This window comes from Nyctereutes procyonoides, unplaced genomic scaffold, assembly GCF_905146905.1.
Source record: "Nyctereutes procyonoides isolate TBG_1078 unplaced genomic scaffold, NYPRO_anot_genome, whole genome shotgun sequence".
NCBI classification, from domain to species: Eukaryota; Metazoa; Chordata; class Mammalia; order Carnivora; family Canidae; genus Nyctereutes; species Nyctereutes procyonoides.
This window is the reverse complement of record NW_026575051.1, coordinates 40236544-40524901: the sequence shown is the minus strand read 5'-3', so window position 1 is coordinate 40524901 and position 288358 is coordinate 40236544. Positions and strand designations below refer to the sequence as shown.

The window sequence follows — 288358 nt, the reverse complement described above, 5'->3', positions numbered from 1 at the left end:
TTAATTTTCCTATATAATCCTACTCAGTTCCATTAAGTTTTTTTCTTGCTTTATTACAATGATCACCCTGCTGACCTCACAAGGTTAATGTGAGGTTTAGGGGAGGTGTTATATTTGAATATGCAGAGCAAGCTGGCATGCATGCTACAGTTGTAAGTGCTAAGTGCTAAACTAACCTGTGATCTTTATTGACTGATAGAATTGGACCTGACTCTGAACAAAGGGTATTAAAAACATACATGGTGTTCTATATGTCTAGCTTTGGTAACAGAATAAAATATTTTAAACTTCATTCTCAACTATTTTATTATGACAATAACTCTGCTACATTACCTTTTATCTGGGATTAACATTCATCCATACTTATTGACTTTTGGTGTCTCTAAAGAGATATTAATCTTTAAGATTCATTCCACTCTTAATACTAGTGATAATAATACAGTAATAATAATGCCCAGTGTTTAACATTATCAAGCAATTTGTGAATAATTCTCTGTATATCATGTAAAATGGATAAGAAATGTAAGAATAAACTACACAATTAGATTGATAAATAAAAATGGACAAGTGTTCCATATCATCTTTTTCTTTTAATTTTCATATGTTTCAGCCAAACTACTCTGCTTTCTGCTTCTAAATAGCTGATGTTGTCATTTTGCCATTATATAGGATTTCTTAGTTGGCCCTGGGCAAAGAGTTGACAAGGCCTACTCAACATTCAAGTCTACAGGTATTTCCCTCGATGTAGCACATTTTCCCAAGACATCAACCTGGATACCTTTCTCAATTTCCCATCTCTCAGAATCCAGGATGTCCAACCCTCAATTCGGAAATCATTTCCTTTCAAGAAACTTTCCACAAGGATGGTGACAATTGTTCATAGTAAGCAGAAGCAGCTAGGGCTCCAGGATGATCTGTTTGCTCTACCAGTTGGAAATTTGTATGGGAAAATATCTATGATTCTTGTGAGGAGGGCCAACCCACACTCTTTTTATAATCTCGAATCCATTTTGTGAATTACAATTAAGTAATATTTTGGCAGAATGCATGCTGAAATAAACCTTGATATTGAATGTACCTCCCATAGATTTCCTTTAGAGGGCACTATTGATTCTCTGAAACCATGGAAACCTTCATGTTTCCTTGGTAAAGTTGGCCAATTTTGAAATTGTATTGGGTTTCAAATCTACTCGTCTAGAATATTAGTACCATACCCATTATCAAATCTGTACTTTAAATATATTTGTCGATGTATAGAATAATTCAAAAGCTAAACCAGAAAGCTGGTTGTTAGGACAAGTCATCAGTACAACACATGTAATTCTATATTTGAAAACTTCAACTGGTTTATTTGCCTTTGAAAGTCCTTTAAGTGGAATTTCCATTTGTAAATTAAATAATTCAGTCTTTTGTTTAGAAAAACAAATTAGCACCTCTTTAGAAATTAATGTCCCATTCTAGAAATAGATAATTATCTACATATTTTTGGAAGAAACAATGTATTTTCATTCAGACATTCATTAAGGTCTGGAAATATTCTACTAAAATTCCTTTTTCATGTTTCTTATGTTTCATAGACTCTGCCAATTCAAAGAATTTTGACAGAGTCCCTAGGAGAGAATCTTTTTTCATTCTCTAAAGTGAACAGAAATAGCCATTTACAAGCTGGCTCACTGTAGTTTTTATCTAATTTCAAAATAATGAAAAACTTGAAATATTTCAAAACTCAGGAACATAAATTTTCAGATATAAATACAGCCATACCAGGGTATGCTTAGCTTTCCTATCATAAGATACTATTTCAACACATATCCCTTGTATAATAATTTCTTATTAAGTTACTAATATTCTAGGATAGTCCCGCAAGTATTTTATAAATAAACTAACAAACGAAGAGGCCATATCTATACAAAGATAAGAGAAAAAAGCTGATGGATTTTCATCATTTAGTGAATTAAGTATAAATGATCAGACCAGCCTTTAAGACTCTTCACAGAATGGTCCCAGTTTATCTTCCTAACCTCAGCTTCCTCTACCAGTAACCTTGGCTCCCAGCAAATGGCACCATCCACTATTATCTGGACATTTGTGCTTCCCCATCTTCTTCCCTTTACTCATCCAGAGTCTTCTACTTGCAATGCATTTTCCTCCCCAATTGCCCTCTCCAAAGCCAATAAACGTCCAACCCATCCATAAGTGGCATTTTGAGTATCGCTAACTCAACTGAGTCCTCTTCAGAAGGGGTCTACCACCCCGGGAATTTCCTGGCTATTTGGGTGTAATACCTTTGTGGAATTTATCAATTTTGTTTTGTACTTAAGTGGCTGAGGTGTTTATTCCATCACTCCGTCTGAGTTGCAATTTTTTTTAAGATTGTTTTGGGATCTATATCAAGTCTAATGCCCATCAGGTGGTAATGGCTTTCTCCATATTTTTTCAAATGAACTGGGTTAAACTGAGACATTATTACCATTTGTTTAATAAGGGGGCATGGAAGGCAGAACTTGGACAGTGTGGGATCAGAGGAGTAAGGATAAATGCCAGAGACATTAAAGGTGAAGTTAAAGACCTTACCAACTGATTGAATGTAGAATGCACTCTGTCACTCTTATGTTCTCTATCCTATTTTATTTTAAATTATTACACTTTTCCGATATAATACAATATACATTACCTCACTAGAACAAAGCTCTATATAGGCAAAAACTTTGTTTCAGTTGTCACTATATCCACAGCATGTGGAAGAATCCAAGATATATTTTAGGTGCTCGGGATCCCTGGGTGGCGCAGTGGTTTGGCGCCTGCCTTTGGCTCAGGGCGCGATCCTGGAGACCCGGGATCGAATCCCACGTCGGGCTACCGGTGCATGGAGCCTGCTTCTCCCTCTGCCTATGTCTCTGCCTCTGTGTGTGTGTGTGTATGTGTGTGTGTGTGTGTGTGTGACTATCGTAAATAAATAAAAATAAAAAAAATATTTTAGGTGCTCGATATTTGATGGGTGAATAGACTAATAAGGATACAAAGGTGACAGCAAATTATCCTACTAGAAGAGCAGCAGCATCAACAGATTAGGAGAAAGAGAAGTAGTAAGTTTGGAGAGGATATGATGATTTCAAATTAGCTAAAGGTGCATACATGGAAATCTAAGTAGAGATGCTGAGGAAGCAACTGAAAATTGTTATTGGAATTTAGGAAGAAAGTCAGACTCAGATATATAGATTTGGGGCTTATGACATAGCTGTGACTGTTGAAGCCCATGAGATTACATGGTGTTGTGAAGGGGAAAACGTAGGGAGGTCTGCCCTGGCTATATCACCGGGAAGCACCTCTGCTGAGGGGCAGAGCTAAGAGCCCAAACATGAGTGGCAAGTGGTCATACAATAAGAAGGAGACCAGGGATATACTAAGTGATCTTTTCTTGACTAATCTCTTTGCTATATTTGACATCATAGAATTTTTCTTCCCATGTAGTCTGACATTCTTTACTGTTCCATCCTTCCTACCCCATACTAAATGCTGTAGATTTTTATCTTTTGAATTTATTCTACCTTCTTTTCACCTACCCTTATATTTGTAGTTCAGAAACATCAATATCTTTATCCAAATTCTTTAATACTCTCCTTACCAGTCCACCAGCTTCTGGACACCTGTATGCCTATTCCATCCTTCACCATTTCACAGAAATGATTTTTCTAAAATATAAATCTGATCATGCTAAACGGCTCAATTTTTCTGCAGCTACCCATGATCCATGTCATATTGTCCAAATCTTTAATTGGCTTCAGCCTTCTTGAACAACTTTATTTCTTGCCTTTCCCTTACATTCTCTACCATCCCCCAGCCATACCAAGCCACCTACAGTTCCCTGATTGCACCACACTATTCCCTGTGCCTTAGACATTTTCCAGTTGACAAACTCCTTACATTTTTCTAAAAATAGTCCAAGAATTATCTCTTTTTGAAGTTCCACCGACTCCTAGATTTAGATGTTTAACCCTTTCATATGCTCCCACTATGGCTTTCAGCTGTTGTTTCACAGGCTGACTTCCCACTGGCCTTTATTAGCTTCCTTGAGGGGAAGGGCTGAACTCTTTTAATGTTTGTTTTCTTAGAATTTATGCTAGTGTGTGGCATGTAGCAGGTGCATGCTAAAGTTTGATTAGATAAACTGATGAAAAGGAGGAGAAAATTTCAAGGAGGAAGAGTGTGGTGATCAGAGAAGTTGGAGCCCATCAATGACATTTGGTTTCATTTACAGAGAAATGGCTCAGAGAGTAGATTTGGTAGAGTGATTAGGCAGAAGCAAGATGACCAAGTTGAGGCAATAAAGAGAGACTGTGTTTTCAATAACTGTGGTAGGGGGATCCCTGGGTGGCGCAGCGGTTTGGCGCCTGCCTTTGGCCCAGGGCGCGATCCTGGAGACCCGGGATCGAATCCCACATCGGGCTCCCGGTGCATGGAGCCTGCTTCTCCCTCTGCCTGTGTCTCTGCCTCTCTCTCTCTCTCTCTCTCTCTCTGAGGTATCATAAATAAATAAAAGTTAAAAAATTATTAAAAAAATAACTGTGGTAGGGAAGCTAAGCTAAGGTTTGGGGAAGCTCTGATTTTTTAATTTATATTTAATTTTTAGTTTATTATTTTGAGTAAAGAAAAATGAGCATAAGTAAGTGACCCAATAAAAAGGGAGTTGTTGGTAATTTAAGAACAATATCTTAACTTTGTTAAGATAAAGTAACGGAAAAGTTCCATAGGGAGGAAGAAGATGGACTTCACATGGTGAAGTAAGCACATTGTGATGATCTAACCAGTATCTAGTAGTACCCTTTCTTGCAGTAACTACCCTTAATTTCAAGTATCTCTTTCCAAGTCCAAGCCCACCAGATGACAAACTCCAGGAAGCTCTATTCCCATTGTACTTTATGTGAAAGGCGTAGAACCCAGTTCCAGAATAGAAATCCGTATGAATCGTGCAATTGGATAATGCTGCCTGGGTACCCCACATTCTATATGCAATGGAGAAAAATTAAACTCCACCCTATTTCTAGAAATAGAGAATTGGGTTCAAGCTTAAAATAACATGAACTTATCACCCGACCTTAGTTATGGGTTTAGGAAAGGCATTTCATCCAATTTAGACCAGTGAGATATGAAAGGGATTTTTTTTCAGACTTTTGAAAATGAAGCTCCTATGCTCTTCTGAGTGAAGTTTTAGAATCAATTCTTGTTCTATGCTGGAATGTACAAAATGAAGTACATGGCCCTAAAACTACTGCAGTCATCTTGCAATCCTGAAGAGCCCTAACCTTAAGGTGAGGTTGATATCAGTAAGGGCAGAGAAGAGAGCACAGAATTCAGTTCTTCCTGGCACTGCTGAGCTGCTGAAGTCTGTCCTCCCTCTGTACTTTGCTGCAAGAACAAGTAATTCCTCTTTATTGTTTTAAGCCCACATTGGTACAAACTATGGCCTTTGTTGGATAGACATTGAAGGAACAAACAAGTCCAATGAATGCTGGCTGGCCTGATCACACTGGGAACATGGATGTATTCTGGATGACCCATCTTGAGAAGGATGCTAACAACTCAAGATAGGGAGGAGTCAGGGAATCACAAAGAAAGGTTGGAAAAAACTAGGGATGTTATGCTGAAAGAAAAGAGAATTGAGTAAGAATTGAGAATTAAGTCTTTAAATAGCCAAAGAATGAATTATCTAGTGAATTAATGTATGACTGAATTAAATGATCTCAAAGGCACTTGAGCTCTAAGATTTAATGATTTATGATCTTACAAATCATGTCTAGTTCATGCAGAGAGATCCACTGCTAATCTGGTCTAAATAGCCTTTCTGTGTTTTCTGTGCATATTTATATGGATTAGTTATTCATATTCTACATATTTTTTCTTAATCAAATAAGGACTACTCTGTTTATCCTGATCATGATTGATTTTTTTTCACATAATATACAGGAAATATTTTTCTATGTCATTTTATGACCTTTTAGAGATTATATAATATTTTATGTTCCATAATCATACAGCCAGCCCATTTTCAGACATTTCCATTATCTTCAATTACTTAATAATTATAAGTGACCATGTAGCAAACCTTATACCTTTCTTCAGCAAAAACACTCATCTTTAAGGAGAAAAGATTTCTTTTTTTTTTAATTTTTATTTATTTATGATAGTCACAGAGAGAGAGAGAGAGAGAGAGAGAGGCAGAGACACAGGCAGAGGGAGAAGCAGGCTCCATGCACCGGGAGCCCGACGTGGGACTCGATCCCGGATCTCTAGGATCGCGCCCTGGGCCAAAGGCAGGTGCTAAACCGCTGCGCCACCCAGGGATCCCCAGGAGAAAAGATTTCATGACTACATCAAACAAATCAAAAATCAAGCCAAATAAGAGAAAATAACTTACTCCTGATGTGTTAAGAGCATCTAATTTTCCTTATAATTTTACTTTGGCTGGAAACATTTTGAAGCAGGAATTCTGGCTTTTAAATGTTCTATGCAGCAGGGAACACACTATTCATTTGATATGCCCCCCCCCCATTTATAAAATTGTCCCCTTCATGTTAAAATTGCCTCAGGATACAAGTACAAAATATAAAACATTTAATTAAAATATATAAAGCAGAATACTAGTATGGTAGCATAATCAATGTTAATGACAATATGAAAATATAACAGTCACTTTTGAAGACGTAGGAGAAAACTCTATGTTAGTTTTTAAAATATAGGATATGAAGTATTTCAAATTGCAGGTCAACATAATAAATTAGAGTACCACACATGACCACAGTAGATACAAATTGCATTATTTTAAAATAATGCTGTTTACTTTCCCTATTTATTTCATTTCACAATTCTGAGATAAGCACTGAAAGAAAAATACTTAATTCAAGAGAGTTTTTGGCCTCAAGATCAAAAAAGCAGATGTGGGTAGGTACAGGCACATTGTAAAGGTTTCCCTTTGCAAATAATGATTGTTTTGTGAATTCAAGTCCTTTTACTTTTGTGCTATATGATTTAGTTAGACAAGTGCTTGTGGAAAATATTTTATTTGCAAATAAAGTCCTTTACCACAGAACTCACTTTGTAGGCAAAAGCCCCAAATTGGTCCCAACCTGCTTTTTCCAAAGAATTTTTTAAAATTTTAAGATAGGCAACCCTTATAAAAATCTCTAAAGATGATTAATGTGAGCTATGACTCAAATGGCAAAAATCTCCAGGAATAAAACCTCTACTCATTATCTGAGAAGGCTTCTTTGGCTAAGTTTTCACTGAAGGAAAAAGGTTGGCAAGGAAAAGAATGTCAAGTAAAACAAAAAACATGAGAGAGCTTTAAAGGCAACTGTTCTAAGGCTTTGAGGCATCCTTACCTAAATCACATAGACACCTTCTTTAGGGTAACCTAATTATTTGTTAGAAACTGCTTTGTTTGAAACTATGGGGCAGTCCCTGTGTCACCATGGAAATCAGACTTTTAGTCCTTGGCTTCTGAGATTACTTGTATTTGTTGTAATTTTCCAAGTGAGAAGCTATCCCTGCAAATAACATTCCCCAGGGACCTAACGCCTTGAGATTGGTCCAGAGACTTCTTCAGAGTTTGTTAAGCTGAGGATGAAGGCATGCCACTGACCCTGTTCTCAATTTTTAGAGCCCAGTGACTATGTTAGCCTGACTTGACAGTGGCTAAGATGAGGGTGCTGGGGACATAGATTGTTTTGTAGTTTATAAGATTTGGGAAAGAAAGAAGAGACAGAAATGAGAGGGAAACTTTTAAAAAAGGCAACACTATGTCACATCTGTGTGTAGTAAAGAATTAAAACCTTACATAAAGACAAGCCAAGGCTTTTACCCTTGGGGCTGGAAGGTGATCTCTAAACCTTTGAAATGTCATCCCTGATAAGTGTGTCTGAGAACTTCGGACCACACCAATAGCCTATCACTGTGATTTAGGGAGGGGACTTTGGGTCATATGTCATCAAGGAGACCTCCAGAGGGGCTGGATACTGAGGTCAGCAAATGTGGATGACCACGCAGGTCTATATAACTGAGCCCCAGTAAAATCTCTACACATCAAGGCTTAGGTGAGTTATCCTAATTGGGAATACCTTGTGCATACTGTCTCACATTTTTTCTGAAAGAGTAAACGCTGTCCACATTCTACCGAGAGAGAACAATAAGAAGCTCTGACTTTAGAACTCTCCTAGACTCTGCCCCATGCATTTCTTCCCCTGGTTTATTTTAATCTGTGTGCTATAATAAACCTTAACCATGAGTATAATGATTATGCTTTCAGTGAGTTCTGTGAGTTGTTTTAGCAAATTATTGAAATGGAAGGTTGTCAAAGATCCCAAACTTGCACTCTGTATCAGAAGTGAGGGTGGTTTTGTGGACTGTTTCCTAATCATCCACTCAGCAGTAATCCAGCTTCCTCCATTCTCCCTCATAATGACCCACCTATGAGCTATGTCACTTCCTTCTTCATATCTACTCTTGGGCCCCAACCCACCACTGTAGAACCCAGCATGTAACCCAATACTATAGAAGATTGCCCCACTAAAAAAAAAAAAAAAAAAAAAAAAAAAAAAAAAAAAGATTGCCCCACTAAAATATTCCTCCTTAACATTCGCCTATCCTGTCCCTAGGAGAAGTCATCTATTCCAGCCTGGCTGCTCCCATTCTGGCTTCCCTCATACATGAATATACTATCTTAGGCTGTTTCCTTTGCCTTGATTATCTCTTGCCCCTTATCTCATCCAAATCCTACCTGCATAAACATTTAAAAAGAGAGAGATCATTTCAATAGATGCTGAAAAAACATTTGACAAAGTACAACATCCATTCATGATAGGAAATCTTCCACAAAGTGAGTTTAGAGGAACATGCCTCAACATAATAAAGGCCTCACAGAAAAATCCACAGTTAACAATATACTCAATGGGGGAAAAACTGAGAGCTTTTCTCCTAAGGTCAGGAACAAGACAAAGATATTCACTCTTACCACTTTTATTCAATATAATACTGGAAGTCCTAGCCACAGCAATCAGCCAACAAAAAGAAATAAAAGGCACCAAAATTGGTAAGGATGAAATAATTTGCAGATAACATGATACTATTTATAGAAAACCCTAAAGACGCCATCAAAAAACTACTAGAACTGACAAATGAATTCAGTAAAGTTGCAGAATACAAAATCAACATACAGAAATTTGTTGCATTCTATGGACTAATAATGAAGCAGCTGAAAGAGAAATTTTTAAGAAATTCCATTTATAATTATGCCAGAAATAATAAAACACCTAGGAATAAACTTAGCCAAAAAAGGTGAGGGACTTGTACTCTGAAAACTATAAAATACTGATGAAAGAAATTTAAGATGACACAAAGAAATAGAAAGACATTCCCTGTTCATGGATTGGAAGAAAAATATTGTTAAAGTGTCTATACCACTCAAAGCAATTTACAGATTGAAGGCAATCCCTATAAAAATACCAACAGCGTTTTTTACAGAACTAGAACAAATAATCCTAAAATTTGTATGGAATCACAAAAGACCTCAAATAGCCAAAGCAATCTTGAAAAAGAAAAACAAAATTAGAAGTATCAAATTTCAGGCTTCAAGTTATACAAAGTGGCAGAAATCAAAACAGTATGGTACTGGCACAAAAACAGACACATAGATCAACGGGACAGAATAGAAAACCCAGAAGTAAACCCACAATTATACGGCCAATTACTCTTTGAAAAGGAGGCAAGACTATGCAATGGGAAAAAGACAGTTTTTTCAACAAATGGTACTGGGAACACCGGACAGCTACATGCAAAAGAGTGGAACTGGGCCACATTTCTTACACTACACAAAAACAAACTCAAGATGGATTAAGGACCTAAATGTAAGACCTGAAACCATAAAAATCCTAGAAGAGAACACAGGCAATATTTCTCTGACATTAGCTGTAATAGCATTTTTCTAGATATGCCCCCTGAGGCAAGGAAAACAAAAGCAAAAATAAATTATTGGAACTACATCAAAATAAAAGGATGTAGTGAAGGAAACAATCAACAAACCAAAAGACAACCTATGGAGTGGGAGGAGATATTTGCAAATGACATATCTAACATAGGGTTCATATCCAAAATATATAACAGAACTTATACAACTCAACACCAAAAAAACAAATAATTCAATTAAAGAATGGGCAGAAGACATAAACATTCCTCCAAAGGTGACATCCAGATGGCCAACTGATGCATGAAAACATGGTCAATATCATTCATCATCAGGAAAATGCAAATCAAAAGCACCACAAGATATTACCTCACACCTGTCAGAATGGCTAAAATCAAAAGCACAGGAAAACAAATGTTGGTGAGGATGTGGAGAAAAAGGAACCTTCAGGTACTGTTGGTGAGAATGTAACCTGGTGCAGCCACTGAGGGAAACAATATGGAGGTGCCTTAAAAAGTTAAAAATAGAACTATCCTATGATCTAGTAATTGCATTACTGGGTATTTACCAAAGAATACAAAAGCACTGATTCAAAGGGATATATACACCCCAAAAAACATATTGCTTTTATTGCTGCACTGTTTACAATTACCAAATTATGGAGGTAGCCCAAGTGGTCATCAATAGATGAATGGATAAAGAAGATGTGGTGTGTGTAAAGTGTCTATAAAATGGAGTATTATCCAGCCATAAAAATATTTTTCATAAAAGTATTAGTCATAAAAAGAATGACATCTTGCCATTTTCAAGGTCATGGATAGAGCTAGAGAGTATAATGCTAAGCCAAATAAGTTAGAGAAAAACAAATACCATGTGATGTCACTCATAAGTAGAATTTAAGAAACAAAACAAATGAACAAACGTTAAAAGAAAAAGAGAACGAGAGACAGAGAGAGAGAGAGGGAGAGAGAGAAACCAAGAAACAGACTCAACTATGGAGAACAAATGGATGGTCACCAGAGGGGAGGTAGGTGGGGGGGATGGGTGAAATACGAGATGAAGATTAGAGTATTCTTGTCATGGGGAGTATGAGCATAGAATTGTTTTTTTTTTGGGGGGGGTTAATAATAAATTTATTTTTTATTGGTGTTCAATTTACCAACATACAGAATAACACTCAGTGCTCATCCCATCAAGTGCCCCCTCAGTGCCTGTCACCCATTCACCCCCACACCCCGCCCTCCTCCCCTTCCATCACCCCTAGTTCATTTCCCAGAGTTAGAAGTCTTTATGTTCTGTCTCCCTTTCTGATATTTCCCACACATTTCTTCTCCCTTCCCTATATATTCCCTTTCACTATTATTTATATTCCCCAAATGAGTGAGAACATACACTGTTTGTCCTTCTCCGATTGACTTACTTCACTCAGCATAATACCCTCCAGTTCCATCCACGTTGAAGCAAATGGTGGGTATTTGTCGTTTCTAATGGCTGAGTAATATTCCATTGTATACATAAACCACATCTTCTTTATCCATTCATCTTTCGATGGACACCGAGGCTCCTTCCACAGTTTGGCTATTGTGGACATGGCTGCTAGAAACATCGGGGTGCAGGTGTCCCGGCGTTTCATTGCATCTGAATTTTGGGGTAAATCCCTAACAGTGCAATTGCTGGGTCATAGGGCAGGTCTATTTTTAACTCTTTGAGGAACCTCCACACAGTTTTCCAGAGTGGCTGCACGAGTTCACATTCCCACCAACAGTGTAAGAGGGTTCCCTTTTCTCCGCATCCTCTCCAACATTTGTGGTTTCCTGCCTTGTTAATTTTCCCCATTCTCACTGGTGTGAGGTGGTATCTCATTGTGGTTTTGATTTGTATTTCCCTGATGGCAAGTGATGCAGAGCATTTTCTCATGTGCATGTTGGCCATGTCTCTGTCTTCCTCTGTGAGATTTCTCTTCATGTCTTTTGCCCATTTCATGATTGGATTGTTTGTTTCTTTGGTGTTGAGTCTAATAAGTTCTTTATAGATCTTGGAAACTAGCCCTTTATCTGATATGTCATTTGCAAATATCTTCTCCCATTCTGTAGGTTGTCTTTGAGTTCTGTTGACTGTATCCTTTGCTGTGCAAAAGCTTCTTATCTTGATGAAGTCCCAATAGTTCATTTTTGCTTTTGTTTCCTTTGCTTTCGTGGATGTATCTTGCAAGAAGTTACTGTGGCCAAGTTCAAAAAGGGTGTTGCCTGTGTTCTCCTCTAGGATTTTGATGGAATCTTGTCTGACATTTAGATCTTTCATCCATTTTGAGTTTATCTTTGTGTATGGTGCAAGAGAGTGGTCTAGTTTCATTCTTCTGCATGTGGATGTGCAATTTTCCCAGCACCATTTATTGAAGAGACTGTCTTTCTTCCAGTGGATCGTCTTTCCTCCTTTATCGAATATTAGTTGACCATAAAGTTCAGGGTCCCTACTTCTGGGTTCTCTATTCTGTTCCATTGATCTATGTGTCTGTTTTTGTGCCAGTACCACACTGTCTTGATGACCACAGCTTTGTAGTACAACCTGAAATCTGGCATTGTGATGCCCCAGCTATGGTTTTCTTTTTTAATATTCCCCTGGCTTTTCAGGGTCTTTCCTGATTCCACACAAATCTTAAAATAATTTGTTCTAACTCTCTGAAAGAAAGTCCATGGTATTTTGATAGGGATTGCATTAAACGTGTAAATTGCCCTGGGTAACATTGACATTTTCACAATATTAATTCTGCCAATCCATGAGCATGGAATATTTTTCCATCTCTTTGTGTCTTCCTCAATTTCTTTCAGAAGTGTTCTGTAGTTTTTAGGGTATAGATCCTTTACCTCTTTGGTTAGGTTTATTCCTAGGTATCTTATGCTTTTGGGTGCAATTGTAAATGGGATTGACTCCTTAATTTCTCTTTCTTCAGTCTCATTGTTAGTGTATAGGAATGCCATTGATTTCTGGGCATTGATTTTGTATCCTGCCACGCTACCAAATTGCTGTATGAGTTCTAGCAATCTTGGGGTGGAGGCTTTTGGGTTTTCTATGTAGAGTATCATGTCATCGGCGAAGAGGGAGAGTTTGACTTCCTCTTTGCCAATTTGAATGCCTTTAATGTCTTTTTGTTGTCTGATTGCTGAGGCTAGGACTTCCAGTACTATGTTGAATAGCAGTGGTGAGAGTGGACATCCCTGTCTTGTTCCTGATCTTAGGGGAAAGGCTCTCAGTGCTTCCCCATTGAGAATGATATTTGCTGTGGGCTTTTCGTAGATGGCTTTTAAGATGTCGAGGAAAGTTCCCTCTATCCCTACACTCTGAAGAGTTTTGATCAGGAATGGATGCTGTATTTTGTCAAATGCTTTCTCTGCATCTAATGAGAGGATCATATGGCTCTTGGTTTTTCTCTTGCTGATATGATGAATCACATTGATTGTTTTACGAGTGTTGAACCAGCCTTGTGTCCCGGGGATAAATCCTACTTGGTCATGGTGAATAATTTTCTTAATGTGTTGTTGGATCCTATTGGCTAGTATCTTGTTGAGAATTTTTGCATCCATGTTCATCAGGGATATTGGTCTGTAATTCTCCTTTTTGGTGGGGTCTTTGTCTGGTTTTGGAATTAAGGTGATGCTGGCCTCATAGAACGAATTTGGAAGTACTCCATCTCTTTCTATCTTTCCAAACAGCTTTAGTAGAATAGGTATGATTTCTTCTTTAAACGTTTGATAGAATTCCCCTGGGAAGCCATCTGGCCCTGGACTCTTGTGTCTTGGGAGGTTTTTGATGACTTCTTCAATTTCCTCCCTGGTTATTGGCCTGTTCAGGTTTTCTATTTCTTCCTGTTCCAGTTTTGGTAGTTTGTGGCTATCCAGGAATGCGTCCATTTCTTCTAGATTGCCTAATTTATTGGCGTATAGCTGTTCATAATATGTTTTTAAAATCATTTGTATTTCCTTGGTGTTGGTAGTGATCTCTCCTTTCTCATTCATGATTTTATTAATTTGAGTCTTCTCTCTCTTCTTTTTAATAAGGCTGGCTAATGGTTTATGTATCTTATTAATTCTTTCAAAGAACCAACTCCTGGTTTTGTTGATCTGTTCCACAGTTCTTCTGGTCTCAATTTCGTTGAGTTCTGCTCGAATCTTAATTAACTCTCTTCTTCTGCTGGGTGTAGGATCTATCTGCTGTTTTTTCTCTAGCTCCTTTAGGTGTAAGGTTAGCTTTTGTATTTGAGTTCTTTCCAGTTTTTGAATGGATGCTTGTATTGCGATGTATTTCCCCCTTAGGACTGCTTTTGCTGCGTCCCAAAGATTTTGAATGGTTGTAGCTTCATTCTCATTAGTTTCCATGAATCTTTTTAATTCTTCCTTAATTTCCTGGTTGACCCTTTCATCTTTTATTCAGCAGGATGGTCCTCAACCTCCACGTGTTTGATGTCCTTCCAAACTTCTTGTTGTGATTTAGTTCTAAGTTCAAGGCATTATGGTCTGAGAATATGCAGGGGACGATCCCAATCTTTTGGTATTGGTTCAGACCCAATTTGTGACCCAGTATGTGGTCTATTCTGGAGAAAGTTCCATGTGCACTTGAGAAGAATGTGTATTCAGTTGAGTTTGGATGTAAAGTTCTGTAGATATCTGTGAAATCCATCTGGTCCAGTGTATCATTTAAAGGTCTCGTTTCTTTGGAGATGTTGTGCTTAGAAGACCTATCGAGGGTAGAAAGAGCTAGATTGAAGTCACCAAGTATAAGTGTATTATTATCTAAGTATTTCTTCACTTTGGTTATTGATTGATTTAAATATTTGGGAGCTCCCACATTCGGGGCATATATATTGAGGATTGTTAAGTCCTCTTGTTGGATAGATCCTTTAAGTATGATATAGTGTCCCTCTTCATCTCTCACCACAGTCTTCGGGGTAAATTTTAGTTTATCTGATATGAGGATGGCTACCCCTGCTTTCTTTTGAGGACCATTTGAATGGTAAATGGTTCTCCAACCTTTTATTTTCAGGCTGTAGGTGTCCTTCTGTCTAAAATGAGTCTCTTGTAGACAGCAAATAGATGGGTCCTGCTTTTTTATCCAGCCTGAAACCCTGTGCCTTTTGATGGGGTCATTAAGCCTGTTCACGTTCAGAGTTACTATTGAAAGATATGAGTTTAGTGTCATCATGATATCTATTCAGTCCTTGTTTTTGTGGATTGTTCCACTGAACTTCTTAAAGGGGAATTTTAAGAGTCCCCCTTAAAATTTCTTGCAGAGCTGGTTTGGAGGTCACATATTCTTTCAGTTCCTGCCTGTCTTGGAAGCTCTTTATCTCTCCTTCCATTTTGAATGAGAGCCTTGCTGGATAAAGTATTCTTGGTTGCATGTTCTTCTCATTTAGGACCCTGAATATATCCTGCCAGCCCTTTCTGGTGTGCCAGGTCTCTGTGGAGAGGTCTGCTGTTACCCTAATACTCCCCCCCATAAAAGTCAGGGATTTCTTGTCTCTTGCTGCTTTAAGGATCTTTTCTTTATCTTTGGAATTTGCAAGCTTCACTATGAAATGTTGAGGTGTTGAATGGTTTTTATTGATTTTAGGGGGGATCTCTCTACTTCCTGGATCTGAATGCCTGTTTCCCTTCCCAGATTAGGAAAGTTTTCAGCTATGATTTGTTCAAATACATATTCTGGCCCTCTGTCCCTTTCGGCGCCCTTGGGAACTCCGATTAAACGTAGGTTTTTCTTCCTCAGGCTGTCGTTTATTTCCCTTAATTTATCCTCATGGTCTTTTGTTTGTCTCTTTTTTCCTCAGTTTCCCTCTTTGCCATCAACTTGTCTTCTATGTCACTCACTCGTTCTTCCACCTCGTTAACCCTCGTCGTTAGGACTTCTAGTTTGGATTGCATCTCATTCAATTGATTTTTAATTTCTGCCTGATTGGATCTAAATTCTGCAGTCATGAAGTCTCGTGAGTCCTTAATGCTTTTTTCTAGAGCCACCAGTAGCTGTAGAATAGTGCTTCTGAATTGGCTTTCTGACATTGAATTGTAATCCAGATTTTGTAACTCTGTGGGAGAGAGGAGTGTTTCTGATTCTTTCTTTTGAGGTGAGGTTTTCCTTCTAGTCATTTTGCCCAGTGCAGAGTGGCCAAAAACAAGTTGTATTGGGAAAAGGAGAAAAAAGAGAGAGAGAGAAGGAAATAAAAGAGAAAAAGAAAAAAGAAAAAAGGAAGAAAAAAAGAAAAAAGAGAAGAAAAAGAGAAAGAAAAAGGAAAAAAAAAAGGGCGGGGGAAGCAAACAGAAATCAAAAAGCAAAAACAAACAAACAAACAAAAAACACGGGGGAGTATCTTCTGATTCTGTAGACTTTAAGTCCCTTGACTTCCCCTGGAACTGGTCCGTCCAGCTGGTCTTCTGGGGGAGGGGCCTGTTGTGCTGATGTTCAGGTGTTAGCACTTGGGGGAGCTGCTCTGCCCCTGCCTGCTGCAGGGCTCAGTGGGGGTGTTTACCCCGTGAGGCCCCAGGAGGAACAGCCCCAGTGGCGGGGCCAGCTCTGGAGCCCTGGATTCAGCCCCGCAGGAACTACGGGGCTCTCCGTCTGCAGGGCCTGGAGGCTCCGGGGCGGGGCCGCTGATCTGCTCAGCTCGGGGCAGGAGCGTCCTCGCTGTCCTGGGCCCTCCCGGCCTCTGCCTGTCCCGGGGGAGGCCGGATCCTGGGCTGTGTCCCGGCGCCCTGTGCTCCGGGGCCTGCGCTGTGGGATTCGCGCTCCCGCCCCGCAGCCCCCTCCCTGGAGCCACTCCCGAGCCCCTCCGAGCTGCTCCGGTCGGTCCCGCCGTGCGCGCTGCAGCCCTTAGGGAGCTCGGCGCACTCTCCCGGGGCGCAGGTGTCTGTTAGTGTCCCCGGGAGCCCGAGGGCATCCCCGCCCTCCCGGGTCCTGCTCCAACTCCCTGCGAGCCCCTTTCCGCCCGCCCGGGAAGGTTGGTGCAGCTCCTGCTCCTCCGGGACGGGGCTCTCCTGTCCTGGGGACACTCGCCCCGGCCTCAGCCCGGCTCCTCGCGGGGCCCCTCCCCCTCGGAGGCCTTTTGTGTCTTTATTTCTCTTTCCCCGTCTTCCTACCTGGATAGAAGCGCGAACTCTTCTCCCTGTAGCATTCCAGCTGGTCTCTCTTTAAATCTCAGGCTGAATTCGTTGATTTTCAGGATAATTTGAAGGTTATCTAGGTAATTTGGTGGGGACAGGTGACTTGGGGACCCTACTCTTCAGCGATCTTGCCCCTCCAGTTCAGCATAGAATTGTTGAATCCCTATATTGTACAACTGAGCCTAATGTAACACTGTACATTAAATATAGTGGAATTAAAATTTAAAAACTTAATAAAAATAATTTTAAAAAGAGAGAGAGAGGGAAAATCTTCAATGTCTTAGAAATTTTATTTGAAATAAATTCAAAGTCAATTATAAACTGGTAGGATCTAGGGAGAGATAATAGTGGAGGATAATGGAATAGAAACAAAATACCAGGTATCACCAGAATCCAAGCCACAAAAGTGTTTTGTCTATTTTTCAGAATGACCAAAATTTGCTGATATTATATACTACTAGGGATTCTAGTTATCCAAATGACAAATGCTATGATTAGTCTTATTTTGACAGACAGCATTTTCCTCATACTTAGATAGCTGGATGGCAGTAGTGGAATGTTTGTGAAGTTACAAACATCATTTTACAAACACCAAAATCATTTGGTTAATGATATTTCTGGATTTGGGGTCTGTATGATTACAAAAGTACAATTTTTAAAAAAGATTTATTTATTTATTTGAAATATATAGAGAGTACAAGTGGGCAGAATGGCAGGCTGAGGGAGAGGGAGAAGCAGGCTCGCTGCTGAGCAGGGAGCCTGATGTGGGGCTCAATCCCAGGACCCCAGGATCATGACCTGAGCCAAAGGCAGATGTTTAACCAATGGAGCCACCCAGGCACCCCACAAAAGTACAAACTGATTGAAACATAATTTGTCTCACTCTCAATTTCTGGAATGTATTCTTCATTTTTTTTTTCCTTTTTCGGTAAAGATTTAAAGAATAAATTAGGACTCAATAATGGCCAAACATAAAAATACACAAACTACCTAGAACCATCACAGCTTTTGAGTTGCTGATGAGACCACCATCTCTCTTTGGTTACCTGCCATGTGATATGCACAGCCCTATCCCTAGGGCTCAGGTGGGGCTGGTGATACTAGATTGGTCATTTGCAGTCCAGAAGATACACCATCACTCCGAGCTATGCACTACTGCAAACCATCCTATGATGGTCTTATAGTTTATAAATAAGTACATAATATAATTTATATAATAATTATAATGATAGAGTTAAAAAGGCCCCTTTGAAGAAATATCATGTCAGATTTCCTTCCAGTGTTCCAATTCCTTAATTCATCAACTTGTACCATATTTGTACTTGTTTATTCATAAACAAAGGATCTTTATAATATTTTTTAAAGATCCTAGCTTCACCTCTGTGATGAAAGTTCTTAAAATGTCATTTTCTGACCTTAGTCAGATGTTTAGAGATATTCCTTGCTGCATCTTGCTATAGACAAGAGATACCTTTAAAAACATGTATTTTACCCCTGACTGGTGGCCCGCCCCTGTATTTGGGAAAACCCCAGTTCTTTATCACTGGGGAAGATGCTTTAACACAGCATTCAGCTTTTCTATCTCTTTTCACTTCAGAGCTGCTCCTAAGTTCACATGTCCTTAGGCAACTGTCAGGTTTATCAGATAATGTATGAACAGCTGTCAGGTTTTTGCTAAGCTTACCACTGCCTCAAATACAGTTCAACTCCTACTCTCTCTCAAGGGGCTCTTTCTATCATATTTCTTTTTTCCCCCATCAGCATCAGCATCAGCATCCCTCTTCATTTCTCTGCACCTGCTCAGCCTCTTCCATACCTTTGACATGTTTCTCCTACCCAGAATGATACCTTTTTCTTGCCCCATTTCCAAAGTGTGGCAGTTCTTCAAAGCAAGCCGCAGTAACTTCCTTCGTCCGGAAGGCCCCTCTGCTAAAACTAATTTTAATCTCTCACCTCTCTGGCATCCAAATGAACTTATATTTATATACTCATAAAATGTTTAGTCAGAAGGGACTTTGGAGGCCTTTCGTTCAACCTCTCTCCAAATGCAATAATTCATCCCAACCCATGTCTGAATTGAGAAGGGAGGTAGGCTGCTTCCCCAGACTGCCAGTATGACTTTGGACAGACATCCAGTTAGGAGTTCTCTCTTACAGTGAGCCACAGTGTGCTCAACTTGTGCTCTATAGCAAAATTAAATACAATGAAGTCACAATTTATTCAAGGGCTTGTTTTTAAAGTAAGCAGATGAGATGAGTTCAGTATTACCCTTGGAAATCCCAGTCATCATCCAGAAATTATAGCAAATATGGCTTTATGTATATAGTTCCTTCTTTTAGAACCTCCATCATGGCCATTTTTTCCCCCTCAATTTTTGAAACAGATTTTCTTTTGCCGATCTGCAGATGTAGACTGCAGTAACTGCTGACTTGCAGTTAAAGGCTATTTACACATAAAACACTTTTTAGGGGGCAGCCCAGGTGGCTCAGCGGTTTAGCACTGCCTCAGTCCAGGGCCTGATCCTAGAGACCCAGAATTGAGTCCCGCGTCAGGCTCGCTGCAGGCTCCATGTGTCTCTCATGAATAAATAAATAAAATCTTTAAAACAAAACAAAACAAAAACCCCACTTTTCTTTTTAAACTCTACAATCATATTAACATAGATGCTCACAAGATAGAGAGACATCAGGGAATACAGACCAGTTGAGATAATGTAGGTAGGTATATATCCTCTCCATGATATATCTACTCCCTCTCATAAATGATAGGGTTCACATATTTATTTTATTTTATTTATTTTATTTTATTTTATTTTATTTTTTGGGGGTTCACATATTTAATAGTAATTCACAGCTCTCCCCAATTTTTGTGTTACTTTTGTCATTTGACAGATGATGTCCACTGCCTCCCACTGTTCCTCAGTGGTTTTGTTCTTTTACCAGTCAACTCTGATGTAGATGTTGTAAACTTCCTGGCTTTTCTAAGAGCATAGACTGAGTTATGTTGAGTTGAGGTGAGAGTGAGACAACCAAGAAGAGACTGTCCAGAAGTCAGACAACTAAAGTATTAGTGTTGAGGTATGGGGAAGAAATCAGACTGAAATTTTGGAGTCACTCTCATGAAGGTGACAGTCTTGGCTTCACAATTAGATTATATCCATCCTAGGGGCAGGGGCTGTGTATTTCTCTGCAGCTTCATATCCTAAAAGCAGCTCAGCAAGCACTAAACAAGTATTCATTGAATTACAATTGAATCCAGGTTCTAGTGAGCACAGAATAAAAAAGCAATTAATTTAGGAAAAGAAGGGAGAGAGGGGTTAGAGCATGTTACATTTTTATGAACAACAGAATCACCTTCCACTCCACCCTACCTCTAAATAAGCATGCATGACTACACGTGCACATACCACTAACACAACTTGAAAACTAGGCTATGTAGAATTCCTCAGGTGCAGGGGGGAGAATTGGTGAGGGACAAATGAAGAGGGCTTTAGGCTCCCCACTTTACCTTCAACAGAGCAACTCTGTTTTTTTTTCTTATTTTAAAGATTTTACTTATTTATTCATGAGAGACACAGAAAGAGAGAGGTAGACACAGGCAGAGGAAGAAGCAGGCTCCATGCAGGGAGCCCGAAGTGGGACTCAATTCTGGGTCTCCAGGATCACATCCTGAGCCTAAGGCAGAATGCTTAACTGCTGAGCCACCCAGGCATCCCAACAACTCTGTTTTAAATATATTATTTATAGGATCCCTGGGTGGCACAGCGGTTTGGCGCCTGCCTTTGGCCCAGGGCGCGATCCTGGAGACCCGGGATCGAATCCCATGTCGGGCTCCTGGTGCATGGAGCCTGCTTCTCCCTCTGCCTGTGTCTCTGCCTCTCTCTCTCTCTCTGTGACTATCATAAATAAATAAAAATTTAAAAAAAAATAAATATATTATTTATATTGAGCCTCCTAACGACTTTCTCCAACAAAAGGAATTGGAAGAAGATGGAGAATAAGAAGAACAGAGAGGAGGAGAGGGGAGAGGTCATAACCACTGCAGTAGCCAACAGATAAAGACCAGTATGAAAAAGATATCTGAACAAAAGAGGTCACAAGACTGGGACTACCCAACCATCATTCTCAGGGTTAATAGCAAACACTCAATCTGTCTCCTCCTCCTACTAAGCTCAGTAACAATCCTTTTTAAAAAATTACTGTATTATTGACCTGATAACACACACCATGGTCACTACTGCAAAAAAGAAAGCAACAGGATATTTCTGTCAAGCCTCATTTTTTTACTTAGGAATAATGAAATATGATTCTTCTCTTTCCAGGGTTTGTTAATGGCAGAGAAGACTTGATGATCTTCAGAATGCACCTTATCTATGGCTCCTGTTCAGTGAAAATTTCAAAAGCTCCTTTGCAGGGGAGAATATATACATGGAGGGTAGGGTGAGTGGTAAGAAGCAAAAACAGAAGTTCAAGTTCAGATGATTGGAGGCAGGACCTGGATCATGGCTGAAGGATGGCCAGGGGACCCATCCAGAGGGAGTGGAAAGTAGCAGATAAAGTTGAAAGGTGAGTGGGCAACAGATGGGGAGCTCCTGAATGCCCAATGAAACATTTTGGACTTGATTCTCTGGGCAATGAGGAGCACTGTGGGTGTTTTTCGTGTTGTTTTTTTTTTAAGGAATAATCAGAACAGAGCATTTAGAAGATTAATTTTGATGGAGGTAGGTGAATAAATAGACAACTCATGAGGTGTTTCTGATTTTCCTACCTCTACGATAGGAATAATACCAACATAGGGATGTAGCAAGAGTTAATGTAAAGCTATTGTTGCATTTACTGTTCTAGAGGCTGTATGGTTGAAAGGGAAATGTATGTATATGTATGGCCTTAGATTGCCTGGGTTCAAGTCCAGCTCAACTTGTAAACTCTATAACCTCTGGCAAGTTAATTTAAAATAGGCATGATAAGAAGAGTACCTATCTCACAGGGCTGTTGTGAGGATTCAGGTTAATAAAATGAAGTGCTTCATAAGTACAATGCTATTGTCTAGGTGAGAGGTATAATTAAGATATTGCCAGAGGGAATGGAAAGGAACAATTAACATGGGCAAGATGACTTAGATAGAATACGATGACAACTGTTGTATGTGACAGATAAGAGAGAGTAAAGATAGAAGTGACAAATCCTTCCTAATGTGGTGCCATTAACAGGAAGAGACAGCAGGAGTATCAGCAGACCTAGAGGACAATTTAGAGGTTTGTTCTGGGATATAGTGAATGTGCCGACAAGATAACCATTTGAAGCTACCTCGCTAGAACTGAAGATCAAGGCTGGATACACAGGATGGAAGTTTTTATGTGAAATTATGACACTGACTGAGATTATGAAGAAGAGCGTGAAGAAAAAAAAAGGTGATAGAAGATAGAAATTTGGGAATCCTAGAAATTCTCTTTTATGGCTAGTTTTTAATGTATAAAATGCTGTCTTCCTGGTATAAGAATGGAGAGGAAGCTATATCTTATGGTGTTTAGGAAATTTTCAAGTTACAAAATACTGGCTCATTTTAAATAATTGATAAATACAGATAAGTGCAAGAATTGGAATAGTAATTATCCCAAATCCCACTAACATTTAGGTATATTTCATTCTAAATTACTGTATATTCTATCTCAGTGGGAATTATGCTGTTTAAAAAGTTCTGTATTCTATTTTTTCTTGTAGAAATTACATGATCCTCCCATGAGAATTTTCTAAAGCCATTAATATTCTTTTTAAGTATTATAATGAATGGCTGCATAGTACTTATATACACATTCCTTAAAAATGAATAGTCAAACCTGTGGTCAAAGGGCCATAATCATTTCTATTTGAATTTCAGAGGGAAGGGTAATAGCTAGAACTTCCTATAACTCCTCCCATCTGTCAAGGCTAGGCTACAGCTCCCTTATTCTAAGAAAATGTAAACACAGTAGGAAACATTAAAACTGGAATTAACAAGAACAGCTGTCAACAAAACCAAGTGTATTTATCATTCACACTGAGTAATTGCCAGTTAGAATTTTCTTTCTAGAAACAAGTATAATCCCAGTAGTGTTTGAAAGCAACATTAAATATTCTGAGAAATGTGTAGTCTTGCTCTTTGGCCAGAAGGACTCTACCATATTCCACATTTGTAGTAAAACTTAATCTCGATAGATGTTTTTAACCCGGTCAGATACATGGTAACTTCACACACAATTTTTAGCACTACTGGATGGAAAAAAAAATTAGTGTTGATCTTATGTGAATTTCACAAGCTAAACAGGCTACTTGAGAAGAAGAAACTGGTAAACTGTTCCCCTAAGCTCATAAATTTGAGTTTCTGCAAAGGTGTAATATATCAAGTTTTTCCCATTAAGTCTCTTTATCAAAACAATCTTCCTTTGTTTATTCACCAGAAAGCAAAAGGTGAAATTAAAACTTTGTTGGCTTCTGATAATAAAACATAAAGGCCCAACTATAGAAGCATATGTAAATGCCCTTTGAAACTTGTCTCACCTGCTTAGTGACAAGTTTAATCTCTTAGCTAGCCCATGGAATATGTATTCCAATTATTTGTCTTCACTAGGTACTATGAAAGTACTCAGTACACAAGGCAAGCTTGTCTAAAGAAGGGAAGAGAAAATTATATTCAAAACACATTTGGAATGCAAGGAAAATATCTTTTTTTTGCCCCTTATCCATGTTGTCCAGGATTCACGTAGCTTGTTTGGTGCAGAAGAAAGGCAGACTGTTTCAAAGAACGAGTATACCAAGATTGTGGCAGAAGCATGCATTTGGTTCACAATCAAGGATTTTTTTTTTTTAGAGAGTAATGTATTCTCTGTTGAAACTCCTATAAAAAATACAAGATTTTAGAAAGACATATGAGCAAAGAAAAAAAAAACCTAAGAAAAAAAACTTTATTTCAAAAGATGAGACTAACATCTCATGTTCTTCCTTTTTGCCATGGGAAAAACATGCTTAGGCTAGCTCTTCAAGGTGGATGAGAAATTTTGGAGCACACCTGGGCCAAACCCTAATCAATCCACGTGGTATAAAGTAAGAAATTAATGCTTATTGTTTTATGCAATTGAGATTTTATGGTTGTAATGCAATGTTATAATATGTGGTAATAGTTGACTAATAAACTCATATTTATATACTATTATTTTAAGCTCTTTACATTCATTCAGTTATTTAATCCTGCAAATAACCTTATGGATTAAACTAGTATTATCGCCATTTTACAGTTCAGGAAGCTGAGAAAGATGCTTAGTTTCAGAGCCTGAGCTCTTATACACTACCTCTTGTTGCAAACTGCTTATGCTTCCATTCTCCCTCTTTGAAAATTCTCACTCACCTAAAGTTAACTTTCCCCCTAACTTAGCAGGTGCTAAACTTACCTATTTTTCAGATCCTTTACATCAGTGGTTTTCGAACTTACTAAACATGCACCTTCTAAAATAATTTTTAAATTATTAAATTGAATCATATGAAACTGTTGTTTTTAGGTGAAAAATGGTAAAACATTGGCAATTTCATCTGCACTAGGACCCTGAGATCATGACCTGAGCTGAAATCAACAGTTGGTTGCTCAACCAACTGAGCCACACAAACATCTCTGGAAATGTTGAATTTTAAAATAATAATATATCACAGTGTAAATGCATCCAATGGAATTTCAATAGCATAGTAATTTTTTTATTGAGGTAAAATTAACATAACATTTAAACCACTTTATTTTATCTTTTTAAAAGATTTCATTTATTGAGAGACAGAGAGTTTGTGAGTGGGAGGAAGAACAGAAGGAAAGGGACAGACTTTGTGCTGAATGCACAGCCTAATGGGGGCTTGATCTTATTACCCTGAGATCATGACCTGAGCTGAAATCAAGAGCCACACATTCAACTGACTGAGCCACCTTGGCATCCCCATTTAAACCATTTTAAACTGTATAGTTCTATGAACAGCTATAAACCAACAAACTGGACAACCTAGAAGAAATGGAGAAATTCTAACATACAATCTGCTGAGATTGAATTAGGAAGAAATAGAAAATCTGAATAGATTGGTTATTAGTAAGAAGATTGAACCAGTAATAAAAATCTACCAACAGAGGAAAGCCCAGGAACACATATTTTTACTGGTGATTTTTACCAACATTTAAAGAAGAATTAACACCAATCTTCTCAAACTCTTCCAAAAAATTGAAGAGAAGAGAATACTCCTAAACTCATTTCATGAGGCCAGCATTATCCTTATGCCAAAGCCAGATAAAAGAAAACTACAGGCCAATATTCTTGATTAATATGGATGCAAAAATGCTCAACAAAACACTAGCAAACTGAATTCAGCAGCATATGAAAAGAATCATTCACCATGATCAAATGGGATTTATCCTTGGGCTGCAGGGATGGTTCAGCATATACAAATCAATCAATGTGATTGTAATAGAATGAAATAAAAAGAATCATATGATCATTTCAATAATGCAGAAAAAGCATTTGACCAATCAACAATTATTTATGATAAAAACACTTAAATTATACATGGGGGAAACATATCGCAACATATATGATCATATGTGACAAGATCACAGCTAATATCAAACTCAATGGTAGAAGTTTTCTTCTAAGATTAGGAACAAGAAAAAGGTGTCCACTCTCACCACTCTTATTCAATATAGTACTGGAAGTCCTAGCTAGAATAGTCATATTAAAAAAAAAAAGAAATAAAAACCATCAAAATTTGAAAGGAAAAAGTAAAATTGGCTTTATTTACAGATGACATGATTTTATATGTAGAAAATCCTAATGACTCCACCAAAGAACTGTTAAAATGAATAAGCAAATTCACTAATGTTGCAAGATTCAAAATGAACAGCACACACTGAATTTTCTGAGAAAGATAGATGCCATTTACAATAGTATCAAAAATAATAAAATAATTAGGACTAAATTTAACTAAGGTGGTGAAAGATCTCTACTTTGAAAACTATAAGACATTGATGAAAGAATGAAAGAAGGCCCTAGGAAATGGAACGATATCCCACGTTTATGGATTGGAAGAATTAATATTGCTAAAATGCCTATACTACCCAAAACCATCTACTGATTTAATACAATTCTTATTGAGATTCCAATGGCATTTTTTACAGAAGTAGGAAAAACAATCTTAAAATTGATATGAAACTGCAAAAGACTTTAAATAAGAAAAGCACTCCTTAGAAAAAAAAGAACAAAGCAGGAGGCGTATTTCCTGATTTCCAGCTTCACTATAAAACTACATTAAACCAAAACAGTATGGAACAGATAAATAGATCAATGGAGCAGAACTGATAGCCCAGAAATAAACCCACACATAAACAGTAATATTTGACAAGGGAGCCAAGAACATTCAATGAGAAAAAGCAGTCCCTTCAATAAACAGTGCTGGGAAAATTGGATACTGATATATGAAAGAATGAAACTTGATCCCTTTTATATACCACTCACAAAAATGAACTTAAAATAGTTTCAAGACTTAAATGCAGGATCTGAAATCATGAAGCTCCAAGAAGACAACATAGGAAAAAAGCTCCTTGATATAGGTCTTGGTATGATTTTTTGGAAATCATACCTAATGCATGAGTAACAAAATAAAAAAGAAACAAATAGAACTACATCAAACTAAATGAAACCATTAATGAATTAAAAAGAATGGGAGGGTGGCTCAGTGGTTGAGCATCTGCCTTCCACCCAGGGCATGATCCTGGTGTCCTGGGATCAAGTCCCACATCGGGCTTCCTGCGTGGAGCCTGCTGCTCTCTCTACCTATGTCTCTGACTCTCTCTCTCATGAATAAATAAATAAAATATTTTTAAAAAGAGACATAATGGGAAAAATGTTTGCAAACTATATATCTCATAAAGCATTAATATCTAAAATATATAAAGAACTCACAACATGATAGCAAAAAAGCAAATAATCCAATTAAAAATGGGCAAAGGACAAGAATAGAAATTTTTCCAAGGAAGATATATGAATAGCCAACAGATAGATGAAAAGATGCTCAACATCACTAGTCATAGGGAAATGCAAAAAAAATCTACAATGAGATATTACCTTAGGCCTGTTAGAATGACTATTATCAAAAAGACCAGGGATATGGGGCAGCCCACGTGGCTCAGTGGTTTAGCGCCGCCTTCAGCCCGGGGTGTGATCCTGGAGACCCTGGATCGAGTCCCACGTTGGGCTCCCTGCATGGAGCCTGCTTCTCCTTCTGCCTGTCTCTCTCTATATATATATCATGAATAAATAAATAAAATCTAAAAAAAAAAGATCAGGGATAATAAATGTTGGTGTAGAAGTAAAGAGAAGACTTGTGCCCTATTGGTGGTAGGATTGTAAATTAGTTCGGCTAGTAATGAAAACAGAATGTAGATTCCTCAAAAAATTAAGGTTAAATAAGTCAGAGAAATACCATATGATCTCACTTATATGTTGAATCTTAAAATAACAACAACAACAACTTCATAGAGAAAGAGATCAGATTTGTGGTTACTAGAGGCAGAGGTATGGGTAGGGAGAATTGGAGAAAGGTGGTCAAAAGGTACAAACTTTCAGTTATACCATAAGTAAGTACTAGGGATGGCATGTACAACATGACAACTACAGCTAACTCTATGTATGATATATAGGAAAGGTGTTGAGAGAGTAAATCCCAACAGTTCTTATCACGAGGAGAATTCTTTCCTTTTTATTGTGTCTCTATGAGATAACGGATGTTAACTAAATCTATTGTAGCAATAATTTCACAATATATGTAAACCAAACCATCATGCTATGCACTTTAAAATTATATAGTGATGTAAGAAACTACTTCTAAATAAAACTGGAAAAAAAAGTGTACAGTTCATCAGCTTTTAGTTCCTTCATGATGTTATCCGTCACCTCCATCTAATTCCAGAACATTTTCATAGCACCCAAAAGAAACCTGCTAGCAGTCTTTTTTGTTGTGAGTTGCTATTCTGTCACTGCTTTCAAAATTCTCTTTGCTGTCGAGTTTTGTCAATTTGATTGCAATGTTTCTTGGTGAAGTCTTCTTTATGTTCAGTCTAGTTGTAGTTTTTGAGGATTCATGGATCTTGGTATTCATTTCCCCTTTCCAGGTTTCAGATTTCTGTATTTATGCTTAAAAGTATTTTACTTATTAATCTGAATAATCCAAATAAGCTCTCTCTGAATATATATACGATTGACTTTTGAACAACACAAGTTTGAACTATGTGGGTTCACTTATATGCAGATGTTTTAAAATAAATATAGTACAGTTCTACAGAGTTATTTTCTCTTCCTTAGGATTTTATCATTTTTTTCTGTAGCCTACTCTATTGCAGGAATGCAATATATAATACATGTAACATATAAAATATTTGATAATCAGTTACTTGTGTTATTAGTAAGGCTTCCAGTCAATAGTAGGCTATTTTGTTTTGGGTGGTGATGGTGGTAAAAGGCTACATATAGATTTTTGATTGCACAAGTTGTATGTGCCCCTAAGTCCCATATTGTTCAAGGGTCAACTGTACATTAAGTTAAATAATTGACTATATGCTCTTGTTATTGAAAATTTCTTTTTTTAAAAGATTTTTATTTATTTATTCATGAGAGAAAGAGAGAGAGAGAGAAGCAGAAACATAGGCAGAGGGAGAAGCAGGCTCTCTGCAGGGAGTGCCATGTGTAACCCGATCCCTGGGTGGGGGTGGGAGGGCTTGGGATGAGGGGGGTGGGGGGAATTCACACCCTGAGCTGAAGGTAGACGCTCAGCCCCTGTGCTATCTAGGCATCCCTTTTGAAAAATTTCTTCTGGATAAAATTATAATTATAATTATTATAACATCAAAACAGGCAGGAAAGGCACACACACACACACACACAAAAAAAAAAAAAAAACCCAAAACAAAGCAAAACCCAAACCTGCTCCTGGTGCAGCAGATCCATAATTGGGAAGTATCTAAAAATACAGCAATTTCCATACATTTCCAGGAACTTGTTGACACTCTTTATGGGGACAAAGACTGGTAGTTACCATTTTTGTACGCTCATTCTAACTTGCTAATTCTACTGCTGGTGGGCACCATTTCAGAACTCTCTAACTTGTTAGCACCACTACTTTCAAGACCAGGAGATGTAGCTGACATACCTAATGCATAGAAACAAACATATGCCCCAAATGACAGGATAAGACAAAATCACAGAAAAAGAGCTAAATGAAATGCAGATAGACAATATGATTGATAAATAATTCAAATTAATGATCATAAAGATACTCACTGGATTTGAGAAAAGAGTGGATAAACTTAGTGAGACCTTCAACAAAGAGACAGAAAATATTAAAAAGAACCAGTCAGAGCTGAAAACCACAATAACTGAAATGAAAACTCACTGGAAGGATCAACAGCAGACTAGAGATTACAGAATGAATCAGTGTTCTATAAGACAGAGTGATAAAAAGCAACAGGCAGGAGAGCAAAAAGGAAAAAGAGGAATAAATGAGAATACATTAAGGAAACTCTGTGACAATATCATGTGCAATAACATTTGAATTATAGGGATCACAGAAGGAAAAGAGAGAGAAAAGGGAACAGAAAACTTATTTGAAGAATTAATAGCTAAAAACTTCCCTAATCTGGGGAAAGAAACAGATACTCAGATCTAGGACACACAGAGATTTCCAAGTAAGATAAACCCATAGAGATCCACACCAAAACACATAATAATTAAAATGGCGAAATTAACGATAGAATCTTTAAAATATCAAGAGAAAAAGAAAATCATTACATACAAGCAAAACCCAATAAGGCTGTCTGCTGATTTTTTTAGCAGAAACTTTGAAGGCCGTAGAGAGAGAGACATAATATAGTCAAAATACTGAAAGGAAAAAATCTACAACCAAGAATACTCTACCCAGCAAGTTTATCATTAAAGATTGAAGGAAAGATAAAGAATTTCTCAGACAAATAAAAGTTAAAGGAGTTCATCATCACTAAACCAGCCTTAAAAGAAATGTTGAAGGGGATGCCTGGGTGGCTCAGCAGTTAAGCATCTGCCTTCAGCCCAGGGTGTGATCCTGGAGTCCTGGGATCGAGTCCCACATTGGGCTCCCTGCATGGAGCCTGCTTCTCTCTCTGCCTATGTCTCAGTCTCTGTCTCTGTCTCTCTCTCTCTCTCTCTGTGTGTGTGTGTGTCATGAACAAATAAATAAAATCTCTTTTTTAAAAAAGAAATGTTGAAGAAAATTCTCTAAGTGCAAAGACCATAGTAGAAGAAAATTATAAAAGGAAAAAATTTCATGGGTAAAAGCAAACATATAGTAAAGGTAGTAGATTAGTCATTTATAAAGCCAGTATGGAAATTAAACACAAAAGTAGTAAAGTAAATTATAACCATAACAATTAGTCAAGAAATACACAAAATAAAAAGATGTAAAATATATACATAAAATGTAAAATGTAACAATTTAGTGGTTTTAGAATGTGTATGAAATTAAGCAACATCAACTTAATATAACCTGATTTAAACATAGGATATTATATATGAATAAAATGGTAACCACAAATCAAAAATGGAAAATCACAAAAAAATAAAGATAAGGGAATACAAACATAACACTGAAGAAAGCCATCAAAGTACAAGGGAAGAGAGCAAAAGAAGAAATAAGAAACAGAGAACTAAAAAAGCAACCCCAAAACAATTTTTAAATAGCAATAAGTACATACTATCAATAACTACTTTAAATGTAAATGATCAAAATAGCCCAATCAAAATATATAGGGTGACTGAATGGATAAAAAAAAAAAAGACCCTTCTATATGCTGTCTCTAAGAGACTCATGTTAGACCTAAAGACACCTATACACTGAAAGTGAAAAGATGGGAAATTTTCACACAAAGAGAAGCAAGCAAGCAACAACAAAAAAGCTGGGGTAGCAATACTTTGACAAAATAGACATTACAACAAAGACTGTAATAAGAGACAAAGAAGGACACTGAATAATGATAAAGAGATCAATCCACAAGAGGATATAATAACTGTAAATATTTATGCACCCAACATAGGGACACCTAAATAATAAAAATATTAACAGACATAAAGGGAGACATTGACAGTAATAAAATAATAGTAGTGGACTTTAAAACCCCACTTACACCAATGGATAGATCATGAAGATGGAAATTCAGCAGGAAAACAGTTCTTTGAATAACACATTAGACCAGATGGACCTAAAAGTTATACACAAAATATTTCATCCAAAAATAGCAGAATATATATTCAAGTACATTTGAACATTCTTCAGGATAGATCACACAGTAGGTCACAAAACAAGTCTCAATAAATTTAAGAGGACTGAAATCATATCAATCTTCTTTTCCAATCACAATGATAAGAAACTAGAAATCAATTACAAGGAAAAAATGGAAAAACTACTAATACATGGATATAAACAACATATTACTAAACAGCTATTGAGTCATAAGAGAAATCACTGGAGAAATCAAAATATTCCTAGAGACAAAGGAAAACAGAAATGCAAAGTACCAAAACCTGTGAGATGCAGCAAAAGTGGTTCTAAGAGGGAAATTCCTAGCAATATAGGCCTACCTCAAGCAACAAGAGAAATTTCAAATAAACAATTTGTTACATCTAAAGGAAATAGAAAGAAAAAGAAACGAAGCCCATAATTAGTAGAAGGAAAGAAATAATAAATATCTGAGTGGAAATAAATAAAATGGAAACAAAAAAAACAGTAGCAAAGATCAGTGAAACTAAGAGCTGGTTTTTCAAAAAGATAAAATTGATAGACTTTTAGCTAGTCTCACTGAGAGAAAGATGGCTCAAATAAATAAAATGAGAAATGGAAGAGGAAACATTACAACCGATACCACAGAAATACAAAGGATCATAAAAGAATACTATGAAAAATTATACACCAACAAACTGGAAACCAAGAAGAAATGGATAAATTCCCAGAGACTTAAAATTATCCAATGCTGAACTGGAAGAATTGTTCCTAGGTTAGTAGGAAATTGAATCAGTAATCAAAAGTCTTCCAACAAATAAAGTCCATGACCAGACAGCTTCACAGTGAATTTTACCAAATATTCAAAGAAGATTCAATACCCATCAAACTCTTTCAAATAATTGAAGAGGAAGGAGCATTTCCAAACATATTTTATGAGGACAGCAGTACCATGATACCAAACCAGACAAGGAAGGAAGGAAGGAAGGAAGGAAGGGAAGGAAGGAAGGAAGGAAGGAAAGGAGGAAGGAAGTGGCGTGGCCCCCAGGCAGGCGTGTGCGGCTGTGGCGGGCGGAACTACCACTCCCCAACCCTTTGATCCCACACCCATACACCAACCACCCCCCCAACAACGCCATCCCCAGCCAAGTCCCCCCGACCAAACCTCCGGCTCACTTCCCCACCACCCCAGGCCATACATCACGTGCAGCAAGGTGACGTACCCACATCTTCTCCAAACCTTCCTAGAGCAACATGCCGTACACACCAAGCAGCCTCCCCCCATCAGTAGGAGAACACTCCGACGAACCAGCCCCCTGTCCAATGGCCCCCTACACCAACCCAAACATCTCCCCACTCCCCACCCCAGGGACAAACTCGTACCCCTCCCCCCCCCATACACGCCCGCACCCCACACTCCCACAGCCCAATCCCCACCACATCCTCTGAGAGCCCCCCATCCCCCACGCAATATCAACTCCGCACGGCCATCGTCGACGCAGCCCCCACACCTACACAAAAACCCATGCCACACTACAATGTGCCCCCCTCGAAGCCAACGCGATCAGGACCGAAACACCCACAAGGCAACCCACCCGCACGGGCCACCTCCCCCAGACCCGCAAAGCCCCAGTGCCCAGTACGACCACACACACTCCCCCCACCCTACACCACCCCACCCCAGATCGACACAAGCACCCACACAGCCCCCGCCACCCCCCCCCAATAGGCCCGTGCACACCGCAGTACTCACCACCCACCCCCCCACACACACCACCCCCCAGCAATCGCACACCAACCCAAAAGCACAAGGCCACCCCCACCACCCGCCGTCCCCCAGTCCACTCCAAGCGCGGCCCCGCCACACCCCGCCCCCACTCAGTCGCACCTAATCACCCCCCTTAGCCACCCCAGACCCCTGCCTGCATACCCAAATACATACCAACGAGGACCACTGCCCCCCATTCCATGCACCCAACCACCTCCACCCGTACTCCCCCTCACAAACACCCCACCCCCCCCAACCATACCCCCTAGCCTCCCCAGAACGCCATTCACCCCTCAAATTCCTACTCCGCAACACCGGTGGTAGCACCAAGTGCATTGACCTAAGCAATGATGTTTAGAGGGTCAACCCAAAAGCCAGACCAAAACCCACCCACCCCATAAACCACCAGTGGTCCCACCACCAAAACCCCTACACCAAAGCACAAGGACGGCACACATCGAAAACCAAAACACAGTTCTGAGCTGAACAGATAAGCAAAATGCCCAACTTCACACAGCAAAGTATATAATCTCCCAAAAAAAGTAAAGAACACAATACCACACAATAAACACAAACCAACCATATATTAAAAGAAAGGCGTAGGTCTCATCCAACGAATATATATCCAAAGAAGAAAAAGGGGTGATCAACAGACAGATAAAAAGATGTGGCAACATCACTATTAGGGAAATGCAAATCAAAACCATGACAATATATCACCTCACAACTGTTAGCAATGCTATCTATTTAAAAAAAAACAAGAAAGAAAGAAAGAAAAGAAAAGACCCGCACATGCCCCTGTTGCCCCTCCCCCTCTCCCTCCCCGCCCCTCCCCCTCCGCGCCTGTCCCTGGACCCCAGGTCATGAACCTAATGGACCGCCATGAGCCACCAATCCACCGTATAAAAATCCCCCAACCGCCCCCATGAAGTGTAGGACGTCTCATCCAACCCCCCACCCCACTACCCCCACACCCCCCCCCTCCCACCGCCAGATAACGCTCGCCATATGCTGCCCCTTGCCCCCACCACACCCAAACTATGTCCCAGCCCCAAAGTGTGTTGCCGTCCCCTCGAGGCCCCCCACGTGCACAAACCAAACCCCCAACAACGCACACCCAATAACCTGAAGCCCTACCCGACCAATGTGAACATAACCTCAGCCGCCCCCCAACCCCGCAACCGATATACCCACACCTTCACCCTTGTGTTCATTGCAGCATTACTTACAATAGCCAAGACATAGTGTTCGTTGACGGATGAATCAACAATGAGGATGTGGCGCACACACACATACACTGGAATACTGACTCAGCCAGAGAAGAATGAAATATTGCCATTTGTGACAAGGATGAATCTTAAGGGTATAGTATGAGGTTAAATAAGTCATATGGAGAAAGAAAAATTCTATATGATTTCATGCATATGTGGAATCTTAAAAAAAGGGAAATGAACAAACAAAACAGTACAAAAAGAAACTTACAGATACAGAAAACAGATTATTGGTACCAGACAGGAAGGGGTTAGGTGTTCAGTGAAATAGGTGAAAGGGTCAATTGTACAGTAATGAAATGATAACTAGACTTTTGATAATGATCACATTGTAGGATATACAGATACTGAATTATAATGGACTATACCTGAAACTTTAAAATGTTATATATCTATTTTATCCTCATAAAAAATAAATACCTGAATATATTAAACATTTGCTAATTATAATCATATCTCTACAAACATATCTGAGTAGATATATATTTCTACTTTGTACCTTTGGATGACTCATCTATTGCCCAGATGAGACAGTATTCAAATTGATAAAATTTTGGTCACATAAATAAGTAAATAGAATATAAAGAATCTAATTATAGCAATATTACTCAATTTTTAAAATTCCATTTGAGTTGGATGCTAAAAGTGCATAGTAATACAATGTTATTTTATTTAAAATTTTAATATATTGGGTATCTTCTGCTTATTGGTACATCACCTCTTCCACTCTACTTTCTTTCAGGAGGATAACCTGTATAGATTACATCAACATGCTTTCTCGCTTCTAACTGAACTTGACCAATAAGATCTCTTCACAGAAGATGATAGGAAAAGAAGGATATTTATTCTCCTAGTGCCTTCCCTGCAAAATTATATCTCCTTTCAAGGTGACTTTTTTCCTACATTAACTGTCCCTTCTGGGTTATGGCAAATTCTCCCTCCTTTTATCCCTTCAAGCCCAAAGATGGCAACAACCTTCCTGTTACTATCCCTAGGATATTGAACTATCTTTGGGGTTTCCCTAAATCCTGATCACATGTATAAAGAGTCCATTTATTAAACCTTCCTTGAACTATTTTCCTAATGCACTATGTTTCTTGCCATTTGATTATGGGTGGTTGCCATGATTTATTCAGTCCATAAGTGAGCAATACAATTATGTTCTTCTTAGGTCTATTGAAAGATAAGAACTATATACCATCTAAATGTTTTAAAAGACTTATTTACTTGAGGGAGACAGAGAGAGAGTGCGCACGTGAGAGAGTGCATGCCTATATGTGGGTAGGCAAAGGGGCAGAGGAAGAGAATCTCAAGCAGACTGCACTGAGCATAGAGCCAGATGAGGGCTCAAGCCCACAATCCTAAAATCATGAAATGAGCTGAAACCAAGAGTTGGGTGGTCAATCACGGTGACATTTATAGATTTTAAAAATATTTTCCTTTATGAACTAAAAATTATTTTTCTTATAGTCAATTCAAAATCTATTTTCTTTCTTTATTTTTAGAAAGAGAGAGAGAGAGAACAGAGTGGGATGGGCAGAGGGAGAGAAAGAGAGAGAATCTTAAACAGGATCCATGCCCAGCACAGATCCCATTGCAAGGCTTAATCTCACAACCCTGAGATCATAACCTGAGCCAAAATCAAGATTTGGATGTTCAACTGACTGAGCCAACCAGGAACCCCAAGACACTATTTTTAAAAGTAAAACTTAAAAAAAATAATATACATCAATGTAGATCAAGAAATACTGGGCATAGAACCTGATGTCAGAATTGTATGAGACTTTGGGAGTCTTTTAGAGGAGTTTGCATGAGGAAGTGATATGAAGTTCTGTGGCCTGAAAAGACTGGCAGATTTGTCTGCAACTAGGGCAAATAACAGTTGCTCTCATCCCTGTATGCATGTGCCACTTCTCCAACTAAGAAAGCAGGGACTATCTTTTCATACCTTGAATCTACAATGAACTTGTGATTTGTTTTTGACAAATTGAATGCAACAGAAGTGACAGTCTGGGATTTCTATGCCCAGGCCTTCAAAGGTTGTATAGCTTCTGTTTTCAATCACAGGGAAAACCAGAGGCCATCTAAAAAGAGGCCATGTGGAGAAAAAAAGGCCCCAGAGTGTAACAGTCTGTGAAGGGAGAGAGGGAGAGTGAAAGAGAGAGAGGCCCAGCTAGCCCCCAACCATTTCAGTCAAGCAGCTAAGAAAACAGACATGTGAGTGAAGCTATCATGAATTCTCCAGCCAGCAAGACAGTTGCAGAACTGAGCTTTCCCTTATGAGTACTATTTAACTTCTGAAAAACAGAATTAAGTGACTGCTATAAGTCAGTAAGTACTGGAGAGGTTTATGCAGGACTGTTTAGTCTGTATTTTTTTTGCATCTATTTGACATGTATCTAATTGTAATTTCCCATGTGTTATGGCCTGAATGTTTGCATCCCCCAAAATTCATATGTTGAAGTCCTAACCCCTCCATATGGCTGTATTTGGAGACAGGGCCTCTAAGGAAGTAACTAAGGTTAAATGGGGCGATATGAGTAGGTCCTAATCCAACAGGATTAGTGTCCCCATAAGAAGAGACACCCAAAAACTCCCTTTTCATATGTGCACAAAAGAAAGGCCATGTGAGGATGAAGCAAGAAGGTAGTCATGTACAAACTTGGAAGAGATTCCTCACCAACAACCAAATCAGTCAGAGCCTTGATCTTGAACTTCCTAGGCTACAGACTGTGAGAAATAAATTTTAAGCTACCCAGCCTATGGTACTTTGTTATGGCAGCCCAAGCAGACTAAGACACCATATTTGCCACTGACTTCGCTGACAGGTACACTAGGCTTCATGCAGTCTCCGGGCCATGGCACAAATATGGAAAAACTTGCTGGAAAATAGAATGATTAGCTAGGGGTTGTAGCATCAACTACTTCTCCTATCATCTAAGATAACAGGAGTTAGCTGTCCCTAAACCTCTTGTGCCCTAGAACACTTTGCTTTATCAGGAGACATACTCTGTATTCTGTCTTTGATAGGCAAGTGTTAGCCATGTTGAGTCTGAAAAGAGTAAAGGAAAGAATGGATTATTGACAGCCATCTTTCAGACTTAACCCCATGTTAAAATGACAGCTCTTTTCACTACACATGCCTTTCAGAAGTTGGAAGTATAGGGCAGCCCCGGTGGCGCAGCGGTTTGGTGCCGCTTGCAGCCTGGGGTGTGATCCTGGAGACCCGGGATCGAGTCCCACATCGGGCTCCCTGCATGGAGCCTGCTTCTCCCTCTGCCTGTGTCTCTGCCTCTCTCTCTGTGTCTATGAATAAATAAATAAAATATTAAAAAAAAAAGAAGTTGGAAGTATAAAGTGGAGGTCTACCAAAACCATTCAAAGTGACTTTAATGCAACTACTGATAATAATATTTGGGTAAAGTATGAAAATACCCAGGAGAAATGCTAAACTGTGTAGTATGCTGAGACTATAACCTAGTATTTTGCCAGGCACACTGAGAGACTTTCAGTTTCTCAGTTTCTGGTAAATATACCTTGAAGCTGTATCAAGACTTAAACAATTGACAGTTACACATGTTATACTTTTTTATAGAGGCATTTTGTTTATGGAGTGGGATTTGGAAAAAACCTGGCAAAACAGTCTCATAAAACTAGAGATCCCCCCAATTTTTTCCTTCCCTCATGAACAAAGACCTATTTTATAGCAATTTCAATATTCTAGATTGACTTGAAGGGCCTTTAAAAGGTGTGACAGATGGCTCTAAAGACAGACACTTGGAAATTATTACATATGGATTGCTTAGTAATTTCATTTCATGGTTGAAAATTATGAAGTTTATGATTACACATTTGATAGTGTTAAAATATCAACATCTGAGTGGAAGAAATTAATTCTTACTAAATAAAGATCAAGGATGATTTTTTTTTAATTTCAGGATGTTACATCCTAGATTGCATTTTGAGAATATTGTGTCATACACCCATAACAAAGTAAAATGATCTACTTTGGAAAGTGCAGTTTACTCTATTGGGAATTAACAACAAAGAAAAGAGAAGGTTTTTGAGTCCCTAGTAGCTGTAGAGTTTATGGAAATTGAATCAATTATTGCTGTTAAGTGCATTATTTGGTTTATATAAATAAACAGAATGACAGATGAGTGACAGTGAGCAGATTTGTGTCCATATTAAAAAACCCAACATAGATTTCTGCTATAAAATCATCTTTTGAAGAGGGTTGATGATGCAAGTAAACATGCATATTTTATTTTTTTTCATTGAAACTATGCAAAATATGCAACTGGAGACACATGCCAACATGCAGGTTAATAGCACAAATCACCAAGCTCATTCTCACTATTGAGAATCATAAGTATGCAGAGAGAACATATTCCTTAGCTGATTGGAATTTCCCAGCATGCTTTTCATGGTTAAATATTCTAATTCCATGATAAATAGATTAAAACTTAATGAAAAAAATCATTTTCATATTTCTCATTGGTGATCTTTTTCTTTCGCTCTGGCAATATTTTATATGTTAAATGGTCTTTTGGTTTGATGAGAGGTTTTTCTACACTGAGAAAATGCAACATGATTGGATTCAAGAAGAGAAGAAGTTAATTCTTTGACAAATTAGGGGAAAGTTAGTGTGAGAGGTAGGACAGGAGCACCTGCAAGCGGGCTGCTCATGGGCAGATAGGGTTTAGAAGACAGTTGGTATGGAGGGTGAGGATGTGGATCCTTGAAAGCCACCCACTCCTGGTCTCATTAGACCAGTTTCTGTGAACTCTGAAAAATACCTATCACGGTATGAAGAGCGATGCTTTTGTCTTATAATTGGTATCAAGCCTTTTAATTATATATCCATAATGGGTTAATATGTACTACACAGCCATAGCCTGTAGTATTGATGTACTACTCATTTGCCCAGGAAGCCAAGCATATTGCGTGGTTCCTATTTTGGGGACTTTAATAAGAATTTAAATCTACACATTTTACTCCATGTCTCTTGTTTTACTACATGCTCAAATGCTTTAAGATTTATTAAATCCAGGTGTTTTATTTCTCAGTAATTATCAGAACTCACCTGATTCAATTATGCTGATTTATTATTTTTCAAGAATTACTTTTTAAAAATTCCCCTTCCCAATTAATATAGTGAATCTGTGGCTTTCTTGGTCTAAAAATATTTTAAGAAATTTTATGATCTTATGAAAGATCATTTGAAAGGGTTTCCTGAGGTTTTCTTCTTTCTTTTACAAAAATAAAGCTTAATAATGGAGAATGGTATTTATAGTTTAATATTTGGGGCAAATCTAAAACACTTTTCTAGCAATGAGTTCCACACTTTCTCATGAATACAAAGCAATCTGCTTTTGTTTTTCTGGGACTCAAAATGGATAACACAGTGATATAAGTCCTTATTAAAAACATTATTGCACTCCATATTAAAAACATTTTTGCTTAAATAATTAGCATTTTTGTTTATCCATAAAAAAAAAAACCACATGAGACAGAAAAAAAATATTTTTCCCAGATGGTCCTTTTTGCATTAATATTACTAACCCAGACATCAAAAACAAACAATAAGGTGTTGAAATATGTAATTTGGGTCAAATATCAGAGCCCTGAACTTTCACAGGCTTTCAATTTTAAGAGGATAGTTGAGCATGCACATGAAGTCAGCTTGACTATGACTCTTAACTCTCTTGCATTTCTCTGTTGTAAATAGCTATTATGCAAATAATTTCCTTCTTCTGGAAATGGAAGAATGATTATAACCATTCCTGAACGTGGGAAACAGATTTATTTACCTGCTGTAAAAGGATGGGAAAAAAAATCAACCTGTTTTAATATTTATAGTGAAATTGGTTGTTTTTGTTTGTCTGATATCAATTTATCTTTTGTATAGTAAAATACCCATATTTTTCTTGGGAAACTACTCCCTTTTTATTCTATCCACATGAGACTGAAAACTCTAGGCATAGGCCTGTGATCCAAGTTGGCCAATCAGTGAATCAAATTCTTCTAGCTACTGTGATTGGCTCAGGGAGGGCATGTGCTCCTAAATGGTCCAGCGAAACTAAATCTGGGCATTTTTATAGAACTATGGGTAAAAGAAAAAAAATTATATTGAGTAGGAACAGCTGGAGTTAACTATATGGAAATAACATCTAAAGGGAAAGTAGAGCTTAAATACGGCAAGGGGCAGGGGAAAGAGAGTACTGCAGGGAGAGAGAGCAGACCTGGTCTTGGGTCTTTTAATTACACGGAGCCAAAATTTTATTCTTTGCTTAAGTCAGTATAAGTTGAGTTTTTCTGTCTCTTGCCCCTGAATGAGTTAAAAGACAAAAATCTATCCAGTTGTGATCATGTTTAAAATGAATAGTTCATATGTGAGACTCTCCTATGTGCCAGGTACTCTGCTGGTCACTGGGGACATTCAATGATCAATAAGACAGGGTTTCTCTATAAAAGAATGTTGCTCCAAACTCTTGAACTTATTTCAGCCCTTCCAGTAACAGTTATGGAATCTATTTTGTCTAAGTGAAATATCCTTTTATAAAGATTTTTGCACATAAGGGGTAAAGATAGGAGGAGAGAATCCTGATTGTGTATTGTTACTATAAAGCAAATATATTTTTTAACTCCTTGAAAAATAGCACTTCAATAAAATTTTCCTTTTGGACAGAAAGAAAAAGAGGGGTCATTATTTAAATCACAGCCTTTGCTAGCAATCCTTGAATAGAGAGGAATATCCAGGGCCAAAGACTGTTAACAGAACTACCCAGCTGAAGTTACAGTTACATATTTCATTCTGATAGAATATCAGATAATCAAAAAAAAACTAGATTAAACTGCTAGGCCTCAACTAAACACAGAGTTTAGTGTACATACATACACACACAAAAATATGAAGAGTTAAATATTTTAGATTATTATTGGCTTATACATGAAGAGGTTCATCTGTTTAAGATTTCTCTTGACTTTTTCAATAAGATCCCTTTATCTACCAAGCATACACATACATGCACACATCCTATACTAATGAAAAAGAATAGTTATCCTCATGCTCTGTTTAAAATAAATTTTATATTTTAAAGCCCCTCAAAATTACTATAAGGCATGACTCAGGGATCCCTGGGTGGCAAAGCGGTTTGGCGCCTGCATTTGGCCTAGGGCGCGATCCTGGAGACCCGGAATCGAATCCCACATCGGGCTCCCGGTGCATGGAGCCTGCTTCTCCCTCTGCCTGTGTCTCTGCCTCTCTCTCTCTCTCTCTCTCTCTCTCTCTCTGTGACTATCATAAGTAAATACAAATTAAAAAAAATTTAAAAAAAGGCAAGACTCAAACATTTTTAATAAAACAGATCATTTTCTCTTTTTCTGGAAAAGAGGGAGTAGCAGGGATTGAAGTAATGAATAGTACTCAATAGTACTCAATGGGGTCACATCTTCAGTATGTGTCGTGCAGTGGGGTGAGAAAATGATATCATTTAGATATTATAATGAGTAGAGTTTCTCATTGCTCCAAGTCAGATGTCATCAAGATCTGTGTCCATCTATGAGAGGGTGTCTCGTGACTGACTTTCTTCATCCCTATCACCCCTCAACCCTTCTTTCAGTGGGCATCCCCCACTCACTTACTCTCTGACCAAAAGTCAAGTGGGCAGGGAAGTCAATTGTATTCACTATCATTGCCTCTGTTTTATGCAGAGCTCCTTGGCGGAGCAATGAGAGATACCCTTTCCTCCACAGACTCAACCATGGGTGTCTCACCCCAGATATGGCCTGAACTTCAAGTCCTTTAGAAATCAGCAGTTTCTAATCACACTCTCAGCCACTGACACCCAGGACACACCAACAGTGCCAGGGCAGAGGGAGGGGAGAGTACGGATACAGATGTTTTTGTATAGGTCATGCATTGAGTAGAGAATTAGTGTTCTACTCAGCTGATTAAGCCACGGCACTGAATTATGGTCACCATTGCAAACTCTCCCCCTTATAGCCAACTGTATCTTGAGATATACTTATCCTTGCTGGCCATCTGGCCTCCCTCAGGGCTTCTGAGGCCCATCTGCCCATTTGACAACTTCAAACCTGAAAGCAAAGGAGTCTGACAGACTTAGGGAGTGCTAAGACCCCATTTACCCACAGAACCAGAGCTTGACCCTACAGAAACCAAGCTATCTCCTCCTCTTAGCATCTAGAGTCTCCTTCCTTTACATTTATATCACACAGGGGCTATTCTGAGTTTTTTTGTACCCCAAAAGAAAGTCAGCTTCAAAGGTGAGTTGACATTTTTCATGACTAGAGACAGAAAACTTCCAACAATTTATAAGTAACCTGTTTCCAGTTTAAAAGAACATAGTACAATGTATGTGCTGAACATTTTTAAAAGAATCAGAATGAAATACACTTAATATTGAGACTATAATGAATGTAGGTTTTAGACAATTAAGAAACAATCTCAACAGTTCCTGAGATCCATCATAATATGAGAGGCCCAATTAACAGAGCATTACAATTAATAGAAGCCTGAATACAAGATCATTTGTTCTATTTATGATCTATTCATACACTTTACAGGATCTTAAGAATTTTAGAGTAGCCATAACCTTTGCCTCTGGGAACCTCTAATATTAAATTGAAAGAATGCCATTGGCATGACCACCACAGTGTAGACCTGACATTCCTCACCATTAACATTTTCCCAGAAAATGTTGGAAATCCCTCCCTCTTTCATTGTGAGCATTAGAGTAGAAAAGAACAAGTTGAAGAATGCATAAGCGTGGGATTAAAATCTATGAATCAGACTCAGGAAACAATGACTTTGGCTGGAGCAATGGTTCCCATAGGGCTGTGATTAGGTGTCTCAGACTCTAAACTTCCCACTGGTACAGAAGAAATGGGCATCAAGTGGATGGGCTGTGATCTTAGATGCTATTATTTGTGTTTAAAGTTTCTTGCTGGCCATCCTCATGATTTGGCACCTTCTTTTTTTAGTTATATATTAGCATTATGTACTAGGGAGCTATCCACTAGCTAGTTTTTATCCACTAGTAAAAAACAGGGTCTGTTTTTTAAGGTGACCCTGAATATGTTTCCTTTTAACTACAAAGATTTTTTTTAAATAATATATTTATTTTTTATTGGTGTTCAATTTGCCAACATAGAGAATAACACCCAGTGCTCATCCCGTCAAGTGCTCCCCCAGTGCCCGCCACCCATTCACCCCCATCCCCCCCCTCCCCTTCCACCACCCCTAGTTCGTTTCCCAGAGTTAGGAGTCTTTATGTTCTGTCTCCCTTTCTGATATTTCCTACCCATTTCTTCTCCCTTCCCTTCTATTCCCTTTCACTATTACGTTTTAACTACAAAGATTTCTATAATGAGTTAAGATGTATGGGCTTTGAACCAGACTGTTGGATTCAAATCCGGGTTCCACTGCTTACTTGCTCTATGACCTTGGTAAGGTAAATAACCTCTCTATGCCTTAGTTTTCTCATCAGTAATGAAATTAATTGAAAACTAAATGCACCAATATAGGTATTGGCAAGCCTCTTATATAAAGATCCAGATAATCAAGAGTTTATGGTTTATAAGACATATAATCTCTGTTGCAACTACTCAAATATGCCATTGTAGAGTGAAAACAGCCCTAGACAGTACATAAATGATTTGGTGTGGTTATTGTCTAATAAAACTTAATTTATGAAAACAGGCATTTGGATTATTGGCTTCAAGACCTACTTTGCCAACCTGTGGAATACTTTGTGCACCAAATACTTTGCTTGGTCATTATAAAAACTCAGTAGATACTAGTTTTTTAAAATTGTTATCCTCTTTCTTCTCATCATTATATGTATATCATCATACCACAAAGGCTTAAGAATCTTATTATGGCTTATTAGCACTTAGTGTTACATGGGCTCTGCTGTCACATATATGCATTTCCTAAGTCAGAGTCTCTACCCTTCCACTAAAGTCCTTCTAATGGTAGAGGGCAGTCAACTCCTATTCCATTGCTCTTAAACTGGCAATAACTCTCTAAAAGTAGAGTATGTCTTTCAAGTGTCATTTCCTCTTAAAAATTCATGTGAATTTTGCATTTTACTTCATAGTATATTTGTGTTTCCTTTAAAACAAAAAATGATGATTTAAATCATTTATCATTGGATAAAACTGACCATGTTTACCAATTGTCTTCAGGTTTTTTATGACATGTACACTTATACCAGTTTGAGAAACATGGTCTATAATGACAGGAATTTAAAATGTGAGGTAGTTAATCTCCTGTGGGATTAATAGCCTTGGTATTCTATATGGCTGTTAGGTTTTATCAAACACAAAGAGAAAGATTAAAGTTAGGAGATACATGGACACAATTGATTCACAGAAAATTGTAGAGAACTCCATTTATTACCTCCCACCTGGTAGGTGACAAAGTGCATGGCTTGGCTCCTGGAGCTCTGGCTTCACTTATGATGCACAGAAATCCACATATGCCCACCAGGCCATTACTGATAGAAACTGCCTGAGGTTGATCTGAGAAATAAAGTCGTGAAAAGTAAAATAAACAGAGTAATTTGTGTGTAAGAAATCATTGTTAAGTTGAAGCATATAAAATTTTTAAATATTTGGCCATTTTTGAAGTATAAAAATGGCAATTTTTGGTTCAGCCTAATGTTCCCCCCAAAGCTTATTAACCAACAATGTGCATAGCACTGTTTAAGTGAAATATCACCACCATAAATCATAAGAATAACATCAGACTCTTTAAAAAGTACACTCACAATGAAGAATGTGGAAACAGAAAGTAAAAGTGGATAATGCTGAAAACAATCAGAACATTTTATTTTTAGTAGCCTAAGGGGTTGCATTGTGATCATGGTTCATAGTCAGAATCCTTTCAGACAATTCTGAGAAGCAATCCTGTGGGTGCTTGTTCATCCAGCAGGTGTTAAGAAATAAAAAATCAGGACCAGAAGAATATGCCTTGAGGGTTGCATGAAAACACTTGGAAAGATGAAGTCCCCTGTGCTTTTTATGGCCATAAGCAAAGTGCATTTATTTAACCATTTTATCAGTTTGAGATGGAAAGAAAGCAGATGTTGTTTTACTCTTCCTCCGTTTTCATCAACTGCCAGACAATACTCTGCAGCCTTCTGATGAATTTCTCTTAGTATCACCATTTCCTTTGGTAGGCAGCTTAGGGGCCCATGGCAGATTTTTCAGACTCCTATATTTAAACCAAGATGTATTCTTTACTAACACTCATTGAAACCCCAGTCTTTATTTCAAATTAAGTCTTATGCAGGGAGGGACCACCCAGAGACAGAAGTAGTAACCAAAATCAACTTCAATGACCTATGAAGAGCACAAGAATGATATATGCTTCAAACTTTACAAGTTATGTTACAAGTCAAGACTTTTGTTATGAGTCAGCTCTATATGCTTCTTTAGATTTTAAATTCCCGGATCTGGGTCTGGATTGTGAAGAAAATAAATGGAAGGTCAGATGTGTATATTTGGGTAATAGAAGAAACCAGAATGTTTCTAAGCACATATGAGTGTGGCACATGTGTGCCACTCAGCTACTCAGTTTGGCACAACCTTGAATTTCAGAATTGCTGCCTTCATTCTCTTAAATTTTATGACTTGAAGCTTCAACTGACTAGGCAGAGAAAAAAAAAACAAAGCAGCTAAGCCAAGTTCAGAAGAATATATGAACAATAAACAAGTTTTTCTAATGGAAACCTAACTGTCAAGGTAACAAATGGCTTGTCTTCCCCTGACATCAGAAATTTTATCCAAATGGAAAACATTTTATAACCTAAAATTTTAAACATACACAGAATTTGATAGAATAGTAAACTACCTAGATTCAACAATTGTCAAAAATTTTCCATCCTTGCTTTATCTTTCTTATTGAAATATTTTAAAGCAAATCACAGTCATATCATTCTACTCCCATATATACTTCAGTATGCATCTCTTAAAAATTAAAAAGAGTATGTTTCATAACTAAAATGCCACTTGGGCAAAATTTTAAATGACCATTTAGCTCTTAAAAAATAAGACTTGTATTTACTGTTCATTTATATATTGCAAAAATGAATTGATACAAGAAAAAGTGATAAAACTAAAAAGAAAATAAAGGTAAGCTGACAAAATGAAGCCAGGAATAAAAATATTAAACATCAAGATACAGAGAAGGTCCTATCCTAACCCTAAATTCAACTCCTGCTTCATAGGGGCCAGCAGGAGGGAAATCGTGGCAGTCACCAGATTCAGGGTACATAAAGGAGGACTATCATCATTCCTCTAGAGAATGTAGCTTTTCCTGTCTCTAAGGTTTGTGAAGAATTTCTCCTGGATATCTTCACGAAGAAGGCAGTATGAGATTTATTAGACAATATACTTTATAAAATCCCCACAATAAATACAAAAGTGGTTCTGTGCTGCTCCTTATTATAGTGCCCTCATTGCAAGCCAGGGCATCATGCTGAAGTTCAGGTGAGTCAAAGTCATCCAACAAGGGGCCAGAGCAGTGCATCATGTCCATCTGGTGGCCACCAACCCGAGGTACAGCATAAAATCCATTCATTTCAAATAAGCTTTTAATCTCCTTTAGACTCCTATCGTCCCAGCTCTCCCATTAATAATATAGCCCTAATTTAAAAAACTCAAATCCAGCTGTTACTACTTTTAAGTGCTGTTATCCAAAGCAAGCCAATGTGACACCAAATGTGTCTTCCACATTCACTCGTTATGTGCAGATTTGGCCCAGCCACTGGATATTTTTTCCTCCTGTTATTCAGGGGGTTTGCAAATGCCAAAAGCAATCAATCTATGAAGCAAATCAATGTGAACAGCTTTCAGGGGGAAGAGCTAACCCTGCAGCGATCTGCAATTTTTTTTTGAAATAGCAGCTGAGCTCGTCTATGGATCTAATGACTAATACACTCATGCACTAAAGGATCTGCCTGCCTTCAGTTTAAAAAAAAATTCTCTTACTTGAGGCTAGCTTCAGGGCTTCCAAGCTGTAGGAACAGCTTGAGGCTGGGGGCGGTGGTCCTGCTTGGTCAGCCATAGGGACCAGGCAGTTCCCAGAGTCCTCAGCTCTCTCTCACCTGCCTGCTGCTGCATTGATCCCCAGTAAGCACTCTGGCTTCTCAACATTCTACTATCTACCATCAATAGCTCCTTGGAGGGTGCAAAATGCAATTTCTTTGTGTCCTTAGTGTATGTGACATAGTTCATCATGCTTTTCAAGATTTCCTCCTGGCTTCTGCTAACAGCCATTGCTTGCTTCCTATGGTTCTGTTCAACTGCAGCTAAATAAACCTGTTTGATGTTGCTATCTCTCAGGAATCCGACCAGAAAACAGACGGAAATCATATATGTAGGTGAGCTAAAATCAGGGAACAATGAGAAAAACCATGTCAATAAATAGAAAGGAAATTTGAATGCACAAAATATTTTCTTGTCAAACTAAAAAACAAACAAAAATATTTTGGGATATTTAAACATAACCACAATGGTAAAATATGTCCTGCTCCCACATTGCTTATTTTCCTGGGTATAACATTCCTATTTTAAAAATGTAGGAACAGATCCAAGAAACAAATGTCTTTGAAAATTCCATTTTTATGGAAACATCACTGTATACATTTAAGCTTTTTTTTCCTACTGAAAATTATTTCAAACAGCATAAAAAATGTCAACGCAGGAAACAGAATAAAAGTAATGGATGGTCTTTAAAAAACAGAGGAATAAAAATGTTCCTGAAATACTATGCTCAAGTGACTAATGTTAATAGTTAAGTAAAATTATTCCCTATAGGCAAGAAAATAAGTATGCCTATGGAGTAATATATAAAATAACAGTAGCAGGAAAAATAAAGTTAGAAAAGTCAGTAATATTTCTAGATGATTTTAGGAAGTTGGCAGAGAGAATATCTAACAGTAGGATAAATTTTGTTAATATTGCCCAGAAACTGAAAATTTCCAAAAATAATCATTAGGTGTTTTGTTGTTGTTGGCCTGAAATATCCAGGTTATTATCTCTTTCCTATGTCACTTTGCAGAAATCTTAATTCCTATTCTCTTACTTTCTCTCCCACATATACTTATCCAGACTTATTTTTAGATTTCTATTTGTGATTAACAGTGTATTAAGTTTCCTAAATACAGTCCTTTATTTGGAGCCTTTATCATGAAAAAGTCTCAATGTTGAGTCCTACTTTCCTATTTTCCCTTAGACATTTGCTTTCCTAAATTCCCAAACAGGAAATATCTCACACATGCCTCACCTCACCATCACTCCATTTTAATTGAAGGATCCTTGTTAGTATTGTGTTCAGTACCCGGGGAGTTACAGTACCATACAATCAAGGAATTCACAATTAAATTACAGTAAAGTTTAAGGCTGGTGTGCAGATACTTGCCCAGACATGGTGACATTCAAGCTCCCTGTTGATGAACAAGAAGGATTAAGGTATAGAGAACAGAGGAGCTATTTCAAATAGAAAGGATGATATGTAAACCACTTAGCTGCTGAGGGGAACTTCCACACTAGGGAGATACCTGGCAGAGAGAGGGGTTGAAGCAAATTTTCTTTGCTTATAATCAATGGTTATAAACACCATACTGCTGACAAAGTTCAGTGCAAGCTCTGGGAGATGTATTCAACACATGCTCTTTAGTTTCTACTTGGGGAAAGAGGGTCACTTACCCATCCAATGCACCCAAAACTTCACTGAAGAAACAGGCCTCAGAGATCATGGCACATGAGAAGACACTCTAGGGAAGCTCTAGGCATGATTAAAATGTTTGGTAATGAAATGTTCCATACTACTTTAGATGCTACATTGCATGGACTACCTAACTCTTCCAATGCAGAGAGCCCTTCTGGAACTCATCAGCATTTCCATCTACCATAGCGGAGTCTTTTTCATCCTAATTAAGGGCTTCCAATTCTTAATTGCCTAAATCTCTCTGGGGAAGTCTCAATATACAAATCACAGATTGATTTGTTTATGGTGGGACAAAATGACTGCTTTCCCTTTAGTTTTAAATTTTCTTCTAAATACCTATAAGAATCTATGATTGGGGTCAGACTTTATATCAAATAGCAGCATATTACAGAAGGAGAAATTCTTAATGACCCAATCCATGCTTGTAGGTACATGGTACCAAAGTTTTACAATCAGGCTCCAAGACTGGAATGAAGATAGAAATAAGGATTAGAAAAAAAGCCTTTAATTTACTGCTTAATGCTCTAATTTGGAATAATAAATGAGTGTGAATATTCACTCTATCTTAAAAATTAGGCCCCAAATCCTACATATATTTTTGAGCTTTCTCAAGACATAATTGACAAATAACATCATGTAATTTTAAGTGTATAATGATTTGATACATGCATATGTTGTACAATGTTCACCACAGTAAGATTAGTCACATAAATTACCCCACATAATTACCATTTTCTTGTTATTGTTATGATGAGAATATTAAAGCTGTACTCTCATAGCAACTTTCAAATATGCAATACAGTATATATTGTTAGCTACAGTCAGCATGCTGTACATTAGATCTCTGGACTTACTCATCTTACAACTGAAAGTTCGTACCCTTTGACCAACATTTCTCTATTTCTTTCTGCCATTCAACCTCTGGCAACCACCATCTACTTACTCTCTGTTTCTGTGAGTTTGATGTTTCTAGATTCCACCTATAAGTGAGATCATATAGTATTTCTTCTCTGACCTATTTCACTTAGCATAATTCCCTTAAGATCCATCTGTGTTGCCATCAATGGCAGCATTTTCATCTTCTTTATAAATATTCCATTTTATTCACATGTAAATGAATTTTAAATATATTACCCACATTCTGTAAGTATATATCTCACATTATCTTACCCATTCATCTATTGAAGGATACTTAGGGTGTTTCCATGTCTCAGCTATTGTGATTAATGCTGCTATGAAATGAAGGTATAGGTATCTATTCTACACAGGCATTTCATTTCCTTCAGGTACATGCCCAGTAGTGATTACTGGATCATATTATACATCTATTTTTAATTTTTTGAGGAACCTCCATATTGTTTTCTATAGTGGCTGCACCAGCTTGCATTCCTACCAATAGTGCACAAGGGTTCCCTTTTCTCCACATCCTCCCCAGCATGTTATCTCTTACCTTATTTTTTAAAGACTTATTGGATTGAGAGAGAGAGAGAGAGAGAGCGCATAAGCAAGGCCGGGTAGGGGTAGAGAGAAAGAGAGAATTCTGATAGATTCCCCACTGAGCATGGAGCCCTATGCCAAGATTGATCCCAGAACCCTGAGATCATGACCTGAGTCAAAACCAAGAGTTGGTCGCTCAACCGACTGAGGCACCCAGATGCCTCTCCTATCTTCTTGATAATAGCTTTTCCAACAGGTGTTAGTGATACCTCATGGTTTTGATTTGTTTGCCCCTAATGATTAGTGATATCAAGTACCTTTTACTATACTTGTTGGCCACTTGTATGTCTTCTTTGGAAAAGTGATTTTTCAAGTCCTCTGCCAATTTTTGAATTGGATTGTTTAAGGTTTATTTGCTATTGGGTGTCAGAAGTTCCTCATATATGTTGATATTAACCCTTATTAGGTATATGATTTTGTCAATATTTTTTCCCATTCCAAAGATTGTCTTTTCATTTTGTTGATTGTTTCTTTTGTTGTGCAGAAACCTGTAGTTTGATGCAGACTTACTTTTTCATTGTTGCCTTTGTTGTCTGTACTTTTGGTGTCATATCCAAAAAATCATTGCCAAGACTGATGTCAAGGAGCATTATCCCTAGGCTTTCTTCTAGGAGTTTTATGGTCTCAAGTCTTGCATTTAAGTTCTTAACCCACTTTGAGTTAATTTTTAATAGTTGTGTAAAATAGAGGTCCAATTTTATTGTTTGCATGTGGATATTCAGTTTTCCCAATACCATTTATTGAAGAGACTGTCTTTTCCCTATTGGATATTCTTGGCTTCCTTATCAAATATTATCTGACCACATACATATGGATTTATTTCTTGGCTCTCTATTCTGTTCCATTGGTTTATGTGTCTCTATTCCATTAGAGACAGTATCCATACTGTTTTGATTAGTATAGCTTACTAATACAGTTTGAAATCAGGAAGTGTGATGCCTCCAACCTTGTTTTTAAGATTTCTTTGGCTATTTAGGATCGTTTATGATTCCATACAAATTTTAGTATTTTTTCTCTATTTCTATGAAAAATTCCACTGGAATTTTGATAGGAATTTCATTGAATCTGTAGATCACTTTGGACATTTTAATATTAACTCTTCTAATCAATGAACATGGTTAGCTTCTTTTTTTTTTTGCATTTTCATCAATCCACTTAATGTCTTATAGTTTTGGTGTATAGATCATTCATTTCCTTGGTTAAATATATTGCTAAGTGTTTTCTTTTGCATGCTATTATAAATGGGTTCTCTTGCTCATTTTCTTCCAGATAGTTGTTAGTATAGAAATGCAACTGATTTTTATATGTTGTTTTTGTATCCTAAAACTTTACTGAATTCATCTATTAGGTCTAATGATTTTTTGATGGAGTCTTCAAGATTTTCTATGTACAAAATGATGTCATCAGCAGAGATAATTTTAATTTTTCCTTTCTGATTTGGTTATCTTTTATTTCTTTTTCTTGCCTAATTTTGCTGGCTAGGACTTATTATATTATGTTGAATAAGCATGAAGAGAATGGGCACCTTTGTCTTGTTCCTAACCTTAGAGGGAAAACTTCTAATCTTTCATCTTTGAGCATGTTAGTTGTGAGCTCACCGTATATGGCCTTTATTATGTTGAGATTTCATCCTTCTCTACCCAGTTTTGTGACCATTTTCATCATGAAAGAATGTCAAATTTTGTAAAATGCTTTTTCTGCATCTGTTGAGATAATTATATGATTTTTGTCCTTAATTTTGTTAACCTGCCATATTACACTTACTGATTTGCATATGTTGAATCATCCTTGCACCTCAGGGATAAATATCACTTGATCATGATGTATAATCCTTTTAATGTGCTGCTCAATTTGGTTTCCTAATATTTTGTTGAAAATTTTTGCATCAATATTCATCATGGATATTGGCCTATGGTTGTCTTTTTTCTTAGTATCCTTATCTGGCTTCGGTATCAGGGTAACACTGTCCTCAAAAATAAATTTAGGAGTGTTTCCTTCTCTTCAATTTTTGGAAGAGTTTGAGAATAACTGGCATTAATTCTTCTTTAAGTGTTGGGTAGGATTCAACTGTCAAGGCATCAGTCCTTAACTTTCCTTTGTTGGGAGGTTTTTGATTATTCTCCTTACCTATTATTAGTCTGTTCAAACTTCCTATTTCTTCATGATTCAGACTTGGTAGGTTTATGTTTCTAGAAATTTATTATTTCTTCAAGATTGTTCAATTTGGAGGCATATAATTTTTCATAGTAGTCTCTTTTTATCCTCCATATTTCTGTAGTATCAGTTGCAATGTCTCCTTCATTTATAATTTTATTTGAATCCTCTTTTTATCTTGGTAAATCTAGTTAAAGATTTATCAGGTTTGTTTATCTTTTTAAAAATCAACTCTTGGGGCAGCCCGGGTGGCTCAGTGGTTTAGTGCCACCTTCAGCCCTGGGGGTGATCCTGGAGACCCAGGATCGAGTCCCATGTCAGGCTCCTTGCATGGAGCCTGCTTCTCCCTCTGCCTGTGTCTCTGCCTTTTTCTCTCCCTGTGTCTCTCATGAATAAATAAATAAAATTTTAAAAAAATCAACTCTTAGTTTGTTGATCTTTTCTATTGTCTTTCTATCCTCTATTTCTTCTCTGATCTTTGTTATCTTCTTCCTTCTGTTAACTTAGCTTTTTCTTTTTCCTTTTTTTTAGTTCCTTGAGGTGTAGAGTTAGGTTGTATATATGAGATATTTGTTTTTTTCTTAATGTAGGTATTTATCACTATAAACTTCCTTCCGCATTGCTCTTGCTACACCCTATAAGTTTGGGTATGTTGTGTTTCCATTTTTGTTTAATATGTATTGATTTCCTTTTTATTTAATCTTTGACCCACCAGTTGTTCAGGAGTGAGCTTAATTACCACATATTTGTCAATTTTTTGTTTTCCCCTTTTTTGATTTCCAGCTTCACACCATTGTGGTTGAAATTATACCAAGTATCTTTTCCAATTTTTAAAAATTTGTGGAGACCTGTTTTGTGGCCAAATATATGATCCTGGAAAGTGTTCTATGTGTGCTTAAGAAGAATATATATGCCACTGCTATTTGATGAAATGTTCTGTATATATGTTCTATATTATGCTCTATATTTTAGGTCCATTCATTTTATAATGTTGTTCAGGGTTGTTGCTTCCTTATTGATTTTCTACCTGGATGATCGATCCACTGTTGAAGGTGCAGTATTAAAGTCCCTATTATGACTATTGTTGTCTATTACTCCTTTCAGATCTACTAGTATTTGCTTAATATATTTATATGCTCTGATGTTTGGTGCATATATATTTATAATTGATACATCCTTTTTTTTTAAATGACAAACAGATTTGTTTTGCTTTATTAACTTGGCTTCACAAGTAACAAAACAATAACCACCACCTCTGCAGTTAAGTGGACAAAAAAATAGCCACTGTAATTAATTTCTAAAAATAGCTCTTACAGATCCATAAACACACCTAACAGGCAAAGGGAAGCCAAACAATGTCAATTCAGAAAACTCTCTGAACTCACCCAAATGTTCCATTTCATATAAAGTAGGAATCATGCATTGAAAAGACAAATCAGGATATAGCCTTCACAGCATTTCCTTTTAAATGAATGTGCATGAAGAATATTATTAGATTGGGGGTCAGGAGGCCGGAGTTTTGTGAATTTGAACCTTGGTTTCCTCACCTATAAAATGAAGGGGGTAGACATCCAGAACTGACATTCGATGAATTAAGTCTTTTTTAAAAAAATAAATTTTTTTTTATTGGTGTTCAATTTACCAACATAGAGAATAACTCCCAGTGCTCATCCCGTCAAGTGCCCCCCTCAGTGCCCGTCACCCATTCACCCCCCACCCCCCACCCTCCTCGCCTTCCAGCACCCCTAGTTCGTTTCCCAGAGTTAGGAGTCTTTATGTTCTGTCTCCCTTTCTGATATTTCCCACACATTTCTTCTCCCTTCCTTTATATTCCCTTTCACTATTATTTATATTCCCCAAATGAATGAGAACATACAATGTTTGTCCTTCTCCGATTGACTTACTTCACTCAGCATAATACCCTCCAGTTCCATCCTTTTGATGAATTGATCCCTTTATCATTATATAATGACTTTCTTTGTTTCTTGTTATAGGTTTTAAATGAAAGTCTTTTTTATTTTACATAAGTATGGCTACCCTGCTCCTTTGTGGTTTCCATTTGCATGGAATAGATTTTTTTCATCCATTTACCTTGAGCCTGTGTGAATCCTTGAAGCTGAAATGACTGTTATAGGCAGCATACACTTGGGTCATTTTATTTTTTTAGTCCATTCATCTATACTTTGATTCCCTTCTTTATATTTTGTGTGTATTTACTATAGGTTTTTGTTTTGTGATTACCCACAGCTCATTTGAAATGTCTTAAACTGATAACAATTTAACTTTGATGCATACAAAAACTTTTATTTCCCCTCCTCACATCTTATGTTCCTGATGTCACACTTTGCATCTTTTTATATTATGTATCCATTAACAAATAATTGTACCTATATTTGCCCTTAATATTTTGGTGCTTTATTTTTTTATTATTATTTTTATTTTGGTGCTTTAACCTTTATACTAAAGTGGTTAATACACTACTATATAACAGAGTAATCTGAATATATCTATATAATTGCCTTTGCCAGTGTTTAAAAAAATTATGTTTTTTCAAATTACTAGTGTCCTTTTGCTTCAACTTGAAGAACAGAACTTCCTTCAGAATTTCTTAGGCAGGGGTGCCTGGGTGGCTCAGTGGTTGAGAATCTGCTTTTGGCTCAGGTTGTGATCCTTGTGTCCTGGGGATGAGTCCCGCATCAGACTTCCTGTGGAAGCCTGCTTCTCTCTCTGCCTATGTCTCTGCCTCTCTTTCTGTGTCTCTCATAAATAAATAAATAAAATCTTCAAAGAATAAAAGAATTCCTTAGGCAGGTCTAGTGGTGGTGAACTCCCTTAGCCCTTGTTTGTTTGGAAAGTCTGTCTCACCTTTATTTCTGAAGGACAATTTTGCTGGGTAAAGTACTCTTGGTTGGCAATTTCTTTCTTTCAACACTTTGAATATATCACCCTATTCTCTCCTGGCCTAAGAGGGCTCAGCCGAGGAACCTGCTGATAGCATTATGAGGGTCCCCTTATATGAGATAATTTTGTTTTCTCTTGCTGTTTTAAAAATTCTCTCTTTTCTTTGATTTTAAAAGATTTTAAAAATATTATATTTTGGAAAAGATCATTTTATTTTGAAACTTTGGGGTGTCTTAATAACTTCATGAATTTGGATGTCTAAATTTTTCTTCAGGTTTAAGAAGTTCTTAGCCAATTCTTCCAATAAGCTCTCTTTATCCTACTCTTCTTCTGGACTCCAGTGATATGTAGGTTGGTTTTTTTGTTTTGTTTTGTTTTTAACGGTGCCTATAAAACCTGTAAGCTTTCTTCATTCCTTTTCATTCTTTTTTCTTCTTTGACTAGATAATTTCAAATGACTTGTTTTTGAGCTCCATGGTTCTTTCTTATGCTTAATTTAGTAGTCTACTTCTGAGGCTTTCTACTGAATACTTCAGTTCAGTTACTGTATTCTTCAGCTCCAAAATTTGTTTGATTATGTTTTCTCTCTGTTGAATTTCCATTTTGTTCTTGTCTTGTTTTCCTAATACCAGTAACTGTTTGTATTTTCTCTTGTAGCTCTCTGAGGACCTTTAGAACAATTATTTTGAATTCTTTGTTGGGAAATTCCCATATCTCCACTTCTTTGGGGCCAGTTATTAGAGGTTTACTGTATTCCTTTGGTGGAGTCATTTTTACCTGGCTCTTCACGATCCAAGTGGAGTGGACTCATGTGGCTGGTGTCATCAAACACAAATACTCATGGCGTAAAAGCTAGTGAAATCTTCAGGAGGCCTATGGCAGATTTGCTGTTTTTTGTTTTTGTTTTTATTTTTTAGATTTTTTTATTTATTTGAGAGAGAGTGAGCAAGAGAGAGAGCAAAAGGGACGTGGGAAGGGGAGAGCAGATATAGATTCCCTGCTCACAGGATCACCACCTGAGCCAAAAGGAGATACTTAACCTACTGAGCCACCCACTCACCCCAGCTAGCTTCTTAAGTGGGCTCCAGAGCTCTAGAGCTTTCCCAAAGCTAGTTTCACTCAGGGATAGGTTTTTAATTATTGATCTTTTTTGAAGGGGAGGTAGGCTGGAGTCTCCCACTCTGCTAGCTTGGTAACATCACTTTGAACTTGGTCATTTCTTCTTCCCAGGAAGAAGAGAGTCGTCCCTGTAGAATCTGACATCTGGAAGGCTATATATCCTTGTCAGTGGCTGCAGAGTATGGTGAGTATCCCGAAAAATCTGTTTTTCTAAGGGGCACTTTCTAGGTTCTCATGGGTATAAAAATATCTTCCTTAAGCCCAGAACTACAATTCCTAGCTATTTCACCAACAATAGTTATCTCCATTCTAGCATAGCTTGAAGTCTGTAAGACTATTTGTCTTACAGGAAAACTTTATCAGCTTTTTGCCATTTTTCCAGCTAGCCAATATCAAGGACATTTGCCTTCTGAGTTAAAATTAGTAGCAAGACATAAAGCTATTTTCAATTCTGGACACCATTCCAAAAACATAGGAATTGGGAATGATTGGGAATTTCTGAGTACTGTAGGTGTCATTGGACATCAATTACATAGGTTGGTACTTATTTCTGGTTGAAGTAGTAAGAAATTACATACCAACTCCTCTTAAACTTGGCTTAGCAAGGCCCTGACTTCTATGTCCTATTATTTTGGATAGCAGTTCTTTTAAAAATGATTGGCTCTAAGGCACTCACTCAATAATGGTAACTAATGTCAGTTATCTTCAGGCTAACTTCAGTCACAGTATGCCATATTTTAGTACTAGATGTATTTGAGCTACATGCAATTATTATACAATTCAGTCTTCCTAATAATCCTTTATTCATTTTTCCTGCTCTTTTAATGATAAGTGATGAAAACAGAGCTCCAAGCAATATATATGTCCTGAAGAACTCAGCTCTTTGGCTTCTGCCTTGGCTTACCATCTAAAAATGCCTGTGACTCAGAAAATCTGCCACTAACACTGGTTTTCAGCTGCCTGTTTCTGTTGTGTGATCAAGACATTGGATGTGTACAGATCCCAAGGGCCTTTTTCTGTCCTAGACATTCTGATCTAATCATTATGAAAAATATCCAATGTAGTAAATGCCACTTTAATTATAAGCTTGCTCCAAATGGATTAGAATCAAAATAAGCATACTTAAGACAAAAACGAGATCTGAAAGGCAAAATTAGTAATTGAGCTTCTGAGACTGAAATCCATTTATATTTTATGATTAGTGATTTTCTTTTCTAATTCTTATTTTAATATTCTCATTTCCACCATAAAACTATACCACCATCCCACATGTTATATCTCAAGTAATTCAGTTCCCTTTTTATCTTTTATTTACCTTTCTGGGATCACTTTAGGTTTACTGACACTCTCCCCACTTCAGGGCACCTCAGGTTTTAAAGAAATTTTATTTTATTATTATTTTTTAAGATTTTATTTATTTATTCATGAGAGACACAGAGGGAGAGGCAGAGACATAGGCAGAGGGAGAAGCAGGCTCCTTGTAGGGAGCCTGATTTAGGATTCTATCCCAGACCCAGATCATGCCCTGAGTTGAAGGCAGATGCTCAACCGCTGAGCCACCCAGGTATCTCTATTTTATTTTGAGAGAGAGAGAGAGAGGATGAGTGAAGGGGAGAGGAGGAGCCAAGAGAGAGAGAGGGGAGAGAGAGAATCTTAAGCAGGCTCCATGTCCAGCATGAAGCCCAACATGGGGCTCCATCTTAAAACCCTGAGATCATGACCTGAGCAGAAATCAAGAGTTGGCTACTTAACCAACTGAGCCATCCAGGTACTCCAAGAGCACTCTAGGTTTTAGATGCAGATGCTAAGCATTGCAGAGAAGCCCTAATCGTAAAGGTTAGTAAGTAGTTTTAAACAGTGGCTTTTCAGTCAGACTTATTTAAATTCTGACTCCAACACTTAGTAATAGTATAATTTGTACACAGTATTTACTTCTTTAAGCTTCCATTTTCTAAGTCATCAAATAGGAGGAAATCATAATTATTTCACAGGGTGCTTTTAAGAATAAATAAGCTAATGTAGGTAATGCCCTTGGCAAAAGGCCTGGGCAAATGCTTTAATGTCACTTGACAAATGCTACTTATTGATATGAAGAGAAGCATGCTCATCAGATTCATGTGTAAGTCTGGAATCAGCAAGACTTGAATTCAAATCCAGATCTAGCTTCTGAGAGTTGCAAGACCCTGGTCAAGTTGTTTAATTTCTCTTTGTTCTGTTGGCTCTTTTGCAAAAGGATAAAAACACCTGTCTCATAGGCAATATTTCTTGGTTCTATGTTGAGTCTTCTAAAAAATTAGTGTCAGGCTGTACTTATACATATAGAATAAAGTGACCCATACATCTTTCTCTGAAATACCCGGATAATGTGAAAGAAACATGACCATCACCTTGTAAAGGTTTCAAGCGGCAGTTACTCTTGTATCCCTGTGGCCATAGCTATCACTTTTTCAAATCATTCAGTAACAGACTTTTTACTTCAGGTGAGGTTCTCTATGATTAGAATAGGTAGAGTTTTGAGCAAGTTTTCTCTGTTTTGTATTTATTCTACAGATGCACATTACAATAGAAAGGCAACCAGTGTAGCTCAGTCTAGGTTGAGGCTGATAACAGATTCCAGAAACCACAATGGCCTATTGTTGATAATGCTGAAGAGCCAAAAACTTCAGATGTTCCAAAAATAGGATTCCTTTTTCTAAGCAGAGATAAAAATACTACTTAGAAACCAGCTACATTTTAACAGGCTACATAGGAGACAGCAAGTAAGCTATTTATTTTACCATTAGCAAAGGGATTTGTATTACTGTCTCTGATTATTTGCTGTTGCTCTCTGTGAGGTAACTATACTTTTCTACCTCCATTAACATAAGGTTTAATTTAGCTTGATTTAGCCAATGAAATGTGAGCAGTATGCCACTTTCAAACAGAAGCTTTAAGAGCCACTGGTAATTCTTTGCTCTTAAGAATTCCTCCAAAGATTCGTAATGATTCCCTTATGTGGGCCAGAAGTACATGACAGTCACTGGACTTAACTGGCTTCTTCTAGGCAATACTGCAAAGATGAGCAGGGTATGTCTAGCATTTCACTTTAAAATGTAGAAACACACTATTTTCAAGTTTGGTTTTCAGTGAATACAAATGTATGTACATATGTTTCTGTACACATACATACACTTGATATACATTTATTTTTTCTATACTTAAATTAATTCCCTTACCTTTTGTTATCTTCTGTGAGATAATTTAACTTCTTAATGCATTTGGAAAATGTGGTACAAATGATACTGTAGTAAATGAAAGAACTTCATCAACTTCTAATTAGAAATTGAATCACTATGTGGATAGCATAGTAAAATAGCCTGCTTTTAGTAATCTACAACAGAAATTGGTTCATGGAAGATTTTACCGAAAGGGTAAGATTTAAAAGCTCTAATTAAATTTATTTCAAGATATATCTGCACAACTGCTGGACCAGTACTATCCAATAGAACTTTCCATAATGACAGAAGATGCTATATTTGTTTGGCACCTGGGTGACTCAGTCAGTTAAGTGTCTGCCTTCAGCTCAGGTCGTGATCTCAGGGTCTGGAGACCAAGCCCCACATGGGGCTCTCTGCTCTGTGGAGAGTATGCTTCTCCCTCTCCCTCTGCCACTCCCTCTGCTTATTCTCTGTCAAATAAATAAATAAATAAAATCTTAAAAAAAAAAAGAACGCTATAATTGTGCTGTCCAATATGGTATCCACTAGCCACATGTGGCTGTTGAGGACTTGAAATGTGTTAGTACAACTGAGGAGCTGAAATTTAATTAATTTAATTTATATTTAAATTTAAATATATTTAAATATTTATATTTTATTTAAATAAAAATTTAAATAATCACAGTTAATAGCTACTGAATTAGATGATGCACCTTAGACCTTCGATTGGAAGAGTATCTTTTTCTAAATATTGAAGTCCTCTTTCATGTTACTATATTTGGCATTAAGAAACTTATGTGTTATGTATATATATGTATATATATAGATACACACTGGTATCTTTTTAGTTATCTTCTTATGCAAGTAAAATACACACTCTCACCCTTTTATAGTCAGGCAGCCATATTATTGTAGATCCAAGAACATATTGCCTGTTCTGCTTCAGACTTATATGAGTACCCTCAAACAAAGATCAAATTAGCTTTATGGAGCCAATCTTACAATAAAGCTTTTCCCACTAGTACCAATAGGCAAGCAGATAGTCTCACATCTTAGAATAATAGGTCAAAGACATTCTTATTTTGTCCATTCATTTATCTAGGAAGAAAAACTCCCAAACTATCCTGACAATTTCTAATATTATACTTCCCAATCTCTATACTTTAGCTTTTCATTTTTATACTAGAAATTAGATTCCCAATTTCCTCAAGCAACCAGATTTGAGTTACCCTAGTCACTGAATTGAACTAAACTATAGTTTCATCTTACAATTAAATAAGAGGTCTCTGTCCCAATTTTCAAAGGAGCCACCTCACTGCAAAGGTATAATATTCTGGGGTCTACTATAATTGTTAAGACCATGGGATTTAGAAAATAGTAATTCTTGGTTGTGAGGATATAATTAGTTGTGAAGGCTGGAGGCACATGTATTATTTAGAGACATTTGGACACTGACTTTTTTTTACTTTCTGTGGCTTTGCCTGCCTGGTACACTATCCTAAGGGTTAGAGGCAGAGAAATCCTTGCCAAGACAGGCCATGTTGGTCACTGCTCTGGAGAGTTTCTTTATCCTTGGCTAATTAACTAAGACATTTAATCTATTCTTAATGAGGGTGTGGTGTTGTTCTTTTCCTCTTAATTATAAAGCACCAGAAAGACCTGGCTGTACTTCTTAGTGAAACTGTGAGAATTAATTCATCTATAGGACTTAGAATAGTAACTAATATCAAGCTCCCAATAATCGATTATTGATGTTGTTTTGTCTTTAATGAGTTCTAAAATTAAATGTAATTTTATTCAAAGAATAACAACAATAACAACAAAAACTTCTTCAAAAAAGATCTTTTGGAATAAAGTAAAAGACTATGCAATAGAAAGAGAAGAAACTACACTAAACATATTGACACCAACAGTGTCCCCAAATGCAAGGCTTTATAGTTTTCTATTAAAAAACAAAATATGATGAAATGACTCAGTTAATCAGGGTCCCTTCTACGGACAAGCTAGGCATGACTGGCCTTGACTTTTATCTATCTGAGAAAAGGAAATTAATGAAAGAATAGAAAGAAGAAAAGTTGAGATCCTGAGGTTTTCATATTGTTTGCGGTTGCTCATGTGGCAGACCTTAGAATTTCTCCCTGATTTTGTCTTGAGTTGCCCTCAGCCCAACTAGGGTATATTCATAAACCTCTAAGGTACTTGCCTCCATGAACTGCAGGTCTCACAAGAAGATCCCAGCATGGTCTCAGGAATCCCTCTTGGAAGACCAGAGGCAGAGGAGGGTGTTAGTCATCAAGTCCTCTTACAACAGAGAAGTCCTGCCACTCTGGTGGCACCACAGTGGCATGACTCAAATATACAGGATGACACATCTGAGTCAGATTTTCTTAACTTGGAAACTACGCTGGACATTACTGAAAATGTATTCACTCTTTCAAACACTAACCTGAGAAAGATATCCAAAGTGGCTGACCGGAATCAGGACCTGACTTAGGCAATGAAGAATTCAAGTTTATGACAAGAAACTGAAATACGGGAGCAGATATTTTGTATTGTTTAATGTAAACTGCCTATCAATCTTATATTGCTTATATCTAACGTAAAGTACAAATCAATATTATTTACTTATCAGAGTATTTGGCTGGTTGAGTTGGTAGAACAGCCAACTCTTCACCCCAGAGTTGTGAGTTTGAGCACCATGTTGAGTGTAGACTTGACTTAAAAAAAAAAAGATTATTTCTGATGTGCCTGGGTAGCTCAGTCAAGTTAAGCATCTGTCTCTTGATTTTAGCTCAGGTCATTATCCCGAGGTCATGAGATTCAGCCCCATGTCCAGTTCCCCCGCTCAGCAGGCAGTCTGCTTGAGATTCTCTCCCTTGCCCTCTGCCCCTCCCCCAGCTTCCTCCCTCTCTCTCTCAAATAAATACATTTTTTAAATATTTAAAAAATAAGAAAAAATTTAAAAGATTATTTCTCAACATATAAATGAAGCAGAAATCAGAATGTGGATTTATCAGGTGTAGGTTACATATTTGTTGTATCTTTATTCTCGGCGGGGGGCGGGGGGTATGTAAGACTGTGTAGCTAAAGCATCAACTTGATTGCTTAATGATGGTTAACATTTAAGAGTTTGCTCCAGGGGAAATAAAGTGGAAATTTAAATAGTGTTTCAACTTGCCATTACTGCAGGATTTCACTGTCTATTTCCAAATGAGGACACAAGTGAAAGATGATGGGGAACCTGCTTGGACTGTATTATATTCAGTCAAATCCCCTTCCCTTCATTGATTCCACAGATACATGCTGCTTTAACTGAGAGATGGCTTTATTGTTAAGCTGTTAGTCTTTACGTTTTTCCTATTTAGCAAATATTCCTGTAATTCTTAGATGCAAAATATCTACATGTGCATAGAAACACAAAGATATATTTACCAAGCAGGACAGTAATTTATTCCAAGTTACAGACTCACCCCTTCTAAGAAAACACTGATAATGTATACGCTTGTCCCCTTGCCAGATGATATACTGGTCCAGCCCTCTATTTGTGAACCCCAGCAAAGGGTCTACAATCCTGTGAGATGATTCTAATTATGTTTTAGGGCATATTCAACTGCTAGAAATAAACAAAAATAAGAGCTCACCCATAATAACAATAGTAATCATCAGAGCAGCCATTTAAATTAACGCTTTTAATCAAGCAACCAAAACATCATAATGCAAAAGTATAATAGAATTTAAATTTAAATCAACATTCTACCCCATAAAAAACAAGGGAGTGGGAGTGAAATTGACAAAGATACTTTTACTTTACCCATGTAAACATCAGACTGTTTTTCTCCCTAGGCTTGCTTTTCTTTCTTTGGCATGACAGTTCTGATTCTTCAGCCTCCCCATGAAGAAGAGAAAAATTCCCTTGAAGCTGAACTAAATTCATCAGCAAATGAAATTACATTCATTTGATAAAATGCTAAATGGAAAAAGGCAGGTTTATTTTAAGCCGTCAACAGGCTGTTGTAGTTAATCATGCACAGTGCAGAAGACAGGAGTTTGGTTGCTAAGAAAATGGTTGGCCTGTTTCCACGAGATCCATGTGATGTGAAATGCATCTGCTCGTTTTAACAGTGAAATAGAAAAAAATAAAATAAACACTTTCAGGGTATATTTGGTGAGTCACTGTGGAACACAAGGCCAAAATAACTTATGTGTTGTCAGTTTATTTTATACAACCTTATTATGACGTTAGCCTTTTCTTGTAATTCAAAAAAATTCAGTTTAATAGCAATATTTTTTTTGAAAATTGATAAATATTTATTGTAGAGAAATTAGAAAATATAAAATCTGCTATATCACACATAAATACAAATACAAATCTAATGCCTGGTGAATGCATGGTGGGAGCTCAATATATATTTGCTAAATGAATATATATTTTATTTACTAATATGAGATCATACTGTATATACTTTTACAATTTGCTTTTTGTTCATTAAAATATTTATTGTAAATATTTTTTATGTTATTAAATAGCCTTTTTTTTTTTTCAGTAAGTGAGAGAGAGAAGGAGAATACTAGTAGGGGGTAGGGAGGGAAAGAGAGAGAGAATCTTAAGTAGGCTTCCCACTGAGTATGGAGCACAATGTGAAATCAAGACCTGAGCCAGTATCAAGAGTGGGATGCTTAACCAACTGAACCACTCAGGTGCCCCTATGTTATTAAGACCTTTGCTACTTAGATACTACTTGCTGTCAGCATGCAGGCATAATAATGTGAGAGAGAATAGCCAAAGACAGCAAAGACATTCTTAGCATTTCCCTGCACATGACAATGGTCCTCAGAGTGAAGTAACCATGGACATCAATGTCCATAGCATCTTCAAGGTAGCTACTATAGACAAAGAGGACAGGCCAAAAGAACAGCATTCAACCACAATGTGGAAAAATATACTGGTTAAGAAAGCTATTGATTCCTTGGTCTAGAAAGCTGAGAAGTTCAAAGGAGAAAAATGAGAAGCAGAGAAACATAATTGATATCTTCTGAGGACTCACTTATATCCACTGACTTCACTAAGGACAAAATGGGAAACAGGAAAATTGAAGGCAAAAAACAATAATAGAAGGAAAACAGAAGATTCTTGAAGATTCAGTAAAATCATCAACTGGCTGAACAAGAACTAGCCTGATGTGAAAAAAGAATGAATGTATCAGCAGGAATACTGGAGAATTCCAATGCTGTGCAAGTCATCATCACAGGCTGTACCAGGAAGCTGAGGACAAGCTCTCTCAGGAACAGAACTCCTCTGTCAAAATATGCTTCATCTGAACCTACTATCAAAGACAGTGACTGTGCTGACCAAAAAGAAAGCATGTTGTACAGATTTGTTGCAAAATTTAAATATGTGGCAAGTCAGTTCAGTGGCAATTTAAAACACTATAGTTAAATACAACACAGAACTACAATAAAAAATCCTGAAATTTTTATGGAACCACAAAAGACCTTGAAGTAGCCAAACCTTGAAAAAGCACATAGCTGGAACTATCATACTCCCTGATTTCAAACTATACTACAAAGCTATAATAATTGAAACAGTATGGTACTGGCACAAAAAAAGACACATAAATCAAGAGAACAGAATGGAGAGCTCAGAAATAAAATCTTCCTTATCTACAACAAGGGAGGCAAGAAGATACAATGGGGAAAAGAGACTTCAATAAATGGTGTTGGGAAAACTCGATTGTTACATGCAAAAGAATGAAATTGAGCTGCTTTCTTATACTACATACAAAAATAAACCCAAAAAAGATGAAAGACTTAATATAAAGACCTGAAAACAAAGAACTGCTAGAAGAAAACATAAGCAGTATGTATTTTGACATTGGTCTTAGCGATATTTTTTTGGATCGGTCTCCTCAGGCAAGGACAACAAAAGTAAAAATAAACAAGTGAGACAACATTAAAGCAAAAAGCTTTTGCAAAACAAAGGAAATCATCACAAAACAAAAAGCAGAAGGGAGAAGATATTTGCAAATTACACACGTGATAAGAGGTTAACATCCAAGATAGACTATATATATATAACTATATATATATAACTATATATATATATAACTCATACAATGCAGTACAAAAAAAAGACAAATAAAAAGTGGGCAGAAGACCTGAATAGACATTTTCCCAAAGAAGACATGCAGATGGCCAACAGGCACATGAAAAGATGCTCCACATTACTAACCACAGGGAAATACGATTCAAAAGCATAATGAGATATGATCTCACACTAGTCAGAATGGCTATTATCATAAAGGAGAAGAAATAACAAGTGTTGGTGAGGATATGAAGAAAAAGGAAGCCTCGTGAACTGTTGGTGGAAATATATATATTGGTACAGACAGTATGGAAAACAGTATGGAGTTTCATCCAAAAATTAAAAATAGAACTACCATGTTTCAGTAATTCTACTTCTGTATACTTATCTGAAGAAAATGAAAACACTAATTCAAAGAGATATATGCATCCTTATGTTTACTGATGCATTATTTACAGTAAACAAGATACAGAAACAACCTAAATGTTCCTTGATAGATGAATAAGGAAGATGTGGTATAATATACATAGCAATGGAATATTACTAAGCCACAAAAAATCAAAATCTTTTTTGACAACATCGATAGCCCTAGAGAGTATTATGCTAGGTGAATAAGTCAGAGAAAGACAAATATTACATGATTTCACTTATATGTGGAATCTAAAAAGCAAAAAAAAAAAAACAAAACAAAAACAAAAACAAACAAACCCAGAAACAGACTCATAAGTACAGAGAACAAACTGATGGTTGCCAGAAAGAAGGTGGGTGGGTGGGGGCGGGATGAAACAGGTGAAGGGGATTAAGCAGCAGTCTTCCAGTTGTAAATAAGATAAAAGAATATAACATACAGCATAGAGACTATAGGCTATAATATTGAAACAACTTATGAAGTTTTTAAAATCTATCTTTAATGAACCCCATTTTTTCATTTTACTATATTTGATACACAAAGTACATTAATCTCAGGTATACAATTTAGTGATTTGGCAAGTTTATACATTATGCTATATCCACCACAAGGGTAGTTACCATCTGTCCCATGTAACAACTTCGTGTGACAGATCGTGACTAGACTTACTGTGGTGTCCACTTTGTAATGCATATAAGTATCAAATCACTATGAATGAAGCTGAAACTAATACAATATTGTATGTCAATTATTCTTCAATAAAAGTTTTTTTAAATAAATCTTAAAAAATAAAATATTATACATGAACTGTGAATTCAGTAGAAATACATAGACCTAGACATATAAAATAGCTCAAACAAAATAAGAGTTCATTCCTTACTCATTTAATCGTCTAAAGAGGGGTTCCTGGTTGGTGGATGGTTCTCCACATTCCACACTCAGAGACCTAGGCTCATTTTGTCTCTTTTCCACCAACGCTTCATCTGCCTTCAATCGATGGGGGAAAAAATGAGAGCATAGAGGGAGCACACCTGCTTCTTTAAAGTCTAGTCTCAAGAGTGTATTCATCACTAGAACTCAGTCATGTGATCCAACTGCAGGGAGGCAGGCATATGTAGTCCAACTGCGTGTCTAAGATGAGAAACTGTATTGGTGGAGAAGAGGTAAGAGCTAGCATACTTTGCAGTTGTTTAAATTGGGTCATATTTTGAATCCTTGAGTGAGTTCTCATCACACTCTAGTAGTGTTGTAAATGAGTGAAAAATAAAATTCCTGTCTCAATGAATGAAGGTTGACTTTAAATGGTGACATTAAAACGTAGAATTTCTGGGTCAAATGATATACAAAATTCTAAAATTTTCCATTAAATATCATCAAAATGACCTTGAGAAATTGTTCAATTTATACTCTCACCTCCACCCTATAACCTACGGCATTGCCACCACTGCACACAGTATTAACATTTTAAGGCTTTTTTATATGAAAAAATTCAAACAATAGAGAAAAGATGAGTGAGCAATGTAAAAAAGTCACCCGAGGTAATCACCACTAATCTTTTGTTGACTTTTTTCATACAACTCTCTAAACAGGTATATTCCACAGAAAAAGCTTGTATTATACTTCCTTTTTAAAAAATTGTGAACATCCCTCTTCTCTTGTTCTATGTTCTCTCTTTTCCTTTTTTCCCTATATCTTTAGCTCTTTTTCTTCTCCTTCTTTTTCTTCTCCTTTTCTCCCTTCTTCCCTCCTTTCCATGTTCTCATGCCTTTATACTAATAGGTATAACTGAATTTCTTTACTCAGACCTGACGAAGAACTATAGCATGGTAACTGAAAACATGGACCTTAGAGCCACACAGCCTGGATCTGAACTCCACCTTGTCCGTACTTGCTGGTATGGCCTCTCTGTGTCTCAGTTTCCTTACCTGTAAAATGGGGTAATAACAGTACTCACCTCATTAAATACTATTAATTTCTGTGTGGATTAAATGAGTTAATCTCATGTAATGTGTCTCAGAACAGCACCTGGCACATCGTAAGTGCCAAATGTGTTATTAATCTAGCATATGTTATGAATATTTTCTCCTGCCTATTGTTTGTCTTTTGGCATTATTTATGGTACTGTTTTCCATACAGACTTTGAAATGTTTTTATGCAGTAAAATATATCTAGTCTTCCCTATTTATAGCTTTTGTATTTCAAAATATGTCATTTGAAGGCTATCTACTTATTTTCTTTTATGTCATCCATGTCACATATATGTTTTCCTAATTTATCCTTTCTTTCAATTCGAGAGTGGAGTTTTTGATAACTGTTCTGCTGAAGTCAAAGTTGTCATTCTTTTTCTTTAATTTCAAATTTTCTGCATTGGTTTTGCTTAGATAAGCCTTTCCCATCTATTTACGGTTTACTTATAGAGAATTGATACAGGTAGAGAGATAATTTTTCTCTAAATTGTTTGCTAGCTATCCCAACACCATTTATTTTTCTATGCTCTAATTAAAGAGATCCATTGAGGATTGACACATCCCACATTGGAGTTTGATTTGAATGAAACCACACCCCTTTCTTTTGTTAGAGAGCCATTTAAGAAAATGAGGTCTGTGTGCAAGTCAACTCTTTTTTTTTTTTAAGATTTCATTTTTTTCATTTATTCATGAGAGACACAGAGAGGCAAAGATATAGGCAGAGGGAGAAGCAGGCTCCCCACAGGGAGCCTGATGTGGGACTCAATCCTAGGATCCTGGGATTATGACCTGAGCCAAAGGCAGATGTCAACCACTGAGCTACCTAGGTGCCCTATAGCCAACTCCTATATATATATATATATATATATATATATATATGCAGTTTAAGAGATCAAATAAAAAAACAGACTGAAAAAAAACAAACACTCAAAAACTAAACTATCAGCCTGGGCTCCTCACACTACTTTTCACTGAGTTCTGCTCAGAAATGTCAGCTAACCTTAACTTTACGTAAGTCAGCTTGGAAGAACAATTTTTTTTAAAGGTATAAACGTTTTACAAAGCTAACTACAAGTGACTTGGAATTTCTAGTTATCTATGCATTAGGCTCTTTAATGATTAGAAGTAAAAGAAACCTGAAGAGTAGATTTGAAAAAAAAAATGAAATCCATATGTTATTTCTCTGAACCAGGTACTCCAATATGATTTTATAGAATAAGAATCAGAAGACAAAAGGAATTAAAGAAAGTTTGGTAGAGGTGAGTTATCTAGAGTAGACAAAGATTTTTGAGTCAGGAATTTAGAATTTAGAATTAGTCAATTAGTCAATTAGTCAATTAACACCTCACAAAACTTTTTCTTTCTTTTTTTTAAACAAACATTTTTCTTATCCTGGAGGGCTTAAGCCTGAGCATTCTATGAATGAGGAGCTTAAAGAATCTCAGATGCCATCATGTTTTTTTTCTTTAATCCAAAAAATCTTGTAAACAGAGTTATGGACCTTTGTACTTTAATACCTAGTTCTTAAAAAGATAATTATGGCACAGTGATGGTCTATGCTAATGTGCCTCAGATTATCTGGTAAAGAACCTAGTTTTTTTCCCAGTCTGCATTTTTGAAAATATGATAAAAAATGAATTACTAGAAAAATGAAATGAAAATGAAAACAAATACATATAAAAATAGAAGCCAATTTTTTTATTATTAGGCTTAACAGCTATAAAATTACTATGTCAAATTGCCATAAAATTTTCTAAAGCTAACTTTAATTTCTGTGCTTACTTCACTGCAGACTAGTAACAAATTAGTAAATTTGTATGTGTTCATGTATCACTGTCCTAGTCCCATTTCTGGCCCCTAAACTAATACATTTTTTTAAAACCAAAGGTTCCTACATCAGAGAAGGGTGAAGAGAGGATCAATATACAACACTGAACTGTTGTGTATGAAACTGCAGCCAATGTTAGGACCTCTTCATTTCTCTTATCTGGTTAAAGTTCCCAGAACATGTCCTTTGGCCTAATATTTAGCTTTAAACTGATAAGTCATAATACATTGCAGAATCTCTGATTCTGTAAGTAATGTTCAAATACTAAAAGTGCTGGTTGTATAGTACATTTGCTTTCCAAATATAATTTATTCAGTGTTTATTTTCCATACTTAAGGATTTTTTTTTAGATCAATGCCTATGAATTAGTGCCACATGGAAGGATGCTCCCCAAAACACAGAGTTTCACATTCTGGTTTTACTCCAAATAAGGATTCTCCAGAATCCTTGATCCCTACACTGGAAACTCTTGGCTTTTCTTTCAGGCACTGGCCCTGCCTTTCTTTTCAACATTGAAAGGACCCCATGCATCCAAATAGTTACTTTCATGGAGAGTTTATGGATTTCCTTTCCTGTACTTCTACAACTCCTCTTAATGCTTCTAGCAGCCTGTGTTTTGCTTGTGACATATAACATTCAGTGTGGTTAGACTGGGAGAGGGTACGAGTAACCCCAAGGATGGTGTTGGACCATAGGGAAATCCATTTCATGGCTCTCTGAAAAATGTGAATTTAATCTCCGAGAGTAAAAACCAACCAACAAACAGAAAACCCACATAAGTTTTTATGCAGTTTACTTAGTGGTATAACAGCTCCATTTACAGTTTATATCAGTAATTTCCTTTAGCTGCTTCATGCGACAAAATAGTGGTCTTTAGAATACCTTTTAATCTTTCAAGATCTGAGAAAAACATTAAACCATTTATTCACCTTCCACAGTATAGTTCTTTTAGCCACCTTTGATCAGAATGTGTTCAGAAAAAGCCAGTTTGTGGTGAATAGAGTGGGCACAGGGAATAAGCAAAATTTTAGTGTCAATTTCCCAGTGAAATGTCATTGCATACTGTTAATTTTATCACAGTCTTAGCTTGTTGACCTTACTGACAACTCTATCTTAGCATTAACACAGTGGCTGACCTCTTTTTGTTGTTGTTGTTAATTGCCATCTTCTTTCACTCCTTAAATTTATTATATTTTCATTTTAAGAAAGAAAAGTCTGCCAATGTAAAAATTCACATTTACCAAACAGACATTGCTCTGAAAGTATTTATTTATATACCAATCAAAAAACTATTCATGGTTATACATATTAACAATTATAAATGGGGATAATTTATGAACAGGGATAGTTTCTAGCTCTATTCTAAGTAAGTTTTAATCATTCCCCAGAAAGATGAAGTCCACTAATAGTCTTAAGAGTCTCTCTGAATCTGCTTCAGATAGAGAAAAGGCTATCCCAGTTTGAAAAAGAGGACCGAATATCCAGAAACCATGCACTTTCCCCAGGGATGGGGAGAGAGGGTGAGAAGACAGTGATGATGTCAATCACAGATCCCAGAGCTAACAGTTACTAAAATTTGGAAAGGTTTAAGGCAAACTAGATTTCATTTCCAATCATCAGGCATCCTCCTCTTGTCCAGGACTCAACCTACCAGTTCCATTCTGGATCCTATCTCTTCTTCCTTTAAGACTTAATTTCATTTATCCTGGACTTTTGGTTACATAAAAATGAAGTCTAGGGAGCTTCAGTCACCACATTCTTATATCTTGTTCATACAAAAGGTAAGACTGCTTTTAAATCATATCTAACTAATGCACACATCTTCAATACCTGGAATTTCACAAATGAAAATTGACTTCTGACATTCATTATTCTAATTATCAAAACCTCTTGTGTTAGAGATAAAAGAGAGCAAAGGCATCTGTAGCTACATCCAAAGTTTGGCATTTTGATTAAATGCTACCAATAACCACTGTGGGAATATGTATTTCCAAATGCCATAACTGCCTGCCTTAAATTAGATGAAAACAAACTAAAACACATATCTATACATAATGTCTGCTGAAGGATTTTAAAGTAAATTACAGATCACCTAACAATGTCCCTTTAAAAAATCAAGCTACTTGAAACAGAGGATTATATTTAGCATGTCCTCTTCATCTCTTATTCATTTTTAACCCATAGCTATTCAGTTCCCCATCCTTACCCATTATACTAAAAACTGTTCCTTCCAAGGTTGTTAATAACTGGATGCTAAATCCAATATTCTAGGTCCTAGCATAGTTCCTGAAATATGTTTTTAATATTTAATAAATATTCAGTTACATAATTTAAGGAGTTAAACATGTCTCAAACCTATTTTTTTCCCTTGCCATATATCTGAACATTTTAATTACACATCTGAAAAAACCGTGATTCAGGCATTAGACAGGAGAGTCAGGAAAAGTAATTAAGCGGAGTAGGACATATTTGTAATTCAGCAAATGAATTCTCAACTCCCATGAAATGGTAAAAAAAAAAAAAAAAAGTTTAAGTCAGTTTATTTCATTAAGTCCTCAAGCTCTCCTGAAAATGCTCAGGCTGATAACTCAAATATGTAAAAGTATCTGAATGATATTTTTGATAATCATAATGATATAATGATAACTAAATGCCTTTGAAGAAAGCACAGCTAGTAAATATTCTGTCATGGACAAGTTAGGATCCACACTTTTCTAGCGAAATTAGTAGTCTACTAGTTGCTGACAATGACTCCTTTTTGTATTAAATGTATACTATTTCCCCATATATGTCAGTTTTAACCACTCTTCAAAGACTCCAGACTAAATAAAGGAATTAGAAGTACATGAAATGTTCACAGGGACATTTTTAAGCATGCAATAGTGATAATATATCCTGTTCTGAAGCTGCCTGAATCTTAATTCAATACAAACAGGAAATGCATGTTTTCTACTCAGTGTGTTTGAGTGCTTTCCCTCCCACAGAATGGAATGTTGGGTGTGCCTTTATTTTCATTGAAGTGGGTAATATATATGTGCATAAAATGTGGGAGATGCCACTAGTAATAACTGAAATTTTAACTTGAGAAAAGATTCAATTGCAAAAAAAATAAGAACAGATTCAGAGTGGGTTTGGAGAAGGGCCAAATCATGAGTAGAAACATGTTAGAAAAAAATCCTTCTATTTTTCTGACACGAAGAATTTTGAGAACTCTTGATTATCTCTGAAACAGCTCCATCATTCCCAGAGAAAGCTGCAAGAGCTGAAAGGATAGCCATATGAGAAAAGTCATCCTTTAGAAGGGAGAAAAAAATATTGAAGTTCTATTTCAACTGACATTTCGGGTGCACCTGATAAGTTCCAGATATGATGCTTGGTGCTTTCTTTTGAGAAACATGCTACTGTATACTGTTATGTAGTTTATTTGTATTCAAAATCTCAGGGAGGAAAGAGAGAAGATGTGTCAGTGTGGATATATTTTTCTTTTTCTTTTAATTATGTGTATTTTAAAATTATGTATATTTATGTAAAATATATATGTATATCTATAAATATACATGTATATATTAATTTAACAATTCCAATGATTCACCCATCATTTTTTTTCTAGAGTTTATTTTTTACTTTTTAAAATATTTTATTTATTTACTCATGAGAGAGAGAGGGAGAGAGAGAGGCAGAGACACAGGCAGAGGGAGAAGCAGGCTCCATGCAGGGAGCCCAACATGGGACTCGATCCCAGGTCTCCAGGATTACACCTGAAGCAGTGCTAAACCACTGGGCCACCAGCGCTGCCCATTCACCCTTCATTTTAATGAATAAGTAAATGCTTCTGCAGAGATTACACCTGGAATCGACTTAATTAGAGGGGTCCTCCCTTTGCTAATTCAGTTCCCAAATACCTCTCATAGTTGATCATCTCACTCTGGACAAGGTGATCCTGGTGCTTAAAGAAAAGCATTTTGTCATGTAACATAACCCCCTAAACATCAGCCAAATTTCCCCCAATATTCTTTACTAAAGAATTAGTAATTGAGTTTTGGGAAGATGGCACAGTGGGAGGATCCTAAGCTTATCTTGTCCCACAGACACATAGAGATAACAGCTACATCTACACAAAGAACTCTAAAAAGGACCTGAAGACTGGCAGAACAGACCTTCCACAGCTAATTACAGAAAGAAAGCTATATCAAAAAGGGGAGGAGAGGCAGAAATATGATTGGGAACCAAATCTCCAGCATGACTAGCCACAAATGGGAAAAATATTATAAACACAGAGAAGTGAGAGGATCAGATCCCACACTAAGGACCCCTGGCACTGGAAAGATGAGTCCCCATAACATCTGCTTTGAAAACCAGCAGGACTTAACCCCAAGAGCTTTAAAAATCAGCAGGCTTAACTCTGGGAGAGCTGGAGAATTATAGGAAACTGAGTCCCTGCCCTTAAAGAGCCACTGTACTAAATAACTCACTGGAGACACATCACAAATAGTTTGAAAAGCACCTGGGGTATACGTGGAAGATTTATTGACTAATCTTAGAATTGGCTGGAGCACAGGGATTGGTGGGAGATTTCTTCAGGAACAAAAGTGCTGGCAGATGCCATTTCTCTTTCCCTCCTCCAGGGAAGGGGAAAGCCTTTGGTGGCTTGAGCAACACAAATAAGCATGAGGCCATACAGCTCCTCACCTCCTGTAGTAAACCGACCATGAGAGTTACTTTTCACACGGGTAATGCTTCCTTGTGTCTCTTTCATGTTCCAAACAAACAAAACATCTATATATAAGCAAAACTCAGAGGTGCTCTGCTAATGGATATAATCACTTTTAAGTCTCTGTTAAACTAATGAGCTGTCAAATGTTAAAAAAAAAAAAAAGATACCTAGATACCCAGATGGCTTGTGAGAATCAGTGCTAATATTCGCCATCTATTTTGCTCTAACATGCTAGCCCAACCAGAGTGTTCCCTGGGGACCTGCCCTATCCAACCTGCTGCCTTAGCAGGCATACTTCCATAGTAGGTCCTGCCCCACCACACCAGGTAGGCATCCCTGGCTGGGACCAGTACCACTCCAAAATGAGTCCTGCCCTGAGAAAGAGGGGAAATAAGGCCATATACCATTGCACCTACAGTTCCTACACCGGGAACATGCTCTGCCCTTTGGTATACCTACAGCTATGGCAGAGAGACTCATTGCAGACAATTATAGGTTAACAGCTAGCCCCATCCACAACTGAGCCTGTGACCACTTTAGACAGACCTCTCAACAGTATAGGGAGCAAACTCTGCTTGTGTGCCCACAGCAGGCCAAGTGGGTAACTGCAACCAGCTGGGCTGAAGGCAATCATGGCTCAGCCACAATAGGAGTACAATCAATCCACACATGGGAAACCCCTGGAGCACCTGGTTCTGGTGACCAAGGGAGATTATGCTATAAGGCACCACAGCACCTTTTCTACACAATGCCATGAGTTGCAAGACCAGAAGATGTAGCTGACATACCTAATACATAGAAACAAACAAAGAGCATTAAACAAAATGAGAAGGCAGGAGAATATGCCCCAAATGAATAAACAAGACAAAAAGCATAGAAAAACCACCAAATGAAACACAGATAAGCAATATGCCTGAGAATGAGTTCAAAGTGATGGTCATGAAGATACTTACTTGGCTTGAAAACAGAGTGGATAAATTCCATGTAAATTTCAACAAAGAGATAGAAAGTATAAAAAAGGAACCAGTTAGAGTGGAAGAATTCAATAATTAAAATAAAAAATACTCTAGAGGAAATCAGCAGCAGATAAAAGAATGCAGAAGAATGAATCAGTGATCCAGAAAGACAGGGTGATAGAAAGCAACAAAATTGAACAACAAAAAGAAAAAAGTATTTTAAAAAATGAGAATAGATCAAGAGAATTCTGTGACATCATTAAATATAGTAACATTCATATTATAGGGATCCTAGAAGGAGAAAAGAAGAGGGCAGAAAACTTTTTTGAAGAAATCATAGTTGAAAACATCCCTAATCTGAGGAAGGACACAGACATTCAGGTCCAGAAAGCACAAAGAACTCCCAATAAGATGAACCTAATGAGGTCCACATCATGACACATAATAATTAAAATGGAAAAAAGTAACAATAAAGAGAATTTTAAAAGCATCAAGGAAAAAGAAAACCTTTACATACAAGGAAAACATATAGCTATCAGCTGATTTTTTTAACACAAACTTTGCAGGTCAGAAGGGAGTGGCATCATACTGCCAAAGAAATGAAAGGAAAAGACCTAAACAAAGAATACTTTACCCTGCAAGATTGTTATTCAGTGAGGTTTTCTGCCAGTTTTCAGGTCCTTTCATTCAGAAGGAGATATAAAGAGCTTCCCAGAAAAACAAAAATAAAGGAGTTTATCATCATTAACCCAGGCCTACAAGAAATGTTAAAGGGACTTCTTTAAATGGACAGAAAAGCCATTCAGTCACTTTATGTCTTTTGATTAGACAATTTAGTCTATATACATTTAGAGTAATCATTGATAGGTATGTACCTAATTACCATTTTGTCATTTTCTGGTTGGTTTTATAATTCTTCTATGTTCTTTTCTTTGTAAGGGACCATATAACATAGGAACACTTAGATACTAGATACACAAAACAAATGTTAAAAAACATAAAGGGAGAAAGTGACAGTAATACGTTAATATTATGAGACATTAACACCCCACTTACGTCAATGGATAGATCATCCAGACAAAAAAATCTACAGGGAAACAGTTATTTGTACCACACATTAGACCAGATGGACATAACAGATATATACAGAACATTCTATCCCCAAACATCAGAATATACATTTTTTAAGTGCACATAGAACATTTTTCAGGATAGATCATGTATTAGGCCACAAAATAAGTCTTAACATATTTAAGAAGACCAAAATCTTATCAAGCATCTTTTTTACAGCAGTGTAAACTTAGAAATCAATTCAAGAAAAAACACAAATATATGAAGGCCAAAAAACATGCCACCAAACAACTAAGGAGTCAGCAAAAAAATCCAAGAGAAACTTTTTAAAAAATGCATGGAAACAATTGAAATGAAAACATAATGGTCTAAAATCCTTGGGATGCAGCCAAAGCAGTTCTAAGAGGGAAGTTTACAGCAATACAGGTCTTCCTCAAGAAAAAAAATCTCAAATAAACAATTTAAACTTTGAGCTAGAAAAATAAGAACAAAGGCTAAAGCTAGTAGAAGGAGATACAATTAGAAGAGAAATAAAATACAGTCTGAAAAAACAACAGAAAAGATCAATGAGGTCAAGAACTGGTTCTTTGAAAAGATAAATAAAATTGATAAATCTTTATCTAGGCTCATCAAGAAAAAGAAAGAACTCAAAATCAGAAGTGAAGGAGGAGAAGTGACAACAAACACCACAGAAATATGAAGAATTATAAGAATATTATGAAAAACTACATGCCACCAAATTGGACAACTAGAAGAAATGGATAAATTCCTAGAAACATACAATCTTCCAAAACTGAATCAGAAGAAATAGAAAATGGAAATAGACCAATAACTAGTGATGAAATTGAATTCATAAGCAAAAAACCCAACAAACAAAAGTTCCAGAATCAGATGGAATCACAGGTCAATTCTACCAAACTTTTAAAGAAAAGATAATGCCTATTCTTCTCAAAGTATTCTAAAAAATCGAAGAAGGAAAACTTTCAAATTAACTACAAGCCCAGCATTACCCTGATACCAAAATCAGGCAAAGATACTACCAAAAAAGAAAATTATAAGCCAATATACCTGATAAACATAGATGTAATGATAATAAAGTATTAGAAAACCAAATTCAACAATGCATTTAAATAATCATTCACCACAATCAAGTGAGATTTATTACAGGGATACAAGGGTGGTTCGATATTTGCAAATCAATCAAGGCAATAAATCACATTAACAAGAGAAAGATAAAAACCATATGATCACCCCAACAGATGCAGAAAAAGCATTTGACAAAATACAACATCTGTTCATGATAAAAATTCTCAACAAAGTGGTTTAGAGGGAACATACCTCACCAAAATAAAAGTTATATATGACAAACCCACAGCTAATATCACACTTAATGATGAAAAACAGAAAGCTTTTCCTTTAAGGTTAGAAAAAAGACAAAGATATTCACTTTCTTCAATTTTATTCAACATAGTATTGAACTCCTACCTGCAGCCATTAGAGAAGAAATAAAAGGCATTTGAATTGGTAAGGAAGAAGTAAAACTTACTATTTGTAGTTTTCTATATTTAGAAACCTTAAGGATTCAACCCAAACAAACCTACTAGAAGTAATATATGAATTCAGTCAAGTTACAGAATAAAAAACTAATGCACACCAATATTTTCATTTATATACACCAATAATGAAGTAGTAGAAAGATAAATTAAGAAAACGATGCCACTTACAATTATGCAAAAAGATTAAAATACACAGAATAAACTTAACCAAAGTGGTGAAAGACTTGTACTCTGAAAATTATAGCACAGTGATGAAAGAAATTGAAGATGACACAAATGGAAAGATATTCCATGATCACAGATTGCAAGAATATTGTTAAAGTGTTCATGCTACCCAAAACAACCTACAAATTCATTGTAATACCTATCAAAATATCAACAACATTTTTCACTGTACTACAACAAGTAGTCCTAAAATATGTATGGAACCATTAAAGACCTCAAAAGTCAAAGCAATCTTTAAAAAGAACAAAGTTGGAGGTATCACAGTCCCAGATTTCAAATCATACTACAAAGCTGTAATAATCAAAATAGTATGGTACTGGTACAAAAATAGATACACAGATCAATACAAGAGAATAGGGAGCCCAGAAATAAATCCATGCTTATACAGTCAATCTACAACAGAGGAGAAAAGAATATACAATGAAGACCATCTCTTTAATAAATGGCACTGGGAAAACTGGAAAGCTACATACAAAAGAATGAAACTGGACTACTTTCTTAACCACACACAAAAGTATATTCAAAATACAATAAAGACCTAAATGTGATACCTGAAACCGTAAAACTGCTAAAACATAGGCAGTCATCTCTTAAACATAGACTTTAGCCACATATTTATGGATAGATCTCTTCAGACAAGGGAAACAAAAGCCAAAGTAAACTATTGGGACTACGCCAAAATAAAAAACTTTTGTGCAGCAAATGAAGGCATCACAAAAAGGAAATCTAGTAAACGTGAGAAGATATTTACAAATGATATATTTGATAAGGAGTTAGTGTTCAAAATGTTCAAAATATATAAAGAATTATACAACTTAATAATAACAGTAATGTGACTGAAAATGGGTACAGGATCTGAATAGATCTTTTGTTCAAAGACTACGTATTGATGGCCAATAGACACATGAGAAGATGCTCCACATAACTCTACCATCAAGAAATTGCAAATCAAAACCAAAATGAGGTATCACCTGACACCTGTTGGAATGGCTGGAATCAAAAATGGTTGGTGAGGATGTGGAGAAAAGGGAACCTTTGTGCACTGTTAGTGGGAATGCAAACTGGCGCAGCCACTGTGGAAAACAGTATGGAGATTCCTTAAAAAATAAATATAGAAATACATATGATCCAGAAAACAAAAGCACTAAATTGAAAAGGCATGTACCCCTATGTTTATTGCAGCATTATTTACAATAGCCAAAATATAGAGACAACCCAGTGTCCACCCATAGATAAATGGGTAAAGAAGGTGTGGTATATATACAGCAAACTATTACTCAGTCACAAGAAAGAATGATCTTGTCATTTGTAAAACAAGGATGGACCTAGAGGGTATAATGCTAAATAAGATAAGTCAGAGAAAGACAAATATCATATGATTTCACTTACATGAGGAATCTCAAGAACAAAACAAATTAAGAAACAAACAAAAACCAGACTCTTAAATACAGAGAACTAGTGGTTGCCAGAGGAGAGGTAGATAAAGAAATGGGCATAATAAATAAATAAATAAATAAATAAATAAATAAATAAATAAATAGATAGATAGATAGATAGATAGATAGGATTATGAAGTACAAACTTCCAGTTACAAAATAAATAAGTCAGGTAGGTGAAGAGTACAGTATGGGCAATATAGTCAGTAATATTATAATGATATTGTATGGTGACAGATGGTGATTACACTTATAGTGAATGCTGAGGAGAAAAGAAAGAGTAATTCATTCTAGTGCTGGAATTAGAACTGCTTGTGTTCAAGTAGTGGGGTTCTAACCAAGAGAACATTTTGAATTCAGAACCTAATCCTGATATAAGATGTTTCTCCACTGCAATTATTTTAGTTGAATTCTCCCAAGAAACTTGTATAACAAGTATTTATTATGTGTCCCCTTCCCCACCCCAGGCAAAGTAATAGCCTTCTCTTTTGTTTGGAGAACTATGCCACCCTGACTCCAACCTCAAAGGTGAAGTGAGGGCTTATGAAGTCAGGCTCTCCTTCAAGCCTGACCATGAGGGAAGTCATGTAACTCAGCATGACATATTAACCCGGTCATAGTGACTGGTTGGGAGGTATACACATGAGACCCAAACAAGGCCCCAGTGTCCTCCTCCAGAATTTTTCAATTGGAATTAACAGGAAAGAGCTTTTCATACCTCCGTGATTAAGTTCCACAAAAATCTTACTTCAAGTATTAGAAGACCATGTCCTCTCCCTTGTGAAGCTGTCTGAAAATATAAAACTAATCCTCAGAAAAAAACAGAGATGTGAGATAGAGTCCTGCCAGCATCCTAGCCCTTGTACCTAGTCATCTCAGAGGCCAAATCCTGCCTAAGGCTTTTTTTTTTCATTCCTTGATTATTTCAAAATCTAATTATTGTTTCTTTTGCCCCTCAGTAAGTTAGTTTCTTCCATTGATGATGTAGTGTTTCTGAGTCACAGGTGAGGACAGCTTAGTTTATAGATTAAATAACTAGCTACAGTCCCCAAATAGAAAATAAAGAACTAGCCAACTATGAGAACCAAGCATGTCTGAGGCTGAGAATTCATGGTCAGTAGTTTCACAGAATGGGATGGAATCTATTATTTTTTTCAAGTAAGAGAAACTCTTCTCCTAAATGCAGTGGCAGAATGTCATCTGGGATTTCTTTTTAAGTCAGTAAAATGATACCTACTCCATGATGTAAATGGATAGCAATAAAAGCTTTTCCTGGGGGAAAAATAAAACCAACTTTGAGGATCCATGAAGGCTCAAATTTGTAGAACCCCGTGAACTAATTTATAAAAGGTGCCAAATGCTTCCTGGAAAGAAAGAAATTGAGACCCAATACTTGCTCTTAGAGATTAAAATTTTAGACATCTTGTTGGGCTAGACTGGAATAGCCCTAACCAAACCCTGGTGAGGAAAGAACAGCAGGATCCTTATTTTGCTTAATAGTGAACAATTTCAACCCTTCCAAATGTGACTAATTAGATGTATTCACTCATCATTCCCTCACTGAGACTGGAGGAAAACTCAAGCCCAACCACAAGCAACCACAAGCAGCATAGATTAGTACCTGAGGGAAGGGCCATTTACACTGCCTTACATGCCTCCCTTAGGATCCAAAATGCCACACAGTGAAATAATTTCTCCTGGACCTCTCACTTTTGGGGAGCTGCCCAAGTACTCAAGTCAGTATAAGGGGTCTAATGACAACAATGAACAGCTCTTCAGTCATTCTATGTGTCAGGTCCTATGTTAAGAGTTTGACATTAACATGTATTATTACAACTTTACCTAAAACAGTAGCTGAATGATAGTACTGTATGATTTCATCATAAGAAGCTTATGGGACAAAGGTTGAGTTGACAGATTGAAAGAGATCTTCATTTAGCTGCCTCCATTTTGATCTTGAACTTTCTGCTTGTGTTCTTTCCAGCTTGTCTTTTGGTTCAGAGGAAAGATCCTGAAAACAAAGCATCCCATGATAGGAACTGAAACTACCCCCTAAGGCAGTAAGGGCTGCCCTGAACCAGCAAGACTCTGCTGGGGGGATTGACTCCAAGACAATGACTATCAATTTGACCTTCCCTGCCCACCAGTACATACCCAGGCACCTTTGCTCCAAGTTTTCGTTTTATAAACCTGGAAGTATCTTTGGCACTTTGGAGATAATCTTTGAGCCACTAGTCTGCTGTCTTCCTGGTGTTGCCCACACTGACATTCCTTTCTTAATTCATTACCACTCATCTCTCTGCCTTCGGATTTGTCAGTGGAGAGTGGCCAAACCTGGTCTGTTTGAGACCCTCGGACCCAGATGTTCTTGTACTCCTGCAACCTCGACACAGGTTAAGTAAGCTACTTAAGACAACAATGTTAGCAAGTAAGAGAAAAGAGATCTGAATCCAGCTGCATGTGACTTCACAGCCCTCACTTTGAGTCACCATGTTATACTGTTTCCCAATACACAGAAGTAGTGGATGCAGTGCCCTACAACATTTATGGAGTAAATAGCAGGGAACAAGACAGAAGACTGCCCAATTCACATCTCTGGCCAGGGTTTGGCTTGTCACCAGTATCTGCTAAAGCACCAGGGTTTGAAGTTAAATCTGGTTCCACACCTGAGTCTACCACTCCCCACCTAGGTGACCTCGAGTCCACCCAAATTCTCACCACCTCAGTTTCTTCATTTGCTATGTCCTAAGTGTTGTTATAAGATTTAAATGAAATAATGGCAAAGAATTTAGAACAGTTGCCAACTCCTGATAAATTCAAAACTAAACCAGTAGCAGCGATCCTGAGGAGATTAGTTGTAACACAAGGACACAACTAGGCTTTTCTCTGCCTCTAGCCTGCTCTAGGCTGGCTTCCAGCCAGGCCTGTGAGCCAGCCATTTGTTGTAATACTACAGGAAGTCACTTAAATCAGAGGGCTGAAAGTTCTCAGTGGAAGGGAGGAGACAGGGGGACAAAAGCAGGGAAGGAATGTGTTTTGTTTTGCAGAACCAACAGTTCCCACATAGAAAATGACCTGCTGGTGTTTCACCTGACAGCCCCTTAGGTAAGCCAGTTTTAAGATGCTTTGGAGCTGAGGGCTCTGCAGAAGTCCCATCCTCCCACATTGGTCCTGAAGTTACCCTGGAGCTCTTTTTAATGTCCAGATCTTCTCCTATGGGTGGGGTTTTCTGCCATTTTTTTTGAATATGCAGTATATGCATTAGCATGTTGACATACTAAGCATACACAAGCGACCAGAAGTGCTTAATAGAATACGTAGAAGTTCCTTAATGTACATGCAAGCTCCCTGCTCCCGCCTCCCTAATACACTGAATAACAGCTTCCTGTACTAGCTCCACAGTGCTTTGAGAGCTATCCTCCAGTCTCCTCACCTGTAACAATAAAAATTATTTGCTTTCAACTCTTCCTTGGATTGTGTTCAATTGAACACACCCCAATTGTGTTCAATTGAACACACCCCTTAAGTTCAGTTACAACACCACAGTACACTTCTATTTCAAAACATTTTCTATTCCCTGCCAATGTTCCTAGATGTGCAGTGGGATTCCAAATGGGACTGCCTGAAAGGGCCTTGCTTGTAAGAAAGAATTCAATCTCAACTACCCAGGGAAGGATGCACACCTTTGCAATGGATTGTTGGGCCTGTTCACCTTCCTTCCTTTTAGAGGGAGCACAAGCCCTCTGCTCTATAAATATAAAGGGGTTTAAAACAGTTTCCACATTATCTGACTATACTTTTGAGGCTTGAGATATGTTGAAATAACTTTCTATACCCAAAATTAAGCCACTCCTGCCCAGGGCACTACATCAATAAACTGAAATCTTTGTGCCCCTGTAAATGCTTCCTTTGAACAGAAACACAGTGTACCCAGTCAGCCAATCCCCAAACGCTTAGCCATCTCTGGGCCTTCTTACCCCAAACAAGATTGACTCTGTGGCCTTGGCCAATCTGATATTTTCTACTTTTCTCTTCCTTGTTCTTTATTCTTTATCCTGTAAAAGCTCCCTTTCTCTGCACCCATTTTGTAGTTTTCTGAAAGGAGACTGTTTACTTCAAGAAGTGTTAAATAAAGTTTGTTTGTATTAACTAAATTGTGTTTTTTGTTTTTTGTTTTGTTTTGTTTTGTTTTGCTGTTGCTAATATATTTGGGGTTATTTGGCCAGGGCTATCACTATGAGGTGAGAGAACTACAGATCTCTGACAATTAGTTGGGTAGGTGTCTATTGCTGTCTTTATATATTCTTGTCAAGACAGATGACCATTGGCATGGATATTTTCTCTAGTTATATATCTGCTCTAATTTTTAATCAGAGACTTCTTAATTTTAAGGAATATTACATAATACCATCCTTTCCCCAAAGCAATTGCCCATTGTCAGAGAAGATATATAGTGAAAAACAGTTATAGTGAACTAAGACTTAAAAATCAATTGGAGTTATAGGAATCCCATCAACATCTAGCACATACATTTGAAAGATGGTAGCACAATTGTGTGTGTGGCATCATAACTATTCAGTGAACAGCCATCTAGAAAGCCAAGAATCCCTTGCAGTAACATCCTAGCCTCAGAGACCTACATCTTACAGCTTGGGAACCAATGCCTAAAGATATTTAGGTGAGAATTTGAATAAGAAAATACCACAAAGTTAATATGAACTTTATTTCTTTGGTCTGTAATTCTACTAATGACTTGCTGAATTAAAAAAAAAAAGATAGGTTTACTGTAAATAGAATTTTGTTTTGAAACAGGAAAAACATGAATTTCTAGTTGCTTTGGAATCTGATTTTTAACTACGGTACACTGATCTAAGTCTTGGCAGGATGCTAGACATAATTTGAAACCGTGAAGGTATAAACCCAAGGGAACAATGTGTGTAATGCTTGAATTATGTTCAAACTGATTGGGGGGATGGCTAAGGGGATTCCTTTATTAAAATTATTGAACAGGAAAGTGCCTTCAACCATAATATAAAAGGCAATTCACAATTACTGTTCTCCTTTCCTCCACTTTCCATTCTTATTTTAGCACACAAGCAGTTTGTAGCAAAACCTGCTTTTGCATCTCCTGAGTTTTATATATTCTTGCAGAAAAGAAATGCCACCATGTAACAAATTGCTCTAAATTTAAATGAATTAGTCTCATTTCTGGCCTCCCTACTTCCTCTAATATTTAAGGGAGTTTCAGATTTATACAGAATGAAGAGCAAATTCTTTGTCTTTTACTGTCAAATAATCAAGCAGGTGACACTGTCACTATTTTAAACATGGTGGGAATGAAATGTATATTTATGTTACATTATAAAAGTAAAGCTTTTTTTTAAAAAGGCAAATCAGTATTTTAAGAGTGGAATCAAACAAAATGTATATATTTCAACCATTTCAGATTAATTTAGCTGTTGGGCTATCTAAAGTTGAATTTCTTAATATAAGAAATATAGCTATTTAAAATAAAACCATAATTTTGGAACTTATATACCTAAGAATCCTGGAATATAGGCATACACAAAAATGACAGTTTTTCATGGATTTGGATGAAAATGCTACTTTTTTTTCTCTTAGTATTTTACTTTTTAATTCTAGACTTTTGAGAATTAAAATGTTAAGGTCTGCAGAAAAAAATGTCACAAATGAACAACTAAAACAATGTGTGAAAACACTTCATAAATTAGGAATACTGAACCCACATCCATCAATAAGTTAATTGAAAACCTGTTTCACAAATAGCCTATTATCATTTCCTTATTTCTTCATTTATTCATCCAACAAGTATTTGTTGAGTAAGAGGGACTCTGCAGTGTGCTTAGGATTCAATTCCACACAAGGCAACAAGGAAGACAAACATTTCAGGTCCTGGAGCCTGGGTTTGTCCTTTGTGAGTCTTGTATCGCTGGACAAATTATAGGCCTCTCCACGCTTTGCCTTCTCATTCAGTGAAATGGGGATATTAATGGTACATAACATAGAGATGTTTTGAGGACTAAAATATGTAATTATTCTAAAACTTTTAACATAGAAAGTGCTTTAAATGGTGGCTTATAACCTTGGCTGTGTATTAGAATTACTATCTTTTTAAAAATATCAATGTGCTATATTCAGCATTATAGCTCTGGCAAAGTCAGAACAGTGATTTGAGCTCTGACAGCTGACTGGGAGTGTCATAATGAAGACATTCAAGTCTGGTTTCTCCCAACTTCCTCAAGACAATCCCCATATAGAATGGAACCTTGCAGATGGATTTTGAGTAGTCCAAAATTTCCCCGTATCAATACAAATGTGCATAAATATTCTAAAAAAAATATAAAAGAACCATATTTATTAGATTGAGTCACAATTTCTAAGGAAGAGTCAAACAAACAGGTCTGTTCTTTACCTTGCCATAAGTGATAGCTTGATCCAAGTGGACACCATTTCATTGGATATTCCAACTGAGGAGAAATTTACCATGGATTCAGTGAAAATTTGTATGGATGTGTGGTCTGCAACCAACGGCACCATTGCAAACATCACTAATGCTAACACAAAACCCCTATTTTGGCACCAAGAAACTTTCTCAGGTCCTCCCTGACAGAGAAGGTTTTGCACACAACATGCCATGTGCTCTGGATGCTACTGATGCCTGGGGAACAGAAACAGAATGTGAGGAAATTAGGAATGCAAACGCTTCTGTGCAACTCCCAGAGCCACAGGTTCAGAAGCACAAGTGTCCCACAGAGTCCAAGGCAAGTGGTGCAGATCGGAAGGAAATGGCTGTATCTTGGGCTCTGAATAAAGCCTCAATGGTCAGTATCTGATTCCTTAGCACCTTTGAATCAGGAGCCACCAGGCATCAACTACCAGAGGTGCTGAAAAGAATGCTATGATTGTCTTTCTCTATTCCTACATATGTGGTGAGGCATTAAATTAGTTTTCTATGGCTGCTGCATCAAATTACCACAGGCTTGGTGGCTTAAAACAACACTAATTTCTTACAGTTTCAGAAGAAGTCAGAAAATGGGTCTAATGGACTAAAATCAAGGCATGGCTACATCCTACCTAGAAGCTCTAGAGGAGAATCAATTTCCTTGCCTTTTCCAGATCCTCGAAGCTGTTCACACTCCTGGGCCGGTGAACTTCTTTTATCTTCCAAGCCAGGAACAGCATCACACTGACCTCTGGTTCCACTGTCAGGTCTATTTCTCTGGCTCTCCTGCCCCTCTCTATCCATTTTTAAGGGCCTTCGTGTTTACCCTGGGCCCATCCAGACAATGCAGGATGATTTTCCAACAAAAAATCCATGACTTTATCACATCTGCTAAGTCCCTTCTGCTATGTCAGGTAATATACTCACAGGTTCCAGGTTTCGGATCTGGACATCTTTGGGGAGCCATTATTCTGTCTACCACAGGCATCATGGGACAAAACACTGAACTGTAAAGGTCAAAGACGTCAACTTTCAACAATGTAGGGAGAATAGGCCAGGGTAACGGGAACCTCCCTCTCCGTCTTCTTTGCTACATGGTGACTTTGGCATGTCTAGAAAGCATAGCAGTTGAAAGAATTGTTAGGCTGGAAATACCAAGAGACATACAGCTTGGTGATTTACGTAAGAAAATCTCTTAGCTTATACTATTTAATAGTTCCTTTTTTTTAATCATTCAGAAGGTTAAATTCTTCCTCTTTTACAGTGTTACTTTGCACCATGCAAGTTTGGACAAAGTCCAATGTGTGGGTTAGAACCTTCTTTTATCCTTTTGCTCACTCTTGCAGAAACTCCAATTGAAGAAAGTTCCCCAACACCTCTTTGGTTTCTGAACCCACACTGTATTTCAAAATAATCCTCACCTGAGAGTAGACATTTCCTTGCCCATGTCTCCCAGCTCAGGGGAGGTGGCCTAGACAAATGACAAATATTCCCAACCCTTCCACCACTTTTAAATATGTTTTAGAAATCCTTAATAAGACAGTTCTGGCTCACTTTAATAGTTTTGAGCCTTCTTTATGAGTGAATGATTCCTTTGTGGATTGTCTTTTGAATCAGGTAAATATTGTCCTGCAAAAGCCTATTTTCAAACATCAGGTTTGAAATACTTCTGTTTTGCTTTTTAAATTATTTTTTCTCTACTGAGCCATGGCATTCAAGGTAGAATAGCAATTTGAACTAGCTATTCTGAACAACTACTAATGTGCTTTTTCTAATGTCTTCAGGAGAGCAATGTATTTTACTCCCTGCCTGTGGTATGCTATTGTGTGCTGTGGAGGCCTAGATTAAGATGCCTGGTTCTCATACTACACAATGCTATCTATCTGCATACTGGAATACATTGTATGTACTGCAGAAAATGGCCAGAAAATGAAACTGGGAAGATGCTGTCAAGCTTGTGAAACAAATAAAGAGAAAACTAAATTAAAAAAAAATCCCAGCCTACCTCTTGTTCATTTGCCTCCTACAGCCCCCACCCCCACATTATATAACTGACCCAATAAAAGTAGCTGTCCTCCCTGGATCTCTGTGTCTTTGTCTCTACCATCAGGAAGCATCCTCCAACTGTCAAAGGCCTGTGAATTTACGTGCATGACCCTCCTCCTCTTCCTGGTCTAGGAAGCCAGTTATTACTCACTTATATCATTTCTTCTTTGAGGCTCTGAGTTCACCTTGAAAAGTCCAGAACTTGGGCCATCCTTTCCCAGAGCCACCCTTGGCGTCTGTCCTTCTAGGGACAAGCCTTGTCAGTCCTGGCCTCAATAGTCAGCCCTCACCCCTCTCTGAGCTTGTTCTAGATTCTGACTTCCCATACCAAGGCTCCTAGTCATGCTCACTTGACACAAACACAAAACTTAAGTTTTCTAACTTAGAATTTAAGTTGCATTTCTTTACTGAAATTTAAAGTTTGGTTTTATCTGCCCTCTTGGAAATACAACCCCATCCTGGTTTAAAAAAATCTCTTGTCTGATTTAGAATAATATTTTTTAAATTAACAGAAACCAATGAGACAGAAGATGTATTGTGCTATCAAACGTTACTTGTTGGAAACCTTGGAACTTGGGGCTTGCTGCTACTGGTTCTGCTTTTTCTTAACGACTTCCTAGCCCAGAGAAGGTAAGCACATGCGCATGTACCTGCCCATGTGTCTGGTGCAGCAAAATGGAGGTGATGTTTAATGGAGCAGTATTTCAATGAATGACTGAAATCTTGATGTCTGGTCCCTGGGGTGCAATTCCCACACAGACAATGTGTCTGAGTGGAAGGAAGAAGGCTGGATTCAGACCTCTGTGTGATGTTCAGTATCATGTTATCCTACTGCTGCTAAGGAGAAAAGGACTTGCTTAGGACATGTGGCCTTCTGGGTTACCAAATCTATAGGGTCTTTGCCAAGAAAGGGACAGGGCTTGAAGAGCCAATTGTATTCTTTGATTTTAATAGAGGTCTCTATCTGACACCAGGAATGAAATAGGACAGAAATGTCATTTAATTTATTTGACAGCCTCTCTTTTTCAAAAGGTTTGTAAAATATTTTTTTAGTCATAAATCTTTTTTTTAAATGGCATGGACAATAACCATGCTTGCATGGCTAAAAATTCCAGGGCAAAAGTGAGCTGCTGGCCAGCTATTAACAGATGAGGAACAATCAGAATGTTAGTAGGTGGGGCAAATTGACAGCCCAAATGCTATAATAAAACTTAACGGGTTGCTGTTAAAACTACTCAACCTCAACTTGAACCTGTCTTTAATTCCTAATGTAACTATATCAAATATTTATAATCATATTCTTTCTCTATTTCTTTTCCCCTTTCTCCCTCTTTTCCCAATAGGAATCAATTCAGTTTAATGACCAAAATTTAAAATCTGAAGTAGTATGTGTAATTGGCGAATAAAAAGAATACCTTTAAGATCCAGAAAAATGTAATGACACAGCATTTTTGAAATCACTGCATAAGATTTTAAAATAAAATTCAGGCCCTCCAGGAAAATTGGTACCATTATAAAGCTCTATTACTTAACAAAATGCTACATTTTCTTAAAGAATAGTCATCTCTAGTAATATGATTTTTATCCAGTTTAAAGGTCAAAGTTAATATTAGGGTAGAAAACTGGAAGAGAAGACAAACATTTCTGTAACGTTTGCATTCTGACCACCAGGAAGAAAACTGGATTCAAAACAATGATTTCTAGAAAAGTAAAATTAATTCAAGGTTCTCCAGAAAACTTATTTAATGGTGCTTCTGTGTGGAAGTCATCTTTGAACAAAAATATAGGTTTTCTTTAAGGTCTATTAGAAGTAAGAAAGTGAGTTATTGGAGGAAAAGTAAAAATATCACTGAGACAGTAATATAGAATGACCATATTTCAGATAACGGGATTCATTTCCCAGTTAGGAGCTGTGCTTTACATTCATTAACCTCTATGTTTAACAGTTGTTTTGTGTCACTGTTCCTTATTTTATTATTTTTATGCAGCAAGAATGAATGAACCATCCTGATTATTTAGCACCAACCGGGGCTATTCATCTGTAGAGTAGTTATCTAAGTGCAAACCACTAAAAGATACTTTGTGTGCATACATGCATTGAAGGTATGCATTTGGATAATTAAAAAAAATTATCTCAATTGGAAATTGGGTAAGGAAAGGGTAAGGAGAATAATATAAGCACTTGAATATTTCTTAAGGATTTAAATCATTCGAAAGAGAGACTAAGAGGTCCCTTAACTGTGGTGATAAAATTCAGGGTGCTTGAAAAAGTCAGTAAAATACTGTGTAGCCAGGACACAGCACCAAGAGTGTTAAAATAGTCCATAAAGTTCTTTCAAAAAATCATGTTTTATGCTCCTTTATTTAAAAAATATTTTTCTCAATTATGTTATCGTAGTATAAAAAATTCAAATTTCCATCTTACAAGGTTCGATAAGATTTTCTTTGTGTCAACGTATTTTTTTGGCTTTCAAATAACTTCTGAAACACCAGCAATGTTTTTTACATGGACTCAGGTATAGGTGATCAGAATCACAGCTTATGAGGTCAGACCTCAGACCTCGGAATGCACATACTGTGGGGTTGTAACAGTTCTTCAACCCAAATTGTGTTCTCCTGTCCATTCTACAACTTCTTTCCAAATTCTTCTGTCATCTTTTACCTTTTCACAAGGTCAGGGATTACACTGGAAATACATGCTGTGAACAAACCACACAAGGGCAAACTCATCAGTGGTTCTAAAAGTAGTGTCAGGAAAAACAGCTGGGACTCTAAGGGAATAAAATGCCCTGCCTCTCAGCCTGGTGCTGGAGCCTCTTCTTCAAGCTAGATCAACGTGGTAGGAGAGCTCGAAGCTTATCTAGGTCATGTCGCCTTGAATTAAGATGTAATTACTATCCTGGCAGTCTACCCCTTACCAAAGATAAACAGGTGGGTGCAGTTGGCAGTAACTGATCCCTTTTTCTGATTCAGAAAGAACCTGGCACACTCCCCACAATGGCTGGCAATTCCCAGAAGCCCCAGTCATCAGATAATTGCTTGATTGTGATTGGATTAGTCCTGGGGGCTAAAAGTGCCTGATAAGAAAAGGGATATAGAAATTGGAACAAGTTATTTTCCGGTTATATTTGGCATTTTAGAAATAAAACTGGGATCATATTAGAATTTTAATGAATAGATTTTTTTCAACTGAGTCTTAATTAGAATATTACATTCTACTCTCTCATCACCTCTTTTGCCATATAGCTCTTACCTAGAAATTGGTGCGTATTCACTGTGTGGTGAGCACAATACATGCTCACAAAAGCAAGCCTGCGAGTTAAACCTGCTGGACCAGGAAAACAAGAAATTATCTGAAAAATTCTGACCCCTAATCTTTTGTGTCCCTGCACTGCTCAGATAACTCAGGTGTAGATGGGGGCTTCTCCTAAATTGTTTCAAAATTGCTTCAATTTCCTTCTTTGACAGTGGAGATTTTGTTGTATTGTGCTTTTTGGGCTGAAAGGTGTTTCAAACACGACTGAGGGTATATAGTCTTTGTGTCAACAGGGTGGGCATGGGTTGTCTGAGGGATTAGTGTAATTGCACGTGTCTCTTCACTGATCATTGTATCAACACCCCAGAATGCTGCTCTGGGGACTATGGGCTAGTATTGCTTGAGCTCCATGCAACACTGTTATGGAGGAAGACATCCTGGTGAGAAGAGCACAGGACCATGGTCAGCTAGACCTGGGCTCCTATCCTGGCTCTTCTACCTGCTTCCTGTATGTGTAATCCCTCTAGCTGTAGTTCCTGGTCAGAGAGAGGATAAGCTTGATAGGATTGTTGTGACATCAGACAAGATGGCCTATATTTAAGCAGCTAACAGTGCTGGTGATATACAAGCAGTTAACATCTCATTTCCCTTCTTGACCACATAGGAAGGATGGCTGTACATTCTGGGTTTCCTGTTTTGTCAGTATAATTATTATCAGCACCCCAAGTGTCCCAGTTAGGATGATAAATTACATAGTAACTACACCCAGGCAAAGGGGTTTTGATCACATTCCTCTGTCAGGGAACTTTAGTGGCAAAGAATGAAACCCACTTTAGCCAGCTTAAGCAAGGAGGGGGATTTATAGGTAAGGTACAGAGATGGCTCACCAAACAACCAGACTTTATGAGGGATCACAACTCAGAAATTGAAGTCCCAGGTTTTCTCTCTCCAGAGCTGAATGTTCTCTTGATTTTTTCTCCTTGCACATCTGGTTTTGTCTTTTCTCTTTGGCACACGGCTTTCCTTGCTTTAGCATGCACGTGGCTACCATTATCTCTAGCTTTATATCATCTTCAACTCACAATGACTAAAGTCAGATTGTGAACCTCAACTTTCATATACCTGAATACAAGGATTCCTGGTTTTTTTTTCATACACACATATACATTCCAAATGCATTTCTTTGCAATATCTACCAATGGCTAAGTCTGCCAATGGCTAAGTCAGCTGTGACTGTGGAGGAAAGAGTGTGTCACATGGTTGGCTCCCCTCTTTAATAGGCCTCTGTGAGCATTGTCCCTGCAAAGGGAGCCTAGGAAGTTTCTCTAACAAGGTGTGTGGGGTGGAGAATAAATTGTTGATAGAGGAAAAGTTGACCTCTTTAGTAACTCCATCCCTTACAAACATTTTTCTGACATCCCACCGAGGTACTTCCCTTGCTGTTCCTCAACGGAAATTATTTCTGTGCTCCCAGAATTCAACCAAACATGCTTCTGGGGTCTCATTATTTCAAGTATTTTCCCTGGGCTGGTGAATCTAAGCTAATAAATTCATCTGTCCTCAAGTGCTCATATTTGGCAAGGAATGTAAATGTTCCTTCACCACTACCAGTCAACATGTTTTCATTTTCCCAGAGGCTTCCTAGGGACAAGGTACCTTCAACTAAGGTACCTTGGTAAGGTACCTAAGGTAAAAATTTGGGCACCTCAAACTTTTCCAACAAAGTAGCTCATGAGGATTCATAGAAAGAATTCATATGCTTAGATTCATATGCTGGGATTGTGACATAAAGCAAACATGAAATTTCTCACATTTTTAGCTTTTAAACTCAATTCAAATTTGCATTTTATAAAATACCCATGTTTGTTTTGCTAAAACTTTTTCCCTCATAATTTGGCATGAAACCACTGTTCTCGAGCAACATACCATGATTCTCCTGTAAGTATCTCCAAGTACACTGCCACATACCTGCCGAGCTATGCATAACCTGGTCAGACAAATGTGTATTTAGCTCAGTGAAAGGGGAATATAATAGTGGAAATCTAGGCATCAGGATAAGTGAGTGCAAGATCCATTTTGGATTAGAGGACCTCTTTCTTCTTCTGGTCTCTCAAGTCATGCAACATTTGAACATCTGTGTATAGGATTGAGTCCGAATGATATTCATCCTTTGTTCCACTAGAGGTAGATCTGTGTTTCAGTCTTAGCTCCACCTGTGTTCTTTTCCCAACTCTCCAATTAGGTGTGGAATCTTGAGTAAATTACTGGACTTCTCTTTATCCCAGTTTCCTTATTTCTATGTCAGAAAGGTTAACAGAGGACTACTGTGAGAACTGAGTGAAAAACCATATGTCAACTATCTGGTATGGTGTCTGGCACAGGTTCTTTCTGTTCATCTTTCTTTCCTATCTTCCTTACACACAGATTGCATGCTCACTTGCTCTCCTTACCCATTAACTTACAACCCTTTGTTACTCATGTAAGTATACTTGTCTCTTTTGTTAAAGTATCTTATTCTGAAGACTTAGGAGGGAAAAAAAACCCCAGACAGAACTAAAAATCAGGCTGGATTCCTGCAGATCTGAAGTTTGCCACTTGTTCCCTCTGTCCAAATGTAAAGGAAATGTTTCTGGTACTGTCACTCACATCCACCCTTTCTTCCCTTTTCTACTTTCACATACCATATGGAACCCAGAAATGAAAGGTTACCAAAGAAAGCTGGCACAAGCAATTTCAGAATTTTAAGGCTTTAAAGGAGAAGTATCTGAAAGGACCATCCACTCCTGGAGAGGCCATAGATAACTTAGAGAAAGCACCATTTCACCTCTGGGGATCTCTCTAGGCTCATCCCTCCCATTTTATGCCTCGTTTCTAGCTTTCTACCCAGCCCATGGTCCAGTATCTCTCCCCACAGTCCTCATATGCCCAGCTCTGACTCTTGAAAGCCCAGGCTGGTTTCTGTTTGTCCAAAAGGCAGGATGAGGGCAGAAATGGATTTTGTCTTCCTGTTAAATTCTTTCTGAATGAGTTCTTGGAGAACAATATAACATGGATTCAAACCTGGGGCCCAGAAAAGGAAGAAACCCTTTCCATAATCTGATCAATTTCCCCAAGTACTGTTACCTAACTAAGGATAGAGCAAGAAGATGATGTAAGCCACTACACCAGGAGGCCACAAAGAGAAGGGCACAGCGCAGAACTATGGTACAGTTTCTCTTTTTTTTTGTTTCAAGGAGGTGGAGAAAAAAAACAAACCTGGTAGTTCCTTGAGGCCCTTAGCCTCAAGGCTGTCCTTGTAAACAGGGACAACATGCCAACTCTCTGGCACTTGTTCACCTTCCTCTTCTGCCCCCATGCAACTATACGAGGTGGAATCTCAAGGTAGGAGAGTGGCAAGGAGAACCACAATCTGTAAAGGGCCTGGTATGAGTAAAAGTTGGGATTGTCTCCATTTATTAAGGAGAATCAGGTATTTGTAAGTCAGCTTCTGTCATAAAAATCCTGAATGAACTACTTCACAGCCTAGTGGCTTCCAATAAGAAGCATCTATTCTCACACTCATGGATGTGGGAATCAGCTGGGGTCTGCTGAATGTGGCTGTAGGCTGTGGACTGGGTTCAGGCCTGTTCTACAGGCTTTGATTTGGTAGCTGAGGCTGAAGGGGCAGTCACTACGGGGAGCTTCTCATATTTGATCACAGGAACTCAAGAGCCGAGCTGAATTTACCAAGCACATTTAAAGACTCTACTTGAACCAGAGCCTCCAACATTTCATTGACCAAAACAAGTCACATGGCCAAGCCTAAAGTCAATGGGGCTAAGGAATTACACTCTACCCCAAGGAGAGGGAGTCAAAGGACTATTTGCTAAACAATAATCCATTCTCTCATATCAGGTTCAATCAGGTGAGATTCCCACCACCAAACTCATTGAACCCCAGTAGCTTAGAGTTGGAGAAGTTAATTGTCATCTAGCACAAACTCCCTTCCCCACTACACGGATAACCTCTATAGCATGTCGGGGAGGTGACAGCAGAGCCCCAGTCTAATATGTCACTCAATCTAGTACTTTATATTTGAGAAAGCATTTCATAAAATTCTTATGTCACATAATCTGCTTCCTTCCATGCATATATCTTGGTTCTAGATCTTGGAGTCCACAAAGTATGCAGTCCCTTGTCTAGATGGTAGGCCTTTAATAAGCGTATGCTTCAATGGGCTGTGGCCTCCATAGATGGTCTAAGGCTCTAATGCAGACTTCTCTGATCAAATCCTGGCTCTACCATTTACAGTTGTTTATAAATGTGTCTTACCTTCATTAATCTATAAAATGGGGTAATAATATCCATACTTTACTATTAGGCTTAAGCAAGGTAATGCCTATAGCACACTGTAGTAAGTATTGGATAAATCCCGATTATTATAGGCCTGAAGAAAATAATGGTTACTTCACATTGTCTTAAGATTAAATATCCTATATTCTTTCAACTGTGCTGTATGCATGTTTTCTTCTCCTGATCCTCTAGTTTAACACTATTTGTCAGCTGTGATCTCAACAGGGACAAGAGAGATCATTCATATTCCCCTCACTTTCAAGATGGCTAGTTATTGTAGCCCAAGCTGATATCAGGCAACTCTGCACTCCCCGCACGTTGTTAACTCACACCAGGATGTATCCTCCCACTCTCACTTAGCTGTATCCAGATGCACTCCTTTCTAGTAGTCTTCCTCATACTCTATTTCTGCAGGAAATTTTCTTAAGATTTAATGCATGGTTTTATACATATCCTGATTTAATTTTGCTTCTTACTATGATTATTTCATGCTTTTAAGATATTTTTGAATCCTGAGTTTGTTGTACTTATCCCAGTTCTTTTTTCCTTAACCTCTATAATTTTTTATACCAGATTGTTAACTATAGGTACAATTTCATATATCAGATCTCCAGAATGTATTCATCTTGTATAACTGTAACTTTATACCCACTCAGTAACAACTCATCACTTTCCCCTTTCCCCCCAACCCTTGGCAAACACCACTCTATTTTCTGCTTCTATTAGTTTGACTATTTTAGACACCTCATATAAGTGGAATCATGTAGTATTTGTCCTTCTGTGACCAACTTATTTCACTTAACATATTGTCTTTGAGGTCCATCCATGTTGTTGCAAATGATAGGGTTTCCTTCTTTTCAAAGGCTGAATAATATTCCACTGTATGTATCTACCACATTTTCTTTTTTAAGTTATTTTATTTTACTTAAATTCAATTTGCCAACATACAGTATAACACCCAGTGCTCATCTCATCATGTGCCCTCCTTAATGCCCAACACCCAGTTTCTACCACATTGTCTTTATCCATTTGTCAGTTAGTGGACCATTGAATCATTTTCATATTTTGACTATCGTGAATAAGGTTGCAATGAATATGGGAGTATAGATACATCTTCAAAACCTTCAATTCTTTTGGATATATATCCATTGGGATTACTGTATTTTATGGTAGTTATATTTTTTAAATTTTTTGAAGTTTTACTTCTGTAATTTTGATCAATGTATCTTTATGATTTTATCCAAAGCACTAGTAGATATACTGAACAGGACTCTGGGTTCTTTAACTAAATTATCAACAATATATTAAGCATATGCTAAATCCCAGGCTACTTGCAATGTAGCAGAGATATGGTAGGGTGGGAAAAACAGCTTTGGTTCTCCCCGCCCCCCATGCGGCTTACAGTTTAGTGGAGAAAACAGATTATACAGTCATATATAAATATATAATTATAAAAGATGATTAATATTTTGTAGGAAAAATAGAGGGTGTGAATCCCCACACCTGACCTGGTATGAGAATTCAAGACAGTTCCCTGAGCAGGTGCTGTTTGAGCTGGGAACCAACAAGGTGAAGAGGGGAGGGCACTTTAGGCAAAGGGCTAGTGATGGAGCCCGCATGGTCAAGAGATAAAAGAAGGTAGCAGTGCTAGAGCACAGACACACATGCCATGTCCCTTGGCATGAAGCAAGGGACAGTTTAGAAGTTGGGTCTTTATTGAGGGAGCAGTGGAAAGCTTTGAAAGTTTCAAAGTGTGGAAAGAACACAGTAAAGTATTCTTAAAAGATCACTCAGTGGAGAGGTTTAGAGAAGGCAAGAGTATTTATAGGGAGATCATTCAGAAGGCTATTGTAGTAACTCAGGCAAGAGATGAAAGCTGTTTGAACTAGGGTGCCAGCAGTAGAGATGGAGAGAAATGGATAGATTCAAGAGGTACTTAGGAATGAAACAGATGGTCCTTATTGATAGCTTAGATATGAGGAGTAAGGAGAAGAGGTATAAAGGATGGCCCTTAGCTTTTCATTTTTATAACATCATGAATAGTGATGCCCTTGATTATGACAGGGAGTACTGGAAGTACAGCAGTGTTGGGGAGTGAATAGGTTTGCCTTCAGACATGTAGAGTTTGGGTATCACTGAAATAGTCAAATAGAGATATTGAGACTAAAAACAGCAAACATGTATCATTTACATGTCCAGTGTTATTCAAAAACACTTTATATACACATGAATTAATTTACTCTTTATGGTAATCCTATTTGGTGGGTATTGTCATTAATCTCATTTTATACGTAGAAGCAACAGAGGCACAGAGAGGTTAAGTAATCTTCCCAGAGTCATTCAGTCAGGAGAGAGTTTAATAAATAAACTGAGCTGAGATAGAAAGGTCTGGACTGAAATTATAGATTTGAGAATCATTGGCAAGCCATAGGCATGGAGGAAATTGCTCCAGAAAGATTGCATAGAGTAAAAAGTGCTAAACATTGAGAGGAAAACTATCCATGATCTGTAAAGGTCAAGAGGATGGCTGCACATTCTTTCAATGCATCCTGAGTCACTGTTTACAGACCACTCATAGATAACTTAATTTTCTAGAAAAATATACCATTGCTTAACTCTGTTTCTTTTTATTAATTAATGGCTTACTCTGTGAAGTTCCATTCACTTGAATATTTGTGGCCATAGATAAGCAAATTTGTGAAAGTAATTTTAAGAATTACTCTATGAAAGAAGTGGGTCTTGAACATCTTCAACAGTTTGGGGACAATCATTTTACTAGTCACAAATCTACTCACTATATTTCTTCTTCTTGCCATTTATTCATTCTTTAAAAAGTGTTACTGGGGAAATACTTAGTAGAAGGCATTGCATAAAGCTCAGACCATGATAAAGAGAAATTGAAATATGAAAATGATAGTTTTGAGGTGCTTATGGTCTATGGAAGGAAAACAGACAAATCAGCAGGAAACCATAGTATGAAAAATGCCACACAAGAACAACGCTACAAGGAAGAATGCTACGAATTGAATGAGAAGGCTTGCAACGGCCCTTAAATGATGAAGGGGACTTTGCCAGGTAGAAATGAGAAGGATGGAAGCAATAACAAAAACAACACAGAGCAAAAGAACGTATTGTTACATTTCGGTGATATTCATATACCTTTTGCTTTGACAGTTTGCACTATATCAGTTTAGATTTCTTGGAAATAACTTAACCTAGAAACCCAAGCTGCCTCTCAGCACTTATTGCCTTCCTTCCAGAAGGCTCACAAATGGTTTATGGCCACAGAATCTCCTGATATGTGACTCCTTATCTAGAATGCAGTGCAGAGGGACGTTATCCGTATGGGATTTTTTTTTAAAGATTTTTTATTTATTTATTCAGAGAGAGAGAGAGAGAGGCAGAGGGAGAAGCAGGCTCCATGCAGGGAGCCTGACATGGGGCTCCATCCTGGGTCTCCAGGATCACACCCTGGGCTGCAGGCGGTACTAAACCGCTGTGCCACCTGGGCTGCACCTGTATGGGTTTTTTGAGTCAAGAACTAAAACTTGCCTTTATCTACCAAAAAGAATCTAAAACTATAAAAACAGAGAAGTAAAAAATAGTTACATAGGTTTCTGGATTTTTTTTTTTTCCTGAGGAGGTGGCTTTGAAACTTCTGCATAAACTGACAAAACAACTATCCAAAAGTAGGTCTTCAAAAACACCATTCCTTTGTGAGTCCTGTGTCCACTAGAGGCAGTCCTTTTCTGGGCCCTGGAAGCAGCACTCGGCACTAGAAGGCTGTTACTGCATAGTGGCCACTGTGCTAGTTCCTTTCACTTAATCATTCTTAATCCTTACAAAAATCTGGAGGACTGTGCTTCCTTTTACAGAAAAGGAAAGGGACTTTCAAAAACAGCAGAGTGCCAAAGGTTATGGAACTGGGGTTAACCCAGACCTTCTAACTTAATAAAGTGCACAAATGTAAAAGCAATTAGCCATCAGGTACTATTTCCTGTTCAGGCTTCCTAGATCCACTGGCAGATTACTATGAACCCATGTCCTTCTTGTACACTTGGGATTGTCAGCCACATTCCAACAGTGCCAAGAGGAGGTCCTAAACCTTCAGGCCTTTTTATTACTTACTCTCTGGCCCTCGTCCAGGGGCTTTACTCTTGGAACTTTCTGTTAACTCCTCAGAAAATCTTATCTAAGATCTTCATTATAAGAAGACAGCTAGATAGACTATGTCATTAATTAAAAACTGAGCACTTAGTTACAGGATAGAAATAGGAGCTCAATCTATAGGAGCCAGATCAGAGAGCTTCTAAAAAGATTAAATAGCACCTTCCTTGCCTCCAGGAGAAACCTGGTGTTTTACATCTATTCAGTTCATTTTGTGTTCACAAATATTTGTCAAATTTATATCATGTGCCAAGCACTGCTCAGTGCCAGAAGTCACCTGGAATGCTAAAATATAAGTGGCAAAGTTCCTGTCCAAAGGTAATTATGTTTTCATTGATCAAGGGAGATTAAATGTGTACAAAATGCCATTAAATGAAGGTCTGAGGACTTTTTGTGGGAGTTTAAACTGGGATAGCCTATTTGGAGGACAATCTTGCAATATCTACTGACATTTTATATATGTATATTCTTTTATATAGGAATTTCACATCTGTAAGTTCATCCACAGCAGTGTTCACACACATATGCAAAGGTATATTTAAATGTATAGGGCAGGTTTAACAATAGAATGTTAGAAAATAAATAGCCATTTAAGTATTGCATTGAAAAGAACAAATTACATTTTTATATGCTGACATGTCCAAATGTCAGCTGTCCAAATATAATCTTCGCATATAATTCCCAAAACAATGTAGAGTATGATTTCATTTATGAAAAACATTACCCTCTCTTATGTGTGAGTGCCTGCACACAAGTGCACCTGTCTATGTAGATGCCAAGAGAAAGCTCTGGGAGGACACACAACAAACTACTGATAGGATTTCCTTCTGGAGACAGAAGACAGGAATGGGATAGAGAGTCGGGGTAAAGATGCTCTTCCACTTTTTTGCAACACACAGTTCTATGTAATTTATTTATTATTTTAAAAGATTTTATTTATTTATTCATTCATCAGAGACAGAGACAGAGAGAGGCAGAGACACAGGCAGAGGGAGAAGCAGGCTCCACACAGGGAGCCCGACGTGGGACTCGATCCCGGGTCCCCAGGATCATGCTGTGGGCTGAAGGCAGTGCCAGACCACTGAGCCACCCATGCTGCCCTCTATGTAATTTAAATAGCTTTTTATTACCTTGTATATTCATCATTTAAAATAGCTCAAAAGTTGTGCCATGAAAAAAGCAAAACATGCTGTAGGAATTCAGAAAGGTAATGGATTCCTTCTGGCCTAGGGAAAATCATAGAGGATGAAGAGATACATTTAGAGTTAGGCCCCAAAGGATCACAGGGGTTTTAAAACAAAGTATTCCAGATGAGGAAATGGGAGTGAAAAGAAAGCAGGCTGTGCCTTCTGCAAGGAGCATTCTGACTAGCAGATGGCCTGGGTGTTCGGAGGTCCTGAAGGACTGAATTAAAAGCATTATCAACAATGAGGAACTTTCCATGATCTTTAATTTAGATCTTTTATGTGTTTTTCCATTGGTTGTATTGCCCTAGGTGTTTGATGAGTATTTGTGGACCAAATAAATTAAATTACCTTTAATTATTTAATGCATAATGTCATGTGCACACATCTACTTATTAAATAAACCCACTATGATTGCCTCCCTTAGTTGATGATCAGTATTTTGGGATTAAGTAAAACATCTTTTCTTTTTTTATCTTCTAGGCCTAGTACTCAAAACAAAATGGAAAGTTCAAAAATTTTGTTGATGAATATACCAATAATCAAGTGTGAGATAAAATAATATTACATAAAGATATGAAAGGGGATTGGCACTCACTATGGACAATTGTGAATACCAGGCCAAGGCACTTGTGCTTATTCTGAAAACAGAGGGAAACTACTAAAATTTTTGTTCAATGATGATATCATCAGAGCTGGCTGAAGGATGGAAGAGAAGAATAAGAGTTAACTCTTTAAATACTCAAGATATGAGAGGGTAAACATATAAAATTACCCAAATCAGATCAGACTTGATTCAGATGGCAGAAAAAAAGCATCATAGTGAGAACAAATAAAGGAAACACAACATATTTTTTTTATCACCATCTGTATACCATGGAGAACAGTTTAGCATTTTCTTTGGGGAGAGTGAGAGAGAACAGAGAGTACCATCGAATGGGAAGCAGCAAGAATAAATAGATGATTGTGTAGCGAAGGGCATAAGTCACCCTATTACCTATTTTCTAGGACATCTATGCACAAAATATAGCTGATAGGTATGATTGCTTACATTTGCTACATTTGCTACTTAGCAAGGATACTAGTTCAAGAAAACTATGAAATGGTGAGAGACCTTTGCCATTTTAAGATAATATAAGAAAGCAAGAAATAGGGGCAGCCTTTTGTTATTTTAACAACCAATAGGTGCAAAGAGAAATGGAGAATTTAGAAAGCTAACTAGAAGTCTGAGTTACTGAAGCATAAAGGTCCTAGGGCCTGTTGCAGTTTTCTTGACTGCATGTTGCAGAAAGGAAATAAAATTGATGTCAGATGAAATATTTACTGTTTTGATTGCAGAGAACATGAAGAATTGGAAGCTCTTTATACTAATAAACTCCAGGGACCACTTTCTGCTGTCAAATTCCAGTGGCAGCATTTGGCAAAGCAATGCATGAAGCTCTGGTGGCAAACTCTGCAGTCACCCGAAGAGAAATTGTGGAATATCCAGGGAGGAAGGAGAAGGTCCACTGGTGGACTTTTGACAGAACAATTTTCCCCTGAAAACAAGAAAATGAACTTAAAAAAATTTTTTTAATGCAAGTGACTTCAGAAGTAGCTGAATTTATGTCTGATTTCCTCAAAGAGTCCAGGTACAAAGTGAGAGTTTTTTCCTTTTATCTCTGAAAATACACATTACTTATATTCTGTTTAGCTTGAAGTGGATAACTGGGTAAGTATAACAATATTAAATAATGAGATAGACATTTCAAGCAAAAGTTAGAATCCATGCAACTGGTATTTAGTTGAGCAGCCAGATGAGCTCCTCCTTTGGAATAACTCAGTCTACTTCCCCACAGTCATTCCAGCGACGAGGCCACTACCCAGACCAGGAAGGGAATTTCTTTCTAGGAGTTGACCGTAGAGTCAATTTATCAAAAGTGCCAGAAAAACACTCTTGTAGCTTTACAATCTCATTCTGTTTTCTCCTATGAGATAGCTGTTACTATATTAACCCTCTGAGTTTCAGTATGGTTTTCTCAATAAAGCTCTGATTCTGTTTCTGTCAGGCAAAAAGGGCAGAGTAGGAAAGGAACACTCATTATTCAACAAAATGTGTGCTAAAGTGTGAAACCTTGGAACAAAAATGGCAATCAAAATGACATGTTGGGAATCCCTGGGTGGCTCAGTGGTTTAGCGCCTGCCTTCGGCCCAGGGCGTGGTCCTGGAGTCCCGGGATCGAGTCCCGCATCGGGGCTCCCTGCATGGAGCTTGCTTCTCCCTCTGCCTGTGTCTCTGGCCTCTCTCTCCCTCTCTCTGTGTATCTCATGAATAAATAAATAAATCTTTTAAAAAATGACATGTTTATTTTATTTTTTTAAAGATTTGCATTTATTTATTCATGAGAGAGAAGAGAGATGGGCAGAGACACAAGGCAGAGGGAGAGGTAGGCTCCACGCAGGGAGCCTAATGAGGACTCGATCCTGGGACTCCAGCATCTTGCCTGGAGCAGAAGGCAGACGCTCAACCACTGAGCCACCCAGGCGTCCCTAAAATGACATGCTTAAAAGGATCCCACTGGGTTCTTCACATGCGATTCCTTACAGTATGATAAATTTAGAAGAGAAACAGGCAGCCAGCCACCCAGTCTCCACAGAGCAGACTTCTGCTTTTCTCTCTGTGCAGAAAAAAGTTAACATAGCAGGTTTGAAACTTCTATCCTTAGAAAGGCGTGCTTGCAAGGTTGGCCCTCAGCTGACATCTGACAATTCAAATTTGGGAAGTGTTTCCTTAACTGATAAGGGTGGTTAAATGGGCTAAAATGTTTGTACTAACAATGTCATTTATACTGAACACTGACTTTCTTTCTGGGAGTCTGGAATTTCGGTATGAGCTGGGCAAAAAGTGCCTACCTGACCAGGATACAATAAAAACATCATTGAGCATCAAGTTTCTAATGAACTTCTCTAGTAGACACTTCATGTGTTTTTCCATCTTATTGCTAGATTAATGAAGTATGTCCTCTGTGTCTCTCATGGGAGAGAACTCTTGAAAGCACAATCACAACTTTGCTTCCTCCAGACTTTGCCCCATGTGCTTTTTCATTTTTGCTGATTCTGTTTTGTATCCTTGTGCTATAATAAATCATAGCTATGAGAGAGCTATATGCTAACTCTAGTCTGTTACTTAGCCAATCACCAAACCTAGGAGGAGTCTGTGGGAACCCCCTACTCCATCTTTACTTTATTCTATATTTATGATCAAGTTGCCAATATAAATTTTTATTTAGTACTATTTTCAGTAGTTCATTCAATGGGACTTTCTGGAAACAGAACATCAGAGCGATATCTAAATAGAAAAAAAGATAATGAAGGAGATAATGCAGTTTGTACAGATCCCATTGACTCTTTTGGAGTTTCACATATGAGGTTTTCTTTGTCTTTGTGTTGTATTTAGTATTAGTTAATATCACTATAGCTGCTGTTTAGTGTGTGCTTTTTATAATGTCATACTCAACTCATATAAAGAACTCATACAGGGATGCCTGGGTAGATTAGGTGGTTAAACATTCTACCCTTGATTTCAGCTCAGGTCATGGTCTCAGGGTCATGGGATTGAGCCCCTCCTCAGGCTCCATACTAGGCATGGAGACTCCTTGGGATTCTCTCCCTCTTTCTCTGCTCCACTCCCACACCACACGTATGCACAAGTGCACACGTGCTCTCTTTATATAAAACAAAACAAAACAAAAATCTCATACAAAAAAAAACCCAATCTGATTAAAAAATGGGCAGGGGATCTGAAAAGACATTTTTCCAAAGAAGACATACAGATGGCCAACAAATATGAAAAGATGCTCACCACAAAAAATCATTAGGAAAATGCAAATCAAAACCACAATGAGATATTACCTCACAACAATCAGAATGGCTATTATAAAAAGGCAAGAAATAACAAGTGCCAGTAAATACCTCCATGCTTACTGCAGTGTTATTTACAATAGCCAAGACATGAAAAAACTTAAATGCACATCAATGGATGATGGATAAAGAAAATATATGTGTGTGTGTGTGTATTTTTAAGCACACTGTTGAGACCTGATACTTGGAAAAAAACTCCTTTCAAAATACTACTGCTCATTGACAACACATCAGGTCACCCAGAAACTCTTTTGAGGTACGGTGAGATTCATGTTGTTTTCATGCCTGCTAACACAGCATCCATTCTGTAGCTATGGATCAAAAAGTAATTTTGACATTCAAATCTTATTTAAGAAATACGTTCGGTAAGGTTGTAGCTGCCATAGATAATGATTCTTCTGATGGATCTGGGCAAAGTAAGTTGAAAACCTCCTGGAAAGAATTCACCATTCTAGATGACATTAAAAGCATTTGTGTGATTCATGGGAAGAGGTCAAAATATCAACATTAACAGGATTTTGGAAGATACTGATTCCAACCCTCATGGATGACTTTGAGAGGCTCAAGACTTCAGTGGAAGAAACAATTGCAGATGAGGTGGAAATAGTAAAATACAAAAAAATAGAATTAAAAGTGGAGCTTGAAGATGTGACTGAATTGCTGCAGTCTCATGATCAAACTTGAAAGGATGAGGACCTACTTCTCATGGACAAGCAAGAAAGTGGTTTCTTGAAATGGAATCTCCTCCTTATAAAGATGCTGTGGAGACTGTTGAAATGATAGGGGTTTAATATTATATAAACTTAATTGATAAATTATTGGTAGTGCTTGACAGAAGTGACTCTAATTTTGAAAGAAGTCATACTGGGGGTAAAATGCTATCCAACAGTATCACATCATACAGAGAAATTTTTCATGAAAGGAAGAGTCAGTTGATGTGATGAATTTCATTGTTGTCTTATTTTAAGAAATCGCCACAGCCACACTCACCTTCAGCAATCACCACCGTGATCAGTCAGCAGCCAGCAATATTGAGGAAAGACCTTTCACCAGTAAAAAAAATATGACTTGCTGAAGGCTCGGATGATGTTTAGCATTTTTTAGAACAAAGTATTTTTTTAATTAAGGTATGTGCATTTTTCAGACATAATGCCTTTGCACACTTAATAGACTACAACATAGTATAAACATAACTTTTATATGCATTGAGAAACCAAACAACTTATATGGCTTGCTTTATTGTGATAGTAACTTTATTGCCATGGTCTGGAACCAAACCCACACTCTCTCTAAGGTATGCCTTTAATGATTAAGATTAAATGAGGTCATTGGGGTGGCTAGGCCCTAATCCAACATAACCGTGTCCTCATAAGAGGAGAAGATTAGGACATAGACACAGATAGAGGGACATGAAGACAAAGCAAGAAGGCAAACACCCAGAAGACAAGAGAGGCCTCAGAAACCAAATCTGTTAATATCTTGATTATGAGCTCTACACTCCAGAACTGCAAAAAAATAAATTTCTTCTGTTCAAGTAACACAGTCTGTTGTATTTTGTTATGGCAGCCCTAACAAACTAAAAAGAATAAAAAAGAGAATAATATTATGGTACCTAGGGCAGGATACAGGAGTTAAAAATTTTCTTCTTCTTCTTTTCTTTTTTAAAGAAAGGTAGACTGCCACATGCAGTGTTCATTTGGATCTGTCTGGAATCTTAGAAGCTTGACCGCCCTACCTTCTCCTACAAATGGGCTTTGAGAGCTTGTTTGGAAGTTCTAGCAGAGGAATGCAGCTACTCGTATACCCTTGACCAAAGAATGGTCCTCCTCTGTTGGAGAAGTTTGTCTTCTTTGACAAAGTAAGTGCACAGCTTTGGGAAGGATGCACATGGAGTGGTGAGGGAGGAAAGCAATACCTGCCTAGCCAATCTTATTAGCTGAATCTACTCTGGTAATCAATGGGATACCAGGTGTTGGAGCCAATTGCCCTCACATTCCATTTTTTGTTATATTTATGGCAGAGTTTTAAGCACATTTCTATGCTAAGACAAAAGAGATAGTAAAGCAGGCCCAGACACATAGTCCAGGGTATTTTTTTTACATCATCTTACTGCTTCCTTTCCTAAATTTATGACAAAGCTGTAAAATCAATTATATATAAAAAATTCATTAGAGGACTTGGAATAAAAAGATGTAAAATAAGACAATATATACACAAGAATGAAGTTCTCTTAGAATGTGTTCAAACTTAAGTGACAACCAACTTAATATAGATTGCTATACACTTAGGATGTTATATATGAACATTCTAGTAACCATAAATCAAAACCTATAGTAGATACACAAAAAAATAATAAAGCCAAACATAATAGTAAGGAAAGTCATCATTCACAGGGAAAGAGAGCAAGAGAAGAAGGAATACAGAACTACAAAAACAACCAGAAAACAATAAACAAAATAGGAATGAGTTCAGACCTATCAATAATCACTTTAAATGTAAATAAACTAAATGTTCCAACCAAAACAAAACAAAAAACACCCGAGTGGCTGAATGAATAAATACTAAGACCCATCTCTATGCTGCTGATGAGACTGGCTAAATATTCATAAATTTTGTTTATCTTACCTAAGAATCAGCTCTGCAATTCATTGATCTTTCTTTCTTTTTTCCTTCCTTCCATCCTTCCTTCTCTCTGAGAGGAGGAGGAGAGGTGAGAGAGAAAGAGAGAGAGAGAGAGGGAATCTTAAGTAGGTTCCACACCCATTATAGAGCCCATCATGGGGCTCAATCTCACAATCCTGAGTCTCATCAAGAAAAAGAGTATACCCAAATAAACAAAATTAGACATAAAGAGAAGTAGCAACCAACACTACAGAAACACAAAGGATTATACAAGACTACAAAAATTATTTGCTAAAATGTTGGAAAACCTGAAGAAATGGATAAATTTCTAGAAATATACAATCTTCCAAAAAAGAATCAGGAAGAAATAGAAAATCAGAACATATCATTCACTAGGAACAAAATTGAATTGGTAATAAAAAAAAAAACTCCCATCAGACAAAAGCTCAAGGATAGACTCACAGATGAATTCTACAAAATATTTAAAGAAGAGTTAACACCAAGAGAAAGAAAGAAAGAAAGAAAGAAGAAAAGAAAGAAAGAAAGAAAGAAAGAAAGAGTTAAATACCTATTTTACAAACTATTCCAAACAATAGAGAAAGGAAAGCTTCCAAAGACATTTTTCAAAATCAGCATTACCCTTGTACAAAACCAGATAGACACACACACACACACCCACACACACAAAGAAAATTAAAAAAAGAAAAAGAAAAACTATAGGCCAATACCCCTAATGAACACAAATGCAAAACATCTCAATAAAATATTCCCGAACTGCATTAAACAATATATTGAAAGAATTATATAGTACAATCAACTGGGATATATTCCAGGATGCAAGGATGATTTCATATTCACAAATCAACCAATGTGATATATCACATTAACAAAAAGGCTAAAAATCATATATGATCATCTTGATAGATGCAAAAAAAGCATCTGATAAAATTTAACATCTGTTTTATAAATACTATCAACAAAGTGGTTTTGGTTTTAGAGGGAACATACCTCTCAATATATTAAAGGCCATATATGACAGCTACAGATCATACTCAATAGTGAAAAACTAAGAGCTTTTCCTCTAAGATAAGAAAGAAAAAAAAAAAGACAAGAGTGTCCACTCATCCCTTTTGTCCTAGCCACACCAATTAAGAAATAAGAGGAATTCAAATTGGTAAGAAAGAAGTTCAACTGTCTCTATTTGCAGATGACATGATATTATACTTAGAAATCTCTAAAGACTCTACAAAAAAAACTATTAGGATAAATGATTTCAGTAAAGTTGCAGGATAAAAAAATTAATATACAGAAATCCACAATAGCAAATAGTTTCTGTCCATAAATAGCAAATTATCAGAAACAGAAATAAAGTAAAAAATTCCATTTACAATTGCACCAAGAATAAAATACCTAGGAATAAACTTAACCAAGGAGGTGAAAGATTTGCACTCTGAAAACTATAAAACATTGATGAAGGAAATTGAAGACAATACAAACAATTGGATATATATTCTATGCACGTGGATTCAAAGAATATCGTTAAAGTGTCCATAATACCCAAAGCAATCTACAGATTCAATTCAATCCCTATCAAAATACCAACAGTATCTCTCACAAAACTAGAACAAATAATTCTATAATTTCTATGGAAACACAAAAGACCGTGAATAGTCAAAAGAATCTTGAGAAATAAAAAACAGTGGTATGAAACTACAATTCAAGATATGCTACAGAACTATAGTAATAAAAACTGTATAGTACGGACACAAAAATAGGCACATTAGATCAATAGAATGGGAGACCAAATCCAGAAATAAATCCAAAATTACATGGTTAATTAATCTATGACAAAGAGGCAAGAATATACAATGAGGAAAAGACAGTCTCTTCAATAAATGGTGTTGGGAAAACTAGGCAGCTACATGCAAATGAATGAAACTGGACTACTTTCTTACACCATATACAAAAATAAACTCAAAAATATTAAAAACTTGGGGCTCATGAGTGGCTCAGCAGTTGAGAATCTGCCTTTGACTCAGGGCATGATGCCATGATCGAGCCCCACATCAGGCTCCCTGCATGAAGCCTACTTCTCCCTCTGCCTCTGTCTCTGCCTCTCTCTATTTCTCATGAATAAATAAAATCTTTTAAAAATATTAGAAACATAAGTAGTAATCTTCCTGATATTGGCCTTAGCAACAGTTCCTAGATATGTTTCTTCAGGCATGGAAAATAAGCAAAAATAAGTTATAGGGTCTACAACAAAATAAAAAGCTTTTGCATAGTGAAGGAAATAATCAACAAAGCAAAAAAGCAACCTACTGAATGGGAGAAAGTATTTGGAAATGACATATCCCATAAGGGGTTAGTATCCAAAATATATAAAGAACTGATACAACTCAACACCAAAAATCCCAAGCAATTGATTTAAAAATGGACAGAGGACCTCAATAGACATTTTCCCAAAGACATACAGATGACAACATAAAAGATGCTGAACACCACTAATCATCAAGGAAGTATAAATCAAAACCAACATGAGATAACACCTTATACCTGTCAAAATGGCTAGTACAAAAAAGATGAGAAATAACAAGCGTTGGCAAGGACGTGGAGAAAAAGAAACCCTTACGCATTCCCTTACGTGGGGATGTAAATTTGTACAGTCACTGTGGAAATCAGTGTGGAAGTTCCTCAAAAAATTAAAAGTAGAAATGCTATATGATCCAATAATTCCACTACTGAGTATTTATCCAAAGAAAATGAAAACACTAATTTGAAGAATACATGTAGCCCTGTTTATTACAGAATCATTTACAATAGCCAAAATATGGAAGCAACCTAAGTGTTCATTGATAAATGAAGAAGATGTAGTGTATATATACAATGGAATATTATTCAGCAATAAAGAATGAAATCTTGCCATTTATGACAACATAGATGGACCTAAAGAGTATTATGCTAAGTAAACAAGTCCAACAAAGACAAACACCATGTGATTTTACTTGTATGTGGAATCTGAAAACCAAAACAAACGAGTAAAGAAAAAAAAAAGCAGAAACAGACCCACTAATAAAGAGAACAAAGTGGTTGTTGCCAGAGGGGAGGGTGATGAGGGGATGGGCATAAACAGTGAAGGGGAGTGGGAGGTACTGGCTTCCAATCATAGAATGAATCAGGCGTGGGGAGAAAAAGCACAGCATAGGGAATATAGCCAATGGTATTATGATAGTTTTGTCTGGTGACAGATGGTAACTACCTTTGTAGTGAGCATAGCATAACATATAGAATTGTTGAATCACCATATTGTAACACCTGAAACTAATGTAACATTGTGTCAACTATACTTCATTAAAATATTAATTAAAATAAAAAATAAATGGGCCATAAGAGAACCCAACCACAGCAAACTTAGTTCAGATCCACTGACCAAAATCATCACTTTCAAAGTAAGAATTCAAATATGTGTAGAACATTAGTATTTTGCAAAAGTTCAATTATTTTCACTGTGACTTCTATGAAATGCAAGTTTCAAATTATGTTACTTTGTTTTAAATTGGCCTTGTTTTGTTTTGCTTTTAAATTATGCAAAGCATGACACACACAATTTGAATACCTTCAGCATAAGAACCCATACTTTCAGATTCCTATGTATATTCTATTCACATGAAGAATTTTATTAAGTTATTTTTCCTTTTTTATGTTAACATTTATGTAATATCCTTATAGTACACATGAAAATAATTTATATTAATGTAATGCAAAATATAATAATCATATATTAAGAGTTGAGTGCTGTGGTAACTTATAGAATCAAAGCACAACAAATTTTACTCAGCATAAATTTAGTTAGGTGACATCAAAGTCAATTCAATTAGGTAAACTCTCCATATCATGCCTAAGAAATAATATAAAATGGAAATTTTAAGCTGTCATATTTATTAGATTCTTCATTGTGCCAGAGGGGAAGGGCTGGGAGGGAGAAGGAAAAATAAATTGAAAGATGCTAAATATTTTTATTAATATTCATTGCTCATATATATTTTATGTCACAAAGTATTTTAAATGTTATTATACAAGCTGTGGAAACAGAGGATAAATGCTTTCTGCTTTATAAGGAAGTTTTTCTGATATAGGAATCCCCAAATGAGGATACTACTAGGGAGTTGAACATACTCAACATCAGTTTTTACAATACACATCAGGAGTTTCAGATTCAGATCTTCAGTAGTTTCTTTCTTCACTGTATTGTGCTTTGAATTGGGTTTGACTGGTGGTAAGGAAGTAGGAAGAATATCTTACAGAAAACTCTCTGTATAAACATAAATACATCTAAGGGAGATGCAAAGAAGATTTACTATTGCTACAGTTTATAATTTTACTCCCCCTTCTGTTTCTTTCTCATGCACACACAAGAGTTATTTTCACCAATGTTCAAAAGTCTACATGTCAGCCTTAAGACCACCCTCAACCTCTTCCCGTAATATTTTCTTCCATGCTCCACTATGATCAAGAAAACCAGTCCTTCTTAATCTTGCTTTATGCTCCCCAAGTTTCACCTTTTGTTTTGCTTTTCACCACCAGTATTAACTTTGAACAGTCTATGAACATTTTGTGTTTCAAAGCTCTCTCAGATCTGAGCTCACACCTCCAACCTGAAGTTGACAGAAGCAAAAAGAGAACAGCCTCCACCCCTGATCAGCTTGGGGGGAAAAGAATAAACACTGTCCTACAAGAGAAAAGTTCTAAATTATAGTCTCATTCATCTCTATTTTATTTACAAGATCTCAGGCAAGTCATTCCACTACTAAATACCTTGGTCTTGCCAACAGTAATTTCTATCAAACAGAATGGTTTAAGGATTAAACACCTACTTGCAATAACTTATTTCTAATATCTTTTAATGCATAACAAAATTTTGACCCTTTTCTAAAAATTCTAACTTCCCTTGGCTATGATATTTTCTCCAATAGAATTGGTATTCTTTCATTATAAAGTTATGAGTGATTTTCTTTGAATGGTTAATACCTACTAGTTGGCAATTCCTAGATTTTCCACTTATATTACTGAATGAGAAAATAAACTAATGAAAATGTGTGACAACAATGTTCCAACATTAAACAAGCTATACAAATGCAAAGTTTGGGGTTTTTTCATTCATTCATTAAATAAAAAATTCTGGAGTGTTTGTTCTATGCCAGGCACTGTACTAGACAAAGTACAACTCTTAATACAACAGAGCTTTTACTGAGTACCCACCAAAGACTACTATAACTGGATAGTCAAGCATGAAAGGAGAGTAAAATATCAGAGTAGTTAGGAACAATTTTACTTTTTTGGGGGTTGTATTTCTAATCAGACTTCTCATAAAGTCATTCTAAATTTGGTATTTAAAGACTATTTAATACAATTTAATATTTAATGTATCATATCAAGCATCTTCCTTGACCACATTGGTATAAAACTAGAAATAAATTACAATAAGAAAACTAGAAAAACCATACAAAGATGGATAAACAACATGACACTGAAAAACCAATAGATCAAAGAAATCAAAAGTGAAATAAAAAAAATACCTAAAGACAAATGAAAACAAAAATAGGACATACCAAAACCTATGGCATGCAGCAAAAGTGGTTCTAAGATGGAAGTTCAAAGTGATACAGGCCTACCTCAAGAAATAAGAAAATCTTAAATGATCTAACTTTAGATCTGAAGAAACTAGAAAAAGAAGAATAATTAAAACCCAAATAGAAAAAAAGGAAATAATAAGATCCAGGGAGAAATAAATGAAATGGAGTCTAAAAAATAATAGAAAAAAAAATCAATGAAACTAAGGCTGATTCTTTAAGCAGATAAACAAAATAAATAAACCTTTAGCTAGACTAACAAAAAAGAGGGCTCAAAGAAAATCAGAAATTAAAGTGAAAAATTAGATCTGATACCACAGAAATGCAAAGGATCATAAGAGACTCTTATGAGCAAATTGAACAACATACAGGAAATGGATAAATCCCTAGAAACATACAATCTTCCAAGACAGAATCAGGTAGCAGTATAAAAGCTAAATAGACTGATTCAAGGAGGATTCAAGCAGTAATAAAAAACCTCTCAACAAACAAAAGACTAGGACTAGATGGCTTCACTGGTAATGCTTCCAAATATTCAAATATTCAAAGAAAATTTAATCCTTCTCAACTCTTCCAAAAATTGAAGTGGAAGGAAGGTTTCTAAATCTATTCTAGGAGGTCAAAATTACCTTGATTCTGAAACCAAACAAGACCACCACACACACACATGACACAGGATGATGAAATGGATTAAAAAAAAACAAGACTTATCTATATGCTGCTTATAAGAGACTCACTTTGTATCTAAAGACATATGCAGATTGAAAGTGAGGGGATGGAAACAAATAAGAGGAAAGTAAGGGGATGGAAAAACATTTATTATGCCAATGGATGCATACTTATATCAGACAAAATCAACTTTAAAACAAAGACTATAACAAGAGAAAGAAGGACACTATAATCATTAAGAGTACAATCCAATAAGAAGACATAACAATTGTAAATATTTATGCATCCAACATGGGAGTGCTCAAATACATAAAACATTAGTAACAAATACAAAGGAACTAATTGATAGTAATACAATAATAGTAGGGGACTTTAACACCCCACTTACATCAATGGACAGGTTATCTAAACAGAAAAATCAAAAAGGAAACTGTGGCTTTGTAGGATATATTGGACAAGATAGATTTAATAGAGATATTAAAAACATTCCATCCTAAAACAGAATACACATTCTTTTTGAGTGCACTTGGAACATTCTCCAGAAAAGATCACATGTAAAGTTACAAAATAAGTTTTAACAACTGAAAAAAAAAATAAAGTTATACCTTGAATCTTTTCTGACTCCAATACAATGAAACTAGAAATCACTCACAAAAAAAATCTAGAAAGAGCATAAATACATAGAGGTTAAATAACATGCCACTCAATAATGAATGGGTCATCCAAGAAATCTAAGAAGAAATTAAAACATATATGGAGACAAATAAAAATACAATGATCCAAAATCTTTGCGATGCAGCAAAAAATGGTTGTAAGAGGACAGCTTATAGCAATACAAGCCTACCTCATGAAGAAAAATCTCAAATAAACAACCTAACTTCACACATAAAGGAGCCAGAAAGAAAATAACAAAACCCCAAATCCAGCAGAAAGAAGGGCATAAGATTAGAGCAGAAACAAATAAAATGGAGACAAAAGAATGATAATAATAATAATAATAATAATAATAGAAGAGCTCAATGAAACCAGGGTTGGTTCTTTGAAAAGATCAACAAAATTGATAAAACTGGCCAGATTTATTTAAAAAAAAAAAGGAATCAAAATCAGAAATGAAAGAAAAGAAATATCAACTGATGCCATAGAAACTTAAAAAATTTTACACAAATATGAAAAATTATGCCAACAAACTGGACAACCTAGAAATGGATAAATTCCGAGAAACATACACCCTATCAAAACTGAAGCAGGAAAAAAATAGAAAATCTGAACAGAATGATTATCAGCAATGAAAACTGAAATGAAATCAGTAATAAAAAAAAAAACTCCCTACAAACAAAAGTCCAGATCAGACAGCTTCATAGGTGAATTCTACTAAACATTTAAATAAGCATTAATACCTATTCTTCTCAAACTTCTGCAAAAAACAGATGAGGAAGGAAAACTTCCAAATTCATTCTATAAGGCCAGCATTAACCTGATTCCAAAACCAGATAACGACACAACAAAAAATGTGAACTACAAGCCAATGCCTCTGATGAACATAGATGCAAATTCCTCAACCAAATACTAGCATACCGACTCCAACAATATATTTAAAAAATCATTCACCACATTTAAGTGGGATTTATTCCTGGGATGCAAGGGTGGCTCCATATTTGCAAGTCAAATCAATATGACATATCACATCAATAACAGAAAAGATACAAACCATTATGATTATTTAAATAGATGCAGAGAAAACATCTGACAAAGTACAACGTCCATTTATGATAAGAACTCTTAACAACATAGGTTTAGAGGGAACATATCACAACCTAATAAAGGCCTTAGATGAAAAACCCACAACTGCTATCATATTCAGCAGGGGAAAAGCTCAGCTTCCCCCCCCCAAAGCAAGGAAGGCAGATATCCACTCTTCCCACTTTTATTCAGCATAGTATTGAAGTCCTAGCCCATCAGTCAGACAACAAAAAGAAATAAAAAGCATTCAAATTGGCAAGGAAGAAGTAAAACTTGCATATTTGCAGATGACATGATACTACATATAGAAAACTCTGAAGACTGTACCAAAAAACTATAGAACAGATAAATGAATTCAGTAAAGTCACAGAATACACAATGTACAGGAATCCATTGCATATCTATACTAACAATGAAGCAGCAAAAAGAAGAAAATCCCATTTACAATTGCAGCCAAAAGTATCTAGGAATAAACAAAAGAAGGGAAAGACCTGTACTCTGAAAGCTAAAAAATATTGATGAAAGGAATTGAAGATAATACAAACACGTGGAAAGACATTCCATACTCATGGCTTGGAAAAATTAATATTGTTAAAATATCTATAGTACCCAAAGCAATCTACACATTTAATGCAATCCCTATCAAAGTAACAACAGCATTAAAAAAAAAAAAACTAACAGCAATCCTAAAATTTGTTAGGATTTTAGGAAAAGATCCCGAATAGCCAAATCAATCCTGAAAAAGGGAAATGAAATTGGAAGTATCACATTTCCAGACTTCAAGTTATATTACAAACCTGTAGCAATCAAAATAGTATGGTACTGGTACAAAAGTAGACACATGGATCACCAGAACAGAACAGAAAGTCAAGAAATCAACCCACAATTATAGTGTCAATTAATCTTCAAGAAAGGAGTCAAGAATATGCAACGGGAAAAAGTCCCTGGCAATAATTTCTCTGACATTGGTCAGAGCAACATCTTTCTAGATCTGTCTCCTGAGGCAAAGGAAACAAAAGGAAAAATAAACTTTTGGGACTACATCAAAATAAAAAGCTTCTACACAACAAAGGAAACAACCATCAAAACTAAAAGGCAATCTACAGAATGGGAAAAGGTATTTGCAAATGACATATCAGATAAGTTAGTATAGACTGGTTAGTATCCACAATCTATAAAGAACTTCTTCAACTCAACACCAAAACCCCAAATAATCCAATTTTTAAAAATGGGCAGAACATATGAACAATTCTCCCAAGAAGACATCGAGATGACCAACAGACACATGTAAAGATGCTTAACATCACTAGTCATCAGGAAAATGCAAATCAAAACTACAATGAGATATCACCTCACACCTGTCAGAATGGCTAAAATACAAAATTTAAGAAGCAAGTGTTGGCAAGAAGGAACTCTTGTGAATTATTGGTGGGAATGCACACTGATGCAACCACTGTGGAAGACAGTATGGAGGCTTCTCAAAAAGTTAAAAATAGAACTATCCTATGATCCAGTAATCACACTACTGGGTATTTATTTACCCAAGAACATGGAAACACTGACTGAAAATGATACATGCACCCCCATGTTTATTATATCTGTATTTATAATAACCAAGTTATGGTAGCAGTCTGTGTCCATTGATAGATGAATGGATAAAGATGTGATATAGATATATAATAAAAGATGTGATATATAATAAAAACATAATATATATAATACTTTTTAGCCATAAAAATAATGAAATCTTGCCATTTGCAACAACATGGATGGATTTAGACAGTATAATGCTAAGTGAAATAAACCACTCAGAGAAAGACAAATACCATATGATTTTATTCCTATCTGGAATTTAAGAAACAAAATCAACAACAACAACAACAACAACAAAAGAGACAAGCCCAAAACAGACTCAACTATAGAGAACAAACATAGTTAGCAATGGGGGAAGTAAGGGGTGGGATGGGTGATTTAGAGGAAGAGATTTAAGAGTACACCTACCTTGATGAGTACTGAGTAATATATTGAATTGTTTAGTTACTGTATTTTACACCCGAAACTAATTTAACACAGAATTGTTAATTACAGTGGAATTAAAATTTTTTAAAAAAGGAAGACTGAAGCTGCAAGTATCACATTCCCTGATTTCAAATTATACTAAAAGCTATAGTGAACAAAACAGTATGGTATTGGGACATAAACAGACAAAGAGATCAGAACAGAATTGAGAGCCTAGAATAAGCCCATACATATGGTAAATTAATTTACGATGAAGTAGCCAAGAATATACCATGAAGCAAGGACAGTCTCTCAGAAAAATAGTAGGGAAAACTGGTGAGCCACTTGCAAAAGAATGAAATCAGACCACTATCTTCTACACAAAAATTAACTCAAAATGGATTAAAGACTTGAATGTAAGACCCCAAAACATTAAATCTCTAGAACACATAAGCAGTAAAATTTGACTTAAATAAGACTAAAATCAGTCTTAAAGTGATTTTTTTTAAATCTGACTTTAAAGGCAAGAGAAACGAAAGCAAAAATAAACGTAAGTGACCATATCAAACTAAAAAGAACACAACAAAGGAAACTGTCATTAAAATGATTAGGTGATCTACTGAATGGGAGAAAATATTCACAAATCATTTATCCAAGGGTTTAATATCCAAGACATAAAGAAGTTATACAACTCAATTTTTTAAAAAGGGATATAGGATCCAAATAGCCTTTTTTTTTTTAAAGATTTTATTTATCCATGAGTGATACAGAGAGGGAGGCAGAGACAAAAGCAGAGGGAGAAGCAGGCTTCCTGCAGGGAACCCGGTGTGGGACTTGATCCCAGGACCCCAGGACCACTCCCTGAGCCGAAGGCAGACACTCAACCACTGAGCCACCCAGGCATCCCACTGTATTTTTTTTTCCTAAAGAAGACATTCAGATGGCCAACAGGCATATGAAAAGATGCTCAACATCACTAATTAGGGAAATACAAATCAAAACTATAATAAGGTCACTTCATATATATTAGAAGGGCTAAGGTAAGAAATCATAAGTGTTAGAGAGGATGTAAAGACAAAGGAACCCTTGTCCACTGTTGGTGAGATTGGAAATTGGTACAGTCACTATGGAAAATAGTATGGAAGTTTGTAAAAAAAAAAAAAAAAAACTACCATATGATATAGCTACTCCATTATTGGGTATTTATCTAAAGAATACAAAAATACTAACTCAAAATGATATATGCATACCAATGTTCATTGAAGCATTATTTACAATAGCCAATGCGTCAAAAAAAAAAACACTAAATATCCAATCAAGGAATGAATGGATAAAGATTTGGTATATATACAAAATGGAGTACTTACCCAACCATAAAGAAGAATGAAATCTCACCATTTACAACAACATGGACGGACCCTGAGAGCATTATGCTAAGTAAAATAATTCAGAAGGAGAAAGATAAGTCCTGTATGATTTCACTCATATAGGGAATCTAAAAACAAAATAAATGAACAAACAAAATAGTACAAAAACAAACTCAGAGATACAAAGAACAGATTGGTAGTTACCAGAGGGAAGCGAGTTGGGTGGGTGAAAGGTGTCAACTGTAGGGAGATGGATGGTAACTAGGCTTTTGGGAGTGATCACTTTGTAGTGAATACAGATGCTGAATTAAAATGCTCTACATCTGAAACATATAAAAAAAATCGTACTTAATACTGGGTCTTGTTCTGAAGGGCATACCAAATTGATTTAAATATCACTGCTGCCCTCAAGGAGCTTAAATTTAGTTAAAGTGGTGAGACATGAGTGCAAATATTCAGTCATAATGGGGAAAGCATACAGGGAAGGAATTAATTTATGTACTGCCAAATATTTAGAGAGAAATTGCTGTTATTGTAAATGGAGCATGATGACAGCCCCACAAGGTGTTAAATTGCCTATAGAGCCTTGAAATAATTAACAAAATATCTCCAGTGGAAAATCAGTCATTTCCTAGTTATTACTCAAGCCTTCCCCACTTCGATTCAATGCATAATTTCAGAAGCTTTTGTGTAGTAACAATGATTCATCTTGTATTTTATGTAGTCTTTTTCTGGAATCATTGTTTGTATCTCTAAATACAGTCCACACAGGCTCAGATTTTCAATGCAATATTAATGTTGCATGTGCATAGAAATGTTCTCATTTACCTGTCTTCGCTGTTCTTATTCTAGTTCTTTAAAAGCATTTGCAGCTGAGTCGTTTGTTTCTCTCTTAGTGTGAGATGGGCTTATAGCTCACATATAGTGGAGGCGTAATAGCTAAACAGTTTTTATTTTAGCCTGGAGGATCATAGATCTGCCCCCTGGGATTTATGCCGTCATTTCAAACCCCAAGCTAAGAAAAATGTATTGTCAGACTTGCTTTACCATTCTTTCAAATGAAAGTTTAATCAACTTGACATTTACAGTAAGGAACGTCTTGGTGACAGCATTTATGGAACATACAGAAATCTCTATCTAAAAGTAAATATGAAAATGTGGTATAAAGGAGGATGGTTGAGTGTCAAATCAAGACTCCAAGTCGAAAAACAGTCTTCCAGTGCTGAGATACAGCTGAGAAGATGCCTCATGTTTTAGAGGCTATACTTTTTCTTTCAACATTTATAGGTTTTATGAGAAAAAGAATTCCTTAGTCAAATAAGTTTGGGAACCACCTGGGTCAAATAAAGGAAAAAAAAAACATTCAGAATTTCTCAGAACTTTTAGTATGTGAATATACTTAACTGTAGACTTAAAATGGTTAGAATGGGTAAATTTTATGTTTTTTTTTACCACAATTAAGAAACCATGTGATTTTTCAACATAGTACTTTATTAAACCACCTAAATGTAAAGATAAAAATGAAATTGCTTGAATATTTAAGGTTATTTCTCTCTTTAGGAAAAAAATATTCCTGATAAATCTGTTCACTAGAATGGAAATTTAAAGGTTTCAAGACAGTCTTTTTAATTAAGGTAGCAACAGAATATTTGGGGTTATGTTGAAACTTTTTACAATTGTGTGACTTTCATAAATAAACGGCATTTTGAATTTTCCAAAATTTCCCTAAGTGTATATTTATATAAATATATAACATATAATCATTACAGAATCAAAATGCAACCACTAAGAACTTACATATTTCTAAATTAACCTTTATTATCATGAGTTGAGAAATTTATTCCTAAATTTTAAACTTTGGGACTCTAAACTTATTGCTATTGTAATTTTCTGTACATTTCAGGCTAATCTTACAGAGACATTTATCATTTTTAAGGAAGAGAATGTACTTTGGAATGGGAAAAATAGGTTTCTGTACTTCTTCCTTAGCTCTGTCCTAGAACACTGTTTGGGTTTTCTGTTCTGTAGGTGTAGGATTTATTAAAAGCACAATTCCTTTGGGAATTTGAAGGAATGTGTGAAGGAAATACAGATCCCACACAGTACTTAATAATCATACTTAGCTGAACTAGAAAAATTACATATGGCAACACAAAACCGCTTCTCACATCTAGAGCATTTGCTGCCCACTCCCCTTTTATGCAACACTGGGCAGGTGCTCCCAGGATATAGGTATGGAGCTTATAATTAATATATATGAAAAGTATTGATATTCCTGCCACATAACCAAATCCACCTTTTGTGAAATAAACTTTACTCACAGTGTACAAATGGAGTGGTAAATGCCCTCAGCAAGGTGGTAATTGAGGAGGCAGCTGTAGGAATTCCAGGTGGGAATTAGAGTGTACTTGCCTATTGTCTTCATTATAGTCCCAGAACAGAGTTTTAGGAACTATGTGCAGTGATTAAAAAAGGAAGTCTGGGAAACTGTTACGGGGTCAGTATTTGAGGGACAAGAATGGGATTCTAAGGCAAGATGAGCCCTGGACAACAGAAAGGCCCAATTTAAGGGAATTAGCATCATCCTTGGAGAGAACAAAAATGTCTTTCTTCATGAAAGATCTCTCATGAGCTCCAAGGTAATTAGAAGTTTCCACAACACTGAAAAGGATGTATGAGAATGTTCTAGGTTTCACCCAATTCACACTTTCTTACATAAACTTGAAGGAAACTGAAGGTTCATGGGGAGTCTGCCTGGAAATATGCATAGGGAAACAGATCTCCTCAGAGTTCCCACCTATTATCTCAACCCTGAATCTCCAGAAGAGCTTTCAAGAAAGAGGGTCCCTTATGGGTGAGAATTGTACTTGTGAAGGAGAGGGAGCATTGATGTCAGACTTATGCCCCACCCCAATGTTTTTTAAATATGGAGGATGCCATACAGAGACTTCATGAGGATTAATGCAGAGAGGGAGACCACGTAGAACCCAGGAAAAGGACAGCCACAGTTGCAGGCTAGATAAAACAAGAGTAATTACTATGAGAGCTTTTAGAGAATTCGTAAAGCTTTCAACACTCCAATGTTCATTGTTTCTGTGCCCCATTCTGTTTCAGAGAGTTTTAGGGAAAAAAACCCTAAAAAAAAAGTGTGTGATGTTTTAATTCTGGGTCAAAGAAAAGCCAGAAAGCAAAGGAGACTGTATCCTAATTACATATACATTATTGAGAGTGAGAGCAGCTAGAGAGAAGGCAGAGAATCAACCGCACCCCCTGAGATCTGGGATTCACAAAAGGCCAAGGACCCAGGAGTTTTATTCAAAAAGAGATTCCATATTGGGTCTCTCAAAATGACAGATTCAAACTAACATGCTTTTCTTTTCAATTAACTGCTATAAGGAGACTACAATTGAATCATTTCTACTAGATATCCAGATGTTATAGTATAAATTGGTATGCTAAATTGTAAGATGAAAAGAAGATCATTTTTTGAAGCTCCAGTGTAAAACAAAGACAATAGAAAATCCTAAGTCTGGTTACTAAATCACTTGTACATTTCTTTTCTACTAGTGAATCATCTGAATTAAGAGTTGTATTTGGAGAAATTTTAAGAGATGCCCATTTGACTCTAATAAACATGATTAAATGTATCATCTTGATTCACAATTTCACAGAACCCATCCTGCATTCCTTTCTCCCATGTACCTCTATTTCCACATCAGTAGTGACACAAGGTTACAGATCATCATTATTCTCTTCTATTTATGCAAGTTAAACATTATTCTGCTTCATGGCTTCCTGCTGAGGCATCTTTTTATATTAGTTCCCCCACTGTATTATTTGAACGGTCTGACTCCATGGACAGTTCCAGAACACATCATGCTTCTTCTTGCTGCAAGTTCAGGCCATTTTCTACACCAACTCCCAAATACCTGAAAGTGGTTCTTAAACCTTTCCATGCACAAAAATCACCTGGGATCTTGTTAAAATGCTGACTTCTGGCTTTGCATTTTAAAACTAGTTTGAAAAAAAAATAAAACTAGTTTGCCCAGTGGTTCAATTGCAGATGTTCCTCAGAGTCTATTTTAACAAGCACTGCTTTATTTTTCCCTTTTCTGCCTCCCTAATGGGTCCTAACCACACAGATTTCTTCCTCAGACTCTAGAGTGATATGTTGACCTCTGCTTTAGCCCTGAATAGTTTGCCCTTTTGCACTATTTCATGTGGTTTCTCGCTCAGTTTTAAACTCTACTGAACACTCCTGGGAGGAACCCCATGGTATAGTAATGTAAAATGATAATATAGCATGGAATGTTCATGGAATAAAGAGCCCTTAAGGCAGAAGGATGGGGTTTTTTTATAGCCTTGAAGATGACTGTAGAAAAAAGCCACGGGAGAAAGCAAAGGCATTCAAAAAAGGAAGCCCAGCATGGGGACAGGGGTGCAGCCTCCTTCCTCAGAAGTGCCACTATGGGTGTAGAAACATGGGGCAACCCATAAGGAATGCGGGGCCCCACAGAGCCAAAGCTCCTAGCTAACTATCCTCTTAACTTGCTAGGTTACCTGTGTGTGTCCTTTCCCTAGACTTTAGAGCACCCAACTAGAAAAGGAAATTTTGTTATGTGATCTCTAAAATCCCTTCTGATGTTATGAAGTCTGGGAATTTACTCCTATCTAGGAAAAGTACCAGAAAGAGAGGTGTCACACTAAGAAAGTAATTTCTGGCTGTGAAAGTAGTCAGTTCCTTTGTTCTCAGCGCTCTTTTCCTAATTTCAAATATTTGCTCATTAAATTTTTTCCATCTAATTTCTATACTGTTTTTAATTTCTTATGAGGCAATGCCATTTGATGTTCTACGTAGTTATTCCGAGACTTCTTAGCACACAGATATTCTTCCCTGCCACTTCTTGTGAAAAGTGTCTTCTTTGAAAATTTTTGCATCTGAGAATCTTCCTAAGACATTCTGTTTTATTATTCTGTCTTCTTTTTGCCAATATCTGTAAAACCATTTTCCACTTCATCTCACTATTTCTTTTCCATTGCTGTGTAAAATGTGCATTTCATATATAGCCACATTATATAAGCTTCCATGCTCCTTCCATCACTAAAATAATGTGTATAGTTTTATAAATAAGGTTCTTATAAAGTGGATTCCTATTATCAGTCTAGTTGTTAGGTATCCTTTAAGTATCTTTATTTTTAGGGATCCCTGGGTGGCGCAGCGGTTTAGTGCCTGCCTTTGGCCCAGGGCGCGATCCTGGAGACCCGGGATCGAGTCCCACGTCGGGCTCCCGGTGCATGGAGCCTGCTTCTCTTTCTGCCTCCCTAAAAGTATCTTTATTTTTACAATACAAATGATAATGGGAAAGATTACTTTTAAAATTTTCCTTGTAATTTCTGCTACAAGTATTTAGGAATTGTTTCTCTTTTCTATCTTTTGCAATAATGTATTTTAAATGTTTAATTTTGTTTGATGTTAAATATTATCACTTAAGGCAAAATTAACAAAACTTAAAGAAAAATTTAAAAGGAAGTATATTCGGGGATCCCTGGGTGGCTCAGCGGTTCAGCGCCTGCCTTTGGCCCAGGGCATGATCCTGGAGTCCCGGGATCAAGTCCCACATCGGGTTTGGCATGGAGCCTGCTTCTCCCTCTGCCTGTGTCTCTGCCCCCACCCCTCTCTCTCTCTCTGTCTATCATGAATGAGTAAATAAACTCTTAAAAAAATAAATAAAAGGAAGTATATTCACTACACTTCCTTGAGTTTACCACAGAAGTTTTCATTCATGCATGTTGTTGACATGAATATTTCAACAAAATCATATTCATCTCATAATGCCATCTTATAATCTTAATATAGCAAATATCTCAATCATAATACCTAATGACTACATAATGTTTCCTTGAGTTACTGTGACATACTTCCCTTTTTTGCATTTAGGTTAACCTATTATTTTTTAAGACTGCTATCATTATCTTCATGCAAATAGTTTTTCACTATTTTAAGAAGATATCTTCAGAAATGAGATAGCTAAGTCAAAAGATAGGAACACTTTGGAGGTTTCTGATAAAAAATATTGTATTGCTTTCCAAAGTGGGTGTATAAATTTACATTCCCACCCTCCGTATAAATGTACTAGTTAAATACAACATTATTCAAAGCAGCTATTCATCTTAAAAGATTGTGGTCAAATACATGTAAGATAATGATTAAAAGGGTAAATTCTAAGTGTACAACTCAGTGGTATTAAGTACATTCATAATATTGTGCAACCATCACCACTATCCATTTCCAGAACTTTTAAAAAATCATCTCACACAGAAACTCAGTACTATTAAGCAATTTCTCATTCTATCCTCCTCACAATCCCTGGTAACTTGTATTCTACTTTCTGTGTCAATGAGACCTAATCTAGACATCTCATTAAAGTGGAATCATGCAATATTTGTTCTTTTGTGTTTGGCTTATTTCACCTAGCAAAATGTTTAAGGTTCATCCATATTGTAGCTTGTATCAGAATTTCTTAACTCTCAAGGCTAAATAATATTCTATCGTATTTACATACCACATTGTGTTTATCCCTTCATCTGTCAAGCATTTGGGTTGCTTCTATCTTTCAACTATGACTATGCTGCTATGAACACTGGTGTACAGCATCTGACTACTTAACTTTCAATTCTTTTGAATATATATAGAGAAGTAGAATTGAGGGATTATAATGGTAATTTTATGGCTAACTTTTGAGAGGTGCTATTCTCTTAATGGTTAAAAAAAATCTGTCTTACTTGGTATCTTATTTTTTATAAGATTTGAGTATTTTCTTCACCTATATTTCTTTACATTACATCTAGGAATTATAATTCATATCCTCTGTCCATTTAACTGATTTGTTTTTCCTCCGTTTTTCTGAAACTAAGTGAGCTCTCTAGTGGGCATCTGCTCCTTTTGCCTAAAGAGTCCTTGCCCTTTCATACCTGGATTTTCCTTTGGGAACTACACCTCTGCTGCAGGCCACACTGGTGGGGCATTCAGCATGTCCCCATTCCCTGGCCAATTATATGGTCCCTGCATTTTGAATTTTAAGAATGAAACAAAAATAGAAAACGATGAAAGGTACATTATGATTCTCACAGCTTCTGAAGAGACTGTTCAGCCAATAGAGTTTCTGTTACTCATATTTACATACATCCTCTGTTTCCCAGCTTAGTTTTATAAGCTGCATCAAAAAACCTAGTTCCAATTTTATAGAATAAAACTGTTAACTAGAGTTGATTATATAGTCCTTAGTCAAATCTCATGTAAACTTTTTGCCAGTTCATTTACTCCTTTTAAATTTTAGTCTTGCTATATTATTTTATATTATAGAAGATTACAGAAGATTAGAAGATTTCAATTTTGTAGAATTTTATACAATTAAGTTTTTAAATCTTTTTATATAACCTCTTCCCAATGCTTTCAAAACTAAAATACTAGCTTCCCTCTGTCAATAATACAGTCAAAATAGAAAGTGAAGAGATTAATCTGAATTGGTCTAATGTATGCCCATTTTCTATTCTTTCTAAATGTTTTTTTTTTCTTCACATTTTCTACTAGCAAGTGACTTGAAATTTTTTTTTTAATATATATAGTTCCAACTATCCAGGCTCTCAGTGTGGTTTGACTTTAGGTTTCATCTTTTGGAGGGATCCATTCCAAAGCTCTTAAAGATAGTGATATTATATAAATACTCTTTTTTTAGGAAGACAGAAAGTAGTAGAAGCATGTTCATAGCTATTCTTTCTCTTAGTTTTATTTCTTTTTTTCTTTCTAGTACAGCAAAGATAAGAATTGTATAGGAGGCAAGAGAATTGCTCTGGATTGTAACCTGGGAAACGGAAGCAACAGCGGGTGCTGGAAGGGTACCCTAATCAGGAGCAAGGGCCATACAGGAGAATGTAGACTAGAAGAGCATCAACGAAGAGTAAAGGACATAAAAATAATGGAGACTCATTTTTGGCCTCATATTAAGGGTCTACCCTCAGTCTAAAACGGATGTAATAACAGTCATATAAAATTTTCTTATCCCATGAAATCTTACACAGAAGCTAAATATCTACAGCAGGTAAGCAGACTGGCTATTGAAATCAAGCCCATCTGATCTCTTTTTTATCCTGCAACAACTCCTATGATACCCTTGGGACTCCTGTCCCAAGGATTCTACAAGACATGATTTGAAAACGACTGGCTTAAAGGAAAAGAGGCGGGATCCCTGGGTGGCGCAGCGGTTTGGCGCCTGCCTTTGGCCGGGGCGCGATCCTGGAGACCCTGGATCGAATCCCATGTCGGGCTCCTTGCATGGAGCCTGCTTCTCCCTCTGCCTGTGTCTCTGCCTCTCTCTCTCTCTCTGTGTGTGTAACTATCATGAATAAATAAATAAAATCTTTAAAAAAAAAAAAAAAGGAAAAGAGGCATCATACATCATGACAATTTGTGCCCAGGAGAAAATGGCTGATGGTGGCTTAAATAACACCACTCTCTCTGAAGGAGTTTTCATTGGAATAGGGATCAAAGGCACTGAGCCTCAATAGAGGAATTTCATAAATCAGAGTGAGTGGAAGAACTGGCAGGGGAGGGAGGTGGTGGCAGGCATGGAACCAATTCAACTGTTTTAAAATCCTAAATGTGTCCTGTCACCTACTTCCTGAAATGTTGGCCACAATTTATTGTGAGTCATCATCATCACAAGACACCTCATATTTTAGAAGCCCTCAGTGCACTCTTCACACAAATTGATACTAATTCTCCCAAATAGGCTACCTCACGTATATACCTAACAAAAATATACATTTGAATTGATTTCTAAGAAAGACTGGGAGAAGAGAATAAACTTTGAATACAATTATGGCAGATTAGGGCAGCCCAGGTGGCTCAGCGGCTTAGCACTGCCTTCAGCCCAGGGCCTGGTCCTGGGATCGAGTCCCACGTCAGGCTCCCTGCACGGAGTCTGCTTCTCCCTCTGCCTGTATCTCTCTCTCTCTCTCTCTCTCTCTTTCTTTCTGTCTCTCTCTCTCTCCCCGTGTCTCTCATGAATGAATAAATAAATAAAAATCTTAAAAGAAAAGAAAAAAAAAACAATTATGGCAAATTCGAAGAGTTTAAGATTTTCTCCAAGTCAATCGAACCAGGCTAACATATTTAAAGGGAAAATGGCAAGTGGTAATTATTTAGCATCTAAGAGACTGACAGAGGGTTTTGTTTACACTCTCAGCCAAAGAACTGAATGTTCCATAATGTCACTGAAGAATGAAATGTCATCTGGTGGAATTAATGGCTGATAAATTTAGAGCAAGTTGAAGAAACTATTACTTTGTACCACATTTAGCCAACCTGTGAAACCCACTATCACAAGAGGCTATGGAGTTGAGCACTGTCATTGGATTTAAAGCAGAATGAATAACTTTATGATTAATAAATGCCAGTTCCAGCTCTTCATGCCATAACAAATGGGAGTGATCAGAATACATATTGCAGAGCACAGGCCAATTGTCGGAGGGGTCAGAAGCAGGGACCTTTCTTTTGTAAACACTGATATGCAACTAGCTGTACAGAACCCAGGAAGCATTTTACCCTTTGGCTAGAACTAGGTTTTGCCTCAGTTCCCCCAAAAGCAGAGTTGTATGTGCTTGCCTAGGAGAAGGGCTGCTATAGACTTAGTATGTAAGATGGTCAGTGCAATGGCTGCGCTGAGCTTCTGCAGCCCATTAGATAAAACCAACAAGTAAACGTAAGTCAAGACTTTTTCTCTTGCCACATTTAGTTACCTGCTCTACCAGCCTCAAACCAGAGTTCATCCTGCAGACCAAAATAAATGGTAGGTCTCCTACTTCTCCATCAGCTGAGTTCCTGTTTCCTGCTAGTCCATTCTTTGCTCTTATCTTCAACAAATGAAGATTCTCTATTTATGAGCATCTGCTCATGATAATCTGGGCAGGATCAGGAAGAAATATGAAGAATCCTTGAACACTTACCTTTACACAGGTGTTCAAAAATCAAAAGTTAAAAGAATCCATCCAGGTAAGTAAGTAATATGTGTGTAGCACCCCAAGGACAGCAATATCTAACTTCCTGAAATAGAATAAATATTTTTAAGTTTTTACTATATTAGAAGTGCACTGCAAAATCTAAACAGATATAGTATTTTGGATTATAGATGAAATTCAAAAAAAAGAAGTTAAAAATTTCTAATTCCAATTGTTCTGAATTAGAACTCTAAAACCACACTTTTTTTTTCCAAATAAGATGTATTAAGTCTTGCATTTCTCTTTGAAATGGACAGTCCAGAATTTGGCCTTAAATCCCTTAATTGGGAACAATATTTAGTTTTATTCCATTGCATAATGGAGAACAGATGTACCCAAATGTAGTTACTTCCAAACATAGTTTGGTTTTATATTTAGAGTAACTACTCTCAAGACATTTAAAGAAATCTAATTTTCCAACACCATCATATTTAGCATTCAGTATATTATCCTGCTATATGATTTTATTTGATAACTCTTCATTCATTCTATCAGTATTAATTGTGAGAAATGAAATGAATGACATTTATTTTCAAGAAGTTTGAAGGCGAGAATCCTGTTTGGGATTAGATCTTCAACACTAGGGCAGCCCCGGTGGCGCAGCAGTTTGGCGCTGCTTGCAGCCTGGGGTGTGATCCTGGAGACCCGGGATCGAGTCCCACATCGGGCTCCCTGTGTGGAGCCTGCTTCTCCCTCTGCCTGTGTCTCTGCCTCTCTCTCTGTGTCTATGAATAAATAAATAAAATCTTTAAAAAAAAAAAGATCTTCAACACTATAATTGGGGTATCCTTATAATGTCCAATTCTGAAGATCAATTTTATTTGTTTTTAAATTTTATTTACTTATTCATGAAAGAGAGAGAGAGAGGGAGGGAGAGACATAGACAGAGGAAGCAGCAGACTTCATGCAGGAAGCCTGATAAGGGACTAGAATCTGGGACTCCAGGATCACGCCCTGAGCCAAAGGCATATGCTCAAACACTGAGCCACCCAGGGATCCCTCAATTTTAGTTTGGCAAGCCACAATCAAATGTATTTTAAAGAAACCGTTTTCCTAAAATTAAGATAATCAAAACATGTATTTTAAAATTTATAAGCTCTTTTACATTTGTATTAATAGATAACTTTTCATGGTAGCATTACTTATTTTATTTGATTTCAAAATAGGACTCCATTGAAATTTCTATGGTTTTTCTCAGTTCATTAACATTTCATCACATTGTCTTTGTATGGTTTGTTCATAATGTTTTCAATTGCATTTTTTTGACAAATAGTTTGCATATTATAAACATGCAGGAGTAGCCTTTTAAGTTTTTATTTGAATTCCAGTTAGTTAACACATAGTGTAATAGTAGTTTCAGGTGTATAATATAGTGATTCTACACTTCCATACAACACTCAGTGCTCATCATAAGTACACTCTTTAATCCCCATTACCTATTTAACCTATCTCACTATCTCCATTCTGGTAACCATCAGTTTGTTTTCTATAGTTAAGGGTCTATTTCTTGGCTTGACTCTTCCCCCCCCCCATGCCCATTTGTTTTTGTTTCTTAAATTCCATGTATGACTGAAATCATATGGTGTTTGTCTTTCTGACTTATTTTACTTAGCATAATACTAACTGGCAAGATTTCATTCTTTTTATGGCTAAGTAATACTCCATTGTGTGTGTGTGTGTGTGTGTGTGTATATATATACACACACCATAGCTTGATCCATTCATCAGTCAATGGACACTTGGACTAATCCCATTATTTGTCTATTGTAGATAATGCTGCTTAAAATATTGAGATGCATGGATCACTTTGAATTAGTATTTTTATATTCTTTGGGTAAATTCCTGGTACTGCAATTGCTGAATTATAGGGTAGTTCTATTTTTTAACTTTTTGAGGAACATCCATACCATTTTCCATAAGGGCTATGCCAGTTTGCATTCCCATCATGGTGTAGGAGGGTTCCCCTTTTTCCACATCCTCAGCAATACCAGTTTCCTGTATTGTTGATTTTAGCCATTTGACCCTTGTGAGGTGATAGCTCATTGTAGTTTTGATTTGCATTTCCCTGATGATCAGTGATGTTGAGCATGTTTTTGTGTGTCTGTTGGCCATCTGGATGTCTTCTTTGGAAAAATGTCTATTCAGGTCTTCGGCCCATTTTTAACTGGGTTATGTTTTTTGGGTGTTGAGTTTGATAAGTTATTTTTAGATTTTGGATACTAACACTTTATCAGTTAGGTCATTTGCAAAAATATTCTCCCATTCTGAAAGCTGCCTTTTAGTTTTGCTGATTGTTTCCTTCACTGTGCAGAAGCTTTTTCTTTTGATAAAGTTCCAATAGTTTATTTTTGCTTTTGTTTCCCTTGCCTCAGGAGACATATCTAGAAAGAAGTTGTTATGGCTGATATCAAAGAAAACACTGTCTGTGTTCTCTAGAATTTTTATGGTTTAAAGTCTCACATTTAGATTTTTAATCCATTTTGATTTTTTATAAGCACTTGAGAGTCATCTTTAATTCAACAAAGAACCTGCTCTCTTCTACTTTAATTATGCTGCCCTACAAGTCTCTCATTTTCTACTTTTGCTAGAGACATAGAACACAAAACATTTCTTACCTCCAGAAAAACAACAGCACAATTATAAAAAAAAGAGAAAGAAAGAACGGACACTTACCCTCAGTGTCAGGCTCATAAAATAAGTATGACTGCTAAAAAACTGAGGACTATACCAGAATAAAGAGAATGGCAATTATAGAGCTTCAGTCAATCACTGCCTTACAATGCTGAGGCCCAGTGTTACTAGAACATGTGAATATTTTCAAGAAGGGCAGATGCCTAGATTTTCTTCTAAGTTGTAAGTGTAGTTAATTACAATTTAAAAAATATAATGCATATCCCTACACACTTATAAGAAGGGCTACAACTCAAGAGAAACAATAACAAGTGTTGGTGAGGATGAAGAGAAACTAGAACTCTCACAACATTGCTGGTCAGAATATAAAATAGTATGGTTCCTTGGAAAATAACAGCTGTTCCCTAAAAAGTTAAAGTTAACATATGACTTAGTAGTCCAACTCCTAAGAATTAATCCAAGAGAAATAAGATCATAGCCCACACAAAGGCATTTTGCAAGAGTTTATATCAGCATTATTCATAAGTGTCCCAAACTGAGAACTCAAATGTCCATCAACTGGTGAACTGACAACATGTAGTCTTATCCATGTAATGGAATATTACTCAACCATAAAAAGGAGTTATCTACTAATATACATTACAGCATGAATGAAATGCAAATCAGTATGTTAAGTGAAAGAAGCCAGATACAAAAGACTACATTTTTTAGGTCTTCATTTATATGAAATGTCCAGAATAGGAAAAGTCTATGCATACAGAAAGGAGACCAGTAATTGCCTAGGGCTTTAGAGATTAAGGGGAGCTGGAGAAAAATGGGGAATGACTGATAATAGGTAGGGGATTTCTTTTAAGGATGGTAAAGACATTCTAAAATTGATTGTGCTGAACAACTCTGTATATAACGAAAAAATATTGAATTATAGACTTTGAATGGGTGAATAGTGTGGTATGTGAATCACAGCAATAAAATTGTTTTCTTAGAAATCAAGAAAATGGGAAGCAAAAGTTTTAGGACAGGAAAGAAGAGAAAGCAGAAAAAAATTGGAAACAGCAGAAGCGAAACACCAAAGCTGGGCATTATATATTGTGTCCTGGTGAGTAGAATCTGGCAAAGTCTAGCATTGGTGGAATAAATGGCTGATGGACTGAATGTTTGATTGATATTGGAATTTAATGCTTGATATCAATAAGAAGGAGCAGCGTCAATACTGGTGACCACCATGAGTAACCAGCACTTCCCCTAGCTCTCTGAATGCCTGATCTCAGAGGGAGGAAACCCCAATAATTAAGAAAAGTAAATGTCCTATAATTTATGTGACTGGGATCTCAGTATAGATTAAATTTCATTTAGAGGAACACTGAAATAAAGCTGGCTGAAAAGGCATTTTGATTATCTCATTGATATTCATTCTCTTCCTTGCCCTTTGTGTATAGCATGGAGGTTGGCAGAGACTGATCCCCAAGGACAAGCCCTCATCAGTCTGAGTCAGTGTAAACCCATCTCCTTTGCCACATTACAAACCTACCACACATAAAATGTTTTGCTTTGTACTATCATAATATATAACTTTTGAAAAGTCAAACCATTTTCAGACAGTTCCTTTTACCTACATGAGGCTTTTTCTTTTTATCCCAAAACATCCTAAAAATAGCATAATATAAATAATATTTTCAAGATTATGGCCCAGGAAAGGACATGCTCATCAATTTACTCAACACAAACATTTTCAAGTCAGATAATATCATATGGATCTAATTTGAATTGCGTGCACTGTTTAGATACACCCAGAACAATTGACTTTGCTTATGTATGCCAAATGAGGGGGATAAAGAGTTTGCGGCTTCAACAACTCTTAGTCTATTGTGAACATGCACTATTTACATGTGTTTCAAAGCATTCTTTTGCTTAGCCTTTACTTTATCCTGAAAGTGTTTTTCTATGATACAACCTTTAAGTGTTTTTGGAGTGGAAGATCAACTGAATCCCAAAAGATTGGATGTTTGGAGAAAATGATAAAGGATAAATTATTACACCCTATTTTATGTATAAATTTATATTTATTTTCAAATATTGTTGGATTTTTAAAGATTCTGTAAAGTTATTTGCATTATTCAATTGTTATTTGGAATTGGGATAAAATGCCTCACAAATTCTCTTTTAAAATAAATGGAAATTGGTTTTCCACTTAATGACTTTCCACTTAACATCAGGGGTTTCAGGAAGGAATTAGTCATAAACGAGGGACAGGTGTAAGTGTTCCCAGTAACAAAGTGAATCTAAGCATGACATTTCTTTGGCTGTAAAATGTGGTTTTGTGTTCTTATTGACTTTGATTGGGAATAGTTCAGGAAATTCATCCGATGGTTAGAAAAGGGACTGCCTCTTTCTACCTGAATGTGGATAATGAAGTGTGTAGGTCTGCAAGTAGCTGGCAGCTATTTTGTGACCATGTCAGGGAGACAGATAGCTTTGGATTGAAGCTGACATCATGAAAGGCAGAGTGAAGAGACAAATAATCTATGGCTTTGAGGATTTAATTTATATGCTGACTCAAACGAAACAGAAAAGTCACCATATTTCTGGAGTTTTTATCTGTCTCTTTAAGGCAAACTGATCTGAGTTTTCTATAAATTACAACAGAAAGTGTCACAAATTTGGTCTTCCCTTTCCAGAAGTATGGCAGACTACATATGTAGAGAAATCCCTTCAGAAACAAGAAAAATACAAAGTAAAATATTTTTTAAAATCTTTCTGAGAGCATAGCTGAGCTGAGCTGGAAGTTAAGAAATGGAAACAGGAGACAAACAATGAGCAAGTGTGGTTCCATGAGGATTACGTGAGCACTGAAGCTGGCCTCATCCCTGAGGGTATCTGCTCATTCTAATAGCCTCATCTGGGTTTTTAATCGGCTATGTGTTTGGCAGAACAGAAGCCGAAACCAGGGTCCAGAGCAGAGTGGAGGGTGGAATCAGAAATGCCTGCATCAAACCAGAAGCACTGGGCAGCCTGGTTGGCTCAGTGGTCTAGCGCTGCCTTCAGCCCAGGGCCTGATCCTGGAGACCCAGGATCGGGTCCCACAACAGGCTCCTTGCATGGAGCCTGCTTCTCCCTCTACCTGTGTTCTCTGTGCCTCTCTGTCTCTCATGAATAATAAAACAAAAAACAGAAGCATTTGGAGAGTGACACCTACATTGGAAGAATAAGAACAGAAGGAGAGATGTTTATCTCAACCTTCCCTCTGGATAGAGGGGAAATTTTTTTAAAAGTCCCCTTTGAGATTTCTTAACCACAAGTCATATTTGCATTAGTTTGCCCTGAAATTTATACAGCCTGGAAACAAACTGACAATATAGTTTAAAGGGATCTAAGGTTGTAACCTCAGGTACTATAGTTATGGAGAAATGCACTGTAAGTGCAGGCCTCAAATAATTCCCCCAGATAGAAAGCCAAGGATTACAAAAATCACAATAAAAAGTTAACACATGAGGTTAAAAGAGTAACCTGTCAGGAAATAAGCAAACCAAAGTTAGCACACATAAAAACAACAGAAGGAGCTGTACATTAATAAAAAATAAAAAAAAAAAGAAAAAGAAACTTCAAGACTTCTGAAACATAGCCAAACATTTTTAGAGGGAAATTTAAAGCCTAAAATGCTTATATTGGAGGGGGGGGAAAGCAAAAATCAATTGTACAAGCATTTAAGACATTAGAAAAGAGCAAAATAAACCCAGAAATGTAAAAGGAATAAATTAAGAATGGAAACATATAAAGTAAAAAATAATGAGAGGATTGACAAAATCAGAAGTGGTTTTGGAAAAAAAAAAAATGAAGTTGACAAACCCCAGGCAAGATTGTTTAAGGAAACCAAATAGGCAGCACAAAATATTAGCAATGGAAAAGGGCATACATAACTAAAAAGGCAGGAGAGATGGAAATAAAATATAAATAATATAATTGAAGATCTGGTGAAGTGAATAAAATACTTTTAAAAGTCATCAAAATTGACTCAAAATTGGTCCACAAATAAACATCAAAATGATTAGTTCAGAGTTCTTACTCCAAGAAAATAGCAAGACCAGATGATTTTTATAGGAGAATTCAACAGAATACTCAAAACAGAAAACTCCAAACCTAAACTTCCAATTAATAAAATGAAGACTCTCCAATTTAGTTTATATATCTAATTTTTTTGTATCAAAAAATAAAGCAAAAGAAGGGAAAAAACAGGCCAATCTTTTATTAATACAGGAGCAAAAAAAAGCTTCTAAAGTTTAAGAAAAAGTACAAATTTAATTTAGAAATGCATTAAAAGATAATCTGTCATCACTGAGTTGTATTTCTAGGAATACAAGTTGATTTAATGTTAGAAAATCTATTAAGTAATGTATTACATTAACACATAAAATTCATATAGTTTCAATAAATGCAGAATAAGCATTAATAGCTTTGATAATCATTTTTGATACAAATTTTCAGTGGATAAGGCAAAAAAAGGAATTTGTTTAACCTGAACACAAGTGTACATAGAAAAGCTATAGCAAACATTCTTATCAATGGTGAACCATTATAGTTATTACTAATAACTTATTACTAATAATTTTTATTCAATTTTTGGCTAAATTTCATAGTTCATGCACTAAGAAAAAAGGAAATACCTAAAGATTAGGATTAAAGTCAGTCATCATTACTTAGAGAGAAGATTGTCAAAATGGAAAACTCAAAGGAATCTATCCCAATTATCATAATTAATCATAGATTTTTACCAAAGTTACCAGGTGTAAGATCAATAACCAAAAGTCAATGACATTTTTGTATACCACCAACAAACTGCTAGAAAAATGAAAACTTATGAATAGTATATTCATAGCAAAAAAAAATTTAAAATACCCAGGTAAAGATTTTGACAGAAAGTATGCAAAAAAAACTCATGTTTTTGTTTTGGTTTTCACCATTTGCGGCTCATTCCTTAAATCAAACAGAAACCTAAGCTACAATTTAAGTGAGCTTATAGAAGGGAGTGGAGATGCAGTCTTAAATAGACTGTCAACCAATCCTTTTTTTAGTTCCACCTTACATCAGATATCCAGAATCACTAGTGTCATAAATCCCTTGTAGATTCTGCAATGCAAATCAGTGTGCTTCTAAACTTTTCCATTTTCCACGGTCTAGCTTTCTTGGATCTGCTACATCAGTTATTGTACACCTAACAACTACCCAGATTTCACTGCCTTCTCCTTTCTTGTTCTCCCCACCTTTACTGTTGTTCCAGGGAGCTTCTGAAGGAATATAGAGGTAAGTATGTGTGTTCAATTCACAGTGGTTTGTTTGTTTTGGGTTTTTTTTTTCTTTTTTCTTTTTTCTTTTTTTTTTTTTTTTGGTTTGGGTTTTTTGTTGTTTTTTTCTTCTTACCAAAGAGCTATTCAACCTTTCTAAAAGCACATCCCTGTGGGGAAAAAGGAATTCATTTGGAAATCAGACCACTCAGGTATTTACTTAGCGAATGAGGAAAGAACATGCTGTTCTTGCAGCAAAACAGGCCGTTCCTAGAAACTAACCAGTGGACAGCAATCTCATTAACTGGTTTGGCCAACATGCCAAATGTATTTAAACCTAGATTGAGGATATTACCCATGACTGAGTTAGGGTCAAGTCTAACAAATGGGCTAGAAGAGGTTACAAAGTTTTGCTCTTTGGTGCCTCATTAAGTATGGCCTTCCCCCTTAGGGATAGGGTGAGAGAATCCAAAGCTCTAACAACTCCCTCAAAAGCAGGAGGTTGACTAGTACATGGAGATGCTCTTGTGAGGTATGTAAATAAGGCATGACAACAGTGATTTGCCCCTTTCCTTTGTCCTAGACCCAGAGAATAGGTATAATGCAATGCCATGCCTTTTAGATTTCCTCCTTTGCAACTGACATTTAATATGCACTGTTTGCTATTACTCTTCTTTTTTAGGGTTTTTCATATTACACATATACCTCAAGGGTGATTGCTCACAATTGACACAGTTTCAGAAATACTTTTTAATGATGATTTGAAAAGATAAGTTATAAGAACCTTACTAATTTAGGCTGTGGATCTTTATCTATAGCTGAACAAAATTACACTGTAATTTCCTTCAAAACTTGTAATTCAGCACAGAATCAAATCTTTCCTTTCATCTTCAAATCATCTGCCTAGTTTCCAAATCCCTTGAGATCAATCTAATCCTCCAAGATTTTCTTCCTTTAACTCTTTCCTTCTCAGGATCTCAAGTCAAGACACTTTTTCTCAGGATCCGTCAGTGAGAGTCCTGCAACAAATCTTGGGCAACATTTTAAATGTTAAGCAATTGATCTAACAAGCATTATCTAGGTCTAGGAGGTTGGGATTTTGTTACTAAGTTTATCACAAGGTAAAACATAAAAATATTTATATTATTGTTCCTAGTTCCTGATAACTGGAGTACTGAAATACTATTTAAAAAGAGAATAAAGTGAAAAAGGGGGAGAGAAGAATGTGAATTATATAAAATAATATAAAGTGACTCTTCCAGAGGAAAATGTAGACAGACTTTTTCAAGAAGCTCCTACCCAAATAAGTGGCATAAAAGAAAAATTGTGACCTACATAAACCAGACTTAATGGAAAGACTGACAAAATAGTGAATAAAAGTAAAAGGCAGGCATTATTATCTCAGTTGAAGACATGGAACATGGAAAGTTTATTCCATAGAAATAATTATTTTAATTATGCTTAATAAAAGAGCCTTTTTAATGTTCAGAAAAAATATCATGCTGCTGTATTTATACTTTTAAAAACATCTGCTTAGCATTTTTTTACTGAATTTGCACTTGTTTCAAACATACACTCCCTGAAGCCTTTTCCAACTTCCCAAACAAAATTAATTACTCTTCCTGTAAGGTCTCATAGGACTTTAAACTAAATTTTCTTGTAAGACTTATAGTTAACATTTTTGGTATTCTTTTCTCCTTCTTAGGCTGCTGTGTACTCCTCTAGGAAAAATATTGTGACTGACTCTTAACCACAGTGCCAAGGTATATAATATGAATAGAAGACTGTTTTCTTTATCTTTTTATTATTGGCTTTTTAATATGAACATTTAACTGTATATTTAACTGTAACTTAGGTCTATTCAACCTCATTTAAAAGTACATTTATCATTTCTTTCATTTAATTAAGATACAATCTCTTACTAAAGTTCTAATTAAATTGCAGCATAAGCCATAAAATAAAATGGCAACGGTATCTATTTTCATTTGGTGATCTTCCTCATAAACAGAATTCGTTATTACTGTAACAAAGCTCAAAGTCCCAGTAGAATAATAAAGTCACCAGTACCTTATTACAAGTTGCTTCCACATGGGACTTCGCCAATAACAATGGCCTGTTTCATTGACCAGTTTTCTAAATGTGAAATGTATCTGGTCTGAAATCATACGAGAAAAATCTATGCCAAACTCTCAAGACACAGTTGACTTTCCTACATTTTAAAAATTGTCTAAGTGGAAGGAGTAAGAATAGTAATGAGTTTTTTAAATTGCATTTCATGAGAGAGAGAGAGAGAGAGAGAGAGAAAGAAGAAAGTGAGAAGAAGTAAATGACAATGACATTTAAGTCCATTTACAAAGTATTACACTATGGATCTTAAGGTTTCTTGTCTGGTTCTGGTTTCAACACCTCTGTCATTAACTGTATGCTTTGTCTGTGACATTCTACTATTTCTTAGACAAAAATAAATAAAATAAATAAAGGTGTAGGACTAGATGATAGCCAACATTCTTTCTCCAATACTTCTGCATACTACCACCTTTTCTATTTGTGTAACCAAAACACTTTGGATGGGGCTCAATCCCTACCTGTCCCATATAAAATTCCTGACTACACCAAAGTAGTGTTATAGGGAAACTCTAGTGTGCGTGCGTGTGCATGCGTGTGCATGTGTAATCACACTCCATGCCCACAGGGTTGGGAACAGCTATCTCTCATGATATAAAGCAGCTTTGGGCTGGTGATAGGTTAATATTAAAAGGATTAAAGCTTGCTTTGACATGGGCTGACGTTCAAAAATTAGATTGAATGTTAACAGCTGGAATGCTCAAGAAAATAAAGAGTAAGTAAGGGAGAGACAAATGGAGTTAAATTAGAGCAAGTGGGTGTTAAAGGCATGATGGAATTATTTTCAACTCAGTTTAGAAAGGTTTCATTGAATAGCTAAAAAAGGTAGAGTTGGCATAAATTCTCAACTATGATTACAAAATATAGAAAAAAAATGCCTCAGGTAGAAATTTTCATCTTTCAAGGTAAGCATTGTGCTACTGGAAACTTTTTTTTTTTTAAGAGAAATGACTAATCCTGGAGCTTTTTTAGCACTTTTCAGCTTCACAGAACTTGAAAAACACGCTAATACTTAAAAAAAAAAAATCAAGAAGACCTGTTAAGTCTCAGGAGGCAGATTTATTTTCCACTCATCATATTTGCCAGAAAATTAACTTCAGGTCTGAGCAGCAGAGGTTAAGGTTGATTTAAAAGCTTTTTGATGGCTGACAGGAGGTGCACCTTGAGGTATATTTGGTGGGCTGTAGGTAGTTGATAAGAACCAGGATGTAAGTATCTCCAAAGTATCCACAAATTCTTTTCCACCTAAATCTCTGCACTCTGTGGACCCCCTACATTAGAGTCACAATGGGGTTGGTAGTTGGGGATAGGACTTATTGAAAATGCAAATTTCTGGCCCCTATTCCAGACCTACCGAAATAGCAATTGGGGCGATGGACGGGAACAAAGACCCCAAGTAGTTCTTGTGCTTAACAAAGTGAGAAGTACTGACCTGTTTCTCAACCATTTCTCAATGTTCTCTGGAGTAGATGACTCATTTTTACTGGGGGGGTGGGGTGGGGTTGGGGGTGGGAAACACTTGCTAAACATGGTCCTACACTAAGTTGGATGATGGGTCTTACCAGAATTTGAGGTTCTTCATTTTAGAAGGCCTAGTAAGGGAGACAAACAAAAACAAATATGTGCCCATGTTCACTCTACTTGGAATGCCTCCATTACCCCCGCTCACTGTGTAGTCCTGCTAAATTCCTTCCCTTTTTATTCTTAAGACTCAATTGCCATATCTCCATTTCCTAACCCCCTAGAGTAGGGTTATATTCTCCTTTGGGCTATTAGTTGTACCATTAAATTTACAAGCTGCAGAAGTGCTGTTACTGCATTACTGAAACTGTCTCCCCTGTAAGACTGCTCACATGATGGCAAAAAGAATTTCTTCTTTTATTCCCACTTTCTCGCAGAGTATCTGGCACAGAATAACTATTCAATAATTCTCGTGAGTTCATAGGGTTCACATAGTTTGGGGACGCAATTGAACTAAGAATATGAATTATGGAGAAATAGGATATTAAAACATAATAGTCTTTGAGAGTTACAGAGACCTACATTGCCTATAGCAGATACTTCACTGCATGCACTGGCAAATTCATTCTTTCTGTGATAAAGGGGAACCTGGAAAGCTCAAGAACTGTAGCAGATAGAAGCTTGAGTTCCTTCTCTTTAGTAATTGATTTCTTGGTCCAGGCAGTTATATATCTGCTAGTTAACTCAATGCTTTTAATAATGGTTAAATTTTCAGCCATTACCTTCTTAAAGTCTCTGAGAAGTACAAAGATTATGAGTTTCCATAAAAATCTTCATGCACATGAGCTAAGTGCAAATATAAGCATATGTTTTCTAGAATTGAAAGACTCTAAATATCTTTATTTTTTTAAAGATTTTATTTATTCATGAGAGACACGGAGGGAGAGAGAGAGAAAGAGGCAGAGACACAGGCAGAGGGAGAAGCAGGCTCCATGCAGGGAGCCCAATGTGGGACTCGATCCCAAAACTCCAGGATCACGCCCTGGGCCAAAGGCAGGCACTAAACTGCTGAGCCACCCAGGGATCCCCGACTCTAATATCTTTAATTCCAGACTCTAAATCTCTAGTTACATAGTCCTCTACCTATAGGATTTATAATCTATAGCTTATATTTTATACTAGTAATTGTCATTAAAACTGCTAAATCATATGTCAGTGATTCTAAGAACACATTTCTCTCCACATTTTCACATGGCAGAAATCAGGATTTTAAAACTGATGTCTTATTTTTAATAAAATATAGTAGTTTTATTCTTATTAGTAGTAACCCTAAGTAACAAAGGATTTCGAACACTATATCTAAAGCTTGCCAAATATATAGCAAAATATCTTTAGTACATAAAGCATTTACTTGTAAGAGAAAAGGAAAAAAAATCAAATCTTGCATCTCAATATAGGAAGCATAAAAGTTTATTTCATAAGTGATTTTATGAAATAGATCACAAAGTTTAATGTATATTTTTCTTTTCCCTTCTTACCTGAAGCTATGACTTTGTTAATTCAAAAATTAAAGAATTACTGGAAATTTTTCTCAAATTAGATACACGGACAATTTTTCTTTGGGCTAAGAAATGTGGCCCAAGTTGGAAGTACTTGAAAGAGACAGGTGTCCCTAGAACTAGGAAGTGAGGTGAACTTTACTTGTTTAACTAGTTAAAATTAACCCATAATAGATGCAAGTAGTTATGTGTAGAAGTTACACATCCTAAAAAATGGTTTAACTCATTCTGGCTGGAACACTTTGGCAATAGAAAAGTCCAATCAAAGTGACCAGAGAGTAATCATAGAGAGGAAGGACCAGAGCAATGATAGCCAAAACCAAAGGTTTCCATAACTAGATATCATCTTAGGAAGGGAGATTACAAGGATTCTAGAAAAGGGAAGCCACAAGGGAAAATTGTTGGTGAGTTTCTTGCTCATGAAATAAATAAACACTTTGAGTCTGGCAGACCCAAATATTTTAATCCTGAAAATGTTATCCCTTTTGTGGGACAGGGGTAACTCACAAGGCTTTACCATATCCCATAAAGCTCACTGTGCTCTGATTTTATTCTCACCAGGAATATTCATATCACTACCACATTTTAAGAATATCATATATTCTATCAATTTAATAATGGGTATTAAGGCAAAAATGTTTATATCAATATTAGTATAATGCATCTGATTTAAGGAATATCAAAATGTGAAATAGTCAACTAGAATGAGACAGATATGGTGAGCAGATATTGCTACCTCCTTTCTTCAACATCCAATTTTCCCTTTATGCTTAGTAGCAAAACTATTAAATCGGCACAGCAATGCATGCATGCTTTAAAGATTAAAATTTTGAGACTCTCTTGAATCAGTTACAATCATAAATTCTAGTAAATGTGATATAAGTGAAATCCAGTGAAGATTTGTTTCCCTTCCTCGTTTGCTTTCCTTCCTCCCTCTTGTGCTCCCTGGAATATGGAAGTAGTAGCTGGATTTTAGCATATTGGGCTTTCAATTTTGAATATGGGAGCCACATACTGAACATAATGGAACACAGAGATAAGAGAAGGTCCCTGATAAGACCTATAGGCCAAACCAGCACCAGACTAGGTATTTGCAGATTTCTTTACTATGAGAGAAACATAAATTTCTATCGTGTTAAAACTACAGTATTTGGTAGTTATCTGCTATATGGGGACAAACCTATCCTAACTGGTATATATATATATACTTCCATGGTACCTGATATTCGGAAGGGGTATTAAGGAAAGTGGACCTATGTATTACAGTCACTAGGAATATCTTTCAGAATAGAAGAATATCTTTCATAATAGAAGTGATTGTTCTGTGGTTTATGCACAGAAACAATCTGTTTCTGTTATTGTATATCAGTTCCTGAAAGGATCATCAATTCTTGAGTGCACTGAAAAAATGGTTTAGGGAGTTCTGTAACACTGAGGGTAACCTACAAAGTCTTGCCTAATTGGTTAACTGGCCTCTCTTTCCCTTTCATTTTTATATTATCAAATTCTCTAAACCGGTACAGCTACTACTATATTTGTATGTAGAATTTCACATACTATGTTCAGTATGTAAAATCCTGTACTTCAAGAATAAGACAGGTATCTTATTTTTCACTTTATGAAGCCAAAAACTTACAGAATTCTAAGATAAGCCATCCACTGCATAAAACAGTATCTGGCACACAACTGCATATCAGTTTATGCTGTATAACAAACCATATTAAAACTCAGGGGTTTTCAAAAAACAAGTATTTATTATCCTTTAGGCATTGCTGGGTTGGCTGGGTTTTAGCCGATTTAGGCTGGGCTTCGCTCTAAGCTGAAGGTTTGATTTAGGCCTTGGCACAAACACTGCTTCTGAACTATTTTTACTCAACACTTCTGACACTAAATGTGTGGGGTTTTCCCCACACCAACAACCAGTTCTCTAACACTCCAACTAGGTGTCCTACAATTCAACTCAATTCTGATTCTAATTACCTGGAGTTAGCACAGACTCCTTAGGTTAAGGATTCAGTCCCACAACTGTCCCTAATCAGATACCAATGAAAAGACTCAGGTTGCCACTTATACTTCTGACCACCTGGAAGTAAATGAGAGGTTCTCATACTTTCTCCTCAGATTTGCTAGTTTGCTAGAATTATCCATAAAATTCAATGAAACACTTTACTATTTCTAGTTTATTCTTAAGTATATAACTCTCAAGAATGGCCAAATGAAAAAGATGCATAGGTTATAGAGCAACGAATGGGAAGGGCAGTGTGGAGCATCCATGCTCTCTCCAGGAGTAACAGCACCTCATCCCAGCACTTTGATGTATTCATCAACTCAAACTCTCTGAACCCCACCATTTGGAGGACTTTATGAAGGTTTTATTACACAGGCATGACTGATTAAATTATCAGCCAATGGCAATTAACTCAATCTCTATCTCCTCTTCCCTTAGGAGGTTCCAACCCTCTATCATGCCTGGGTCTTCCTGGCAACCAGCCTCCATCCTGAGGCTATTTAGGAGCCCCTTCACCAAAATTAACCTTATTAGCAGAGAATAGGTAGAAAGGAGATTGTTGTGAACAAGACAAGATGCTTCTGTTATCCCTATCACTCAGGAAATTCCAAGGATTTCAGAAGCTGTTTTAGGACTGGGGGACAGAGACCAAATATAAATTTATATACTTACCTAAGGCATATTTTTCTCATGATAAAGTCAGGAGTAAAAGCCCATGTCAAACCTTCATCTACAGCACATCTACTAACATCCCATTTGTTGAAGGAAGTTATATGGCCAATCCCAAGTCAACAGGCAGGAAGTACAGTATTCTGCCGACCTGAGCCCGTGCCAAGAGTGTAGATGTGCAATACTCGTTCAGGGGGGTGAAGAATTCAGCATAATTATTCAATCCACCAAAGTTCTCAGTAAAAACGTATTAGAAATAAAAGAATATGGTAGAAATTATAGTTAAAATGTGTGGTAGCAGTCTAACAGAATCAGACACTGCAAATGCAAGGTAAATACCAGGAGCACAAAAATTCTGAGAACTGTTAAATGTAGAAGTAATCAAGGGCAGAGCCATGTTTGGATATATATGGTTAATTAGCCAGGACCCAGCAGGAATAGTGGAGTGAGCAAATGAAGACAAGGAAGACATTTGAAAGTCAACAGGGTACTCCAATGGAGAAGTATACTGCTATCTCAAGATAGCAATTAAGTAATAATTTGTTGGTTCCAAATGAATCTGTGCTAGCTACCATCTTAAATCTCTCCTTTTCAAAACTCTGTCATTACTTACTGAGAAGTATTTTTCCCTATAGAAACCCACCTCTGATTTTTACAATGACACTCAGAAACTTGATTTACTTTATGGAAATTCATTTTGACAGAATGTATCTACTTTGCTTTGAAATAGTATAGTAATGAACTGGACAGAAAATGGAGTCTCCTCAAGTGGTGAAGTAACATCCATACAATGATTAGGCACTAGGAAGAATAGAGATCTAAGAATAATCACCACTTGCAGAGAGGAAATCTAGCATTATAATGGAGAACACAGGCACTGGAGGCATGTATCTTGGATTCACATCGTGACGATCCAATTCAATCGTCTTCATAGAAGGTAATGAATACCTAGTTCATAAGCAGCTAATGAGAATTTGATAAAATACATAGAAAGTGATTAGAAATGATAAGCACTTAATAAACACTAGCTATTATTATAGGCAGATGTTTCTATCTTCTCAGCCTCTGGTAGACCCGAAGAAGGTAACTTAAAAATTAATGTTGCACGTAGGTTGAAATGCTTCTCTAGTGGAGAGATGAGATTTGATAAAGATATATATATATTTTATCAAGCTATATATATAGATATATAGCTTTGACATATATATGCATATACACACAGAGACAATATACATATAACACAACTATACACACATGTATCTGTATATCTAGAAATATTTTCAGAATATAAATACACACTTCTAAAATTCTCTTTTGGGGAAGAACATTCCAAAGATAAATAACTTGGCAAACTTTATAAAAACTTGGAGGGGATGGTAGAGGAGTAGGAGACCTCACCTCAATGGCCCCACCAACTTACCTAGATAACTTTCAAACAGTCTTGAACACCTACGAATTTGACCTGAGACTTAAAGAGAGAACAGCTGGAATGCTACAGAGAGAAAAGTTTTCACTTCTAACAAGGTAGGAAGGCGGGGGGTGGGGGGGTGTAGAATTAAGTGGGGGAGGCCCCCCCCCGTGAGGAGCCGGGCTGAGGCCCATGGCCAGAGCCTCCAAGACAGGAAAGCCCAGCCCTGGAGAAGCAGGAACTTTAAAAAATCCTCACCGGATTCTTCCCAGACGGAAAGGTGCTTAGCAGGGAACTCGGGCAGAATCACAGGAGGGGCAGTGAAGCCTCAAGATTCCTAGAGTCATTATTAGAAGAGGGGCGCCTGGGGAAAAGCTCACCACAAACTGGGAGATGTCAGTAAAGGGCTGGAGCACTGCAGCCCTCAGGGCATTTGGAAGAAGCCAGTTGTGTAGGTGGGCTGGCTCTGGATGGAGGTGGCTGAGCTCCTTTCCCTTTGGGAGAGGTGGCCCTCTGGAGCGTGGTTCCAGTGGCACAGCAGCCCATCCCCCAGGAGACCATCTGGAAGGACAGGGGAGAGCAAGTTCTTGACCAAGCAGCACTGGAAAGCTCCAGGACGAAGGAAAATTGAGGGAATATAGTATGTACAACTAGAAGGTACCCCCTTTTCTAATTTTTCTTTTTCTGTTACAACTTTTTTGTATCAGATTAAATTTCCAATATTTTTTCTCTTTTCCCACCTTAACTACAATATTTTACCAGCTCTTCATTTTTAAGTTTTTTCCTTTTTGACTTTCATATTTCTACAATTACGTGTCTTAGATATATTTTTACTTCTGGATTCCCTTCAACATATTCAATTTAATTTTCGGAGATATAGGTTTTTGTTTTGTGGGTTTTTCACTGCTTTGTTTTGTTCTACAATGGTGGACATTAGTACCTTCTAAAACATGACCAGCATACAAGCAGAACCAAGTGGAATACTGTGCTGATTTATTCTGTGAGATTATATTCTCTCTTCATTCCCATTCTGCCCCCCTCTTTTATCTTGTATATATTTTGGTGGTCAATGTTGGGACTTTCTATAAGTATTGCTGGTTTATATAAATTTGGGATTGAGCATGTTCTAACATACAGAACAAAATACATTCAGAATCAAGAGGATCACCCTCTAGGACTCCTCAGGTAGATTACACTCTCTCTCCACTATCACTTCTTCACCACCACCATTCCCTAAGTCCACCCCCCCCTTTTTTCTCTTTTTCCTCTTTTTTATTTCTTCTTCTTCTTTGGGGTTTTTGGCCTTTTATTTTTACTATTTTGTTTTAAAATTTGTTTTTCACTTTAGTGGTACTTTTGTTTTCTTTTCTTCTGATCTTCTTTTTCATTTTCTGGGCTCTGACCTTGTCAGAATCATCTAGGGTGGAATTTCCTTAGGTCATGGTAGATATTTTTGACTCAGGCCGCTCCTACAGCCACTCTGCACTGAACAAAATGACTAGAAGGAAGAATTCACCACAAAAGAAAGAATCAGAAATAGTACTCTGCCAGAGTTACAGAATATGGATTTCAATTCGATGTCAGAAAGCCAATTCAGAAGCACAATTATAAAGCTACTGGTGGCTCTGGAAAAAAAGCATAATGGACTCTAGAGACTTTGTTACTGCAGAATTTAGATCTAATCAGGCCAAAATTAAAAATAAATGAGATGTAATCCAAAATGCTGGGGTTAATGAGGTAGAAGAAAGAGTGAGTGACATAGAAAACAAGTTGATGGTAAGAAAGGAATCTGAGGAAAAAAGAGAAAAACAATTAAGAGACCATGAGGAAAGGCAAAGGGAAATAAATGATAGCCTGAGAAGGAAGAATCTATGTATAATTGGGGCTGCAGAAGACGCCAAGAGGCAGAAAGGGCCACAAAGTATATTTGAACAAATCATAGCTGAGAACTTCCCTAATTTGGGGAGGGAAACTGGCATTCAGATCCAGAAGATAGAGAGGTACCCCCTAAAAAAAAATCAATAAAAACCGTTCAACAGCTCAACATTTAATAGTGAAATTTGCAAATTCCAAAGATAAAGAGAAGATTCTTAAAGCAGTGAGAGACAAAAGATCCCTAATTTATATGGGCAAAAATATCAGATTAACAGGAGACCTCTCCACAGAGACCTGGCAGGCCAGAAAGGGCTGGAAGGATATAATCAGGGTACTAAATGAGAAGAATATGCAGCCAAGAATGCTTTATCCAGCAAGGCTCTCATTCAGAATAGAAGGAGAGATAAAGAGCTTCCAAGATAGGCAGAAACTGAAAGAATACATGACCCCCAAGCCAGTTCTGCAAGAAATATTAAGGGGGACCCTGTAAAAGAAAGAGGAAGCCCAAAGAAATAATCCACAAAAAACAGGGACTGAATAGGTATTACAATGACACTAAATTCATATCTTTCAGTCGTTACTCTGAACGCAAATGGGTTAAATGATCCCATCAAAAGATGCAGGGTTTCAGACTGGATACAAAAGCAAGACCCATCTATTTGCTGCCTGCAAGAGACTTGTTTTAGACCTAAGGACACCTCCAGCCTGAAAATGAAAGGGTGGAGAACCATTTACCATTCAAATGGTCCTCAAAAGACAGCTGGGGTAGCAATCCTCATTATCAGATGAATTAAAGTTTATACCAAAGACTATAGTAAAAGATGAAGAGGGGCATTATATCATACTTAAAGGGTCTATCCAACAAGAAGACCTAACAATCATTAATACTTATACCCCAAATGTGGGAGCTGCCATATATATCAATCAGTCAATAACCAAAGTAAAGAAATACTTAGATAATAATACACTAATAGTAGGAGATTTCAACATGGCATTTTCTGCAAATGACAGATCTTCTAAGCAGAACATGACCAAAGAAACAAGGGCCTTAAATGATACACTGGACCAGATGGATTTCACAGATATATACAGAACATTCCATCTGAACACAAACTGCATACACATTATTCTCAAGTGCACATGGAACTTTCTCCAAAATAGACCACATACTGGGTCACAAATCAGGACTCAACCAATAGCAAAAGATTGGGATTGTTCCTTGCATATTTTCAGAGCACAATGCTTTGAAACTAGAACTCAATCACAAGAAGAAATTTGGAAGAAACTCAAACACATGGAGGTTGAAGAGCATGCTACTAAAAGATGAATGGGTCAATCAGGAAATTAGAGAAGAAATAAAAAGACTCATGGAAACTAATAAAATAAAGAAACAACCATTCAAAATCTTTGGGATACAGCAAAAGTGGTCCTAACAAGGAAATACATCACAATACAAGCCTCCCTCAAAAAAATCGGAAAAAACTCAAATACGCAAGCTAACCTTGCACCAAAAGGAACTGGAGAAAGAACAGCAAGTAAAACCTACACCAGGCAGAAGGGAGATAATAAAGATCTGAGCAGAACTCAATGAAATAGAGACCAGAACTGTATAACAGAAAAACAAAACCAAGAGTTGGTTCTTTGAAAGAATTAATGACAGATAAACCACTAGCCAGCATTATTATAAAGAAAAGACTCAAATTAATAAAATCATGAATGAAAGAGGAGAGATCACAACCAATACCAAGGAAACACAAATGATTTTAAAAATGTATTATGAGCAGCTATATGCCAACAAATTAGGAAATCCAGAAGAAATGGATGCATTTCTGGAAAACCACAAATTACCAAAACTGGATCAGGAAGAACTAGAAAACCTGAACAGGCCAATAATTAGCAAGGAAATTGAAGCAATCATCAAAAACCTCCCAAGACACAAAAGTCCAGGGCCAGATGGCTTCTCAGGAGAATTCTATCAATGTTTAAAAGAAGAAATAACATCTATACTAAATAAGCTGTTCTGAGGATAGAAAGGGATGGAATACTTCCAAACTCTTTATGAGGCCACCATCACCTGGATTCCAAAACCAAAGACCATACCAAAAAGGAGAATTATAGGCCAATATCCTTGATGAGCACAGATGCAAAAATTCTCAACAAGATACTAGCCAATAGGATCCAACAGCGCATTAAGAAGATTATTCACCATGACCCACTGGGATTTATCCCCAAGATGCAAAGTTGGTTCAACACATAAAACAATCAATGTGATAGATCACATCAAGAGAAAAAACAAGAACCATATGATCCTCTCCATAGATGCAGAGAAAGCATTTGACAAAATACAGCATCCATTCCTGATCAAAACTCTTCAGAGTGTAGGGATAGAGGGAACATTCCTCAGCATCTTAAAAGCCATCTATGAAAAGCCCACAGCAAATATCATTCTCACTGGGGAAAAACTGAGAGCCTTTCCCCTAAGATTAGGAACACGACAGGGATGTCCACTCTCACCACTGCTATTCAACATAGTACTAGACGTCCTAGCCTCAGCAATCAGGCAACAAAAAGAAATAAAAGGCATCCAAATTGGCAAAGAGGAAGTCAAACTCTCCCTCTTTGCAGATAACATGATACTGTATATAGAAAATCCAAAATACTCCACCCCAAGATTGCTAGAACTCCTACAGCAACTCAGCAATGTGGCAGGATACAAAATCAATGCCCAGAAATCAGTAGCATTTCTATACATGAAAAATGAAACTGAAAAAGAAAAATTAAGGAATCAATCCCCATTTATAACTGCATCCGAAACCATAAGGTACCTAAGAATAAACCTAACCAAAGAGGTAAAGCATCTATACCCTAAAAACTACAGAACATTTCTGAAAGAAATTGAGGAAGACACAACGAGATGGAAAAATATTCCATGCTCATGGATTGGAAAAATCAATATTGTGAAAATGTCAATGTTATCCAGGGCAATTTACACGTTTAATGCAATCCCTATCAAAATACCATGGACTTTCTTCAGAGTTGGAACAAATCATCTTAAGATTTGTGTGGAATCAGAAAAGACCCCAAATAGCCAGGGGAATATTGAAAAAGAAAACCAGAGCTGGGGGCATCACAATGCCAGATTTCAGGTTGTACTACAAAGCTGTGATCATCAAGACAGTGTGGTACTGAACAAAAACAGACACATAGATCAATGGAACAGATTAGAGAACCCAGAAATGGGCCCTCAACTCTATGGTCAACTAATATTTGACAAAGCAGGAAAGACTATCCACTGGAAAAAGGACAGTCTCTTCAATAAATGGTGCTGGGAAAATTGGTCATCCACATGCAGAAGAATGAAACTGGACTATTCTCTTACACCGTACACAAAAATAAACTCAAAATGGTTGAAAGATCTAAATGTGACACAAGAATCAATCAAATCCTAGAGAAGAACACAGGCAACACCCTTTTTGAACTTGGCCACAGCAACTTCTTGCAAGATACATCTATGAAGGCAAGGGAAACAAAAGCAAAAATGAATTATTGGGACTTAAGATCAAAAGCTTCTGCACAGCAAAAGAAACAGTCAACAAAACTAAAAGACAACCTACAGAATGGAAGAAAATATTTGCAAATGACCTATCAGGTAAAGGGCTAGTATACAAGATCTATAAAGAACTTATGAAACTCAACACCCAAGAAACAAACAATTCGGTCATGAAATGGGCAGAAGACATGAACAGACATTTCTCCAAAGAAGACCTACACATGGCCACAAGCACATGAAAAAATGCTCCACATCACCTGTCATCAGGGAAATACAAATAAAAACCACAATGTGATACCACACCTCACACCAGTGAGAATGATGAAAATGAACAAAACAGGAAACAAGTGTTGGAGAGGATGTGGAGAAAAGGGAACCCTCTTGCACTGTTAGTGGGAATGCAAACTGGTAGAGCCACTCTGGAACAGTGTGCAGGTTCCTCAAAGAATTAAAAAATAGAGCTACCCCATGACCCAACAACTGCACTACTGGGTATTTACCCCAAAGATACAGACGCAGTGAAAAGCCAATCACCTGCACCCCAATGTTTATAGCAGCAATGTCCATAATATCCAAACTGTAGAAGGAGCCTCTATGTCCTTTGACAGATGATGGATAAAGATGTCTCTCTCTCTCATATATGTGTGTGTGTGTGTGTGTGTGTGTATACGTATATATACATATACAATAGAATATTACTCGGCCATTAGAAAGGATGAATACCCATCATTTGCTCTGACGTGGATGGAACTGGAGGGTATCATGATGAATGAAGTAAATCAATTGGAGAAGGAAAATCATCATATGGTTTCACTCATATGGGGAACATAAGAAATAGTGAAAGTGATAATAAGGGAAAGGAGGGAAAATGAGTGGGAAAAATTAGAGAGGTTGACAAAACATGAGACACTCCTAACTCTGGGAAACAAAGCGTAGTGGAAGGGGAGTTTGGCAGGGGAGATGGGGTAACTGGGTGATGGGCATTGAAGAGGGCCCTTGATGGGATGAGCCTTGGGTGTTATACCATATGTTGGCAAATCAAACTTCAATAAAATAATAATAATAAGTAACTTGGAAAATAATTCTTTGTGTCTCTTGATAGGGTACATTTAAAATTGATATTGATGAAATGATATGAAAACAATAAATAAAACCCAGAGCATCAGCATAAATTTTTTTTACTGTTATTTTTTACAGAATAGTCTATATGTTACCTCTTCTAAGAAGCCTTTCCAGGTTTCCTAAATAAACTTCATTCTCCCTCATAATTCCTATGAAATTTTGTTGTGTATTCATTCAAGCCGTTAGTATTAGTAATTTACAAATATATATCCCCCATTAGATTATGAGTTCTAGGACATAGGACATCTATATAATTGTCATAAGTAACATTTAAATTTTCTTATATAGCTTACAAACAGCCCCTACATACATTTCTCATTCTTTCTTTCCTACAAAAGCCCTGCAATAGCTTTGCATTCTTGTTAGTACCATATATAATACTTAGCACATAACAGCCTTTCAAACATATTTAGTATTTAATTAAAATTAAAACTGGATTGCATAGGTTAAATTAAAATGTTGACAATTCCCTGAATTTTTATTTCCTCTAAAGCAATTGAGAGAGGGAAAGATTTTGAATGCTTTCACTTTATTTGTATGCAACCAAAATATTCCTAAGATTAAAAAAGTAAGTATTCATTTGACAATTAAAATTGCATAGAATGACAACATCTAAACTAAGCAGTGAATAATATGTGTATGTATGTAGTAGAAATATTTCTTTTCCCTGCTCCTTTCTGATTGCTACAGTCCTGGTCTACATCATATAAGCTCCAAATCCAATGGGTACATTATGAAAGAGTTAAACCAGGCTTCAAGCAAATGATTCTGTTGGTAATCCAGAATCAAGTCCGTTTTCCCCATTCAATAATTTTTCCTTTAGAAGACACAGTTTCCTATAACCCTGTAGGGTTCATTTAAATTCTGACATTTCTCTATTGGAAAATGAACTGAAGCCACAACTCACATTTCACTTCACTTCACAGATACCCTTCAATCACTATTAACTATGGCTGAATTATAATCTCATAAGATAACTATCCCACATGACAAGAACTGTCTCCCCCATTATCCACTCAAAGTCATCTGGTTTCTCTGCCAAGACTTTTCTATTTTCATGAGCAATTTAAAAATCCCTTACAATTTAGAAAGTAGTTCACCTCTTATTTAGTTCTTGAAGTCAGCTGTAAGTGGATTCTACTATATGTCAAAAACCATTTCTTATTTTCACTGGACTCAAATTTCCAAAGCTTCTCTGGAACATAAAGACCATTCAAAATGAAATGGAATATGAGGGAGGCAGATATCCAGAACTAGATTTTTTTTCCTTATTAAAAACAAAATTTGAGAAGAGTCCTAGAAGCTAAATATTATTAGAATGAGAGATGATCTTTGGAAAAAGAGTAAGAATAGAATAGAGTTGGGGTACCAGAAAGGGAATCAATGAATTAAGAAATGATTAATGGAATTTGCATATAGAGTTCATGCAAGAAGAAGAGAATGGAAATTCTATTTGTAATTCAGACTTTTTTTCCCCCTGTGGACATTGAGGATATATTAAATAAAAGTAAAACTCTATAAAAAATAGTGGCTATGTTTCCATAGGCCCCTGATGGGCCAAATCCCAGGTTAGGGCATAAGGACAATAATGAATAGGACACAGTCCTGCTTACAGCCTAATGGTATATGCCACATAATACTATAGAAATTAGAATGATAAAAATGCTCAAATTGAGTAAATAGAAATATTTTTTAAAGTGCTAGAAGAGCATAAAAGTGGGAATACTTAATTCAAATTAGGGAAGAGTATGAAAATCATCATGGAAAAGTTAAAGTTTCATTTGGCCCTTGAAATAAGTAGGAATTCATTTGGTAGGAAAAGGAGGGAAAGCACGTTCACATTTAGAAAGCAGCAAGTGGTCCCACATGACTGAATGTGGGGCCAGGAGAAGAGATGGGAGATGATACCAAAAAGTAGATTAAGACTCTATTGAGCAAGAAAAAGTGTTTGTACAGTCATATCTATGCTCTAGAAAGGCCACGACTGGTAACACTATGGATTATTAGAAGAAAAAGAGACTAATAAAAAGCTTGAGGCCATTGTAATATTCTAGAATCTAATAGTAACATTGGGATACAAGGAGGCAATGATTACAAAAGACATTAAGACATATTTCAGTTGGGCTTAGTAATTCCTGAGCTGTAGAAGGTAAAGAGGAAGGAGAAAGTGAAGCTAGGAAGGTATTTTATACTTTTTTGGAGTTTAATGAACAATGAAGTAGCTCTTGGATACATTAATTGGGAATTTAGAAAAAGAAAGAAAAGCAGGCCTTGAAAAGAAGGGCACAGTACACTACCCAAAAAAATCTACAGATTTAATGCAATCCCTACCAAGACACCAATGTCATTTTTTCACAGAACTAAGACAAACACTAAAATTTGTGTGGAACTACAAAAAAAAACCCAAATAGCCAAAAGCAATCTTAAGAAAAAAGAATAAAACTAGAGGTATCACAATTCCAGATTTCAGACTATACTACAAAGCTGTAGTAATCATATAACATGGTACTGGCACAAACATAGATATATAGATCAATAAGATAGAGAGCCCAAGAATGAACCCATGTTTATAGGGTCAATTAATCAATGACAAAGGAGGCAAAAATATATAATGGGGAAAGGATAGGCTCTTCAACAAATGGTATTTGGAAAAACTGGACAACCACATGCAAAAAGAATGAAACTGGACTACTTTCTTACACTATCCACAAAAATAAATGCAAAATGGATTAAAGACTTAAATGAGACCTAAAACTATAAAACTCTTAAAAGAAAATATAGGCAGTAATCTCATAAACATTGGCCTTAGTAATATTTTTCTGGATCTGTCTCCTAAAGCAAAGGAAATGGGAGCAAAAATAAACTATTGGGACTACACCAATTAGGAAGCTTTGCACAGCAAAGGAAACCATCAACAAAACAAAACAGTAATGAATTGAGGAGACAAAGATATTTGCAAATGATACATCAAATAAAGGGTTAACAGCCAAAATATTAAAGAACTCATACAACTCAACACCAAAACCTCTCAATAATCTGATTTTAAAATGTGCAGATCTGAATAGGCATTTTTCCAAAAAAGACATACAGATGGCCAACAGTCACATGAAAACATGCTCAACATTACTAATTATCAGGGGAATGCAAATTAAAACCACAATGAGATACCATCTCACACCAGTCAGAATAACTTATCAAAAAGACAAAAAATAACACATGTTGGCAAAGACTTAGAGAAAAGGGAACCCTTATACACTGTTGATGGGAATGTAAATTTGCACAGCCATTATGGAAAAAAGTATGGAGGTCCCTCAAAAAGTTAAACATAGAATTACCAGATGATCAGTAATTCCACTACTGGGTGTTTACCTAAAGAAAACAAAAACACTAATTTGAAAAGATAAGCACCCCTATGTTTATTGCAGCATTATTTATAACAGCCAACATATGAAAGCAACCTAAGTGTCAATGGATAGATGAATAAGGAAGATATGTGGTATACATCAACTTAATATAAACTGCCATAAACTTAGCATGTTATATATGAACCTCACAATAGCCACAAACCTAAACCTTTAATACACAAAAAAATAAAAAGCCAAATATAATACTACAGAAATTCAATCACCAGGAGAGCAAGAAACAGAAAAACCACAAGAACAAGTAGAAAACAGTGAAAATGGCAGAAAGTACATACCAATCAATAATTACTTTAGATGTAATGTTTCAATGTTCCAATCAAGAAACAGAGGGCAGGGAGAGCAGGAAGAATGGATTAAAAACAAACAAACAATACCCATTTATTTGCTTCCTACAAAAGACTAATTTCAGACCCAAAGACCCATACAGACTTAAAATGAAGGGATGAGAAAACATTTACCATGCAAATGGAAGCAGAAAAAAAATTAAAAAAAGAGCCAGGTAGTAATAGTTAATCAGATAAACAAACTTTAAACAAAGACCAAAAAGAGACAAAGAAGGACATTACATAATGATAAAGGGATTAATCAACAAGAGAATATAACAATTGTAAATATCTGCATATCTAAAATCAGAGCATGTAAATACATAAAGCAAATATTAAATAAAGAGAAAAATTTATGTTAATACAATAACAGTAAGGGGACTTTAACACCCACTTACATCATTGAATAGACCATCCAGTCAGAAAAATCAATAAGGAAACAGGGTTTCTGAATTAGACAAGATGGATATAAATACATACAGAACATTCCATCAAAAACAGAATACACGGGCAGCCCGGGTGGCTCAGTGGTTTAGCACCACCTTCAGCCCAGGGCCTGATCCTGGAGATCCGGGATCTAGTCCCATGATGGGCTCCCTGCATGGGGCCTGCTTCTCCCTCCCTCCCTCCCTCCCTCCCTCCCTCCCTCTCTCTCTCTCTCTCTCTCTCTCTCTCTCATAAATAAATAAATAAATAAATAAATAAATAAATAAATAAATAAATAAAATATTTAAAAAAAAAGAATACACATTTTTATCAATTGCACATGGAACACTCCAGAATAGACACATGTTAAGCTGCAAAACAAGTCTCAATAAATTTATGAAGACTGGAATTATACATCTTTTCTCATCACAACAGTATGATTAATTACAAGAAAAAACTCACAAACATGTGGGGGCTAAACAACATGTACTTAACTAGTAGTTCAATGAGAAATGAAAATGAAAACAATAGTCCAAAAATCTTTGGGATGCAACCAAAGCTGTTTTAAAGGAAATATATAGTGATACAGGTCTACCTCAAGCAACATGAAAAAACTCAAATAAACAATCTCACCTGACACCTAAAGGAACTAGTGAAGAAAGCTCAAGGTGACTAAAGGAAATAATAAAGATCAAAGCAGAAATAAATGACAGAGACTAAAAGAGAGAGAGAATGAAACCAAAAGCTGGTTCTCTGAAAAGATAAAAAGAGAAGACCCAAGTAAATAACATGAGAAATAAAAGAGAAGTAACAATTGACACCACAGAAATACAAAATACTAAGAAAAATTATATGTCAACAAACTGGACAAACTAGAAGAAATAGATAAATTCCCAGAAACCTATAATCTTCCAAAACTGAAGCGGACAGAAATAGAAAATCTGAGCAGACCAACTACTACTAACAAAATTGAAACTATAATCAAAAAATTACCAAAAAATAAAAGTCTAGAACCAGATGGATTCACAAGTGAGTTCTACCAAACACTTAAAGGAGAGTTAATATCTATTCTCCTCAAACTCTTCTGGGGTGAGGAGGAACATAAGATGAAGGAAAGCTTGCAAACATGTACTATGAGGCCAGCATTACCTGGGTACCAAAAATAAGCAAAGATACCATGAAGAAAGAAAACTATGGGCCAATATCCCTGATAAACATAGATATAAAGATAATCAACAAAATATTAGCAAACCACATTCAGCAATACATTAAAAGGATCATTAAATATAATTAAGCAGGATTTATTCTGGAAATGCAAAAAAAATTCAGTAGTCACACATTGATGTGATACACATCAACAAATTGAAGGATCAAAATCATATGATTATCTCAACAAATGCAGAAAAAGCTTTTGGCAAAATTCAATATCTGTTCATGGTAAAACTCTCAAAGTGGTCTTAGAAGGAAGATACCTTGACATAAAAGAGTCTATATCTAAAAATACCCACAGCTAACATCATGCTCAATGGTGAAAAACAGAGCTTTTCCTCTCTAAGATCAGGAATAAGACAAAGATGTCTACTCTCACCACTTTCATTCAACAGAGTACTGGAAGTCCTGGACACAGCAATCAGACAAGAAAAATCAATAAAAGGTATCCATATTGATAAAGAAATTTAACTGTCACTATTTGCAGATGACATAGGAAACATAAAAAAACCCAAAGTCTGATGCCTGGGTGGCTCAGCAGTTAAGCTAAGCTCTGCCTTCCACTCAGGATGTGATCCTAGAGTCCTGGGATCAAGTCCCACAATAGGTTCTCTGCATGGAGCCTGCTTCTCCCTCTGCCTATGTCTCTTCCTCTCTCTCTCTCTCTCTCATGAATAAATAAAATCTTTTTTTTAAAAAAGAAAGAAAACCCCAAAGATTCTACCAGAAAACCATTAGATGTAATGAATTCAGTGAAGTTGCAAGATATAAAATTAATACCCAGAAATCAATAGTGTTTCTATATACTAATAGTGAAGCAGCAGAAAAAAATCAGGGGGAAAATTCAATTTATAATTGCACCGAAAAGAATAAAATAGTAAGAATAAAATTTTACCAAGGAAGTGAAAGACCTATAACATGAACGAAATTGAAGATGACAAACAAATGGAAGGATATTCCACGCTCATGGTTTGGAAGAATTTATATTGTCAAGATGCCCATACTTTTCAAAACAATCTTTAAAAATCAATGTAATCCCTATCAAAATACCAAAGCATTGTAAGTTCTACCTTATGTGTATTTTATCACAATAAAATTTTGAAAAATAAAAAAAATACCAAAGCATTTTTCACAGAACTAGAGCAAATAATCCTAAAATTTGTATGTAACCACAAAAGACCTCAAATGGCCAAAGCAATCTTGACAAAGAACAAAACTGGAGGTATCATAATCTCAGATTTCAAGTTAGACTGCAAAAGCTATAATAATCAAAACAGTATGGTACTGGCAGAAAAAACAGATACATAGATCATTAGGACAGAACAGAAAGCCCAACAATAAATCCATTCTTATATGGTCAATCTATGACAAAGGAGGCAAGAATACACAATAGGGAAAAGATGATCCCTTCAACAAATGGTGCTGGGAAAAAGTGGACAGCTACATGCAAAAGAATGAAACTGAACCATTTTATAATACCATCCACAAAAATAAATTCAAAATGGATTAAAGACCTAAATGTGAGACCTGAAACCATAAAAATCCTAGCAGAGAATACAGACAGTAATTTCTCTGACATCAGCCATTGCAACATTTTTCTAGATAGGTCTCCTAAGGCAAGGGAAACAAAAGCAACATTAAACTACTGGAACTACATAAAAATAAAAAGCTTTTGCACCATGAAGGAAACAATCAACAAAATGAAAAGGCACCTACTGAAGGGGAGAAGATATTTGCAAATAATATATCTGATAAGGGATTAATATCCAAAATATATAGGAACTTCTACAACTCAACACCACAAAAACAAACAATCCAAGTATATAATGGGCAGAAGACCTGAATAAACATTTTCCAAAGAAGGCATACATGTCCGATAGTCACATGAAAGGATGCTCAACATCACTAGTTATCAGGGGAATGCAAGCCAAAACTACAATAAGATATCACCTTGCATGTGTCAGAATGGCTAAAATTTTAGAAAGACCAGAAATAAAAAGTATTGGTGAGGATGTGGAGAAAAAGGAACTTCGTGCACTGTTGGTGGGAATATAAACTAATGCCACCACTGTGAAAAGCCATATGAATATTCTTCAAAAAATTATAAAGTAATACCACATGATCCGGTAGTTCCACTACTGGGTATTTACTCAAAGAAAACAAAAATTCTCATTCAAAAACATATATGTACTACTTATGTTTCTTGCAGCATTATTTACAATAGCCAAGATATATTAATGACCTAAGTGTCTATCAGTAGACAAACAGGTAAGAAAGATGCGATATATATAGGTTACAGAATATTATGCAGCCACATATAAAAGTGAGATCATGACATTCAAGACAACGTGGATGGACCTAGAGGGTGTTATGCTAAGTGAGATAAGTCAGATACGGACAGATGCCACACCATTTCACTTGTTTGTGGAATCTAGAAAACAAAACAAATGAATAAACAAAGAAAATGCAGAATCAGGCCTACAAAAACAGAACAAACTGATGGTTGCTAGGAGGGAGGGAGGGAGGGAGGGAGGGAGGGAGGGAGGGAGGGAGGGAGATGGGGAAAATGATGGGTAAAATGGATAAAGGAGAGTGGGAAATACAGGTTTCCAGTTATGGAATAAGTCACAGATGAAAAAGGCACAGCGTAGGGAAAATGGTCAGTGATATTATAATGTCATTGCATGGTGACAGATGATAGGTATACTTGGGGGGAGTACAACATAACACAGAGAAGTTTAACCACGATGTTTTGCACCAGTAACTAATAGCATTGTGTGTCAACTATACTCAAAAAAGCAAAATAAGTGTGATATAGATAAATAGATATGCAATGGAAAATTACTCATTAAAAAAAAAAGAAAATTAGTATTTGTGACAACATGGATGGACCCAGAGGGTATTATATTAAGTGAAGTAAGTTAGAAAAAGACAAATACCATACAGTTTCACTTATATGTGGAATCTAATAAACAAAAATAACAGAAGTTGATTCACAAATACAGAGAACTGTTGGTTTGCAGGAAAGGGGATAGGAAGTTGGGCAAAATAGTTGAAGGAGATCAAGAGATACAAACTCCAGTTACAAAATAAAGAAGTAACAGGGATGAAAAGTATATTATAGGGAATATGGTCAATAATATTATGATAACTTTATATGGTAACTTACCATGGTGACATTTTATACTGCTTATGTTCTGTGAAAGGGAGGTATATATACAACCCTCTCCAAAGTCACTAAAAGACCAAAGAGAAAGGCTGACAAGTCCAGCTCAACAAGAAATCATCTATTAAGAGAACTTACAGACTGAAGTGGGTCTTGGGCAGCCAGGAGATGAATAGATCTCTGCAAACCCATCGCCTCTTAGACCTGCTTTTATAGCCTGAAAAGCTGAGAAGAATATGCTGGCAGACCACCCAGGAGGAAATGTTTGAGAATCATAGTCCTATCTCCAGAGAGGATCAAATATATTAGGTCCTATGGGCGTGGTTAAAGAAAGGAGAGGAGGTGATGGTACTGAAGAAGGTTTCATGTCACAGAGTGATCATAACAGTGGATTTGTCCCAGAGTGTGTTATCCAATAATTATACACTGTGCGAAACAAAATAACTATGTTGTACACCTGAAACTAATATTGTATGTAAACTATACTTCAATTTTTAAAAAGAGGGGTAGAGCAGATGGAGCTGACTTGTATTTAGTTGAAAATGTTGCATCGTTGACATGAAGGAGACAGTTGAAATCATAGGAGTGGTCGTAACATATTAGAACATTTGTAAAATTTCATGGAAACCATTTATACTAATTAACAGATTACTGCAATAGACTTAATGATAGTTTAACTTATTTAAATTACTTATTAACTTCAGAGGCACTGAGATGTAATATATAATGGATAGGTGTGTTCTGCTTTACTAGCCTCGAGTACAGGAAACTTCTAATATTCAAAATAGCGGCCTAGAACCTCCTCATCCTCCTTATGATATGAATGCTTATTTTTTCATCATTACAAAGTTCTACAGAATCTGTCCTTCATGGGAAAAAAAAATCTAATTTACCAGAGGCCACCTTCTCTGCCACACTGAGTCCTTCTCGAAGCAGTAGTTCCCACCCAGGGCAGGCCTCCACCACCTGAGAGAAGCTTCTTCAGGGGCCTACCAACCTAAAATTAGGCAAGCTAAAGCCTTAGGGCTGCCCACTTACCCAGACCCTTTCTGTGGTCCTGGGATGAGGCACCGGAGATTTTGTCCTTGGAATTTTCTATTCATTTAATCTTAAAGAAGGAACCCAGCATTTTATAAATTCAAGTCTAACAACACCCTGTATCAGCCCTCACCCACACTTCCACTGCTGCTTTGAGAGCAGCTTCTCCATATTGGGGAAAGAAGCAGCAGCCTCCTACCTCTCAATTCAGGTTTTGGTAGTGCCACAATATAGTAGCCCTGGGCTTCTCAGTTACAACTCTAATGACAGTGGTGGAATTTAATTGCAAGCAAATGCAGGAAGCACACAATGGCCTCATCTAAGATGGTTAGGTGATTCCATACAAGCTATAGTACAATGTTGTGTTTCCCTTATCAACCCAAGCTCTGGTATGGAGCCAGGCCAGTTTTCTCTTCCCAAAGGGCTCTGCTCAGAGACTTCTGCTGTTCTTACTGCCAACTGGCCTTAGTCTAGACCACCTCAGGAGTCAGACACATTGTAGTGACTTTGAAACTCAAAATGTCAGTGTCTCTTTCCTATCCCAAAAGGCTCCTTGGCCTCTGCAGATTTGACCACTCTTTTTCCCCTCAGAAACCTTCAAGCATAATAGTTTTGAAGGGCAGACAGCCAGAAGCCATCTGCCTTCAAGAGCTAAGGTTCCAAGTTTTATAAGCCTAAGGGGGAAAATTGTCTCCTTCTACCTTTCCTTCACAAAAATCGATGCCCATTTATGCCAATTAAATGAAAGGGGCCATTAAAAGGTCTTTTTCTCCCTAGAACAAAGAAAGGCAGCTTCCATAACATCTTTTTAACTATAAATTCATATGTGCTACAACCTTTAAGTACACTGATCTAATTCTCTCTCTCTCTCTCTCTCACACACACACACACACACACACACACACACACACACACACACTTCCTCCCTCCCAGTGCCTTAAAATTTTGCCCCATTGAATTCTTTTCGAGATGACTACATGGATATAAGCAAATTTAATTAGAAGCTTCACCTAATACAAACTAGAGTTACCCATGACCAAGAGCAAACCTATACAATTCTGGGACTGGTAAGGTTCCTTTCAAATCCCAAGATATTGCCTTGATTTTATCAAACATATAGTAGAAATCTCTGGCTTTAAGTACCCTGGACACAATCTTTTGGTTGCTCCTATAGATGAAAATAAACTTTAATGAGAACCTGAACTAAACATGACCACCTTCATTTAAACCTTAGTAGAGAAATGTAAGGCTTATTCAGGATTTACCCTTATATCAGAAAGGACAGAGGTTTCATATTAACTTGTCTTCTATTACAATTAAATGATGTAAGAGGTCATATTTCACTGAAAACTGAATTTTCACTCTTGATTTTTCTGGAAAAACTCCAAAAATCTTACCATATTTGATTTTTAAAAAAATGTCTCCAGAGGCAATTTTATCTTTTCTTTCTAAAGCTTTAAAAGGTCATGTGGGAATTGACTTCATGAACTATTTTTAAAAGTTGAGGATAAGCAAACTCTTAAATAACATATTGAAAAAGAATAGTAAAAAAAAAAATCAAGAAATTTTAAAACTGAGTAGTTTTCCTGTAATTCTAGAAATTATTAAAAAGTTGAATCAGTGTGGCACTAACAAAAGAGCATCACTAATAAATAGGAGCTATTGTTTCCAATGAGAATATTATGGGGACTCCCCATAGCGACCCCTCCCCCAACACAGCATTAGTGACTTGAGGCATCTGAACCTCTCTGGTCAGGATTCTCAGTTTAGAGGATTGCACATGTGCTTTTATACAAGAGGGTATGTTGAATGACCAGTCCTGACCCAGTTCTTCAGCCTACTGTCTATAGGCTATTCCTTCTGCTAAACCATAAAGCCCGTAGTGTGAGATTATTTTGCAATTCTCCTTGGGAAATTTGTTTTTTTTTTAAAGGACCCTCTTTTGTTTCTATACCAGTCTCTCAGCTCTGTTATCTTGTGATTGATCTGTTTGTTTCTGCTTTATGTGTTCCAGAAACCTCTTGTTGCTCTGGCCCAAAGGTCAGATCCTCTTGGATTTCCAGAGTTTCTGTGTATTTTAAAATACATAGTATCATTTCATTGGGTTTGGGGAGAAGTGAGGCTTTGAAATGTGAGTTCATTCAGTCTAGTTCTTGAAGAACTCTTAAGCTATTTAGTCAAATTACTCCCTCCCAGTCCACTCTCCATGAGCATGTGCGCACATACACACCCACAGAGTTCTTTATTTGCTATTCTGTTTTTCTCCAGATAATTTTTGACATTTTATATCTATCTAATTCTTTAATTAGCTTTTTTTGGTCCCAAATACCTATTGTCCCAATATTATTCATAAAATTATTTGCATTCCTTATTTTGAAGGAAACTCATATGCATTTTTATGTTAAACACATGTCTAAGATATAGTAATTGAAAAGGAATTTGCAGATAAATGTGTTTCTGTTTGAAAGGGGAATTTTATATATAGACAACTATATATATATTACATATATATACTTGTATGTGGATAGAAATTTATGGAAGGCTATAATTCAAACTGTTAATTGGAGCGTGGAAATGGGAGGAAATTAGAGATAAGGAATTTCCCCAGGGAAAAGCTCCAGCTCAGAGATCATGTGAACTAAGGGAAAAAACAGCCTATAAGTAGCTGGCACAAGAAAGGGCTAGAACCAGCTGACACCAGCATTTGCTCAAAAATAAAAACTATAACCACAAATGCACATATTCAGAAATTAAATATTACTACAAAACAATAACTAACATGTATTAAACTCTTACTACATGTCAGGCACTGTTTAAGAGCTTTATATGTACTGATTCATTAATCCTCATAACTCTAGGAGATTGAGGATATCCATTATAATTTTAGAGATACAGAAACTGAGGCACAGAGTGGTTAGGTCAATTTTCCAAACTCACACAGCTGTACATGGGAGAGCCAGGATTTGACCCCGATTGATCTGGTATTAGAACCTATCCTTAACCTCTGATCTGATACATTGCATAGCCTAAAAGACCATCTCCCCAGTCTACAGCCTGTTTCCTACCCTTCTTATAACCACCATCACTTCTGAAAGTAGTGTATTCCAGTCATGGAAATAAAAAGCCCCACTTTGCAGGGGAAAAAGAAAATGACTCTGAACATAAATATTATCTAAACATTCATCTAAAAGTATAATCTAGAAATGAAGAGTCACCAATACAAGAAAAATCTAAGAGCAGAGAAAGCATGAACTTCAATAAGAACAACTCCCAAGAGTTAACACAGAAAATACTAAAATATGCATAATTCATATTTTCAGAGATACAAGAGATTGTGTTCACAAAATCTACATGTAAGTCAGTTCTTGGAAATTAAAAACATGGTCACCAAAATTAAAACCTGATTAAATGTATAGCAGAATGAACAAAAGATCCAATTAGTGAATTGAAAGACTAAGGCACCGCTCAAAATGCTATGTAAATGGAAGGGCATAAAAATATAAGAAAAAAACATTGAAGTAGTCAGATAAGCAGAACAATGATCCTACAGAGATGTCCAGATCCCCAGAACCTATGAATATGTACTTTACATGGCAGAACAATGATCCTACAGAGATGTCCAGATCCCCAGAACCTATGAATATGTACTTTACATGGCAAATGGGACTTTGCAGATGTGATTAAATTAAATGAGACGCTTTTGAGAAGAGATTATCCTGGATTATCCATGTTCGCCCAATGTAATCACAAGGATCCTTATAAGTAAAAGATGAGTCAGAGGCTTAAAACAACACAAATTATTTTACACTTTTGTAGTTCAGGAGCCTGAACTAGGGCTCACTGGGTTACAATCAAGGAATCAGTAGAACTATATTCCCTTCTGGAAGATTCTAGGGGAAAATCCATTTCTTTGCCCTTTCCAACTTCCAGAGGCTCCCACATTCCTTGGCTCTTGGCCTCTTTACATCTTCAAAGCCAACAACAGTGGGTGGACTTCTCAGATCCTAGCACACTCCTTCCTCTTTAGGTTCCAATTTCCCCATTTAGGAACCTTGGATCCACCCCAATAATCCAAAATAATCTCATTATAAACTGACTAGTCAGCTTAATTCCATCTGCAATCTTAATTCTCTTTTGCCACATAACATATTCACAGGTTCTGGAGATTAGAACATGGACCTCCTTGGGGGGCCTCTATTCCACATACTCAAGCTCCACTCCCAACTTCAAGTGCATCTTGCCTTTACAATGTAGATCATCTCAGCCATGCCAAACTTCTACCTTTAAACTTTCATATTCTAATATACCCTTGGAAAGCAGGAGTAGGGAGAGGGTGATAAAGATTAGCATAAGGAGATAAAAACACATACTTAATATCTTGTCTAGTGCATATCCTTCAAGGTTATTTCAGTCTTTATGGTCTTTGAGCTATTCAGTTCTGTAAGGTGTAGAAAACTAAAAAACTGGTAGTAATTAAAAGGGGTCTTATTTATAGAGATACAAATACTGCCTAGAGGAATGCATTGATTGTTGCCTTATGCATATTGACAAATTTTGCCAGCTTGCATCCGTTTGTCAATTCTTAGTACAACTATCTATTTGGATTTTCCTTTGAACTAGTTGTAGTATTTTATGAATTCTCTTATTAATGAATTAAATAAAATTTGACACCTTCAATTGACTCCAGAGTTCCAAAATAGTTACATCAGACAGATTCGTCCAGTGTAATTGCTGTCTAGATAGGGAGACAGATTTCTTGTGCTTCCTACTCTGCCATCTTCCCAGAATCCTCTGTATTGTTTTTAGCAATTACATTTTGCTGGTATATTTCTTACTATTTCACCATTTTCCATGTTTCTATGGCATACTGTTCCAAAGGAACTCCTTTCAAACAGGGTCATATTCCCCACCCCCAATCTAAGCATAGAGGAATTTAACCCAAATTTATTATTATGTTTGGGCTTATTCTGATAATATTATGTTTTCTATATAACATTCTTCCTTTTTTGTTGTTCTGTTTGGTTTCCCCTTATCTTTTGTTAAGCAGCTGGATTTTTTTCATTTCATTTGTTCTGTAATGGAGGAGCACATTTTCTGTTAAGAGCCAGGTAGTAGATACTTTCGTGAACCATAGTCTGTCACAACTACTCAACTCTGTTGTAATGTGAAAACAGCCATAGATAATACATAGGTGAACATAGCTGTGTATCAAAACTAATTTTTTTTTAAAATCAGGAAGTGGGCCACATTTGGCCTATGGGCTTTAGTTTTGAACCCTTGCACTAGTGTTTTCTAAGTTATAGGAACTGAGAGCCATCTAGAAAGTAGACTTCCTCTGATTTTCCTGTCACCTCCTATTACAATATTAGATCTGAATTATTCCTTCATCTCTCAGTCTTTGTCTTGTGTTTTAGATCTATTACCTCCCCCAGAGAATTTTGTTAATGGTAATTCATGGACACAGCAACAAATCAAATAGTAAAGGAAAACCTTCAATCTCCAATCATATCAGTTCTCACCTACAGATCTCTCTGCTATTTGAGCTTTTTAAAAAATTTCCTAGTCATTAACTAGGAAACAATATGTTTGTACCTCTATTTCTGGTCTTGCTAATATGAAAGAGGCTAAGTCCACTTTTATCCTTGTCATTATTATAATTCTTTCATCTCTTGCCCAAATTTTATACCTGTGACATTATCCTTTGGTCTACTAATGGTCATCGTAATTCAATCAACTTTGATAATACTTCTTCATTCCATACTTTGTAACATAGAATACTAACTCTTATCCCTTCCTTCCACTTTCCTCATGCTCATCTCTAAACTCCAAAAATTGGGTACACTATAGGTTTTCTTTTACCTGATCAAGACAGTTAAATTTACATTATTTCATCCTGAAACAACCAAGCCTTCTATGTTTCATTCATGGGTTGAGCCTAAGGTGAAAATCCACAAAGATGTGCACATATTTGTGTGTATATATTATGTAATGCCAAGCTAAGAATGGTGATAGTATTTTTCAAAATTGTGGCTCTCAAGTCAATTGTAATAATGATCTTAAAATCAGAGAAATGGATTTCCTTACATTAATTAAAATTGAATATTAGAAAGAAATAAGCCTCAAACTATGGCTTTTTTATTCACCTTTTCCATTATATTTCTTTATTACATCATGCTTTCTATCATATTATCTATATTCTCAGGAGTCCCTTGTCATTTTCCTGAAGACATCCCCTCCTACAGATCTATCCACCCATCTTCCTGCTCCACTCTGTACTGATTGCTCTTTAGGCCTGTTGCATAGCGTTTTCCTCCCTGCTCTTCTGAACGGAGGTTTCTGATCTGAATCCCATATTGTTTTCCTTTTGCTTAATTTGCCCTTACTTCTAATGGAGTATATCCCCCAGGGCAATATATATATATAGATTTTTTTTAAGATTTTGTTTATTTATTCATGAAAGACAGAGAGAGAGGCAGAGACACAGGCAGAGGGAGAAGCAAACTCCCTGCAGGGAGCCTGATGTGGGACTCAATCCCAGGACCCTGGGATCACACCCTGAACCGAAGGCAGATGCTCAACCACCAAGCTACCCAGGTGCTTCTTAACAATCTTTTATATATTTTTCTTTGCACTATCCCACATGAAAAGATCAATTTGAGGGGCTTTTTTTTTTAAAGTTTTTGTGTCCTTCAATTCTTATCAGTCCTTCCTTTCATTTAGTTTCTTTTCCTCAAATATCTAATGATCTTTTGTTGTTCATTCACATCTATGAATGAGAAATTGATTATTTTTAGCTTGTGTGGGTTCTCCCTCCCTGAATGGCAGAGTTGATTGCAGGGCTTATATAACTGGGTGCAGCCTATCCACTGGGAGGCTTCACTTTAGGGCACTTGGTTGTGGGGCAGGCAGGCAAGCTGGGGTTCTTGGTTACTAAAATAACAAAGGCTTTTCTCTGGTAGTAGCAGTCTTTAGTGTTTCTGCCTCTTGAACAGGAATGGCTTATTCCTTTAGTTTGGCTACATTTCTTGCTCATCTATACCATCCACAGGGACATGCTCCTACCAAGTATATTACTTTCTTTGGAATGTATCTTTGACATTTTAGACTCAGGTTAGTACTGCTTTTCTAATTGTTAGGGCTACTGTTCTAATTATTAGCCTCTTTATTGCACTAGTAGTCCATCTAGTTCTTGATATTTGTTCACTGTTTTTTGGAGAATAAGTGGATCTTGTCTTCTCAGTCCTTTTCTCACACACATTTTGTGATGCCTCAATTGTTGTCTAACTGATTTCTTTCTTCTGGGTGTACCTTGTAATTTCCAGTCTGCTGATGGTGACTTTTCTTGCTTGCCAGTGTTTGTTTGTTTGTTTGTTTCCTGTATATTTTTTTATTGGAGTTCAAGTTGCCAACATATAGCATAACACCAGTGCTCATCCTGTCAAGAGCCCCCCTCAGTGCCCGTCACCCAGTCACCCTAACCCCCCACTCACCTCCCCTTCCACCACCCCTTGTTCGTTTCATAGAGTTAGGCATCCTTATGTTCTGTCACCCTCACTGATATTTCCCCACTCATTTTCTCTCCTTTCTCCTTTATTCCCGTTCACTATTTTTTATATTCCCCAAATGAATGAGACCATATAACGTTTGTCCTCCAATCAACTTGCTTCACTCAGCATAATACCCTCCAATTCCACGTTGAAGCAAATGGTGGGTATTTGTCATTTCTAATGCCTGAGTAATATTCCATTGTATATATAGACCACAGCTTCTTTATCCATTCATCTTTATTTTTTTATTTTTATTATTTTTTTTTATCCATTCATCTTTAGATGGACACCAAGGTTCCTTCCACAGTCTGGCTATTGTGGACATTGCTGCTAGAAACATCGGGGTGCAGGTGTCCCGGCGTTTCACTGCATCTGTATCTTTGGGGTAAATCCCCAGCAGTGCAATTGCTGGGTAGTAGGGCAGTTCCATTTTTAACTATTTGAGGAACCTCCACACAGTTTTCCAGAGTGGCTGCACCAGTTTGCATTCTCACCAACTCCTTTCTCCACATCCTCTCCAACATTGGTTGTTTCCTGTATTGTTAATTTTCACCATTCTCACTGGTGTGAGGAGGTATCTCACTGTGGTTTTGATTTGTATTTCCCTGATGGCAAGGGATGCGCAGCATTTTCTCATGTACTTGTTGGCCATGTTTATGTCTTCCTCTGTGAGATTTCTGTTCATGTCTTTTGCCCATTTCATGATTGGATTGTTTGTTTCTTGGGTGTTGAGTTTCTAAGTTCTTTATAGATCTTGAATACTAGCCCTTTATCTGATAGGTCATTTGCAAATATCTTCTCCCATTCTGTAGGTTGTTTTTTAGTTTTGTTGACTGTTTCTTTTGCTGTGCAGAAGCTTTTGATCTTAAGTCCCAATAATTCATTTTTTTAAATTTTTATTTATTTATGATAGTCACAGAGAGAGAGAGAGAGAGAGAGAGAGGCAGAGACACAGGCAGAGGGAGAAGCAGGCTCCATGCACCAGGAGCCCGACGTGGGATTCGATCCCGGGTCTCCAGGATCGCGCCCTGGGCCAAAGGCAGGCGCCAAACCGCTGCACCACCCAGGGATCCCCCAATAATTCATTTTTTTAATTTTTTAATTTTTATTTATTTATGATAGTCACACACACACACACACAGAGAGAGAGAGGCAGAGACATAGGCAGAGGGAGAAGCAGGCTCCATGCACTGGGAGCCCGACGTGGGATTCGATCCAGGGTCTCCAAGATCGCGCCCTGGGCCAAAGGCAGGCACTAAACCGCTGCACCACCCAGGGATCCCTCAATAATTCATTTTTGCTTTTGTTTCCCTTGCCTTCATAGATGTATCTTGCAAGGAGTTGCTGTGGCCAAGTTTCAAAAAGGGTGTTGCCTGTGTTCTCCTCTGGCATTTTGATGGAATCTTGTCTCACATTTAGATCTTTCATCCATTTTGAGTTTATCTTTGTGTATGGTGCAAGAGAGTGGTCTAGTTTCATTTTTCTGCATGTGGATGTGCAATTTTCCCAGCACCATTTATTGAAGAGACTGTCCTTTTTCCAGTGGATAGTCTTTCCTGCTTTGTAAAATATTAGTTGACTATAGACTTGAGGGCCCATTTCTGGATTCTCTATTCTGTTCCACTGATCTATGTGTCTGTTTTTCTGCCAGTACCACACTGTCTTGATGATCACAGCTTTGCAGTACAACCTGAAATCTGGTATTGTGATGCCACTGGCTCTGGTTTTCTTTTTCAATATTCCCCTGGCTATTTGGGGTCTTTTCTGATTCCACACAAATCTTAAGATGATTTGTTCCAACTCTCTGAAGAAAGTCCATGGTATTTTGATAGGGATTACATTGAACATGTAAATTGCCCTGGATAGTATGGATATTTTCACAATATTAATTCTTCTAATCCATGAGCACGGAATATTTTTCCATCTCTTTGTGTCTTCCTCAATTTCTTTCAGAAGTGTTCTGTAGTTTTTAGGGTATAGATCCTTTACCTCTTTGGTTGGGTTTATTCCTAGGTATCTAATGCTTTTGGGTGCAATTGTAAATAGGACTGACTGCTTAATTTCTTTCTTCAGTCTCATTGTTAGTGTATAGAAATGCCACTGATTTCTGGGCATTGATTTTGTATCCTGCCACACTGCCGAATTGCTGTATGAGTTCTAGCAATCTTGGGGTGGAGTCTTTTGGATTTTCTATGCAGAGTATCATGTCATCTGTGAAGAGGGAGAGTTTGACTTCTTCTTTGCCAATCTGAATGCCTTTTATTTCTTTTTGTTGTCTGATTGCTGAGGCTAGGACTTCTAGTACTATGTTGAATAGCAGTGGTGAGAGTGGACATCCCTGTCATGTTCCTGAGTTTAGGGAAAGGCTCCCAGTGTTTCCCCATTGAGAATGATATTTGCTGTGGGCTTTTCGTAGATGGCTTTTAAGATGCTGAGGAATGTTCCCTCTATCCCTACACTCTGAAGAGCTTTGATCAGAAATGGATGCTTTGTTTTGTCAAATGCTTTCTCTGTATCTATTGAGAGGATCATATGGTTTTTGTTTTTTCTCTTGTTGATATGATCTATCATGTTGATTGCTTTACGGGTGTTGAACTAGCCTTGTATCCGGGGGATAAATCCCACTTGGTCATGGTGAATAATCTTAATGTACTGTTGGATCCCATTGGCTAGTATCTTGTTGAGAATTTTTGCATCTTTGTTCATCAGCGATATTGGTCTATAATTCTCCTTTTTGGTGGGGTCTTTGTCTGGTTTTGGAATTAAGGTGATGCTGGCCTCATAGGACGAGTTTGGAAGTATTCCATCTCTATCTTTCTGAACAGCTTTAGTAGAATAGGTATTGTTTCTTCTTTAAACATTTGATAGAATTCCCCTGGGAAGCCATCTGCCTGCCAGTGTTGATAGCACTATGCCTACACAAATTCTGTGAATTTAAGGGATCAGGATGGATATTTAGGTACAGTTTGTACCCTCTCCATGAGGCCACTTAAGATAGTCATTTGCTGGGATAGTTTGTGCTTCAAGCCACAATAATATTAGCTGCCCTAAAAATGTTACACTGACTTTTAAAATATATACCTTAAGTTATACTTTAACATAGGAATTTCTTGTAAAAATTCAACTAATACTGGTAATACAAAGTCCTCCTTGACCTCCTGCTCCCATTCTAGAAATAATTACTTACCAACTTTCAATGTTTGTAGAATTTTTCTATGTTAAAATGTAAATGTATTCATAATGTTAATTTTGTTTTGCAATTTTTTTTAATGATAGGGCTTTACCTATCATCAATAATATGTATCTACCTCATTCCTTTAATGTCTACATAGTTTGGATTATAGTTTAAGCTTAAGTATTAGTTTCACTATTATAGAGCTGCAACAGACATCCCTATACATCCCTATGACAGGATACTGTACAAATGGGTATTTAACTGGTCAAGAACTGACACTACTAGTTGTAAGGGTATGCATACTCAGTGAAATTTTTTTGAGTAGTCCATTTTAAAAAATAAACTATTAACAGATGAAGTAGAGATTATAAGTGTCTAAACTAAGAAGTGGTACTGCATTATAAAGAGTAAATGTATTCTGAAAATCCAAGTATTTCATTATTTTCCTCTATGTTTAGAAAAAAAATGATTTGAAATACTAAAAAGAAAATCTCCACAAAGGATTTTTACATCTACAGGAAAAGTATCTTTCAGGGAGAAAGGATTGTATTACCATAGATGTAAGAGTCTTTCAAGAGGAATACATAAATGTGCTATCTTTTTATGTAGTATAAAAATATATAAAATATCGAAAAAAATAAATAAAATAAAATATCGTATAGGTCTTGGGGAACTATATGTAATATTGTATAAAGAGATCAAAACAATGGTTGCCTCCTGGGATGAAAGAGGAAAATAAAAGAAGAATATATAGGAGCTGTAATGTATAATGTTTAATTTCTCAAGTTGGTAAGTTTATGGGTTTGCCTCTATATTTTATGGTCAAACTAAATACAGGGAGGTCACAGATTAGATTTATTCTACTTAATTCCAATGTGAGAAGATTGGAAACCCTATTCACAAGGAAAATAGAGCATGCTTACCAAAATATAGAAGTCTATATATAATTCTGGTGCTAAGAAACATGTATCAACCTAGAAAATACCCAATGAGAGGGGAGCATTCAGATTATAGAGAAAAAGTTGACAAGAAACTGCTCTAGGCAATCTTCATGGATCACATTACAAGTCAGTAAATGGTTCCCATTAATGAGGCTGTCATACATTCTAAATACTTTGGCATCTGAACCTTTATATTTACACATGACTATTGTTCTATGTGTAGTTGTAGTTATATGTGTAAGTAATAAGCCAATGCCAAAGCCCATAATGCCCAATTGTTATATTCTAAGAACAAAGATATCTTTAAAATAAGGCTGAAGATCTTAGCTTTCATTTGTATCACTTTGGGTCCTCTTAGACTTTCATTCAGCAATCGCTATTTTTTCAAAATTACAGCCTTCAACCTACTGAATACCTAATACCTGTAGGCCACTTTTTTTTTTTAACATTTAGCAAAGGTCCACAGTGGTGGAAGAGGATCTTTTTCTCAACAGTAAAAAAGCTCCCACCCATTTCCTGCCCAATGGAGTTTAATCTAGCAGTTCTCGAAAGAGGAACGGACTTGAACACTGTTAACACAAATTCCCTAAGAGTTCAAAGGCCTCCCCAGAGAGGATGCTGACACAATTTCTGGATCACTCTCCAACACACATTTCTCAGCCACAGAATATTTTAGAGAATTTTACATGATACATAAGAGAACCACATCTCTCTCACATTTGACCTCAGAGATTCATGTTGTGACATACTTTTCTATCATGTGCACTAGAAATGAAAAATCTCGAAAATAGAAATTTGGGAACTTGGTCTTACAAAAACAAAACTGTGCCTGGGTTCTAGTATTGAAATGAGTGTTAAAGAAGTTGCCTCTTATGAACTTTAGAAGAGAGGTGGTATTTTCATGTGAGTGACTTAAGAACTAGCAAATTGCTAAGATGATTGGACACCCAAATTCCCCATCTTAAGAATATATATTAATCTTAAAATTTTACTCCTAATATAAGTCCTCAAACATGTAGCTAAGAACATGAACTCCTAAGATGAGCTAAGAAAAAAAAAATATTGATGTTTGACTTAGTTAGCTCTTCTTTCTGACAGGAGATTAAAGCTGCCTGTGAGGTTTCTTTGACTCTGACTCATTTAATTCATTTAGACATTGCCAGCAGAGCAAGCTACAACAAAGCAGATCTATTTTAACAAGCTCACTCCTGGCTGTCCTAATAAAGAAAAATAATTGAATTGCTGATTTTGATTTTTTTTTAAAAGGTACTCAGCATTTGAGTATTTGGCTTCACACACTAAATAAACATAGAACTATTACATCATCTTCCCCACAGGATTAACTCTAGGTACCCACCCTTTAGGCTAGTGTAGCATTGAAATATCTTGAGCTTAGTTTATTGTAATTGCACTTTTAAATTAAAACCTTAGGATCTTACTTGAAACCGGCACCAGTTCGGAGCACACAGATCTGCATGAATAAGTGACTACATTGATGTTAAACGTATCTACAGTCGGTGGATTTCTCAAGAGGCATCTGTGGCGGCCAAGAGTGAATCTGTCAAAGTGGGCAGTATGGAGAGCTGCAGCAGCAAGCTGGTGACCAGACATGGTTTTATTCCATTCGAACAGGATTTAAAAAAAAAAAAAATCGCTGAACATTGGAAAAAAAAGATTTGAGCAGCCCCAGTGGCCCAGCGGTTGGGTGCTGCCTTCGGCCTGGGGTGTGATCCTGGAGACCCTGGATCGAGTCCCACGTCGGGCTCCCTGCATGGAGCCTGCCTCTCTCTCTCTGCCTCTCTAGGTCTGTCATAAATAAATTTAAAAAAACAAAAAAAACAGATTCCACTTAAAAATTCAGACTTGGAATTCTCAAAGATTTTTTAAAACTAGCAATGGGGAGTCTCACCCCAAATCAGAGGAGCTGAATAGCAGCAGCCTCTTCCCCTACATGGTCTATGCATGTGGACTTCAACCCACCAGCCTCATTTGTAGTCTACACCTGACCTCTAACACTTGAGTAGAGGACCACTAAGGCAGAGAGTAGGGCAGAAAACAGAAATAAAGGACATATACTAATCCCGCAGTTGGCATTAAGAGAGCTTTATATTTGTATATTAGCTAGCTCGCACTGTATTTACTGATAAGGCAGACTGTGTACATCCACTAAACGGTAGGTCTATGCAGCTAGGTTGAATAAGCTTGTTCAGGTAACAACTTACATTTTACTGTAGAGTAGATGGCCCCTGTATCTTGTAAAGGGTGCAAGAGGAGGAGATTATAATGAAAATTGTACCAATAACCCACAGCTTTAGATATTTGAACCTCACAATGAGGTCAGGAGGTAGATATTTTACAGATTAGGAAGGTAGGCAAAGCAACATACTTGATGTTAAACAAGTACTGAGAGCTAGGGCCACTGTCAAAGCCAGATGTGACCAAAAAAAAAAAAAGTGTCTTAATTTTACCATGTTTTCTTGGATCTATTCCCCCATCTCTACAAAATGAAAAAGTATTAATCATTTGACTCTCAGAGGTATGCACTAATGATATTTGTATAATGCTTGTAATTCTATATTCTATGGAATATTCGTTCATAATATAAATATTTCAAGTTTAAAAATGTAGAACTTTGAACAGAACCTTTTTACCAACCTCCCCATAAGCAGTTACCCTTCCTTGCATTAGTTTGGCAGCAGCTGTAACAGAAACCCAATTAACAGTGGCTCGAACACATTAGCAATGTATTTCTCTTCATATAGTGTAGGAAGAAGTCTATAGCTGGTATCGGGGTTGCAAGTGATCAAGTCCTAGGCTTTTTACTTGTTCCACTGTCCTAGAGTAATGCTCTCATCCCCCTCGTAGAAGATAGCTTGCCACCACTTTCTCAACCCAAGTGCAGAATGGATAGTAGGAAAAGCAGCTTACTTTCCCTTGAAAAATAGGAAGTTGCACACATTATTTTCACTCAAAGCTCATTAATAAGAATTTAAGCCATATAACCACACCTAGATGTAAGGGAGTCTAGGCGACATAGTCCTTAGCTAGGGGGCCATGTATCCAGCTAAACTATGTTTATAGTAGGAGGAGGAACCAACACTGTGAGACAGCCAAGTATCTTGGGCACATCTTTTATTTATTTATTTATTTTTAATAAATTTATTTTTTATTGGTGTTCAATTTGTCAACATACAGAATAACACCCAGTGCTCATCCCATCAAGTGGGCACATCTTTTAAAACTTATGTAAGCTACTACACCAAACCACACTTCCTTCTGAGGTGAACACACCTCTGTTTCTTATAACCCAACTTTGCTTTTCCCTCCACTTTTGTTTCACTCAAAGTCCTGAGGCTATTGAAAAGGCTTCTCTAGGTTAGATCTTATATCCACATTTAACTACAAATTTCTTGCTATTCTTTTTCAGTGTTTTCCTCTCCCATTTCTGAATTTTCCTGCACTGTTCTCACCTGGGAATTAGTATAACCCAATGTTTCAACAAGTGTCAGTCTTCTTCCTGATTAATTCAAAATACCAATTTCTGATTACCTCCTGTGTGAAGAGAGGATAATAATCTTAGATGGTATGTGTGTAAATATATATTCAATGGTGTACCATTTTGACTAGAAAAAGACTGTTTATGTTTATATTTCTTAGCATCAGGTGTATGGAGGCATTTAACAAGCAGCAATCAGTGATAGCAATGCTCCTCACATTTTAACAGAATCTTTGGGCATCCATTAGGCAAGCAAAATTACAACAATTATCAACAATACTCATTTTGCAAATTTATCTGTAAAATCAATGCAGTCATAATCAAAATCTCAGCAGGCTTTTTGGAGATCTTGACAAGCTGATTCATATGGAAATGCAAAGGGCCCATAATAGCCAGGACAACCTGAAAAAGGGCAAAGTTGGAGGGCAACCACTACCTTATTTCAAGTCTCATCATCAAGCTAGAGTATCAAGGAATTGTGGTGTCAAAAATACACAAATACATCACTGTAACTAAATAGAGAATCCAGAAATAGGCTCACACAAACATGGACAACTTGTTTCAATAAAAGTGTAAAGGCAACTGAATAGAGGGAAAAATGGTCTTTTCAATACATGATGCTAAGATAATTGAATGTACTTATGAAAAAAAATAAACTTTCATCTATAGCTCACATAATATGCAAAAGTAAACTCAAAAATGGATCAGAGACCTAAATAATCAAGACCATAGTTCAAAGAACAAATTGATAAATGAGAATTTGTCAAAATTGAAAACTTCTCTTCAAAAGACATTAAGAGAATGAAGAGACAAGCCACACAGAAAATATTTGCAAATTATTTATCTGGTAAAGTACTTGTATCTGGAATATAAAAATAATTCTCAATCCATTAATTAATAATGGAATTTAAAATGAGGGTGGGTACGCAAAAGATTTAAACAGACACATTACCGAAATAGAGAGTAAAGAAACATGTGAAAAGATGCTCCACACCATCAGTCATTACAGATACATTACAGTCATCACTATGTGACATCATTACAAATTGGTTAGAATTTAGAAGACTGACCAGGCTAAGCATTAGCAAGGATGTAGAACAACTGCTGGTAAGAAGAGAAGTGGTAAAACAATTTCGGAAATGGTTGGGCAGTTTCTTATAAACTATATACCTACCACATGATCCAGCCATTCCACTTTTGAATATTTTTTCCAAAAGAAATAAAAGCCTATGTTCATACAAAATCTTGTACATGAGTTTGCATAGCAAATTTGTAATAACCCCAAGCAACAACTCCAATGTCCATGGACAGATGAGTGGCCACACAAATTGTGGTATATCTATAAAATGGAAAACTATTCAGCAATAAAAAGTAAGCTATTAAGAGATGCAAAAACTTTAATCAATTTCAAAATAATTATGCAGAGAATAAAAGAAGCCAGACAAGAACACATACTATGAATCCATTTGTATAAAATTATGAAAATGCAAACCAATTCATAGGGACTGAAATCAGGCCAGTGGTTGCCTCAAGTGAAGTTGCTGGGAGGGACTTACTACAAAGTGATGGCAACAAGGGTTTCGTTTTGTTTTTGTACTTTGGGTGTATAGTAATTCAACACTTCCATATGTGCTCATCACAAGTGCACTCCTCAGTCCCCACCATTCATCCCCCCAACCCCTTTCCCTCTGGTAACCATCAGTTTGTTCTCTATAGTCAAGAGACTGTTTCTTGGTTTACCATTCTCTTTTTTTTTTTTTAATCTGTTCATTTGTTCTGTTTCTTAAATTCCACAGGAAGGTTTTCTGAGTAGTGGGAATGTTCTATAACTGAGAATCAAACTATATCAAAATTCAGAGCTGGAATATCTCTATGATAGTATAGGTTAAAATAATAGATGAATTGCTGGGCCTTTTGTATATACAATGAAACAAAACCAATTTTTAATAGAAAATAATCTAAAATACTCACTTTCCTTGATGCTGGCCTTAACATAATATCAAAGTATAATTCAAGAAAAGCAAAATTCAAAAGTTTCAAGAGAAAGCCAAGGGTAATGATGATTTTACTCATTCCAGAGAAAACTTCTAACACCTAGGAGAATGAGACTGCTTAACCCAGGCAATTCCTCAATATTATTTCTTCCAAAAATACTTGTGATAAGCACTAAACATCTGAGAGTTAAATGCCAAGAACCGGGGGCAAGAAGGCGGAAGAGCAGGGTCCCCAAATCGCCTGTCCCCACCAAATTACCTAGATAACCTTCAAACAATCCTGAAAATTTACGAATTCGGCCTGAGATGTAAAGAGAGACCAGCTGGAATGCTACAGTGAGAAGAGTCCGCGCTTCTATCAAGGTAGGAAGACGGGGAAAAAGAAATAAAGGAACAAAAGGCCTCCGAGGGGGAGGGGCCCCGCGAGGAGCCGGGCTGAGGCCGGGGCGAGTGTCCCCAGGACAGGAGAGCCCCGTCCCGGAGGAGCAGGAGCTGCACCAACCTTCCCGGGCGGGCGGAAAGGGGCTCGCAGGGAGTTGGAGCAGGACCCAGGAGGGCGGGGATGCCCTCGGGCTCCCGGGGACACTAACAGACACCTGCGCCCCGGGAGAGTGCGCCGAGCTCCCTAAGGGCTGCAGCGCGCACCGCGGGACCAACCGGAGCAGCTCGGAGGGGCTCGGGCTCGGAGCGGCTCCAGGGAGGGGGCTGCGGGGCGGGAGCGCGAATCCCACAGCGCAGGCCCCGGAGCACAGGGCGCCGGGACACAGCCCAGGATCCGGCCTCCCCCGGGACAGGCAGAGGCCGGGAGGGCCCAGGACAGCAAGGACGCTCCTGCCCCGAGCTGAGCAGATCAGCGGCCCCGCCCCGGAGCCTCCAGGCCCTGCGGACAGAGAACCGAGAGCCCCGAGCCCCGTAGTTCCTGCGGAGGCTAAATCCAGGCTTCCAGAGTTGCCATAGCAACTGCTGCTGTTCCTCCTGGGGCCCCACGGGGTAAACAACCCCCGCTGAGCCCGGCAGCAGGCAGGGGCAGAGCAGCTCCCCCAAGTGCTAACACCTGAAAATCAGCACAGCAGGCCCCTCCCCCAGAAGACCAGCTGGACGGACCAGTGATACTCCCCCGTGTACCAATACAACTTGTTTTTGGCCACTCTGCACTGAGCAAAATGACTAGAAGGAAAACCTCACCTCAAAAGAAAGAATCAGAAACAGCCCTCTCTCCCACAGAGTTACAAAATCTGGATTACACTTCAATGTCAGAAAGCCAATTCAGAAGCACTATTCTACAGCTACTGGTGGCTCTAGAAAAAAGCATTAAAGACTCACGAGACTTCATGACTGCAGAATTTAGATCCAATCAGGCAGAAATTAAAAATCAATTGAATGAGATGCAATCCAAACTAGAAGTCCTAAGGACGAGGGTTAACGAGGTGGAAGAACGAGTGAGTGACATAGAAGACAAGTTAATGGCAAAGAGGGAAACTGAGGAAAAAAGAGACAATCAATTAAGGGACCATGAAGACAGATTAAGGCAAATAAATGACAGTCTAAGGAAGAAAAACCTACGTTTAATTGGGGTTCCCGAGGGCGCCGAAAGGGCCTGAGGGCCAGAATATGTATTTGAACAAATCCTAGCTGAAAACTTTCCCAATCTGGGAAGGGAAACAGGCATTCAGATCCAGGAAATAGAGAGATCCCCCCCTAAAATCAATAAAAACCGTTCAACACCTCGACATCTAATAGTGAAGCTTGCAAATTCCAAAGATAAAGAGAAGATCCTTAAAGCAGCAAGAGACAAGAAGTCCCTGACTTTCATGGGGAGGAATATTAGGGTAACAGCAGACCTCTCCACAGAGACGTGGCAGGCCAGAAAGGGCTGGCAGGATATATTCAGGGTCCTAAATGAGAAGAACATGCAACCAAGAATACTTTATCCAGCAAGGCTCTCATTCAAAATGGAAGGAGAGATAAAGAGCTTCAAGACAGGCAGGAACTGAAAGAATATGTGACCTCCAAACCAGCTCTGCAAGAAATTTTAAGGGGGACTCTTAAAACTCCCCTTTAAGAAGAAGTTCAGTGGAACAATCCACAAAAACAAGGACTAAATAGATATCATGATGACACTAAACTCATATCTGTCAATAGTAACTCTGAACGTGAATGGGCTTAATGACCCCATCAAAAGGCGCAGGGTTTCAGACTGGATAAAAAAGTAGGACCCATCTATTTGCTGTCTACAAGAGACTCATTTTAGACAGAAGGACACCTACAACCTGAAAATAAAAGGTTGGAGAACCATTTACCATTCAAATGGTTCTCAAAATATACCCTAAAAACTATAGAACACTTCTGAAAGAAATTGAGGAAGACACAAAGAGATGGAAAAATATTCCATGCTCATGGATTGGCAGAATTAATATTGTGAAAATGTCAATGTTACCCAGGGCAATTTACACGTATAATGCAATCCCTATCAAAATACCATGGACTTTCTTCAGAGACTTAGAACAAATTATTTTAAGATTTGTGTGGAATCAGAAAAGACCCCAAACAGCCAGGGGAATTTTAAAAAAGAAAACCATATCTGGGGGCATCACAATGCCAGATTTCAGGTTGTACTACAAAGCTGTGTTCATCAAGACAGTGTGGTACTGGCACAAAAACAGACATATAGATCAATGGAACAGAACAGAGAACCCAGAAGTGGACCCTGAACTTTATGGTCAACTAATATACGATAAAGGAGGAAAGACGATCCACTGGAAGAAAGACACTCTCTTCAATAAATGGTGCTGGGAAAATTGGACATCCACATGCAGAAGAATGAAACTGGACCACTCTCTTGCACCATACACAAAGATAAACTCAAAATAGATGAAAGATCTAAATGTGAGACAAGATTCCATCAAAATCCCAGAGGAGAACTCAGGCAACACCCTTTTTGAACTTGGCCACAGTAACCGGAGAAGGACAAACAGTGTATGTTCTCATTCATTTGGGGAATATGAATAATAGTGAAAGGGAATATAAGGGAAGGGAGAAGAAATGTGTGAGAAATATCAGAAAGGGAGACAGAACATAAAGACTTCTAACTCTGGGAAATGAACTAGGGGTGGTGGAGGGGGAGGAGGGCGGGGGGTGGGGGTGAATGGGTGACGGGCACTGAGGGGTACACTTGACGGGATGAGCACTGGGTGTTATTCTGTATGTTGGTAAATTGAACACCAATAAAAATTAATTTATAAAATTAAAAAAAAATAAATGCCAAGAACCTGTGGTACAGATGTAAATATTCCCTATACAAGATGAGAAGCCTAACCTGGACACATCCAATCGCTGTTTCCTCAGAAATAATGGTCCACATCAAAAGACAAATGGATGAGCAAGTTCTAGCTTAATAAAACAGTTCTGAAACTCCTAGAAAATTCTCCTTATGATGAAATACCAATGAAACAGATAAAAGTAATGCATAGGTACTTATTCAGTTAAGTTTAAATTTTCACATTTTAGTAGAAAATGTATATTATTGCTTACATTATCATGTGGGCCTTAGAATTCAGAAAGAGCTGGTTCATTTAACTATTTAGAAAACATTCACTTAAAACTTATTAACACAAAGCCTATTTTATAATTATGTGTTCAAGCACTATGATAGATAATAGAGATACATCAGTAAGCAAGAGATTCATAACTTCATGCAGTTTATTTTTGGCATAGTTTAGAGTCTCTTTCAGAAAGCATAGCCACGGTGATTTTAGCCTTGAAAAAATGTCAAAACAAAAATAACCAATTACTAATCTTTTTCCTCCATACACACACACACACACACACACACACACAGACCTAACTATGATTGGGTTATGTCCCAATAAACTCATTATAAGTTGAAAATTCATTTAATACACTTAAACTATCAAACATCATTATTTAGCCTAGCCTACTAAACATACTCAGAACACTTAGCCTGCAGTTGGGTTAAGTCATGTAACACAAAGCCTATTTTATAATTAAATGTTGAATAGCTCATGTAATTTATTGCATACTGAAAGTGAAAAACAGAATGGTTCTAAATCTATTGGTTATTTACCCTCCTGATCACAGGGCTGACTGGGAACTGTGGTTTGCTGCCACTGCCCAGCATCAGAAGAAATTATAGACTGCATAATGCTAGCCCAGGGGCAGGAATCAAAATTCCAAGTATGGTTTCTAATGCATGTGCATCACTTTCACACCATTGTAAAATCAAAAAATTGTAAGTTGAACCACTGTAAGTTGTGGACCATCTGTATATTTATACAGATTTTAGTGTTGCCAGATAAAATATAGAACTTCTTCTCTAATTTGAATTTCAGCTAAATTATGAATAAAATTTTAATATAGGTATTTCTCAAATATTGCATGGGACATAATTACACTAAAATTTTAATTTATTGTTCAGCTGAAATCCAAATTTAACTGAATGTCCTGGTTGATGTTTTATACTAAATCTGGCAATCCCAGTATATATATTACACATACACACATATATTGGGGTTCCCAACTATATCTACCGAAATAGATATATACTTATCTGTATGGTATATGTCATGTCTATTTTTAAACAACTTAACTTCTTGTAGAAGCTTCCAAGATGAACTATGTGCAAATTATTATCCTAGGTAATTAAATATAATGATTAGTGATTTAAACTTATTTGGTATAAACCAATTAAGTACTGTAGGCCAATTACCAAAATGATTATTTTATTTAAACTATTATGACTGGAAATAGTGGGCTATCAGACCAGTTTTCTCTGAGGCCACTAATAGTTCAAGAATAAAATATTAGCATATCTTACAGAGGGATTCATACAAAAAAAAAAAGGATTTAAAAAAAATCACTAAGCTACTGAATAAACAAGGAAAAAATTTCCATATTTTACCCTACTAAAATTAAAATATTTTTCAAAATATTTTGAGAGAGAACATGAGTAGAGGTAGAGGGAGAATGAGACACCCCATCGAGCAGGGAGCCTGACACAAGATTCCACCCCAGGACCTTGGGATCATGACCTAAGCTGAAGGCAGATACCTAATCAACTGAGCCACCCTGGCACGCCTAAAATTAACATCCTTCAGGTTAAAGGGGATTGTAGGAAAGGACTGCTGCTACCTACATATCTGCTCCCAACTCCAAGCAACATGCAGATTTTTGGCCTGCTACTCTGACAGATACAGAGCTGGGAGTTAGCATGGCTTTGGGCTCTGAGGACAGCCAGAGAGAGACTCTAAGTGAGGCTTTCTTTTGGTGCTGGGCAAGAGCTAGAGACCTGTATCAGACAGCCCAGGACAAAGATTAGAAAGAAGTTTTAGAAAAAGCTTGTCCACAGGAATCTTCTTACCATGGAGAAAATAGCATTATATTCTTCCACATTAAGGGGTCAGATTCCCCCCACTAAATAAGCCAAGCAGGTGCTGAATAGCTGTTGTAGGTCCTACCATTCTGGAGGCTGGAGGTAGGAAAACATTAGGATTCTCGTGGCTTGTTTTGGTAGCTGACCTGGACACTGGCAACCTGCCAACCCTTGCACTGCCAGCCTATGCAGGACTACCGCCATCCATCACTCACCGTACTGAGGTAACCAGCCTATAACAAGTTGGTGATATAAAAACACAGCTCAAGGACCCAGCAGCCAGAGAAAGGAAGAGCAGTATGGACAAATGCAGTTTTCCTGGTGAAAAAGAATGGCTATAGGAAAAAGATGAAGAAAAAGGTGTTCAAGAGGATTCAGATGAGTAGGGAGTTGACCAAATCAGCAAAAACAAGAAAGGGAAAAAAACAAAATATTGTTTTTTTTTTGTTTTGTTTTTTTATGATAGTCACAGAGAGAGAGAGAGAGAGAGAGAGAGGCGCAGAGACATAGGCAGAGGGAGAAGCAGGCTCCATGCACTGGGAGCCCGATGTGGGATTCGATCCTGGGTCTCCAGGATGGCGTCCTGGGCCAAAGGCAGGCGCCAAACCGCTGCGCCACCCAGGGATCCCCAAAATATTGTTTATAAGAAAAGTAGACAAAGGATAAAATGAAATATATCTGTTATATTGAATATCAACAGACTGATTTCTTCCATGGAAGACAGATTGTCGTATTGGTTAAAGTACAAAAACTAAAGGCAAACAACTTAAAGCAGTACAGAAAGGTTAAAGGTAAAGAAATCCACAAAAAATACCAAACTAATGCAAGTAAGAGTGAGGATATTGACATCAGACGAGGTTGATTTGCCACATGGTAAAATATGCGTTTTTGAAATTAATTTTAACAATAAATTGGAAAGCAAATTGAAGGAGTAAGACTAGATACAGGAAAAGATACTAAACAACCATAACTTCAGGTTAATTTTGGCCCGTATCAAGTTAAAATGGAGAACATTTCTTTTAAAATGTTGGTAGTTCAAGGAAATAAGCAAAAATCAAATAATGTTTAGTTTGGTATGGTCCTCAGCAGCTTTAACATCACCTGAGAACTTGTTAGAAATTAGATTGTAGGGCCCCACCCTGGCCTCATAAAAACTCTGGGACCCAGGGGATTCTGATGACATTGAAGTTAAGTACTCAAGATTAAGCTGCTTTCTATGACCATTAACTTTTAAGAACAAAAAAATTAATATTTAATTATGTAACACCCTGTAATATCAGTCCAAAACTTCAGTGAAAGTTAGGCTCACATAATACGGGAGCAAAAAAACAGAAGCAAAAATTATTGGAAATGTAGAGAATCAATAAAACTACAATTAGATAGACTTAAATAGAAGTCTTCCAGAATTGGACACACCTATTACACAAGTCAGTAATTTTATGATATATGTAGATCCTTAAATCCCTTTTAGTAAAGAATATATATATATATATATATATATATATATATATATATATATTCTCTCCCATAGGTTCATGAAACACTTACAAAATCAATCATGTATTTGGCCAAAGAGAAAAGCTTCACAAATTGAAGTTTTTTTAAAAAATTTATATATATATATATATTTTTTTCAAGTTATCTTCCTTGACCACACCCAAATAAAGTTAAATTATAAAAGCTTCAGCTTTCAGAAAGTTAATCTGAATCAAAAAGAAATAAAAAGTAAATTACAAACTATTGAGAAAGCAATTAAGGAACAGTAAAATCTACACACTGAGTGAATTTGTTACCTTAAATGTCTTTATTCATGAGAGACAGAGAGAGAGAGAGAGAGAGAGAGAGAGAGAGAGAGAGAGAGAGGCAGAGACACAGACAGAGGGAGAAGCAGGCTCCATTGAAGGAGCCTGACACGGGACTCGATCCCAGGACTCCGAGATCATGCCCTGAACTGAAGGCAGACTCAACCGCTGAGCCATCCAGGCATCCCAAAGGTCTTTATTACTAAGGAGAAAAGCAGAAAAAACTGAAACAAGCCCATTTATCAGAAATTAGGAAATGGGTAAGAAATAGAAAATAAGGTAAAGGCTGAAATAAACTAGAAGGCAAAACAAACCAAAATAAAGCAGATAATGAATAAATAAATCCAAAAGTAAAAAAAAAAAAACCTTTTAAGATAAATTCTGTGAATTTGATTAAAGGAGAGAGTGCACATGGCAGGGCACACACAAGAGGGCACTTGGAAAAATATGCAGGATTAAAAATAAGAAGTAGACAAACCACAGATACAGGCATGATTAAAAGAATTATAAGAGATTACTGCTTGCAAGTCTATGGCTACAAATTTGAAAACACAGAGGAAGTGAATGATTTCCTAACAAAATATAAATTACTTAAATTGCCAATCATTGCAGAAGATGTCAGGCTGGTGATTAAGAATCTATCGTGGAAAAAGGTCCAAAGACCCAGATGGGTTTAATCTTTAAATAACAGATGATTCCAATGTTTAAACATTTCCAAGCCATGGAAAAAGGAGGAGGGGGGAATCCTAATTAATTTTATGAAGTCAGATTAATTTTATTTTATTTATTTTTTAATATTCTATTTATTCATGAGAGACACAGAGAGAGAGGCAGAAACACAGGGAGAGAAAGAAGCAGGCTCCATGCAGGGAGCCCAATATGGGACTCGATCCTGGGACTCCAGGATCACGCCCTGAGCTGAAGGCTGGTGCTCAACCGCTGAGCCACCCAGGCGTCCCGAAGTCAGATTAATTTTAATTCCAAAACCTGATGATTTTCTTAAGGAATGCTACACCCATTTCACTTAAAATTGCAGCTACATTTTGACTAAAATATTAGCAAATAAAAAGGCAGCTTGGCTCTGTCTGTTCAGATTCCCTGGATAGACTCTGAGGTAGAAACATGCATGCCAGGTGATCTGGGCTAGTGTGCTCAGGAACAACAGCTTTGCCAAAGTGAGAGGCAGCAACTGGCAACTGGGGTAGGGAAAGAAGTTGAACTGCAATTTGGTTACAACAGAGGGTCCCGCTTAACCCACAGAGACCTCTGAACCTGTCATGGAGGACAGACTGCTCCCAGCGGGGAGATGTACCTGTGAGCAACCCCAACACGACAGCTGGGGGAAAAAATGCCTCCTGCTGATAGTGGCATCTGAGCAGTATACCATAGCATTCATTAGACTCAAGGAACTCAAGTTTCAAAGGATATTGTATGGACAAGTAGAGTGTATTCCTGATTCCAAGTGTGGTTTGATATCAAGAAATCTATCACCCTTATTCTTTGCATCAACAAACTTTTAAAAAATGTATTAAGATCACATAATTTTAAAAAATCACATAATTATTAGATGCTGAAAAGGCATTTGATAATTTTGTTAATTCATCAGCCATTTAAGACACATCTAGTTTTACATATTGCAGATGAGTGAATGTATCATATTCAGATTAATGCGTGTAATCTTCTTTCTTGGCTCTCCCTCTACATCTCCACCCACATCACCCCCAGTACAGTAAGCAGAAAATAACTATAATATACTGACTCTGAGTAGATACAGATTTAAATTTGTCCCAGATTTGTTTCAGGAACAAGCATCCTTGCACTATCAGGTTCACTTTTACATAGGCAAGTGTTAGACATTTTTAATTAAATTAAAAATTCTCCATTTCCAGGGCCACTCTCTAGCCGTGCATTGAGCACACGACTGGTATTCCTTGGAGATAATCAACTCTGCCAGGATACAAATAAAAATAAGTAAAAACTAGAAAAATCTTCAACGTGTGGCCACATGTCCACACAGAAAGCACACATCTTAGTGAGACTATAGGTGTATAAGTAAATTATCATCTAGTTGTCAGAGAATTAAATCAGATCCACTTAGAAATTCCTAGCCAGTCCATTTTTATTAATGACAAATATTCCCCCAACAGACACACCCTCCCCTACCCTTAAGAGAAAAAAAGTTTTAAGTCTTAAATATGAAAAAAGATGTGAGGAATCTAGGTCTCTTGCTGATACACAACACACATCAAAAATTAATCTGGATCCTTACCTTTGCAGACTTTATCTGGTGGCTTTATAGATGGAAAATCTCAACCACTGGAAGGACTTCTAAGACTTAAAAGCACAGCTGGCCTCAAAGATTGCTAGAACCATAGCTTGTCCCCTGTAGAACTCACCAACTCTGGAAGCTTACTCTAGGCACAGCTCTAAGGTTGATATATGTTTGCACATGCTCCAGCCCAGGTGTGGATTCTTAGAACAAGTTGCAGTTAGGGAGCAGAACTGCTTTCACCTGTTTCCCAGACACAACCCGGGACAATCTCAAACCAAAAGAATTTCTAGAGGCTGCTTGCTTCCAGAATAAGCTTACAGAGTTGACTCCAACTAAACATTTAATGGTCTGTCCAGGGTGAAGTTTATTTTCTTTTTGTGGACAGAGCTTCATGGAAATCCTAATGATAATAGAAGTTTTCTTGATAAATATTGAATCAGGGGGCAATTGAATTTCAAGTCTAATGTCTGCAAGCTAAGTCATCCTAATAGATTGATTTCAAAATAGATGCGAGATGCCCAGTGTGATCTCAGTACTTAAAGTCTGGTGGCTAATACTCCTTTTCCTTTGGATAGTGGCTGAATGAGTGCCACTAAGATTTTCTTCTACAGTTTTCCTTTTCTCAATGTTGTTAATTCTAACCTCTCTTTAAATCAGCATTCTATTTTATATATATAAAGCGAAATTCATATGTGTTGGGACATTTTTAGCACATTGCCAATAACTAGATCCTTTTCCCAGTATTGATATTACATGAAATAGAAAAAGACCTAAACTGGGTCCAAAATACATGTTTGGCATAAATTTTTCTTTAAAGAAATTTTAAAAATCAAGAAGAAAAACAGGTCTTCCTTTTTTATTTATTTGTTTTACATAAAAGAAAGAGCTAGCAAAAGTAGACAGGAGCCACTTATTTCAAGCAGTTGAGGTCATCATCCTATTGGACACAGAGGACTGGACTGGATGAATCCTTTGGATTCTTTCCCAGCTCTTTATTACATGGCTCATGTGACAAAAGATACTTCTTCACATGTTATTCTTCCACTGACAGCGAGAACATTTGTGAAAAAATGTAAATAATTCTGAAGCACAACAGATCTCCAATTCTTTATAAGAAACAGATTTTTTTTGGACTTGAGATAATTAATTTCATATTTTCCATCCATTTTGGTGCTACTTTCCCAAGCCTTTATTTCTTTTCACTTTAATTCTCCCAGTTTGCTGGAAAACTTCAATTACATTTAGCTATAGAGAGGTAGTTAGATGGTTCATGCATAAATTTTATGTTTTAATGATTCTTTCAGCCCTTTGTTAAATCAGAGTAATATATCTCTATTCAACTGGTATAAAACCAAGGTCAATTTATTTTATTTTTAAAGATTTTTATTTATTTATTCATGAGAGACACAGAGAGAGAGAGAGAGAGGAGCAGAGACACAGGCAGAGGGAGAAGCAGGCTCCATGCACCGGGAGCCCGATGTGGGATTCGATCCTGGGTCTCCAGGATCGCACCCTGGGCCAAAGGCAGGCGCCAAACCGCTGTGCCACCCGGGCTGCCCAACCAAGGTCAATTTAATTAAGTTGTAATGTTAAAACAACCCAAAGCACATTATATTGAATACTTCTTGCTAACAATATGATTACCTTATCTTTATTTTATTCCTTAAAACAAACACAAACCAAACAAACAACCTACCTCACATTGTCAATCAGAATAAAGTTGTGGCATTGAACTAAGGTATAAAAATCTAGATGGAAGTTTAGCAATAGTGATTTACGAACTTCTCAAAGGCAATTTGGTGCTAACAAGAATAATTGCCACGTGATGTGGCTTTCATCTGCAGTCCTGCCCCTAGGCATGATTCTAGGGCAGGCAATACCTGCACAAACAACAGTGAATCAGAGTGAGATCATATTACCAATCCTGATCACTCAAAACTTAACTAATGGTTGAGTTTTATTTCTTTGCCCAAATTGACTAATTTCTTCATCTGTGCAGATGTTTGCCCATGTTCTTTTCATTCAACGCTCACTCCTTTCATCTACCCTACACATACAAAGGATTTCTTCTCCTTAGCAACACTGGAATATTTATAAAGGAGGAACTTATGGAAAGCACTCTGCGTAGAACTGGGAATGGAGAGAGAAGCAAACACTCTGTTTTAGTTTTATGTTAACTAAAGGTGGGTTTGTGGAAATGCTTAAGATTATGGTGGAGGGTGCTGAAATAAGAGAGACCTTACCCAGGTGAAAGATGAGACAGAAATCAAGATTCCTAGAGAGAATCATGTCATACTTCGAAGAGAAACCACTAGGGTAGAACATAACTCAAGTCCAGGATAAAGAAAAAAGAAATGCATGGAGTATGGTTGAGGGGAACCGCAGGGTTCCATTAAATACCTCTGAATAAGGCAGATCCTTTTGCCAGATATTGATTGCCTGCTAATGCTACAGCTGAGTACCACGAGGGTGATCCATAATTAAGGACTCCTAAGTCTCGGTAGTGAGAAATATCGATACTTGAGTTTCTCTGTAACATTTTCCTGAGAATCTGCCATGAAACGAATATGCTACAGGGTCCTCCCTCCATTCCTGGTTATGATATACAAACTTTTGTATTGTTTCTAAGGTCCCTATCTAATGTCATTTAATTGGCAACACAATCCATCTCTTCCAATGGATGAGAGAAATGAAGAGAAAATATGCCCTTTCTGTGTCCCTTTTTTGTATGGTTTTCTTTTAGGGTGATAACTCCACTATAAAGATGCTGAGACTTTGCTGCTTTCCTTTCACTTTGCTGAAAGATTTTTCTTGCAATGTGTTCACACAGCCATGGCCTGGAAAGTGTGTCATGTATTATTACCTGCCTTTCCCTATCTTTCAAGAGGCATGGATATAGGGGACCATGTCTTTGGACTGAGAATAAGAACTAATTACCAGTCCTAGTTCTATCATTTTTTTAAATGTGTAACTTCAAACAAGTCACTTTACATCTCTAAGCTCCATTTATAAAATGCAAGAGTTAATAATTTTCCAGTTTTCAACTTTTTTTTAGTACTAGAATGCTTATTTGCAAGAAGAATTTTATTCAAAAACCCTAACAAACAAAACAGACCAGTGTGGAATTGCTGAATTCGAAGTAGGGAAACAGTGAGTGGTACGTGGAGCCCTGTTTACTTCTGTTGTATTAGCCCCTCTGAGTCACTTAACTCATGAGACTGAAAACCCATTTTAAAAGCACAAATCTAGATGAGCCTTTCCAGATCTCTCCACTTGGATGCAGAACATCTGGCTCAATTTCAATTAGTATGTATAATGTCAGAGAAAGGAAAGTCAGGAAGTAAAAACCTTGAAAAATATAAAAAAGAAAAACATGTTTTTTCCTAAGAGCAGATAATGGACTACAGATCTATGTAAGGAGTATTTGTTAAAGAGGCTTGATTTCCACTGTTACATCTCCTGATTACAATCTTGGTTCGGATGGGTGAGGCTAGCTTTACAGTAGAGACTCTCCCTCCATGCTGAATGCAAGGACACCCTCATCCTACAAACTTAGGTTTGCCCCAGTTCCCAAGCCCTCTTCAGTGGAGGAAAGGCCCATACAAATAAACTTAGCCTTACTCCCACCTGCCATTCCATCTTGTAGCTCCAGAAACTGTCATCCAGAATCCAGTGACCTAACTCAGTCTGCAGGGTCACTGTGTCTCCACAGGTCCTCTATATGGTCAGACAAATAATGGGTCAGGAACAATATAAGAAAGTTCTGGTACAAAGAAAAAAACTTAAAAGATAGTAATTACTCTTATTTCTTGAGCATTAAATATATGCCAGGTATTATGCTAAGAGCTTTATTACTATGCACATAGTAGCAACAATCCCACAAGGCAGGTTTTATTATCCCCTCCTCACAGGTAAAGAAACTGAGACTCAGAGTTTTTAAAGACACGGTACAATATCTAGCAAACCACAATGAGCCCTGAGCACCTGCAGTCTCCTTTCCCTGCCCCTGGAGCTATGGCTGGGACACCAACAAGACCCAGAGATCCCGACAGACCCTTGCAGCTCTGGATGACTGGTCTCCTCTTTGGTGCAGCTGACAAGCTGGTCACAGGGAGAACATCAACCAAATATGGGCTGTTTATTCGTAAAATGATCTAACGTTTAAAATACCACTAGCTGTTTGGAAAATATTTTAGATCACTGACTATGATGGAACGTAATTTACATTATGGAAGCAATCATTTAATCACTGCAATTAGCCAAATGATTACCTATGCAGCTAATTATCTTTTAATTATGTAATTAAAAAATTAAACATTATATTATTCTAGCCAATGCTAAATTCTTTTTTATAATTTCCCAATGAAAAGTATAATTTACTATATGATACAATGTAATTTCCTACAGGAATTAAGTTTCATTTTATTTTAATTACAGGGTAGCTCTTCTCATAACTACCGTGACCCACACATAACCAATGAGAGAACTTGGCTTTTCAGGAAAATGTAATTCGTAAAGCCTAAAACAAAGGCAGTCAGGTTTTTTCAGATGTATTAAGAAAGTGATGACTCTCCATACAAAAAGATACCATCGACCTAGCAAGTGGTTCTCAACCAGCTGCACATTTGAACTCGCTGTGGAACCCAAACAACAATAACAACAAAACCACCTCATGCCCAGAGGTCACACCCAGGGATTCTGATTTAATTGGCCTGAGGTGGGGCTCACCGTGTTTTAAAATTCTCTCCAGGTGCGATCCTGATATGCAGCCAGGGTTGGGAACTATGGAGAAAGTAATTTTAGCTTGTGCTTCCTGTAGTGGTATTTTGTTTTTTTGTTGGGAGGGGTGAGGGACCGGCAGGAGGCGCTTATGGGTAAACGATCAAGAACCATTATGCTGGGCATGTGGGAGCAGTAAGGCAGGGTTTCAAGGATGATTGCAAAAGAGCCAGACAACAAATCTGACTGAAGGTTTATAACCTAGAGAATTAGGAGTTTGCAATTACAGAAAGGTAGAGACACAGGCTACAAGCCAAGATTCTAGATAGTCACACTCAGTTGCCAAATAATCCAGGATCATTTTTCAGAGTCTTGCAAAATGGTTAGATAATTTATCGGCTGTGGGACTATGCACCTTGGATCCAAAAGTAGAAGCTACTTAAGTTAATGGACTCCTTATAAAATTCTTGGCCAAAGGAAACCTATGAGTAGATTCAATAGCTATTGTTCAGAAACTGATTCTACTCAATTCATTTCAGTATACAGATACATACTTCACTCTTGCCAGCCCGCGAATATAACTCCATTATGACAAAGTTGAATGACAGGTAGTTTCTGCCCCAGGGGGCTCACAATCTGGTGGTATCCTAAACTTTCTGACACTGCCTGGAGAAAGGATGGAGGAATCTTGACTACAACAGGTTCAGTCCCGAGACAAGCATAGTTATGGGGCTATCTTCACCACCAAGGATGTTTCTTCTTGTTCTTCTCCTCCTCCTTCTTTTAGAGAGAGAGAGAGAAAAAGAGAGACAGAGAGAGAGAGGGGCAGGGATAGGGAAAGGGAGAGAAAGCATCTCAAGTGGACTCTATGCTCAGCACAGAGCCCCATTTGGGCTCGATCTCATGACCCCCGAGATCATGACCTTTGCCAAAATCAGGAGTTGTGCGCTTAACTGACTGAGCCACCCAGGTGCCCCCAAAGATGTTTCATTGAGCAATGCTCAATGATCACACTATTCCATATGCTAAGCAGTTAAGACAACCAACCCCAGAAGCCTAAAAGCATGTGTGTATGAAACCTGAGCACAGAGCTGAAAAAGGGGCATACATGAGTTTGTTCTTTTTTAAAATAGCTTTTTGAGGCATAACTGACATAAAATTAACTGCACATATTTGATATGTACAATTTGATAAGTTGGATATTCCTGAAATCATTACCACATTTAAGATAATAAACATATCCATCATCCCCAAAAGTTCCCTCTGACACCTTCATGATCCCTTCATCTATCCCTCTCTCTATTCTGAAGCAACCATTTATTTGCTTTCAATCACTATTAATGAGTTTGTATGTCTTAGAATTTCATTTAAATGGACTGATACAGTATGTATTCTTTTTTTGCCTAGGTTATCAATCAGCATAATTATTTTGAGATTCACTAACGTTGATGGGTGGATGAATAGATCATTTCTTTTTATTGCTGAATAACAGATCCTCATATATGTAGATCACTATTTATTCACCTATTGATGTGTACTTTGTTTTTTGTTTTTGTGTTTTAAAGGTTTTATTTTTTTATTAGAGAGCATGAGCAAGAGAGAACAAGCAGGGGGAGCAGCAGAGGGAGAGGGACAAGCAGACTCCCCACTAAGCAGGGAGCCTGACTCAGAGCTCAATTCCAGGACCCCAAGATCATGACCTAAGCTGAAGGCAGCAGCTTAACCAACTGAGCCACCCAGGCACCCCAATGGGTACTTTGGATACTATAAATAAAACCACCATGAACCTTCATGTTCACATCTTTGTATGGACATATGCTTTCTTTCTTTGACCTTGGGTAAATAAGAGGAAAAATGACCAGATCTGTGGTATATGGTATATGAAGATTTAACTTTTTTAAAGACTGACGAACTATTTTCTAAAGTGGCTATACCATTTTACACTCCCAACTGCTCAAGAGAGTTCCAGTTTTTCTACACCCTTGCCATCTTAACAGATGTGTAGTGGTATCTCATTGTGGTTTTAATATGCATTTCCCTAAGGATCAAGGATGTTGAGTGTCTTTTCATGTATTTAGTAGCTATCACCAATCTTCTTTGGTGAAATATCTATTCAAATCTTTCACCATTTTTTATTAGGTTGTTGTTTTCTTATTGAGTTTTGAGAGTTCCAAATATATATTCTGAACACACACCCTTTATCAGGAACATGATTTACAAACATTTTCTCCTAGGTTGTGGATTATCTCTTTATTTTCTTAATGGTGTCTTTTATTTTTTTTATATTTTATTTATTTATTTATGAGAGACACAAAGAGAGAGGCAGACACACAGGCAGAAGGAGAGGCTGGCTCTGTCTGATGCGGAACTCAATCCCAGGACCCAAGGATCGTTACCTGAGCCGAAGGCAGACACTCAACCACTGGGCCACCCAAGTGCCCTTTAATGGTGTCTTTTTAAAAGCAAACATTTTTAACTTTCACAAAGTCTAATCTACCAATTTTTTATTTTATAGATAATAATTTTGTCATATCACAATTTTGATTACTGCAGATTTAGAATAAGTCTTGTCATCAGGTAGTATTAGCCCTCCACCTTTGATCTTTTTAAAAATTGCTTTGGCAGTTTCTAGATCTTTTGCTTTGATTTGAGATCTTATTCTTTTTAACATCAATGTTCAGTGTTAGACACTTTTCCTTTACATATTTCTTTAAAGGTACTCTACAAATTTTGATATATTGTGTTTTCATTTACAATCAGTTCTAAAGATACTGTCATGTTCTTTTTTATTTCTTCCACCTGTGCATTATTGATGCCAGACCAATATCTGCAGATTTTTCACACTCTTTCTGTTATTGATTTCTAATTTAATTTAATTCCATTGTAATCAGAGAACATACTCTATGTGACCTGCATACTTTTCAATTTATTGAGACATTTTTATTACTCAGAATATGGTCTACTTTGGTAAACATTCTGTGTACATCTTGAAAAGAATATATATTCTGCTTTTGTTGGATGCAGTGATCTATAAATTTCCCTGTATGTTTCATTGTCCATTTATTTTTAGATGTCAAGAACAGTTAAAATTAGTTTAAAAACTAAGATTTTTTTGCCATTTCTTTTAGAAAAATATGGTATAATGATTTACAAGAAATATATATTTGGTCATTCAGATAATATTTGGTCAGCCCCAAGGGAGGGCCTAGATCCCAGGAGGACCAACCATGTGATTAGCAGGTTGGAACTTTTAGTCCAGCTCCCTGATTTCTGGGGAGGAGAGAGGTATTGGAGGGTGAGTCAGCCCATGGCTAGTGACTTAGTCAATCATGAAGATGTAATGAGGCCTCCCTAAAAACCAAAGAGGACAGTTTTTTGATCTTTTCTTTTTTTTCTTAAGGCAGCTTCCATGCATGGGGAACCAGAACACTTCAACATATCACCAAGCCAGACCTTAAGCTCCATGAGGACAGAAGCTCCTTTACTAAGGATCTCACCTTATGTGCCTTTATCTGGCTGTTGGTTCATTTCTTTCAGTCTATCCTTTAATTAACTGGCAAATGTAAATGAGTTTTTCCCTGAGTTCTGTGAGCCACTTGCACAGATTATTCAAACCTAAGGAGGAGGTTACTGAGGCAAGAGCCTGGGATTTGTGACTGGCACACAAAACATAAGGGGTGCAGACATATGGGACTGAATTCTTGACCTGCAGAATCTGCTGCTCTCTCCAGGTAGAGAGTGTCAGAATTGAGTTGAATTCTTACACACCCTGCTGGTATCTGAAAATTGCTTGGTATTGAGGGGAAAACCACACTACCATATTAGAATTGAGTCCAGGAACCTAAAAGAAAAAAAAAGAATTTATATATTGTGGACTCAAGACTCAGTCTAAGTGCAGAACAATACATACTCTTATCCACCATTCTATGTATCCCCTATATTTAATTATGAAGAAAAAGTTAGAGATGTCTTGAGTGAAAAAAAGTTTTGCAACAGTTTTTTAAACATTATTTTATGTTTAATTTTTTAATTTCCTTGTGGCTCAGTTGGTTAAGTGGACTCTTGATTTCAGCTCAGGTCATGATCTCAGGGTGGTGAGATCAAGTCCCTTATTGGACTCTGAGCTCAGTGTAGAGTCTGCTTATCCCCCTTCCTCCCCCTTTGCTTCTCCCCTTCTGTCCCCCCCCCCCCCCGCCGGCTTACTCAGCCTCTGTCAAATAAAATCTTTTTTAAAAAAAATTTCCTCTTGCACAAGTAGGGAAGAATACATTTCAAATTATGTTGCATTTATCTCTAGGTGATACAATTGTGGGTGATTCTAATTTTATTTGTGGTTTTTTTCTCTCTTTTTTAAAGAGAAGAACTGATTTTACAATCAGAAGAAGATTTCAAAGTATTTTAAAGAAAAAGTCCTACGTCACATGAATATGGGTTCATTAATTTTGAAATTATTTTTAAATCATTCCTATCCTTATTCTTCATACAATTCAAAAAAGATTATAAACATTAGAAGATGGTCAATTTCATCCCAAAACACAAATTCATAACCAGGAAAGACAAAATTGGTACAAATTATTCTTGGCTCTCAGGTATGAAGATTTTCAAAGCTGGAATCAGAATCTACCACAGCTAGGAAGCACAGTAAAAGACATATTTCATACAATGCTAGAGTCCCCCCACCCCACTCTTCCACCTCAGGGCTGACAGACCCTTTAGCACTCTGGCCCAACTGTGCCTAAGATGGAAAGGCCAGAGTTAGTCTTACCAATACCACCCTACTCTTTCCCTAAACTCAAGAACTGCTCCAAATCATCCTGTCACCACTATCTGCTCCAAACTGCTCTCCTTAATTCGCACCCCATTTAATTCTGCTTAGCTCTCTTTGGATTGTCACTATGAACTCAAACTGACCTTCTGGTTGTGATCCAACACTTCATTAAGAAGTAGTTTTCATAACTTCCCCTTGGTTCCAGACACCAAGATCCCTGGTCAAATGGCATCGGATCCCACACCCAATTCCAAGCCCTGCTGCAGTTTCTACCCCAAAGCTCATCCCAAAGCTGTCTTATCCCCCAACAGAGGTGTCAGAAATTTACCCAACACATCTCCACAACTGAAAACTCACTATCTCTAAAGGCATCATTTCCTCTTCAGACAGTTCTGCTTATTAGAAAATTAGTTGGGATGTGGAGTTCAGATCTGTCTCCCAAGTGGCTTCTAACCAATAGTCCCACTTCTTCATTTTGGGCCCAAATAAGAGAATAGCGTCTAGAACAATGGTTCTCAAACGTTACAGCACATAATAAACAGCTGGGGAATTCTTTTTTAAGATTGTATTTATTTATTCATGAGAGACACAGAGAGAGAGGCAGAGACACAGTCAGAAGGAGAAGCAAGTTCCCCACAGGGAGCCTGATGCGGGACTTGAGCCCAGGACCCCGGGGATCATAACCTGAGCCAAAGACAGATGCTCAACCACGGAGCCACCCAGGTGCCCCAGACACTAACCTCTTCTTATTTGGATTCTATCAGTGGCTAAGCCGGTGATTCTATCACTGATCTAAGCCAGGCTCCTGGGTTCCTATTTTGACTTACATCATTACCAAAAGGGCTCACCTAATTTACAAATATGACAATTTTACTCCAGCAACCAAAATGACTCAGTACTTCTCTTTTGCTTCTATAATAAAGTTCAAGTTTATCAACTTGGCAAAAATCCTTCTCTGAATGTGGCCTCAACCTGCATCTCCTGCCCATTCTCACTTTGCACTTTGAATTCTATTCTCCCACTAAACACACTACCTTGTGCCCTGTACCACTGCTGAAACAGATTTCTCTGCTTGGAATATCTTACTTCCCCAAGGAGCTAATTCCCACTCATTCTTTAGTATTCAACTTGTGCTTTGTCTTTTTTAGGTTAGTAAACTCCCCACTCAGAGATCTCTCATCATTCTGAACACACCTCGCTCATAGCAAGTACAACTTAATTAGGAATTATTCCTTTATAGATGTGTCTCCTCTAACCAAGTTTATTCATAGTCACATTCCCAATGCTTGGCATATAAAATATATTCTAAAAATGGTTGTTGAAATTTTAGTGAAGACCAGGTTTTCAACATGTACAGCATTTCTCTGATCTATATACTCAACACCAACATTTGTTGGACTGCTGAAAATAGCCTTTGCCATCATTGCCAGTAAGGTTGTAGGACAAAGATATTCTCATGTGGGGTTAAGGAACATAAACATTGATTCACAAAGAGAGTCACTGAGGATGAAGTGTAGCTTGTGACTACCATCATGCAGAATCCAAGCCAATACAAGATTACAGACTGCTTCTGGAACAGACACAGTGACATGAAATATGGAAATTACATGCAGGTTTTGGCTAATGGTCTGGAAAACAAACTCTATAAAGACCTGGAGCAACTGAAAAAGATTCAGGTGCCACTCCTGGGGCCTTCATGCTCAAGGTCAAGATACCAAGACCACTCTGGCAGTGGCGGCATCACGGGTATGACCCAAAAGTCCACAAAAAAAGTCTATGGGCCTCATATATTAGAAAATAGTTTATACACCTTTTAAAAATCCAACATCGAGTCACTGGTATTGATTATGAAAAATTCCCCTTCCACTTTTTAAAAACAGGGACAGGACTTATGCATCTCCAGTAAACTGGCATTTCTACCATTCTTTATAGTTCTTCTTTTCAGATTGGATTGGCAATGTAATTTGCATATTTTTTCACAAAACACTGGGATACAGTTTATTAGAATTAAGAGACTAATTTAAAGTAACTAAGTTCTTCCACCTAGGCTTTCCCTTTCTTCTGCTAACACGTCTCTCCTCTCCCCAGTAAGAAAGAAGTAAAAGCTTAAATAGCATGGTTTTTTCTAAGTAATCTTTCAACAGTAGATCACTGCTGCCTTGATGCCACCCCATGGACCTCCTACCTCGTTGTTTCTTTTTTTAATCAAACTTTAAAAATTGTAATTATTGTTTCCTGCATATTTGCAAACCTGAACTCATTTTGATCTATAGGTTTTTGCTAGCCCTATGTACTTGCTCTTGGTTGTGTACCTTTTCTTCATGTAACACTCTATCTTGTAAAAAGATGAGATCCCTTTACTGCAGGACAGCAGATTATAGAGAATTACAATCTGGAAATAGGGTTTTCAAGTATAGGTAAAATTATTCAGTGATGGCAGATGAGTGGGGAACCCAATTTGATATCTATAGAATGTTCCATGAAGGCAGGGTTTGTTGGCCTTTTTGTTCTATTTTTGTTCACTGTTATATTTCCAGGTCCTAGAACAATGCCTGACACTCAATAAATATTTGTTAAATTAATGAAAATAGTTATCAATGGAAAGAGCAGTATTCAGGTGAAAGATAAGCCATAATATTTGAAAGCACCTGATCAAGGTTCCTAACAGGTGGGGAGAGCCTTATTATGCAGAATTTAGGACAGGTGACTTGAGCAGACAGCACCAAGCAAGCCTCTGGGCCAGTAGCAGGCTTCCAGGCTGCCAAAGCATTCAGGATAGAAATGCAGACTGGAAAAGAGGAGTCCTACAAAGCAAGGAAGGGTTCTTACAAGCATGCTGTACCTGGCAATTTACTCACAATGGGCTTCAGGCCCAAAGGTAGTGGCAAACCCGATTTTACATTTGGGCCATGTCGTTGGGGTAGCAACCTATCTTGATGCTGATTTCTAGATAGGCAAAAGCTCCTTAAACTCCTTCTGACTGGCCAAGCTTCTGGTTCTAACCTAATAATTTGAAGATTTTTTAAAAATTTTTTTAACTTTTTTTTAAGATTTTATTTATTCATGAGAGAGAGAAAGAGAGGTAGAGACGAGAGAGAGAGAGAGAGAGAGAGAGAGAGAGAGAGAGAGAGGCAAAGACACAGGCAGAAGGAGAAGCAGGCTCCATACAGGGAGCCTGACATGGGACTCAATCCTGGGTCTCCAGGATCAGGCCCTGGGCTGAAGGCAGTGCTAAACCGCTGAGCCACCGGGGCTGCCCTAACCTAAAAATTTGAAATAGAATTTCCCAAAAATCTATTAATCAGAATTTCTCTTTAGAAACAAAAGCAGATACAAAAGTTCTTTGAGAACTTTGAGAACTGGATTCAAAGATGTAGCTAGCAGCTAGCATATCTGACATCCATGTAGAGTAACCCATGGCCAGTGAAATTTTGCCTGGGGAATAGGCAAAGTGGAACCTGATTATTCTTTACAGTTAAATTATAAAATCTACATTTCTTAAGTTTTCCACTTATAAGTAGTTCCTTTTAAGTGAGGTATCTAGAATATAAATACAAAAAAGAAGGAAAGAGTTTTAATAGGCAAAATAACTAGTCAGGCACCACAGTGTCTTGAAATTGGCCAAGACCATTTCTTGAGTTAGTTTCTAACTCAATGACTGCTAGGAGTCCATACAAATTTGTTAGAAGGTGAATAAACAAAGGAATAAAATAGCCAGTCAATTAAAAAAAATTCACCTTATTTTCCTTCAATCTATTTGTGTCAGGGTTGGTGAATTAATGGAACTCAAGGTCTTAATTGAAAGGTGTCTTGGTGCTCATTTCAATCAAGGGTATAATCAGTGGTGGGGCCCCTTCCCAAGGTGTAGGAAAATGTTGCTAAAAGAGCAGGTGCAAGTGTGATGTTCCATTGACTTACAAAGTTGTTTTTTTCTATTATATTTTTAAATAGCTTTGAGCAAGACTCAAGAAAGCTCTTAAAAAATAATATATCATGTACCAAGCATATAATAGTTGAGGAATTTTCAATGTAGAAAAATAATGAGAAAATAACAAAAATCTATAAATTGTGTAATACTTTTAAATCTTTAACTTTTTAAACAAAATGTATACAAATCTTGTTTAAAAAAGTACTTGCATGTATGTAAAAGATATATCATGGTTGAGACTGTAGACTTTAAAAATCAATGGCCTGGGTTTGACTACTATCCATCCGCTAACTTTGTGTGATCTTAAGCAATTTATTTACCATCTCTGAGGCTGTTTCCTCATATATATAAAAGTAGTCATTATACCAACCTCATAGCATTTTTGTGATGATATGATTGGTTGATTGACTGATTTTTAAGTAGGCTCAACATACAGTATGGAGCCCAACACAGGGCTCAAACTCACAACACTGAGATAAAGACCTGAGCTAAAATCGAGAGGTGGATGCTTAACTGACTGAGCCACCAGATGCCCTGCATTTTTGTGAAGATGAAATGAGATAATGTATAGAATGGGCTTAGCATAGTGCAGGATATAAAGCATAATAATCATTAATTAATGCTATTTTTTCAGTTATAGACATACTCAATATAAATATTGATTCACATTTTCTTGGGGTAATTCAATGGCTTCTCAGGCATCTGAGGTCCACAAGTGAGAAAAAACTGTGACAAAATAGGAACTGCAACATGAGGAGCCTTTGGAAAAAATAAGAGTTGTTTTGTTACTGAAGGAGCTCAAGCTTGGCACTTGGAAGACTCTGGCAGAGCACTCTCTGCTCAGAAGGTGTGGCTGACAAGTGGGCAGCCCCTGGAAGGGTCTGTAACCAGGAACAAACAACAAACACTACTAACTAGATTTACTCCTGGGAGCTAGCCACTCCTTTTGACCAGAGCTCTGTCAAGACATTTGGTAGTGGTCTGTCCCAGGGACAGGGCTCACTGCACATACCAATGAGGGTGGTTTACAGAAGGATGATGAGAGAAGTCTAAAGATTTGGGGTTTTATGACCCTCTCTTCCCATCATGGCCTCTCACAGCATCAACTCTGATTCTCCATGCAACATTCAATGGAGGTGTGAAAAGCTGTGCTTTGTCAGCATACTCTCTTTAAGGAGGGTTAATAATCATTTCCCACCAAGAAAGTTGGAAGCCAGAAACTGGACAAGCAAACCAGTTTGGAGGTATGATCTAGAATCTGGTCTTTAGGCTTCTAGGAGTTTATTCAAGTGTTTTATATAGGGTAGATGCCAGAGTTTCACTTTCAAAAGCTCAGTAAAAATAGTAATGATGATGCCACTGCTTATTTACACTTACATGCACCCATTGCATCACTTTTATTACAATTATATCTTAACAATAACTAATGAGAACAGAATAGGTGATATTAAATAGTATATTTTCCCCCAAGAATGGGAACAAGATTACTCAGTTTAAATCCCAGTCTACCACCACATAGCTTTTCTCTGAGGCTCAATTTTGTCATCTGAAAATGAAGCAGTAGAAGCAGAGGTTCTCAAGGTCATTTCCAGCTCGAACATTCTCTGACTAGACCACACTAGGACACAGGTATGAAAGGCCAAGACTGGAATGCCTTTCTCCAAGGCTTAGCAGTTAAGCACCTGCCTTCGGCCCAGGACATGATCCTGGAGTCCTGGGATCAAGTCCCATATCAGGCTCCCTGCAGGCAGTCCGCTTCTCTCTCTGCCTGTGTCTCTGCCTCTCTCTTTCTCTCTCTCTCTCTCTCTCTCTCTCTCTCTCTCTCTCTCTCTTTGTGTGTGTGTGTGTGTGTCTCATGAATAAATAAATAAATAAATTTTTAAAAAAAGGCCGAGACTTGCCATCTCTGTTTCTCCTTTTACGTCTTTGGGATCTCTTCTACTTCACCTTGTTGTGTATCCTCTATGCTTCAATTAACAGTGCCCAAAACAAGGCTGCTCCCTCCTGCATATTGGTAATTTACTAAGGATTTTAGATTGTGGGACAAAGCTCCATTTCCCAAAGCATTAGAGAGATCATATTCTCTGATACCTTGAAACCCCTCAGACTTCACTTAGCAGTTACTTAAAACTAGCTACCCACACTTTCATAGTCCTGTCCTTGCAATATTTGAGAGTTTTCCTACAATATTAGCCCAGATGTAGCCATTTCCCTCTTCTGATGACGACGACAAAGGTTTGTCTTATTTTTAATGAATGACCATTTTCATGGCTAATTATACCTTTTCTATTTCCAACTTAATTTTTTTCTCTGAATTCCTTAATAAGAAAGTATTTCTTAAACACTTCTTTAGATTTGGGGACCACTTGTTCAGTCCTTTCATTTCTTTTCTTCTAGATTCAGTACTATTTTTCCCAAATAAGGATATTAGTAAGTATAAGAATCAATGATTACATAAATTATTTTATATATTATTATTTTATATTAAATATATCTATTTTCAAATATCACAAACTGAACTTGGGGCTTTTTTTGGCACACAAATATCACTATCACATGGCAAGGTAGAAGTTATGATTGGAAGCATAAGAATGGAAGTATATTGTTTGCTTCCTCTCCCCAAAAACAACACTACACATCAAAATCACACAATAATTCTGATCCTGGAAGGGGTATCATAGTTTTCCTAAAAGATCAGAATGATTGTCAATTGCAAGTAGATTATATATGCTTATGTTGAAATGAGAGATTATAGGTAGGACAAATGGATTGAAATTAAAGTCATATTTTTTAAAGTATAAGCAATATCTTCATTAATTGTTATATTGAAACTGTTTTATAGGCTCTTCAAACATAAGGAATTGGAATTTGAATTTAGTGATGTTCCATTTTGAAGTTCTTTTATTCTACTCCAGAATGATCTGAAGGTGGTGATGAATTCTGTTAGTGTTTGGTGAATTTTTTAATAGCTTGATTTAGAGTGTAACATAAATAGACTTTCTGATCTAAGAGTATAAGCCTCAAGGAAATAGGAATGTATTTAAATGAATTCCTAAACCAAATAACAAGTAGGTATTTAGTCTATGTGATTTCGTCTTAATATTTTTTTGTCAGCATAAACACATAGCTTGATATTTAAAGTAAATATGGTTTTGTTCACATGTTGCTTGAGAAATTGGAAATGGCTTAAGGTTTAGCTTCAGATCTGAATTTGTCTAAGGTACATTATTCAGCAACACAGAGACCTGATTAAAGTGCCTAGAGCTGTTCACAGGTGAGGTGGGCAAGACCAGTTCTTGATAGTTTCTTATTTCAAAAACTGTGCTATAAAAACTCAGCTTCTTAGATACACATTCTCTAAACAATAGAGTTTTAAACAGTTCCTCAGTTAACCTATTCCATTTTAAAGTCCTGTTCTATGAGAGTTAGTATATCTCCTAGACATTAATAGACCTTACTAATTATGTAAATATACATCTTAAAATAGAACCTAAATACACAAACATAGCATAAACTTTAAAATACCAAGAGTCAACGTTCCTACCACTTCCTCCATAAAGTTCAGGTGATCACTGAAAGACTATAGGGAATTTCTGGAATTTATTTTTTTAGCTCCAAAAACAGCAGTTTCACACAATCTAACCTGATATGAAGTGGGAATACAAGCAGCAGATGAATAATTTAAACTAATCGTTCCAGCTGGAAGAAAATCATCATAGGACTGGACACAGCTTTTAGACACAACATGATCTTTTCGGATTAAGGCCAAAAGGGGCAAAAAACAGAGGCTGAAAGAAACAGTAGTTTGAGGATCACCTGTGAAGAAGATAAATCAGCTATGTGAGCAGAGCTGAGCCCCAACAGCAGGTTGCTCTGATATAGTCAATGATCCTGTGATGCAGCTTGCAAGAGAAGGTGGGACAGACCCGAAATGCAAATATTCTGACAGTTGATAGCCAAAAGCTTTTCAAAATATGGGAAAACCATACACAAGAGCAATAAAAGGTCTTCCTAGGCTATAAAGTCAAAGCAAAGTGATGACCACTGAGGTTAGTAGGAATGCTATTCAACTTAAATGTCACTTTTCTCATTACTCTGAATCTTAAACTAAATTAACTTTATTAAAAGGCTTTTGCTCCAGGGGAAGTCAAGGGACTTAAAGTATACAGGATCAGAAGATACTCCCCCATGGTTTTTGTTTGTTTGTTTGTTTGTTTTTTGTTTTTGTTGTTTTTTTGGGTTTCTTTGCTTTTTGATTTGTTTGCTTCCCCCACCCCATTTTTTCCTTTCTTTCTTTTTCTTTCTCTTTTTCTTCTTTTTTTTCTTTTTTCTTCCTTTTTTCTTTTTTCTTTTTCTCTTTTCTTTCCTTATTTCTCTCCTCTCTTTTTCTCCTTTTCCCAATACAACTTGTTTTTGGCCACTCTGCACTGAGCAAAATGACTAGAAGGAAAACCTCACCTCAAAAGAAAGAATCAGAAACAGCCCTCTCTCCCACAGAGTTACAAAATCTGGATTACAATTCAATGTCAGAAAGCCAATTCAGAAGCACTATTATACAGCTACTGGTGGCTCTAGAAAAAAGCATAAAGGACTCAAAAGACTTCATGACTGCAGAATTTAGATCTAATCAGACAGAAATTAAAAATCAATTGAATGAGATGCAATCCAAACTAGAAGTCCTACCAACGAGGGTTAACAAGGTGGAAGAACGAGTGAGTGACATAGAAGACAAGTTGATGGCAAAGAGGGAAACTGAGGAAAAAAGAAACAAACAATTAAAAGATCATGAGGACAGATTAAGGGAAATAAACGATAGCCTGAGGAAGAAAAACCTACGTTTAATTGGGGTTCCCGAGGGCGCCGAAAGGGACAGAGGGCCAGAATATGTATTTGAACAAATCCTAGCTGAAAACTTTCCTAATCTGGGAAGGGAAACAGGCATTCAGATCCAGGAAATAGAGAGATCCCCCCCCCAACATCAATAAAAACCGTTCAACACCTCGACATTTAATAGTGAAGCTTGCAAATTCCAAAGATAAAGAGAAGATCCTTAAAGCAGCAAGAGACAAGAAGTCCCTGACTTTCATGGGGAGGAATATTAGGGTAACAGCAGACCTCTCCACAGAGACGTGGCAGGCCAGAAAGGGCTGGCAGGATATATTCAGGGTCCTAAATGAGAAGAACATGCAACCAAGAATACTTTATCCAGCAAGGCTCTCATTCAAAATGGAAGGAGAGATAAAGAGCTTCCAAGACAGGCAGGAACTGAAAGAAATATGTGACCTCCAAACCAGCTCTGCAAGAAATTTTAAGGGGGACTCTTAAAACTCCCCTTTAAGAAGAAGTTCAGTGGAACAATCCACAAAAACAAGGACTAAATAGATATCATGATGACACTAAACTCATATCTGTCAATAGTAACTCTGAACGTGAACGGGCTTAATGACCCCATCAAAAGGTGCAGGGTTTCAGGCTGGATAAAAAAGCAGGACCCATCTATTTGCTGTCTACAAGAGACTCATTTTAGACAGAAGGACACTTACAGCCTGAAAATAAAAGGTTGGAGAACCATTTACCATTCAAATGGTCCTCAAAAGAAAGCAGGGTTAGCCATCCTTATATCAGATAAACTAAAATTTACCCCGAAGACTGCAGTGAGAGATGAAAAGGGACACTATATCATACTTAAAGGATCTATCCAACAAGAGGACTTAACAATCCTCAATATATATGCCCCGAATGTGGGAGTTGCCAAATATATAAATCAACTAATAACCAAAGTGAAGAAATACTTAGATAATAACACACTTATACTTGGTGACTTCAATCTAGCTCTTTCTACCCTCGATAGGTCTTCTAAGCACATAATCTCCAAAGAAACGAGAGCTTTAAATGATACACTGGGCCAGATGGATTTCACAGATATCTACAGAACTTTACATCCAAACTCAACTGAATACACATTCTTCTCAAATGCACATGGAACTTTCTCCAGAATAGACCACATACTGGGTCACAAATCGGGTCTGAACCAATACCAAAGATTGGGATCGTCCCTGCATATTCTCAGGCCATAATGCCTTGAAATTAGAACTAAATCACAACAAGAAGTTTGGAAGGACCTCAAATACGTGGAGGTTAAGGACCATCCTGCTAAAAGATGAAAGGGTCAACCAGGAAATTAAGGAAGAATTAAAAAGATTCATGGAAACTAATGAGAATGAAGCTACAACCATTCAAAATCTTTGGGATGCAGCAAAAGCAGTCCTAAGGGGGAATACATCGCAATACAAGCATCCTTCCAAAAACTGGAAAGAACTCAAATACAAAAGCTAACCTTACACCTAAAGGAGCTAGAGGAAAAACAGCAGATAGATCCTACACCCAGCAGAAGAAGAGAGTTAATTAAGATTCGAGCAGAACTCAATGAAATCGAGACCAGAAGAACTGTGGAACAGATCAACAAGATCAGGAGTTGGTTCTTTGAAAGAATTAATAAGATACATAAACCATTAGCCAGCCTTATTAAAAAGAAGAGAGAGAATACTCAAATTAATAAAATCATGAATGAGAAAGGAGAGATCACTACCAACACCAAGGAAATACAAACGATTTTAAAAGCATATTATGAGCAGCTATACGCCAATAAATTAGGCAATCTAGAAGAAATGGACGCATTCCTGGAAAGCCACAAACTACCAAAACTGGAACAGGAAGAAATAGAAAACCTGAACAGGCCGATAACCAGGGAGGAAATTGAAGCAGTCATCAAAAACCTCCCAAGACACAAAAGTCCAGGGCCAGATGGCTTCCCAAGGGAATTCTATCAAACGTTTAAAGAAGAAATCATACCTATTCTACTAAAGCTGTTTGGAAAGATAGAAAGAGATGGAGTACTTCCAAATTCGTTCTATGAGGCCAGCATCACCTTAATTCCAAAACCAGACAAAGACCCCACCAAAAAGAATTACAGACCAATATCCCTGATGAACATGGATGCAAAAATTCTCAACAAGATACTAGCCAATGGGATCCAACAGTACATTAAGAAAATTATTCACCATGACCAAGTAGGATTTATCCCCGGGACACAAGGCTGGTTCAACACTCGTAAAACAATCAATGTGATTCATCATATCAGCAAGAGAAAAACCAAGAGCCATATGATCCTCTCATTAGATGCAGAGAAAGCATTTGACAAAATACAGCATCCATTCCTGATCAAAACTCTTCAGAGTGTAGGGATAGAGGGAACATTCCTCGACATCTTAAAAGCCATCTACGAAAAGCCCACAGCAAATATCATTCTCAATGGGGAAGCACTGGGAGCCTTTCCCCTAAGATCAGGAACAAGACAGGGATGTCCACTCTCACCACTGCTATTCAACATAGTACTGGAAGTCCTAGCCTCAGCAATCAGACAACAAAAAGACACTAAAGGCATTCAAATTGGCAAAGAAGAAATCAAACTCTCCCTCTTTGCCGATGACATGATACATCTACATGATACCCAAAAGCCTCCACCCCAAGATTGCTAGAACTCATACAGCAATTTGGTAGCGTGGCAGGATACAAAATCAATGCCCAGAAATCAATGGCATTTCTATACACTAACAATGAAACTGAAGAAAGAGAAATTAAGCAGTCAATCCCATTTACAATTGCACCCAAAAGCATAAGATACCTAGGAATAAACCTAACCAAAGAGGTAAAGGATCTATACCCTAAAAACTATAGAACACTTCTGAAAGAAATTGAGGAAGACACAAAGAGATGGAAAAATATTCCATGCTCATGGATTGGCAGAATTAATATTGTGAAAATGTCAATGTTACCCAGGGTAATTTACACGTTTAATGCAATCCCTATCAAAATATCATGGACTTTCTTCAGAGAGTTAGAACAAATTATTTTAAGATTTGTGTGGAATCAGAAAAGACCCCGAATAGCCAGGGGAATTTTAAAAAAGAAAACCATATCTGGGGGCATCACAATGCCAGATTTCAGGTTGTACTACAAAGCTGTGGTCATCAAGACAGTGTGGTACTGGCACAAAAAACAGTAGAGAACCCAGAAGTGGACCCTCAACTTTATGGTCAACTAATATTCGATAAAGGAGGAAAGACTATCCTTTGGAAGAAAAACAGTCTCTTCAATAGATGGTGCTGGGAAAATTGGACATCCACATGCAGAAGAATGAAACTCTCTTTCACCATACACAAAGATAAACTCAAAATGGATGAAAGATCTAAATGTGAGACAAGATTCCATCAAAATCCTAGAGGAGAACACAGGCAACATCCTTTTTGAACTCAGCCACAGTAACTTCTTGCAAGATACATCCACGAAGGCAAAGGAAACAAAAGCAAAAATGAACTATTGGGACTTCATCAAGATAAGAAGCTTTTGCACAGCAAAGGATACAGTCAACAAAACTCAAAGACAACCTACAGAATGGGAGAAGATATTTGCAAATGACCTATCAGATAAAGGGCTAGTTTCCAAGATCTATAAAGAACTTATTAAACTCAACACCAAAGAAACAAACAATCCAATCATGAAATGGGCAAAAGGCATGAACAGAAATCTCACAGAGGAAGACATAGACATGGCCAACATGCACATGAGAAAATGCTCTGCATCACTTGCCATCAGGGAAATACAAATCAAAACCACAATGAGATACCACCTCACACCAGTGAGAATGGGGAAAATTAACAAGGCAGGAAACCACAAATGTTGGAGAGGATGCGGAGAAAAGGGAACACTCTTACCCTGTTGGTGGGAATGTGAACTGGTGCAGCCACTCTGGAAAACTGTGTGGAGGTTCCTCAAAGAGTTAAATATAGACCTGCCCTAAGACCCATCAATTGCACTGTTGGGGATTTACTCCAAAGATTCAGATGCAATGAAACGCCGGGACACCTGCACCCCGATGTTTATAGCAGCAATGTCCACAGTAGCCAAACTGTGGAAGGAGCCTCGGTGTCCATCGAAAGATGAATCGATAAAGAAGATGTGGTCTATGTATACAATGGAATATTACTCAGCCATTAGAAATGACAAATACCCACCACTTGCTTCAACATGGATGGAACTGGAGGGTATTATGCTGAGTGAAGTAAGTCAATCGGAGAAGGACAAACATATATGTTCTCATTCATTTCGGGAATATGAATAATAGTGAAAGGGAATATAAGGGAAGGGAGAAGAAATGTGTGGGAAATATCAGAAAGGGAGACAGAACATAAAGACTCCTAACTCTGGGAAACAAACTAGGGGTGGTGGAAGGGGAGGAGGATGGGGGGCGGGGGTGAATGGGTGATGGGCACTGAGGGGGGCACTTGATGGGATGAGCACTGGGTGTTATTCTGTATGTTGGTAAATTGAACACCAATAAAAAATAAATTTATTTTAAAAAAGGCTTTTGCAAGAATTAAATGAAGATATGTATTTAAAAGACCTTGTACACAATCTTCATGCTGGAAAGTGTCAGTTCACTTCACATGTTCTCCTGGCTTCTCAGGGTTTGATCACAGATCTTGTTAAGTGAGGGAAAAGTCTTAAAACATAGCCTAGAATGATTACTTGAGTAGCCACTAACAGGTCTATGTCAAAGACTGCAACACTCTTCAGCACTCCTCTTTATAGTACCATGAAAACATTCATGTTTGCTCCCCTCCTTTCTCAACCAGCATAAATTCTCAACAACAGTAACTTGGCTTCCACCCAGCACTGATCTAAACTGGTCTGATGAATGCCACCAACAACATCTAATTGGTTCCTAATTCAATACAAACTTTGGAATGTTGTGCAGCATTGGCTTCTTCTTGGAGCTCTCTCTTCCCTCCCTCTTCTGTTGCTTCTCTTTCCTGGTTGATTTCTACCTCCTTCCACCTTCCTTTTCTCTGGTTTCCTTTTAAATTGTCAATGCTTCCCAGAGTTCTTTACTCATTTTCATAGTTTCTCCATGGCTTTCTCCAAACTCACAACTTCCACTACTACCTATGTATTTCCTATCCAGTATTACCATTCAGGTTGTCTGTTCCAGCCTCTGGCCTATAAATCCAACTGCCAAATGGGTAGATCAACTTGAATGTCATTAAGACACCTCAAATTAAACATGGCTCTTAACTTCCCAACCCTCTGTGTTCCCATGGCACTCTGCTGATGACTTATCTTTGCATTTATCACACTTTACTGCTGGGTTTTAAAGAATATATTATTTTTATTTTATTGGACAGGGACTATTTCTTATTCAAATTAGAATTCCTGCGTCAAAGTACTGTCATATAGCAGGCATACACTAAACATGAGTAAGCAAGTACAAGTCTTGTTACTCTGCTGCCTTTAACCTGACACAGAATATTTCCACTCTCCCTGGCATGTTTTTTTCTTTTCTTGACTCCTTTGCAGGTCTGGGTTATGTTGTGGTTACTGGTTGCTTTGTTATTAACTTTCTGATTGTTGCTGGGTGATTTCCTTGGAACTCTCTCCTGTTTGCTATGCTTCACACACTCTGAGATTTCCATTTGTAGCTAAATGGTCACATTTTTAATGAGTTTCTTGAATGGAACAGGGTCTCAGAAAAGCTAAGTTGCAAAAACACACATATTTGTGGGCTGTGACAGGTGGAGAAGTTTGGAAGGAATCTCCTTATCTCTGCCCAGAGTCACCCTTCATATCTTATTTCACCATCTGCTTCCTCAAAAAGGATTTTCCTTTCTCACTGTTCAACACTCCAGTGTGAATGTATGTCCCAATGGTAATAAAGCTGTAAACTTAAAAAATAAAGAGATCCATTAACTTCAAAATAAAGGTTTCTCTAACTTTTGTGGGAAAAAGTCTTTTTATTTTTCTTTTAAACATGAAAACAGATATTCTATAACTGACCTTTTGTTTGTTCGCTTGTTTTTAATGGAGGTCTTTTCCTGAAATCAGAATTTGGGAGACACATCTAGACTATTTGCCTTTTACAAACATGTTATAGTAAACTTCCTTTATTTGGAAATGTTGGGAACTATGATATTCTGATTATTTGAATACTCTAGTTAATCAATCCAAAAATATTTCTAAATGCTTTCTCAACTCTGTTCTACACATCAAGAGAAATTCAGAAGAATTTTAAAATACAATTGGGAGTGAAAGGTCTAAGATACATGTAATAATTTGTGAACAATTTAAGACAATAATAGCAAACCAGATAAATCTTTCAATAGGCTCTTGAAATGGGCAAAAATACTACTATACCCCACTAGTCAATGTATTCTCCCATTCTCCAAAATTAGTATTCAAGATTTCTTCACTCCCCTCAAAATTCAGATTCAATGCTGTGGCTGCCACTGCTGCAACCCCTAACTTCACTACACTCCTTCACCTTCACTCCTCTCACCTTCCCTGCTCTCATGATCCCTTCTCACTTTTCAAGGCTAGCAACACTGCATCTCTTTCTTTGACTCTCTTCTGCCTCCCTCTTCGCTTTTATTTAAATTTAGATCTAATTCACATACCATAAAATTCACTAAAGCATAAAATTCAGTGGTTGTAGTATATTTACAAAGTTGTATAAGCATCACTGCTAATTCCAGAACTTCCCTATCACCCCAAAAAGACATCTTCAGCCCCTTAGCAGTCATTCTTCATTCCTCTTTCCCTCAGTTCCTGGAAACCACTAATTTACTTTGTGTCTCTACAAACTTACCTATTATGGAAATATGCAATATATAGCCTTCTGTGTCTGGTTTCTTTAAATTAGTTTATCCATGTGGTGGCATGTCTCAATACTTCAAGGTTCTTCCCTGTGGTATCATATATCAGTACTGCATCTTCTTTATGAAAAATATTCCATTGTATGGATATACCACACATTGTTTATCCATTGATGATAATATTTGATGGATATTTGGGATGTTTTCACCATTTGTCAACTATGGGTATAGATCTAGGGGTAAAATCATATTGTAACACTATATTTAATGTTTTTGGGACTGCAAACAGTTTTCCAAAGTTGCTGAACCATTTTACATTCCCACTACCAATGTAAGAGGATTCCAATTTCTCCAAATCCTCACTAATGCTTGTTGTTTTTTCTTTCCTTTACTACTATAGCCATCCTAATGACTGTGAAGTGGTAGTTCATTGTGGTTTTGATTTGCATTTTCCTAATGACTAATGATGTTGAGCGTTTTCTCATATACTTTTTGGCCATTCATACTTTGGAGAAATGTCCACTCAAATCCATTGCCCCTTTCTAATTCTTTTTATTGTTGAGTTTAAAAAAACTTATATTATGGATATTAGATCCTTGTCAGATTTATGATAAGAAAATATCTTCTCCCAAACTGTGGGTTGTCTTTTTACTTTGATAGTGTGCTTCGATACAAAAATGTTCTAATTTTTTAAAGATATCTTATTTTTAAGTAATCTCTCCACCCAGTGTAGGGCTCAAACTTAGAATCCTGAGATCAAAAGCTTCATTCTCTACCTACTGAGCCATTCAGGCACTCTAAAGTTTCTAATTTTGATGAAGTCAAAATTTTATCTTTGGTTGCTTGTGTTTTGGTGTTACCTAAGAAGCCATTGTTTAGTCAAATGTCATAAAGACTTATACCTACATTTTATTCTATGAGTTTTATAGTTTCAGATCTTACATTTAGGTCTTTGACTCATTTTGACTTAATTTTTGCATATTGTATGATAAAAGGGGTCCAGATTCATTCTTTTTCATGTGGGTATCAAGTTGTCCCAGCACTATTAGTTGGAACCATTTGAATGGTTTTGGCACCCTTAGCCAAAATCACAGATGTAGGAGTTAATTTCTGGACTGTGATTCTGTGCCATGATTTATACTTATGCCAGTATCACATTGCTTTGATTTTTTTGAAGTAAGTTTTGAAATCAGGAAGTGTGAGTCCTCTAACTTTGTTCTTTTTAAAGATTATTTTGACTACTTGAGGTTCCTTGCAATTCAATATGAATTTTAGGATCAGCTTGTCCATTTCTGTAAAAAAATAAAAACAAAAACAAAATTTTGATAGGGATTGCATTGTATCTGTAGGTTAATTTGGGTGGCATTGCCATCTCAACATTATTAAGTCTTCCAATCCAAGAACACTAGATATCTTTCCATTTATTTAGGAACTGGTTCTTCAGATGTGTGTTGTTTACCTCCCACACATGTGAATTTTCAAATTTTCCTTTTTTTAAATTTCTAATTTCCTTCCATTGTGGTTGAAAGAATATATTTTGTATAATTTCAATCCTTTTAAACTTATTAAAATGTGTTTAACATAATGGCCTAACATGACGGTCTATCCTATTAAACACTCCATGCATACTTGAGAAGAATATATATTCAGCTATTGTTGAGTGTTCTATAGATGTCAGGTCTAGTTGGTTTATAATATTGTTCAAATTTATTGCCTTTTTGATATTCTGTCTACTTCCCTATTATGGCAAGTGAGATATCAAAGCCTTAAAGTATTACTATTTCTCTGTTCAATTTTGTCAGTTTTTGCTTCATATATATTGAGTCCCTGTTAGGTACATAGATGTCTATATTTGTTGTATCTTCCTAGCATATTGGCTTTATATTACTATAAAATGTCCACCTTTCTCTCTAATATTATAAACTAATTTTTATTTTTAAGTTTATTTTGTCTGATATTAGTATACCCACTACAACTGTCTTTTGGTTATAAGTATCTCATTTCTATCCTTTCACTTTTAACACATTTTTGACTTTAGATCTAAAGTGAGTCTCTTAGGCAAATACTGCTGGATCATGATTTTTTTGGTTTGTCTTTTTGTTTTTCAGTCTACCTGCCAATGTCTTTTAACTTGATAATTTAATCCATTTACATTTAGTATAATTATTGATAAACTAGGACTTACTATCTATAGATATCTGTTAGGTCTAAAGATAAATTTTATTCTATTATTCCATTTTGCTGTTTTATAAGTGTCTTGTGTCTTTTGTATTCTTCAATTACTGCCTTCTTTCCATTAAATAGATACTTAGTAGTGTTTTATTTTAATTCCCTTATAGAATTTATCTTTTACTATATATCTCAGTTATTTTCTTAGTAGCGTCCTTGGGGATTACCATTAATATCTTAAGGTCAGCTAATCAACAACCTTAATTCCATCTGTAACCTTAATTCCTCTTTGCTATGGGACATAATTTATTCACAGATTCTGGAGATTAGGATGTGGACATTTTGAGGAGACCATTATTCTGCCAACTATAAGGACCTAAAAGTCAGTACTTCTAAATCTTTTTATTAAATGTTCCCCACAAATACACAATCACACACACACTAATTGATTCCACAAAATAAACAAGCAAATGACTAACTCTGGTACTCTTCCAGTGCTTCTGTATCTCAGTGTCTGGCTAAATCATTTGTTATTGCAAAATCTAGACCTGAGAGTTATCTTTCACACCTTCCTTTCTCTCACTCTCCAAATCCCATTCATTATCAAATCCTAGTCGACTTACCTCTCCCAAATTTTCTGTATTTCTTCATTTCTACTTCCATCACTGTAATCTAAACCATTTTTACTAGTCTTTTCCTCATTATTACATCCTAAGAAGCCTTTTTAGACATTTTTTTCTAATTGTCCATTCCACAAAATGTAAACACCACAAATATACTGTATAGTTGTGATTTATATTTAAAAAGAGTTAGTATATTAAATACAGGAGTTTTTTATTCGCTACAAGATTACGAATGGCTAAGTAAAATTTTGAAGTTAAAAGGAAAGTTAGAAAGCTATCAACATTTAACTTTAAAACTGTATTTGCTGAGTAACTCTTTCTTAACAAATAAAAAAATGTATTAGCTGTTTATTTCAAACCAGATAGTCTGATTGATGATTTTGAAACACAGTATATCACTTAATCTTTTTTTTTTTGCAAGTTTTATTTTCAGTGAAGTTGTATATGTACATTGTTCTAAATTTTAAATGAAGCTTACTATGGAAAATAACAATCCTCTACTTTTATCCCTTCCCTTCCTCAATTTACACTAGCTCAATTTTAATGTAATTTATATGCTTATGTAAATTTTAATGTATCAAATACATGCATAAACGTGAGCAATTTATATAAATCCATACTAATAATAAACATGTAATCAAGTTTTGTAAAAATCATTAAATTGTATTTTCCAGCAAAAGTATAATTAAAAACTGAATTAATTTCTTTTTTAATTAATCTCTTAAAATTGTTTTAGTTTTGACTTTTGACTTTTGCTTGAAAATGGAGTGTAAAATTTAACTTAATTGGCTGCTAGATATCAATTCAGATATTGTTGACATTATTTTGTTGATACATATTTTCTTTTCAGCATTTGATAAGATGAATGATAAGTTGATTAACTTCTGTAAAATTAAATACCAAAATATAAACTGCTTTTATTTAATTCTCAAAGCTCAACCCACACACAAAAGCATTAAGATCAAACATAAACAACATCTACAGGTAGCCAGCCAAAAGTAGCACATACCCATGCTCAAACCACCTCTCACAATATGAATTCAAGATCAAATAATCCTACAAGAAAAAGTCCCCAAATACAGCCATTTATTCCCTGTTGTTAAGTAGCACTGATTTTGCATACATTTTGTATATCATCCATAAATCCAATGCCAATGTTGCTCATGTGATACCTCAAAACAACACTAAAATCCAATGAGTGATAGTACACACTGAGGAATAAGATTTTATCAATTCAAGTTGAGTTTTGGAGCATCACAAACTATAATAATGATAGCTAAGATTTTTTTGCCCCCAGTGAACCAAGTTAGGGTGATATCACCTCTATTAAGAGTTCACGGTAGAGGAGCCCAGGTGTTTTGGTTGGTTGAACATCCAACTCTTGGTTTTGGCTCAGGTCATGATCTCAGGGACATGTTATCAAGCCCTGTGTTGGTCTCTGTGCTCAGTGGGGGGTCTGCTTGGGATTCTCTCTCTCCCTCTCCTTCTGTCCCTACCCCTGCTCACAGGCACACAAACTCTCTCTCTAAAATAAATAAATCTTTAAAAAAGAGAGAGAGAGAGAGAGTTATGTTCTAAACAATCAGCATTTATCACTTGTATTCCTAAAATAATCTCCTAATAGCTCTCATTGCTTCTTGTCTCTGATCTGTTCTTTACAATCATGTCAGAATGATTTTCTAAAACAAACGTTGATCACCCCACCCCCTTCAATGCTTTCGGCAGCTCTCCAAATAAAGCAAAAAGACCTAACATCGCCTACAAATTATGCATGATCTAGTTCTAGTTCACATCATCTCATATAATAACCTCCAACCCTCTCTGCACACCAGCAACACTGCCCATTATTTCACTGAACCACCCTTTTGCCACAAGGACTTTGCACATGCTTGTTCTGCCTAAAGACTCTTCTCTGCTTTCTTTGCTTATTTAAAGGTTATTTCTTCAGATTTTTGCTTAATCATTCTATTCTCAAGGGATTCTTTTACCCTCAATTTTATCAAATCTGCCTTTAATAAACTGTGACACCACCATACCTTCCCTTCAATACTATTCATCACAGTTGTAATTTTGTATTTCTTGTTCTGTTTGTTCTATAGTCCCCAATATCTAGCATAAATTTTTTCACCAGTATCTCGCATAAATCTGGCATGTAGTAAGTGCTCAATAGTTTATTGAGTGAATGCATAATCAATGAATTAATTGTGTTTTAAGGAACTCGAAAGATTAAGTAGTTTGAACACGTAAAAAAAAAAGAAATCATTAAGACCCATACTGTAATTGTCAGCAAAGTCTTGGATGAGGAAAAAGTAAAACCATAATAACAAATACAAACTATAAACACAAGCAATATAACTCTAGACTATGAGTGTTCTATTAAGCTGTATTCCAGAAATCTTATTTTAAAGTCCAATTAAACAAATTGTGTTTGAGAGTTGCCATAGTGTCACCTTAGAATACTAACAAATACAGTAAATGCTAAAACTGTTCCAAATATAATAACTCTTTGATGCTTCATATCACATCCTGGGAACCTGCAGTGCCTTAGGGACATTGTTGCAAACCACAATTATCACAGCACAACTCAGCAGTCACAGACAGCACGAGCTTGCTTTCAGTGATCTGTCAAAAATGCTGCACCAGTATTCTGCCTCCCAGCCTTCTGCTGTGTCTGGGCTGACAACAATGCCCTGGCATACAAGCAGACATGCAAAAGTAGCTCTTACAAGCCTTAGGGTGTGAAGGGAGCTACTAACCTCTTTCCACAGAAAATGGCCTTCGTGCCACTTATGGCACAAGTTTAATACTGTCGATCCTGAGGACAGCATTAATGTAGTGAATAGTATGACAGGTTTTAGCCAGAAATTTGGGACTTAGTCTTATCCTCATCATTAACCAGTTGCATGACCTTGGAGAATGCATTTGACCTCATTAGACCTCTGTAGAACATTAAACCAGATGAGAGGTTAAAACATTTTCACTACCAGACTCCTCTGCCATTAGTTTTTAACCATGGACCTGTGTTTCAAAATATTATGTCTAGAAAAAGTCACGTAGTGAGCAATAACTGTTTCTTTTTTTTTGTTTTGTTAAAAATTCTGACAAATCTCTAAGGGGGATTAAGAATGGTGGCCACACAGATGGAGGAAGCTGTGGGAGGCAGAGGGCAGTGTAGGTGATTGGGCCAGAAGGAGATGTCAATTTCATCAGGCAATTAAGCAACAATTTGATGTCCTGTTTTTATAGAACAAAGACCTATAAAACTGAGCACTTTAGGGGAAAAAAAGCCCAGCAGAGTATGATTTTGTCAAGGCATTTTGAAATATTGAAAATAGCTCACAACATCTCATTATTACCTTTGTAATTATTCAAAGATCTCAGACTGGACATACTGTACAAGACGATTGTTCAAGTCTCTAGAAGAATTACACTCCAAAATGAACATCTATTAAGTGAACTTTGGGATCACTGACTTCTATAATCAAGTTAGGGATTTTTTTAGGGGGGGGGATTACAGTAAAAGACAAAAATTATATATTCATGGGAAAAGAGAGTTTCCTTACAAATATTCACTTTATAAATATTTTCTATCAGTGTTTTAAATTCATTTTTATTATGCATTCTCGGTGGGGCACTGTTGCACCAAATAGGACAAAAATTGTTCCTTGAGGAGTGTTAAGAAAAAACTTAATGGAGCACCTGGGTGGCTCAGTCAGTTAAGCATCTGCATTCGCTTAGGTCATGATCCTTACATCAGGCTCTTTGCTTAGCGAGGAGGCTGCCTCTCCCTTTTCCTCTACCTGCCTCTCCCTCTCCCTCTCCCTCCCTCTCCCTCTACCTGGTGTTCCTCCTGCTTGTGCTCTCTCTCTCTGTCAAATAAATAAATAAAATCTTTTTTTAAAAAAAAGGAAAAAAACTTTAATATTACAATGGAATGCCTCTCTCCAAAGTGCAACTCAAATCTAATAAAACATTCCTTAGTATTTCATTCCTTTTGTTGGGTTTTGGGCTTTTTAGGGGTATCACATGACCAGCACTGACGTTGGATTCATGGAAGGTACCAAATGTATGACTGGTCAGTTCTACAAAACTATGACTAATAAAAAGCTGTGAATTGAGGACTTTGTCTTGCTCAATTATTTGAGCTCAAAGTCACATTTCAAGAGATGGCCTGCACATGGCTATGGGTTGTTACTGGCCTGGTGATTGTTGTTTATGTTTGTTCCTTATGCTTTCAGGTAGAATTGGAGTTTGAAAATTAAATAAAAATAGATCGCATTTTATTGCTCAACTTGATAAAATTATTTGATAAACATTATCAGTTATGTCAAGTGATAAAAAGAAAAATTTCAACAATATATGCATGATAAATTAGCAGCTAAATTAAAAGCTACACTTTCACATCAAGCAAAAGCCTAAAGTTTACTAAAAATAATTAAGAAATTATTTCAAATTTTTCAATAGTTTTACTTTTGCTGGAAAATCACTTTTGAGTGATTTCTGGAAAAAAATCAGTTACATTGCTATCATTATTATATATTTATATAATAGGATTTGACCCATCTCTGAAATTTAGTTTTTTTCAGCTCTCTTTTCTTAAATACAAGTTTCTGAGTTTACATAATTTTTTGACACTTAAGGATGGAAGTGATTGTCATACTTCCTACATCCTAACTGGAACAGAATGCCACTTGTTTTAATTTTGTCATTTTGATAAAGGGAAAAATCAATAGTATACAGGGATTTTATATGTTTGATTTAAACCTTTAAGGAAGGAGGAGCATGTCAGCATTTGAAATGAAGATTACTTCTCCAGTCTAAAGACACTGACACACTAGGTTATGTACTCTGAAGGGTGTCTCAGTACAGGGAAGAAGAAGTCAAAATGAAATTCTTAGAAATGGGCCACAATGCTAGGGACAAAGTTAATTAATTCTCAGATTGTGGGACAAGAGCTCTTCAAATCCTTCTATGTAAAGTCAATTGATAATCTTGTAACTAAGTTTTCTCATGATTTCCTTATAGGATAAAAAGCAAACATGAAGCCCCATTAGAGTCTTTTCTCTTTGGTCTAGCAAGATATATTAGTCAAAACAGTGTAAAATGCCAGACTAGATTAAAGAGCTAAAAAGGGGTGCTAGTAAATGGAAGAGATGGATGGGGTTTAAATAGGTAGAAAGGGAGTCCATTCTCTGTGTGAGGAAAAAAGTATGCATAGATATTTGGGTGGCTAAAGAGAAGCACTATGGCTGAGATGCTGGTGTACTAGTTTCCTATCGCTGTTGTAACATATTATCATAAGCAAACATTTATTGTCTTACAGTTCTATAGGCCAGAAGTCCAACATGTCTCCCTGGGTTAAGATTAAGGTGCTGGCTGGGCTGTGCTCCTTTTTGGAGGCTCCAGGGGAGAGTCTGTTCTCCTGCCTTTTCCAGCTTCTGAAGGCCATCTACATTCCTTGCCTCATGGTTCCCTGTTTTCTTCAAACTCAGAAGTGGTGGGTTGAGTCTTCTTCACATGGAACCTCTCTGACCCTCCTTCTGTGGTCACATCTGCCTTCTGGCCATACCCAGAAAAAAATCGTCTGTTTTTAAGAATCCATGTGATTACATTGGGCCCACCTGTATAGTCAAGGATACTCTCCCCATCTCAAGGTTCTTACTGCAAAGTAAGAATCTTTCTATGATTACACATTCACAGGAATATCCTGGGAATTAGGATGTGGATATCTTTGGGGGACAGTTATTCTACCTATCACAGCCAGTTAAACCTTAATATCTATTTTCTTCTTCAAAAGTAGAACCTCCATGTTATTTACTGAAAGCAAGGAACATCACTGCTCAGAATGAAGACCGTTTCCAGCTTCCTTTAATATGTTTGATGTGACTAAATTCTACCAGGGGATATAAGTGGAAGTGCTATATGCAGCTTCTGAGAGTTGCCTCAAAGAAAGAGAGCATTTCTTTCTCTTTCTCTTTTATCCTCTCTGCTGGCCAAAATGTACACATGAGGAATAAAGCTGGATCAGTCATCTTGGAAGATGACATAGAAGCTGCATAATGAGGATGACAGAATAATGATAGGAGACTGCACCTCAGTGGGTTACAGAGCTATCATATAAACCCTGTGATTTTATTATTTTTAAAAATTTTTTAAAGATTTATTTGAGAGGGAGAGAGATCAGGGGGAAAGTCAAAGGGAGAGGGAGAGAGAGAATCCCATGCAGACTCCAGGCCAGAGCATGGAGCCTGATGCGGGGCTCGATCCCACGACCCTGAGATCATGATCTGAGCCAAAACCAAGAATCACACACTTTGAGCCACCAGGCATCCCTCAACCCTGTGATTTTATTTTATTATTTTTATTTTTTTTTCAACCCTGTGATTTTAATGTGAAGGAGAAAATTAACTTCTATCTTCATAGCTTCTGTTACTAGGGGATTTTGATGCTCAAACATACTCCTATCGAATATATAGGGTGCAATGATGTTGACCATCCAAAGTACAGCAAACAAGATAAATAGATAAGGAATGAGAAAGGGTGACTTGGGATTTCTCCAGGCTTTGCCAGCTAAAGAAGAAGTCATGGCCATAGAAAACAAAACAAGAACAAACAAAACCCTCAAGAAGTTGTAAACAAAGAGATGCAAAAGAGGTATAAGGTTCAAGCACAACAGCCTTTTCCATTGTAAAACCTCTGTTCGTTGTTTTTCCCTGGAATCTTTGAAGGAGTTAAATTTTAATTAAAAGTTAAAATCTAATCTAAAATCTAATAAATCTAATCTAATCTAATAAGTTTTCCCTGGGGGGAAAAAGGACCCCAAAATCTCAGTGGTTTAAAATAACAATAGGCTTATTTCTCACTCATTGTACATGTTCAATACAGGTCAGCAGGGAGCACTGCTCATTTCAATAATTCAGGGATCCAGGCTGAGAGAAGCTCACCCTAATGTATGCCTTTCTGTCCATGACAGCAGGAAAAAGAGAGTATGGTGAATCATACACAGACTTTTAAAAATGGTGCTCAGCATAGCACACTATTCACAGTAGCCAGGAAGCAGAAGCAACCCAAATGTCCATAGGCAGATGAACAAACAAATGAAATGTAGAATATATCCACACAATAATGGAATACTATTCAGCCTTAAAAAGGAAGAAAGTCCTGCCACATGCTGTAACATGGATGAACCTTGAGGAGTATGCTAAGCAAAACAGGCAGTCCAGAACAACAAATACTGCATGACTGATTCCACTTATAGAGGTACCTTTAGTGGTGAAATTTACACAAAGTACAATGGTGGTCATGGGTACAGAGGGGAGGAGAGGAAGTAGAAATAGAAATTGTTTAACAGGTACAGAGTTGCAGTTTTACAAAATGAAAACGTTCAGAAATCTGTTTCATAAGCACATTCATGTGAATATGCTGAACACTATGGAATAGTACACTTAAAAGTGGTTAAGATGACAAATTTTATGTTATATAGTTTTGACCACAGTAAAAAAAAAAAAAAAAAAAGGTGCTCAGGAAAGACAAATGTCACTTATATTCACATTTAATTAGCTAAAGGAAGTTACATAATTATGCCTAACTTTAAAAGTGGGAGGAGGAGAAGTAAAGCTGACACACTGGATGAACAGTGCTGATTATTATCAAAGTCTTTTCCTCTAGGTATGAAATATTTCTTTCACCCTCCTTCCTGCAAACAAAATGCACTTACTCAATCCCTTTCCAGGGAAGAGAACTCAAAAGTCCTAGTGATTACATGAAGATCAAAACCCAGGAATTCTGATGCATGGCAGTCTTCATGTCAGGGAATACTATCCTCTACAACAAGTCCATGTGCATCTCCTCTTGATCCAGAGACCTGCCCCTCCCTGTGGTGGAGCATGATCAGGACAACTTTAATACATGCTTTAATAAAGTCATCCTTGTAAAAAACAATAGGAAGAATGGGAAACACAGGGCAGTCACTGGCCTATTACGATGTTGATATTAGACTGAGCAGAAGTTTTAGGCCTCCTACACTAAAGGTGAGGAATTTCCCTGAAGAGGCTTCATGCAAGTTTCCTAGGCAAGTCTCCCCTGTGTATTTATCTCCATGGTCCTTGGATTTTCCCTTTGGGAGGCTCCTCCTTTTCCATTATTCTTCTTGACCTTATCTGAAGTAGGCAGTGAGGAATATTTTAACCTTAGAGAGTGAGCAGTTTTCTCAGCATACTTCTTGTCCGTCTAAGGTAGGGAATCATTTTAAGTCTTAACCAGCCATGATGGCATTTAACCCAGTTGGGTGCCTCTTTTAGCAGTGAAACCATCTTCCAAACTCAAATTTGTTTGACTTCTTACCTACTCCCATGTTTTCTTTTTAAACATATGATTTTGTCATATTTCTGTGCTCTCTTGCCCTAACACCTATCTCACTCCTCCTCTCCCTCTCTGTCTCCATCTCTGTCTCTGCCTCAGTTTCTACCTCTCTTTCTCTCTTTCCCTCCCTTCCTCCTTCCTTCCTTTCCTAACTACAGGTTCCGAGCCTAGTAATGAGAACACCTTTCTCCCTGAACCATTTTATGTTATTTTGAGCCATTTGGTCCAGAAAGGAATTTCAGGCCAGCACACCCTAAACCATGCTCAGTGATTTGATTCTTGCTACAAAGCTGAGCTTTAATAGTCCCTTGTGGCTCAAAGTATCAATTTTATCCTTTACTGTTTGGGTTGAGAAGCAGTTACATTTGAATCTCTGAATTTGTAGACCCTCTAGTCTGTTCTATTTATCTTTACAGACTGACCAATTCTTCTCCAAGCATATCTCTTTTCTCTTTTTTGTAATATTGTGCCAAATGTAGCTAATAGCAGCCAATTAAATGATAATGTTTTCAACCTCTTCCCTAAAGTTAGGTATGCCTTTTACCTTACAATTTACTGCAGGTAACACTTTTCCCAAATGTTTCACCACCAGAAAATCCATTCCTCCAGTCTTCAGCAATAGTTTCTTTGATTCCCTTAAGCCAGTGCCACACATTTTAGGGTGTATTATTAAAACAGCACCCTAAGTTCTTAGGTTCTAAGTTCTAGGTCATTTTGGAATAAGATAGATAATCCTGTTGTAACAAATTTCCCCCTAAATATCCACAGTTTAAATAAAAGTTTTATTTTCACTTGTGTCCCATATCCATTGGAGGGAACTTCAAAGGGCTCCACTCACAGTGGTCACTCAGGGTCACAGACGGTTCTCATCTCAATATCCGCCTCCATAATCATAGATTCATATGGAAAAAGGGGCTCTCTGTAAAGCTGGAAATATTTTGTAAACAACACTAATAGAAGCTTGGTAGCTCTATGTTCAGAGGAACAGAACAGAACCTACATATCTAATTTAAGGAGGAAGAGATATATTCAAGGAGTCAGTGGCTTATGGACAGCTGGAAGACTAAAGAAACAGACTCCATGTTTAACTTTTAGCAAATTCCCAAAGTCACACCCCAGAACCAGGTCATCAAAGGAGCTCGGCTTCTTCTGAAGTCAGGGCTCTACTAGCGGCAAGACTCCATGAGAATAAAAGTACTTTCTCAATCAGGAAGCCACCATTGCTCCCAGTTGCAAACCACACCGCATCCGCTACAATCTATGTCTACAGAGTGGATGCAGGGAGTCCTGCCTATCAAAACCCACAAAGCCAGTGCCAGGGATCTCTGCTGATACTGTTGCGGGAAAAAAGAAAGCAGCAGACACAGCAGACGTAGCCTAGCGTGGCCGCCTCCTAATCTCCACTTCCCAAATCTCACGCTAGTACATCTAAGTGGCCAAATCCAAATCACACCCAGAACCTGAGCTCCCGTGAGCTCTGGGATGTGGTTTTTAGATTCCAGCATCTACAGTACAGGGAGGCGTACTACAACAAATATGGAGTTGAGCTACAAGCCAACATATCCATCCCTTAATACATGGCAGTAGGCCATAGTTTAGGGCAGCACGTTCTGCAGCAACAATAAGACTCGTTTATAACGTTTATCTCTGCCTATTTTAAAGTAGTTTTGAGAGGTTTACACTAGATGTTCATAATAAGGCCCTTAGGGATTCAGGAGAAGTTAAAATTTTTTTGTGTTCTATTTTATAATCTGTGGGGGAATATAATATACTTTCTTCAGGCAAAATATGTTAAGTACAATGCTGCAGGCATATGAGCATTCCTATAGTTTATTATCTCCAATTTTCACGCCAATTCCATGAGGCAGTGTATTAGTTAGGGATGATATTCAGCTGCATGTCACAGGCACTCACCTTCCATGGCTAGATCAAACATGGTGCTTATTTTCCATGCATAAGAAGTAGTGGAGTGGTACAATCCAGGGTCACTACAGAGACCCACATACCTGTCATTCTCTTTCATCCTTGAGTTGGGCCTCTCATTCTCTTGAACATAAGATAAATGCTCTACTTCTAGATATTATTATGAACTTCCAGGATGGAAGAAGGGGAAGAACAAAGGCAGAATAAGCCATGGGGCTCAGTCTGCCCCTGCTCTGTTATAGGTGGTATGGCCCCTACTAACTTGTGACTTCTGCACACATCTCACTCACCAAAACAGTGTCACGTGGCAACCTCTCTCTGTTGGGGAAGTGGAGAACTGAAGCTTTTGTTTTGCTTTGGCCAGTTCTATTGCCAAAAATCAGAATTCTGTCAGTAAGACCAACGATTAGTATGAATACTGGGTTGGTAACTAGCAGCGTCTGCCTTGGATACACATTGTAATTGTCATTCTACAGCAACAAAAAAAGCAGAGTTCAAAGAGGTTAAGTAATGGGATTGAAGCTCAATGACTTGGGATTTGAATTCAAGACTTATGACTCCAAATTCAGAGCTTTCTGATAAGCATTTATTTAAAAAATAGTTAAAACTTCAGAAAAGTTTTGACATATCCTATATATAAAGAGGTAAATTGGGTTATTCAGAAAACAAATTTTTAAAAAATTTGTTAAAGGTTCCAAAGGTTCTACCCCCCAGAAGTGGGGGTAGAAATGTTTCTCATTTCTCATTCTCAGGGAAAAGGATGGGATTTTCTGTGGGAATAACACAATTTAATGCTTCAAAAGAAGCAACAACTCTGTGCAAAGACAGCCTTAAAGATTATGGCACTTTTCAGGCTAGCTTTCCACTTCTAGGTAAAAATGTATTGCCTTGAGAATTATGACAGTTATTAACCAAGCTAACCTGAAAAATCTTCTCCAATTGCCATATGGTGTTTTTCAGAATGATTAATTTGCTTTTCATTTCCCTAAGCCTGGATCTTGTTTATTTGTTTTCACTGAGGAAATAAAATGGTTCAATCTTCCCTGAAAGGCAGGACCATTATGAGTAGTGACAGGAATGGGATTGTTGGATGTTACTTGCAAGATCCCAACAATTCTGAGGTTTGAGACATTAGAAATCGGCAAGATCCCCAGCTTAGAAGCCAGGGTGTGGTCCTGTTTGAGAGTGTACTGGCAATGGCAGTAATCTACAAGAATGTGTAACTCCTCTGAGAGATCTGCAACAACCCCTAACTAGTCTCTGGCACTTTGTAGCTCGTAGCTTTTCCCCTAAGGGGATGAGATGAGTCCTTACTTTGCTGTGCCCTCACCATGAAGCTTCAGGAGTCCATTCCCTTAACTTTCACCTCCTTGAACATGGCTGGCTCTTGGCACCAGACATGCTCCCAATCCGGCAGAAAGAGATGGCTGAACAAATGTAGCCCAGTCCCTGCTTCTAGCTACTGAGCATGGCGAATTCATCCCCAAATAGTCATTTGGGAGCTACAAAGAACAAATTAATTACACTCTGATGAGTTTAAGCAGCAGCAACAAGAGGAAGGAGAGGTAAACAACAGAGATTGAACCTGAAAAGGACCGGGGGTGGGAAGACTGTAGAACATAGATGGGGTAAATAACCTAACACAGATTAAATTTGATTGAAAGCTGGGAAAAACAAGTTGGTTCCTGTTATTAGATCACAGAATGCCCTGCCCCCCTTGACGTTAATGCAATTACAAGGTATGCTTATACAATCATTGAAATAATAAAACATTGAAAGGGTGTGGTTTGTGAAACTCTGGGCAGGTTAGGTTCCCTTTGAGGATGTGGGGCCAGGGAATTTAATCTTGTCAGGGGCTCAAGGAGCAGTCTAGAGTGCTGCCTGGGAAGATGGGTAGAGTTGCTATTCTAGGGATCTCAAATTGTAGACTTTTAAATGACCCTTCAGGCTCCTTGCAAGTAGAGAAGAAGAGAGAGAAGAATGGAAAGTAAGCATGTAGTGCCAAGCAAAGCTGGAACTGAGGAGAGATGGAGCATAAATACAAAGTGAGGTCCATAGTAGGGAAGTCTCACCCACTGAATTATGCTCCTTCTCTGGAAGTGTGTTATGTAGGCAGCAGGCCTTTACATCATTCAAATCTAAGTTCCGGCATTCTGCAAATAGTTCTTGAGAACTAAGGCCTAGTCTAAAATTCTCAAGTTCCAGGAGAAGAATCATAGGAGAGGGGTGCTTGGGTGGTAGAGTCAGTTGAACGTCCAAGTCTTAGTTTCAGCTCAGGGCATGATCTCAGGGTTGTGAGATTGAACCCCAAGATGGGCTTTACAGTCAAAGTCTGCTTGAGATTCTTTCTCTCTCCCTCGGCCGCTCCTGCTTGTGTGCATGTGCTCTCTCAGTTTCTCATAAATACATAATACATAAAAGAATCATAGGAGAAACTTGTTTGAAGTGCAGATTCCCAGGTTCAGCCATTAAAAATTCGGATTCAGTAAGTTGGGCTTAGGGTCTAGGAACCTGCATCAGGCAACTCCTGTGATTTGGGTTTGGTGGCTCTTAGACCTGGTTACTTTGTAAAAACTAAACACAGTCTCTTCAAAAGTTAGCATCCAGCAAGGCAGAGATTTGACCAACAAAAATACAAACAAAATAAGAGTATTCCTTTGCCACCTCCTGTCAGTTAATTTGATGTTTTGTTATACTCCCAAATTCATTCCCTTTTGAAATTCTTTGACCAATTTATTAAAAAATAATTTATTCCAGAATTACAGAGTAATAAAAAGCAACATTATATAGATTCTAGATATGAATTCTCCAGCACTTTGCCTTTAATTAAAACAAAACCCTGCCTATGCCTGCCTAAAAGAGGGAAGAAGATCAAGAGGGAGATGATTACTTGCCTTCAAAATTTCCGTTCAAGATTTGAAGATTCAGCACCCTTCTTCCAGGGGAAAAACTGCTGGAACCCCAAAGATCCACAAGCCTTATTAGGGCTGTTAAGTAGCTTTATTTTTTTTTTTAAGATTTTATTTATTTATTTGAAAGGAAGAGACAGCCAGAGAGACGGCAAGAGAGAGCATGAGCAGGGGAGAGAGGGAGAAGCAGGCTCTCCCACCGAGCAGAGAGCCCGACATGAGGCTCGATCCCAGGACCCTGGGATCATGACCTGAGCTGAAGGCAGACACTTCACCGACTGAGCCACCCAGGCGCCCCTGTGAAGTAACTTTAAAGTTTCTTCGCCAATACCTATCCCAAAAATACATTTCACATCACAACCTAGAACACCTACTACACACACACATATGCACACACAACTATATACGTACATGTGTAGTATGTGTGAATGTATGAAAGATGGAAACATTTTAGAAAACACTACTTACCTTTACCATGTGAAATGCACTGTGATATTTTCCATGCTCTGCTCTTTCTTTTCTTTTCCCTTCTTACTCTTTTTCTCCCTTAATGATAGTCATGATACCATCAATGAGTTTGCCCAGCTGTTTTGAAAAATGCTGAGGTAGATATACGATTCCGACTGTTTTGAGTAGGAAAGAAGGAGAGAGAAATTGGAATTGGAAAAGAAATATGTTCACTAATTTTTCCTTCTTTCTTCTTCAGGCAGTAACTCCCTTCCATTCATCCATTGTCTATCTTGGCTAAGATAGTCTCCACATCTTGTAGGAAAGACTACTGGCTTAGAGGCTGATGTTCTGAAGCAAGTAAAACACTCAGCACAATATACTGATAAACAAATGAGTCTTTACTTCTTACCAGGTTGACCTTGCTTCCTCACTGTCTTGCATATGGCACGCTCATTTCTGCTCAAGTGTCTTTATCTCCTAACCTGGAATTCTAGCTACCCACTAAACTATTCTCTTTGCCTACTCCTCCTTCCTCCAGAAGTCTGTGCTTATTTTCTCAGACCTTGAAAGCTCCTGAAGGTACAGGGAGAGCCTTCCATTCCCCAGTGTTCTGCTCAGGCAGGTGCAATCCACTTCAAAGGAAAAAGAATTGATGCTGTTACTCATTTCAAAACTAATCTGTTATTTTCATCACTTGTAAATGAACTAAGAGGCTCAAATGACCCAAGGTTCCCACAATCAACTTTCTTTACCCAACTAGCAAGTTTCATGTTCATTGCAGCTATTTTATTATGCACAATAAAAACATTTACAATTTTGTTTGCTGTTGTTGAGTCTTTAAAAATATAAACTAAAGAAGCCAACTTATCATCAGAGAGAAAAATTCACCCTAGACTACCTTTGTTGTGAAACATTTTGATCTCCATAAAGAAAAAAATTTTCAAACCAGATTACAAGTGCTACCCAGCATCCTTCCCACACATATCTTATTAAAAATGTCTTCACTGGCTTTTTTTTTTCTTTTAACCACAAGCATTTTGCAAATTAACTCTCTTCCAAGACAACTCCATTATAAATATGATTTTTATGATAAAATTAATTAATCTCAAAGTTTTTATCCAATTCTCAAAGAACTGATTTTATCTGAGTTATTTGAGTATATTGTGATCCACTGACTTCCTGAAAGTAAGAAATCTATCAAAGACAATTGGGATCATGTCAAAAGGACCAATCTGAAAAAGAATTCATACTGGGGCAATATGAGCATAAAAAAATAGTAACAATAGCAATAATAGCAATAGGTTGAAGCACACCAAATGTATAAAAATTCACGAGTTCCTAAAGATATTACAAAAAGAAAGTCATTGACCACTTCTGGAGTTTGCTAGGATGTCAACTGATTATTTTGAAAATTAATAAGAAAAAAAGGTAAGCATTAAAATTAATTACTTGATGACATTATTTAATGCATTTTTGTAGGCTGTGCATGACCAAAGTCGATTTGGCCAAGTTTGTGGTGTAAGACTTCAATATATTTTCCTACGATGTCAATTTTTGCCTTCCAGTGTGATTATGAAACTAAGCTTGCCTAATTTTGCTTTTTCTATAATTTCTTAAGAATGAAATTATTCAGTATGGTCTTTTGTATTTGACTTCTTTCACATGGCATCTTGTTTCTGGCATTCGTTCACGTAGAAATATTTTGTTCCCTTTTATGGCTGAGTAATATTGTATTGTATATGGTTACCACAGTTTGCATACCCATTCACTAGTGCTTTTCCTGTATCTGCTAAAATGATTGTATTGGTTTTTTACTTTATTCTATTAATATAGTGGATTACATTGGTTGATTTTCAGATGTTAAACCAACTTTGAATTCCAAGGATAAACTCCATGGTCATGATGTCTTATCCTTTCAAGTGTTATTGGGTTTGATTTACTAAAATTTTGTTCAAGATTTTTGTGTCTATGTTTATAAAGGATATTGGTCCATAGCTCTCTTTTCTTTTGACATCTTACACTGATTTTGGTATCAGGGTAAAACTGGTCTCATAAAACAAATTCAGAAACGTCTCTGCAATGCCAGTCTAATGCCTTGCAGAACTCTGAGAAACACTAAATTATGTATATTTTAAACATATGTTTCAAATATAAATAATCTGATCTTGTTCATTCTTTTCCTAAGTTCCATAACAAACATACCCTGTTCACCTTCAAGCCTAGTTTGGAGTTGGCTGAATGAGTGAGTGATTTGTAATCACAGATTTTAGGAAATTAAAACTAAGTAACTTCAGCGACTATTGTCACTAGATATCTAAAAGGGGAAACTGAGGCCCTCTGAAATTGCCACACTCTCCCAGAACACACTCACTCTTCCAAGTCTCCATCACCTAACTAACATCCATGAGAAGCCTTTATAGGGTAGGAGTCCTTATCAAGCGCCGGCTGTGCATACACTTACACTATAAAGTTGGTGTGTATGCTTACTCCCCTCCCCCCCCCCCGCCCCCGACTATAAAGGCCCACACTGTTCCTACTGACAGGATCCAAAGAGGGAGCAGCCAAACAATGCAACTCCAGGACCGTGTGGCTTGGGGGTTACTAGTTGAACTGGGCATGCTCAGTCACCAGGCAGATTTTTTTCGGTGAAGTGGAAACTACAACAGCGCTTACCGTGTGCGCTGGGGTGGGCGTGCCCTCGTGGAATTTAGAATGTTGCCGCAGCCAATGGGGCCTCGCGGCCGGCTGCCGGGGCTCCTCATTGGAGGAGCGGGGAGGCGAGCGAGTAGAGGGCCCCTGGAGGGAGCCGCGGAGGTGCAGGTCGGGGAGGCCGGGCTACGCCGTGCCCTGCGCGTGAGCAGCTGCAGCGGCGGCATCCAGCGGCGGCGTCTGCAGTTCCAGCCCGTTGCTTTACTTTTCAGCCGCACGAACGTAATCATTATGCCGAAGAGAAAGGTAAGTCTTCCCCCCAAAAAAGATTTCAAAGGCCTCCAAATTGTGCTTACAGCCGATCCATTGCAGTGGATTGCGCGGAATGCGCTTGGGAGTAAGTCAGGGATTGCGAATCCCTTTGCTTCTCCACGCTTGTTTTCAGATGCCTGTTGCAGACCTTCCCTCCCTCCTTCCGTCCGTCCTTATCGATTCCTCAGTGTTACTTTCTCTCCAGCGACGCGGCTTCCCTGCTTTTTGAACTCCTGCTAGCTGGAATGGTTTCCACCTCGAACAAGAAGCAGCAAAAGAGCCTTCCATTCCCCCTCTTCTAGGAGGGGAGTTTCCTCTTTGAAACTGCCGGGCTGTGATTAGCGTGGAGAGGGAGCAGCGGTGGGGAGGGGGGAGCGGGGGGGGGTGAAACACGTCCATGCATGGGGAGAGCCTAATAAATACCTAAACAGACAGACCAGTCGGGCAGATGTTGGGGTTATTCCCAGGTGGGCCTAGCCCGCTGCTGGGCGCGCCGCGTCGGCTCTGAGGCCAAGGGAAGGGAAAGCCATGTTTAAAATAGCACTCACCCCCCTGCTCGCCTCCGCTGCAGACCCGTATGTACCAACTCCGGTGTCAATCAGGGCTGGGGACGGCGCAGGCGGGGCCGGGCGGCCGGGACCTGCGGGCGGCGCGCGGCGGGCGCGGCGGGCGCGGCGGAGCTGGCGGCGGGCCGCACGGGACGGGACGGCGCGGCTGGCGCCCGCTGCGGCCGCCAAGGGCACGGGCCACGGCCCCACACGCGCTCGGGGAAGGCGGGCTGCGCGCGCTCCCGGGGCTCCCGGGGACCTGGGGGCTCGGACGCCCCCTTCCGCGCGGGCCGCGGGCCCAGGGGTCTCGCACGGCGGAGCGCGTGGCCCCCGGAGCGCGGCCGCCCCCGGTCGCTGCCCCGGGGAGGGCGGGGGAAGGGTCTCCTGCGCCCTCCGAAACCGCGCGTGCGGCCGCTGTGACTAGGGGAATGCTTGGCCCCGGCTCGCCTCAAACGTGAGGCGAAATTACAGATACACGCCCCGCTTCATGATCAGTTCCAGACTGTGGCCGGATTTGTGGAAGTGCGTGCCTCGGTTGAAAATACGGAAGTTTTGAAATTACAGGAGCTTTTTTTTTTTTTTTTTTTTTTTTTTTTTGCCTTCCTACTTGCCATTATGGAGAATGTGGTGGGGAACTGGCCTCCTCCACTTTAAAAAAAAAATGCAACAGAAGTTTGTTGTTGTTCATCTTAGAGTTTATTGTGCACATACTGTGTGCTTGGGAAGAGTTTGACTTGTCTTAGTTCCTTTACTCCTCACTACACCTGGAGGGGCTTAGTTAAGGCCATTGCGCTAGGGCTTAAAGACATGAGTTACCCAACGTTTCACCGACCAATTACTAGAACCAAAGATTTAATTAGATACTGTAGGTTCAAAGTCCCTACTTTCGAACATTATTTATTCATTCTCTTCATTTAGTTGTGGGTAGGTCAAGACGAATTTAGGAAATGCAAAGAGATTAGGAGCCTGAGAAGATGGATGGCACATTAAGAGTACTAATCCTTGACATTCATCACTTAAATTTGGTGTTTATGAGAGTTTTGTTTTTCAGCCCTGTTTTACTAGAACTAGCGTATTTAAATTGATGCCACCATTTTCAGCATTCATCTGAGCTTTCATTTGACTAGGTTGGGAATTCTAGTAGAGTCAAAAAAAACTAACCATCCAGAAATGAGATATAGAGTGAATTAGTGCCATCCCTTTTCTTGAGAATTATTAACAAATCTAAATGAACAAAAAGATGTGCACAAACCCATTATTACAACAGACCCTGATGTACTAGAGTCCTTGATGTTATGGCCAGAGTTGGGGAAACCATTCTTCTTACTTGCCCTCACTGTCCACCTTTCCTAAGCAAACAGAGGGGAAGAAAAGAAAAACAGTAGAGGAACTGGCTTTTGGTTATTGTTTTATTTCTCTGGAAGGCAAGGAGTTCCTATGAAGAAGGCAGCCAGGTGTACAAGCACCTAAATGTCATCCCTCAGGACATCAGAGTTTTCTTCAGAGATGGAAAACTTGTCCTTGACTAATAGGAAGGCTTTTCATTTATACCTGGAGCCTAAAGCTGATACCTGGACAAAAGCAGCCACAAATTAAACATAGCCTCCATGGCCATCCCATCTACCACTCACACCTTAGAGCTACCTCATGGAATCCTGGGAGCTCACTGAAGCTTACACAGGAAACCACTTCCATTAGGTAAAGCCTACCTAGATGCTAGAAAAGAACTGAAGACCGTCGTCTGTGCCTAAATTCTTTGAAAGCTGTAAAGCTTGGGTAGCTATGAAAGCATTTACATACTACACATTATTTTTCTTGACTCAAGGACTGCCTGTTTTACATTATAATAAATTTTTTAAGTGCCTTCACAATACTTTTATCTCATCAGGTTTCTCCAAAATAAAAAAAAAAATTATTTAATGAACACCTGTTTAGGCTTTCTGCAGAGTAAAATCTGGAATCCTAGCACTGCTTTAATGTCATAGGGATACATAGTTTGCTCTCATGAAGCTTATATTTAATTCGTTGAAGGTGATAAGAGTAGTGGGCGCAAAGCACTTGAGTAACATTAAGACTGTATTTGTGTCCCAGAATATAGGTATAGGATTCTAAATGCTGTAGGATTGGTAGGGAAAGAAGGTTGAATTTGGGCTGGTCTTGCGAGTGTATGTTAGGACTTAAATACATACAGAGAAAAACAGAGTCATTTTCTTTTATCAGCCACTTAAATATCTCTTCTGATTGTATCTTAATATAAGCAGGCCTCAGTTTATACAACTTAAAAGACCATAATATCCACATTAATTTAAAACGTTTTTTTTATATCTTTGTATTATCTATATCTTTGTGTGTGATAGTTATAGTTACATTAAACCAAATGGTTTTTTAATGACTGTTGTAGAATTTTTTGAAGCAATATGCACTCAGTAGTAAGGAGTTCTTTAGTTAGCATTAGATCTCTTTCCGAGTTTGCAAAATTCAAATAAAGTTCACTTGCCAGTATTTATTACCTAAGAAGGGTGAAGGGTCACCCACCACCTTTTAGTAGTGAGTGGAATAGCAGGGAAAATGATAATATGTAGTTGGGAGTGAGATAATGAGTAACTAAATTCTAGACTGTTCTGGTCAGACATCCATGAATGCCTGCCGTGGTCACGTTATTATGCGATGATATGATGTTCTACAAAGAGGCATCAACCAGTGAGGCCTAGACTCATGGTCCTGGCATGATTAGCAACAGCTCTTAAAGTGGAAAGGCCCAGTAGTGCTGGGCTTGGCACAAGGGATGCTTAACTAACAGTATTCAAGGTTTCTGATTAATGTTTCAAAAGAATATCACATGTCATAACACCAGAGACAGACTCTGTAAATGAAAATACAGATGGATGTGACTGCATGAAAATGAATATTTCAATATGACAAAAACCCATTGTTAACAAAATCTTAAAAAGTTTGAAAAACTGGGAAAAAACATTTGTATCACATATCACTGAAAAAGGTTTGCTATTTCAAAAAGATAAAAGTCTCACATGTCCTTATGGAAAAGAAGTATATCCTTATAAGAAAATAGCAGACTCAAATAGAAGAAATGTTCCGTTTTGTTAAAGATCAAAGAAATGTGTATTATTAAGAATAAGGAGATGTGATTTTTAAAACCAATCTGCTAAAAAAGATTGGAAGTATCACTGCCAAGTGCTGAATGATACTGACACTCCTAGCAACAATCAAGCAGTGTGGATGGCAGTATAATTTCCTTTCAAAAAAAAGAAGTTTTATTTGAGGTATGATCTGTTTACCATAATGTCTATTAATCTTTTCAAAGTATGGAAGTCAGTAATTTTAAGTAAACTTACAGAGTTCTGTAACATTGCCATAATCCAGTTTGGAACCATTTCCGTCGCTCTGAAAGTTTTCTCAAGTTGCTTGCATCCAATCTCTGCTCCCACCCCAGTTCCAGGCAACCACTAAGTTCCTGACTATAGATTTGCCTTTTCTGGAAATTTTATATAAAAGGAATCAAACAATACACAATCTTTTGTGTCTGGTTTCTTTCAGCGTGATATTTCTGAGGTTCATATATGAACATATTCATATATGTTGTAGCATGAATCTGTACTTCATTCTTTTCTGTTGCCCAGTGATATTCCATTCTTTCTTTATACTTTCGCAAATGGATGGGCATTTGTATTGTTCCAGTTTTCAGTTATTATGAATAATGTTGCCGTGAATATTTATATGTAAGTCTTGCATGGACATATTTTCATTTCTCTTGGGAAGTTTCCTAACCATAGAACTGGTGGGTGGTATGAAAGTATTTTTAACAGCTTAAGAAACTTTTAAACTCTTTTCCAAAGTGATTTTTACATACCATCAGTGGATGAGGTGCCATTGTCTCTACATCCTTGCTCATACCTGCTATTGTCATTTTTTATGCTTATAGCCATCCTAATAAATGTAATTTACATTTCCGTGATAACTGATGATGATGGGCATCTTTTTATGTGCATAATGTATAGCATAATGTATCTCTTAGGTAAAATGTCTATTCAGATATTCTGCCCATTTTTTAATTGAGTTGTCTTGAGTTGTTAGAGTTCTTTAAATATTCTGTATACAAGTCTTTTATTAGCTGTATGATTTGTAGATACTTTCTTCCAGTCTTTGACTTTTTAAAATAATTTATCTTAAAAATAAAATAAAGTAAAATAATTTATCTTAATGATGCCTTTTGGAAAACAAGTTTTTTTTTTATTTTGATAAAATCCATTTAGCATCACGTCTAATAAATCTTTGCCTAATCCACAGGTATTTTCTCATAGAAGTTTTTTATAGTTTCCACTCTCGTGTTTAGTTCTATGATCCACTTTGAGTTAATGTATCTAGTGTGAGATAAGGGTTTAAATTTGCTCTCTCTCGTTTTGTTGGGTATCTTTTTTCATTTGTTTTGGCACATTGATAGACAGTTTTCCCAACACCAGTTGTTGAAAAGACCATCCTTTGTTCCCACTAAATTGCTTAGGTACCCTTGTGGAAAACCAGTTTGTCATCAATGTAAAGTTTCTTTCTGGGCTCTCAGTTATTTTCCATTGTCTGTAAGTCTGTGCTTATGTCAATACCACATTATCACGATTATTATGGTTTTGTAGTAAGATCCGAATTCTGGTAGTGTCAGTCCTCTACTTCTTTTTCAAAATTGTTTCATCTTATATTCTTTGCACTTCCATATAAATGTTAGAATCAGCTTATAGACTTCTACAAAGTACCTCCCATGATTTTAATAAGGATTGAATTGAATCTTAAATCAATTTAGGATGGATACCCTTCTTAACCATATTGAGTTTTCTAGTATGAATATGAAAGGGCCTAACTACATGTTAGTTAGCTTGCTGAGTTTGAGTTAATATTGATACGGTACCTGTGTTTGAGTAAAGGCTCCAAAATGACAGGCTTGTACATTTTATTCATTGATTCACTCATTTCATATTAAATAAACATTTATTGAGTGTCACCTTTATGCAAAGCACCATCATGTTGGGAAATAAGTGAATTTTTTTTTTCAAATCCTTTTTGCAGTGAATGAGTAAATGCTCTCATTTTTAAGGATCTTTTAGTCTGACAGAGTAGGTAATATACATATGTAAGTATTTATACTTCATGGCAAGAAATGATAATGAGCCACAAGAAAAGCTATGAGAATTGAAAGGTTTGGCTAAAGCACATCCAAAGAAAAAAACATTGACAAGAAGTTGTTTGGTTAAAAGGGTTGGAGGTTATAGCTGTTTTTTTAAAAAAAATCTCTAGAGGGTCAGTACTAGTTTGTTATTAAAGGTGATCTGTCATTGGTCTTTCCTGTGAAGTCTTGCTTTCTTTGAAGTATGAGGAAGTTAAATTCAAGGCCTGGTTAGCAGTTGAGATTACATTGTGCAGTAACTGCCCTCCCTCATTAGTAAAGATCAAGTGACTTCATGGCCTTCATGCCTTTCTTTTAACCACTCTCTTGTATTTTAAAGGTGGTTATGTGACAAGCACCATATTCCTACATTGGCACATGTTATTTGATTACCTAATTTAGAATTAACTTTGTAATCTTCGTAATTTGATTTAACCATGAAATATTGATGGTTCTGATGTTTCTAACACCCCATGCTCCTAGCACAGGTAATATAACTATTTGTTGAACAAGTGTATGAGTGAATCATTTTCATGGGAAGAAAGTAGTAATTTAATTATTTCATATACTTGTTGAGGAGGTTGTCTGGTGTCGTTCTGACATTTATTAGTGGTATAATTTAGGGGACATTGCTTAACTTCTCCATAAACTTCTAAAGTTTCTAAATATTTATGACTCAGTTTTCTTGTCTATAAAACAGGGATACAAATAGGTTCTACCTCATTGGGTTGTTGGGGGAATTAAATGAGATGGGGAATGCAAAATACTTAGCACAGCACCTGGCATATGTAAAACAGTAAGTGGATGTTCATTATTGAAACGATGGTATTTTCAATTATTCAAAGAACTACAGTGAAATAGTAGACTTATGAAAAGCACCATGCTTCCATTTTGTAGGAAGGCAAATGCCACACTCTGTGGATAGGGAGCAAATAGATCTCACCTTGCATGTTTAATTAACTGTGGTTCTAGAAGTAGGTGTTCACCAACCAAATAACAAATGTAGTTTTTGAAGGAACATAAGCTTTAATCTGGTGCATTTTTACACATGGTTTTTCTCAAAGAAAAAAATATATTTTAAAATATCTCCATATAACATTAAAATTCCCTTGGCAAATCAGTTATCAAGTGATCCTCTCTTCCTGTATTTTCCACCTAAAACACTGCTTTTGTTTACACCAAAGTTAAATATATTCCACTTTCCTGCAGGGTACAATTTGGAAATGGTGACTGAAATAAACACCATTTAAGCTGTCTGCTTTCACAGTACCTAGTAAGTTGAAATATGATGTTAGTCTCCTGAGTAATTTAAAAATCAGTGTTGAAGATAACAAACCAAATCAAAATGTTGAATTCCTTTTTCACTGGCTGCTTATTTTTTGTACATCTCACTGTCTTCTTAGAACAGTTCAGTCACATCAAGTATTATTTCCTGGCCAAGGTATTTATTGAGTCCTATATTATTATGTCTTGTGGACATACCCAGAAACAGGGCCATTTAGAAATGTCCAAGGCAAATGCATATTTGAAGTAAATTATACACATATTCAGAAGTAGGAAAACAGAAAAAAATGGTTTTAAATTTCAAAATTGGTTGCAAAATTCAATTCTTTAAGGAACACATACCAGTAACAACATATAAATACATTTATTACTATTAAAATTTAAATAGCTATCATTTATTGAATGCCTGGATGTATCAGACCTTAGTTGTTATATGCTTTGTATTCATTAGGCGTCTTATTTTAAACCAAAGTATGTGAAGCTATTAGAAACAAATATATATGGGAAGTATTATGGTGTAATTTCATATTATTTCGTGTTATTCTCACAACAGTTATATGAGGCTGTTCTCATCTCACAAATATAATAATGACAGCCAAGATAAATAACATTTAGATGGCTTCCCATAACTCAGGCACTGTTCTGAGCAGTTTGCATTAGTGAACGGAATCCTCCTAACCACCCAGTAAGGCATGTACTCTTCAAACTGCCAATTTACAGAAGGGCCCAGCGATAAGGAATGGCCCAACAGGGACTGTAGTCCTGGCATTTGGCTCCAGAGCCTGTGCTTTTAACTGCCGAACCCTGCGGCCTTTCTCATGCACACAAGAGAATATTAGGATTTAGTAAGATGAAGGAATTCCCCCCCAGGTCACACAGCTAGGAGGTTATTAGTACCAGGAATTCTAAGCTAGCCCTCTTTTACCCAAGAATTTTGCTCTTAACTATTACACTACAATACTTACCATAAATGTTTATTTCTAAGAACCTCATGTATTTTTGACTAAACTAAGATGCCCAATAAATGAAACAAGGAAGAATCAAGAGTTATATAAATACATGAGTGTTCATTTGATTAAGTGTTATCTTTATTAAGACAGGCTGATGCCATTTTTTTCTGGTTTCCAGTCCACGTTATCCAACAAGTCATCATTATCTGTAATCATGCCCTAAGGTTGGTCTCAGGGTCCAGGCCTCTGCTTCTGGGGGAGGCACATTGCCATGAAGCCTTCTGGGTATTTCAGTTAGCTAATGGACGTATACAAGATATATATATGCACAATATCCTCACCAAAGTATTGATATCGTTGAGTATTGAGGTCTAAAACTCAATATTTTCTTCCGAATAACCATAAACTGCTGGATTCACTATTTCCAAGATATATTGTCTTCATCAATTTGTTCTATATAGAATAATAGGGATACTCCCCTGTGATCCGAAACACCTAAGTACCCTGGCATATTATATATTGAGAGATTGTATTGAGAGATTGTAATGTAAATATTATGTTACCGGTACTTAGGAATTGTGTTTAAAAAATGAGCAGGTGCTTTTATTTTTGGGATTCTTTGAATAAGAAGAAAAGCTTTTTAATTTGGAAAATCTTTTGGACCTAGGACTGAATGGATTTTTATCTCAGGTTCTGGATTACCAATGATTAATGTTTAATTACAAAAATTATTTCTAAGAGGAATACTGTAAAGTGATATTATTTTAAAATTATATTTTGATTATTGTTGCCCCATGCAAAGATAAATACAAAGTCTACCTTGAGAGGTGTTGGGGTTTTTGTTTTACTTTTCTCTCTTTCTTTTTTTTTTTCTTTTTGGATATAAGCTTTGTTTTTTTATAATTCTGGACAGAATTAGTTAAATTCTACTTTGTGAGAAGTCATGAGTACTAAGCATGGTGTATGTGGGAAGTAAACATACCAAAGATTTCAGTTAATCAAAATGTAAAGCTTTGAATAGTCCTTCTGATGTGTTCCATATAATACATTTTTAAAAACTATATTCTTTCTACTTCTCATTGCTTTCCTTTACTTCTTATCTTAATTACAGCTTTTAATTTTATTATCCCCTTCTTGTGGTCACATCAATCACATCATCGGTTTTGCAAAAAATACAAAGAACATCATAAACTGTTGAACATCATAACTGCAGGAATACAGGGAACCATTTGCTGTAATGGAATGATGATAATGATATGGAAATCATTTCATATCTGGGTAAATAGGAAAACAATGTAGCCATCTGGAGAGATCCCTGGTATAAAAGTTGGAAAACTTGGGTCTAGTGTGGACTTACCACTCTTTACCAGGGGAAAGTCACCTGATCTCTTTGAACTTCTGTTCTTCATCTGTAAAATGTGAATGTTAAGGTTACTTCTGTATATTCCCATGCTATTGAGAGGACCAAATACAATAACAATGTAAAAGTCATTGAAAAATGTGAAGGGCTATTTGATAGAAATGATCTGATGTTTTTTCTTTAGTTTTAATAATGAGATAAAAAAATACTTTTATCTGGAGGTGCCTGGGTGGCTCAGTCTGTTAGGCATCGGTCTTTGGCTTAGATCACGATCTTTGGGTTCTGGGATCAAGCCCCGCATGAGCCCCACATCGAGGGTCCCTGCTCAGTGGGGAGTCTACTTCTCCCATTTCCCTTTGCCCCTCTTCTCTCTCTCTCTCTCTCTCTCTCTCTCTCTCTCTCAAATAAAATCTTAAAAAAAATACTTTTATCTCTGTATGTGACCATTCAGAAACCCAGAATAGTACATGTATGTTCATCTCAACATACAGTATTTTTAATGGGAATTGTTTATTGTTATTCCAAGAGGCTCACCAGTGAGGCGGGATAGGAAACACTCCACTGCATACTATGTGCTCTTTAGCTAGATCTACAGATTAAATTATTTCCCAGTCTGGAAACCCTTTGCTTTTCTAGTATCCTAGATCTGCACCCAATTTTGAAATTCAGAAAATTAACACAAACCCCTCTGAGAGGTGTAGTGATTAAGAGAATGAACTCTGATCCAGCCTATGTGGGTCTGAATCCCAGGTCTCTACTTACCAGCAAGATTACTAGCTGGGTAATTTTGAGCAAGTAACTTAACCTCTCTGGTCCCAATTCCTCATTTATAAAACGGATATGATGCTTCTTTACCAACTTCACAGGATTGTGGTAAGAATTAAAACATTTAAATCATTGCCTTTCATGTAAATGCAATATATGTTGTTTATTATTATTATTCCTTAGGGTCCCTTGTTTTGTCCTTTCCTGAGACCCCAGTACCTATAGGCATCTCTCTAATATACACCATAACACTTCTGTAGTGTGATTGATAAGTACATGAGCAGCTAAGTCAGGAAAATGAGGTCTTCAGGCCCATTATCTTTCAGCTGTACTCATGAAGAAACTCTAGCAGAAGGAAGAGAGACGTGAGCCAGATTAGAATTCAGGCTTCTGACTTTAGCCAGGTGCTTTCCCATCCATACAAAACCAGTCAAATGAAAAACATAACTCAGATGAAAGAGGCAATTCAGACCAAAGAGATATGTGAAATGTTTAGAGTTGTTTATTTCATATTAAAGATATACTTTTGTTATTGCATTATATGTATTTACGCTAATAAAATTTCATCAAACATCCTAGAACATGGCTTCTTCTTTTACTTTCAGTTATCTTTTACACTTGAATACAATGTGAGATATTATCCCTAAAAGCATCCCTCAGAAGAAAGGTAGTTGCTATTTATTTTGGTTCATCCAGTCTTTAACAGCAGAGTTTTCAACTCAATTACTTTCATCTCTAACAAAGTAAGATTTTGGGAAGACATACTAGCCTGACATGACCTCAATAAATGAATTTGGGTTTATAGAAACTGATGAAATTAATAGACATAAGCAAAGAAGGAGGTAGCAGAGAAATTTAATATTAGTTTATGAACCCTCTTAATGTGATCTCTCAATTCTAAGTATTGGGTTTTTAAAGACTATTTTTAAAAGCTTGGAGGATCCCAAACAGACCTACAGAATGAATGAAAAACAACCATACTGGTGTTAAATAATGATCCTTGTGGCTTAAATAAAAATTTTAGTATCTGTTTCATGTGTCATAGGAATATTTGAATTTAGGAGAACTATCTGTTATTTGAAAAACCTCCAAGAATTTCTTGGGCAGTGCCCCCTTTTGAGGGGGAAATTAACATTATGTTAATCAAATAATTGAGTTATATATTAACTTTAGGAGAACAACAGCATTAGATTTACATACATTTGGGCAGCCCCTATGGTTAGCGGTTTAGTGCCACCTCCAGGTGTGGTCCTGGAGACCCCGGGATCGAGTCCCGAGTCCCACGTCAGGCTCCCTGCCTGTGTCTCTCCTCTCTCCTCTCTCTCTTTCTTTCTCTCTCTCTCTGTGTCTGTCATGAATAAATAAATAAAATTAAAAAAAAAAAGATTTACGTACATTTCTCTGGGTGGGTTATTTGGATCTTTTCTCCTAGAATTTTCTCTGCTAACTGGCTCACTATTAGACTTTCTTTTCTCCAGCCTTGAGTTTGTAACAGAAGATGTAAATTAATTTTTAGAGAAATTTTAAATAATAATTAAGAGGTTTCAAAAAAAATTTTGGCCAGCAAGTTAGAGAAGAATTACCTCAAAGCAGTATGTTCCCCAGGTTAAAAGAAGTAATTATTGGTTTATTTGCATTTTTACATCTGTTCCCAGCTTTCCCACATTAGCCTGAACAACCCAGGAGTTGAGACTGAATTTGTTCTACGGCTGCTGGAAGATGATTACTTGGATTTCATGTATACTCCATACTCTCAAGTAATTTGCTTAACTTATGAAGCAGTAGCCCTTCACTTGCAATCTTAGAAGAAAATCTCTAGGAGTCGACACTTACCAATATAGACTTTTTGGAACTTTAATATAAGGCCCAACACTTGTTGCTGAGAATCCTGAGCCTTCCCCTTTCTTTCTTGCATGGCTTAGAACCATGGCACAAGCCTTACATATCCCAGCCATCTGCCACACCGTCAGTATCTTTCTCTGCAGTGATAAATCTACAGGCTCATGTCATTTGAACTCTTCCCAAGCAACTGTTGAAGGATATAAGGATTTTTCCATCTTCTCTGATACCTTCCTGAGTTTAGAGGAAGAAATATTGGCTTATCACCACCCCCACCACCTCCCACCCCACAGCCACCACCACCCTGGTGCCCCTTTATCTGGTGATAACTACTATTTATTGGAAGAGAAGCTCAGAATTGGGCAATTTTTCCTGTTGATTCCTTATGGATTGTCTGTGGAATAAAAATTCCAAGTGTCTTTTCTTGGTTTCCTAATAAGGACTGCTGGTTTTGTTTAGTGGTCAGGAGAATGTAGTTGTGTCCTCTTACTGCATTTTTGTGTCCTCCGGTGCAGGGCTCAGGTATGTCTGTGTAAAGAAAGAAGGGGGATGGTACAGTTGGTCAGCTGCTACACCAGCCCTCCCCCTGCCAGTTCTGCTCCACCAGCCCAAGGGGTTCTGCATCCATGTGGTAGTGGTCTTGGCTTACCATGTTGCCCACTCCAGTGCCCTCCCATCAGCCCAGTTGAAGCAATTATAAATAATATGTCTTTTTTTTTTAAGAATTTATTTATTTATTTATTTATTTATTTATTTATTTATTTATTATTTATATATTTATTTATTTATTTGACAGGGAGCACATGCACGCACAAGCAGAGGGAATGGCAGGGAGAGGGAGAAGCTGCTGAGCAGGGAGTCCAGAGATGCAGGGCTCAATCCTAGGACCCTGAGATCATGACCTGAGCTGAAGGCAAATGCTTAACCCACTGAGCTACTCAGGCTCCCCTGATATGTCTTGAACAGAAAAGAAAGAGGCAGTGTACAAACCAGATTTGTAAGTCATTTAAGAAGTGCAGAAAATGCTAGGAGTAAACCAAATGGTGAAATTTGTGTTAGGGCACTGTTAGACTTAAAGGAATGAGTTTTCTTCTATTCTTTTTTTCCCTCAATATTGCAAATGTTTTTATTTGGGAAAAATTTAAATACAGAAAAATCCAGAAAGTAATGTAACATATTCATTTGCCCACCCCTCAAAATTCACATATTTTAATGTTATCATTTTGCTTCAGATATTTTTTAAATTAAATAAATGTTACAGATAAAGGAGAAGTTTCCTTAGAAACATTCCCTTGGTTCCTTTCCCTTGTCAGCCTCCCTAGAAGTAACCATTATCATGAATTTGTTGTGTATCCTTCCAGTCCATGATTTTACACTTTTATGACATATGTCTTCTATAAATCCTTAGTATTGATTTGTGCATGTTTTAAAATTTGTAAAAGTGGAATCATATACATATATTACTCTGTTTTTTTCCTTCTGTCACTTTACATTATAATGGATGAATGTAAATCGTTTAAGTATATTGTGATCACTAATTTATTTGGACTCTTTCTAAGGACTTATTTTGTGGTTTTTATTTATCATTTGTTCTTTTCTTTCCTTTCTTTCATTGTTAAAATTTGCTTTATTCCACTCCTGATTTGGAAGTTTATAGATCCTGTTTCTTATGTTAAAATTTTTAAGGGCTATTTTTAAATTTTATTTTAACAAAGTCTAAAATGATTCTGGGTCTGTATCGTCCTCCAGAACAAAACCTGGATTCTAGCATGCTTTAACTTCTCATCTGTTCATTCTGCTCTCATTTTTTGTGGTTATTAAGATCTAGAACTGTGCTGTCCGGTATGGTAGCCACTAGCTACATGATGGAATTAACCACTCTTTAAAAAGAATGACGCCTGGGAACCTGGATGGCTCAGCAGTTGAGCATCTGCCTTCGGCTCAGGTCCTGATCCTGGGATCCGGGATTGAGTCCCCCTTCAGACTCCTTGCAGGGAGCCTGCTTCTCTCTCTGCCTATGTCTCACCCTGTCTCTCTCTCTCTCTCTGTGTGTCTCTCATGAATAAATAAATAAAATCTTAAAAAAAAAAAAAAAGAATGAGCTGAATTTTTAAAATTTCGATTATAATCAGTTTAAATTAAAAAACTTGTATTAGATTCAGTTTATGGAAAGATTTAAATATGTTTGGAACACCCTGGATATGTGAAATTACTATAAACTTTATGAACTCTAAACATAAATCAGGTGCTCCTGGTGAAAACCTAGCACCTGAGTGGAGATTTGCTTATGTTAAGTGTAAAGTACATGCCACATTTTGAAGATTTACTATAAGAAAACTTCGTAAAATATCTCATTAATAATTTGCAAATTGGTTACACATTGAAATGATAAAATTTTATTTTTAAAAATTTTTCTAGGGATTCCTGGGTGGCTCAGTGGTTTGGCGCCTGCCTTCAGCCCAGGGCGTGATCCTGGAGACCCGGGGTCAAATCCCACATCGGGCTCCTTGCATGGAGCCTGCTTCTCCCTCTTCCTGTGTCTCTGCCTCTCTCTGTGTGTCTCTCATGAATAAATAAATAAAATCTTTAAAAAAAAATTTTTTTTCTAAAGATTTTAGTTATTTACTTGAGAGAGAGAATGAGAACATAAGATGAGGGAGGGTCAGAGGGAGAACCAGACTCCCTGCTGAGCGATGAGTCTACCAGGAGCTCAGTCCCCCACTTTAGGATCACGAGCTGAGGCCAAGGCAGACGCTTAACCAATTGAGCCACCCATGCACCCCAGAAATGATAAAATTTTAGATAGATTCAGATAAATAAAGTATTAAAATTAATTTCATCTGTTTTCTTTTTTTTAATGTGGCTATTAGAAAATCTGGAATTATGTGTTATATTTCTATAGGACAGCACTGGTCTAGGGTTTCTGTTGAAACTTTTTTAAACACAGAAAAATAGGTATTGTTATCTACAAGTAATAGTTAATTAGACTTATCAATATTAAGTAATTATACATTACTTCATATATGCTTTGCTTCCATCTGAATTCATTTTTCTAATTGCTAAATTTGATCTTTAGTAACAGGTCCTTAGTGAAAGGAAGGCTGTGTTGATGGTAAACTCTCTTTAAGTATTTATATTCTGAGATATCTTTATTTTTCCTTCATTCTTAAATGATAGCTGGGACAAGGTTCTAGGTTGACAGTTTTCCTCAACTACATGAACATGACTCCCTATTTCTTCTATTTATAGTTGCTGGTGAGAAGTAATTCTCTGTAGATAAAACATCTTTTAACTTTGATAATTTTTTTTAAGATTTTATTTATTTATTCATGAGAGACACAGAGAAAGACAGAGGCAGAGACACAGCTAGAGGGAGAAGCAGGCTCCATGCATGGAGCCTGACCTAGGACTTGATCCCGGGACTCCAGGATCATGCCCTGGGCCGAAGGCAGGTGCTGAACTGCTGAGCCACCCAGGGATCCCCTAACCTTGATAATTTCTACAATTTTCCTCACTTTACTATAGTTTTACTACATGTTTCATTGGATTCATTTGTTTTGCTTCCAGCTTGTTCCTTGGCGTAAGCTTTCAATCTGGAGACTCATGACTTTAATTTGGGAAAATTCTCAGCCACCATGTCTTTGCCTTCCTCATCTAGAATTTATGTTTTGAGGGTTTTTTCTTTTTTATTTCAATTAGCCTAGTTTTATTTACAGATTTGCAATTCAAAAAAAAGTTCAGCTACCTGTTGATTTTTGCCAAAGTTCAGGCCCTCTTGGCTTCTTGATACTCTGTCCCCATCTGGTCACCAGGTGTTCAGTAATCCACCTTCCTGCTGACTTGCCCTCAGATCAGCTCTTAGTGGTACTCCAGACTTCTAGAATCCCTGCTGTGCCTTCCATCTGGCTACCATGTATGTCTGCCACACTGTTGCTGGCTCTCAACCCACTGCCCTTGCCACTCGGGTGCTAAAGGAGCCTCATATATATAAATGAGACCTTTTGTTTAACTATGGCTCTCTGTCTACCTTCTTGACCATTCTGGGTTCAAACTGGATTAGCACAAGCCTGCTTTGTTCTGGGAAATGAGAAGAGAGCCCTTCTGTCTTTGAGTTCCTCAAATCCCATTGGATTCAACTCATCTTTCCCATCAGCCCACTAGAAGGTTGAAGTATGTCTGAGATCATTGATGTACGACCCCTATCCCCATTTATTCTTCACAATCCTTGGCACAAAAACTTTGGGCTTCTGTTCAATCCCTTCATACTGTACCCTCCTTCCTGTCTCCAGCCTCATGGCTAAGTGTTAATGGTGGACAGTGTGTGTGATAAGATAGCCTGAAATGGTAATTCCTTCTGAAATTACTCCTTGTTACCGTGTTCAACAAAAGCAGATGATAAGGTTACACGGGAATCTGAATGTGCTCACTTTTAAGATTCTGTTGAATATAATTTGATATTTGGTAATTTAAAGACTCATTAAGATACATATTTCATTGTATAATATCTGTATAACAACACACCGTCTATGAAATGCTCTAACATCTCGCTTGGTCTTAAGCATGACACTTGGAGTTCAGTGTGATTATCATCTGTCATTCATAGATGAAGAGACTGAACCACTGATCAAATCACTGGCCCAGATCACAACAGCTCCTAGGTAGGAGCAGCTCAAGCCCATGTCCTGACCTGCATTCATGTTATAGTACCACACTGATCCCAGGGTAAAGATCATTTGGCTTGTTTCTGACTAAATGTAGTATGTGCTTGTTAATAGAAAGCCCTTACAGAGAGATTGCTGGAGAAACCAGCTTTGCCTTGAATTGTAGCTCTTCACATTTCCAGTCTTATATTCATTCATCTGAAGCCGTTAACATTCTCATTCTACCTGCTTTTTGTGTGTGTGGCATTTTTCCAGGTTTCTTTTTTCAGTAATTTATATCTGAGATCACTGTTTTGAAAGGGACCTCTCCATCATATTGCTGTCACTAATCCACTGCATAGAAAAATATTGAAAATTATGTCATTAACACCCATTTTTTAACTTTTTTAACATCAGTTAACATCGGAATAACTGTATGCTGCTTCTTTAAAAATGCCTATCAGCTACAGTAAGAAGGTACCCCAGATTGAAATCGACCAGCTGGCCTACCAGCTGTGAATGAGAGCCCAGCACTTCTTGACAACAGAGGGTCTCCTTTGTGGCCAGAAGGGTCGAGCTTGTAGCATGGAATTGAACTGAGCCAAATGGTCCACATAGGGACCGTCTTCGTATGCTCTCACTTGCTAAGATTTTGCTGTCTCCAACTTGGCTAGCTACTATAGCAAGATCTCTGTGAATTAGAAATTCCTGTGCAAGAGAGTGGGGAACAGAAAAGAGAAGCTCTGTTTTCCTTCATGATAAAGAAGGTTTCAGGGAAGAGGGAGAAATGGTTGATTTGGGAAACAAGAACTCCATGAGAGGCTCCTGGGTGGCTCAGTTGGTTAAGTGTCTGACTCTTGGTTTTGGTTCAGGTCATGGTCTTGGGGTCCTGGGATCAAGACCCGCTTTGGGCTCTGCGCTTTTTTTTTCCTCAAAAAATTGAACACAAATAAACCAGTTTTTTTTTAAGCACCCAAACATGAAGACTATATAAATATTAACATGTAATTTATCAACTTAAAGGAAAAATGTTTATGAATTAGCCACAGTTCAGAGTCGTGAATTTTGGCACTTAAATTTTAAGAGAGTTGTGGGCAGCCTGGATGGCTCAGCGGTTTAGCGCCATCTTCATTCAGCATGGGTGTGATCCTGGAGACCCGAGATCGAGTCCCAATCCCAGAGAGTCTGCTTGTCTTTCTCTCTCTCCTTCTGCCCGTCCCCGACTCGTGCATGGGCATGTGTGTGTGCTCGCTCTTTCCTTCTCTCAAATAGATAAATAAATCTTAAAAAAGAAAGAAAGAACTCTATGAATGTACAGGGTTCCAGAGCGAGGTGAACTGACAGACTGTGGTGAATAGGCAGCCCTCAGGGAGACCTGAAGGTGTACTAGGTCGTCTGCCTTGAAGAAGAGCTTTTGACTTCCTAAAAGACTTTACATACTTCTGATCTGTTTTACATGTTATTTTATAATCTGAGTTTTTAAATTTTTCATTATTTTATGTGGACTTTCTATGTATTCACATAGCCTATTTTTTGATCCCATGGCATTAATAATTACATAGTTTACTTAAATATTTCTCTATGATTTACTGTGTGAGTTGTATTCCAGTTATTAGAAACAGTACAACTAAAATGGTGTTTTTAGTCTTTGAGTCTTCGTTCCAAAATGGAATTACTGGATCATTTTATGATTAGTCCTGTGTGTCTTTCTCAGGTTGCCAGTTTGTTCTTTGAAAATATATTAATTTGCAGTGTCACCAGGCCCACCAAACAGTGGGTTTTGTGATCTTTAAAATTTGTTTCTCATTTTATCAGATGAGGCATTACCGCAGAGCTGTTTGTTTCATTTTGCTAAAGCCAAACATTATGCCAAATGTCAGTTTGCTATTTGTATTTTTTCTCTTGGAAATTCTTCATATCTTCTGCACACGTTGTGTTATAGAGATTGGGTATTCACCTTCCACCTTTATGTGGTTTTGAAATGTGTGAAATACTTTAATTTTCAAACTAGCCTTTAGCCAGTAAAAATATATTGGGAGGGCAGTCCGGGTGGCTCAGCGGTTTAGCGCCGCCTTCAGCCCAGGGCATGATCCTGGAGACCCAGGATCGAGTCCTGTGCCAGGCTCCCTGCATGGAGCCTGCTTCTCTCTCTACCTGTGTCTCTGCCTCTCTCTCTCTCTCTCTCTCTCTCTCTCTCTCTGGAATAAATAAATAAAATATTTAAAAAAATATATTGGGATATGCAGCATGTCACATAAATCTAGGGATATTTTTCCCAGAGTTGTAGTACTCTATAAATGAGTCCAGTTTGAGCTGTCACCAGAGTGGGCAGGTGCTGCTCCAGGTGGGTGGGTCAAAATCAGGAAACAAATCAGCCGGGGTGGCAGGACGTTTGGCTCTCCTGCCAAGGCTGAGAATTTGGTAGAGATGCTGGAGTTGATAATGAAAGAATAATAATGCATGACACATTTGTCAAGTCACATCAAGAAGTGGGCTAGAAATCAAAGCGAGGCAAGTATGGGACAAAATATGCTCAGGCTGGGCTTTCTTAGCATCCTGCCTTCATCTTAGAGAAACAAAGTGAGTGGAACATGTGGTAGATTCCTGGCACTACTGCCACTGGCTGCTGGGTCCCTGCTCTGTTCTTTAGTGGTGGAATCATCAGAAATCAATGAAAATTGCTTAGAGTGAATGCACATTAAGAATAGGGGTTCATATCAGTTCTTGCACCACTGCTATTTTAAAATTAGAGCAGTTATGCAGATAAATGCTGAGTGTGTGTGTGTGTGTGTGTGTGTAAAATGTATCCTCTTACAAACTTACTTCTCCTCCATAAAATATCTGTTGACTTATGTGATCCTGAGAATAGATATAGCTATTTTTTTTCAAACCTGCCTCGAATGTGTGCTTTACCATTTAAATACAATTCACTGAAATATTTTCTTTCTAGTCTCCGGAGAATACAGAGGGCAAGGATGGATCCAAAGTAACTAAACAGGAGGTAAGTGTATCTTTGACATCCTGAATTTAATGTTTTTAACTGGAATTGTTTAATATTGTTGGGATTGTCTCCATCTGAATGAATAAAGTTGTTGAGACAACGTAAACCAGAGATAAGAGTGTTAGTGTGTTGTGTCTCTTGGCCGAGGGTAAATTTCAGTTGAGAACACTGATGCATCCTTTTCCACTTACTATGTTGTTTATGTTTCCACCTGTCGGTCCTGCTATCTGTTCAAGTGGATACTGAGAATTCCTTCTGGGCAAAGAGTGAGATAATAGGTAAATTCATCAAGGAGAACAAAGTCTGCCTTTCACTGCAAGGAAATGAAAGACTGTTGATAAAATAAATTCTCTGCTCCAGTGAGTGAATTATAAATTTCTTTTTTTAGTTCTGAATATATGCCCAAAAAATGTCATCTCTAAAGTCAAAAATTGTGAAAAGACACACAAAATGACAAAATATTAAAGTTTTTTTAAAAAAACAGGAAAATTCTTAGAACTTGGGATAATTAATTAGGTAACAATTCAAGGAAACTGTATTAAAATACAGAAACCTCCAAAGAGCTAAGAAATTGAGAAAGATGATTGTATTTACCTACTGTGGTAATATCATGAACTCCTAAAAGGGAGATGGATAAAAAAGTAGCAAATTAGATGCTAACTCTGATGACATTCACTTTTAAATAGCTTTACAGTGTGTAGAAAAAACTGCAGCTCTTACCCTTAAACTTATAAGGGGTCATGTGAGAGACAGAAACAGTATCTAGTTACAGATTCTTTGATTGGGTAATTCATACTGTGGTTTAATAATTCGGAGGAGTTTGTCATGATAGAAGCACCCCTCCACAAAATTTGTACAAGGAAATTTGTTCTGCCAAATAGAAAACCTTTTAACAGAATCTGTGACTAAATTAATTTAAAAGCAAAACAAACAAACCTGAAACCAAGGCCCCACCATCCATTTACCAAGCATTCAGTGTTTAACAGTTTGGGAGGTGAAGTTTGTGATCCCATGTCAAGTTTCAAGTTACTAAACAAACGCTAGAATGAACCAAAAAATGATAAATGCATGGATTTTCTTGAAAATGGTGAAATGTAATTTCTAGGACAGTTGGCTAAGTGTAACAAATCTTAATGTAATTTTTAGATTTGGACACAAAATGCATTTGGATTTTTCCTTAGGAGCTGCTATTTAAATTGATCTGTCAGTCATAAAACCTAGAAACCATTACGCACAATAGATCTTGGATAGTGTAAACAGTCTTTCCTATCCTTCTACACAGAGCAGTCAAGCTGGTTAGAATATATGTAAACTATTTTTGCTTATCCAGCTGTCTTATACATATTTTGAATCTCAGAATTTTAAGTATTTGTGTTATTTATATATTTTATATTTTTAATATTTTACTTTATATTATATTTATTCTATTATTGCTAACAAAAATCATTCCTAGGAAAAACTCTTTCCCTGTCCTTTAAGCCACGACCAGATTAAAACTCATGATTTGTCTTCAGGACATCAACACAATTGTTTGAAAAGTGAAAAGGTCAGTCAGCTACTGGGTTAGGGTAAGAACTGTCAGACAGTATATTGATTGATTCCCCCCCCCCCCCCCACTGAATTGACTGAATTTTCTAGTTTATGTCATTGAGTATGCACAGGCTTGACTATTGGGAATTGAGATCAGTTACAAAGAGGGATCCTCTTTTGAAAAACCTCTTCCACTGCAGTGATATTTGAAGGGCATAATGCAGAGTATAGCTTTTGGACAATAAGCGACCACAACAATATGTTAAAAGCATTACACTTGGCAGTTTCCAAAAGCCCTTTCGCATTCGTTATTTTGTCTGAGCATTACAATAATCCTGAAATGAGGGCAGAGCACATTCATTCCTTAACAGAAAATACTATGTACCTGTAATATGCCAAGCGCGGTTCTAGGCTCTGCAGATTCCACAGTGAACAAAAGAAGCCAAAATATCTTCCTTCATGGAGCTTCCATTTTAGTGGAAAAAGAGAATAAAATAATATCGCTGAATATTTGCTATTAAGAAAAATACAGCCAGGAAAGGGAATAATGAATACCAGAGAATTGTTTTTTTGGTTTTTGGTTTTTTTTTTAAGATTTTTATTTATTTATTCATGATGGACAGAGACACAGAGAGAGGCAGAGGGAGAAGCAGGCTCCATGCACGGAGCCCAACATGGGACTCAATCCCGGGTCTCCAGGATCACGTCCTGGGCTGAAGGTGACGCTAAACCGCTGAGCCACCCAGGGATTCCCCCAGAGAATTGTTTTTAATAACAGATATGCAGCTATTATTATTTCCAGCTTTACTAAAGGAAACAAGTCCTGAGAGAAATACATTATTTTCCACAGGTGTCATAACTTTTGTATTGCAGAACCAGGGAAGCTATGTGAGCTTCCTGATTCAAAATCCTCTGTCCTCATACCGCTTTTGTGGTAATCATAAATCTGGTTACCCAGTGCCTTTTCTCTGTCCTCTCCATTTCCCAGCCAAGGCTCTAATATCCATCTTTCCCTACTTCCCAGTTTTGCAATAATTTCTACTTGGCTCCTTGTTTGTCTTTGGAAATTAAAAGCAACTTGATTTTTGGCTTCTGTCAGCAACTGCACATGGTCCCTGACTTGTGATGGTTTGACTTATCGTATTTTGGCTTTTCTGTGGTGCAAAAGCAATACTCATTCAGTAGAAGCCATGCTTTCAGTTTGTTCTTTTCCCAGACTAGCTATATGTGGTATGATGCTCCCCTGTGATGCTGGGCAGTGGCAGTAAGGCTCAGCTGCCATTCAGCCCTGTGATCATGATGGTAAACAACCAGTACATGTACAACCCTCCTGTACCCAGAAAGCCATTCTGTTTTTCACTTTGAGTATTGCATTCAATAAATCACATGGGATATTCAACACTTTATTATAAAATAAGCTTTATGTTAGATGACTTTGCCCAGCTCTAGACTAATATTACATGTTCTGGGCACAATTAAGGGAGGCTAGGCTAAGCTATGATGTTTGGTAGGTTAGGTGTATTAAATGCATAAATATTGTAATATTTTCAATATTTTCAACTGAGGATGGGGTTATGAGGATGTAACTCCATTGGAAGTTGAGGAAGATCTGTGCATGGTTAGACTTAGGAGCATTAAGAAATCTTATAAAAATAAACATACTTCCAGATCCCATAAGAATGGCCCATATATTTTAAGCGGTATTCAGCAAAGTCCAAGGACTCTACTTGAATCCAGTTGTCGGTGAACTTTTGTCATAGTGAGTTTAGACCTCCATGTTCTTTTGCAACGAAGATGGTAAAGTAAAAGACTATGTGTCTTTGGGAGTAGCCTTCACCAGAATTTGCTTCAACTCAGAGAACGATCAGTTAATCAAATGCTTATTAAAACATTTCATTGTGCCCAGCAGCTATACCCCACAGTGACAAACCCTCCCATTACTTGTCTCTGTAACTCTTGGTTGGTGACGTGTCATCCTGAAAGTCATTTTCCTCTTCTGAGAATCACTGTCTTGACCACGTCTCCCAAGGATTCACAATCAACAAGTTGAGAGAAATTCTTAGTGTCTTTTTTTTTCAGTTGTCCTGCCTAACGGTCTGAGTCTCAAATGAGTACTTAAAAAATTCTAGTACTTTAAGGATGAAAAAATAGCAATCTAGTCCATTTTATATCCAATAAATACAGTATAATCATTTATAGATTTTAAGGCTGTGAAAGCTGATGGAACTTTCCAGGAAGGTGTTCACACTTGCATGCATAACCATGCTACTGCCTGTGAGTGAAAGGTTCACCTCAGCCTCCACTATTTGCAATGAAAAAGAAAATCTCTTATGGTGGTTACTGGAAAGGAACATTTAAGAAAAGTCCTTTTTTTATAGCATAGAAAGAAGAACTGGTAAATTTTAGACAGAAAGTCATAAAATGATTTTACAGTAGAAGATGTGCTTTTTAGAGACAGTTGATTTAGACAGCCTGGAGAGGCAGACTTTGTTTTTGCATTAATTTCCTGGGCTTTTTATTTTGAAACTCTTGTACTGGGCCTGAATTATAAAAAGATAGGGAGTCCTTTGGATCAGAACGGCTTTTGGGCCCTGCAGGATACTGCTTGCTTGGGTGGGAATATCTCTGGAAATCCCAAAGGGCTCTCTGATATCTGCCAAGATCTTCAGTATGCTCAGGTGTTCACATAGAGAGGAAAGAATTAGAGCACCAGAGTTGGGAAGTTGTGCACATGATTTGGCCCCACTTCAATGAGATTTTGCTCATGACGAACTACCTGGTGGATAGGAAGGCAGTTATAAGTAGTAGTGAATATGTTTGGCCTCTTTCCAGGCCTCCGCCTGGATAGTAATTGGGCAGGGGCCTTACCATGCCTCTCCTCAAGGTCACGCTACTACACATTTCTGGCGCTTATCCATTCTATTCACCTCACCATTTATGGAGGGCCCCTGCTAGGCATTGGAGCTACAGAACTGCAGGAGAAGTCAGCCTTGTGCCATAGGGGGTACAGTCGCAATACAGATGAGGTGAACAGTGAGGTAAGGCTGATGTGGTACACATAAGTTGACACTAACTGGAGAGGGATTCAGATAAGGTCCATTCACCTCTCTTGAGCATAGAGGCTGCCATTTTTTTCCTCTCAGAATGTATCACTCTGAGCACTCTTTTGCCAGCTCTGCTTCACTTGGGAGATGATCGGGTAGTCCTTGAGGCCTTATAGAAGCATCAAAGCTGAGCTCTGTTTGGTAATTAGTGGATGCTCCTTTGCTCTTCCGTGCTCGGAGAGCATTTTGAAGGAAGTACAAGTTACCTACTGGCTGCCTGGTTTAACGGCTAATGTTGTCTTTTCTGTGGTGATGATACCCAGTTCATTGCAACTGACTGTTCTGAGAAAGGCATCACAGGATTTGGGTTCTGGTTCCCTGTGACTCATGGGTGCATTGTCATGAATACACCCATGGTAATCCTAGGAGACACCATGGTATTTCCTATGGAGCATCTGATACAGGCATCCCTCCCATACTAGGCATCAAGCTGTACATCCTCTTACCCCGTGCAGTGAATATATCACGGCCACCACTTCACCGGCACCGTCTCCCAGTCTCTTCACATTCTTTTAGCTGGCCATAAGTCCAGCTCTGATTTTTTTGCCTTGAGACCCCAGGGTTAAAATTATTCATGGAGGCTCTGGCCCTTCATTTCCTTCTGTAGTTTAAAGAAAGATGAGTTTCGCTTCCTCTGGCTATTTTCAGGAAGCAAGTTCTTAGATGTGAAGATGGCAAGAAATATTTCTTCCAGTTTGGCCTGACCAGCTGACCTACACTGACCTAAGTACAGCTTCAAGAATTCCATAATTCTTTGCAGTTGTGGCACGGATTCCTGCTGACCTCCCTAAAAAAATGTGAAACATTTAAGCTATTGTAATGAGGCAAAGTCTGCATAAGGCAGCAAGAATTAGGGGAAAGATTGAGCTCATTTTTTAGGCACATTCTTTTGAGAATCTACTATATGTTAGGTGGTACATACACTGTTCTGCCAGAGAGAACAGTGAGTACAACAGACAAAAAGTACGGAGAATTTATTTCTGGAACACTTTTAAAGAAAGGCAGTTGTACTTTCAGAATGTGAAATCCCTTGGGGAGCCATGTTTTGCTGATGGTAAGTAGAATATCAGTTCTGTATGCTTCTTTCTGAAATGCCTACAACAGTTTGGCTATTTTAATTTTCTTTGCAGTTCATTTGCTTAATTTGCACTGCCCTTGAAGAGAAAAAATTTCCTGAAAAATACCAATCTCAACAGAGTTTCCCTAAATTTTCTAAACTTCCAAATAAAAAGAAAAGATTAGCGAACTTTTGGAGCACCTGGGTGGCTCTGTTGGGTAAACATCTGCCTTTGGCTTGGTCATGATCTTAGTGTCCTGGGATCGAGCCCCACATCTGATCAGAGGGGAGTTTGCTTCTCCCTCTGCTCCTGTCCCTCCCCAGTGCTCGTGCTCTCGCTTGCTCCCTCTCTCTCAAGTAAATTTAAAAAATCTTTAGAAGATTAGTGAACTTTTTACTCTGTCTCAATCTTAAACATACACATTTAGCGTATAAATAAATATGTTAATTCTGTTACATGTAAGAGGAAGTCTTTCTTGTTAACTGCCTAAGATTTATTATCATCATTCCCCTTTCTAACATAGTAACAAGTCAGGGAACTCCTATTTTTGTTTCTACACAGTTATGTAAGTCTTTTTTTGTATTAATTTGTAAGTTTTAGTTCTATTTGTAAAGAACAAGAGTCAGACTGGAACTAGTTCTTAAATAGCAACTCAATGCTCCTGTTGTTCATTTTATCATAAAAGTAGATTATGGGTCAGAACCTAAATTAATCTTCCTGTCTTTTTCTTAACCAACACACCCTTAATTAGGAGAGGCCATTTCTTTGAACAGTGTGTCTACATGTCTGTAGGAAACTTCCTCTTGAGTATTATGGTACACACAACACAGTAAGGCCTTTGAAATATACCTTACTGTGCTCACCTGGAGAGAGAGTAATGGGAGCCATACATTATACTCTTTCAACAAAGTAAGGAGTGAATTTTTAAAAATCAACTTGGTTGTGTATAATAAGAAATGTTTTTTCATTTCCTTTGTAGCCCACTAGACGGTCTGCCAGATTGTCAGCGGTGAGTACTTTAGAATCCCCTGGCTGTTAGTTCTTATGAGTCCATGTTCCCTCTGTTCAGGACAAAGCAGCAGCAGAAGGAGGATTAAGGTGTTATGTCCCTTGAGTTTTTTTTTATTTCCCTTTTGGAAATTACCCCAGTCACAACTTCTAGCAAATGTGACCAGCGTTGCCAAGCAATTCACTTGATTAGATACGTCCATGAAAAGTAGTGGCCAGCTGCGTTACCAAGAACATAACGCCCAGGAAGTTGTTGGATATTCCAGATCTCTGCAACAAAAGCAGCACATTAAGCCAAGTCCTACCCTTCTGATTCTACATACAATGTACTAAAGTGGACAACAGTACAGTCTCCGTGATATGTGCTTCTGTCAGAATGTGGTGGAAGTTATCAGAATCCATGTGCATCATTTCAGAACCATAGAATCTTTGAAAAAGTAATCCACTTGGCCACTCAGAGTCTCCCTCTGTGGGTGAGGCCTGGGGAAGAGAAAGGGGTTAAGGTCATTAGAGCTGGGATGGGCAGGTGTGACCAAGCCTTGGCCATGAAGGTGCTTCAGCCCTTCTCACCGTGGTGTGCTCCTTGCTGGCTCTCATGCTTCTCCTTGCTGCCCTGCTCACATACAGTCCTCATTCTGCCAAGACAGGTGGTCAGCCTGGCTCTCTGCTGCACACTGAGATGTAGGGAGAAAGGCATTGGTTTCTTGGCTACCAGGAGCTACTAGCTACTTTGGCCTTTAAGGAAGCATGGATATCATCCTCAGCCAACACCTGTGCAGGCACAGAGTGGGGAATCAATGCAGAAATGGCTATTTAGGGCACTCACAAGTTCAGAAGTATAGCCGAGTTTGAGTTGTGCAAGGCAATATTTCACCTGAGTCCCAACCTAAGGAAGTAATATTAGAGCCACCAGAAAGCTTAAGAGCTGGGAGATGTGTGTGTACACAGTTAAATTGGATTCTCCTGAAGCCCCTCAAGATGGTGTGCTCTGTTCAATATGAACTTTCACCATGGTTCAATAGTTATATTTTAACTTTTGTTAGGCTTAACCGTAGATTATGCTACAGGCCATTGTAGTCCATGGATCTCTAGCCCACTAAGGAAGTAGTGTTTGTAAGACAAATAAAAACCAAAACTTAAAGCATTTCCTGAGCGCCATGAGCCAGCAGTAGAAGCACCGTCCACTGAGATCATTGCCCGTGCTGCTGACACAGAGCCTCCTCAGTGGCCAGTGGGAGCACAGCCTACAAAACCCTATCCTTTCCTGTCGCATCAAAACACTTGAATGCTGAATCCGGGAGAGGTTTGTCTTACAGAATATACAGAAGAAAACTATTCACTGTAAATTGTGAAAACAAATACATGTTGATATAATATGTCAAAGCCTGAAATAAAATCTTTTAAATCCTGAAAACTTAGGAGCTATGCAAGCTGCTGTATTTGGGGAACAGACTACAGATTTAGGGTGGTAAGATTAATAAACACATCCCTTACTTCTCAAGCCCACTTTTCATTTTTTACTTGAAAAGTCATGTCTGACATCCAGTCTTCTGGAATTACACTGTCTACGGTTTTCCTTTTTGCCTTGAACAGGGCTAGAGGCAATATGAACCTGAACTACCTAGAGGCATTGGGGAGGAACGTGTATTTTTCTCCAAAGAGGGAGCCCTGGGCAGTGTCTTCCACTTTAAAGCCATTCTCCTTTAGTGCTCAGAGAAATGAACACTTATTTTTTTCTAGCTTGATGAGAGAAATATCTGCCCTAAAATAGCTGTGGAAAACCAGAAACTTAACTATCTTCCCCCATGTGCCACCCGGTCTCAAATACTCTGGCAAACAGAAGAGGGCTGGAGCCCCACATGGAGGGGACCAGGGCCACAGGGCAGGCACTGCTCACAGCAGTGGGGAAGAGAACCACATGACTCAAGAGAAAAACAGTCACCTAGTGGACTCTTTGGCTAAGTCTAAGAAAAATCTTAAACTTTGGGAGCTAACAGTGGACATTTTATTATCATAATCACATTCTTCATAAAAAGCTCTAGGGGCAAGTGAGCCCAATGTCTGGGTGGGCAAGAGATTCTTCTCTCACCTTGAGCTGGCATTGGAGAGGATGAAAGTAAGAAGAAGCTTGGCTACAGAACTTGAAATCCATCCACATCAGAGGTGGAAGGATGTGGAAATGATTTTGAAATACTTCACAGGCAGCAGTCTTCATTACCGGATGGGTTTTGCCTGCGATTGTGCTGTGATTTCTAGACTGTTGAGAAGGCCAGTGTGACTGAATTCATTGAGTCATTTGGCTGAGGGCCTGAGTCATTCCTCGCTGCTGTGCTGTGATCAAAGGAAGTACAGAGACATCAGAGATGGAAGCTTAAACCTGTTCCTGGAGAGCTACTCTGGATTGGGGAATAATGAGTCGGCTTTTAAATCTCACCTGCTGTTCACTTGAGAACCCAGGATGAAAATAGTTATGAAACGCACAGATCTTTATGCTGTTACCTGATGCTGAAAATAGAATGAAATATTTTTACATGAACAGAATCATAGTCAAAATGGACTGTTGTCTTTTGCAGTCTTAATTGTGTTTCTTTTGGTCCTGGCGGTTGCCTCTTTCAGTATTTGTGTAATTTAATTTATCTTTGCAGAAACCCGCTCCACCCAAACCTGAACCTAAACCAAGAAAAACATCTGCTAAGGTAAGAGGTGCTCCCTCCCCCATGTTGGCCTTTTAAACAATGAATAACTTATAATCCCATATCTACAGATCATCCAAGGAAAGATCACATTTACTGTTTCAGGCTAAATGTACCAACTAGAAAAGTGTCACCATTGTTACAGTCTTTCTCAAAAACCATAAAGCACATGCTTTACCAGGAACATGTTTCCCATTTGGTCAGTAAAGGTGAAGAAAGTCAGAGCATGTTGCTCCAAGAAGCCTCATATCCAGGAGGGGTTTGGTAGCAGCACACAGTTCACATGGTGGTTCAGAAAGCATGAGGCTGGGCCCTGGCGCCACAGCCACCAGCAGCTCCAGAGACTTGGGGAAGGGATCTGACTTCCTACAACTGGTCTTAGGCTAGTTTGATGACTCATCATATAATAATTAATACTAGCAAATAATTAATATCAGCAAACATTTATGTGGCTTGACTATGCCAGACCCTGTTCTAATTGCTTTTCTTATGAAGCCCTCATATCAGTCCTACACATATCCGGTTTTACAAGCAAGAAAACAAGCACAGAATTATTAAGAAACTTTTTCCAAATAGCTTTTCTGTGCTCTGCCCTTCAGAGGCATTGTTGTGAATTATTTGAAACTACGTGTGTTTGGGAAGCGCTGGGTAGCTCAGTCGGTTAAGTGTCTGCCTTCGGCTCAGGTCATGATCCCAGGGTCCTGGGGTCAAGCCCCACGTCGGGCTTCCTGGCCCAAAGGGGAGTCTGCTTCTCCCTCTGCCTCTCCCCTTGCTCATGCTCTCTCTCACTCTCTCTCTCTCTCAAATAAAATCTTTTTTAAAAAAGAACTAGGTGTATTTGTGGCATGAGTAGATGATTCTGAAGCAGAACTACTTCTTTGGCTTTGTCTTAAAATCAGGAACTTTTCTTCACATAGGGCTTCATTTTCAAGCATTTTCTCAACCTTCTCGTCCCTCTGAGGCCCTCATCCCCAGGTGAGGCTGGCTTCCCTGGCTTCTGCCGCCTTCTTCAGTTGCCACTGCTGCTCTCCACGGCAGAACCACTTCCCTGTAGCGAGAGAGGAGGTCCACTGAACAAGTACACGAGGAGAATCATCATTTTTTCCCCCAGAAGAGAAAGTCAGTGGACAGTCTGAGCAGCCCGTTAGCATTCTCATAGAGCGTCAGTGTAACTCACCGCAGCCCTGCAGAACTGGCTTCCCCTTCATCCTGAAAGCCACCGCGTTGGCCATGGTTGCACTCGGCCTTGTGTTTGGACGAGGCCTACTGATTCTCACCCCACACCCTGTCTAACATGCTTTGTCTCCCTGTGCTTTGACCCTCTGTTAGAAAGAACCGGGAACAAAAATTAACAAAGGTGCTAAAGGGAAGAAGGAGGAAAAGCAAGAAGCTGGAAAGGAAGGTACTGCACCATCTGAAAATGGTGAAACTAAAGCTGAAGAGGTACTTTCCATAAATACCTCCCACTGATTGACTCAGTGTCTAAAAAGAAATTGCTCAATGCTTCAGCCGGTGATAGCACGTTCATAATGTCTCTTTTTATTGCCCGCAATGTTATTGCAGATCCACATCTCTCGCTCAACTGTTAATGTCTCAACCTCCAGAGGTACCCCACCCAGCACACTGTCAGTAAAGGGGCAGATTGAAACAGTGAGAGTTAAGGGTACAGTAGAAAATTCTGCATGTTTGCAGTGACTAGAAGCAGATAGTAGTGTGGTGTTTTTTATTAGAAACAGTGGGAGCTTGCAGGTAAAGCTTCTGTGGCTGTTTGAAAAGCAGAAAGCAATAAATGCTGCAAAGTGTTCGCATACTATATTCCTGCCTTGTCTGTTTTACATCCAGAGTTGAAATAGGTTTTGCAATAGAGCTGCTAAAAAACAGGTGTTCAAAGTGTGTGTGTTGGTTGGGTGGACTTTTTCTTTGGCTTCTAGTAGCTTTAATAGTAACTGTCTCTCTTTTTTTCCCTTTTTCACAGGCACAGAAAACTGAATCTGTAGATAACAAGGGAGAATGAATTGTCGTGAAAAATCGGGGTTGATTTTATGTACCTCTTGGGGCAACTTTTAAAAGCTATTTTTACCAAGTATTTTGTAAATGCTAATTTTTTAGGATTCTACTAGTTGGCATACAAAAATATATAAGGATGGACATTTTATCTTCTCATAGTCGTGCTTTTTGGATATTTCCATCATCCTCAAGTAAAATAAATATCAGTTTGATATTGGAAGCTGTGTGTAAGATTGATTCAGCATTCCACGTGCTTGCTTTAAATTTGAGTCTTGTGCGTACTGTGGTGTTTTTACTGTGCGTATTTAAATTTTTCACGCAGTTTTTCTAGAGCAATAATCAGTGGTGCTTTTGTACCTAGGTTTTATGTGATTTTAATGAAACATGGATAGTTGTGGCCACCTGCTGACTATTTGTGGTTTAAAATAAAAGGTTTTCTTGCCTGCAAAATACCTGCTTCTTAGTAGTGTCTTTATTAAACTTGGGTAATGTTTCATTTTGTTGTTGTTGCAGAACATGTGAAGAATATTTACAGTTTATGCTATAATGGTAACTCTAATAAGTCACACAGGCTTATTCCTTAATTGTTGGGCCTTTAAAACTATTATTACTTTAACAAAACCATCTATGAATGCTAGTGTGGAAGAATTAATCTAAAACACCTGATGCCAGGGATGCCTGGTGGCTCAACGGTTTAGTGCCTGCCTTCAGCCCAGGGCATGATCCCAGGGTCCTGGGATCGAGTCTCACATCAGGCTCCCCCTGAGGGAGCCTGCTTTTCCCTCTGCCTATGTCTCTGCCTCTCTCTCTCTCTCTCTCTCTCTCTCTGTCTCTCATGAATAAATAAATAAAATATTTAAAAAATAAAACACCTGATACCAGAAGTGGTCAGCAATGATCACCATATAATAAACTTAATAAAACACTACTTTTTAAAAGGTCTTCATAAACAGAATAGAGTTCTGTTAAACCAGAGCTGTGAAAAACCATAAACTAAGGCTAATCCTTAAAAATCTGTCACTTCCAAAATATACTAAATCACATTTTACTAAAATACTTTCTCATTAGAGAGGACTTCACCACTTTGAAAACTCTTCACCCAGCATGACCATATTTTAGTCTTGCATCAACTGGAGAAAGGAGGTGGCATAGGTAATATCAGAGCTCCTTTCTAGCTAAGAAATAGGGACTTGGATGTATATGCCTTCAGGAATGAGAAAAATCAGGATTCGAACCTGGTCTTTTGAATTTTAAACATAGCCTGTCTTGGTCTGTTCAGGCTACTGTAACAAAATACTACAGTTTGGGCATCTTATAAACAAGAGGAACTTTTTTCTCACAGTTCTGGACACAAGATCTAAGCTTCAGGTGTCAGCATGGTTAGGTGGAGGCCGTCTTTCAGCTTCTAGCCTTCCCACTGTGTCCTCCCATAGCAGAAGGGGCTAGGCTGCTCTCCAGAACTTCCTAAGGGTTGTAATTCCATTCATGAGAGCTCCACCCTCATGGAAGCACCTCCCAAAGGCCCCATCATCTTGGGGGGTAGGATTTCAACATAGGAACTTGCAAACATTCAGATTATATCAGACCTTCTTTCTGAAAGGACACAAGAGTGCCAGGAACAGAAGAACAACTACATTGTAAATGTAATTTTTTTTCCCTACATTCCTGAGAAGTTTGGAGACTGCATGAGCACCCCGAGGAAAGCTGAATTCTGGGGATTCCTCTAAGATGAAGACTTGAATCTTTTAAGATGAAAAGTAGCACTAGCACCTGCACTGCTCAGAGCCTTGCAACAAGGCTCTTGTTCCTCAGGGTCTTAGCGTTTATTGGAGGGCTCAGAACTTGTGTCATTATCCCAAGACTGTTGTGAATCAGCTGCATTTACGGCCATATTATATGCAAAATAATCTTGTTCATAGTTAGTTTTTGGCTTCTGATTATGAAATGTACCTTAATTTGTGTTGGACACACTGAACAAAGGGAAATAGCTGATATCCTGTGAATACTTAAAATATTTTCAGTGTGCCACCAGTACACAGTTCAGCTATAGTGCTAGCTTGCTTCCAAATTACAAATGCAGCATAAACTTCACAGGTCTTCTTTGTAAACAATGACAAAAGTGCTACAGGTGATTTTTTAAAAAATAGACATAATAGTACATAGAGAAGTCAAAGTCCTCCCTTCTCCCATTCTTGTGTCCTAGAGGTAGCACCACACACCATTTTCTCTGGGACTGTGTGTATATATAGTTGTGAATATGCATGCACACACATATCCACATACAATTTTTAAAGGAGAGAATATATACATTCTGTTTTGAACTTCAATAAATTATAATTTGAGATAAAAATTATTTCTAATACTGCAGTGCTGCCAATGATACTGCAATAAACATTCTTGTACACAAAGCTTTTGCCTACTTAGATATTTCTACTCAACTAAATAATTTCTTAGAAGTGGAATATCTGAATCAAAGGGAATGTACATTGACATTTTGACTATTGCCAAAAAGTTGTACCCATCCACTTCCATCAACAGCACATAAATGTCATCTTTTCTTAACCTTTGCCAGCACTCTTATTTTGGTCAGCCTAGTAAATGAAAAATAATGCCTCACTGCTTTAAGTTTAGATTTACCACTAGTAAAATTGAGCTTTTCATATATTTAATGGTCATTTGAGTTTCTTCTGTGAATTATGATGTTTTTCTACTTTTGGGGATTAGAGTGTTTTAATTCATTCACACACACAAAAAATCATTACAGTGACCATTGATGCTGTTACTTTTTCTCAAACACGCAAAGATCAGGGATTCTTAGGTCATTGGTATGCATCTATTAAAGTTTATGGGTATTGGGACGTCTGGGTGGCTCAGTCGGTTAAGCTTCTGACTCTTGATCTCAGCTCAGGTCTTGACTTCAGGGTCATGAGTTCAAGACCCTCACTGGCCTTCACACTGAGCATGAAGACTTTTTTGAAAATAAATAAATAAGCCTATTTTTAAAATAAATAAATAAGCTTTATGAGTATTATCATTATCACATTAACAAGGTGAGAGAATACTGTAGAGCAGACAACTACCAAAATAACATAAGAGCCTCAGTTTTGTTCCCCAAAATTTGCTCTGATGGATACACTGCCTGCAAACAGATGGAAGTTTTGGTCATACCTATAAGTGCCACATTGCTTATCACAGCAGTGAATTTACACATTAGAAAGTTGCCTCCTCCTTCATAACACCTGTCTGCTAATCTGATGGGAAATCATAACCGTATGAGTCTACAATGATTCATCTGAGTCATGGACATCTCCTATAGCTAAGCCGTGTAACTTGTGTGATCATATGTGCTAGTCCTAATATTCTCCCTGGAGTTGGCCCCAAGGATTGTGGTGGAATTAGAGTGGGCTATGTGAGCAAGCAGCCCTGAAATTCCCATTTTTAAGTTACATGAAAAGATCATCTGAAAGTCAAGACCATTGGTCCAATTAATTAGGTGAATTGTCCCATAAGATCTTGAATGTATATTTACATACTTAAGGAATTTGAAACAAGATTATGAAACAAAGGCTTTTTTCCTGTCCCCAAATCTTAGGGGACTTCACTTTTGGCTTGAGGTACAACTGTTATCCCTTTTGCCAATCCTAGCAGGCATAGGGAAGTCATTTCAACTTTTAGTCATCACATATGCTAACATGTCTTCTGAATGTTTTTCACTTAATCATGAGTTCCAAACTTTTATTATCATTTTCTATTTATTATTTTATGTAAAACATTTATTTAAAATCTCCCAGATTCGTTTTAATGATTAAGATAATAATAAATAGTCACAATTTGTGATAAGTACTTTACATAAATTAATTTGGGAGAAAACTTGTGAATTCTGTGTTATTTTAATGTTCTCATCCTTAAGTAATAATGAACCCAATTTTCCAATGCCAAATAGAGTTCAGGCTTATTTAAAACTGCAGAGAACTCTGTGACTACCTTTCCTTCATGAGAGAAGAGAAAGTCTTTGAAATCCTATTTTTAAAATGATACTTATATATAAACTTTATGACTTTGAATTAAGCAATGGCTTATTAGGTATGACACCAAAAGTACAAGCAAAAAATTAGTAACACAAAAATTTCAAGAAAGAAAAAAGCCACAGAATGGGAGAAAATATTTGTAAACCATGACCCTTATGATCAGATTAGACCCTTATCTGATAAGGGTCTAATATCTAGACTATGTAAGGAACTCTTACAATCCCAAAATAAACACTGGCGAAAGATTTGAAAGATGTTTCTCCAAAAACGTACATCAATAGCCAATGTGCAAATAAAAGGATGCTCAACAATTAGTAATTAGGAAAATGTGAACCAAACCATTATAAGATACCATTTTACATGCAGTAGGATGACTTAAAAAATGGAAAATAGCAAATATTGGAGAAGTGGAGAAATTGAAGCCTTTTCTTCATTGCTGGTGGGAATGTAAAATGATGCAATCTACAAAAAACAGATGGGAAGCTCCTCAAAATGTTAAACAGAGTTACAATATGACCCAGTAATTGCACTCCTAGGTATATGTACCCTAAAGAATGGAAAACAAATGTTCACACAAAAGATTGTATGTGAATGTGTATAGCGGCATTATTTATAATAGCCAAAAACTGGAAACAATCCCGATGTCCATTAATTGATGAGTGCATAAACAAAATATAGTTAAGTATATCCATACAATGGAAAATTATTCAGTCAAGAAAAGGAATGAAGTACTGATATTTTACCACATGGATGAACCTTGAAAACACCAGGCTAAGTGAAAGAAGGCAGTCACCCCAAACCACTGATTATATGTGTCTGAAAGGTCCAAAATGGCAAACTCATAGAGGTAGAAAGTAGGTACATGGTTACCAGGCACTGGAGGGAGCAGAGAGTGGGAAATGACTACTAATGGGTACAGTTTCTTTTTTGGAGTGATGACAATGTTCTAAGAATAGTGGTAATGGTTGCACAATCTTGTAAATGTACCAAAACCCACAGAGGTCTACACTTAGAGATGACATTTGCAAGGCTACCTGAAGGCATAGGACTTAGAATCAGGAGGTTTGATTTTAAATCTCAGCCTTATGTCTCACTAATTGTGTGAACCCTGATGCGTCATTTAACTTCTGCCTCTCAATTTCTTATCCTCAAAATAGATTCAAAATAGAATTAATATCTGTTTGACAAAGCTGTCGGGATCGAATGAGATAGTCACTGTGAAATCACTTAGCGCAATGCCTACAATACAGTAGGTTTTCCATAGATGCCAACTGAATTGAAACTGGATGAATACAAATGAGCCAAGTAGGCTTTGATGAGCATATATCATGTATGTTCATGTTAGACAGTCAGCCTGCATTCAGTCTCCTTTGAACAATGCAAAAGGAACAATCGTGCTCCACTTAGTGTGTAATGGTTAAACTAATAAACCCAAACCAGACTGCCTAGGTTCAGATCCTCTTTGTTACTCATTGGCTATGTGACCATGGACAAATGACTCAGGCTCTTTCTACTCTGTAAATCTTTAAGTTCCCATCTGTAGACGGAAATAAAAATAGTACCTACCATTTAGGGTGCTAATAAATGCTAATGGTACAAAGTAATTGTTCAGGAAGTATTATATTTGTTCAAAACATGGAGTAGATGAAATGTTAGAACGTTGAAGGAAGGGAACATTGTCTCATTTTCCTTTGTGACACATAGAGAGGCCCAGTTAATATTTGTTGAACCAAATGTGATCTTCCAGAAGCATGGAAGAACCAAGTTCAGGGCTGTTACCATTGCTATATCCATCTCCAAATTAAGCTAATTACATGGTATAAGTCAAATATATAAATCACAGTCCTGTCCAGTCTTCCCTGAAATTAACATAAAAATTAAACTATTTTTATTTCTCTTAGTTTGTATTTAAGCTAATGCCTTTTAAAACACCAATACCATTAACTTCAAGAACATTTTTCTGTTAGTTGTGATATTATTCTTTTTTTTTAATTTTTATTTATTTATGATAGTCACATGAGAGAGAGAGGAGAGAGAGAGAGAGAGAGAGAGAGGCAGAGACATAGGCAGAGGGAGAAGCAGGCTCCATGCACCGGGAGCCCGACGTGGGATTCGATCCCGGGTCTCCAGGATCGCGCCCTGGGCCAAAGGCAGGCGCCAAACCGCTGCGCCACCCAGGGATCCCCGTGATATTATTCTTATAGCAATACTTGTTTAAACCTATGTACTCACATATTTTAATTTAGACCCAACTTCAATTCTCTAGAAAAATACACCATGATATGCAATACCTTTATTTCTACATCACAAAGCACTTAACACTTAAACAGGGAATATTCATTTAGAGATAAGTCCACCTGGACCTAGGTTAATGAGTCTTGTTGAATTCCTTGAAGCCAAATCATCAACTCTGAATATGGGAAGAATCCCTGAGGTCTAGCTCCTCCCTGATGTGCCTTAGATTCCCCTTTATAGCAGAACCAGCAAAGAGTTCCTCAGACTTACATCTGGTCGTAAAGGAGTTATCTCTCAAACATCTCCAAGACTTAAAGTGTACTTTTTTATTGCTGAACCCAGAACTATTTCCTGCACCTTTCACCTATTGATCCCAGTTCCACCAGGACCCGGACACATAGGACTGATTCTTCCCCCCAGCAGTCCCTCAAACATCTGAAAACATCTATTATATTGCCTCAGAAACACATTTTGGTCTCTCACACCCATCCTTATAGATTATGGTCATAGGACATAGATCTGTTTTTCTTTTTAAGATTTTGTTTATTATGGGATCCCTGGGTGGCGCAGCGGTTTGGCGCCTGCCTTTGGCCCAGGGCCTGATCCTGGAGACCCGGGATCGAATCCCACATCAGGCTCCCGGTGCATGGAGCCTGCTTCTCCCTCTGCCTGTGTCTCTGCCTCTCTCTCTCTCTCCCTGTGTGACTATCATAAATAAAAATTAAAATAAAAAAAATCTTTAAAAAAAAAAAGATTTTGTTTATTAATGTGACTGAAAGAGAGAGATCACAAGCAAGGGGGAGTGGCAGGCAAAGGCAGAGGGAGAAGCAGGCTCCCCACTCAGCAGGGAGCCCAATGTGAGGCTCGATCCCAGGGCCCTGGGATGGTGACCTGAGCCAAAGGCAGATGCTCAACCCCGACTCAGCCACCCAGGCGCCCCAGGACATAGGCCTTTTAAAAAAATATAATGTATTAAAATTAGTCTCATAAACTCAGATGATTGAGAAATTGAAGCAGAAAAATTTCAAAACAATGACATTAGGTTGAACTATGTGAAATACCTATCTTCTCTTACAGACCTTCAAAAACTGGTTTCATATGGATCAAACAATACTTATACTCAATTTTTTTCCTTTATGGGAGCTTGATTACTGATTTCATCCTGATCTCTAATAAGCATGTTTACAGGGCAAAGAACACTTCAGTTCTGCACCAGATTCTGTCTTCCAGATTTATCCATTCATAAAAAATATAGTTAACATCTAAATTCTGGGCATTTAGTGGTGAGAAGGTCAGCGTCCCTACTCTTAAGGAGCTTAGAATCTAGTGGGGAAACCAACATTAATTACTTAGTAACACAAATAAATGAGCCATTATAGAATTCTAATCTCTTCCATGGTAAACTCTTCGTGTAATTCCTCTAATGGACTCCATTTTGAGAAAGATATTAGCCACAAACAAACCCACAAGAAGCTAACTTATTGAATAGCATTTTAAAAGTATTAATTCACCTGGTTTCTATAAAGAGCCTGTGAAAAATGACAATTTGGGCTGGCATAATAAATGATTAGTTGTTCTTCCAGGAAATAATTGGTCCTGAACACTTCTCATGACTCTTCCACTGATGTCTTTTTGACTAGAAGACTGCAGTCATACAAATCACTGGTGGAATTTAAATGACCCGACAGGTGAAAGAGATTTCTGAAAGAATGGAAGATGGGAGGAAGGTGGCTTCGGAGTTGGGAATCACAGAACTGGACTGACCTTTGTGGGCATCTGACGTAGCTTTGCTCTTAGAGCCAAGTCTCCTTTGAATTCTAAAAAAGAAATTGCTTTTCTTTTCTGCACAATTTTTGAGGTCTTTTAATAGTAGGCTTTAATTCAGAATAAGGGAATTTTTTAAAAAGTATGTTTACTTTTTTGTCATGGAATTTGATTTAAGAAATTAGTAATTCATGGGCCACCTGGTAGCTCAGTCAGTTAAGTGTCCAACTCTTGATTTCAGCTCAGGTCATGACCTCAAGGTCATGACATCAAACCCTGTGTTGGGCTCTGCACTGAACATGAAGCCTGCTTAAGATTCTTTCCCACATCCCTCTCTCTCCTTCTCAAAAAATAAATAAATAAAAAATAGAAAAAAAAACTAAATAAATTCTAAAAACAAAATTGGTAACTTTATCATTGGTAATGACACTCTTAAAAACTGGTTTACTGAGCACATACACAGTCCCAGGAGCTGCACTGACCTAGCAACTGTTATGCAGCTACCTTGTTCTGAGCACTTTGCTACATAAGTACTAACAAATACAAAAAAGACATGTAAGTTTGGGCTTTGCTCTTAAGAGATAAAACAGGCCTTGACTATATGCATTTCTGATTTTTTTTTTGAGTACTGATTCATCAAAACTGAGCTACAGTAAAATCCCCCCTTAATCAACAATTGTTGAATGTCTACAATGTGCCCCATGGTGGATAGCAACAAAGGGTTACTGACCTTTTCTGTCACGATGAGTTGCTTTTCCTCTGCATTCTCATAGCACCTTTCCTGACCTATATCTTGTACTTATTTTGTCTGATACTGTAAAATAATGTTTCCTTATTTATTTCCTCAAGTAGAATTTGAGCATCTGCAGGAAGGGAGTTTTTCATCCTTGTTCTCCAAAGCACCTAACTGGTGCTGAGGACATAGTAGTTACTTAATGAATGTTTTATTGTTTATTGAAATGTTTGGTTGGACTAAATTAGGTGGCCCAAACTGTTCTCTCCATTTTCAAAGTACTGCTGACCTCAAAGGAAGGCAAAACTATGGCACATATAAAAGGAAAAAAAAAGACTCTAGTGTACAATATTAAGTGTTAAATATGTACAGTTCAGAAGTATCTTGAGCAGCTGTGAGAAGGTTCACACAGAAGGTGGGGAAAGTGTAGAGGCTCCTGATTTCTTAAGGAGGCCTGGAGGAGCTATAGAGGATCAGGAGGACTTGTCAGACAAGGGAACAGCCTTTAGGAAGGCTGGAGGGAAGTAAGTAGAGTCAAATATATCTGCAATTGGTTCATCTCCCAAAACTATGTTTTGGATACTTGAGTAATTTAATTCACCATTGCCTGCTTTATTACTTCCGTAAAATGACTGAGTTGGATTTGACCAATGACTTGTAAAGCCATTTTAAAGCAGTAAGATACCAGTCATTCTCTCTTGATGCTGGTAGAGGAAACTGCAGGTGGTGTATGACTCACCCTCTTGACCATCACCTCATCCCTTGGGGCAACTCCTAATGTTCCTTGCCCAAACCCATGGAACACAATTTGAAGACTATTGAAGCAGGGGATCTCTGAAGGCCTGAGTGACTCTTCCTCCCAACTGTCAACTTGCACAGTTTGTGCAGAAAGACAGGGATACATGATGACTGGAGTAGAGGGTTGATGGTGGGAAGCAGACAGAACTGAGCCTATGAACATAAGTCACTCAGCACTGTACCTAGCAAACAATAATGACTCAGAAATGTGATGTAAATGTATGTGGGAATGTGATCTTTGTAGGCTAGGAATGTGAGATCTATGTGGTCATAGAAGCACTGAATGGCAGTCACCAGTGTTTGGACTCGATTCAGTAAGAAACATGGAGCCACCCTGGATTCTTCCACAGAGAAGAGACAGGATGAGCACAGTGTCCAAGGAAGAAGAGTCTGGCAATTAACTGGGCCCCTCATTTACCCTATATTTTCCCTTTAATTAGAATATGCCTGGATATTGTATTTTACAGAATTATTGTTAGTTTTCTAAGATATAAAATGATATTATTCTTAGGAAATGTATGCTGAAGTGTTTTAGGGATAAAGGATTGTGATAACTGCAATATTTTCAAATAATTCATATATGTACATACACATGTATACATATATCCATCTATATAGATACAATAAACATGGCAAAATATTAATTGTTGGAGCTAGTGGTTGGTATGCAGGAACTCTGTATTCTTCTTTTCTGTATGCTTGCATATTTTCATAATAAGAAATTGGAAAAGAAGTGAGGAAACAATGTTTTTTCTTGATCTTCTTATAGAAGAAAGAACAATTAATAATGGTAATCAGTAATGATACTCATACACATTAAGAGAGTATATACTCTGTGATGAGTTGTAAAGTAAAAATTTGACCTGACTCAAAGCTCCTGAGAAATAATCTTTAAACTCTTGGAATTTCCCAAGTGATAGAAGTGTTTTTGTTATTCCTGGTAGGCCCTGTGGGCCATGGGTATCAGCCCAAACTGGGGTGAAGGGCGCCGTAGAAGACTGGAGCTGATGGGCAATCAATCAATTGTCAGTCAATCAATCAATCATGCTTAGGCAATAAAGCCCCAATAAAAACTCTGGACACCAAAAGCTCTGGTAAACATCCCACTTGGCAGTATTCCATGTGTATTGTTACACATCAATACCAGAGGGGTAACACAACTTGAGAAAAATGGAAGCTTTGCCTTTGAAATCCTCCTAGACTCCACCCTATGTCTCTCTTCCTATAGCCTATTCTAATTTTTATCATTTCCCTTAATAAATCATAACCATGAGTGTTATACACTTGCAGTGAATTCTGTGAATCCTTTCAGTTTTATCACATTATCAACCACAGGAGAGGTTTTGAGAACTCGTTGAACCTTCAGCTGGTCTCAGAAGTGAGGGACAGTCTTGGGGATTGTGCCCTTAGACTTTGCAGCGTGGCCAACACCAAGCTCAGACATTCTTCTTAGTACTTTTGTACAAATATTTAATACTTATAACCTAAGCATTAATGAATTGCCGTAAGACTTATGATTTGGCCTATTTCCAGATAAGGAAATTTAGGAACAGATAACTAATTTGCCCATGGTTATGCAGTGAGTAAATGCTGGAACTGGAATTTAAACCTTGGCAAGCTGTGCCAGAACAAGTGCATCTTGTTGATAAGGACACAAATCTCCATCAGGAATATGAGCGAAAAGAATTCCAGAGTACACAGGTCCAGGGAGCAATGTCGTTTGAATCCTGTGTCCTCCGTTCTCTAACTGCAGAAATGTATAATAATAATGGACCTTCAGAATGAACACCCTGAGGCACAGCAAGACATTGCCCCGAAAGAAAGATTCAGTGATGTGTAATTCTACATGCTTTGTTTTCTAAGGCCATTAAGTGGACTAATTAATTTCATAAAGAAGTCCAAGAGTTCTAAAAGAATGGGCTTTCTCATAAACTTTCCCCTTATCCAAGCAGCAAGACCTCCACATTCTCTGACCATTCTAGTTAATAGGAGGCCTGCTGTAAAATCTCAGTGGCATGGAAAAAAAATGCTTTAAAGGAGAGAGCAGTCCCACACCTCTCTCCACTAATTGATAGTTGACAATAATCCAAATCCAAATGACATGGGCTTGCTTCAGAATTCAAAAATAGGAATGGCAAAAATTTCAATATCCTAAAGAAATTATATGAGGAACAATCTAACAAGTAAATCTCCTATATACTCTTCTTTTGCAAAATTCAAAATGCTCCAACAGGAAAGGTCTAATTTTAATAAACCACAAATTTCAAGACTTTGCAAGCACTTTGGTAATTTTGTAAATCAACTAGCTGAATATGCATACAATTTTAATCAAATTGTCACAAAAGCTTCCAGACAAATGGTACTGTATAGGTGCAAGCAAAAAGTGTGAATGACTCTCTGCAGTAGTCACCAAAGTTGGGCATTTGCTCTTTGAATATGTGCATTGATGTGTGAACAATGCCCTTACACAGGTTGTGAGGATGCTATTCTTCTCTTGCCACCCCCAAAAAGCCTGGAGGTAAGCAATTCACTAGTGGGGGAAAAAATTAGGCAATGCCAAGAGTACATGAAAACAAGAGAGATCCAAGAGATTAAACCTCTGGTGCTGCTTTATTCTTCTAACTTGAGTCTCATGCCCAAACGAATCTCTTAAGAGGTTTTAGTTTGTGCACTTCTATGGAATTCCTTAAGTGGCTTATATTTCATCTAAAACATAAAACTCACAACTCTAAACAATGTGTCTTGAGATTATGCTTTCCTCTGATCTCTACTATAATCATTTTCTGATTTTTTTCAGTCATCAAAAAAACTTGATTTTAAAGCATAATTATGCAGTGTCCTAAAACCTTATGTAGGAAAAAGAGAAACAAAACAAAGAAAAAAAACACACCATCGGAAGAAAACAGGAAACAGTGTTTACATGTTGTCTCATCTATAAAATAAAATAATCAGAGTGCCTATAACAGAGGCATGTTATGAAGATTAAGTGAATTAATATTTTTAAAGGGCTTAGGACAGTACCTGGCACATAGCAAACTATATAACTTCGTAATACAATTTTTTAACACAAGCAAAAGACATTTTTCAGGCACAAATAGAATAAAGTGAGTGAACATCAGACAACTGGCTCTGTCCTCCTTATAAGTAATTAAGTACCATGAGGCTGTTCTAGAGGCAGAGAGAATTGAGGTACAGTGGGAGAAATATGTTTCCAGCAAGTCTTAGCTAAGTGTGTTATCCCTTGGTTTATTTTCATTATATGAGTTTTTTGATTCTGCATACTTTGAAGTTTGCCTCAAGGGAAAAAGTTGAATTGGGACTCTTTGTGACTAGAATCTTTGGCCTGGAAGGTTGGCACCTTCAAGTGTTTCTTATGCCAAGCCTTTGAGATTCTGTTCCCGTTCCAAAAGCTGACAGGAGCTTCCTTGCAAGTTTTTCTAAAAGAAATGAATGAGACTAAACTCCAACAGATTTCTGCCTTTATGGACTCTTAACTAGCCTAATTAGCTTGGTGAATTAGCAGTATGAAGGCCAGAATGCAGAGTGCAGCAGGCCCCGGCACTGGGGGTGGAGACATTCAGAGGCCCCACAGATCACGAAGGGAGACCAGTCCCACAGCCAGTGGGGCCACTCAAGAAAGGCTGCCGTGAAAAGCCTGCAGAAAAGCTGCTGCCATCTTTTGGTTGATTGCACAGGAACATGGATTTTGAACTTATGAGCCATGCAAATTTAAATCCAGAAAAAGATTTTGTAATGCCAAGCCTAGTGAGCATAAGATATTGCATCATTTATACATTGGACTTGAGAAAAAAGAAGGACAATTTTAAGGTGGTTCTGAGTAGCTCTCTTCCATCCCCAAAGGGAGGGAGAAATGACTGACAATGGAAAGTGCCACTAAGCAGTGACAAAAGGGACCCAGGTCAAATGCAAAGAACTTCCAGGCCTTCTTAGAAATGTTGTACTAGATCCAGTCAGATCCACCCACTCCATGTAACAAATATTTGTTAACATATCCTTTATTATACTGAACTAATGCTTATAGATAATATACCTATAAAACTCAGTATACTGCTCTAACTGCAAAATGCTAAAGAGTTTAAAAGAAAAGTAATTTATAATTATTTCCATATGTAAATATTTAATCATGGCTTAACTAGAAGACATAATAATAGGGGCACAAAATAAATTTAGATTTAAGAGAAATCACACATATTCTGTGAATGAGCAACACACTTTCCTTATGCCAGAAACTTTGAAACCAGGGCTAAATGTGTTTATAGTATGTGTGGAATCACCAGGCCACAACAGCTGCAGTTGCACTGGAGACTCCAATGGCATTGCAGTTGATGATGTAGTTTTCTGAAATGGTGCACAACACTTATTAAAGTTCCAAGCCAAGCACAATGTTTAAAACTGTGCAAAAGGTATTCAGAATATTCAGTGTGTAGGAGTGCGTGGGAGGCTCAGTCGGTTAAGCATCTGACTCTTGATTTTGGCTCAGGATATGAAATGAAGCCCCAAACAGGGCTCTGTGCTGGGTGTGAAACCTGCTTAGGATTCTCTCTCTCCCTCTGCCTGGCCCCAGTATCCCCATCTCTAAAGAAAAGAAAGAAAGAAGAAAGAAGAAAGAAAGGAAGGAAGGAAGGAAGGAAGGAAGGAAGGAAGGAAGGAAGAAAGAAAGAAAGAAAGAAAGAAAGAAAGAAAGAAAGAAAGAAACAAGACAAACTTATGAGCAGGACTTTTTTTTTAATCTACATGAATGGCCAGTGGGGACATGAGAAAGTCCTGAGAGATGTAGGACAATGCTAGCTACATGGGACTGTTCACACACTACACTGCAGGATGTTCAATATCCCCTTGTCTCTGCCCAGGAAATGCCAGTAATTTCATCCAGACCCCTCTCACCACCCCCACCACCCCCTTTCTAGTCACTGTGACCATTAATAATGACTCCACGAAAGATCAGAATAAACCTCTGAGGGCATAGGATGGCCTCTGTTAAGAAACACCAGTCTAGAACCTTAGTAACCTCTCCATAAAGTCAGGTAGGAATGAATCTGGATGTGAGGTCAGATCCCAAGGGGTGGGAACTCTGCTGTTGCTTGGGGGCCTGATGGCATGGAAAGTTCAAGGTCACAAATAAGCTTCCTTCTGTTTTTCTCCATTCTAACTTTTTAATTTTAGTGTACCTTACGCTTTTTAAATCAAATGTTTTAAAAGTCAAGTAGTACATAACACAATTCTCCACCAAGCCCTTTCCTCAAAGGTATATGCTTTCAGATATCTCTTCTGATATTATGTATCCATAATTCTAAATAATGTGTTTTTCTCTTCCTAGGGATTGATGTTTTAAATCATAATATTTTAAAATTTATATGTAATTATAATGTTTTAATTATATATAATCTTACATATTATATATAACTATATATTATATAATCCATATAATAATATAGATTATTAAAATAACTTATAATCATAAATGTTATCTATTGGCTTTCAAAGAGGAGATATAAACTTTCATGGCATATGTACAGTATATATTAAAATTAAGCTACTTTCATACAGTTTTAGAATTTAGAAGTGAGTTTGCACATACATTATTTCATGTGATCCTCACAGCAGTTTTTTTAAAGACTTAATTAATTAATTAATTAATTTTAGAAAGAGAGAGAGTGCAGGAGGAGGGGAGGGGCTGAGGAAGAGGATAAGAATCTTGAGCAGCCTTTGAGCTGAACTCAGAGCTCCATGCAGGGCTCAATCTTATAACCCTGAGATCATGACCTGACCCTAAATCAAGAGCCAGATGCTTAACCCACTGAGCCACCCAGGCACCCCAATCCTCACAGAAGTTTTGATTAGGATGCTGTCAGTGTCATTCACATTTAAAAGATGGGAAATTGGAACACAGATAAGTGACGTATTCAAGATCTTGACTATAACATAGCAAAGACAGGACTAGAGCCAGAACATTTGCTCTTAATACACTTATTTTCCACCTTGCTTCAACAGTGTATTTGTCTGTGGAACCATTCTGCTTAGATTCCCTCGGCAAAAACTCCTTCAAGGCCCTGTTCCAATGCCACCTTCTTCCTAAAATTCTACTGACCCTTCCCTGGCAGATTTTTCTCTCTGTGTCCCCAGCACTTTATCCATGCCTCCATCATAGCACTAATCACAATGAATCATAAGTTAACCTTTTCACCCTGCCTGAAGTTGGATCATGAGCTCATCAAAGCCCTGGGCAGCTTCTACTTCCTTTTTTTGTCCCCAGAGCCTGGCAGGTTATCAGACTTATGGAAGGTGCTGGTTATCCGGGAACATGAAGAGGCATCTTTGTGCTGGGACCTGTGCTAAGTGCAAAGGGTACACACATGACCAGAACAGAACACATTCCCTGGCTTCCAAGCCTCCAGGTTAGCAAATATGTGAATGCTTGAGTGCTGCTTTCTGAAATGGATAGAGGAGCAATGATTTCAAGAGGATAGCAACACAGAGACTGAAATCCTTTCAGATTTGACTTTTGTACCTTAAAACTTAAAAGATTTAAGCAAAACATTCTGCATGGATACGCATGGAGGACAAATTAGATTCATAAGGTAATGAAGATCTTGAGAGAGGAATGGAGTTAACAAAAGAAGTCAGTAGGGATCCCTGGATGGCTCATCGGTTGGGCGTCTGCCTTTGGCCCAGGGCGTGGTCCTGGGGTCCCGGGATCGGGTCCCCGGATCGGGTCCCACGTCCGGCTCTCTGCATGGGGCCTGCTTCTCTCTCTGCCTGTGTCTCTGCCTCTCTCTGTGTGTCTCTCATGAATAAATAAATAAAATCTTTAAAACAAACAAACAAAAGAGGTCAATAAAGTTAAGTTCTTATAAGAGCAAAGATGAAAAATGATTTTTGGTGAACAGGAAGGATTTACAAGTAAGGCCAACAGGAGAAGTTCACATTAATCAAGATGGAAAATTATAAACCTGTGAATTATTTTATCTGGAAGAATTTTGTTTTTTGTTTTGTTTTGTTTTGTTTTATTTATTTATGATAGTCACAGCGAGAGAGAGAGAGAGAGAGAGGCAGAGACACAGGCAGAGGGAGAAGCAGGCTCCATGCACCGGGAGCCCGATGTGGGATTTGATTCCGGGTCTCCAGGATCGCGCCCTGGGCCAAAGGCAGGCGCCAAACCGCTGCGCCACCCAGGGATCCCTGGAAGAATTTTGAATAGCTTTAACAATAGAGAAAATATCTCTGGCTTTCTAGGTGGTCAAGGAGAAAGGAGAGGAACAATTTAAAGATATAAGCCTTCAGTGTCAATATGATAAGAGAGGAGTAAGATTTAGCAATAAATTAATAATGGATATGAAATTGAAGGGAGTTTATAAAGTGATCAAATCAAATGGTATTGAGAAATTATGAGGGAAAGAGAGGAGATTCTGTAGGGGGTAATTTTTTCATTGTCCAGTTGACTAAGAAGTGACGGTGATGAACACCTAGTAGAAATCACAATATATAACATACAGGTTATATCCATAAATGCTATCAAAAGTAATTTGAGTTGACAGTCATGCATTTCTTTCCTTTTTTTAACCTAAGAAGGAAAATACCCTCATTACCTTTGGTGAATAATCACATAGATAATAATCACATAGAATAGATGTAAAAAATCTATTTCGGGAGTACTGTGTTAGCTAACTACTCTAGTTCAAAGGAAGGGTTGACTACTTGTAAAGAATAATAACAATAGGCATAATAATAGATATATACATGTGCTAGGCCTTGACACAAACTTGTTCTAATATTCTGCAGAGAAGTTTTAGTGAAAAAACTAAAGCAACTTTCCTTTGGTCACATAGAACGGATCAATAGATCTGCTGTGCCAGGCACTGGGCACATTTTATATATATTACAACCGCTGATCTTCATAATAAATCTAAGGAAAAACTATTATTCTTATTTCATGGAGGAAAAAACAGGAACTTAGGAATAAGTCTTACCCAAAGTTGGTAATAAAAGTTGTAGGAAGAATCTCACTGAAGTCCACCTGGCTCCTCTTTCCTATGTGGCATCCAGCAGTTAGTTCTTTGATAATATGATGCATATCAATTCTGCAAGGATGTCAATGTAAAAATGAATTGTAATTTCCAGAAAAATCTAGCTAAATAAACTCTCTTTGGTCAAAAAATCATAATCATCATTATCATCATCATCATCACTGATGACAAACATCTGCCATTCTCTAAAAGCAGCAACCCAATTTTCATTAATGATATCATTGAGTTGCAAAGCATTCATTAAAAAGATAATTTATAAGAATGGCCAACTGAATGAATTTCAGGTTGAAATCATGAATACTAAATTAGGCTTTTTAAATCTTAAAGGAAGTTTCAGAGTGACCAGGTGTAATTTTGTTTTGTTTTACATTTTCTTCTTTTATATTAACATTTGTTTTAGAATAGCCAGTTATTTATGTTTAGCTGGCTTCTGAAATGAAATAAATTTATATAAAAGGAGTTTTAATAAAATAACTCTGTTCCTGATGCATTTGTATATCCATCCACACCACCTTCACAGAGTCCAAGAGCTAAGAGTAACTTGGGGTTATGCCCTTTGGGGACCAGGTGAAATGGCAATTATCAGTGCAATGGGGTCAGCAGAGGGCCAAATAGCTTTTCCTGAATTAGCATGTGAAAGGAATGTGGGCAAATTAACTGTGTCTATCTAAACTCCACTTTATTTGCTGCTTGTGACATATTGCTAGAGCCAGATTCATCTCTAAAAATGGAACTCTTCAGGGATCCTTTGTGAGTTCGTTTCACCTTCTTGGTCATTAGTCTGCCTAATAATAAAACTCACAGGTATCTAATACTTATGTATACTGGGCTTTAGTGCTTTACATTTATTATTCCATTCTTAAAATAACCCTATAAGTTATTGATGCCATCAGGATTCACACCCCCCTGTCCCCCACCAAAAGAGGAACCATTCTAAATAATTTAAGCAAGGTGGGATTTAATACAGGGAATTGGGTGTTTACAAAATTGTGAGCAGGCTGGAGGAGTAGGTTCTAGACGGGGCCTCCAGAAGTAATTCCCAGAGAAACACAGAACTGGCCTACTAAGACAGCAATTACCTTCACAGTCACTGAAGCTAGTAAATTTACAAACCATGTCCCAGAACAGGAATCCAAATTCAAAAAGCTGCTACCACTGCCACAGCTCTTGACACCCAGGCAGCTGGAAAAAGAATATTGGAGCACTGCTGCAGATGAAGCCTCACGCCTCCAGGAATTTTCATGCCAGCAGTAAAATGGCCAAGTGAGAGGAGAGGATGGCCTCCTCATGTCTGCCTTCCAAATTTCAAACAAATCCATCTAAATGATGGGACCTAAATCACGGCCAAACCTCTAGCTGCAAAGGAGTTTGAGAAATGCAGAATTTTAGCTTTTCAACCTCTGTGAGAGGGGAAGGACCCAAGAAGGGAGGTAGAATAAAAGCAAGGTAATCCTCATTATTATTCCAAGTGGGTGCTATATTACCATCCTCATGCCCCCTTTTAATAAGTAAGGAAACTGAGGAACAGAGAATTAAGCAAATGGCTTAAGGTGACATCAAGGCAGTCTGCTCTAGAACCTGTGCTCCTAACCACGAGGCCTTACTGCTTCCTTATAGTCACATTGTGGTCCTATGTGCACATAGGCTAAATGAAAATTCCAGCAACATTGCTCACCAAAGCAAAACTCTTTTCAATGATAAAAGAAAAAAATCTCATAAGATGAATCAGGAAAAGGACAACTCTATAGTAAGGGTACTGTTGGATTCTTCCTACCTTAGTAATACTAAACAAAATACACTTAAGCAGATAGATCCAGCAAAATTCTTGGATTTTACTCTTTCAGACCTCTGACTTTTGATTTAGGTACTATTTAGATGCTTATTGAAATGGTGTTTCAGCTTGGAGAACCAGGAATAAACAGGGATCTGTCCCCAGACCAATCCCCATTCAACAGTAAATTCAAACCCAAATCTCAGAATTTACTACTATAATGTGACAAGGAACCTCTGCCAGAGACAATGGAGTCAGACCTCCAGAGAACAACAGAAAAAAATGGTTTATCCCCTAGCTCAGAGCTGGTGTGGCTGAGACATTGCCAAGTGTTTACCAAGCCCATTTTGATTTCCTCTTGGGCTCCTTTTTAGTTTAGGCTGGGGCATGTAAGTTCTGGCCAATGGAAGTTAAGAAGTCATGATGCACTTTACTTGCAGCCCTGGACACTCTTTCAGTGATGACCAAACAATGTGTTGACAATGGTGGGGTCATGAGATAGAAGGAGTCTGGGCTTCTCCCAAAGGGCTGTATTTAGAGGAGAGTATCCAAAAGGGCATTACTCTCTGGATAGCCTCAATTTCATGAAATTTTACCTACCTTCTCATCAACGTCAGATTCTTTTTTCAAAATTCATTCAAGTATTTCCATTCCCTTTGCTTTGTTTCTGCTCCTTAGACTGGGGCAGCAGAGATAGGCACAGTGTTGGAAAAGGAAAAAAAAAGAAAAAGAAAAAAAGAAAAGCTAAAATGGCATCAGAGAAAAAGGACTCTACCTGAAATTGCTAGACCTTTAAAGTCCTTTGATAGTACGAGCTCTGGAAAAAGTAGCCCCTTCCATGTGCTGAAATCAGATCACTGGGATGAGCTCTTCTGGGAGCATGAGAGGGACGTGAGCATGAGCATGAGAGGACTTGTGCTCTCTTTTCTGGGGACCACATGATCACAACACAGGACTACACTGTGAGGGTCCCCTTCTGTACACCAAAAACATACAAGTAGGCAAAATCAGATTTCACATCTCCTGAAAAGAAAACTCTAAAGCTCCTTAAAAGCACCATTATATACAATAGCAAATACATTCATTGTAGATCACTTTTAGCTGTTCATTAAACCAAATTCCCTGGGGACATTTTATGTCAATGCTTTGGAAATTAGTCCTTGTTACTGTATGTAATTGAAAACAATAAAGCTAAGTGAGTGTTACACTCTTCTGTAATTTGAAACAGGGACTCCCAACTGCAGGTCCTATCTCTAGGCCCATCAGTGGCCTCAGAGGTACTGCTGGGAATCTGTGCATTATTTTAATTATACCAGAGAATCTTACAGAAATGGGACATTTCTCTTAGAGCTGTGTGAACTAAATAAAATGTCAAGTTTCTATTTTTTTGACTGAGACTATATCAGCTTATACAATAATTGATCATCTCAGAGGACAATTGGTAGTTGATCATTTCATATACCTGATCATATTGAATAGCAATTATTTAATGTCTTTAATTAATATAAATCAGTTACTCACACAATAAGACTTTTATAAAGAGTAACCTTTAAGAAATAGGCTCCACATAGGACAAATTGTCAGCAGTTTAAGAATCTAGCCAAAAATTGGAAGCAACCCAAATGTCCACCAACTGATAGGTGGATAACTAAAATATAGTATACCCATACAATGGAATATTATTCAGCAATAAAAAGGATGAAATACTACAAAATGGATGAGCCTCAAAAAACATGCTTAGTGAAAGAAACTAGTCACAAAAGACCATTTATTATATGATTCCATTTATATGAAATGTCCATCAACTGCAAATCTGTAGAGGCAAAAAGTGGATTCATGGTTACTTAGGGCTAAGTTGGAGAATGGAAAGTAATTATTAATAGATATGATTTTGGGTATTTGATGACAGTTGATTGGGCAACTGCTGCACAGCCCTATATAGTCAAAAAATATTATAGACTTAAATGGATGAATTCTATGGTATATGAATTATATCTCAATAAAGCTGTTAAAATTTTTCAGAATCATGAATTGAACTCTAATTTTCCATTTGACCAAAATTTGCCTGGATTAATGAAATCTTACAGCCTGGGATTAAAGCTGGGTTCTGGAGAAACAAGACAAAAACAAACAATAACTGTATATCTTCCCTTGGGAGAAAATGCTAGAACCTCAACACAATCTCCCCATTTGCTTGCATCTTCTCCTGTCCCTGTTCCTTACCCATGGCAGAAGGTCATGAGATAAGACTGTGGCCCAAGAGAAGCCATTTCCCCCACTGCCCTGTCCCCATAAACAACCCAGGGCTTCGCACATTTTCACTTCCATGCAGAGAATAAGGCTTGTGGCCCTTCAACCACACCAAGATAATCCTTGTCCTTGGTGGTTTTCCCATTTCCCTCTACAGCTGGTTTTACCTGGCACTAGATCTGCTCATATGATACTTTTTCCTTTTGTGCCTTTGAGGCACTTAACAAATTACTACCAAAGTCATCAAGAGGCACAACATTCTCTTAATTATGTCAATTGTGAAATTTTCAGAAAATATATAAAAGTATAAAAAAGCAAATATGACCATTACCTAGTAATAAACCTTGTTAAAATTTTGGCATATTTCCTTCTAAGGTGTCATATATATCTTTATTCTTTTTTTCCCCAGTTGAGATCATACCGGAAGTTTATTTTTGTAGGTTATAGGAATCACATAACGAGTCTCCTTGTTGTCGGTAGCTGCTAAAAAGCCTAGAGTCAAAAACACAAAATCTTACAACATTCGTGTTCTGGATAAAACTCTCTCCTAGCTTAATTTTATGATTTGCTATTTAGATTTTCTCTGTCCTACTTTTTATGTTCTCTTATTTCTACATCTAATCTTTTATTATATGTATCTCTATAAACAATACTAAAGGCTTTCCAAAATAAGTAATTTTTCCATCATAATCATTCTTAAGTGTACAGTTCAGTAGTGTATTAACATTATATATTCACATTATAATCTTGCAAAACGGGCAGCCCCGGTGGTGTAGTGGTTTAGCACCGACTGCAGCCCGGGGTGTGATCCTGGAGACCCAGGATCGAGTCCCCGTGTCGGGCTCCCTGCATGGTGCCTGCTTCTCCCTCTGCCTGTGTCTCTGCCTCTCAGTCTCTCTCTCTGAATAAATAAATTAAAAATCTTAAAAAAAAAAAAAAAGACAAGAAAAGAGTTTGGCAATTTGCTACAACCCATCCATTCAAGAAACAGTACTTACTCAAGAAAAAAAAAATCTTGCAAAACTGAGACTCTATACCCATTGAATAACAACTCCCATTTCTCCCTCTCTCTAGGTCCTGGTAATCGCCACTCTGCTTTCTGTTTCTATGAATTTGACTATGTTAGATACCTTAGATACCTCATATAAGTGGAATCCTACAGTATTTTCTTTTTGTGACTGGTTTATTTCACTTAGCATAATGACCTCAAAGTTCACTAATGTTTTAGTATATTACAATATGTACTTACTTTTTAAAGCTGAATAATATTCCGTTGTATGTATATATTACTTTTTTTTTTTTTGTCCATTCATCCATTAATAGACATTTGGGTTGCTTCCACTTTTTGGCTATTGAGAATAAAGCTGTTATGAGCATGGATGTACAAATACCTCTTTGAGAGTCCACTTTCAATTCTTTTGATAAATTGGATATATAGCCATAAGTAGGATTGCTGGATCATAGGGGAGTTCTATGTTTAATTTTGAGGAACCACCATACTATTTTCCACATGACTGCATCATTATACAATCTGACCAGCAGCACACAAAGGATTCAAGATTGCCCCACTGCCTCACAAACACTTGTTACTTTGTCTTTTTGACATTTGATCATTAGAGATGATGTCTCAT

General features: G+C 37.3%; 1 protein-coding gene and 1 long non-coding RNA gene across 3 annotated transcripts; one reads left to right on the top strand and one right to left on the bottom strand.

Annotated features, from left to right (window-relative positions):
* Positions 1-129706: 129706 nt before the first annotated feature.
* On the bottom strand, positions 129707-233936 carry LOC129512556 (uncharacterized). The gene is made up of 3 exons (XR_008665056.1): positions 233859-233936; positions 231204-231358; positions 129707-129790 (listed from the first exon to the last, which is right to left on the bottom strand). It is a non-coding gene; the product is annotated as an uncharacterized LOC129512556 (long non-coding RNA).
* Positions 233865-265249, top strand: HMGN3 (high mobility group nucleosomal binding domain 3). 2 transcript variants are annotated; one of them, XR_008665055.1, is made up of 6 exons: positions 233865-234140; positions 253653-253703; positions 260375-260404; positions 263049-263099; positions 264426-264702; positions 265072-265249. XR_008665055.1 is itself a non-coding variant. In XM_055329880.1 (6 exons), exons 1-6 carry the CDS (start codon positions 233898-233900, stop codon positions 265108-265110), a joined length of 528 nt encoding a protein of 175 aa, XP_055185855.1. In that variant the 5' UTR covers positions 233865-233897; the 3' UTR covers positions 265111-265249. The 2 variants fall into 2 exon arrangements, 1 of the variants encoding a protein (XP_055185855.1); XM_055329880.1 differs by having other exon boundaries at positions 264426-264539.
* The last annotated feature ends 23109 nt before the right edge of the window (positions 265250-288358 follow it).

Coding starts and splice junctions, on each gene's coding strand:
- HMGN3 (XM_055329880.1), top strand. CDS start 233,898: ATGTTGCCGCAGCCAATGGGGCCTCGCGGCCGGCTGCCGGGGCTCCTC. Junction 253,704..260,374: donor CCAAAGTAACTAAACAGGAG/GTAAGTGTATCT, acceptor TTTCCTTTGTAG/CCCACTAGACGGTCTGCCAG. Junction 264,540..265,071: donor GTGAAACTAAAGCTGAAGAG/GTACTTTCCATA, acceptor CCTTTTTCACAG/GCACAGAAAACTGAATCTGT.